We start from the raw sequence: 288,358 nt of genomic DNA on the forward strand, positions 1-288,358 counted from the left end.
TAAAGAACTGTCATTAGTAAGAAATAGAGTTGAATGCTTATTAATGCTGGACTTCGAAATAACCACCGATACGATAGTACGCAGCAGGTCTCATGCCAATTCCACTAACTCATAGTTCTTATTTACACTCCCACATGGATGGTTGGAAAATTAGTAAAAGATATTTGAAGCCTTTTGACAAATCAGCAGGTAGAAAACAAATATTTAAAAACCGCCTGCTTTACCAATACTAAGGCATGCAACATGAAAATAATTCAATCCCACTGCATTTGTGGAAAATTTCAAAATATTTCAGGAAAACAATAAACCCAGGTAATTATGTAGAGTTTTACTCACTCTGGAAGAACACAGAATGCTATACAGACCAGACATTTGTCTACTTTATCCCCATTGGTCCATCCTTCATTATGTGACTGACTGATGACTTACTGAGCACCACTAGGACACAATTTTTACAGCTTTCATTGGAACATATTTGACACATAAGCAGCAAATGGAATGGAATGTTACTGATGACACTAATGACAGAAATTGTGCTGAGTTCCAATGTCTTCTACCAGGTCATTCACTGGGAGTGCTGTAAGGTAGTTAAATTATCTATCAATCCATACTTAATAGTGGATTGTTTTCTTTCAACATTTGCACAAAGCATTGATATGCTGCTGATGAATGAGACTGATGGTAATGATAATGGCTACTTGATTTTTGTTCTGCCTGCCATTCACCTATCTTAACTGCCAAGGATGCAATAAATTATAAGTACTGTTAAAACTTCTTGTAAGAAAAATGAGGCTTTATCACTGGAAAAACACTTTTTATCTGCAGTTCACCTAGAGTGTAAATCTGTTGTCTTTATTCTTTATTAATTTTTTTTTTGAGGGGAAGATTTCTTTTCAGGTATGCATGTATACAAGTACACAGACATGGGAAATTATATTGCATCCTACAATCTGTAAAAATATAAAATTTCATATATTATATTATCCAAAATTTTTGGTCTGTTGCCAAAAATTTGGGGATAACTGGCTTACATTTCTGTCTTCTGTAACTTTCTTTTGTCCATAATTTCATTGTCTTTTCTCTAAGCACCATGAAATACACTGGAGATTATAGAAAAAAAAGCAATGAAAATGAAGCTCCTATATACCTTTAAAGCTTGGATATGCATTATTTTTACTCTTACTTTACCTTTACTGTCTCAAACCTGTAGTTAAAAACTGTGACCCTGTGATTCCAAATACACAGAATGGAGAGTTTTGCTGTCAAATAATCAAGTAAATTGTGATAATTCGTATTACTATCTTACAAAATAATTTTTAATCCAACCATCTCATTTAGAATTTATTTTTGACAATTTTATTACTAATCACTGTCAGACCCAATTTGTGATCAATTACTCTTAAGCATATACAGTACCTATCTACCAGTGAAATTATGCCTTTATTGAAATGGGCAAATATTTTATTTGCCAGTCGCTGCATCGTAGCTAAGAATCACTTGGTAAAGTACAATTTTATTGTGATTAATTTAATAATATGCATATTATCTTATGCATTTATCTTTAACCATAAAGAGTACCATTTATATAATTGTTATATAAAGTTAATACACAATGCAATATTTTCTAAAATATTGGTGGTGTGATTGAAGGTACTTTCTTTTATTTACTGTATAACTTTCCATTCTTATAAGTTCGTCATCATACTTTTGGAATTCCTGTTTCTTGGTATTTTTTGAACCAAGTCATGTTACTCGATACTGTAGGGTGTATTTTCCAAAGATGACCACACGAATATACATCCAGTTATATAGGCTCTTCATACATTATGATAGTGACACATTTCTGTCGAAAGGTGAGGGAATGTCCTTCACCCTACTTGAAACTAACAGAGCATAGTAACTGCTTCACCCAGTAAAATGTGGCATAAGTAATTTTGCATTATTTATAATGCTAAAAGATAGTAAGTAATTACAAAGGGCAATACAGCTTCTGCCTTTTTCCATTTCTCTAAGTGTATTTGTCATAAACCCAACCAAAATATTGTAAGAATCACAAGCCATATGTTAATTCCTTGTGTGTCCCATCAGCCACCAAATTTCTAAGTGAACAAGTCTTCAGACAGTTCCCATCCTGAGCCTTCAAGACTCCAAAAGTAAGTAGAGGCATACTTTTTAGATATTGAGAATTCATTTTCAGATCACTTCAAAGTAATGACTACTGCAATAATTTAAAAATACTTTAATTTAAAAATAACTTCTTGCTAATACATGCGTATGATCATCTGAGCCTTCAGAGAGGCATAAACTTTTTCTTGGTGGAAGGTATTGCCTTGACATTGATGGCTGCTAACTGATCAGATTGGTGGCTGCTGTATATTGGAATGACTGTAGCAATATCTTAATATAAGACAACAATGGAATTTTTGACATTTGCTGACTGCTTTTTGTGAAAGATTTCTCCATAGTATTTGATGCTGTTTGATAGCATTTCCCGTATTAGAACTTATTTCAAAATTGGAGTCAATTCTTTCAAACCCTGATGGTTGCTTTATCAACTAAGTTGTTATGTAATAATCTAAATCCTTTGTTGTCATTTCAACAATATTCACAAAATTTTCATTAGAAGCAAATTCCATTTCAAGAAATGATTTTCTTTACTTATTTTTTAAGAGAAAATTCTCATCCATTAAAGTTTAATCATAAGATCATAGCAATTCAGTCACATCTTCAGGCTCTACTTCCAATCTTAGTTCTCTTGCTATTTCTAACACATATGCCATTACTTTTCCCACTGAAGTCTTGAACACCTCAAAGTCATCCATGAAGGCTAGAATCAACTTCTTCTAAACTCCTGTAAATGTTGATCTTTCGATGCCTTCCCATGAATCACAAATGGCATCTACAAGAGAGAATCCTATCTAGAAAATTTTTGATTTACTTTGCCCAGAATCAGGTAAATCCCTAATATGGGAGCCATAACCTTATGAAATATATTTCTTAAATAGTAAGATTTGAAATCAAAATTACTTCTTAATCTTTGGGCTGCAGAATGCATGCTGTTTCAGCAGGCATGAAAACAACATTAACCTACATCAGAAATTTTAGATGATGATATATACTGTCAATGAGCAGTAAATTTTGAAAGGTATCTTTTTCTCTGAGCAGGTCTCAACAACCGGTTGAATGCAGCTGGAGGTCGTTATGTTAAACAAAATAGTGCAGGAACAGAAAATCAAATACTGCATGTTATCACTGATAAGTGGTATCTAAACATTGGGACTCATGGACATAAAGAGGGCAACAGTAGACACTGGGGATGATTAAAGGGGGAGAGGGGGAGGAGGACATAGATAAAAAAACTAACTGTTGGGTGCTATGCTCACTATCTGGTGATAGGATCATTTGTATCCTAAACGACAATATCACTCAAAATACCCATGAAAAACCTGCTTATGTGTCCCCTGAATCTAAAATAAAGGTTGAAATTACTTTAAAAATTCAGTCAACCATGCTGCTAACAGGTGTGCTGTCATCTCTTACTGTTTCATTTGTAGAGCACAAACCTAGGATTTCACAATGGTAAAAGATAATTGGCTTTAACATAAATTCACCAGCTGCATTAACTCTGAATATGAGTCACCAAGTCCTCTGAAGCTTTGAAGGCAGTCATTGACTTCTCTAGCTATGAAAATCTTAGATGGGATCTCCTTCCAATAGAAGGCTGTTTCATCTACATTGAAAATCTGTTGTATATTGTAGCCATCTAATCAATTTATTTAGCTTAACTTAGCTAAAACTGTGGGATAACTTGCTGCATCTTCTCCATCAGCACTTGTGGCTTCACCTTGTATTTTTCTGTTACAGAGATGGCTTCTTTTCTTAACCTCGTGAACCAACAATCTCTGGTAGTTTCAAACTTTTCTTCTGCAGTTTCCTCAGCTTTCATAAAAATTGAAGAGAGTTAAGCCTTTGCTTGGGATAAGACTTTGGCCTAAGGAAATGTTGTGGTTGGTTTGATCTTCTAAGCAAACCACTAAAATATCCTCTATATCAGCAATAGGCTGTTTGTCATTTTTCTGTTCACTGTAGTACCACTTCTAATTTCTTTAAGGAATTTTTCCTTGAATTCACAAGATGGCTAACTGCCACAAGGTTCCTAGCTTTTGGCCTATCTCTACTTTTGACACGTGCTCTTCACTAAGCTTAATGATTTCTAGCTTTTGATTTAAAGTCAGAGATGAGTGACTCTTCTTTTCACTTGAACACAGCGAGGCCACTGTAGGGTTATTAATTGGCCTAATTTCAATATTGTTTTGTTTTGGGGAATCAGGATGCCTGAGGAGAGTGAGAGAGAGAGAGAGAGAGAGAGAGAGAGAGAGAGAGAGAGAGAGAGAGAGAGAGAAAATGACTGGTCAATGAAGCAGTCAGAACACACACACAACACTTATCAATTCAGTTTGCCATCGTATAAGGACGTGTTTTGTGGAACCTCAAACAGTTATAATAGTAACATAAAATATCACTGATCACAAATCACTGTAGCAAATATAATAATAGTGAAAATGTTTGATATATTGAGAAAATTACCAAAATGTGAACCAAAGCAAGTGAACATATGCTGCTGGAAAAATGGCACTGATGAACTTGCTCGAGGCAAGGTTGCATCTAGCCTTCAATTTATAAGAACTGTAGTATTTGCTAAGTGCGATAAAAGCAAAGCACAATCCAACAAGATATGCATGTATTAGGCATAGCATAGCAGAAGAAAGCAATGTTTACTATGTTCTGTCTGTATTTCTGCTTCATAGGAATAGTTAGATCACTGCTGTTTAAGTAATTAAAGTTAGAGTTAATTCATTATGTATTGATCTAACAAAGATTAACTGTCTGTTACTGCATAGGTAAGAGTATGTTTCTTCCATGCACCTGCACATACACAAACACCCATATCTGCACAAATACTAAAATTTGAGTCAGTGATTTTGAGACCAACTGGAAAGTAGAAGTTAAAATGACCTTGCAAAAATGTTAGCAAAAATTTGATGACTCTTGAGAATATTATCATTATGTAGTGGTAGAAAGTTTAAAACAACTATTATCTGTAATAACAAAAAAAAGAAGAAAATGAATCTAAGAAAATGGATGATATAGCTAAGGGGATTTCCTGACTAAGTGTTGATCATGTTCGCTTGCTTCCTCTAAAGGCATTTAGTAAAATGAGAAAGCAGACAAATAAGCTAAGAATGGATGAATGAACATAAAGGAGCTACAGTTTTCTGTGTCTGAAAGTGATTTTTTTTGCCTTAGCATCTCTAGATGGTAAATGATGCTAAAATTATAAAAATGACTTCTGAGCTAATCTCATACCAAAGGAATTGTTAGAAAGTATAAAGATCAAGCTGAGGGTGTGGCTATAAATGCCTTCGTTAAGATCCCAGATAGTTTCAACTTGGTGTCTCAAACAAAAATAAATTCCTCCAAGAACCTTAATGCTGCCATCCTACAACAATCTTACAGAAAGCCCGAAGTTAAGAAAAGTATTTCAACCCAAATTTGTATATGTGGTTTTTTCTTAATGGAACAAACCCCTATAAGTTTCACAGAAATCCCATGAAGGTTTTTTTCTTTTAAATTTTTATGTAATACATAGGTCACAGAGCCATAACATTTTAATGATATTTTTACATAAACATGACAAGATCAGAATTAAAGGTTGAGATAGTATAAAATATAAGAAAGCTTTTGGATTTCAAATAACAAACAGAACCAGACTGATAGAAATACTGAGCCTAAAACATTGAACATTTCTTACAGAGATGGAATATGCAAAAGGTATCCAGGAAGCCAGAATGTATCAAACAGCTGTGGACAATCATTTCCAGGAAATAAGACTGATTTCTATTCAAGTAATCAGCAAGCATCATGTGCTCAGCTGAATTCCATAATTTTTGTAGATCAGTGACTTCGTGTGTTCCTTCAGTTTTCTCCCTCATTGAATTGTGCTGTTTGTGGAAATTATGCCATTTCTGCACAACTATTATATATTGGATATGGAGGATATATTCACTTTTCTCTTACCTTCATGAATCTTCAGAATGCACTGGACTATATTTGAAGAGCTGTACTCCAGGAACTGCAGCAAAGGAAATTTATTTACATCTCAACTTTGTATGATGAGATTCTAGACTGTAAACTGATATCACAATGGGAATAAATATTGGGGGTTTGTGGGAGAGAATGAATTGAGATTATTTAGAATTTTTGTGCCCCCCAAAAGCAAATGACAATTACATCCTCCATGATCCTATACTGTGATGTTGACAGCACATATTAAGAGTTAGGAGATCTTTGTCCCTTCCCACCGAGCCTGAGCAGAAATGTAACTGCTAATGAGATAGAATGGGGCAGAAGTGGTATGGCTTGACTTCCAAAGCTTGAACAGAAAGTGAAATGTTGCTTCTTCCCGGCTCTCTGGCTCTCTCTCTCTCTCTCTCTCTCTCTCTCTCTCTCTCTCACTTAGGATTCTTGCCCTTAGAGCCTAGCTGACATGTTGTAAGGAGCATTAGGACACAATGAGAAGCCATGTGTAATTATTCCCACCAACTGCCCACCTAAGATGCTAGCCTAGAGCCAAGAGCAACCACTAAAAGTGTGATTGAATGAGCCTACAGTTAGCACTAGTCACCAGATTCTGAATCCTCCACCTGAGGTCTCATAAATTGAGAATATTTTTGCTCTGACAGCATGAATTTTTGATCCACAAGCAGTATGAGAGATAATAAAGTACTATTTTTCTTGTAATCCAGTAATTTGGGTGTGATATCTTACAGAGCAATAAATTCAGATTAATTCAATATAGCACATTGGATCACCAAAAACATATATCTAAACTAAGACTACTGAATGTCCAGTTCTCCAGTTTTTTCCTTTTATGAACCTTTATATGTTGTTAAATCAAAATGTCTGAATGATATTTCAAAGTCTCAAAATAATAATGAGATGTGTTTATAAGGAATAGTTTTCTAACGAAGTGAACTGAAATATATATAGTATATTGAAATATGCTGAAAGATTTGAAGCATTTCTCTGTTGTTGATTTTCAAAAAAAGGTTCACATTTTCTACAAAGGTAATGCTTTATTTAGGTGCTTTATAAGTCAATTTTTGATTAAAATTTGCATCTTTTTCCACACAAATATAGCTTTAATTTAAGGTTCAGATAGCATGTTGACCTATAAACATACAGTGGCGTACAAATCAGAGTGGAAACTTTTCAAATAATAAGATATAGAAAGAGCAGTAAAAAAATAGATAAATTCAAAACTGTTCACCCCAAATGTTTCCAGTTGACATGAGATATAGGTTCTTATGAATTTGAATTTTATAGTATGCTACATACTGTTATATTAATGCCCTTTTACATTAAAAATAAACAAGGCCATTAAAATATAAAGATATTGTCATTGAGTATTCAGAAATACTGCCAACTATTTTCCAGTGCAGCATTGGTACCACAGATTCCACAGAAATGCAAACCACTATCAGAGATGACTACAAACAACTCTATGCACATAAACCAGTAAACCTGGAAGAAATGGATTAATTCCTGGACACTTGTGTTCTCTCAAGCCTAAACCAGGAAGAAGTCAAAACCCTGAATAGACCAATAACAAGGGCTGAAGTTGAGGCAGCAATTAATAGCCTACTAACCAAAAAAAGCCCAGGTCCAGATGGGTTCACAGCCGAATTCTGCCAGACAAACAAAGAGGAGCTGATACCAGTCCTTCTGAAACTATTCCAAAGAATCCAAAAAGAGGGAATCCTTCCCAAATCATTTTATGAGAACAACATCATCCTGATGCAGAGACTCAATGGGAAAAGAAAACTTCAGGCCAATATCCATGATGAACATAGATGCAAAAATCTTCAATAAAATATTGGCAAACTGAATGCAAAAGCACATCAAAAAGCTTATCCACCATGATCAAGTAAGTGTCTCAAGAAAAACAAAAGCAAGATACAACAATTTGTTAACAAAAATATTTCTGTATGCTTTTGGATAGCAATATTTTACATTGTTAGGCATATCCTCTATTTTCCAAAAAAAACAACATATGATAATTTAAAGCAAAATGTTTTCTTTTTAGCAGTTATTTATAATAATCACCTTTGGAAGTCTTACTGAATAAAATAAAATAATAGCAACTAGAGATTTCTTATATATTTTCTGTGTTAAAATATGGAAACCCATCATTGATTTACTTATTTATTTAAATTGATTAGCTTGAGTGACGGTTATTGCAATGTAAGTCATGAATTAATTCAGTAATTGTGTACCATATTTCTTATTACCAAATTATACAGCCCACTAAGACAATATCAAAGCACTACATTAAAAGTATATATATGTATATACACATGTATATATATATATATATATATATATATACACATATAGAGATGCCAAATTACATATGTATGTATGTTTATATTTATTTGTGTGTGTGTATGTGTGTGTGTATAACAAGCTACAAATTGGGTGTTTCTGATTCCTTCTCTTTATTTTCCTCCATAAATTCCATTAGTGTGTAAACACTCTAATGCAGATCTAATATCTTCTTATCTTAGTGGGTGCTTTATAAATAGGGATTGTAATTTTAAAATAATTCAGAAATTTGGCCATTTGCCCTTCTAATGACCTATAAATTTCTACCCTGGCCTGAATTCTGCCTGAATTTCTTCTTTATCATAGTCCATACCTTGCCTACAAGGTTGCATTGATTATAAAACAGAAAATCATGCTTTTATACTGGAGACACAATGGGCCTTCAAGTCAGGAAACTGGATTTTAAATACAGAGTTTCTATTGGTTATTAATGAGACTTTAGGATAAATATGCAACAGTTTTAAGCCTCACTGTCTTCATGTGCATAGCCAGAAAATAACAGCAAAATAATAGAAAATTTCTGAATTTTGGAGAATTAAATGAATGCATGCAAAATGCATGTCTCATGGTAAGCATGAAAACATTGATGGCTATTATAATAATTGATAGGAGCTCATCAGCTACTTGGCTAGGGTGAGGTTGAAAGGGACAGAGAAGTCTAGCATTTTGCATCTGCTGACCCTTCAATATCAATCCTAAAATATCAATAATCTATGCCTAAGAATGAGAAATTATTTCAAACATCATTGATTAAACACCTTAGCAGTAAAGCAAATTACTAGCTGGGTAGTCACTAATTTTTGCTAGGTAAGGATACAATTCATAATTATTAGGAATTTTCTAAGTGACAGGCTGCCAGCCTACAGGAATGATAAGAGAAGTTCAATCCATTTATTTGATTAATGTAATGCTTACACCTACCTCAATGGGTTGTTCACTATTTATCTACTTCTGCTAGCAACTTCTACTTGGGTTTACTATTTATACAGAATTGGGCCAAACCCCAGAAGACCTTCAGTTAATTTCTTTTTTTTTTTTTCAGTTATACTCAAACACGTTATTATTTATCTTAGAGTTTTAAGAATGCTCAGTTTAGTATTTAAGATTAGAGACACTGCTGCCATGAAGATGATTCACATTTTCAAATTCATAGTTCCGGTTTCACAAGGCATTTGGAGTTTCAGACTCATTCACAAGAATGGGAAAATTGGTACAATTCCTCATCAGGGACTTCTAAACAGATAACTGGGTTGTTCTGACCTTGGGCAAGTAAAGTTATCATGAGCAATTGGGACATTTTGCTTCTACTTATCATTTTGGGGTCACCAGCTGCAATTGTAAGGGCAATGTGCTTTGGGAATTCAAGGCACAAAATTTAGAGGGACTATTGGGCAATCCGGGGATGAGCATGAGCGTCCCCTCCAAGGAATCATTCTTGTGAGCCACTTTGCCAGCGGCTGAGAACTGTAATAGGAGTTGAATAAGAGAGATAATTGGAATGGGAAAAAGGGAAGGAGAAATCAAGTAAAATAAATTACACAAAGTGTTTTATTCTGAAAGTCAAAGTTATATCCTATCTGTACTTTCCTTCCTCTTCCTTGCCCTGCTCACTTTTCCTTATCACAAATGAGACCACATCCCTCAGTCTCACAAGATCTGTATCTTGTGCTCTGGGCCTCAGAAATATGCTAGATTCTATTGCTTAACAGGCCCAAAATCAGAGAACAAGTTTTTTTTTTTTTCCTAAGTTGTCATTTTTCTACAGTAAGAACTCATATAATGAAAACATTTATGAAAGGCATATTAAAATGTTTACTATATTCAGAATTTGATTGTTGTGATTCTTTCATCATTTATTGTATTTCACCTTTGAAGAAAAGTCTGAAGATGTATTTTTAAGAACAAAAACATAGCAGGTTTTCTTTTAGAATTATGAGTTTTGTAGTAAAGAGTAAAATATCTAGAGGTGTTATCTAATGATATGACTAATTAAGAATTGGCCTCACTGCATTCAAAATTCGACTATTGCATTGCTTGTATTTTATTTTACTTATATTTTCATGTTTAGTTGCACATACAATTTTATCATTTTAATTTTAATATAGACAGAATCATCATATTTTACTGTCACAGTACTAACTCAAAAATGGTTGTTGAATAAGTAACATAAAGTAGCAGTTGTGTTACCCACAACTGAAAGGAAATTTGCACTTAAAAATGTTTTGAAACATAACACAATGATAATCTATTATTATCTTAAAGTTTCTAAAACTATACAGATCTCTGGCTGTCTATACATTGCTACTTACTAACTAGGATCAAATTTAGAATGATAAAATTTCTCTTTAAAGAAAAAAATTTGGAATGACCAGAAATCATAAAGGAATCACCCACTAAACTATTTTTTTCCTAGAAGAGACAAATACTAAACTTTTAAAGTCTTTTTGTAATATCTGTTTTATAAATTGCTGATGTTTTCAAATATTTGTTTAATAGAAATACAGTAAGTTCTTATCTTCATAGATTCTTGAAAAGTGTGACTTTATGCAAAACGATTCATAGTAAAACAATTTTGACCACAGATATAAACAAACATTAAGTTAATCAGGCATATTTCTAGTCACAACAACATGTAATATTAAATAATGAAATAAATGTGGGCTATATATACATTTAAAATGTTAACAAAAGGGAGTAAGATAATACTCTACTCAATTTTTGATGAATGAAAGAGTGATGATTGTTGTACTGGTGGTGGGTTAAATTAAGGAATCAAAGCAGTCACAGCAAAACTGTCAGGAACAACTCCTGCTGGCAGGTGGTTCAAAATCAAACAGTAACAAATACGGTGCAAATAGTGCAGGTTCCTACCACACAGTTTATTGTTATGCATTTATATGATTATCTATACTTCACAAATTTGTATTTGACCACAATTTGTATTTACCCATTTATTCATTTTCCAACCTGCTGATTCCAGTTCAGGGTGATGGGATGCCAGCGCCTATCCTGGCAACTCAGGGAACAAGGTGGTCACCAGCCCTGGCAAGATGCCATCCACGGCAGGGCGCACTCACACTCACACTCACTCAGACTGAGACCATGTGGACACATCAATGTGCACATCTTTGGGGTGTGGGAGGAAACCTGAGTACCTGGAGGAAACCCACACAGGTATAGTGAGAATTTGCAAGCTCCACACAGGCAGTGGTCTCTTGCTGGAAATTCATTTTTTTCATCATTATTATAACAAATGATGTTGAAGGAACCTACCTTATTAGAGGATCTGTGTATTAATGGTTGACATTACTTTTTGTAATTAGCTATTGTATAATCTAAGAAATGAGCAAACTTTAATTTATATGTAATATCTTTTCTTTAAGCTATTTTCTATGTACAAGCCAAGATCTGGACTTAAGTAAGATAAAGAACTATAATGTGCTGCAAATGACTAAGCTAAAACGAGAGCTGAATAGAGATCTCCATTTATTTTAGTGCCCATTTTACCTATATCACTTCTATGTAGTATTTTCCCTTTTATGTAGTATTTCAATCAAGTTGAAAATGAAAGCAGTCAACCCTAAGGGGTGCTTTCTACACAATCTGTATATAATTTATTAAATAGAGGCACAGATCTTATTATTGTGTCTGGGGGATTTAGATTTTTTAAATTTTGTTTTATTTATCTTAGTTTTAAGAAAATTTTTAAATGAAATTATAAACATGTTTAAGGAAAAAAAAAACAAACCCAGTGTACATGAAATCTCAATCATGACTTACTAGATACATTTATAATGTATAATTATTTTTTCTGTGAGTTGGGGATTAGCCTATATTTAAATATTACCTATTTTTAATGGTATCTTTGAGATCATTGGCCAAATTATGATTTCAAAATCTATTGGTAAACTACTATAAAATAACTATCAAATTTGGAGAAACATTTATCAGATTAACTATGTTAAAAACAGAGATGACTTGACATGATTTTGAACATAATTTGGGACCTTCCTTTTATATCTACCAAAATTTTTTCTGAAATTGTATATTTTTATTTCATACCACTCTTTGTTTTTCATGACTTTGGCAGATGACATTTAGAAAATATTGGTCCTTAGGAATTAATCTCATCAACATTTTTACATATCAGTCTCAAAACCTCTTTAGTGCTATACCCAGACATTCTAATTTCCATTCTCAGAGAATTGTTTGGCATTTAGTTATCCTATAAAGGAAAGCAGACTGCCTTCAGGTTAGTAAATGCGAGTGTAAGTTCAAGTGTACTAGTTAGTAATGGTGAGGGTTATTAAGCCAATCTCAATAGTGTTTACTTTTTATCTCTACTTAATTATTTACAATTAAACATAATACATTTTTTCTTAAGTGAGAGTGGCTTGCTACAAACGTGTTTTCCTTAAGTGAAAATCACCAGGACACAAAGATCATGGCATGTCTAAATGCAGGTCTAAGAGTAAGTCTGTTCAGGTTTTTCAAATTTTCTAAATAAAAACTAGGATGTTTGTGATAAGACATTGGAATGAAGGATGAGGATTTGAAAAAGAGGAAGAAATAGAACTTAGCAACTGGAGAAATAGAAGGGTTTTGTTTGTCTTTCTTGTCTTGTAACTATTCTGAGAATAGGAATTAAATCACAACAACTGCCAGTACTAAAACTAAGGGAAGCTTCCAGACCCTATATCCACCATCTATGCTGAATTTCTTCTTCCGCTGCCATGTGTCTTTATGCAATAACACTATACTTAACAGAGTGAATAAGTTTTGTACAGCTGTTGGAGGCAAATAGATCCTACTTGATCTCATAGAATATTATTGATTAGTTATATGGCCTGAGTTGTACCTTTAAACATTCCAAGCCCCATTTCCACATTTATAAAATAAGAATAATAATTTTTAACTAAAGGCGTGACAGAGAAAATAACGGGCTAATAGTAGCAAACTTAAATATTAAAATTTTTACTTTTGCTATAAATATGTCTTGACTATCTTTCTCAGAATCACTTTAATGTTGTGAGTAGAATTTAGGGCTATGCAGTTTGGCTTGAAAGCTAATAGTTTAGAAGGCTGCTAGAAATAACTCTCACCTGCTTCCCTAACTGCAGTGTTGTCATAGATGAAAGGTATTTGGGACACTGATCTGCTAACCTCATAACACTCCCTGACCTCTGATGGTTGAGGCATATCATGCCCCACTAACATACCTAAGTTCATTCTGTTTTACGCTTTTCCCTCACCAGGGTAGAACAGGGCAATATCTGTTTGGCGGCTTATCCTTTCTCTTTAGGTAATTGACAGTGGTGGCTCTAGGACTTCAAACTTATTAACTCTCAGGTGATGCCTTCTGGAGCCTTCCATGTGCCTCAGAGGATGAAATCAATATAATTAATATATTTTTCCCATATAAGTTGCTTGTCATTTTCTCATGTTTACATTCTCTGGCTCCAAACTGGGAGATGTTAAACTCCAAGTTCATTGAGAAGTTGAATGTTCCTTTATTCTTGTTGGCTACTATATCATAATAAGTGATAAGAAAATATGTGCTTTGCTTTTTCTTTGGCCAAGAGGTAATCTCTATTAAAATGTGTCAGAAAGGATGAATCAGGAAAGCTCCATGCCTGGAATCTGGATTAGATTATTTTTTTGACCAGTACTCAATATCATACAGCAGCCCTTCCCAGAGCTTTGGGATCAAGGAGAAACCTCTATGACCCTGGATATTATAAGCAAATAGGTTCTATCAGCTACTCCATTGAGTTTGTTTTGTATTTGCAGTTTATGGTTAAATGATACAAGCATATCTATTTCAGTCTTTTCTAAAACCTGGTTCAGAACGTCCTTTTGAGGAAGGACATTCAAAGATAAGACAGGCTGTGGAGGACATTGAGGGTATTAATCTCTTTGAGAAAGAAACTGATCTCAACGATCTTGCCTTACTTGTCTTAAGCTCCAAATGCTCGGCATATTATATGAGGGGAAGGTGTGTGGGAGAAATGACCTATCTCTATGATTGAGGTAGAAGAAGACACCTGAACAAAGTTGGTATTCTGTGGGTTTAATGTGTTTTTCTTCATTTAAACTTCATCAATGTAACATTAAATATGGTCTTCATTTAATCCTTGGGATTTCTCACTAGGATGCATACCAAATGCAAAATATGTTTGCCTTTCTAACAATATAAAAGTTAATCTAAAACAATATTTTATTAAAATATGCAATCAAAACAAAGTATAACAATATAGTTTAAACTAAGAAGATAATTCATGATTGGATAAATTATTGGAGTCTTCAAACTACTCATACAAAAAAAATCTTTTAAAAAATGCTTTTTTCAAAACTTTAAATTATGTTTTTACCTAATTTGCATGAATTTTAATTTGAGAATATGAAGATATATTAGATTTTTTATAAGGGCTAGATAGAATATATAATTTTAAGAAAAAATGAAAATAATTTAATTTGCTTTTCAAGTGTTACAATAATGAATAATATAGAAAATATTTATACTCTTACCAAACAGGACCCCACTGTCTTTGAAGAATAGATCAAACTTTTCAGATGTTAAAATGTCAGGTAACAGTTGACTATTTCAGATTATTGAATAAATGACAATGTGCACAAAAAATTTTCTTCCTTTTAATCTCAATATTAAGGCCTTAAGTCTTCCAGAAAAAAAAAAAACATACTTAATTTTTGTTGTTAAATTTATACAAAAACACACACAAATATATATGTGTATATGAAATTTTTATAAGTGAAATACCTGCAAGTAAAATTACTCTAATTGAAACACCCTATATATCTTGGATAAAGTTTATTTTTGTTCACTGTGATCTTCAATTGCTGATGACTGTTTATGTTACTCCCTTTGGACAAGTTGTTAATGGTCCATAAAACAATGAAATGTGATAAGGTATGTCTCTATTTAGGTACACTCAGTGGTAAATCTTTTTGTAATGTGCAAAGATAGAATATCTTTTTTCTTAAAGCAGTTAGCAATTTCAAAATTTCATGTGTACTGAATTATATTTACATAGCTACAAATGTAGATCTTTTAGAGGATCACTTGTGTATTAAACAAAGACAGCATAATCACAACAGTATGACTGTGTGTGCCTGTGCGTGTATGTGTGTGAGTGAGTGTTCTTTTATAGTCAGAAAGTCAAACTCTGCCATATGGTGATCAATTCCATTTACTGAAATCATATAGATATAACTAAGCATTAGCCATCATGATTATAATCAGATGAAATAATCTCCTTAAGTGTATTTAGTGTGATGCTGCACCTGTTTTCTATTCCAGTGATTTTCGTCACCCATGAATTAGCTGTGGTCAGAATTTTCCTGCCTCGCAAAACATGTATTAAATGTCAAGTTTCACCATTCTTTCTCAGATGTGATGCTGGATAAAAAGAAATTAAACCAGGTTCTCCATTTTCAAGAAACCTCAAACGTAATAGTTAATGCTTTCCATTTTGATGTCATATGTAATTTTGAGGCAACCCCCACAGTTTATCCAATAAAATCTATGCGGAGATAAAAAAATTATTAAAAAAATACTGTGACCAATTATTAAGAACCATAAAAAATGCTTATTCCAGTTTCTGCAATTATATCCATTGTGTAAAAAGAGAGTGTTAGCGAAACTGAAAGAAACCTGCCTAAGCGATTAGTTCATGGTTGCAATGGTCATGGTCCGAATGTCTGTGCCTCCCACCCCCAAATTTACATGTTAGAATCTAACATACAATATCATGGTATTAAAGGGTGGGCTCTTTGAGGAATGATTAAGTTATGAGGGTTCCACCCTCATAAATAGGATTTGTGCCCTTAGAAATGAGGCTCTAGGGAACTTCCTTGCCTTTTTCTGCCATCTGGGGATGCATCATTATGGTACAATTTATGAAATCAAGAGTGAGCTGTCACCAGACACCACATTTGCTGGCATTTTTATCTTGAACTTCCTAGTCTCTATAACTGTGAGCAATAAATTTCTGTTATTTATAAAATACCTCATGTAAGGCATTTTATCATAGCAGCCCAAACAGACTGAAAAATATCCTTCTAGGCTTAGCCTTACGATGTCAAATAGAAATTGCACCACAGGAAGTTAAGCAGACAAGGAAGGCATTATTCAAAACTATCGTAATAGTTTTTGAGCCCTTTATTAACATTGGATTAGTCAACAAACCATACTTTGATACAATGATGGTTTGGGTGTATGCATGACACATCAGATTCTGATGACGTCACTGGTACATTTGATAGTGACAGAGAATTATTGAATATTCTGGCCTCTTGGTTTTTGCACCAAGGATTTTGATGTCATATATTCTAGTCACTCTTTTTCACTTGTCCTCAGTCATTGATTCTATGATCATGATTCATATTTTTTCCTCAGAAATGATGTCACTAAACATAATTATAATTGAAACATTACGCTATGCAGCCATACTTCTTTTCCTTATTTTTTATTGGTTTACTCCAGGTTCTTAGCTTTCCTTATTCCTTATTACACCGAAAGCCATTGACTTTTTCCTGTCTAAATTTTTCTATAGTGGCTACTCTGAGCCTCACTTAGTAACTACTGCATGACTTATCTTTTACATTATTCTCGAGAGTGATTTAATTTAAAAAATATTTCTGATCTTATATGTTACCCAGCCTGTATTTTGCTTGGTATCCCAAGGATCCTACTAATTTTGTTTAAAAAGATATTATGGTAATTTCCTTTAGAAATTAGAATATTCATTTGAACATTTGTAGTTTTTCATAATTTTGATTTTTGACAGCATCTAAAAATAAAATTATTGAGAAACCACTGGGGAATCATGTCATATTATATCTATTTCAAATTTTTTTTCTGGTAAAGAAATTCAATGGATAATATATGGATTTTTTTTTTTTTTTTTTTTTTGAGTCTTGAGTTTCACTCATTGCCTAGGCTAGAGTGCAATGGTCCACAATCTCTGCTCACTGCAACCTCTGCCTCCATGGTTCAAGCGATTCTCCTGCCTCAGCCTCCCGAATAGCTGGGATTACAGGTGCCTGCCACCACGCTCGGCTAATCTTTCTGTATTTTTAGTAGAGACAAGGTTTCACCATGTTGGCCAGGCTGGTCTTGAACTCCTGATCTCAGGTGATCCACCTACCTTGGCCTCCCAAAGTGCTGGGATTACAGGCGTGAGCCACTGCACCCAGCTCAGTGTATGGGATTTTTACATGTTCAAGTAATACTCAGTTTTTAAAACAACTGGTTCCTAACTTATTTAGGAAAGACAGAACATAGATATAGAAAAGTGGCTCTTCTTCCTTGACACTGCATCAGAAAATCTGCAGAGATGTAGAGGAAAAGAGATTTGCTTTCTAACACATCAGTTTAGTATATATGGGACTAAATGCTGATAACTAAAACAAAAACAAACAAAAGTCAAAAACAAAACCCCAAAACTTAGAACACTTGGGAACGAGATATTCCAGGGACAAATGTGAATTTGCCGACAAGCATGCAGATTTACTATTACACGTAGTAGAACAAGAGGAAGATTATCAACTGAACTTTAACATAATGGCAAACAGTCATCAGCAATTTCCTAACCCATTTATATTTGTAGAAGTTTATTGCCTCTTTGATAAATTATATCTAGCCATCCTCCTTTCTCTATGCAAAGCTCATTTCCACTAACTTTTCCTTCTGTGGTATCTACTAATGTGTATAAAAATACTGTACCCATATAAAATTGTCTATAATTGATTTGTGGTAAACTCCTCTTTTCCATGTTTACTTTACATTCTTTCAATATTAATTAAAAGTTCTCTTAAAAATTTTAAGATAGTAAATGAAACAAAGTAACAAGCTATGTTTTTCTTTCATTTGCCACTTCAGGATCTTTTAGACTCTCAATCACTGACTTTTGTGGCAGGATCATTGTGTGTTGTGAGGGATACTCCTATCAATTGTTAGCATCTACTCAATAGTTTCCAGTAACATATTTTGTTGAAGAACAAAAATATCTTGGGACAGTCACATAACTGCTGGAAGAAAAACTGATTACTGTTTGAGCATAACTGTGTTGTCTTTATTTACTTTTAATAACCTCTAACCAAGGGGGGTATTCAAATTAAGGTACTATTAGCTTTACCAGCACTATATAAAATAGTCAAGTATGTTCTTTGCTAGGAACATAGTAAAAAAAAGCACGTATATGCTTCCAAAAGACTGTTAAGATCTGAGCACATAAACCTTAATGATCTCCAAAGGTCAGCTTCCATTTTTGCCAAATGCTAGTCTCTATTTTAAATATTGTGTTTTATGATGCTAGTTCATATCATTTGAAGTCATATTCCATCTGTAGTAAGTCTATATCCAAATGTTATGATAAAAATTTCCAATTCATCACATGTTTAGATCTTTCTGACCATAGCAATAGTCAATCAACTGGCACACAAAGACTCACATTATTTTATTGCCAAGCCTCTTTTATCATTTGAGCAGTGGAAATCACTGAGCCAGGGTATAACTGGTATATTATTTTTTCAGTTGCTTTAGACCAACTTTGCAGGGATTCAATTAGTGGAGTGGGAGATATTGATGATCCTAAGAAAGCTGAAACAATCACAGAAAGAGTTTACTCAGCCCCAGAAAAAGGGATCTTAGAACTAAAAGGTATCTTAGAAATTATTTAGTCATTTTTTTTCAGTATTGAATCTTTATATAGATAATTTACTCAATATTGACTAGAATATAGCCACACATAATTTTTTAAAAATCCCTGGTCATAATGAAACCAATATCACTGAATTAAAAATATTATCTCTTTCTCCTCACAGATTACACATTCAAAGATCTTAATCATCTTCATTACTAAAGATGAATTCCAGATTCTTGTCCACAACCTAAAGTATCTTCAATATTCAGGAAATGAGTATTATTCAGACTTGACTGCTTTTTCAACCTTGAGTCATTTCGCTGATATGGAAATATGAAGACAATAATGGTGAAGAAGTACCTTATATCTTTCCATCAAAAAAATACACCAGAATGCTTTAAATAAAATATTTGAAAAATTCAGTATATAAAACAAGTTTGTCTTAGCCTGAACCTTCTCTACAAAACAGACCTAAGCAAGATTAAGAAATACATCCTCTTAAAGCATTTTTAAGCCTGTCTATAATATTGTCAAGTAAAAAAAAATTCATAAATATATTTGGAGAGTGTTCAAGTATTTTTTTCTGTCTGATATCAAAAGTATACATTTAAAGACAAAATCCTGTCACTGAAAGTACCTACTCATCATCTACTGATAATTTCAGCTTTGTCAAGAACACTTAACTAACAAAGAAAAAAAACATAGCTCAAAGAATTTCAATAAAAATTATGTTACAGTGGATATGCTTAACAAACTAAATAAGTTTAAAACATTTTATTAAAATGCTTGAAATAGTTATTATGATTATCCCTGGAAAAGAGTAAATAGCTTTGGAGAAATGTGTGGGTAAATGGATATGTGAAATTCCAAATGATAAATATTTCTAGAAGAATAAAAAAATTGCCTTATTTCTGATTTTTTGATTTTACTTTTTATTACATTGCTTTATTGCAATCTCTAGGATCTCTGTTATCATACAATGGATATATTAATAGTGGTCATTCCTGGTCTCAGAAACAGTGTTGTCAGCACCTCAATGCTCTTCGTACACTTTATCAGGTAATGTAAGTTCCTCGTATTGCTACGTCTTCCTCAACCTATAATAGATGATGACATGTTCATAAAGTTTTTCTGTCTTGTTGATCATATGATGTTTCTTCTTTTTCTTCTTAATATTGTAAATTATATAACAAATTTAAAAATAATTGATTAACGGTTTATTTATGGAATAAGCCTCTTTTTATCATCATGTATTATTTCATATACTTTTTTCAAATTAATAATTTATAAGATTGATGTTATTTAAAATATATATCTATAGAAGATATCTGTTAGAAACCCTTTGGACATGGAATTTTCTAATTGTTTTTTAAATAATAAATTCATTTTTATAAAATATATAATGTCAATTTCCTATTCCTTTTCCATAAGATTTAGGGTTTTTGAGGAATTACTGTACACAGACAAATTATTTGCAGAAAAAAAAATCTGAGAAATAAATTAATTTTTTTCCCATTCTAGGATTTTTGCTGATACCTACTTGGGATCTTTCTTTTTTATTAGATTTTATACAATTTATTAATTTGATAAACATATTAGCACTGTCATTTTCTCTATTGCGTTTTGTTACTTGTTCACTGGGGTCTTCTGTTTTACTTTTTTTCCTTTATGGTTTTGTTTGGTCAATTTTCTTTTTGTAGCTTTTTGAGATGTGAGTATAGTGTGTACATTCATTCAAAATTATAAAATTAACTATATTAGTGCTTTTATTAGCTAAATTCTTCCATTCATTAAGGGAAGAGTAATTCTTTAAAAATAAGTATGTTACTTTACAAAACTTCCACAGGTTACAATTAGCATAGCCATTATGAAAAGTACTTTATCAAAATATTAAAGTTTTTCATATTTTGGTTAAGCAACATATGAAATAAAATAATTTTGTCATTCCATATGAGTCATGTTAATCATTCAAATATGACTTAGATGTAAGTTTCCATGGATTCTACACTCCTGATCTAAAGTGTAAAAGAGATGCAATGCTTAACAAAACTATATGGAGAAATATCAAACATCTGGGTTTGAGTTTATAAATCAAGGCCTACATTACAAAAGTGTGAATCATGGCTCAATTTAGAAAGAAACATGCAAAAGTTAAAAAAAAAAAAGAATTATAGCTCTGTGCATAATTCTTTATTGACTAGCTGATGAGATAGTGTCAAAATGCCGTGAAAGCTCTGGGTGAAAATAACTGAGTATCTTTAAATAGAAAGAAACCATCATGCAAGTAGAAGCTTCCTTTTCCTTGAAGTTTAAACACTTTTTTTTACTATTGGAAAGAAAAATAAAAGAAGAAAGAGTTGTCAAATGGCATAGCTCTCATACAGAAGCAATGTTCTTGCTTTAATTCTTACCTTTAGTTCTTTGCAAAAAATATATGTACAAATACTTTTTTAAATTATATGATACATACACATTGTAACTAGGATATAGATTGAGAGCAATTTTTCTGAAATTATTTGAGGAAAATTATAATTATCCTCAAGAGAATAGTTAATAACATCATCTATGATAGCAAACTATAAAACTGATTAAAATCACGAGAGATGTACATAGTTAAAACCTGTGTACATTAGGTATTTTTAAAAATATATATTTCATATAATACTAATCAATGAGAGACTCATATTTATTTAGAGAAACCCATATTGTGAGTGATGTCTGAGGAAATGTTTGATTAGGAGCAATAGCATATCTTTGAAGGAAATGAACAGATCTTTTAAAAATGAAGGCAAAACAACCAGCTGCTATTCCTGGAGTGAATTGCCCAGGAACATTTGTATCCTTGTTCCAACAAAGCATGTAGTTCTCTACTCTCAGTTCTCTACTCTGACTGTAGTGCTTTGCATTACATAAACGAGTGCAATTATCAACATACAGATAATCTGAATTACCTATGAGTTCATTAACATTAATTTGAAATAACAAATATATTGCTGATCATACATGCATACCTAATCTTATGCTTCCTGATAATAATAAACATAATTAAATTAAAAGGCACCACTTGTGCCATGTCAACTCTCCTGGTTATACAGCAGACTAACAATGAATATGAACATATAATCTGGAATTATAGTCCAGGATTCAAAGGCAAGTTTCCCTTTTACTAGCTTTTTTTTTTTATCTTAGGCAAGTTCCTAACACTTTGGTCAACTTCTGTAACATCTCTATTTTTAAATTATTTTTGTATCTGTAAAGATGAGCTTAATTATAGAGGGTGCTTCTTAGGGCTACTGTAAGGACCAATTAACACACTAATTGAGAATTTTGGTAAGAGTTCAACAATTGTTAAATTTTTTATGAACTCCCTTAAATGACTGTATACATTCCTAAGAGTCTATAGCATGTAATACATAATAACTGCTTATTATTTGATAGCATTTAGTGGTTAAAAACAGTAGCTATGGAGTGGGCTTAAATCTTGAGTCTGCCAGTGTTTAGGTAGTTTCCTTCAGCAAATTATATAACTTTTAGCATTACTATTATGACTAATCATTTATAAAATTTTTATAACGGTGCTTTAAGGATATGGCAATATCTAACAATATTAAAACTTAATAAAACTATTATCAAGAAATGACAATATTAATAATAAGGATAATAATTATAATTGCTTAGCTTAGACACAAATTTAGTATTTAAACTGCAGAAGACAGTGTCTATACTTTATCCTTTGTTTTAAATGAGAGAAGTTGAGGGAAAAAAGTCACCCATGCCATAATGTGCAACATTCTACTGTCTACTATATCAGATCTATTGCACAACAGTCTTAAGACATTGTATTAAGACAGTGGAGCACCGCTCATTAATATGTCTCAATCAATTATGGCTAATACCATAAGGACTTACTTTTAAAACAAGATAAAATAACAAAGTTTATTGTATAAAACAAATTAGGAGAAAGCTATCATTAAGTTGATCTTATTCATTTGATTTTACATATACCTTCTTGAATAAGAAAGAGAAAAATGTAGTTCTAAGTATGAATAAAAGAGACTTTACCCCATTGTTGATGCAAACCAATGAAAGAAAGTGTCATATGTGAATTTTAACATTTCTAATTGACTGTAGTTGAAAACAAATACATAAGTATCTATCATACTTATAGTCTTTTATTTTCTACATGACATATGTAGATATTAGAATGGAGTATTAAGAATCTTCCTTTTAAGTAGAATAAATTTATTAAGTGGTGTAATATAAGCTGTTTTCTTTTATATTATTGTAATTTCTAAAGGTTGAATAAACAGTATTTAAACACTTTCAAGGATTCTAAAAAAAATAACTTAAAAAATTAACAAATTTCCCATGTATACTTTTCTAAACACTTATTTAAATTTCACATTAAATAATAATTGCAGGTCTGGTGCAGTGGCTCACACCTGTAAACCCAGCACTTTGGGAGGTGTATCACTTGAGGTGGGGAGCTTGAGACCAGCCTGGTCAATGTGTTGAAGCCTTGTTTCTACTAAAAATACAATAATTAGCTGGGCGTGCTGGTGTGCACCTGTAATCCCAGCTACTTAGGAGGCTAAGGCGCAGTAATCAACTGAACTTAGGATATGAAGCTAGCCGAGATTCTGCCACTGCACTCCAGCCTGGATAACATAGACTCTGTCTCTAAATAAATAAATAGATAAATAACAATTGTAATAGAAGTAACAGTTGTAATCATAACAGTTATCCATTTCTATAATAGAAGATTTAAGGACAATATAAAATACTGTTTGAGGTTTTCACTTCCTAATTCCCTTATGACATTTATTGTATTCATCAGAATTCACTCTGTAAATTCATTTGTGTATGCTCAAATTTCTGATTTTAACAAATAATGTGTTTGTACTATTTGATAATTTTAAAACTTATAGTGTGCAACTTTGCATTGTTTGTATTTACAATGCTTCAATTTTAATACTTTATTATATTTCATTTATTTAAATCTACAAGTATCTCAGTATAGTATTCACTGCAAGTATTTACAACTTGGCCTTAATAATTAAAATTTAAAAAAAACCTTTTTATACTTTGTATGTTTTCAGAAAGTTACGTACATGTAATATGTTTTATACTTTGTTTCATGGAGTACAGATATTTATAAACAAAATAAGTATACATTCTCTGTAAGAATGAGATAAAGCAAATTTTATAAAATATTCTCAATTTCATGTTCATAGTGAATATAAAAAACTGATGTTTTAAGTAAATCTGTATTTGAGGAAGACAACTTTATTTAAATTAAGGTTTTGATTGTAATAATGCTGCATTTCTTGAGAATATCTGACAAGTTGGAATATACCTAAAAATTATGTCTTACTTTTAGAAAATTAATGAAACAAAGTACTTTGACTTTGTGTGTACAGTATATTAAAATTTGTCATGATTTTTGTTTTGGTAAGAATAATTCTTGTTTTAAACTTTACACACAATTTATTTAAGGTAATATTGCTTTTCAAATTTTTTCAGTCCAGTCTAATCTCAGTCATCTATTTTTAATGAGAAAGTTACAGCACAAACAGTAAGAGTAACAGTTAACTTAGTTGATCATAATTTGCAAATTTGTTTACCATTTTTCTTCATTTTGATCTTTTGGATATCTAGTCAAACATGTAATTATATTTATCCTTGCTCTCTGTCTCTCTGTCTCTCTTTTTCTCTCTCATATATCTGTGTAGATATAGAAAAGGGTAGATAAAATGGGAGTCTAAGAGAAAAGAGATTCATTATGTCTTATGGCTAATACATTTCCTAATAGCCTTCCACTTTCTCAATATCTGCTTAGTCCAAACATTTAAATGTTCTGATATACAGCACTACAGAAATTTTGTTTTTCCTTTTTTATATTCATTATATATACATATTTTTCATTGTAATATATTCTATCATATATGTTTTTTAATATCATTAAGTCTTGTAGGATATTCGATTCAGTTACATTTTTTCTTGCTAGTAAAAATAGAAATAAAATCATCATCAATATACAAATAAATGTTTTATCATTCTTAAATGTATTCAAGATTAGAATGAAAATAAGAACTTTTAAGAGAGAAATATATATATATAAGTATCTAAACAGACACACCTTCTTTCTTGTCTTTTCATTTCAAAATAAAATTAAGATTAAAAAACATTTCCAAAAGCACAATTTAAATTGTTTTGAAAAAGGGTATCATGTGTGTTTAAACTGGGCAATGAAAATTGAAAACCTAAATATCAAATATCAGTTACAAAACTTTATTGAAGTTTAATTGTATAAGAGATCCATGTCAGATGTGTTTATCAACTCATTAAATATGTTTTAATTCTGTACTCAAACATTTAAGAAATAGATTTTCTTTCTCATGTTGGATGCTAGGGAAAATCAGGAAGTAATAAGATACCGTTTGAAGAAAAGTTAATTTAAGAAATTAAATTATCCAATACAACAAAGTTCATGCTAAGTGACATTTAACCAATACAACATAGTATTTAACATATTATGTAGTTACTGTAAATTAATTCTACTCTAATTATTTTATTAATTGATCTTGTTCAGCAAAATAAAAACAACATACCATGGAACTGCCAAAACCTTTGTCCTTGATTAATAAATAATTCAGCTAGGTTGCAATTTTTACATAACCATCAACTTGTTATAAGTGTTGCAGTTAGACTTTATAAGCACATGGTGTTTCATAATAATTAGGAAAATAAATAGTAACTTTGAAATCTGAAAAAGCATTTATTACTTTGCCCAAGGTATGTTCATTTCATTTATTTTCTGTCCTTTCTATGTATTCAAAACACATTATTATGACAGAAACTTAAATTTTGACTTTTTGAAATTTATTTTAATTTAAATATTAGATTAAATTAAAGGATAATTCAAAATTAAACTCTTCTACATTTTCATAAATGACATTGTCTTTAATTTTGATAAATCTGTTAGAAATAGCCTCAAGTATGTTAGTTCAACATATATTTATTGAATAACTACTATGTATCAAGCAATGTTTTAAACACTGGATATGCAAAACTTAATGAGCCATATTCTTCACACTGTTGAGAACTAATATCTATATAAGGAAACAAACATGTAAAGAGATAATTGGAATATGGATATGCTAAGACAATATTTTGCAAAGTAATTTAAAGTACTAGAGTGATGCACAGGTAGGAGACTATGAATGAAATTAAAGAAGTTGGAAATAACAGGAAAGTAGAGGAAGGCAAAAAATTCCCTATTACTAGAGCTGAAAGCTAAAGGAAGGATAGGCAGGTAAGACAGTGGAAGATATTCTTTTTAATGATGGAAATTTTTGAAAAGTAGATTGTGGTGCTATTAACTTATATAAGCAATGTAAAAGAAATAATAGTGTAGGTGAGAACAGAAAGTAAAACTTTTGAAAAGTTAGTTAATGAATATAAGTGAAAAATACAAGAAGTGAAACTCAGTTGAAATTTACTATTGGAAATGTGCTAGGGACATTAATTTGCCCTAAAAAATAATACAAACTCATCAATGTATGAAGGAGTTTCACAAGATTTTTCCATTCTCAAAATACGCCTATAAATTAGGCACCAATCTCGTTATTTGATAGATGAGAATGAATACTTAAAAATTAAATGGTATACCTAGAATCACATGCCAGTATGTTTCAATAAGATTTTCCCTCCTGGTTTCTGATTCCAAACTTATATTAGCCTCACCAAGACTTCTCCAGATACAGAGAGAAAATGGATTATTTTATAAAGCTACTGTGAGAATTAAAATATTTATTTAGTATCAAAAACACTTTATGATATTATTTTATTTAAATAGATTTATATCAAGAGAGGACTCCAATGTTAGTTTATCACCACTCTGGTTGAAGATACACTAAATATTACTTCATGTACTAGTGCTAATGAATAATAACAATCTTAGCTCTGAAGTTTACGAAAATATTTTCTTACTTTTGAGCAAAAAATATTGTAAACATGTCAACACTCTTAGATCTAAAAGCAGGCCCATTTCCTTCAGTTTGAGCCTTAAATAAATCAAGAATTGGGAGAGGAGAAGATGGTGCTATAGGAGCAACTCAGGATTGCAGCTTCCAGTGATAGTGCAGAGGGTGAGTGGACGCTGCATTTCCAGATGGATCTTTATATCCCACAGACCAGGAGATTCCCAGGTGTAGGAGCCCCACAGACCACCAGTGCAGCTGTTTTGGCTGGCGCGGCCATTGCGGCCGACACCACAGCACAGCAGCACTCCGTACAAAAAACGCTGGTCTGGTTGCCCTGTTAAACTGGCAATTTGAGATTTGGGAAGGCAGATTAGCACATTCATCTGATTAAATGGGACTTAAACAGTAAGCCAGGCCAGGAGATTCCAGGGCAGCAACGTTGTTTCAGGTGGCGGATTGGGTCGCTGCACAGGAAATCACACAGATCCCAGTGCCCTTTCAGCAGGCGACTGGAACACCTGGGATAGTCAACCGTTCAACTTAAAAAAAAAGGGCTCTGAGGCAGGGAGCCAGGTGATCAGGCTCGGTGGGTCCCACCCCCACAGAAACAAACAAAACAACAATTGGAAATGCTTGGGGTTGAGAGCTTCACGGCAAGCAGAACTGAACCCAGGACGGTGCAGCTCGGTGGGGGAGAGGTGTCCGCCATTACCGAGGCACTCCACCCATACGGAGGTACTCTGCCATTGCTGACACAGCCGGCTGTTGCCGAGGCAGCCTGCCATAACAGAGAGAGTCTGCCATTACAGAGGCAGGCCACCATCACCACTGCAGTTCTAACAACACCCATATAAACAGGAAAACCGGGAATTACACACGGCAACAGGACAGAGCCCACAGCAGCAGGATGGAGCCCAGTGCAGCTCAGCATAGCCTCGGCAGGCAGGCAGTGACTAGACTGCCTCCTTGCTGGGCAGGACAGTGCAATGGATACTCAAAAATAAAGCCCTAACTCCCCGGGACAGAGCACCTGAGGAAAAAATTGGGCTTTATGAATTCTGCTGCAGCGGATTTAAACGTACCTGCCTAGCAGCCCTGAATGAACAACGGAGCTCACAGCTCAGCACTTGAGCTTCTATAAAGTACAGACTGTCTCCTCAAGCAGCTCCCTGACCCCCGTATATCCAAAGAGTCACCTCATAAAAGACTTATCAGACTGACATTTGGTGGGCATCATTCTGGGACAAAGATAGCAGAAGAAGAAACTGGTAGCAACCCTCACTGTTCCGCAGCTGCTATAGGTGTTCCCCAGGCATGCAGGCCCTGGAGTGGACTGAAGCAGTCCTACAGCAGAGGGGCTAGACTGTTAGAAAAAAAACTAAGAAATAGAAATACTTCATCATCAACAAGCTGGACGTCCACTCAGAGATCCAATCGGAAAGTCAGCAACTACTCAGACAACAGGTGGGTAAATCCACAAAGATGGGAAGAACCCAGTGCAAAAAGAAGGAAAACACCCGAAACTGGAACACCTCACCTCCTACAAGGGACCACAATCCCTCACCAGCAAGGGAACAAAGCTGGATGGAGAATGAATGTGATGAAATGACAGGATCAGACTTCAGAAGGTGGGTAATGAGAAACTTCCATGAACTAAAAGAACATGTTCTAACTCAATGCAAAGAAACTAAGAACCTTGAAAAAATATTTGAGGAAATGATAACAAGAATGGACAACTTACAGAGGAATATGAGTGAATTGATGGAGCTGAAAAACACAACATTAGAACTTCACGAAGAATGCACAAATTTCAACAGCCGAATTGACCAAGCAGAAGAAAGGATATCAGAGGTCGAAGATCAACTCAATGAAATAAAACGAGAAGGCAAGATTAGAGAAAAAAGCACAAAAAGGAATAAACAAAGTCTCCAAGAAATCTGAGACTATGTGAGGAGACCTAATCTACATTTGATAGGTGTACCTGAATGTGACGAAGAGAATGAATCCAAGCTGGAAAATACTCTTCAGGATATTATCCAGGAAAATTTCCCCAACCTAGTAAGGCAGGCCAATATTCAAGTCCAGGAAATACAGAGAACACCACAAAAATATTCCTCAAGAAGAGCAACCCCAAGGCACATAATCATCAGATTCACCAGGGTTGAAATGAATAAGAAAATGCTAAGGCCAGCTGGAGAGAAAGTTTGAGTCACCCACAAGGGAAGCCCATCAGACTCACAGCAGATCTCTCCGCAGAAACCCTACAAGCCAGAATAGAGTGGGGGCCAATATTCAACATCCTTAAAGAAAAGAACTTTCAACCCAGAATTTTATATCCAGCCAAACTGAACTTCATAAGTGAAGGAAAAATAAAATGCTTTGCAAAGAAGCAAGTACTCAGAGATTTTGTCACTACCAGGGCTGCTTTACAAGAGCTCCTGAAAGAGGCACTACACATAGAAAGGAACAACCAGTACCAGCCATTCCAAAAACATACCAAATGCTAAAAAGCATCAACAAAATGAAGAATCTGCATCAACTAACGGGCAAAACAGCCAACTAGCATCAAAATGGCAGTATCAAATTCACACATAACAATAATAACCCTAAATGTAAATGGACTAAATGCACCTATCAAAAGACACAGACTGACAAATTGGATAAAAAGCCAAAACCCATGGGTGTGCTATATCCAGGAAACCCATCTCACATGCAAGGATACACAACGGCTCAAAATGAAGGGATGGAGGAAGATTTACCAAGCAAATGGAGAGCAAAAAAAAGCAGGAGTTGCAATTCTCGTCTCTGATAAAATAGACTTTAAAGCAACAAAGATCAAAAGACACAAAGAAGGACATTACATAATGGTAAAAGGATCAATACAACAAGAAGAGCTAATGATCCTAAATATAATGAACCCAATACAGGAGCACCCAGCTATATAAGGCAAGTTCTTAATGACGTACAAAGAGACTTAGACTCCCACACAATAATAATGGGAGACTTTAACACCCCACTGTCAATATTAGACAGATCAACCAGACAGAAAATTAACAAGGATATCCAGGACTTGAACTCAGACCTGGAACAAGCAAACCTGATAGACATTTACGGAACTCTCCACCCCAAATCCACAGAATATACATTCTTCTCAGCACCACATGACACCTACTCTAAAATTGACAACATAATTGGAAGTAAATCACTCCTCAGCAAATGCAAAAGAATGGAAATCATAACAAACAGTCTCTCAGACCACAGTGATGTTATGAGACCAACATCATCCTGATACCAAAACCCGCAGAGACTCAACAAGAAAAGAAAACTTCAGGCCAATATCCATGATGAACATAGATGCAAAAATCTTCAGTAAAATACTGGCAAGCCAATCGCAACAGCACATCAAAAAGCTTATCCCCCATGATCAAGTAGGATTCATCCCTTTGTTCAACATACACAAGTCTGTAAATTTAATTCACCACATAAACAGAACCAAAAGCAAAAACCAAATAATTATCTCAATTGATGCAGAGAAGGCCTTTGACAAAATTCAACAGCTCTTTATGCTAAAAACCCTCAAAACTCGGCATTGTTGGAATGTATCTCAAAATAATAAAAGCTATTCATGACAAACCAACAGCCAATATCATACTGAATGGGCAAAAACTGGAACCCTTCCCTTTGAAATCTGGCACTAGACAAGGATGCCCTCTCTCACCACTCCTATTCAATATAGTACTGGAAGTTCTAGCCAAAGCAATCAGGCAAGAAAAAGAAATAAACAGTATTCAAATAGGAAAGGAGGAAATCAAATTGTTTCTATTTGCAGATGACATGATGGTATATCTAGAAGACTGCTTCGTCTCAGCCCAAAATTTCCTGAAACTGATAAGCAACTTCAGCAAAGTCTCAGGATACAAAATCAATGTGCAAAAATGACAAGCATTCCTATACACCAATAAAAGACTTAAAGAGACCCAAATCAAGAATGAACTGCCATTCACAATTGCTACAAAGAGAATAAAATACCTAGGAATACAACTAACAAGGAATGTAAAGGACCTCTTCAAGGAGGACTACAAACCACTGCTCAATGAAATAAGAGAAGACACAAACAGATGGAGAAATATTCCATATCCATGGTTAGGAAGAATCAATATTGTGAAAATGGCCATACTGCCCAAAGTAATTTACAGATTCAGTGCTGTCCCCATCAAGCTACCAATGACCTTCTTCACAGAACTGGAAAAAACCACCTTAAACTTCATATGGAACCAAAAGAGAGCTCGCATAGCCAAGTCAATTCTAAGCAAAAAGAACACAGCAGGAGGCATCACACTACCGGACTTCAAATTATGCTACAAGGCTACCATAATCAAAACAGCATAGTACTGGTACCAAAACAGAGATATAGACCAATGGAACAGAACAGAGGCATCGGAGGCAGCACAACATATCACTACCATACAATCTTTGATAAACTCGACAAAAACAAGCAATGGGGAAAGGATTCCTTGTTTAATAAATGGTATTGGAAAAACTGGGTAGTCATGTGCAGAAAGCAGAAACTGGACCCCTTCCTTACACTTACACTAAAATTAACTCCAGATAGATAAAGACTTAAACGTAAGACCTGGCACTATAAAAACCCTATAAGAAAATCTAGGCAAAACAATTCAGGACATAGGAGTAGGCAAGGACTTCATGACCAAAACACCAAAAGCAATGGCAACAAAAGCCAAAATAGACAAGTGGGACCTAATCAAACTCCACAGCTTCTGCATGGCAAAAGAAACAGTCATTAGAGTGAATCAGCAACCAACAGAATGGGAAAAAATGTTTGCAGTTTACCCATCTGACAAAGGGCTGATATCCAGAATTTACAAAGAACTCAAACGGATTTACAGGAAAAAAACAAACAAACCCATTCAAAAGTGGGCAAAGGATATGAACAGACACTTTACAAAAGAAGACATATATGAGGCCAACAAACATACGAAAAAATGCTCATCATCACTGGTCATTAGAGAAATGCAAATCAAAACTACATTGAGATACCATCTCACACCAGTTAGAATGGTGATCATTAAAAAATCTGGAGACAACAGATGCTGGAGAGGATGTGGAGAAATAGGAACACTTTTACACTGTTGGTGGGAGTGTAAGTTAGTCCAACCGTTGTGGAAGACAGTGTGGCAATTCCTCAAGGACCTAGAAATAGAAATTCCATTTGACCCAGCAATCCCATTACTGGGTATATATCCAAAGGATTATGAATCATTTTATTATAAGGACACATGCACACGAATGTTCATTGCAGCACAGTTTACAATAGCAAAGACCTGGAACCAACCCAAATGCCCATCAATGATAGACTGGACTGAGAAAATATTGCACATATACACCATGGAATTATTCAGCAATCAAAAATGATGAGTTTGTGTCCTTTGTAGGGACATGTATGAATCTGGAGAAATCATTCTCAGCAAACTGACACAAGGACAGAAAATGAAATACCGCATGTTCTCACTCATAGGCGGGTGATGAATAATGAAAACACATAGACAAAGGGAGGGGAGCACTACACACTGGTGTCTATTGGGGGAATAGGGGAGGGACAGCGTTGGGGGGAGCTGAGGAGGGATAGCATGGGGAAAAATGCCAGATATGGGTGAAGGGGAGGAAGGCAGCAAATCACACTGCCATGTGTGTACCTATGCAACTATCTTGCATGTTCTGCACATGTACACCAAAACCTAAAATGCAATAAAAAATAAAATAAAACAAATCAAAGATTTTAAAAAACAAAATAAAATCAAACCACATGAATGTGTATCAGCTAGATTTTCCCCAGAGCCTATGCACACAGCTTCAGTGTCCATTACATCTGCTTACATCTCTTTCCTGTCTCTGGAAAACTGCAAAAATTCAGGCCTTGTGCACATTTAACCTTGGTGGATATAAAAAAGTTAAATTGGGGTACGGAATTACAGGGAAAAGGCAGTCACTCTTTTGTCACCACATAGCATCTAAAAGAGTTATCATTGTGGTATCAATAGGATTTTCTTATATAAATGCTATCTTTGAAGCATTATTATTTTCTCAAGTATTATACCCTCATTAGCACATAAAGTTGCCTCTCTAATAATAACAAATTTGTTGGTAGTGAGGAACTTTAAATAGTGTAAAAATGTACTGTTTGTTCCTTTAATGAAATCTCCTGCAAAATCTATTGTTTTGGTAAACTTAAAGTAAGTATTAAGAACAAATTTAAACAATGATTTTAAAAAAGATTTCAAGAAAACAAACTTAATTTTTACTTCACTAACTTTCGACAGCTCAGGTTTGGGCATTCTTTGATACGTAAATTATTTTTATAAAAATATGAGAATCCTTTCTTCCTTTCTGCCTTCCTTCCTTCATTTTTTAAATCATTCTTTTGTTTTAAATTCTAAAGCCTCTGTAAAGTTAATTCTCATCAGCTTATTTGGCGTATCATGCACAATATATTACTTCTAGACACTTGTTTTTGGGTATATCTGAGAAGCCTTCTCTCTTCTAATTAAATAGAACTGGTTCTTTAATCTGTTTATTATGGCTATAACTAATTAGCATATAAGAACAGATACAGGGTACCAGTTCCGAGTACTGATTATTGTTGTGAAACAACAGAGGGAACCATTTGTGAGTAGTTTTATTTTTTCATAGAGAAAGAGGAGCAACTGCCAAGGACAGAATAAAAAAAGTGAATCTCAGGACTAATATCTTTTGTTAATCAGTCTACAAGTAAAACATCAAACAGATTTTATGACAAAAATGTAACTTGGAAACTAAATAATAAAACAGACTTGACATTGAAAGTGCCCTATATTGTGTTTAAACTTCTCCACTTCCTAGGACAGTGAACCTTGTGCCAAACAAGCAGACCTTAAGCACAGAATGATCTTATTTTTCACATTATAATATTTTTTACTAATATCATCATTGATTTGACATGCTCTTAGTGACAATACCTAATTTACTTTGAAACTCAAATGACATTAATGGAGAATATAAGAGTTTGATGTTTACCAAAATGGATCATAGGTTAAAACAAAGTTGAGATGTGCTCATTTAAACATACATTGGGGCCTTAATTATATAATGATTATAAAAACTTGAATGCAGTAATATCTTTCTCAGCTGGTTTACTTAGAAGGATGCATATTTTGCATGGAATTCATTAGTCAATGACCTTGAATGTACATAGCTCCAAAAAGGTAGGGGGAACCTGGGATCCTTTTCTGAAATCTCTACATATCATTGTTGTATCACATATTCATCTCTTTCCAAAGAAAAAAGTTAATTTTTCTATCTTTTTCTTTTGAAAACATATAATAAATTTTATTTTAAATATTATAATTAATTAATGTAATTAATTTTGTAATTTATCTTTCAAAATTTTAGAATTTTACTTGGTTTTCAGAATTTCTGGAATGGTGCTGGATTGATTTTAAAAGGTTTGAATCACATTAGTAGATTATTAAGTTATAAATTAAATTGGACACATTTACTTATTATATTTTGAAATTTGAATATTTTTCTGGTATAAGTATTTTATTCTGAGGCATTATATTTCAGGGTCAAAAAATGACCTGGTTTCATGTTGTTGAAGAATGGTCAATCATAAGACACAACACAACTCACTTTTAATGGCTCATTTTTTTACCATCAGCAAGCTAAGTAGCAACGGTGAGTAATCAGGAGGCGAAAGCGGGTAGAAATTTTTTTCTCCATGTCTACACCACCATTCATTACCAGCTGATGCACTTACGGGGCGTGTGTTCTACCATTTCTCCAAAGTCAGCACACAAAGGTGTAGCCGCCATATAGTTCATGTGATAGGTCTCAAGTCAGTTCAGTGCACAGAGAAAGATTCAGAAGGTGGGCTCATATCCTAACTGGAAGTCTGAGTGCTTTAAATAAACCTCACGTTTTAAAATTCACAGTTGCCTCAGCCCTATTCTAATTGGTTATACCTAAAGTTGCATAGGACACTACATCATTAGTTTTACAATTTAACTATTTTTAGTGTTTTTTTTTTATCAATACATTTCTGTTCTGGCTAGTACTTTCCAAAATGTTTACAACTTTAGGGAACACAAAGTTTTATCTCTTGGGCAAGGTACCCACTTGCTGTTATTTGGGAGTACCAAATTTCTTACAGTGGCTCATCAATAATTTAAGCACACTCTATAATGAACATACATAATTTTAGTATTTTTTCTTGTTTTTTGAGATGGCATCTCACACTGTCACCAGGCTGCAGTGCAGTGGTGCAATCTCAGCTCACTGCAACCTCTGCCTCCTAGATCCAAGTGATTCTCCTGCCTCAGTCTTCTGAGTAGCTGGGACTCAAGCATGTGCTACCATGCCCAGCTAATTTTTGTATTTATAGTAGAGTCGGCTTTTCACCATGTTGTCCAGGATGATCTCGATCTCCTGACCTTGTGATCTGCCTGCCTCAGACTACCACAGTGCTGGGATTACAAGCATGAGCCACCATGCCTGGCTAATTTTAATATATATATCAAGTTATTTTTAAGTGCATGATTTGACCCATAATTTTTTGAATTCATATTTTTTAAAAAGTCACAACAATGCAGATAATGTAAGTTAAAAGCATTATACTATATGTTAAAGTAATGCTTGAGGGATGATCATATTAAGGCTATTTTCCCAAAAGTTTGTCCTTTCTGGTTTACTGATTTCCAATGATTTCAGTTCTGCAGACCTTTTCCTTGTACCATACCGGATTTTAAACTTCCTCATCTCTGTTACTTTGTTGTATTGATGGAACATCAATTCTCAGAAAATAAATAAATGAATCAATCATTTCATGTTGGTTTTGTTCTCTCTTATTCTTTGCATGTGATATATTCATTTTATTTATAAAAACCCATAATAGTATGCTTTATATATCTGTTTGAATAATTATTGAAATTAATTTTAGCCCGTGTTCCATATTTTACAATGAGGATTGATGTACTGAAGATTAAAACTGATTTCTGTAGCTCTTTTGAACTTCCTTAAACATCTATGACAAAAATAGTTTCATTTATTCTAATGCATCCATTGTTCATTTGTCAGATGACCTTTGTGAAACCTAAGGTTTAACTGCTTGGATTTTTAACAATTAATTATTTGACTTTTTATATATAGGAAGTATGTGATATATATGCTAAAGTAAATAATCTGTCTCTATTTTTATCTTTCATCATTTAATCATGTGTAGGTAATTTAATTAGTCTTTTCGATATTGTAACCTTTAATGTGAACTTAAATCAACCACAGAGATGATAAAATATGAATAAATATGAGTTTGAGTCATTAATATTAAACTTACAAAATATTCTGAAAAATTATATGAATAAAAGGAATAACAATATCTGCTGTTCATTGAGATATCAGTGAGGATAATATTTAGTTTTTTCATTGATCTACTAAGCTATGTGTAACAAATCTCCATCAATTTAAATAGTTCAAAAAATTAAGGGAGAATAAAACATAGGAAATTTCTAAAATTTCACTGATACATTCAGCCGAGGGTACAATATTAAGCTGCATATTGAATATAGTTGTGATTTACTTACCACCAGTCTGTCAAAGACTCTTCAGTTTATTAAATTTAAAATTGTACCACATACATTTGACATGGGAAAACAGAAATCCTCTCTGAAAAATAAATTTAACAGCAATAAGTAGCAGATAGCCTGAAACCAAAGCAAAAATAGACAAATGGGATCACATCAAGCTAAAAAGCTTTTGCACAGTAAAGGAAACAATCAACAGAGTGAACAGATAACCCACAGAATAGGAGCTAGAAAAATATACAAAAATTAAGAAGAGTTTGGCAAATAGCTGGAGGACACAAAGACAATGTAAAAAACATTATATTTTTATCTACAAACAACTGTCACTTTCTAATTCTAAAAAGTAGAAAGGAAAAGTTTATTTTTCAACAATATATTGACTTTATTCCCAGCAATTTGGGACACTGAGGCTGGTAGATTATTTGAGATCAGGAGTTCAAGAACAACTTGGGCAAGAGGGTGAAACCCTGCCTCTAATAAAAATATAAAAATTGCGGGGAGAGCATGGTGGTTCACACCTGTAATCCCAGCTCCTCAGGAGCTGAGGCAGGAGAATTGCTTGAACCTGGGAGATGGACATTTCAGTGCGCCAAGATTTTGCCACTGCACTCCATCTGAGCAGCAGAGTGAAACTCTATCTAGAAAAAAAAACAAAAAAAAAAACAAAACAAAACAAAAAAAAAAAACAACAAAAAATGTTTTTAAAAGCATTCTAAAATATTAAGTACAAGGTGATAAATCTAACAAGAACATGTAAGACATGAAGAAGAAAGTTATAACACAGACAGATTTTTATTAAAAAAGCTTGAAAAGTGTTAAGTACAGATTAACATACTTCATAGTATAAAGACATAATTTCTTTCCCAAATGATTCCATATGTTCAAACAAATTCTAAAATAATAATGATATTTTTAAAAAAACAAAACATAAGCTGGTTCTAAGTATATTTAAAAATTAGAAAGACTAAGACTCAGCATAATACTCTTGAAGAAGAGAACGTTTAAAGGATTTTCTCCACCACATGTCACAGTCTATGAAGCTAATTTATTTAGGACTTCGGGGTACTGCAAGACTAGAAAATGAAACTGATAGAATCAAATAAATAACTCAGAAACAAGCCTACATACTTCTAGAGATAATATTTAAATGAGGTTTGCAAATTAACAAGGAAATAACAGACATTCTCATGATTAATACTATAATATTTTGGGTAGTAAATAAACAAGAAAGTTGGGATCTTTCTTTCTACAATATGCCATATTTAATTCCAAAGAGAATAAATGCAGAGATTTAAAAGACAACCTATCAAGCTTTAGAGAATAAGAATGATTACTATCTTCATAAACTTAGAGTAAAAAAATATATATATATATATATATATATATACACAAACACAAAATATAAAAATTACTAGGCATAAGGAAATTATTACTTTTAAATTTATAAAAATTGAAAATTTTTGCTTATTAAAATGTTACTAAACAACTTAAAAATATTTTCTACTTTTAAAATCAACAAATGAAAAGATATTTGGTGTATGTAAATTAACTACAAATTAATAAAAGGGAAGCAAACTAATCAAAAGAAATATCAGCAAAATATCGGCACTTCAAAAGCGAAAATACATAGGCAAACTTTAAAAGGTACCTAATATCAAACTTAATAAAAATTATTACTGACAGAAAAATGAAAACAGGGCAATACCGATGTTTGTGATGATGTGGAACAAAGACAAACTTTACACACTTTTAAGAGAATAAATGCAACAACTGATGTAGTGTGATGGTTAACACTGAGTGTCAACTTGATTGGATTGAAGGATGGAAAGTATTGATCCTGGGTGTGTCTGTAAGGGTGTTGCCAAAGGAGATTAACAATTGAGTCAGTTAATCTGCAGGGAAAGGCAGGCCTACCCTTAATCTTGGTGAGCACCATATAATCAGCTGCCAGCCAGGCTAGAATATAAAGCAGGCAGAAAAACATGAAAAGATTAGACTGACCTAGCCTTCCAGCCTTTCTCCCATACTGAGTGCTTCCTGCCCTTGAACATCAGACTCTAAGTTCTTCAGTTTTGTGACTCAGACTGGCTCTACTTGCATCTCAGCTTGCAGACATCCTATTGTGGGACTTTGTGATTGCATGAGCAAATACTAAATAAACTCCCCTGTGTATGTACATATATGTGTAGATATATATTATATAAATTATACACATACACACACAGTGGAAGTTCAGTGGACAAAGTGATGAAAAAAATAATAATAAAAAGGAAAGTTTATTGAGTATTAATATATGTATATAATAATCAACTTATATCTACAGTATATATACATTAATAAAATATACATACATATACTAATAGGATATATATATATATATGCACACACAGGGGAGTATATATATCAGCAAAATATTGGCACATATATATTATGATATATATATACTTATATAAATAATCACAAGGTATATATACTAATAGGATATATATATATATACACACACACACACATACACACACACATACACACACACATACACACACACATACAGGGGAATTTATTATTAACTTATATATATATCCTATTAGTTCTATCTCTCTAGAGAACTCTGACTAATACAGATTTTTGTACCAGTAGTGGTTCTAGACACAGAATATTAAGAATGGATGTCATTCTTTCATTCGTTTTGGGGTTTTTGGAGTTGGATGCTTAATATGATTAGATCTCCAAATGCTAGGACTTTACTTGTAATAATATGGAAAACACTGATAGTCCTCGAACTGTTTAGAGAGTTATGCAAAACAAATGCATTTGATACTCCTGACTGCCTGTGAAATGCAAGTTTAGTGACTCTATACTTGAAACCTTGACAATATGTGGAGAACTAAGGAACATAATGAATCTGGTTAGTTGCTCCTAAGTTTAGTGGACAATGTGATGAAAAAAAATGATAAACTCAGATTCTAAATCCTAGCTTCAGAAGCAGATACTAAACCTCAAATCTGCTACGACTGCCCTGAGTAGTCTTATCTCCTGTAGAGAAAGAGCTGAAATTGTGGAAAAACAGACACATGCTCTTATCATGCAAGTGACTGACCTGCAAAGAAAGGTGCGTTCACAGCCATGCCAGGTGTCTACTGTTAAAGTGAGTAAAGTGAGGGCATTGATTGAAAAAGAATGGGACTCTGAAACTTGGAATTTGGATGTGTGGGAGGACCCTGATGAAGCAGGGGACACTGAGTTTGTAAACTCTAATGAACCTTTTTCACCAGAAGAAACAGCTTCCCTATCCTTAGTCATGGCACCATTTCCTCCCTGACCCATGTTGCCATCAGCCCTTTCTCCCTTAGTCTGAAGAGATAAACCCTGCGCTGCCTAAGGCAACAGTAATGGCCTCACCTGAGGTAGTTGCCAGGCAAGATACTGTTAATTCTCCTCAGTAGCCACCCCAAACTAATTCTAGTTTTCTTCTAGACCCATCAGTAGACTAAAGTCCCAGCGGGCTCATAGAGGTGAAGTTGAGAGTATGACTCATGAGAAGGTGTGCAACAAAAAGAACTGCTTGAGTTTTCTAATTTGTATAAGTTAAAATTTGGAGAAAAGGCATGGGAATGAATATTAAGGGTGTGGGATAGTTGTGGAAGGAACATAGAGTTGGGTCAGTCTGACTGTATTAATTTGGGCCCACTAAGTAGGGACTCTGCATTTGATGTTGCAGCTTGGGGAGTTAAAAAAAATGTTCTAATAGTTTAATAGTTCTAATAGTTCTAAGTCATGTACAGAAAGATAAATATGCATGTTCTCATTCATACGTGAGAACAAAACAATAAACCACAAACAAACAAAACCATTTGAGTTTACTGGAGGTTTTTGCACGTAAGTCAATTTTAATTAACCTCAAGTGACTGCTCATTTATAGATAAAAATAAAAAAGAAACCCTCTACATGGTCTTGTTTTTATAAATAGGAGAATAAATTTTCAAATAATCTATTAATTTAGTAGCTATCAAAAACATTATTCTGCCAAAAAAATCTTGATGTAATGAATAAAATTTTTGTAGAACAAGTCTTTCTCTAATGAATATTTGTATACAACACATCTTAAACACTCCGCAAGGCTTTTTGCCTCCCTCTTTCCTTCCTTCCTTCCTTCCTGCCCTACCTTCCTTCCTTTCTTTCTTCCTTCCTTCCTTCCTTCCTCAATTCAGAAGTGTTATCATATAAATAAAATAAATATAAGCAGTGTAATAGTTTTATCTTTCACATATCAAGGTTTCAACCATGGTTGTGAAAACTGATGATAGAATAAGCCTTATTTTAAGAATCCAAATATACAAAGTACTCTTTATTTTCATACCATATCTTAACACACGTGTATGTCAAAAATGTTCTTCAGTCACAGTCATTACAATTTTTATTATAGATGAGAAGGTAATAGATTCTCCCAGAGTGTCATATCAATGACTTTTGAAAAACTAATAAACAGCTAGTTGCATCTCTGTGCCCTCTAGTATGTTGAAGCAGAAAGATAATATGATTTAACAAAGATATGCCAAGATGTCTTTGACTATTTCTAAGATTTGATTGTATTCCACCAACTTGGATTTTGAGCTTTCTATGTATAAATCTTTTTGGCATGAACTACTCTTTATTTCATAAATATGAAATAAGTTTTAAAAATGTACTGACTAAAATGTTAGCCATTCCTTCTTCAAACAAAATTATTGCTGAAAGCTTTTGTTATTCTCATTAGACTTTTTGCTTAATGACCGAAGCAAACCTACCATTCCCCTCAGCTTGAACAAACTTTCCGTTTGGTGGTGTTGTTTTTCTGCATCTAGCCTCTAACCTCTCTTTACTTACAGTTTTTACTTTAGAAAACTTAGAATTGTACAGTCTTCCTGTGCGCTTTGAGATATATGTATATCTTTCCGAAAGCCTCTTGCCAGTTTTACAGCCATAAATGTCTTTATCAAGAACCTTGGAGACACCCTTTTGAAATGCAATCTTCATGGAAAATTCCTATCTCTTAGTTTCTGTGGGAGAGTAGAAACCTAAGTACAGTGAGTGCCTTGCTCCATGTTCGAAAACTACCTCCTATTATGAAGACAAGCAAGAGTTTACTTCTCTTTTGAGTAAAGCAAAAATTGAGTCCAGACTTAGGTCTTGCCCTCTTCTCTATTGTAAAAGCCTTGAAGGAAGTCTTTCTTGACTGTTTAACCATATTCTGTGCGATTTTTGCTTTTACATGGACTTACCAAAATGTATACAGTTAGCTTGTATTTAAAATAAGTCAACAATAAAAATGCAAAACATATGATGATATTATAGCATGGTATTGCTAAATAAAGTCGCAAAGAATAATTTCATTTTGAATTGATTTGGTGAGGTACTTAGCCTTTATTAAGATATCAATAAAAATATATATAATCTATAAAAAGGTTTTATAAATAAAATTTTAAATTAGAATAAGAGAAAACCATAATAAGGGCAGAAAAAATAAGAAAAAATCTTAATAAAGTCAGAAAAATACATTTAAAAGAACTGGACAAATATTAAAAATTAAGAAATATAAAAAATTAATATAAAAACAATATAAAAATTAGAAAAAATCTTAATAAGAGTAGAAAAATACATTTAAAAAACTCAACAAATATAAAGCATAAAACATAATAAAATCTAAATGCATTAATAAAATGACAAATGTAGATTAAATAAATTTAAAAATAATAGCCGTTGTCAAATTTTAATAAATATGTACATTTTATTAAAATTAAAATTGTATTGTGTGTTGTGTGTATATATATATATATATTTTTTTTTTCGAAGATAGAGTCTCAATCTGTAACCCAGGCTAAAGGACAGTGGCACGATCTTGGCTCACTGCAACCTCTGCCTTCCGGGTTCAAGCAATTTTCTTGCCTCAGTCTCCCCAGTAGCTGAGACTACAGGCATGCACCACCACGCCCAGCTAATTTTTGTATTTTTAGTAGAGAAGGGGTTTCACTATGTTGGTCGGGATGGTCTTGATCGCTTGACCTTGCGATCCACCCGCCTCAGCCTCCCAAACTGCTGGGATTACAGGCGTGAGGTACTGCTCCTGTCTTTAATAAAATATTTTGTAATATTTGAAATATAAGTGAGATGCCCAAAGCATAATTGAACCACAAAAATTAAGCATCAATAATGGAAGAAATATATTAGATAAATTCTACTTACAAAAAGCGAGAAGGAAGAAAAGATAAAAAGACTAGAGGGACTTTAAAGAAAATGAAAACAAAAACTTTTGGGAGAAATAGCACCACTAAATACTAATACATATTGACTGATATACGGTGACTAAATATAATCATAGCAGATTTGTAGAACTAAACACAACCGAATACAATAATCTTTTTCTCTCCTCTCACTCTCTCCTCCCACAATCATTGGCAGAATTAGAAATGATTGTTATATCAAATACAAATAGATAAGAATAAATGATTTGAACAAAATTTAAAAATTTGATCTAATGTCCATTTAAATACTCTTGTAGATAGTAATTAGAAAATATGTGTTTTTAGAGATCACATCTAGAATAATTGTGAAACAGGAAGCATGTGTTCTTTTAAATTATATCTGAAATATTTGTAAAACAATGGAAAGCATTTTAGGCCAAATGGCAAGAGCCATCAAATTTCTAAATATCAGTTTATACAGTCTAATTTTTCTCAGCATAATTAAAATGAAACATAATATTTGACAAGAAAAGAGTTATACAAATACGAGGCCATGAAGAAAATAAAAACTAATTTGAATTGAAAACAATAAAAACACTTTATTTTTTAGAAGCAACTAATGGGAAAAGTATGCACTCTTGTGCTCAAATTTAAATAAAATGAAAAGCTAATTTTTAAACAGCATGCAGAAAGTCCAGCTTAAAGGATTAGATATATAGATTGTGTAGATTTTCTCCCACTCTGTGGATTCTGTATTTACTCTTCTAACTGTTCTTTTGCTGTGCAGAAGCTCTAATATCCTGAATCTACAAGGAACTCAAACAAAGTAGCAAGAAAAAAACAAACAATTCCATCAAAAACTGGGCTAAGGACATGAATAGATAACTCTCAAAAGAAGATATACAAATGGCCAATAAACATATGAAAAAATGCTAAACATCACTAATGATCAGGAAAATGCAAATCAAGGCACCATGTGATATCACATTACTTCTGCAAGAATGGCCACAATTGAAAAATCAAAAAATAATAGATGTTGTGTGGATGTGGTGAAAAGGGAACACTTCTATAGTGCTGGTGGGAATTTAAAATAGTACAACCACTACATAAAACAGTGTGCAGATTCTTTAAATGACTAAAAGTAAAACTACCATTTGATCCATCAATCCCATTACTGGGTATCTATCTACCTAGAGGAAAAGAAGTCATTATACAAAAAAACATACTTTTACACACGTGTTTATAGCAGCACAATTTGCAACTGCAAGAATATGGAACCAGCCCAAATGCCCATGACCATCAATCAATGAGTGAATAAAGAAATTGTGATATATAGTAGTATTCCATCATATATACATATCACAATTTCATCATATATATATACACATATACACACGTGCACACACACACACATACACCTATATAGCCATTAAAAGGAACAAATTAAAGGCATTTGCAGCAATCCAGATAGAACTGGAGACTATTATTCTAAGTGAAGTAACTCAGGAATGGAAAATAAAACATCACATTTCTCACTCATAAATAGGATCTAAGCTATGAGGATGCAAAGGCATAAAAATGATACGATGACCTTTGGTGACTCAGGGGAATGGGTGGGAGGGAGGTGAGGGATAAAAGACTGTAAAGTGGGTTCCGTGTATTCTGGTAGGGTGATGGCAAGGCAGGCAGGTGCAAGGGGTCCCTGCCAAAACTCCTACCAGCCTGCAAACTGGGATGGAGCCACAGGGATGTGCCTTTTGCAGTGGGGAGGAACCTGGCCCCTTTTCTTCCTGTGTGGAACCTGGTATCTCACAAATCACCACTAAAGAACTTACCCAGGTAACCAAATACCACCTGTTTCCCAAAAGCCTATGGAAATACACAATTTTTTAAAAAGTGAAAATAAAAGTGTGTGTATATATAAAGAAAGTTCAGCTTAAAGGGCAAAGAAATAACTAAATAAAACTATAAAAAATAATTTAATGAGGAGATATAACTAAAAGAAAATGCAGAGTAAGAAACAAATGACTAAAGAATAATTTATTCTTTTAAACATGAATTTTTTGTAGAATTAGTTGAGAAAATAAAGTGGTATGGTGAAATCACATCAAATAAAAAGTGATACATTAATACTGATTTACTAAGTTAAAAAAAATTAAAGGCAGGGTGCGGTGGCTCACACCTGTAATCCCAGCACTTTGGGAGGCTGAGGCGGGTGGATCATGAGGTCAGGAGATCGAGACCATCCTGGCCAACATGGTGAAACCCTGTCTCTACTAAAAATACAAAAAAATTAGCTTGGTATGTTAGCACATGCCTGTAGTACCAGCTACTCAGGAGGCTGAGGCAAGAAAATTGCTTGAACCCAGGAGGTGAAGATTGCAGTGAGCTGAGATTGCGCCACTGCACTACAGCCTGGGTGACAGTATGAGACTCCGTCTCAAAAAAAAGGAAAAAGAAAATTAAAAAGTAATATAATAAAAAAGTATAATCAAATATATGTCATCAATTTAATTATTTAAATAAATAAAATAAAACATTTTCAGAAATAAACCTTTTAAAAAATAAACTCAAAGAAATAGAAAACAATAATTTCCCTCTAATATTCATATAATTAAAATAGTAAAATATATGCACATGAACTCACACCTTAAAAAGTAAAATGCTGTCTGTCACCAAACAACTTTAACATAATGTTTCTTCTTTCATTTTTTTCAACCTATAGGTAAAAATTGAAATGTATAATTTTATGATATCTCACAAATGTTAATATGTATTATCACCAATATCAAAGTATAAGATGTTAATATCACAACATAAAATTTATTCATGCATTTCATAATCATTGCCCAACACTGTTCCCTACCTGTCATATTCTAATTGTTATCTCTTTTTGAATATGTTAAACATTTAAAAAATATTTTGATTCCCTATTATTAGATGCCTACACTTATTACAAAACTGTTGTGACTTCTTGATGAAATGTCTCTTTCAACATTATTAAATATTCATCTTTATTTCTGATATTATGCTTTGTCTAAAAGTCTTTTTTTTTTTTTTTTTTGTAGAAAGCGACTTATTTACAGAGAGAGAGAAATAGGAGAAGGAGAGAGAAAGAAACAGCTAACTCTCACACTGAGTGAGAGAATCCAGAGGGATGGAAATCCAGGGAAGAAAAGCAGCTTGCACACTGAGTGGAAGGGAATAGAGAAAGAGATGGAGGTTAGGAGAGGGAAAGCAGCTGCCATGAGAAAGTGTACCTGGAAGGGGACCCAAACATGGAGTCCCCTGAAAGTCTATTTTCTGTTATATAAGTAAAATCTATTTTTTGCTTCAATTTTATACCTTGCATTTTTTCTTTTAGTTACTTTAGTAATTTGCATTATATTTAAAGGACAATTTTTGGACAGCAATTTATTATTTTAAAATTAATTTTCTAATTGGGTAATTATACCTATAAATCTGAAGCTCAGAGGAGAGTGCCAAGCTAGAGAAATAAATCTGGGACTCACACTTTCACACATGACAATTAAAAGTAACTATGCAGTTATAATCACTTAAAACATAGGGTTTGCATAAAAAAGAAATAAAAGGTCAGAAACTGAGTATTCAGGAAAGGTAAAGACAGAGTGTTTTCCCGGACTCTGGATAAGAAAGTTAGGAAATGGCTGGCTATGTCAAATGAGGGCTCAAACATTACATAAGTCAAAAATATGGAATCCAGCTGCAACAATGTTAAAGTCATTAATAATCATTTGACCAGAAGATTCACTAAAATGGAGGGTGAAAATAGTTACTAGAAAGAGATAAAATTAAGTCAATATATATACAAGTCATTTAAGAGCTGGAGTATGAAAAAGCATAGAGAAAAGGGCATATAGGGTCTAAAAGCAGTCAACCTCTTCTGATTATGCCTTCAATTCCCTTGCCTATTTCTTATTTCTTAGTACTCTCTTGGCTACACTAAAATTCTCTACCAACTCGGTGTCTACTCTAGCATCCAAATACATCTAAATAAACAGAGACAACTATACTGACTTTTCTAATTTTAAATTCTTAATCACTAGGCCCAAGTGGACCCTTAATGTCACTTGGAATTCATGATACAGTCTCCTAGCTGATTTGCTCACTCATGTTTCACACGGAAGTATCAAAACAAAACAAAAAAAGTACATTTCTTACAAGGTAGCTTTTTCTTGCTGTCCAAGGTGACAGTGTACATAAATACTGAAAAGAATGTTCAAGGTAGTGTACCCTGTTACATGTGCCATCTGCTTTTGTATAGCAACATTCATTCTTCCATGTTGTCTTCATTCTCTTATTCTCTGTACTGAGAACTCTAACTGCCTTGGATTTTCCCGAATAATAGCTTTACTTTTAATCTGCAGGCACCTGCCTGGCTCTGCAGGGCTCCCTGCCCTCTGAAGTGCAGCCTAGAAACCCAAAGAAGGTTTACTCATACAGAAATCGAGCTCGGACCATTTGTTTCCTATCTATTAGGGTTTATTGTCTTTCATTTCCTCTTGTCCAGTGTCTTACAAACCTTTGTTTCAAATTTTGTTTTGTAATTGCTTCATGTTACAATTGAAAATAAATCTAGTTTCTGTTATTCCTTCTTGTCTAGAAGTGAAAGTGAAGAAAAGGCAGGTTTCTTGGCATAGAATTTTGCTGTCTCTGAAATCCATATTGGTAAAATGATGGACATATTATATAGAAGTAGAGGAAAACCCCCAGTATTATATGATAGACTATAATCTGTAATGAGATAAAAACAAACAAAATACTCATTCTTTGGCCCTATCTCCAAAGTTCTGAAATTGCAGACAGCTTCTGGCTAATAAAGATCAATGTCAGTGTAGAGCATCCTTACCCACATCCCCAAGCAGTATGGAAACTGGCTTTATCTTTTGTAAACTGTGCTCTACATTCTTAAAAAATGGTCCCTCAAATCATAAAGAAATTTTAGAAAAACTGCCCTTCCTTGTTGTTTGTAAATTGTATCTCTTACTTCTTTAGTTAGAGTACAACTTAAAAACTGAAAAGATATTAAACTTGTCCCAGAGAAAAATGAATGCAAGGAGCCAAACTTGGCCATCAGCTGACTTCTGCCTTCTACTTTTATTCTCTCATAGAAAAGCTTTATCCAACAGCAAAGAAAATGACTACATTATAATCTAGGGTGAAATCATTTCAAATTACTATGGAAAGAAGAAAAGCCTGCATTGTCCAATATTAAATGTACAAAGTCTCCAATAAACCTCTTTTGGGCTTGGCATGGGTCACATGCCCATTTGTAACCCAGAGTGACCAATGTGTCCAGAATACATTTTTCCCAGTGTATTAGGTCAGGCTCATTGTAGTGGCTCTTAGTCTAATAGGTGTGAAGAGTCACATGTTAGAAGTAAGCAACACCTACTTTACATTAGAATGTTCAATGTAAATCTCATCTACAAATCAAAACATTTTTTAAACCTTGTAACACCATTAAGTCCTCCCCTTTGTAAGCCCATAATGTATGTTCACACTTTATTGTATCTCATCATGTTACTTGGTTCATGTTTTTATATTTGTTCATGTTTTTGTTTATGTTTTTATTTACTATAATGTTATGCAAGATTGTTTAAAGAAGAAAACATGTATCTTTCCATTTGCAAATGCATGCAGAATATTCAAATTTTTCTTTTTATTGAATTATATATGATATCTAATTTAACTGAAGCCTGTAAATATATATTTTCTGAGGATTGAAAGACAATGCATGCTGCAATGTGTATAAGTTACCATTTAAATATTCTTATCTTGGACATAGTGTCTTTGAATAATTCTGCAAGTATCCAATATTAATATTTTTATGTCAATAGTTCAAAAGTGACTGTAGTGCTTTTGATGATTTAATATCATCTAACATGAAATAATGTGCATTAAGATGTTAAAAAAAAAAGAAAAAAATCAAATTCCTTAAATAACCAAACCAAAACAATAATTTATATTAGCTGTATGGGGTGGAAGGTGGGGATTTTGAGAGCATGTACATGAACATATAAAATAAATCCTAATAAAATTAACAGTAGATAAATCATATATTAAATCCAGGTCCTTGGTTGTACTATAAGTATGTCAGTACTATATGTATTTTACATGCAATGGCCTTTAAAAAGACAATTTTTTTGTGTGCAGAATGATGGCTTTGACATTTTATCATATTCATAATTTATAGAAATTTTTTCAAGGAATTAGTTTTTCAAATGTGTTATTTAAGAAAAAAACCTGGTAAGTTTATATATTCACTTCTAGCTTGATATGATTCTAGCTCTATATCTCATTTTACAATAATTCTTCTACTTCTTCCATTCTATTCTAAAATAGAAAAACAACTACATCCAAAATGCATACAAGTTCCTTTAGCAAAGAACATAATGACATTTGAGCTTTTGACAATGGCTAAGTTGTCTTCTACCAATTACATAATCTGGAATATATCTGTGAGACAGTATGCATACATACACATGTGAATGCTCATTGCTGTTTAGACTTTTCTTTCAATTCAAATTTTGGACCATTATGCTATTCCATATATCATCTAGGCTTTGCTCAATATTTTAAATTCTTTCTCCTTCATTTTATTTGACTGGATTATTTCAAAATACCTGTCTTTAAATTCTGAAATTCTTTCTTCTACTGGATTTAGTGTATTATTGAAGCTTTCAAGTGTATTTTGTATTTTATTTAATAAATTTATCAATTCTAGGATTTTTGTTTGGTTCTTTTTTATATCTCTTTGTTCAATTTTTCACTCATATCCTAAGTTGTTTTTCTGATTTCTTTTTATTGTTTCTTATATTCCATTCACTAACTTTTTTCAATATCAGTATTTTGAATTCCTTTTCTGAGATTTTGTAAATTTCTTTCTTGATGGTATTTACAACTGGAAAATTATTGTAAACTTTTTGGGGCATCATGTTTTTCTTGTTCCTTATTGTGTATTTTTGTTGTCTTTATGTTAACATCTGTACATCTGGTCTAACAGTCACTTCTTGAATCGACTTTGGCAGAAGAGAAATTTCTTCCTGATGATGTGTTCATGGTAATGGCTGGGAAGGGTACTTTAGCTTTGATTCTGGGTGCATGTAGTAACATAATCTTTGTATGATTCTTCGGCTGTGAATAGCATAATGGCATCAGTATCTCCACAGTGGTTTGGCTACATTTTTTAGTGGAAGCTATGGTGAAAATTTGCTGGGAACAGGAGTACTAGGTAGGTCTGCCCTCAGGGCCCACTCATGACATGTAGTGGTGAGCCAAGTATTCGTGACCCTGGGCTATCACGTGGCATATGCAAGCACCAGTTTTAGTGAGTTAAGGTGGGCAAATTCTTGAACCTCCAGTTTGCCTGGGTACTGACAGTGGGGGTGGTAAGCCAGATATGTGGATGAGTCCTTAGGCCCTTGAGCAGAATGTATGGACTGGATTATGGTGGTAGTAATGGCAAGATAGTTTTGGTGCTCCCAGGTGGAACTCACTAATGTTAGCTGTGGCTATCATGGGCTGAGCAAGCTGGTCCCCAGGTTCCTAAGTTGTGCGTGTATGTGAATGTAGTTGATGGTATTGACCACAGGTTGTGTGGGCTCACCTTCAGGATCCCAGAAGAAGTGTACAGATGCTGGAGGTGGTAGAAGGTGTTGGATAATCCCTAGGCCCCTGGGAGAGGTGCTCATGTTTTGGGTGGGGGGAACAATGGTGATAGGTCTAGTGGTCCTGATCTCAGGGCATCAGGGTGTGCAGAGCTACAGAAGGTAGAAGGTAGGGCAGGCAATCTGTGGTGGTGATTGCAGAGAGCCTGACATCAGGGCTGGTGCTAGAGTGTGGTGATCCTGCTGCTGGTGTGGGAGATATTGCTATCAGTGGTCCCCTGCAGGGAGCTCTCAGGTTCTGGGTAGTGTACACTTTCAACTCTGGCAGTAGCAGTGGCAGTGGCGTGTGTGAGGAGCCTGCACTCATGGTATGCACTAGAGCAGAGTCCATGCTTTTGATGGGGCAAGGTTACTGTTCACAGCCCCAGATACTACCCAGAAGCAGTTCACAGTCTCTGGGTAGTGTCTGCTTTGTCTCCTGCCTGCAGCAGTGACTGCTGTCATGTTCAAAAGGGTCAGATGGATCCTGCCTTCTGGGTGTGAGCTCAAGCACAGGGGTGTGTTATTGGTGGGAATGGGGTTACTAATTGCATCCTCAGACAGGCAGCTGTCAGGCTCACTGACTTTGCCTCCTGGTTGGAGCAACACTATTGTGGTATGTAGAAAGGGGAAGGAATCCATTTTCACATGAGCCCAAGTACTAAGTTCATACTGCTAATGGGGATGAGGTTACTGTTTAAATCCCAGACACTCAGATTTAAGGTTTGTTTGCTTTGACTTACAGAGGCAGCAGTGGCTTCAGCAGCATGGAGAGTTGGGGAAGGGATCTTGACCCTTGTGCATAAGCTGGAGCACAGACGCCATCTGGCTGGTTAGGGCAGGGTGGTTTATCATGGTACCAGGCAGGGAGCTCTTGGGTTCTGTAAAGCATATGAACTGGCACCCTTTGTCTCAGTAGCAGTCTCCTTGATGTACTGCATTATCATTTCATTGAGGAGTGGCATTCCCTGTGGGTTAGAGAGCTGGGGACCCCACAGCACCATTGGGTCCAGCCAGCGCTGTGCCACTGAAACCCTCCAGGTGAATGCCAGGGGAGTCTACTGAGGGTTCGCAGGATGTGAAGGTGTGAAACTGTTGGTTCTTAGAAGAGGATACAGTCTGATGGAAGCTGGACTCGGGCTATATTGCCCTACCGCAGATGCTTAGGTCTCACTATGTGATGTGGTGAAAGTTTTCCGCTTGAAACAATGCCCTGGTGGGCCTCTAGATACCTGTAAAGCCTGTAGAGCCCCCACCTATGCAATCTCAGAGCTGTATACATAGAGGAGGTCTCCTGTGGTTAAGATTGCAGCAGTCTAAGGTAAGACTGTGGACCCCTAAACGCTCTCACTGACCCCTTTTCTGTAATAGGAAGCCACTTCTTGATCCCAGCTGTTCCTGGCTGAGATAGCTGCTAGCTTCCTCTTCTGTGCCTCAGATGTTTCCTGTGACTTTTCTCTTGAACTCTAGTGTTCTCTCCTAGATACTCTATTCAACATGTGATTATCTATTCACAATTTTGCTTTTTTTCTGGGGAAGAAGAGTGTCTGATGTCTCCAGTCGGCATCTTAAAACCTGTCTATAACATACAGTTCTTTTGTTTTGTCCACAATTCCTATATCCTATAGGAAGATATTCTGAAATTTGTCTTTATCTTGATATCGCTCATGAGTTTTTGAAGTGGTTTTATAAATTCATATAAAGGAATAGATATAGACAAAAAGGGTAATGCTATTTTTAATTAACTAATAGAATAATTATTGAAATATATTTTTCTTAAAATGGAACTTTAAGGGCATTTTAGCATGTGTCAAGAAACAAGAGGGAGAATGGGGGAGGGTGTTGGGAAGATGTTAGTCAATGGATAAAAAATTTCAGTTAGATGAGAAGAATAAGTTCTGTTGTACAATGCAGTGACTATAGTTAATGACAATGTATTTTACTTTTCAAAATTACTAAGAATAGATTTTAAGTGTTTTCACTACAAATAAATGGTAAGTATATGAGGTAATACATTATTAATTAGCTCAATTTAGCCATTTCACTATGTATATATTTCAAAACAGCCTGTTGAAGAAATATATATAATTTTTGTCAATTAAAAAATAAATTAAAAATAGAAACTTAAATGAGCAGTTAGTTGAAAAGAAAATAAACATCCTTAGGGGACAGTAACAAAGTTTATGACTCAGCAGGTGCATTTTATTTTTTACAAATGCACGTTTGGTTAGCAGAGAAAGCAAAAAGAACACTGATGTTCAAATGTAAATGAAAAATTAGCATTAAAATATTGGTATTTCTTCAAATTTTCCTGAGGTGATTCTAATCTATTCTAAGACTTATAATTATTTGATAAGACATTTAAAATTACCTGCTAAATGGAATTTTAATACATAAAATAATTTTTCAGCAAAATATTAATATGTATTAAAGAGATAATATACACTGATGATTTTTTCAATTTATAATTCTGTCATTTTGGAAGTAAAGCTATATTTACCTACTATGTGCCAGCCATTTGTCGGAAAGTGCTAGCAAATGACAAGCTGAGTAATTTTCAGTTACCTAAACATTTAAACAAAAATCAGAGAACTTATAAAATGGCACAGTGGACTTGTTAAAAATATAGCATTCAGGTATTATACATAGTAGGTCATAAGTACAGTTAATTTATGATGGTATAATTTTATTATATAAATGGTAGTCCTGAATGGAATATGTTATATCCACTGATGTACTACTATATATTTTCTCACATAATTGAAGTTAATCACTTGTAAATGAATTAAAACAAAATGGGATTTTATATGTAATGAATATAGTTAAGTATAATATTTGAATAAATTTTATAACAACATTAATATGCTGCTAATGTTCATTTTTAAAGGCTTTTTTGCTTTTATTCATACAAAAATGATTAAATATATCCAAGCAACTTATGAAATTATACATTTTTGTGAAAAGTGTTTACGGGTAAAAAAAATATTTGGGAAAAGTTGATCTAGATATGAAAATGTATAGTGCTAAAATATTACTTGAGTTTTATTTGTATAAAGTGTTACAGTTTTATTTTCATTGTTGGGGATTACATTTAATTCACACAATTTTTTCCTGACATTAGAAAGGCAGAGGTTACAAAAATGTAACAATGATCACTTGCTAAAATGTTGGCTGATGAGATGTAAATAGGTTTTTTGTTGGAAGTACAGCTGCAGAGAGCAATAAAATTGTTATATGGAATTTGTAATAAAAATTAATTTGTACCAGTAGACACGTTAATTATTCTATTTAACACATACAAAAATATTCTATTTCAGTAGTGTGCCTCTGTAACATTCTCACATCACAAAAATACAACTTTGAACAATAGCTTGCCTTTTCATATTTTATATTAAAACAGAGTAGCATTGTTCTGATGTTTTGACCCTTCCAATATTTCTCACAAATAACTGAGTGACTGAGAAATAGCTTAGGTTCTCAGTAAAAAGGGTTTAATGAATGCTGCAGGAGGGTAATTTGCATGGAAATGACATTTTTTTTTTGAAACATAGAAAATGTAACAAAAAGAGAAAAGGAAACAGCCTATCTTCATGCTGATGACAATGTTTATAATGAGCCAGAAAAATAGAAATTTAACCAGCTTCTAAAGTATTATAATCTGCTTTTGATTTCTATGGGAACTTTGCAAGTAGATATAGGTGTAACAAAAGAGGTTTTATTTAAAACTCTTCAATTAAACTAAGAATTGATAGAGAACAGTTCATATTTTATATTGACTTAACCATGTATATAATCATCACTAATCAGGCAAATCTTTTGATACCTTCATATTCCATTCTCAAATAGAGAATAATAAATATAATATTTTTTCAGACAATTCTCTCTCACACATATTCCCACTCTCCATCTATATGTATATGTGTATGTATATATGTATTTTTACACTAATGGATGTACAGATAGACATATCACTCTTAGAAGAGGTAGTGGGTGTTGGGAGACTCAGGAAGGCTAATTCATGTAAACAGTGTGTCTGGGAGAAACATGTAATATTTCAAACATTTCCAAAATTTAAAATATTTTACTGGTATGTATTTCAGAACATTATTAAAAATTATTAGGTTGTATTAAGAAGCTTGTAATATGATAAATTTTTAAGTAATTATTTGCTCAGCAAAGAGATTTTCCTGAATTTCCTAAATTTCAAACCTGTGTTTCACTTTCAATTTTTTTTTAGGCATTATGTATTGTGATAGATAAGCTGAAGCATATTAATTTGTGCTCCAGATTAAAAAGTCTCAGTGCTCCAGATTAAAATGTCCCAGTTGATATAACAACATTTTTTGAACCATCTTTAGCTAGTACTACACACACAAGCACACATACTTTGTTGTGTTCAAAGATAAAAAAAGTCCCTGTATCTTAAACTAAAATAAAAATAAAGAATTTTCTTGTCAGAAAAGCCTATATCCCAGTGTTTTAGGCACTCACCTGTTGTCTAAGACATCTGTTCTGAACTTGTACTATTATTAAAATCCTTTATAAGGTTTTTAAAAACTAAGAAAACATCAGTCAGTTTGTCATTTTTGTTTTTCAGTAGGCAGAGAAATTATTGGAAGCACTAGTCATCAATGTGCTATTGACACTAAGCCCAAAGTTGCCTTTGATCAGATGATTTTTTGCCAGCTTTTTGTTGTGTCTTTTAGGGATGTGAATTAAAACGAACTGACCAACTTTCAGTCCAAACAAGAAAGAACCCTGATAGGCAGGAGGAATCTGAGAACTGAGAAAGAGCAGTTCACACTTTTTCTCCACTTTTATTTGAATCACTGGATGCAAGGCATTGCTCATTTTCTTCATTTTCTATCTCACTTTTTCTCTCTCATATAAAAATAATGATTGGCTGGGCACAATGGCTCAGGCCTGTAATCTCAGCACTTTGGGAAACTGAGGCCGGTGGATTATCTGAGGTTAGGAGTTTGAGACCAGCCTGACCAACAGTGATCGTGTGGATCACGAGGTCAAGAAATCGAGACCATCCTGGTCAACATGGTGAAACACCGTCTCTACTAAAAATACAAAAAAAAATTAGCTGGGCATAGTGGCGCATGCCTGTAGTCCCAGCTACTCAGGAGGCTGAGGCAGGAGAATTGCCTGAACCCAGGAGGCAAAGGTTGCGGTGAGCCGAGATCACTCCATTGCACTCCAGCCTGGGTAACAAGAGCGAAACTCCGTTACGGACAAAAAAAAAAAAAAAGAAATTAAAGACAATTTCAATGATTAGATGATTACATTTCAGATGATTACAAATTGTTAGTTTTTCACTGACCAAGATGGCATTAATGTTTCCTTCAGGTGGCCTGCTCTTTACAGTGACCTTTTCTTAACTGTAGGCTCCAACCATCTTTATTAGAGCATTTACTTTAGAAAACTTGCAATGATAAATTATTTATCTGCCTTTTGAAATGCATGTAAGTTTTCTTTCAGCCTCTTGCTACTTTGACAATCCAGAAAATACTTTTTTTAAGGATGTGGAAACCATTTCTTTGAAATATAAACATCTAAAAAGATAGCATCTGTATTAGTCTTTTTTTTTTTTTTTTTTTTTCAGGTGCTGCTAAAGACATACCTGAGGCTGGGTAATTTACCAGAGAAAAAGGTTTAATGGACTCATTGTTCCACTTGGCTGGGGATGCCTTAGTAAGGGTGAAAGGTATGTCTCACATGGCAGCAGACAAGAGAAGAGAGCTTGTGCAGGGAAATTCTCCTGTATAAAACCATCAGCTTTCATGAGACTTATTCACTATCATGAGAACAGCATGGGAAGGACACACCCTCATGAATCAATTATCTTCCACCACCTCTCCTCCACAACACATTGGAATTGTGGGAGCTACATTTCAAGGTAAGATTTGGGTGAGGACGCAGCAAACCATATCATCATCCCTATCTTCCAGTCCCTGTGGACACCACTTAGTAAACATAGGTGGCCAAATCGCAGAGAAAAGTATTTTCAAAATGAGCAATAACTTCATTTACTTCACCTATCCCATTGATTAACCTCTCTAAATCTCCTCTAGTACTTTCCCACAAGTTCACTCTAGTGCTTAACCTCCCACTCCCCTAAACTTTCATTTCAACTGAATTAAGTCCAGTCTGTCTCCTCTACTGCCATAGCCTAAATAAAGTCTTCTTCACAAATTTAAGTGTGAAGCAATTTTTGCTTTGCTATCTTTTATCTTTGTGTGAAAATTTTTGCCTGGTCTTGGAGGGAAAAAGCTATTCTTATTTTCTCAGTTATTGTCTCAAGCATCTGTCATCAAATTTCTAGCTAATCCTTTTTGTATATACCTTGTTCTCATATTCACAAATTTTGGCCACTTTTTTTTTTCACTGACATTACTTCCATCCTTATTAGGTGATACACCATCACTCTATCAAATTCTTGATGAAATAATGCCTATACTAAGAAATATGATTTTCCTTATTTCTTTACTTAGAAATGATCTTCCATTGTCTGAATTCTTGTTGTATATTTTATACTTCCCTTACAACTTAGCATTATATCCTTTATATACATAAGTATAAATATAAGTAAAACATTATATAATCAGTGTTTAGATTTTTTTTTAATGAATGAAATTTTCTTTATGTTTGTGTCTTTCTTTCTCTTGCAAGACCCTAACTTATTTTGATACCAGTGGTTCTCAAGCCATTCGTGTGATTTTCATATATGTGAAGTTTGACAACCTCTATTTAAATTATTTTTCTCACTGTCTTACACTTCATAAGAGATAAATTTGTTTCTAAATACAGAAAAAGTATACAAAGTATCCAAGCAACACACATATGTGTATCACTTAAAATATTTATTTTAATTATATTTTTTCTTAAAAACTTACTTGTTCTCTAGAATGATATGTATTATAGCTCAGTGTTGTTAAAGGTCATCTAACAGTTTTCATTTTTGTAAATGAAGTGAGGATATACTGTGAAAAATTGAATAAAATCTAATGTACTCCAGTAAACTACATTGAGATTAGAATTTTTATTTTCAAAATCCCAGTCCAATATAATTTTAAAACAACATATTGTGCTTAATGTGTGGTTATTTCACTCTAAGTAATACAGCCCCACTGTCCAATAGAACTTTCTGTAATAATGAAAATTTTTTACATCTTAACAGTCCCAAAACGGTTGGACACTTGAAATGTGGCTAGTACAATCACAACAAAAATCAACTCTTAATTTGATTTAATTTAAAATGATTAAATTTAAACAGCCACAATTGAATATTTGTTACTAAGTATAATTCTAGAATGTTTAGATAGTATAAAGTATTAATAAAATATATTAAAGTTGATCTAATATAAATTAATTGTAATAGTTAATTGTAAAACAAAACCTATTTGTTTTTTTGAAAAAATATCTATCCTTACTAGATGCTGATTTATAGACAAAATAATTATTATCAAGAGATAATATTGATAGAGACTGTGCTGGGTTAATTAACTTCTTCAACTAATTCAACTTCATGTTACTACCAGCTAGAAGACAGGGATAACAGAGAAATCAAGAGAGAGGAGGTACCACAGTTCTACTACACCTTAAGTAACAACCTTGATTTATTACTTCAATTAGCTAAAGTGGTCATGCAAATGGGAATAAAGTGAGTTTAGAGAAATTATTTTATATTAAAATAGTATAATAGAATATGTACCATTTTAAAATGCAAGCTTAAAAACTTTACTAATACTTAATTGCTATTTGTTGGAATATATATGTATACATTTTTAAAATCCATCAAGAAGCTGTAATACTTATACTGAATATTAATTTCATCAAGGTAATTCAGACGTGATGACACATCTGAAGCCATTTTAGAGTAGTATGGCCAGACAAGTGGTTTAAACACATCATTTTGGAGGAAGTATTTTATTTTTCCAAAGAAAGTGCTTAACACGGTAAAATATTTTACGGAGGTAGAAATCAGAGCTATTCCAGTTGAAGAGAATGAAGTTCTCCCCATTTAGGGTTCCTTAGTTTCATCTCCCAACACCCTAGAGCCTCCAAAATCTCAGATATAATTTGAAAAATCTCACGGCAATAATTTAGTTTATATGTCTATTTAAATTCAGGTTTAGGAGTGATTTTTATTTTTATTTCATCAAATTTTAGGGAGTACCTTCTGCTTCTCCTATCATTTTCATCTTGACAGAAAATGTCTTTATTTGCTTTTCAGGTTACTCAATCCAAAGGGAAATACTTAATTCCCTAAGTATTACAAAATCACCAAACAGAATTATCCTTTTTACTGTAAAAAAGTGAAAAGCCAGTTTTTTTTTTAATCAATATAGTTGTATTGCAACACAGTCACATTTATTCTTTTACATACAATCCATGGCTAGTTTCAACTGTGAAGATAATATTTAATGTCTGCAACAGAAACCTTTATGCCCACAAAGAATAAACCATTTATCATCTGTCTGTTTAAAAATAAAAATAATAATAAAGTTTTCCAATACCTGGTCTGAACTAAAAAATACAAAGTGCCAATTAAATGAAGAATTTTAGCTATCCTCATTTTGACAGGTCAGTAGGTTAAAGACAGGTCAAAACATACACAGCAGTTGAACTGAAAAACATATTAAAATGCTTTTTATCTCTAAAGTCAACATGATTCAAACATTGTGGTGTCCCTATTCAAAATGCAAAGGTAATTTTGAAATTATATTACTTTGATTAACTTTCTCAATCAGGAAAGCCTCCTTTGGTAGAGATTCTCCAACCTAAAGTCTGGAGGGCAAACTCTCATTTGCAGCCTGTTTTTCTATAGCCTTTAAGCCAGATAAAACATTTTAAAAGATTACAAACAAAAGAAAGGATACATTACAGAAACTGCATATGGCTGGCAAAAACTAAAATGTTTATAATATGGTCCTATACTGAAAAAGTTTGTTCACCTCAAGGTCAAACTATCTTTGGCAATGGTGCTCTCTACTAAACCAATCAGATTATGAAAAAAACAAATGTACACATTAATAAAAAAACAAAAACTAGCTTAAGAGTTCTCTCAAAATAACATTATTCAGTGGAACTACAGATGTTTATTTTAGAAGAGACCATTTAGAGTAATGCAGCATTTGAAAATCTCTTCTGAAGACAGACAAGAGTTCCTATTATTTTGCTGTTCTGAAGAGCTGGATTAGAGGGTAGAAACAAAGGTATGGAAATTGCAAATATGCAGTCTTCGCCACAAAATAAGAAATAATGTTCTAAAATTAGTCATATATCACAGAGCATTATCTATTAGTAAAATGGTCAAACAGAGTAAACAGTGTAACAGTGTAAAATATTCCACTTAGAATGAAATAGGAATAAGGACCTAATGCACATCTATCATATTTTTCATTTTCAAGAACACTACATTTTCAAGATAGTCTTTTATTATTATTTCATCCTATTATTGTTTTTCACTGCATTAGCTTCATTTACTCAGTGCAAATGTTTATATCTTTAACCTTCACCCTCCTAGGTTCAAGTGATTCTCCTGCCTCAGCCTCCCCAGTAGCTGAGATTACAGGCGCGTGCCACCATGCACAGCTAATTTTTTTTTTTTTTTTGTATTTTTAGTGGAGACGGGGTTTCACCTTGTTAGCCAGGATGGTTTTGATCTCCTGATCTCGTGATTCGCCCACCTCAGCCTCTCAAAGGGCTGAGATTACAGGTGTCAACCACTGCGCCTGGCCCTTTTAGGAATTTTTAAAATTTTTATGCTTTTATTTTTATCTATGTGATTTGGTTTCCAGCTTTCATATGAGAAACGTTATCTGAAATGTCTACTACTTTCTGTACTTTTTCTTATAGTTGATCATTCAAAAGTTAGTTGGGAGTCTTGCACATATAAATAGAGCTTGTCTTCTCTAGAGGTTGATACAGTTGTGATGCTTGTTTTTGAACCTTAGGAATGCCTGAGAATTTTAGCTTATCCCCTTGCAACATTAATTCAAGGACTAAATACTTTATTCTAAATCCAAGAAAAATAAGGATTGTGTTAAAGTTATGTACCAATCAAAGGAGCTTTGCCTGCTTAAAGATAGTATTTATTAAGGAACATGTAACTAATAAAGAGTCTATAATTGATGGGTAAGATACGCAGCTCCACTTGGAATGGGAGCTTGTTCTGTATATTTCAGGGAGCACATGATTAGCAAGCTATAAAACCTGAAGGAATTCTTAAAGCTGATGGCTTCAATCCAAAGGAACACACTCTGCCTTCTCTCCTGTGTGTTCCAGTGCAGTGTGATGGAGACATTCAGAAGACATGTCAGGGAGGCATAAGGATTCTACCATGCTGTTACAGAGCATGCTGTGTTGCTACCTAGCTTGTATACATTTTCATCACTAAGTAAGTGTTTTGGCAATGCTTATTTAATCCTATGAGTTGGTTTGTGAATTCAAATCCAGAATCCCTGCTGCTGGAGCAATGTGCACATTGCTGTATATAAACTTTTATCTACTTCTCTCATTTACTTTATGATAATACCTCACTCCTGTCTGCCTTAAATTTAGGCCTTTAATGCATTATTCCAGTATCCTTTTCCTCTGCATTTTTCAGAAAATAAAGCTGTAGGCATTTGCCAGGTCTGCTATGGACAATCACTAATTCCACAGAATGGCAGAAAAGGTAAGGTTGCTCAATATTTTCTTAAATAGATTGTTTAACCTATGCCTTATTTTAGTTCCACATTCACTACTCCACTTTCAGAGGCAGCTAATGTCACAAGTCTCTGAGTGTTTGAGAAAATTCATTACATAAATTGAGTTTTTTCTTGGTATTTTATTGTGCTGGTTTAGCATTCAATTATCTTGATTTTTCTAAGTTACCACTTGTCCATCAGCTTTCTAGCTACCAATATTATATTGTTGATCTTTTTTCTTCCACTTTTATTGATTTTACATTTGTGTTGATAAAAGATTATATTTTTATTATTTTATTTATTTATTTATTTTTGGAGACAGGGTCTTACTCTGCAACCCAGGCTAGAGTGCAGTGGCATAATCTTGGCTCACTGCAATCTCCACCTCCCAGTTACAAGTGATTCTCCTACCTCAGCCTCCTGAGTAGCTGGGACTAGGATTACAGGTGTGCACCACCAAACCCAGATAATTTTTGAATTTTTGGTAAAGACGGGCTTTCACCATGTTGGCCAGGCTGGTCTCAAACTCCTGACCTCAAGTGATCTGCCCACCATGGCCTCTCAAAGTGCTATGATTATAGGTGTGAGCCACCACATTTGGCTAATTGTTGAAAAAATATTTTAACTATCATTTTGGAGTACATAGTCCACATGCATTTGCCCAATGACTCTTCATGGCAAGGTAGTAAAGTCTATAAACTTTTCAAAATAATGTTTTTAATTCATTAAATAAATTACATAGAAATGCAACAGAAAGCAGTTGCATTGAAAGAAATTATAAACACATTTTAAAGTATTTTTGATATAACAATTAATATATCTCCACTCATGCCTTAAGTAAAAATAGTAAGTGGCACACCTGATATCTATCATAATTCCAAATTATTGATCAATGGAATCAAAATTTCTACTTATCTGCAATAACTAAATTATGACATAAAACTACCTATGATTTTTAATGATAATAGAAGCCATAAATATTGCTAACATTACTGGAGTTTGTTTTCTCCACATCTAACTGAAGGAAAGAAAATTTTCACTCAGAAGTTACTGAAAATGGATGTATAAAATGCAAGATCATATCCATTAAAGTTCATGTACTCTATTTATGATCCCCTGATTTAGAGGGTCCTCAGAGATATAGCAACTAAATCTGTGTTTGAGTGTTCTACCTTAAACTGGAAGCATCTTTATATTCTTTAAATCCATTAAAAGAAAAAAAATTGCTGAAGATAATTCACAGTCACTGTATGTGATGTTTCACCAATCTTATGAGGAAAAAAATGCATAATATAAATATATTTAATAGGTTATATGAGCTATTTTGTATGTGTTCATGCAAGCGGAAGGCTACCAGAATAAAGATGCAGTGCTAATATTTAAACTAAATTGCAATATATTTCTGCTATTTAAAAAGGTAGTGCTCCAGTTGTTGAGGTAAGTGGAATGAGAGAAGATAACATGTTTTGAGGTTGTCATTACTCACAGTGTGGAACTTCTAATGTAATAAATCAGAAGACGAGAGTATGATTTTCTGGTGCATGGGCATTTCCAAATATGTAAAAGAGGAAGCTTCTCTAAACATTTGTTTATATTCTTTTTGCTTTTGAGAACACAATTTTCTCACATACTGAGCTCACATACTGCAGGACTGTATCTTTGTCTTTGTCTATACCAATATTTATATGGTTATATAAATTGATGTTATTTCTATATTTTATTTTTGTATCTTAATTAAATGCACTGAACTAAATATATTTGTATTAAAATAGTTGTCCAAAATGCTTCATTAAAGCCTATAGGAACCTATCAGGAGGGAAAAAAATTCATATGGACTTCCGGTTCAGCTAAAATACAGTTGACTACTTTCTCTCTGATTCTCTTGGCTAAGTACAGCTAAAACCTTAGAAATAATATAAGAGGCAACCAAAGGACAACTTTGGGGTTAGTGTGAGAAAGTTGAACAGTTTTGACACACTAGACCTGGAAGAACAACCCAGCAGGTGCTTTATGTCACTCCAAGCAACAAAAAGAGAAGACTCTGGTTTAGCATTTTTTATAATCACCAACCCAGCAACAAGGGCAGCCCAGATAATCTAATGTATCCCTTGGATTACATGGGAGTCTCTCTGGCAATAGGCATGTGTGACACAACAGGGTTTGGTTAAAAAAAAAAAAAGAAAGAAAAAAAGAAAAAAATGTGCTTACACAAAATATTTCTGTTTTTCTACTGGGTCTCTGAAAGATAGCGGGGGTAACCAGATGGCACTGGAAAACAGGACCTTGTCATAACAAGTAGCTATTAATTCTCTTGGGTCTGAAAAATGCAAACTCCATTCAGAGAAATCAGGGTGACCAAGAAGCACTGCTAAGGAGGATCATAGTACAGTAAGCACTCGCCAGGGAAGGGCTCTTCATGTTCCATATCAGGCAGTGGGGCCTGTGTGTGGAGTCTTCAGGAGATCTCAGCACAGCGAATGCTTAATGAGAAAAGACTCCTAGTCCTCAAAGTTCTGAGATTCCTGTCCCTTAGTGTATTAATTTCTTACTGTGCTTAAAACCACACATTTTTTTTAAACTTTCCATTTATGGATGTCAGAATTTCTAAAATCAAGGTGTTAGCTACACTGTATTTCTTTTAGGGGCTTTAGGAGAGTTCTTTGTTTTTCCAGCTTGTTGAAACTGCTTACATTTGTTAGTTCCTGTGGCCTCTTCCTTCAGACTCAAATCATATCACTGAAACCTTTGCCTCTGTGTTGATATGTCCTCTGATGCTACTTTGCTCCCCCCACGCCTGCTGTCAAACCTCATAAGGACCATTGTGATTACATTATCTCCACCCAGTTAATCCAGGGTAATCCATTTATCAGAAAATTCTTAATTTGTCACATCCAAAAATTCCCTTTTCTATTTAGCATAATATATTTACAGGTTCCAGGAATTCTGACATGGACATCATTGGGGATCCATTGTGCCTACCACAGTCTACACTCTAGCCCCTAATATTCATGTCCACTTCACATGCAAAATACATTCATCCATCCCAACATCCACAAAAGTTAACATCAATTCAAAATCCAAAATCTTACCTAAACTTCATGAGACCAAACATCCCAAATATCTAAATCAGAAATAAGAGAAAGTGTGGCAGCCCTTCCTGAGGCACAATTCCTCTCTATCCATGAACTAGTAGAACATAACAAATAAGTTAACTGCTCTCAAAATATAATGATGATTCAAGCAGAAGATACAGTTAAAGACATTCTCATTCAGGAAAGAAAATACTGCCCAAGTCATTAGAAGTGATTGTAACATTTTGCATTTCTACCAGTAATAAAGGAGGATTCCTGTTGCTCTGATTTCTTTCCAGAATTTGGCATTGTCATATTTTTTAATTATAGCCATTCTAGTAGGTCTATAGTGGTATCTCATTGTTGTTGTAGCCTTAATGTGCAATTCCATCATGCCACATTGTATTGTACTTATTTGCCATCTGTGTATCTTGTTTTGAGGAAAGTCTGATTACATGTTTTGCCTATTTTCAAATTGGCTTTTTATTATTGAGTAATTTTTGTCATATATTTTTTATACAAATCCTTTATATGTGTTTGTGTTTTTTTCTCCCTGGCTACAACTAGTCCTTTCATTCTCTTAAGAATGTCTACAGCAGAGCAGGAGTTTTCAATTTCAGTAAGTCTTACATAGCTAGTTTTCAAAGCCCAAGACTTTGGCGTTGTATCTAAAATTGCATCACCAGACCCAAAATCACATAGTTTTTTTTGCCTAGGCTTTCTTCTAGAAACTTTATGGTATTGTGTTTCATATTAAGCACTATAATGTGTTTTGAGTTAACTTTTATGAAAGGTCTAAGATCTGTCATCTATCTATACCTTGATGTTTTTTGGGTATGTGACATTTAATTTTCTAGACCCTATACTGAAAAACTGTAATTTCTCCATTATATTACCCTTGCTCCTTTGCCAAAGATCAGTTTATTTGTGTGATTCTATCCATGGGCTCACTATCTCCTCCATTAATTTATGTGTCTATTCTTTCATCAGTACCATGACATCTTGGTACAGTAGATTTACAGTTAGTCTAGAATTCAGATAGTGTCAGTCTCTTAATGATATTTTCCTTTAAAATTTTATTGGTTATTCTGGGACTCCTGCTTTTTCATATAAACTTTTGAATCAGTTTGCCAATATCCAGAAATAAGTCACTTGGATTTTCATTGAAATTGCCTTAAAGCTATAAAATGATTTGCATATAAATGTCATATAAATACTAAAGTTTTCTATCTGTAAACATGGAATGAATAACTATTTATTTAGAATTTTTTAATTAATTCCATTAGAGTGATTTTTAATTCCACATATAGATTCTATAGGTATTTTGTTAGAGATCTATCTAGGTATTATTTAGTACTACCATAATTGATAGGCCATAACATATCATGCTAGCACAAATCAACAGGCACTGAAGTAGCTATTTTAATTTCAGAAAGACCATACTTCAGACAAAGGAAAAGGTCTTAGGGCCTTCTATTATTAGGTTTGATGTATACAGCAAACCTAGTAATAGAAGACTATATTACTGTATTTATCATTAAAATTCTCTTTGCCAGGTTTCAAAACAACAGTGGAGAGGCAAATTGGCTTTACAACCTGGCAAAACAAACAAACATAAAAACTAAAATAACATACAGCTCAAAGATCTACACCAGCAATAGTCCAGATCTCACGTGAAAGAATGAGACAGTTCAGGGACTTGGAAAGGCAGAAAAATGTTGAGAAGATGGTAGGAGAATTAGCCTTCTGCATTCATGATGTTCCTTCCCCACATCTAACTGGCATTGATCATATAGAAATATCTCCACCCAACTTACGATTTCCACACTGAAAATTGTAAACTGTAGGTCATCAACCATCATCCCCACCTCTTTAGTTCTATGGGAGGATCCCTGTTCTTGATTTAATCCACAAGTAGCATTGTGACTGCTGGAGGTAGGAATATCCCTAAGGACAAGCAGAGACAAATGGAGGAGGTGGAACTACCATCCCTAGCCCTGCAAACTCCACTCTGTAACTTGACCAAAGGAGACACCAAATTGGAATGACTATTTAGAAGCAGTGCATTGTAGAATGAATGTTTCCCAGGTCCCCTGGTCATGGAACCCTAGCCAGCCTTCCCACACTGCCAAATATTCCCTTTAGGACCTCCACCATTTGGGACAGGTAGTGTATTAACCTTTTACTAGAGGCAAGGCAAACCTAGGCTTAATGTACCACCTAAAGCCAAAAAATAGACAGTAAACTAGCAGTGAAGATTTGCTAGGTGAATATGTGCAATAAAAATCAAAACAAGTTGAACAGAGAAAAAAAAGAATAAATAACTAATCCTTCAATTAAAGACAGAAGTACATCCACAAGAAACAACAGCAAACAAGTAACAATGACACTTCCCCAAAGTACAAAGCAAAAATCTAGTTATGGGGCCTGACAAGATGGCAATTTGTGAGCTCTTTGACCAAGATTTCAAAATAGTCATTTTAAGGAAGCTCAGTGTTCTGCAAGGTAACATAAAAAATCAAATTAGAAATTTATTTTAGAAATTTAATGAAGATATTAAAATAATAATAAAAATTCAGCCAGAAAACTTGGAACTGAGAAATACATTTGCTGAACTGAGGAATTCTTTAGAGGCTCTCAGAACAGAATGAACTAAGCAATGAAAAGAATGAGTGAGCTCAAATACCAGCTATTTGAAAATATACATAGGAGAAAAAAGAAAGAATAGAATGAAAGGGAATAAAGGTCACCTATAAAACATAGAAAATTACCTGAAAATATCAAATCTAAGAATTATTCACGTTTAAGAGGGAGCTGAGAAAGAGCAGTTGGCAGAAAACTTATTCAAAAAACAAACACAGAAATATTCCCAAAACTTGAGAAAATATAAAAATATATAGGTAAAATAGGTTCTTAAATACCAAACAAATTCAGTCCAAACAAGACTACCACAAGGTACATAATAATCAACTCTCGAAACCTAGAGATTAGATTATAAAATCAAAAATCAGCCAGAGATAAGAAGCAAATAACATATAAAGGAGTTCCAATTTGTCTGGCAACAGACTTCTCAATGCAAATCATATAGGCCAGGAGAGAGTATAAAAGATTTCAAAATGCTTAAAGAAAACAAAAAAAACCTGCTTTTCCAAAATACTGTATCCAGCAAAACTTTCATTCAAATGAAGAGAGATAAAATCTTCCTCAGACATACAAAAGCTGAGATAATTTTTTTTAATTGTTTTTTTAATTACACTTTAAGTTCTGGGGTACATGTGTAGAACATGCAGGTTTGTTACATAGGTATACACATGCCATGGTGGTTTACTGCATACACCACCCTCTCATCTACATTAGGTATTTCTCCGAATGCTATCCCTTCTCTGGCCCCCTACCCTCCAGCAGACCCCAGTATATGATGTTCCCTTTCTGTGTCCATGTGTTCTCATTGTTCAACATCCACTTATGAGTGACAACATGTGGTATTTGGTTTTCTGTTCTTGTGCCAGCTTGCTGATGGTTACCAGCATCATCCATGTCCCTGAAAAGGACATGAACTCATCATTTTTTATGGCTGCATGGTATTCCATAGCGAATATGTGCCACATTTTCTTTACCCAGTCTATCATTGATGGGCATTTGGGTTGGTTCCAAGTCTTTGCCATTGTGAATAGTGCCACAATTGACAAATGTGTATTTATAACAGAATGATTTATAATCCTCTGGGTATATATCCAGTAATGGGATTGCTGGGTCAAATGGTATTTCTATTTCTAGATCCTTGAGAAATCGTCACACTGTTTCCTACAGTGGGGAAAGAATTCCCTTTTTAATAAATGGTGTAAGGAAGACTGGCTAGCCATATGCAGAAAGCTGAAACTGGATCCCTTCCTTACACCTTATACAAAAATTACTCCATGTGGATTAAAGATTTAAACATAAGACCCAACACCATAAAATCACTAGAAGAAACTTAGGCAATATCATTCTGAACACAGGCATGGGCAAGGACTTCATGACTAAGACACCAAAAGCAATGGCAACAAAAGCCTAAATTGACAAATTGAATCTAATTAAACTAAAGAGCTTCTGTACAGCAAAAGAAACTGTCATTAGAATGAACCAGCAACCAACAGAATGGGAAAAAAAAATTTGCAATCTACCCATCTGACACAGGAATAATATCCAAATTCTACAAAGAACTTAAACAAATTTATAAGAAAAAAAAATCCCATCAAAAAGTGGGTGAAGGATATGAACAGACACTTACCAAAAGAAGACATATATAAAGCCAACAAACATGAAAAAAAACACTCATCATCGCTGGTCATTAGAGAAATGCAAATCAAGACCACATTGAGAGGGCTGGGTGCGGTGGTTCACGCCTGTAATCCCAGCACTTTGGGAGGCTGAGGCAGGTGGATCACGAGGTCAAGAGATCGAGACCATCCTGGTCAACATGGTGAAACCCCGTCTCTACTAAAAATCCAAAAAAGTTAGCTGGGCATGGTGGCACATGCCTGTAATCCCAGCAGCTACTCAGGAGGCTGAGGCAGGAGAATTGCCCGAACACAGGAGGTGCAGGTTGTGGTGAGTCGAGATCACGCCATTGCACTCCAGCCTGGGTAACAAGAGTGAAACTCCATCCCAAAAACAAACAAACAAAAAAACACATTGAGATACCATCTCACTCCAGTTAGAATGGCGATCATTAAACAGTCAAGAGACAACAGATGCTGGAGAGGATGTAAAGCTAAGAGAATTTGCCACCATGAGACCTGTCTTTTAAGATATGCTAAATGGGAGTTATTCAATCTGAAAGAGAAAAAAAAACAGAAAAACAAAAACCTAATGTACAAAAGAAAACTTTGCTAAGTATACAACACTGGTAAAAGGAAGTAAACAACAAACTTAGTACTAGAAGACTCTTTTTACTGTATTTGTCACTACAATTCACTCTTAACTCTAGTATGAAGACCAAAAGACAAATATATTAATAATAATAGCTACAGCAACCTGTTAAAAAATAGTTAATATAAAAATATGTAAACTGAGACAACTAAAAGTCAAAATGTAGGGAGGATCAAGTTAAAACATAGAATTTGTTTCTTTTTCTTTCCTTGTTTTTATTTTTTCATTTGTGATCTAAGATAACTTGCCATATCTATAAGATTTCTTTTGTAAGTCTCATGGTAGCCACAATGCAAAAACCTATAATAGAGTCACTAAAACTGAAAAGCAGTAAATTGAAACATATTTCCCAAAGGTAATCCATTAATCACCAAGGAAAAAAAGGAAGGGAGAAGTCTTAAAACAATCAGAAAACAAGTGACAAAATGCCAATAGCAAGTCCTTACTTAACAATAATACACTAAATATAAATGGTCTCAATTATCTAACTGGAGGGCACAAAGTGGCTGAATAGATAAAGAAACAACACCCAATATATGCTATCTTAAGAAACCCACTTCACCTATAAAGTCACACACTGATTGAAGGTGAAAGGGTATAAAAATATTTTATGTAGCTGGAAACCAGAAAGGAGCAGGAGTAACTAAATATATATATCATATAAAATAGACTATAAATCAAAGACTGTAAAAAAGACAAGGTGGAACCATTATGTACTGCTAAATAGGTCAAATCAGCAAGAGGATATACCAGTTCTAAATATCTGTAGGCCCAACAGCAGATATTTCAAAATTAAAATTTGAAAACTAAATACAAAGAAAAAAAATCTGGAAATCAGAAAGAAATGATATATTACCTATAGGGAAACAGAACTTTCAATAACTGTAGATTTTCCACTTGAAAGCAAGAAAGCACAGGTAGTAGCACACTTATTTCAAATGTGGAATATAAAGTACTAGCAACCTTGAATTTTATAGTCTGTGGAATTATTCTTTGGGAATGATGGCAAGATGAAGACATTTGCAGATGATGATGAACTAAAAATGCATCTACCATAGTCCTAGTCTTAAACACTGGCTAATGCAATTCTTTGAAAATAAGAAACATGTTCTTTATATTAAATTCTTGTGTAAGAATCCATACTCTCAGCCTTAATTTCCCTTTGCATTATAATGTTCTTACCCCTCCTCTTATAGCCTCTATGTCAAATGCTCTATAGCCAATCTGTGTACAACTAATGTTACTTGCAGATTCAGTCATTATGAAAGACCAGCTTATACAGGTTCAAATAATAAATATACTAACCAGTCAAAACATGCTATATTTTTCAGTAATTGTGTCTGTCAATATAAACCAAAATTTATTTATCCTACCACAAATCTTCTTTGGGAGCAAGAATAATGGAATGGTATCTGGGGTAGTATCTATAATGATTTTGTGAAAACTTATGTAATCTGCTGAAAACTTTGAGGTAGTTTTCATGTATAATTTTTTTATATTGAATGTATTTTTATGTTGGAATTTGTGAAGGAATAATTAGATTACAGCTAACATGTTTTCTAATTTCTATCTAACATGTTTTATGACTGGAGAGAATCAAATAGAGTTGCTTGTTGTTTAAACAGCAAATAATAGCTCAGTTTCTCTATGTGCACAATTAGCAATAGAATAGTACATACCATATATTGCTTGCCTAATAATAACTACAATTATTATTATATAATTACATAGTGCTTACTATAAGACACAAGTTGATCTAAGTCATCCATGTATATTAATGTATTTAATCATTCAATATGCTTATTTAATAAATTATTTATTTATGGCATCATGAAGTTAAGTCACTTGTAAAATGTTATCCTTTAATCAGATTGGTTAGCTACTATAACAAGAAAGTCCAGAATCTCAGTGAAATAATACAATAAACTTTTGGTTTTGTTTATATAATATCTAGTGAAGATGTTACTAGTCTGACCGGTCTCCTAAGAAGACAAAATGACAAAAGCACACAGTATTCATTGTACCATGACCTGGTATTGACACTCATTAGCTTAGGCCCAATTCCAAGGTCCTATCTATGAGATACGAGAAATGAGAAGATATGAAAACATATATTGCCCAGCATGGTGGCCATTTTCCAGTAAAAGAGAAAATTCTTACTAAGGGAAGAGAAATGACTCTCTTTCAGTCATCTAGTTGTCTATGATGCAGTGAATGAGCTAGAACATAAACTCGGGAATTTGGCTCTGAAGACTATGCTATACTATTATGTCATACACCAAAATAGGATAATAGGTACAACATCATTTACTGTGTAGTATATATTATAACATATAATTTATAATATATTTACAATATATAATGTAATATAGTGGCATTTGTTATATATTAGCCATTCAATAAAGGTAAGCTAATAGCATATTATTAGTTGAAAATTTATGGGAAATTATTAAAAAGGAAAATTTAAGTTACAAATAATAGCAGCCATCTCAAAAAGCTTAAGAATAAAATGTTTATTCATTATAATAATACAAGGGGTATCCTATATGTTGTAAAGGTAGGGATGGAATGTACTTATAATAAATGAAAAGAACATCTGAGCAGAGAAGCAGAAACTATGAAAAAGAACCAAATAGAAATTATAACACTTAAGAAATTATACCTGTGTTAAAAAATAATAATTTCTTTGGGAGGCCGAGGCGGGTGGATCACGAGGTCAGGAGATTGAGACCATCCTGGCCAACATGGTGAAAACCCGTCTCTACTAAAAAATTAAAAAAATAAATAGCCGGGTGTGGTGGCACGCACCTGTAGTCCCAGCTACTTGGGAGACTGAGGCAGGAGAATTGCTTGAACCAGGGAGGCAGAAGTTGCAGTGAGCCGAGATGGTGCCACTGCACTCCAGCCTGGTGTCTGGCAACAGAGACTCTGTCTCAAAAAAAAAAAGAATAATAATAATTTACTGGATTGGATTATCAGTGAAGAGAGAACAAAATACTGAATTTTGAAATAAATCTATACAATGTGGGATTTCATATATATTAACTTATTTTATAAGTATTAAGAGAATTTCTTAATGAACATCACAGTCACGAGGAAACCAGAAAATAATATTCAGCTGAAAAATTATATAATAAAATCAGTCTGTAACCAAAAATTTTCAATAATACATGTGAATATGTATAAATGTATATATGCTTCCTTTAATTTTATCTTATAAAAGCATATGGTAAAATGTTATTCCCATTCTTTGAGGATGTTTTTATTTATTTATTTGTTTTTAAACACAATTCACATTTCGTTTAGATTGAAATGAACTATACAAAATTGATTTTTTCTTCACCAAAAATAACAGCAATATTTTCCATATTCTTCTAGATAAACCACAACACTTATTTTTGTGGGTTTTCCAAGTTTTACTTATAAATCAAAATGAGGCAGTAGATAAGAGTCATGGAAAAAGACAGAAAAAAAAAAAAACAGACAAATTAGTTGTCAGTATCCATGGCCTCTGATTCTGTCTTAACAAAGAAACAGAAGTGTTCAACATATACCTGCTAAAAAGACTTAGGATGATGCAGGCTCCACAAAGGAATGTAAACAGCAACAAGAGATGTGGAACAAAAGCAGGCTCTTCCATTCAAACTTTAACTGTCATTCGTTCTCTAAGTTCATTTGAGAAAGACAAAATCGACACTGAAATCCTTGTTTGGCAAGCTCACATGCTTTTCTCTGGTAAATTTTTGTAACTGTAGAGTGTACATTTTTAACATATTTAAAACTCCTATTAGTCAAAGGTCAATTGTGGGCTTCACTTATAACCATTTTATAAAATGTATTCCTTCCTCTCACACCTCTTCAAAATATATTCCTTCAAAGAATTCATAACACCCAGCGAGTAGAGATCTACAGGGATAATAAATGCTACGTCTAAAATGACTTAACTAAAACAATTCCAGAGTGCCAGCAGCAGAGATCATGCAGCAGGAACCATGGCACTCTCAGTGTTCTCTTCTGGAAGAACAGAGAGCTCTTCAGAGGATGAGAGTTCAAATAGGAGCCATTTAAACAGGTAGATTATCAATGACTAATGTATTCAATGGAGTCCCATAGGCAAAGATATTTAGTGATTAATTGGCCTACATACACCTTACAGCTTTTATTCCAAATATCAAATATAAGAAAGCCTATTTTTAAAAGTCTCTTAGGTATTTTCTATGGTTTCTTAGCCATGTGAAGCTCTGACTTACTTGTACAGAGTTTAATATATGTGTCCACCATTAAATCCAGGTCGTGTTTATGTCAAAATTAATGTTAAGCAAAGCCAAGTTACTCAGCCTTTTGTCTGTTAAAGTGTTCTCAAATATGCTTTAAGATTCTTTTGTTCATTTCCAGACCGCTCATCCTCAACCTTAATCACAGGAAGAATACACAGGACCTTCAGCAATGCATACACATTAGGAAAAAACTTGATTTCAGGCAGGGGGAGGGCTTCATAGATGGTGGATGGAAGCTCTGTATATTTTCTCCTGTGTTTCCATTTGATCCTCCAACAATGAAGCTCCTCTGAGAGAGTGTTGGGATTGGGTAATTCAGTAAGTCACTTCTATGCTTGTCAGCATGGTGTTCCTCTGATGTATTGAATTTGAGTTGTTCCATGACTGAGGGTACCAGAGATAAGCATTTAAGAGCTTTGAGGTGATGTTCTGAGAATGTATCTTTAAGCTCCTGAATAATGTGCTCCATTGTTGGGACACTTAGGGTTTCCTTATAGTAACTCTCAGAGGTTAGCTGAGATTCCAAGATACCCTGGTGAGCGCTGCAGAATTTCCCAGGGAGTTTCATTTGAATATAAAGTTGGGTTGCCAAATTTGTTGGTTCCTCAAACCAAAATTCATGATAAACTTCAGTATCTTCCATCACTTGGTTGAGTAAAAGCAGTACTGCAGTCAAGCTACCGGCTACAAAGAAGGAATCAGAGATTTGCCCCTGGAGATTGTTCCCAAAGGCTCTTGTAAAAGATAAGATATTTTTAAGAACAACAACAGCAACAATGAAGTCAAAATCTGTTACTGCACTGCAGAGTATAAATGCTTGGACAGCAATACAGTTATTCCATCTAATATTGTCTTTATCTTTAATATATTCTCGTAACAATGCAGAAAACAAAATTTTCCATTCAGTCCCAAATGTGAGTTTGTTAAATAAAAATCAAAATCACATTTTACATAATTAATAAGAAAGAAATGCTTGAAGATAGCATATAAACTATTCTGGAAGTAGCCAGTAAACAACCATTTTTAGTTGAATTTTTTATTGCAGTAGACCATGTCAATACAATATAATACTGAATATGAGAGCAAACAAGAGAAGTAAATTGACCCAAAAACGTTCTGCCATTTACAAAGTCTGATGTTGTATTGATGTATATTTGTAATTGTATATTTGCAAATACAGTTGTGTGTGGTAGAGTTCAAGAAGGAAACACACACACACACACACACACACACACAAATTATTTAAGACCCAAGAGAATGACATACACATTTTGATTATTTATGTAAAACCAAACACATATAATTCCTAAAAAATTCAACAGAAAGCCATATTTAGCATTAAACATGCCAAATCAGGATTTTGAATTAAATTTTCCACCTTCATGTACATACTTGAGTTGTCTTTAAAATAACCTTACTCTAGATTAAAACTAAATAAATTTACAATTATATATACATCTCAACTTTTGACTTAAAAAGATCAAATTGAAAATGGCACTGATATAATGAATAAAAAATTAAGAAATGTATAGGTCTTAGCAATTTATAATTAAATTAAAATTCTTATACAATATTATATTTTTGGAGAATCCCAATCCTTAGAGATTATAGGTATAATTTTCTATATACTATTACTGTTTCTGTCATAAAAAGAAGGATAATCATCTAAATGTTCAAGATTGAGAGCAAATAATTCACCTTCTTAGTAAGCAATGAAGTAAATTTCATTTCCTAAGGAGTGTGTCTTTGAAATTCCAAAGCAAGGTATATGTCAAATTTGACATACCTAAACACAGATGCCAGCATTAAAAGGAATTAGAAAATAAAGGAGAATATAATACTAAATACAAAGATAGAAATTAGACAAAAGGAGGAAAATGACAGTTGCAAGGTAGAGGCATTGTACAGTAATAAATATTCTTCTTCTAGAAGCAAAAAAAAAAAAAAAAAGAAACAAAAAAACAACTCTCTGGGAAGGGCTGCCTACACTGAAGATATTGTAGCCATTTGGTGGTAGGTAGGAGAGAGTGGGTGGCTCTCCAGGTTCCTCTGCTATGGAGTTGTAAAGGTGGGATATTTTTGGAATCTGAGAAAATTTATTTTTTAGCTGTACTGTTCATACTGTTAATCTTCTAAAGAAATCCAACTGTTATTTCTCTTACTGCCAACATATTTAATTATTGTTGTACAGAGCAAAACAATGATAATATCTGAACAAAACAGATGGCTCAGCATTGCCAGAAAACTTAGGTTTCTACGATAAATTTTTATGATACCGAAGAAAATACAATTTTATTGCAAAGGTCCAAGAAAAATGATTGTACTTTCACAATACTTTGTAGTTTACTAAAGCACACTAACATCATTTCATATTTCTTCAACAGTGCTTTTCTAAGGGCTTTGTAAAATCATAAAGGTACACAAATCATTTCTAAAAAATGGCATAATTAAAAATGCTTGCTTTATGAGTTTAGTCAACTTTATTGGATAATGCTCCTTTGTATAGTTGCATGCCATACTGGAAAATCAACCTTCAAGATAGACTGTTCATTGAATTAGTTTAGACTTTACGACACAGGGCTTTTTGTATTTACTGACTGTATTTGCCCTGTAAAATTTTAAAATATGAATTAACCAGTTAAATGGGGAAGATTAACATATAAATCCATAATATAAATTTAAAAAGAAAAGTGAAGTCAGAGGTAAGACTTAGGGAGCATAATGACTGGGACACTAATGTCAGAATACAGGAACAAGAAAGAATTTCATCTCTAAATGATGACATATGTTTATTTTACAGAGAAATGGATGTGTTACTAAGGCAAAGATTTGGTAAAAAAAGTTTCAGTCCTTATACAGTCAAGATAAAGCTGAGGCAAAACGTGGTGCTGAGTCAATGTTAGGGCCTTGCTTGACATGTAAAATATTAAATATAAAAATGTGTATAGAGGAGTAGAATAAATCACTTGTCTGTAATATGAAAGAAGAGTTTAAGTGAGATATCACTGAAATCAGAACAGATCAAGTGTTTGTCAGTAGTAATATATGCATGGTTGCATGATTAGTAAACAAATATAGAAATAAATGTATATTATGTGTATTAATACATGTTAAAGCATGGCTGACTAAATGGAAACATTTTAATTTTATTTTCAAATTTTAAAGTTACTTTTTAAGGGATTAAAAAACTAAAGCATAGTTAGCCTTCTATGGACACTTTATTTGTGTTAAAATTAGAAAGATTTTAATACCAAGATTTAGATACTTATGCAACCACTGAAAAAAGCTAGAGGACATGTTCAGTCTTAAGATGAGGAATCTGAAAATCAGAAAATTTTCCTAAGGACACATAGGTAGTTAGGTCAGATTTGTCACTTGCAAAACAATTTGCTTTCCACTCTAATATAGTTTCCATTAAATTTTAAAAGTAAAATATATCTTTACAGGAATTAAGTTTTTCTTTAAATATGCAGTATTATTTAAGTCTTTTTTATGCATGTAGAGTGGTATTTTAAATAATTTATCTGTTCAAACAGACCATTAGATTGATAAATAGAAGGTTTACATTTAATTACATAAGCTTTCCATTAGAAAGCCTATTATTTGTAAAACCACATCATACAATTTAATCTTAAGTTAACATTGGTAGGTTAAAGATTGAATCACTTATTTTTAAGCAAATGCTTTTATTCGGATTTTTCTGTTCTTATTTGAAGTCCTTACACTCCAAGTACTGTGCATACTAATTAAAACATATGAGAGTAAGTTTCTTCCTAAAAATATACAGAAGACTATTAAGTAAATTTACTTTCTTAAATTTTTATTGGTTGATTTAGATTTTATGTTTAACAATAAGTAATATTGTTGTGTAAAAATATATTATTACTATTTTTAAATCTTAATAAAAAGCTTTTCTGCACATTTTTAGTGAAGCCACTATGTGCTAATATTATTACAAATACAGTGTTAAGTTCATCAAGCAATTTATTTCAAAAATACATTTCAAAATCTGTCTGTCAAAGGCCTTATATTTATTTTTATTTAATTTCTTTACTTTTTGCTTCTTCCCCAACACCTCTCCCATTAGGTAAATTTCCCATACACAGTTGGCCACTCTAATATGTTTTTCAGGCATTTTTAAATATCCTTGAAAAAATTAATACTGTGATACATATGTATGTACATATATAGATAGATATGGATGTATACATGTGTTTACATACTGTTAGAAATTGCATTTATTCAATTATTTCTAATATTAATGATAGAAATTGCATTAAATTTGTTACTAATTTTACTCTACACAGTGTTCAAGATCTATTCATACTGCCAGTAGCTTACTTCAAGACTTGTGTGTATTTTACACTATCATCGGAGACACACAACATATTGCTTGTCCTTGAAGATGATATCTGGGTCGCTACCATTTCACTGCTACCACAGATAAAACCCTAATAAAGATCATGTATACATCTGTTTTGGTGTTCATGTGAGAGCTTTGCTGAGGTACATACTGATTAGAAGAACTATCTCACAGGAAAAAAAGGATGTTGAAGTTCACTGTGTATTGTCAGATTGGTCTCCAGATCAGCTGGATGAGTTTAAGTATGGCATGATGGTGTTCATGTACCCACAGACCTTGATATTATCTTATTACATTTAGGCATTCCAAAGCATATTAACTAGATCTTGTGGTTTTTAAAGTTACAGTTCTGTGAATGCTAATGAAGTTGAGCAGCTAAGAGAATATTTGTGTGTATCTATCTGTGTATGTGTGTGTACGGATTTACATAGATACAAATTAAAATTATTAATTTAAAACCTAAAAATAAAATCAAAGATCTTTTTTGGGTACTGGATTTCTGTACTACAATTGTTAATATGTAGAAGTACCTATAGCACCCAGTTGCCTTAGATTTTACATGTATCTTTTCTAGAATGGGACACACTTGTTAACTCCATCTATAGGCTAGGCATGGTGGCTCATGCCTATAATCCCATCACCTTGGGAGGCCAAAACAGGAGGATTACTTGAGTCCTGGAGTTTGAGACAAACTTGGGCAACATAATGAGACCCTGTCTCAACAAAAACAACAATAAAGTAAAGATTAGTGTAATGGTGGATGCCTGTATTGACAGCTGTGTAATGGTGGATGCCTATATTGACAGCTACTCATGAGGGTGAGGTGGGAGAACTTGCTTGAGCCCAGGAGGTTGAGAAAAACTCAATCTATAATACATTAAGCAGATAAAATTACTTTTAGCTAATTCAAATTCATAGAATTTTACCTTATGCTTATTGTTTTTAGATCTCTTTTGAAAGAACTAATCCCTGTAAGGTGCCAAAGATAGTTTTCCATATTTTTTTCTAACATGTTTTAAATTTTTCTTTCCTAGTTAGGCCTTCCATCAACTTGGAGGATATGCTTGTATATTATTTTAAGATACATTTATAATAGTCCATTTATTAGGCATAAAATATTTAATTAAAACAATAATGCCCCCCACTGATTTGTAATGCTTCTCTGATCACACATTGTGTTCTTATATAGAGAAAATATCTCTTGCTGAACCATTAATTGTACTGTAATGTCCATCTTTTGAGTCCTTTCTCAGTATCACTTGTTTACCTATGGATTTTTTTTTTGTTTATTTATTTTTGTAGGTGATTTGTGTGTTTGACCTATAACATTTCCATTCTTTGGTTCCTACATGCCAAATAAATATTTTTACACTCCTTTATTTTAAACTTTTTTTTTAATTGTACTTGTGCAGATTATGCAAGATAGTTGCATAGGTACATTCATGGCAAGGTGGTTGCTGCCTCCAACCCCCCATCATCTATACCTGACTTTTCTACCCTCGTTCTCCCTTCCCACCCTCCCTCCCACTGTCCCTCCCCTAGTCCCCCACCAATGGACTCCAGTGTATAGTGCCCCCTCTCTGGGTCCATGTGTTCTCATTGTTCAACACCCCCCTATGAGTGAGAACATGCGGTGTTTGATTATCTGTTCTTGTGTCAGTTTGCTGAGAATTATGGTTTTCAGGTTCATCCATGCCCTTACAAAGGACATGAACTCATCATTTTTTATGGCTGCATAGTATTCCATGGTGTATATGTGTCAAATTTTCTTTATCCAGTTTATCATTGACAGGCATTTGAGTTGGTTCCAGGAATTTGCTGTTGTAAACAGTGCCGTGATGAACATACGTGTGCACGTGTCTTTTTTAATAGAACAATCTATAGCCCTTTGGGTATATATGCAGTAATGAGATTGCTGGATCAAATGGAATTTCTATTTCTAGATCCTTGAGGAATCACCACACTGTCTTCCACAGTGGTTGAACTAATTTACACTCATACCAACAGTGTAAAAGTGTTCCTTTTTCTCCACATCCTCTCTAGCATCTGTTGTCTCCAGATTTTTTAATAATTGCCATCCTAACTGGCATGAGATATTATCTCAATGTGGTTCTGACTTGCATTTCTCTAATGCCCAGTGATGATGAACATTTTTTCATATGTTTATTGGCTTCATATATGTCTTCTTTACAAAAGTGTCAGTTCATATTCTTCTTTAAAAATATTTTTGTGGGGAGGATAATTGACTTTGTCTTTATTCTTTCTGTCTGGCTGACCTGTTTCTTCTGTAGTTCCTTATTTCCCTATGCTTCTTTTTGTCAAATCTAGATTTATTTTAAATAGTTTAACAACAGTTTTCAAAACCTGAGTCTTTGTACTTGATCTCTAGTTTACTCAATTAAAGGATGAAAATAATTGTTATATCAACTCATTTTGACTATCTAATATTGTATTTACCATTTACCAACCTTTAAAAAGTGTTTCTTCTTTCCCAATTCTTTATAGATCAAATTTTTATATGATTTACATTTTATACAATATGTTTTTATTATTCTGGTGGCTACTTCTGTCATATTACCTATATTTCCTTTTTCTTAAATATCTCTATCCTATATTTATGCCACCTTCTAGAAAAACAATAAAAATGCTTTTATTGACTTCTGATCTTCCCCTGTACTTTCTCTAATATTTTCATATTTTGTACAATATCCATTCTTAATATTTAAAGACTTCGATTATTTTTGTTTTTTTAGACAAGAAGTTAGTATTCCTTTTTGTTTTCCATACATCTGCTAAAGTACTATTTTAGTCAATGTCCAGTCAGAAAAGCAGATACTGATTATGATGACTTTAACAGATGAATCTAAATTTGGAAATCAAATAAAATTTAATGGAAGTGCAGATAGAGAAAAATGGAGCAAGTGTCTGAAGTAAATGCTGCTCTATGAAATTACATTACTGAGTTCCTTAAACGCCTCTGCTGCGGAAACTTTTGAAGCACTCAAGATTGTTAAGGAGTTTATAACCAAGCTGTGTGAGTGAGCCACAAACCAGACTTCTGCAAGGAATTCTAGAAGATGTAGTTTGCTAACTTCTAACCCTCACAGTATACTGGAGACTATAAAAAAGCAAGCATGGTGCTGAGAAATAAGAATCAAATATTTGACCAGGCATATCTGTAAGGGTGTTTTCAAAGATGATCTTCAGGTTGTACATATTCTGAAGATTTGAGTGCTTAATATTTTTCTTTAATTTTTCTAGTACATTTGAGTGACAATTTTGTTGGGTATAAAATCTTGATCTATGTCTTTTTGTTCAATATACTGAAAATATTAGCCCATCTTCTTAGTCTTTGAATGTTGCTATTCAGAAATTTGATGCCAGTGGACTTTTTTTTGCTCTGTAAATATAGATTATCTATGAAAACTATAAAATATATTTGTTTATTCTGATGCAATGTAATTCATCTCTGATGGGTTTAAATTTATTTGTTCTTTCTCTGGTACCATTTAGTTACTTTACATTTATTTATATTTGGAGATCTCATATTTTTGCTTACATTTAGACAGTTCTAATACTTTCAAATTATTCTGCAATTCAATTTTATTTTCTTCTTTGTCACATGTTATATGGACTTTTAGTATTTTTACAACTACATTCCAAATCTGCTCTTTTCTTTATTTTATCATCTTTCTTCACCTTTCTGATAATTCCAGTTTTGAATTACTTTCAGCTCAGTGACTTATTCTCTAGAAAAATCCTTTTGCTACTGAACACATATTGGAGACTTGTGTTGCTGCTTTTGCTACTTAATTATTGTAAATAGTATATACCATATTATCTTTACAACTACTCATTCCAGCCTTGCATTTCCAATACCATACACTCTCTTTGCACTTCAATGTCTTTATTATGCTTATCGAAATTATTGTTCTGTCTATGCCAGTTAATCTGTTTCTCCCTATTTTTTCATGTTTGTATTCTGTGCTTTTTAAATTTTATAACGTTTGTGATCCTCATATATTTTATTCTTTATTCTCATTGTATTCCACTGAAAACATCAGCTACTTTTACTCAATGTTATTTGGGTAAGGTATTTGAGTCCCTAGCTTGTACATGCCCTGCTGAGGTGAGAGAGAACGAGAAAGAGAGAAAAAGAACAGAGAGATAAAGAAAGGAAGACACTGGAAAACAGTTATACCATGAGGTGAGAGTCACTGATGTTAAAAACCAAGACTCATCTATCTCCTGCTTTCAAAGTCCTAAATCTACCCATCTGGCCTTTTGTGAATCATCTGTGTTTGTAACATTACTTTAATGGCTGCCTTTTCCCAAATGATGCATCTGGGACATATTGGGATGGAGGCAATTACAAATGTCTCCATGACTCCAATAGTTGTTAAGGGCTCCCTACTCCCACTGTGCTTCAGCAATGCCATGATGCCACTGGCTATCAGAGCTTTGGTTTTACTGTCCCAAGGTGGGGACAGAATGCACAATATATATATATTTTTCAATTTTCTATTTTAGGTAATTTTTATTACTATAAGATTGTATTTCTACCATTTGAATTATGTTTCTTACTTTTTCTTCAACTTCTTTGTATAACTTTGAAGTCCAGGAAGCAAAAGCTAAAAACTAACAAGGAAGCAACAAACAAAGCAAAAACTGTAATGATATCTAGGGCTTTGAGTGGCTTACTGAACTTTATAATACCTATTTGATTACTCCTCTTAGTCTCAAAATTATTAAATAATGGATTAATTCAAATTATAAAAATAATACAACTCAAACTGTATGATTAAGTAGAGTTCTTTTAGAGATGTCTGTTTAAAACAAAATAATTTTCTCGTAAAATGAGATCAGACTGCATGTGGGTTGCTTGAAGTTTTATTATTAATATAAAATTGTTAAAGATAATTTTTATATTGATTTTCTTACTTTTTTCTCAGAAAATTTTATTAAAAATAAACTGATGATGCACAGTAGAAACACATGCAAGCACTTTGGCCTATTAATGGAATGTGTGAATAGATAAGAGAGTAACTGTGTGGAATAAATTCCAGAACAATAATACAAAAATGAAAAGAAGAAGAAAGGATGGACAAGAAAAACTGATTCCTTTCTTCCATTCCTACAGGGAGATCACACAAAAAGAAACTCTCCTTTCATTCCAGCTAGGGGGTTCCTCATTGTGATGAATGTCTCTAATTCTAAGCAATATTACAGCTAGAAGTTCAGTACTGCTCTGCTCAGCAGTGAAGGTAATACAATGTGTTTTCAACTGGTACTGCAGGGGAACTAAAATTTTTCTTTTTATATATCATTTATAAATTGATGCTGTAACTCCACCAAACAGTAGTCTTGTACAACTTAATGAGAATGAAAAATTGTGTGTATGTTCACATGTATGTGTGTGTGTATGAGTAAGTTTAACAGTTGATGTTCCTAGGAAGTTTAGAGGAGTGACAGTTCAAGCACTTGAATATTATATTTTGATTCTTTGTTTCTTATTTCTTTGTAAATATACCTTTATCTTTAAATCATATATTGATAATTGAAATGCAGGGCAAATAATTTTTAAAACTATTTCTTTGTTTGAAATTGTAAAGCACTATTGCACTGCAAGTTTAATGTTTTAAGTACCCTGGTCTATTGTTCAGGGTTGCTAGATTTTAACAAATAAAAATACAAGCACCTGGATAGAACTGAATTTCAGATAAAAGTGAATATATTTTTAATACAAGTATGTCCCACATATTGCATGAAAAAGATTGCACTAAAATTTTTTTTGTTGTTTATCTAAAATTTAAATTTAGGTGGGAAATCCTATATTTTATCTGGCAACCCTAATGTCATCTACACCACATTTAATTGTCATAAATTCTCAGTGTTCATATATGAATACAGAACAAATATGTAGGTAGATTAAATATATTCTTGAGGCTGAGAAAGCTGTTTCTTTTTCTTTTTCTTTATTTTACTAAAGTCAAGCAGTGAACAATGTTTCATAAAGGTCAATTGGCAACTGTACCATCTGCTCTGGGTCCCTAGAAAAAAATCTCCTGCTGGGGCCCTGATATACATGAGCACATGTTGTTTTCACAAAGACCAAAATCTTATATTGTATGATCCCTGCTGTGGATGCCAACTTAACGGTGTCAGTAATGGCATTTGTGGCTGATTTCTGGACCTTCATTACACTTATTGATGCCAATCCCAGAAATAAAGTTTCCCCTAGATTAAAGAAACATGAAATAAAATGCTGGAGTCTATGTGTAGTGGAAAAATAAGTAATGTACTCCAATTACTTTTACCAGACCTGTTTACAAAGTCCCCAGGTTCTGAGATGGTTGGATGCTAACATCCCCCACTGCATCTTTCTCTGGAGAATTTCTCTGAGAAGAGAGAAATGTCAGGAAGGTTCTGTGTCTCTGATCATCTTCAGCTATCCACAGCCAATGAACAATTCATAATAGATGGCAAAATAGCTTATCTCAATGAGGGACAACTCTGTGATGTAACCAATACTCTTGAATTCCCTGTGAAGTCAGGCTGATTTTAACTTAAGGTAAAACCATGCATTTGCTTGTTTGTTTCTCTTTTTTTGTCTTCACAAACTTCACCAGAGAGTACTCTGTTTATAAATTAACTGCTCATAAATCTCCATCTAAAATTCTGTTTTAGGGAGCCTCAAATAACTATACTATCCTATTGTCACAAAGAAATTATTTCTGTAGACAAAACTAAGTAAGTCGATGAAATCATATAAAAAGTAAGTATTCATAATCAGTAATAATTATACTTCCTAAACACAACACATGTGCTTGTGTTTCTCACGGCCCAACACAACAGATTTGTAGGCCACAAGAAAAATTCCAGAATTATTGTCACTGTGATTGACCTGGTAGCCTACAAATGGCTGAGTTAATAACAGTTTGTGGTAAAAAGAATCAAAGACAAATCTCACCTTTTTTTACTGCCTAAGCCATTCTCTCCTTTGTGGTATTTTACTTAATGAAACATCAGTAAGCTTTGAACTACAGTTGACGTATGTTTGTTTTTACGTTGACAGAACCCTTGAAAGAGATAACCATAGTAATAGCTATTGTTCTCAGTCCAAGGATAGAATAAACCACTATCATGGTGTTAAATGTATACTGTAGGAGATACATGTTACCCATAGATAAAGTTTACTAGAAAAAAATTGTACTTACTTACAAGCACTGACTTCCCAACATGTAGGAGAATGTTAATGAATAGCATATTGCAGAGTCACAGACACGAACATCCCTTCCCTGATGTTACCTAGTAAACAAACAATAAAAATAGAAGAATCCAGTAAGGAAACTCTCCACACAGACTGTAATGCTGTTGAATAAAGAGGCACTGTTTTCCATAGTAAGATGAATTTATACAATTGGGAGTATTTGATAACAATGTCCTCATATGAAAGCAACGGAACAGAACGAATGCTGGGTACCTTCACTTAAGAATTTAGAAAAACAAGGATCAAGTTATAAGATTAAATTTAAACACTCCTTTATGTACAACATGTTAATAAGTAAATTTTTGTCTAAGATTCAATAAGGGCTCAAATATATCATTGCTTTATTTTGATAAAAATGAGTTGCCTCCTCATTACCCTTTTATGAAAAGTCATGGACCACAATCTATTATACTGACATTTTTTTTTTTTTGAGATGGAGTTTCCCTCTTGTTACCCAGGCTGGAGTGCAATGGCGCGATCTCGACTCACTGCAACATGCGCCTCCTGGGCTCCGGCAATTCTCCTGCCTTAGCCTCCTGAGTAGCTGGGATTACAGGCACGCACCACCATGCCCAGCTAATTTTTTGTATTTTTAGTAGAGACGGGGTTTCACCATGTTGACAAGGATGGTCTCCATCTCTTGACCTCGTGATCCACCCGCCTCGGCCTCCCAAAGTGCTGGGATTACAGGCTTGAGCCACTGCGCCCGGCCCTGTACTGTCATTTTAAATTAAGTTATATGTCTTTTACTCTTGAATCTTATCTACATCCAAATAAGTAAATCATATTTTTGACAGTTAATTTCTTAATAACTTAATCTGGCATCACTTGACAAAAAGATTGAATCTATTATAACACACTTTTAATATTTCAGCAGTACCTCTTATTTGCTGAAAAATAATATGTTCACTTATTAAAATATATAATATACTGATATATTTTAATGTTTATTTTGAAAATACCTGTATTCACTTATTCTTGTACTGCTATAAAGAACTACCTAGGACTGGGCAATTTATAAAGAAAAGAGGTTTAATCAGCTCACAGTTCCGTGGGCTGTACAGGCTGCTGTTTCTGGGGAGGACTCAGGAAAATTACAGTCATGACAGGAAGCAAAGGGGAAGCAAGCACATGTTCACATAGGTGGCAAGAAAGAGAGATCATGAAGAGGGAAGTGCTACACACTTTTAAACAATCAGATCTCTTTAAAACTCACTAGCACAAGAACAGTAAAGGGGAAGTCTGCCCCCATGATCCAATCTCCTCTCCACATTGAGGTTTACAATTCGACATGAGATTTGGGTGGGGACAGAGATCCAAACAATATCATTTCAGCCCTGGACCCACCCAAATCTCATGTCCCTCTCACATTTTATTACACAATTATGCCTTTCTAACAGTACCCCAAAATCTTAACTCATTCTAACATTAATTCAAAAGTCCAAGTCAAAGTCTCATCTGAGACAAGTCCCTTTTGCCTATGATCCTGTAAAATAAAAAATAAGTTAGTTATTTCTAAGACAAAATAGAGTACAGGCATTGTGTAAATAGACGTATTCCAAGAGGGATAAATCAGTCAAAACAAAAGGGCTACAGGCCCCATGCATGCCCAAAACCCAGCAAGGCAATCATTAAATCTTAAAGCTCCAAAATAAGCACCTTTGACTCCATGTCTCACATCCAGGCTGCTTAGACACAAGGGTGAACTCCCCAAGCTTTGGACATCTCTGTCCTTGTGGCTTTGCTAGGTACAACACCCACAGCTGCTATCATGGGCTGACTTTGAGTTCCTATGGCTTTTCCAGGTGCAAGGTGCAAGGTGCAAGGTGCAAGCTGTCAGTGGACCTATTATTCCAGGAGTGAGAGGATGGTAGCCTTTTTCTCAAAGCTCCGCTAGGCAATAACACAGTGGGGAATCTGTGAGAGGACTCCAACCTCACATTTCCCCTCCACACTGTATTAGTAGAGGTTCTCCATGAGGGCTCAGCCCCTGCAGCATGCTACTACCTGGACATCCAGGTGTTTCCATACATCCTCTGAAATCTCAGCAGAGGCTCCTCAGCCTTAACTCTTGCCATCTGCACATCTCAGGATTAACACAATGTGAAACTCACCTAGGCTTGGGTCTTGCACCCTCTGAAGCAACAGCCTGGGATTTAACTGGGGTCCTTGTAACTATGGCTGGAGCTGGAGTGTCCGGGATGCACAGCACTGTGTCCTGAGGCTGCACAGAGTAGCAAGACACTGGGTCTGGCTCATGAAAGCATTTTTTCCCTTCTGGGCCTCCATGCCTGTAATAGGAAGGCCTGTCATGAAGATCTCTGAAACGCCTTCCGGTATTTTCCCCATGGTCTTGGCTATAAACTTTTGTCTCTTCCTTACTTATGCAAATTTCTGCAGCTGGCTTGAATTCCTCCCCAAAGAATGGGTTTTCTTTTCTACCACATGGCCAGGCTGCAAATTTTCCAAATTTTTATACTCATGAATATAAGCATATACTGTTAATACCACCAGGCTACCTCTTGAATGCTCTGCTGCTTAGAAATTTCTTCCACCAGATATTCTAAATCATCCCTCTCAAGTTCAAAGTGACACAGATCTCTAGGGGAGGGGCAAAAATGCCACGAGTGTCTTTGCTAAAGCATTGCAAGAGTGACCTTTACTTCAGTTTCCAATAAGTTCCTCATCTCCATCTGAGATCTTTTCAGCCTAGACTTCACTGTCCATATCACTATCAGCATTTTGGTCAGAACAATTTTAACAAGTCTCTGGGAAGTTCCAAATTTTCCCTCATCTCCCTATCTTCTTCTGAGCCCTGTGAACTGGTTCCAGCCTCTGCCTGTTGCCCAGTTCCAACGTCACTTCCACATTGTCAGGTATCTTTATGGCAATGCCCTGTTTCTCTGGTACCAATTTTCTGTATTAGTCCATTCTCATACTGCTGTGAAAAACTACATGAGACTGGGTAACTTATAAGAAAAATATGAATCAGTTCATGGTTCTGCAGTCTCTATAGGGTTCTGCTTCTGGGGAGGCCTTGGGAAACTTAAAATCATGACAAAAAGTGAAGAGGAAGCAAGCACACCTTCACATGGCTGGCAGGAGAGAGACAGTGAAGGGGGAAGTGCTACACACTACACATTGTTAAAAAATCTAAAAGAATAGATTCTTTTAGATTAATGGCACAGAGTCAAACCATATCAATACCTTTTATTCTATGACAACAAAAATATCATTACAAGATAATATGTTAAAAGTGTGTCGGGGAGGGTTGTTTTTGTTTTCTTTTTTTAGGTAAACTTAAAGCACTCAGAGCATAATTGTTTCCAGATATGTGTGTTCTTGTAGGTTTTCAAAAATATTGATTTAATAATTGGGTAAATATGACATGAATGACACTGTAATTCATTTTCAAAACATTTTGATAAGTATTTTCTAAGGGTACTGCTTGGAAATAAATTATAATAATAAAATGTTTTAAAATCCATTTTGTTAAAGGCGTTAAACCTTAAGAGAATATGGCAATATATAACAAAAAGGAAAACTAGACAAAAGTCATAGAACCTTGAAGAAAACAGCTACAATAGATAAAAATCACAGCAACACTAAAAGATTACATGCCTTCTCAGTTGTGGATAATTGAATTCTGAATTGTGTCTCTGAGTTCATTGTGATACACTATATAGGTACATATTTGTTTGGTGTTTCTTAAATTTAATTTTTTGACAGAAAAACTCGTGAACCCCTGGAGACTAGAAACTCAGCAGGGCAATTAACTTGTACCTATATAACTTAACACCATGCAGTGCCAATATCCTTGTCAGCCAATTTCTGATGGCAAACCCACTATGCAATGGCTACATCTTCACAAACTTGTGCTATGGAAACACACAGGGATTCAGCGGGACCAAAGAATCTGTTCCTTTAGATTAACGATAATTATGCTAGATAATGATGTCATTCAACTAAGAAAAGAAAAAAATAGCTTAAAGCATTCTGAGCTATGCGAAGTATGGGAAATTCATCAGGCCCAGACAGACATGAGTATGAGACTTTTTTCTCCCCTTCTTCTACCACTCATGCCTCGGGGCAACTGTTTGAATGCATTTTGTTTTTAACTAGCTGCCTTACTCAACATTATCTTCATGTTTCTGAATTTGTGATACAAAGAACTGTATATATCAATCAATATCTTGTGCTATTTTGATATGAATTCTTGGTAAACAACCTAGAAACTTTCCTTTTAAAGACCTATTTGTTAACTGCTGCTAAGAGCAACTTGAATCCATGCTCCTGGTTGCAGTCCTCAAATCTGGCCCAAATGAGCTAGTTTCTACTTGTATTAATTTTGACTCACTCTTTTCCTTTAGGTTGACACATCTTAGAAAATTATTAACCATCAGTATCTCTCTCCACTACAAATACATTCCTGAACTCTTTCAATGTGCAGAAATATTACAAATAGGGTTAGGGTTGGAATTCTGTGTGATCTGCTGAGTGTGTCGTACACACTATATGCCGTGCAAGACAGAATAAAATGACAAAAGCCAACTATTTCTAAGAGGCTTTTTTTTTTTTTGTCCAAGAATCCTGTGACATTTAAAGGCAACTAAAATTTTCTGAAACTTATTCTAACAACCCTTGATCAAGATCCAGTGCCCTTCAGATGAGCCTCAAGTGTCTGGCCTATTGTAACAGAACCATTTTCTCCTTAGTGTCTCTTGTAATCAACATTTTATCTTAAACATTTGAGCTCTCCTTTATAAATACTGGGAGTCCAACTTTTTTCAAATTATTTTTGGATAAAATATGTATATATGTAAACACATTTGTGTCAACAATTCCCACAATAAAAAATATAGTGCATAACTATACAACACTCCAGCTCAAAGGAACACACATTCCAAATCTTCTTGGTTCAGACTACAACTTTACTCTCCAAGTAAGATTTATGACTCCACTTGGGACTTGCATTACTGGGCAGTCAGGGAACCTTCCTTAGGAAGGGGAACATGTATCTAAGTCATGACAGAGTTCTGACAGATTTTCTCCTAGAAAGGATGAGAAGATTGAGAGTTACCTTAAATCCCCTTAAGACTCTTTTGATGGGAACCAGTGAAGCAAGCTTAAGGTAATGTCATTTTCTGCTGCTTTATCAGTACTATCTAAGATAAATTTCACCTTCTAAGCTGCAATATATCAGCATTTTTAGTGACAGAGCGACAAATTTTTCCACATAGAAAGATGTTCAAAGTGCTTTACCAAAACTAATTGTTTCCTGGTATTAGAAAAGACAGATAAATTGCAATTCTCTCAGTATGATTAAAATAATTTTTAAATAAAAAAACTTAGGGAGACCCATGTTACCTAATTTTTAAGAAATGTAAATTGCTACAGCAATGTATTCTGAGACTGAAAGGCTAATCTCTTTAAATATTAAGTGTACAATATCCTTCATACTGGATTTATAAAACTACTTCATGTGCTACTACTCAGTTCTACCTGCATATGCTTCATGTTAACTATTTGCTTGAGTAAAGGTTAGGAGACAATGTTTTAGAAATAAAATATAACATAAGAAATAGTTCTTTTATCCTTTTCTGCACTTATTTTTTTTTATCATTTATCCTTACAGTTTTGTTCTTTTATGCTTTTCAACTGGCTATGACAATGGTACAGAATGTTAAAAAGGCATGTCTTGGTTCAATGTCAGATAATAATAACCTTCTCTGGTAATGATCAACATAGAAGCTAAATATTAACTATTTTCAAATTTTCCTTTTTGACTTTACTGGAGGAAATAAGATATCAATGTAAAAGTCTCTTTTAATATTCATGCACACGATTATATGAACATGCAAAACTCTTCCTGCTCCTAGTACAGAACAACACATAGTATAAAAGGACTCTTACCTTGGATTTCACCCTTATCTTTTCTGATGTGTAGGGGTATTTCAAAGTAAAATATTCTCCCATGTATGATATATCTAGCTCAATTCCAAAATCTGTGACAACGGCTAAATGCAGTTGAATAAGTAATATATAGTGCATTAACCTTCAAAGCAAATGTTCTCATTTTGTGAGTTTAATCATAATGGGCTTTTTCAAACACTGAATATCTCTGCTTTATAATTAGTAGCCTTCAGAGGTATTTAAATATACGTTCATTGCTGCTTCCTTTTTTGTTTTAACCTAAGAATGGTCATCATGAAATATTTTCTGACCACCCCGACCCTATTTCTGTTTAGTAATTTTTTAACAATATGGGAACCAATCCTAACATGCTTCCCAATATAGGACATATATCACAATTTTTATTAATAATTATATTTTCAAGGTGAACTATTTCTTCCCCAGAATCAATTTTGCCACTGTGGACCACAATGAGGGTTACAGAGAATAGAATTATATCACACTCAGCATTGCAAAATTAAAGTTAAAATATCACATTGAACCATTCTCTTCCCCACATATACTCCAAAATACTCTTTGATAACCAGGCTATTTTATCATCTCCTCCTCCTCTTCTTCCTCCTCCTCCTTTCTTCTTCCTCCTCCTCCTCCTTTCTTCTTCCTCCTCTTCCTTCTTTCTTCTTCCTTCTTCTTCCTTCTCCCTCTTCCTCCTCTTCCTCTTCCTCCCTCTTCTTTCTTCTTTTTGTAAGTTAGTTACTCTTTCAGAACTCTCTCAGAAATTTTTATTAAAATCTGTATTGCTTGATTTTTGTAATCAGGATTCTGCTGGTACTAGTAACCAAAATTCAACTCCATGCAGGAAAAACAAATGGGAACTTAATTGGCTACAATCACCTGGAAATCCTCAAATAAAACTGTGTTCAGGCACAAAAAGACCCTATTATTAAAAAATATCATGGTGATTTTTCACTTTAGGTTTTGCTTTTTGGCTTGCCTGGCCTGGGTGTTTCCTACAGTGGAAAGAATTACTTCTCCTTTCAGGAAATGTGATTACTGGCAAGATCAACAGGAGGTTAATGTGTATGTATATTCATGAATTTTAAGGCTTAGTGATATAGTAATAAACTAATTACCTATAAAGACAGAAATTTCCCTTGAAATGTTCAATTAAATGTTATAAGAAAATGACTGATAAGGTTTGACGCTGTGTCTCTACCCAAATTTCATCTCAAATTGTAATCCCCATGTGTCATGGGACAAATCTGGTGGGCGGTGATTGGATCATGGGAGTGGTTTCCCCCGTCCTAGTCTCATGATAGTGAGCAAAGATCTGATGGTTTTAATATGTGCTTGGCAGTTTTACACTGCACTCTTCTGTCTTGCCTGCTGCCATATTAGATGTGCCTTGCTTCCCCTTTGCCTCCCACTTTCTACCAGGATTGCAAATTTCCTGAGCCCTCCCCAGACATGCAGCAGTGTGCGTTAATTAAACTTCTTTCCATTATAAATTACCCAGTCTTGGATAGTATCATTATAGCAGTGTGACAATAAACTAATACAATGATATTTTAGTTTGTTTTCCTAGGGCTTGAAGAAAACTCAGTTTAACAGATATTTAGATGAGATTTTCTTGGTCATAGGGAAAAAAATCCTACCATGTCCTTCTTTTTCTCAGAGTTTTCAATTGTAATTAAGTTGAAAAATGAGTACTTACTAATTTTATGACACTATATAATGATCATGGCCATTAAAATACTCCCTTATATGCATATGAATGTGAATCAATGGCCTGTTTTGTACAAGGAGAAAACAGAAAAGGTGTAATTCAATTACATTCTCTCTCTTTACATCTTAATCTTAATAACCATATTTCTTCTAAACCTTTACTGACATATACATTTATTGATTTTGACTTGTCTTTTTGTCTTCCTTCCTCGCTTTCTTCTATTCTTCCTTTCTTTGTTTACTTCTTTTTAGATGAATAGCAGACTATGACCTACCATTTCTGAACTCATGTAAGCTTGAGTAATTATAAATTAAAATAATAATAAAAAAATATAAACAGATAAAAGAAAGTCATGAAGAGAAAACTGTTTTGAGGTTTACTAAATGAGACAGGTTCACTTGAAATAAAAAATTAATTTTGTAATTGAAGACAATCCAATTAAAATCTACCATATAGATTGCTTCATTCTGTTAATTTGTTTTCTTTTATCCCTATATTCTTTTTTTTTTTTTTTTTGAGATGAAGTTTCGCTCTTGTTACCCAGGCTGGAGTGCAATGGTGCGATCTCAGCTCACCGCAACCTCCGCCTCCTAGGTTCAGGCAATTCTTCTGCTTCAGCCTCCTGAGTAGCTGGGATTATAGGCGTGCGCCACCATGCCCAGCTAATTTTTTGTATTTTTAGTAGAGACGGGGTTTCACCATGTTAACCAGGATGGTCTCGATATCTTGACCTCGTGATCCACCTGCCTTGGCCTCCCAAAGTGCTGGGATTACAGGCTTGAGCCACCGCGCCCGGCCTATCCCTATATTCTTATAAACAGAAATGTACATCTAATTATTTCATTAAATTCAGGTACAAGTTTTTGGTAATAATGTCACATAGATGTTACAAGTCACCTTATGTTGCAACACCTCAAATATCACAGAGTATTCAAATCTAAATATTAATGATGCTAATGTATTATCATTTGATTAAAATGTTGGTTCAGGTTGTCTCTAACTTAAACAGACTTTCATTTTCTACTTAGAAAGTAATCTCTGCTCTAACATACATTGAAGGGATATAAACTATGTTTCCTGATTTTTCCATATTAATTCCAGTGGTTAGAGTCATACCTTTCCAGTCTAATCATTTCTTTTATATAATTAGAAGATAATCTTTTTTAAGCAAGTAATATCCTACATCAAATATAATCTTTCTTAAAATACAGAATGAATGCTTGCTTATTTCCTCTAACAATGAAGTTTCAAAGTAAACTTTTGGTGTTATAGATGCTACAAATGGCTTAAAATGAGTCTTTTTAAGCCCATTTTTGGGTATTATTATAGACTTATTGGTTTGCATTTTTAAGTGTTTTACAATAAGAATTATCTGATGCTTAAATATCTGTTGTGTTTAATTTATTAATTCTCATTAAATAAGAATTATCTAATGCTTAAATACGTCCAGAAGCTTGCCTCTAGATCCTTTTTAAACCTTCTTTCATCTAAGTACTTCATTTTACTCTACTTACAAGGTGCTATAAGCTTATCTGGAGTTCCTATGGCCCAGAACTGGTATAAACTATTTATCATAGCAATATTAGATCTTAGTAGGGGAAAATTATACTATGAAACAAAATCTGTAAACTACATATATTCATTTCAGCTGAGGTATTTTTGCATCTAAACTTTGTTCATGAAAAAGGTTTGTAAAAAAATATACATTTGAAAATTCACAATTAGACAAATAAATAAAGCAATTTAAAATTAACTTGAGTATGTAGAAATTATTAAATTTGTTATCTGTAGTCCTTTTAACATATAAGAATTTATGTGATTCTTAATAACACTAATAGATTTACTTATCATGTCTTGCAACATCATTTATGATGTATTTATTAAGCTATAATTAAGATATTGATAAAAGACTGTTGATAAAGCTTTAGGATTTCTTTGTAGTTTTTTTATTCTCCCTTAGAATATATCCCATTAGGGATATACAGTGAGATTATACTGTATAAAAATCACTTGAAAAGACTTGTATGCTTTTCTGTGTGTTTCGGTTACCAATTTGATACATATCAATCAGATGTCACCCTCTCTTGCCAGTTAATAAACAGAATTCTTTCTTATGTCACTCCCTAGTGCATTTAACCTAGAAAAATTCTAATTACTCAAAAAATGTTTTCTTTAGAGGCTTGCTACTATAAAAGTACAGAATCCCGTCAAGGAGACTGTCATTCTCCTTTATTAGCTAAAGTCCTATTATACTTATTAAGTGATTTCTGATTTAATAGAAAAATAAATTCAGAATAATTAAGTTTAGTGATGTCCCTTTCTGTAATAGAGTTGTTCAATCATGTACTGCACAGGTTCAGCCATTATTTATTTTAGCCAATGAGCCAATACACTGTGCCTCCTTTAGTGTGATTGGCTTGTGGTCATCTGTTTTCCTTCTTTGTTACAGTTTGACTGCTTTTAACATCTTCTTTTTCTAATAATCACTTTTAATATGCAAATATACTTACAGATACCTTTTTCAAAAGTTAAAGTAGATGTTAGGTGTAAATTACAAAAACACTATCACTCTAGGAAGCTGGCACAAAAAAGAGTTGGGATTAAATTGTATACTTAAGCTGTGATTTTTACCATTAGAAAAATTTAAGAGTATAAAAAACGAAAAATAAGACTCAATAAAATTCTAATTAATTTTGGATCAAACTGATTAATAATTATGGAACAAAATTTCCTTCTAATGTACAGACACAGACATACACATAGATCCAGGTGTTCCCAAAAATATATGAGGAAAGACTACACAGAATGTATGCTGAGAGGAAATGAAGCAAAATATGATTACTGGCAAAATCTAGGTGGGGTGATTTATTTGTACTTAAAAAAAGTCTATTTATATGTGTTTTCTGTAACCTTTGCCCTGAGTACATATTACTTGATAATAAGGAGGTGGTGTTATTAACAGACTGATTAAGACACAGTCACTTTGTTAGCAATGTTAAAAGGCAAGGATAATGAATAACTAAAATAACATTACACTATCGTAATATCTCAGATGCTGTTGCAATATTAATATGTAAAAATAAAAGACGTTATCGAGTGAGCTAGTATAACTAAAAAAGAGAATTCTAAAGAACCACTAATATAATAACTGTTTTGTTCTACCTAATGGTTATAACCTTCCCTTGACTTAAGTATATGTTTGAGTTCTTCTAATATTTATCTGACTACTGTGGTCTGAATGTCTAAATCTCCCCAAGTACATAAATTGAAATCCTCATTCTCATCCCCAAGGTGATGGTTTTAGAAGGTGGAGCCTTTGGTTAGGTTATAGGGGTAGAACTGTCATGAATTAGATTAGTAACTTTATAAAGAGGCTTCAGAGAGACACCCTGCACCTTCTGTCATGTGAAGTTAGAGTGAAGAGAAGGCTATCTTATGAGGAAGTGGGCCCTCAACCATACACCAAACTTACCAGGATCTTTATCTTGGATGTCCCAGTCTCCAGAACTGCTTTTAATCCACCAGTCTATAATATTCTGTTACGGCAATTCAAAGTAACTAAGATATTATTATTCAGTTTCTTTAGTCATAGACAACATAGAAGTATCATATTTGTTGTTAGAATTGTAAGCACCTGAACATTTGCTACCATATTTTTTCTTAATAATAATCGTTTGAATAAAAATTTTTGAAGTATTAATTTAAAAGCTATTATTTGTCTTTGTATCTTGAAAGATTTAAAAACTAGAAGGAGGAATGTAAAAGAAAAATAATAGGTTCCACTCTGAGCTCTGTTAGGCCATATGAGGAATACAATTCATGAGTATTTAACAGATTCATGTGTTATAAAAGAATGGCAAACAAAGTAGCATCCTCATAACTGGTCAAATACATTTTTGAAAACATGAAAAGAAGACTGTTTTCACCCTTTATATTGTGAATAAAATATTAGATAGACACAGATATGGAGGCATCCAGGATTGTCTAATTTGCATGGATTTTTTAAATATTTTAACAAAATAAGAGAAGTACTCACAACACACTTCTCATATTTGTTATTTATCAACACAAAGTTATATGTAGCTTTTTTTCTTACTTTTTAAGATTAGTTTCATCTTCTGAATTACCATCTGACTTAAAAGTGAGTAAATACTGTCAATACTCTTGATAGTCTATCATTCATGAGAAGTGGTTTTAACAGACTTATATGGTTGGGACATTCCATTCTTGTAGCACTCTCTTCACTAGAGCAAATACTTGTTATGTAGAGCAAATTTTTCATTAATTTTCCATTATAATAAAAAGAGCTAATTTCTTCGTTAAGTTTACAAGAGAATGTTAAGATATATAGCTTAATTTGAGGCGTTTGCTGTCAAATTTGTACATGCAGTCTTCTATCTTTGAAGTTATGTCAATGTTCTACCTAATGTTTTAACTCAATTGAGATGATCTATCTGTCTAATGGCTCTTTCTATCTCTTCCCATTGTTTCTTTGTTCATATTTATTTTAATTATCTTTCAGGTTATCACACAATCACAATGACTTCTGCTAAGCTTAAGTCTTCTAATCCATGAGTAAGGGATATCTTTCCAAGTATTTAGGCCTTTTTAATTTTTCTCAATAATGTTTTGTAGCTTTCAGAATGCATGTTTCACATTCTTATACCCAAATGTATCATTGAGTATTGTATTTTTTAATTATCTTATAAATAAAATTATGTTTTAATTTTATTTTTGGATTGTTTACTGCTATTGTATAGAAATACAACTGATTTTTGTATATTAATTTTGTATCCTGCTGAGAGAGAAGGCAGTTAAAGGCTAGCTGGCAGCTAGAAAGGGAAGGTCTCAGGAGAGGAAAAACATCTGTGGAACTGCACCTGCACCACTCCTGAAGCAAGCAAAAAAAAAAATGTGGCTAAGAACTTTCTCTATCTAGGATGTTTGCTCAGAAGGCACTGTCCCAAACCTGGGTGCAGGCACAATAAATCAGTTTAAATGTCCTTAACTTAACCATTGCTCATTATAATATCATTAGCATGATATTAGCATTTTGGTTTTAGCTCCTCGTGGGTTTCACTTAGGTACTCATAGGTAATAACCAAGATTGAGTAGCTACGGCCAACCCCAGGCATGCACAGATGTAACATCTTTAGAGGAAAACTTTACCCGTCCTCTTAGTATAGAACCCACAGAAGACTTCCTTGTCTTTGCCACATGAAAGACCCAGAACTCAGCCCCACTTCTGGCAACGCTCTTTGGTTCCCCTCTCACTGTTGAGAGCTTGTCTGTTGCTTAATAAATCCCACTCTGCCTTACTCACTCTCCAGTGTCCGTGTGTCTTATTGTTCTTGGTTGTGGAACAAGAACTCATGAAGAAAACACCAAAAGCATTGGCAACAAAAGCCAAAATAGACAAATGGGACCTAATCAAACTCCACAGCTTCTGCACGGCAAAAGAAACAGTCACTAGAGTGAATCGGCAACCAACAGAATGGGAAAAAATTTTTGCAGTTTACCCATCTGACAAAGGGATGATATCCAGAATTTACAAAGAACTCAAACAGATTTACAGGAAAAAAACAAACAAGCCCATTCAAAAGTGGGCAAAGGATATGAACAGACACTTTACGAAAGAAGACATATATGAGGCCAACAGTCATATGAAAAAATGCTCATCGTCACTGGTCATCAGAGAGATGCAAATCAAAACCACATTGAGATACCATCTCACGCCAGTTAGAATGGCGATCATTAAAAAATCTGGAGACAACAGATGCTGGAGAGGATGAGGAGAAAAAGGAACACTTTTACATTGTTGGTGGGAGTGTAAATTAGTTCAACCATTGTGGAAGACAGTGTGGCGATTCCTCAAGGCCTTAGAAATAGAAATTCCATTTGACCCAGCAATCCCATTACTGGGTATATATCCAAAGGACTATAAATCGTTCTACTATAAGGACACATGTACACGAATGTTCATTGCAGCACAGTTTACAATAGCAAAGACCTGGAATCAACCCAAATGCCCATTGACAATAGACTGGATTGGGAAAATGTGGCACATATACACCATGGAATATTATGCAGCAATCAGAAATGATGAGTTTGTGTCGTTTGTAGGGACATGGATGAATCTGGAGAACGTCATCCTCAGCAAACTGACACAAGAACAGAAAATGAAACACCGCATATTCTCACTCATAGGTGGGTGATGAAAAATGAGAACACATGGACACAGGGAGGGGAGTACTAAACACTGGGGTCTATTGGGGGGAAAAGGGGAGGGCCAGTGGGAGGGGGAGGTGGGGAGGGATAGCCTGGGGAGAAATGCCAAATGTGGGTGAAGGAGAGAAAGGAAGCAAAACACACTGCCATGCGTGTACCTACGCAACTGTCTTGCATGTTCTGCTCATGTAACCCAAAACCTAAAATGCAATAAAAAATTAAAGAAAAAAAAAACTCATACCTAGCGGAACTGAGGAGTATGGAGACTGCAACACGGCTACCTTGTTGAGAATATTAGTTCCAATTTTTTATTGGATTTCTTAGAATTTTTTCTATAAGAAAACGTGTCATCTGAAATAAAGCTACTTTTAGTTTATCCTTTCTAATCTAAATACATGCTATTTCTTTCACTTGCCTAAGTGTTCTGGCTGAAAGCTCTAGTGCAATGTTAAATAGAAGTGATAAAAGAGGACATCCTTTTCTTGTTTCTGATCTTAGAGGAAAGCCTTTAATCTTTCACAGTAAGTATGATGTTATAAATGATTTTGTTTATAGACAACCTTTATGATGTTGAACATTGTGAATTAGTTGAGTGTTTTGTCAAAAAAGGGATATTAAATCTCAAATGCTTATTCTGTTTCTGTGAGATAATAATGTGATTGATAAATATCTTTACTATATCAATATGGTTCATTGTCTGATATCTGTATGTAAAATCAAACTTGAATTACTGTGATAAGTTATACTTGGTCATTATATGTAATCCTTTTGATGTGTTGCTAGATTAGATTTGCTAGTATTTTGTTAAGGGCTGTTTGCGTATATATTTACAAGGAATCATAGTCTGCAGTTTTAACTTCTTGGAATATCTTTGCTTTTGCTGCCAAAGTAATGCTAGCCTTACAGAATTAACTATAAAATACCTCATTTTATGCTTAATTTTTGAATGAGTTCATGAAGACTTCCTATGAATTCTTTTTGAATGTTTAATAGCATTCAGTAGTGACACTACCTTGTTTGGACTTTTTATATGGAAAGTATTAAAACTATTAATTCAATGTTACTGTCATATGTGTGTTATAATTGCCTATTTCTTCTTGAGTAAGCTGTAGTAATGTATGTCTTTCTATGAGTTTTATACACTTTAATTAACTTATCTAATTTTCTGTTTTATAATTATTCATAGTATTCACATATACTTCATTTTCTTTTAGGTAAGGTCAGCAGTGATTAACTCACCTAAATATAAAGCATGTCTTTTATTTATTATTTCAGTAATTTGAGTCTCCTTTCTCTCTCTCTCACTGAATTAAATTTATCTATTTTGTTGTTTATTTTTCCAAGAATCCAATTATTAATTTTTAAAAAGTGTTCTCTAGTAGTTTTTCCTAATCTCCATTTAATATTCATCTTGTTCCTCTTATCATCTTTATTATTTCATTTCATCTTGAGGTTTAGTTTGTCATTATATTTTCCAGTATCTTCAGTTGGAATGTTATTTTATGTATTTTAGATATTTTTTAAATGCAGGCATTTACAGATATAATGTTTATATATTTTTCTTTGAATTCCCCTTACCAATTTGTGTAGTTTTCTTCCACCAATACAACTTGATCTAACTAGTCTCCTTTAGGATATAAGTTGTCAAATACAGATTCTATATGCTATCATCTGACCAATACTAATACATGTACATTGTTATATACAATTGCTTTTTAAATGAGTTAAGAAGAAAAATAAGAAATATGTAATCAGAATGCCATCTACAATTTTCTACATAACTATCTTTTCTGTAACTCTGGCATTCTAAGTGAATTCTATGTGCATTATCATCTAGAATCACTTACATTTCTATGTTGATTCAGAGCATTATCTTGTGTCACTTGCTTTGGACTCAAAGAATTATTTTTAATATGACATACCAAGTGGCAGTGAAAACTCTTGTTGCTGTTGTCAAATATATGATTCTACTCTGACAGGTATTTGTCTGTCATCTCTTTGGATTTGTCATACCACTGTCTTTTGGACTCCATTGTTTCTGTGAGAAATCAGCTGTTACATTCAAGTTACTTATATGTGACAAGGCATTTGTCATTTGCTGCTTTCAAGATTTTCTGTTTCTCTTTGTCTTTCATATTTTCACTATAATGTGTGTCTTGTGGATTGCTTTATAGTATCCAACTTGGAGTCACTTGAACAGCTTGAATATACAGATCAAAATTTTCATGAAATTTGGAAGTTTTCAGCCTTCAGTTATTTGAATGTATTTGTAATAACACTTTAAACTCTTTTTTACTGTTAAGTACAACATTTTGGCCTCTTCCAAGACAGTGTCTGTTGCTTGATTTATATTTCTGTGTATGAATCACACTTTCCTGTGTTCTTTTTCACTGTCTTATGACTTTTTATGGAAAACAAATTGTGATACCATCTTTATTTCTTTAGTGATTTTAAAAAATCCTTTCAGTGTAGTGTTCTTCCTTTGCAGTATTGAGTCAATGATATTGCACCTCAGAAGTTGCACCATCTTTCTGATATGTCATACCTTGTGGATGACTTTTTGCCTGGCTAGACTTTTTTAGTATTACAGTCATTTGTTTTTCTCTAATGATTATTAATTGATCACTGTATTGCTTTTGATAATGCTCTGGTGCATAAAATGTTACACAACTGTTAATTAAGTCAATGTCCTTTGCAGAGGTAGTCTTTGGGCCTTGCTTCAATGCTAGGAAGGTTTTTTTTTTTTTTAACTGTGTTTCCTTTCATTTTTTCTGATAAACAATTGGCTAGTCTATAATTTCACTTGGTGCCCTAAAGGACCTGTCAGTCTTCTCTTAATTGCTTACCACCACCATCTCCATCTTCTGACTATGTCCTTAGGCTTGGAGTTTCCCAAGATCTGCTCCAAATAAAGCTAATTAATATATGAAGAAATGCAGATTTATTTGCAATTATGGTCCAATGCTCCACTAGGAAAGAACCTACATGGTACTGCTCAGAAGTGGGTGCATGGACAGTGGCCTATTTGTCTCGCAGTGCTGCTGATACTCTAAAAGCAGAGCACTGACATGGATGATAGCCCAGTTACTTGGCTTGCTCTTCCTAGCATACGAAATCTGCCATATGAGAAAACTGTTGTAAGGATTCATGTCTGGGATTCTCAACCTGCCACAACTAGTATGGTCTTTCACACTATGAGTAGGGTCTGGATCAATGAAGGCAAACTGCTCTGCTGTATATTGCTCTGCTTGCCTGGAATGAAGCTGCAATGTAAATCTGGGGAACAGGATAAGAAATTACTGTTTTCTTCTCCCACCAGAACAATTATATTGGCAGCTGCTGGAGAGAGAAAGCCCTGTCTTCAGACTTACCCCAAGTATAGCTTCCATCACACTGACTGAGAAGGAAACAAGTGGCTCGACACCCACATACTCTAATTGTTTTCACTGATATTTAGTAAGAACAAATGAATGTTTTATCATGAAAGTTTCATTCTTGAATAAATATTTCTTCATTTGTTGTTTGCTTATAGGACAATTTCGGAAATGTTATTATTCATTTTCAGCAGTTACTAGCTGTTTCACTGGTGAGAGTATTCATGGAAAACCATATTCTGCCATTCTGGAAGTGCTTCTCTCCAAATTACATTTTTATACATTATTTTCTGAGGCAATGTGTTAGTCTATGTACAGGTACACTTTGTTTTTTTGTGCTTCACTTTATTGTGCTTGGAAGATTGTCCACTTTTGCAAATTAAAGTTTCACGAAAACTCAGCATTGAGCAACCCTAACAGTGCTATTTTTCAAACAGCATATGCCCATTTCATTAGCATGTTTCTGTTATTAAGAAAGTATTTTTTATATAAGGTATGTATTTTTCATTATACAAAATGTTATTGCACACAATAGACTACAGTAAGTATAAACATAACTTTTACGTGCACTGGGAGACAAAAAAATTAATGTGACTCACTTTCTTGTAATATTAACTTTATTGTGATAGTCTGAAACTGAACTTGTAATATTTCCGAGATATGCTTGTATCTTGTATTTTGATGTCAGATGGACATGTTATTCAATGCTAATGTTATTACATGTTAGCTGTGGCCACCTGGGCATGTAAAGCACAATAATCCTATCCTTTTTATCATTTTTTATTTATTAATTTTTAATAAAAATGATTATACAGATATTGTTATCATTCCTTGAACAAAATTGGTGTCAATACTAAATAAAATAAAACAAATTTTCCTAGTGTGTCTTGAAGAAGAGAGTAAAATTTAGTTACCTAGTCTAGAATTTTCTTCATTTAGGTACTTTTCTTCCTTCAGGAAATCTAATGGAAACTTAGAAAAAATGAAAACTCTATCCCTAGGTTTCTAAGGAACACATATGGCACAGAGATAGGGCTGGCAGCAAACAAAGATAAACGAAGAATCACCCTCAGTGAAATTCTGACTGCTGGTTTATTTAAGTTCTCTACCGCATTTTGGATTTTAATGTTTGGATCATTTCTGTAGGAGTCTTCTGAACCTCAGGTTACTTACATGAAAAACAAGAGAATTCAATTTATATAAATGTCCCTCTCAAACCCTTTGATCACTCGTGCTGAAGTTCCGTTTTATCTCTATACCATTATTCAATCTCATTTTCTGAGCAACAAAGTTCTCAATGTAAAGAACTCAATTATGTTATTTGCATTTCTGATCCACCATCTTCTGTGTGCACTCATGATAGGATGAACATAAGATAAAATTATATTTATAATGAATTATAAAATGAACCCTGAAAATAGAGTGCTTGAAATTATATTCATGTATCTTTTGTGGTTCCTATTTCAAAAGCAATAGATCCAGGCTTATCATGTTAATCATATTATTCATTGGCTTTAGGCTCTGACTTGCCTCCACTTGAGACTGCTTCCAAGTCTGATTTTTGCAAGTCATTGAACATTTCTTCCTTGTCATAAAATATTCATTATTTGAAATAATAGTAATATGCTTTTCTTCCTAATGTATGTAGCCCATAGCTTGTTGACCTCTCGACAGACTGAACATTTTAAGCAATACATGAGAATAATCATTTTTTTGAAATAGGTTATTACTGCTATTTACAAAAACACCATGCCACTTGGGGAGATATTTTTTTGTGTATCTAAATGCCACTAGATTTTTTTTTGTATATCTAAAAATTCTCACCAGAATATACTTACACTATACAGAATTATTGCAAACTAACTTGGAATCATGAAATTTTGAGACATACATTGTGAAAAAGATAGCATAAGTGGTGTAACTAACAGTATAAAGTGAAGCTGTTTCAAGACTGACTCTTTTTTTTAAGTAGGAGATGCATGTAAAACTTAGATTTTAAATATTTTATTAATCTTGGCATAACTGCATACTAATTAGGCAGGAAAAGACCTGGAGGAATGGAAAGGCATTCTCACATCTTCTTCTCATGCATATTGTCTTTAGTCATTACTTACAATTATTATTTTTTGCTTGTTGATTTTGGCTTGGAAGGAATAACACATAAAAGTAAAGATACTGACTAAATTTTTTGCTTTGTGTTAGTTTCATTTAATGATCTAATTTGGTATTATTTTACCCATGAACACTATACTTTTGCCTACAAGTACCTAAGTCATTCATATATTTCTACTTCACTTTCGTTTGGTAAACAGGGCTTCATTATTTTATTCTTGATCAATTGAAATTTCAATTGAAATAAAATATAATTATTCAAAACATTTAAATTATCGAAAAACAAATATTTAGAGAGAATGAGATGATTTATAGTATTCTTAGTTGTTTTTCAGAGGGATTAGCAGCAGGTTGCTTCTAATTCTGACTATATATAATTAATCTATAAAATTCTGAATAAAATATTAACTAGAAACTATCTTGTGTTTATGTTCAATTAAATTAATAAGAATTGTTGCACTTCATTCATTATTGAGCAAAAGTTTTAAGACTTCTTTCCTGGTTCTCCCATTATTTTACCAACCACAGGGCATTATGGCAATCATACCCTACTGAGGTTGAGTATTAAAAAATAAATATTTAAAACTAAAATATAGCTTGTCACATAGAATGAGCACCTGATGCCATTTTTGAGAAACAGGTGGATGTTTATTCAGGCATGTTTTATGTACCAGCAGGAATTATTTCAATTAAATATCAATGTCATTGCCTTTAGAGAAGACTGAAACAAGAGCAAAGGACACACATACACACAAACACACACAGGCATGTAGGTGACACAGGAACTTAAGGCATCTGAACTGACCTAGGTTTACAAAAAAAGTTGGTTCAATTTGTCTGCGTTACCTACAGAAAGAGGCAGTATCCTCTAAAATAGATCAAGAGATTTTGATCTTTGTTGTTGCATTGAAATGGGAAATTCTGCAGGTGCTATTATTATTTGAAATTTTCTTTGGGTGAGTTAAAGATAATATTTTAGGTGGGTGGGGAAATAAAAATGACTAGGAAAAATATGTGTTTTTGCATACAGCATATAGAATCTTGAATTAGCAAACTGAGTTATGTTTATGGAGAAAAATACACAAAATAAATATTTAGGTTATCACAAAGGCAAACATTCCTAATTAGTGAGAGTGAGAGAGGAGATGGACACAGAGAAAGAATATGAATAACTTTTTCCAATGTATTTCTATTTTTAAAATACTCCAAGATATTATCTATAAATATGTATATGTATTTTCATATCAATTATTGCAACTTAATGTAGAAAAATATTAAGGCATGTTTTAATACCAAAATAGCACTCAACAACACAGTATATCAGCAACTGTTCACACTGAATGATGTAGATAATTAATCTAATATTCCCTCTGCTTCATTTTGTGTTCTATTAGTTTTCTTATTCAAACTTTCAAGTCACAAATCTAATTTAAAACCTCTTAACTGGTCTAACGTATAATGTGTTCTATCTGTATTCAGTGTCTAGCAGGAAACAGCAAAGCTAGAATACTAATTTGTTTCAGAATGTGGAAAACACTCAATAATCAAATAATAAAATCCTGGATCTAGCATTTCTTAATGACACAACCAAATGAGTTCAATGCCTTGAAATGAGAGCATAAGTTAAAAAAAAAATAGAACAAAGAACAATATAACAATGTAAATGAAGAAAGGAGAATCATGCTAAGAATAACACTATATTCAATATATTTTGTCTCTATTCAAAATGGTCCCAATTTAGAATACAAGATTTTTAAGTTAGCAAGACAAATTTTGATTAACAATATTAATGTTGCTATTTTATTATTTCTTGCTCTCTACTTTCTCTCTTTCTCTCCTCTATCAACACACACATGATTATCTAATTTACATTTAGTATTTGAATATTATTTTTATGATTTCCTTGAAAAAGTCTGTATTGATTTTTGGTAGAAAGGGCTTGTTCCCTTTTCTTTTCTTGCAATGTTCACACCTCCTTTCGCAAAATAAAGTTTATTTCCATACTATCTCTTGAATTCAAGTAAGTTTAAAAAAAAAAAAACATTTCCTAAAATGAAGAAATAGGGTATGTCAGAAAAATTAACCAAGTACTCAGTGATTAAACTATTTTGTGTAGAAATGTCATTTCTATTTTGTTTAAATGTAATGCAATTTACCAGACCATAAAGAACTCCTTAGATGAAATGGCTGTTTTCCAGGCAATGCTACTCTGCTGCTGATTGCAATATATTCTGACATCTATGACAGTTTTATAATTCTTCTATTCTCTGCTCTGAAGTGTCCCTACTTTGCTGTCAGTTTTCTCCTGGGAAAAGACAGTAAAATTTTGTGGCCTGAAAGGACATAAACAGTTTGATGGGAAAACAGTATCACCAGGTGATGTAGTCTTGTTACTAATTTATTTTATAATGTAGGAAAATATTTCAAAAGACCTTTACATTAAAATGTAGAGGAGATTTTGTTGTTTATGTGAATACCTCAACCGAAATGACAGGAAGGAAGTCATGACAAAATATATAAGGATGCACCATAACTTTGATACCTCTTCTGTCCAGTGCAAAATATGTTAGAACTAGTTATATCATGAGAACCATGTTCAAAATGTTGTATGTCAGATATCACTATGGGTTTTACTACCATAATTTAAATAAAAAGGATCTTAGACTAAACAATATAAATGTATGATTGGGATAGCAGTTTGAGTAGTTATTGCAGTGTTTAAGAATTTTCACTGCTTATAATATATTCTCTTATAGCATGCTTAATAAATAATGTCTTAATCATATTTTTAAAAATTCTATGAATTTTCCAGTGAAAATTACCATATTTTCATTACAATAAAAGCAGCAATATCAAAAACAAAATTTTATTTAAAATATGTTCTATTTAAAAATCATTTTAATCTGTTAGAGAACATTTATAAAAGAGCAAAATTTGGCCTATAATATCTAAAAAACAGAATTACAAAAAGAGAATTTATAATGTTATCAAAAAGAAATAAATGAGTGTGTGCATGACAAACATTTGGATATTCAATATTGAAATAAAATAAAATATTTTTGGACATGCTAATACACAAATATTATTGTGATATTAATGTATAGACCAATAGGAAAAGGATTTTAGTTAGGATGGTATTTAAGTTGAAAAAGCTATCTCAAATGAAATTTTAAAATTTATAATTATTTAATAGATACTTTATTGTATTCCAAAATAATTATGCAGTACATTTAAAGAACACGAAATATTAGATTGATATCTCTTTTATTAAGAAATGTGAATTAGTTTTTAAAAATGAAGAAATAATTTTTAAAAATGAAAAATAGCTACAATCAATTATTTGAAAGACTAATTGTTTTTCATGCAAAATTAAGTGACCGAATGGAGCTCAGAATAAAAAGGAGTATGAATATAAGTGTTCATTTCTTTAGTGATCTGTAACTTTCAGATTTTATATCTACTGTCATACTCCCCTTACATGAAATATTTATATAAACAAATGTGTTTTTAGTTTAGTAACAAAATTATTTTCTTGGGTGAAGTACATAATTTGTAGGCAGGAAATAGAAACTGATGAAAAAAAGTCCATCTTAGTAATGTTCTAAGTATATAAATATTGTTAAGAATTGAATGTTCCAGTTAATTTGCATTGTTCAAATTACAGCCTATTCTCTTGTTTTTTTAAATAAAGACAGGAAAATAGCCTAACAGTACCAGTTTTTTCTAGCATTGATTTGTTTCAGAATCTAAGATGGAAAATCATAGCATCCCCATAAGTTACCAGATGCATTAGAAATTCTTATACAGTAAAAATTCTTGTTTGCTAGTGCCATAATTTTATCATCTGTGTTATAGAGATCTGTGGGTCTGTTTTAATTTGCTGTTTTTGTTCTTTTTTGGTTATGGATCACATCCTCCTGATTTTTGCCTTTACAATAGGGTTTGATTAGCTACTGTACACAAATTATACATATTGTACAATCTCTGTAGACGTAATGCCAGAAGATGCAACACTTATTTAAAATAATATTCAGATTGTGCCTAGATCTGTAAGTTGAGAAATTGATTGAGACAGAAGAGAAAGAAATATTTTGGAGTAATAAAAGTATTTTATGACTTAATTTTGTTGGTTATCTGATTGCCAAAAATTTTTTTAAATGTAGACATTCAAGCCAGAGGCATTTTACTATATGTGAAATATATATAAATAAACAAAATTTACAAAGAATACACACAGACACGCATACACACACACAATTGCATACTTTTGACTTTGAATCATCTTGTTTTAGAAGGCAGAGTAGCATGTCAGAAGAGCTCAGGCCTAGAAGTCATACTTAATAGTGTTTGAATTAATTCTTACATTTGTAAAAGTTAATCACCATCTTCAAGTCTCTGTTACCTCATCTAAAATGCTGAGAATGATGAGTACATGTCAGACTGATAGTGAATAATAATTTTATGTAGAACATATTACATAAAATATACCATGAAGTATCAACTCCCTTGTCTCTTTTTGATATACATTCTGATTTTATGGTTTGATCTAAGTGATAGCAGCCATACACTGATAAAAATATGAATTACCAGTCAAAATGATACAGTTCTCCTTAAGTGTAGAGTTATATTTATGTTTTAATTAGTAAACTTAATATTTACATATTCCAAAACTATAGTAAAATAAACTTCTCAATCTTAGTATATGTTTGATATTGACCTTTCCAGTAGAGTTAACTGTGGCTCAAGTGACTGATCTAATTTTGGAGATTCAGGATGTTAGTTTACAACTGAGACTTTAACGGCTAATGCTAAACTGGCTTCTGGCTATGCATTCACAGTTATAAACAAGTTCTTAGTTTATTTCTTGAATATTATACCTCAGAGTGGTTCCCAAATAATTCTACTGTTCAAAATAAAATAGATATAGAAAATATAGGTAAACAGGCAAAAACACATGTGAGAATATGTGCTAGAAGTTCACAATGAAGTATTCACTGAAATCTGCAATTGCTACAATCTTTAACATTTGAACAAAGTTTAAGAAATTATTTAACTATTCCATATAAATTGCATATATTTAGATTTTCATTTTCTTAGGCTATCCCATTTTCCAATAAAAATCATCACTGTGACCCATCTTGCATCATTAACTGACATCTAAAACTCATCTGCTGGTGCTATAATAAATAGCCTAGGGAAAGGCTATGTGGCAATGCATAGCACATTAAGTAAGCATCTGAACACAGAGAACTAATAATTTTATTTTATACTTTCCTAGACAGCAAATTGTTTAAAGAAATAAACAAGTTTAAAGGGAGTTAATGAAAACTATATCTAGAAAAAATATATAGTATAAAATACATGCCAACAATTTTATTTTACAACATTCTTTTATCTCTACCTATAATTCCCTATGTTATTTTTTAGCAGACTCTCTCCAAAGATGCAAATAAAATAACTAAAAATCCTAAGTAAAATCAGCACATTTATTTTCTTTTTAATCTCTCATAAATATGCAAAGGTGTATGGCAAGAAAAGATTCAGTTTTCATTCATAATTTTATTAAGACTTACAAATAGCCACTGGGTTAACTTAATACTAAATACTAACTTAATACTAAAAAAGAAAAGCCAAAAATGAAATAAACTATTATAATTAAATGATTAAATCTGATGCTTTTAAAAAGTGTTTGTGAAAAAATCCATCTCTGGAGGCGCACCAAGATCGCTGAGAGGAGGCAACACCAGAATGCATCTCCCAGCGAATGAGATGCAGTGGGCTAGAGGACTTCATGATTCCAAGTGAGGTGGTGCATACATTTCTGTGGGACTAGTAGGACAGTGAAAATAGCCCAGGGATGGTGAACCAAAGCAGGGTGAGAGCAGCCCAGGGAGGGCAAACCAAGACAGGGAGCGTTGCCTCCTACCTGGAACGTGCAGCCAGCTCAGAGGGTTGGGGACTTCACCCGCTCAGTGCTCCGATTCAGCTCCTGTGCTTCCCTCATCCACCTTGCAACCCACAGTCCACAAGAGCCCTGCTACACTGAGGGGCACCTTGAGTTGTAGGTGCAAATCTGAGTGACGGCACTCACCTGGTGCTGCAAGATGTCAGCACTGACCTGGGCGGAAGTTTGGACTAATGCCAGGGGGACAGAACCTACCGGTCCCACAGAATGAGGCAGAGTTGAAAGCAGGGAAACAGGCCCTAAGGCCTGGCAGGCCCCACTGCCACAAAACTCAAACTGAAGCCTGCACACTAGAGAGCTTCACAGCCAATACACCAGTTTGCCCCAAACTGGGAAGATCGAGCTCAGGGAAGGAAAGATGCCATTGGGAAGCTGGGGCTAATCTCCCTTGTGTAAACAAACTCCAGGGAAGGACCACCAACCCAGCAGTCTGACTGAATCTGAGGCAGCCCAGCAGTGCTTCTACAGGCCAAAACAGATATAGCTCCAACCTCAAAAGAAAGGATGTGCACTCAGAGATTCCTCCTGAAATCACCAGCTCAAAAGATAAAAAGGAGATACATCCACGAAGATGGGAAGAAACCAGTGCAAAAAGGATGAAACCATCAAAGATTAGAACACCTCTTCTCCTCCCAGGGATCACAACTCCTCACCATCAAGGGAACAAAATAAGACAGAGAATGAGTTTGATGAATTGATACAAGCAGTCTTCAGAAGGTGGGTAATAACAAACTTCTCTGACTTAAAAGACCATGTTCTAACCCAATGCAAAAAAACTGACAACCTTGAAAAAAGGTAGATGAAATGCTAACTAGAATAACCAGCTTAGAGAAGAACATAAATGACTAGATGGAGCTGAAAAACACAGCATGAGAACTTTGCAAGGCATACACAAGTTTCAGCAGCTGAATCAATCAAGCAGAAGAAGGGATATCAGAGATTGAAAATTAAATCAATGAAATAAAATCAGAAGGCAAGATCAGAGAAAAAGGAGTAAAATGAAACAAACAAAGCCTCCAAGAACTATAGGATTATGTGAAAAGACCTAATCTACACTTGATCGGCATACCTGAATATGATAGGGAGAATGAATCCAAGCTGGAAAACACCCTTCAGGACATTATCCAAGAGAATTTCCCCAACCTAACAAGGCAAGCCAACATTCAAATCCAGGAAATACAAAGAACACAGCAAAGATACTCCTCAAGAAGAGCAACCCAAGGCACATAATCCTCAGATTCACCAGGGTTGAAATGAAGGAAAAAATCCTAAGGGCAGACAGAGAGAAAGGTTGAGTCACCCACAAAGGAAAGACCATCAGACTCACAGCAGCTCTCTCATCAGAAACCCTATATATAAGCTAGAAGGCAGGAGGGTCCAATATTCAACATCCTGAAAGAAAAGAACTTTCAACCCAGAATTTCATGTCCAGCCAAACTAAGCTTCACAAGTGAAGGAGAAATAAAATCCTTTAGGAACAAGTAATCACTGAGAGGTTTTGTTGCCACAAGACCTGCCTTACAAGAGCTCCTGATGGAAGTACTGAACATGGAAAGGAAAAACCAGTATCAGCCACAGCAAAAAATATATCAAATGGTAAAGAACAATGATTCAATGAAGAAACCATGTCAACTAACAGGCAAAACAAGCAGCCAGTAACAAAATGCCAGGATCAAATTCAAATATAACAATATTAACATTGAATGTAAATGGCCTAAATGCCCCAATCAAAAGACCACAGACTGGCTGACAGGATAAAAAGTCAAGACCCATTGGTGTGCTGTATTCAGGAGACCCATCTCACATGCAAAGACTCATATAGACTCAAAATAAAGGGATGGAAGAAGATTTACCAAGCAAATGAAGAGCAAAAAAAAAAAAAAAAAAAAAAAGCAGGGGTGGCAATCCTGGTCTCTGATAAAATGGACTTAAATGAACAAAGGTCAAAAGAGACAAAGAAGGGCATTACATAATGGTAAATGGAAAAATGCAACAAGAAGAGCTAATGATCCTAAATATATATGCACCCAATACAGGAGCACCCAGATATATAAAGCAAGTTCTTAACAACCTACAAAGAGATTTAGGCTCCTGCACAATAATAGTGGGAGACTTTAACACTCCACTGACAATATTGGGCAGATCAACAAGACAGAAAATAAACAAGGATATCCAGGACTTGAACACAGATCTGGACCAAGTGGACCTAATAGACATTTACAGGATACTCCACCCGAAATCCACAGAATACAAATTATTCGCAGCACCACATCACACTTACTCTAAAATTGACCACATAATTGGAAGTAAATCATTCCTTAGCAAATTTAAAATAATGGAAATCATAATAAACAGTCTCTCAGACCACAGTGCAATCAACTTAGAACTCAGGATTAAGAAAAGCATTCAAAACTGCACAATCACATGGAAACTGAACAACTCTCTCTTGAATGACGAATGGATAAACAATGAAATGAAGGCAGAAATAAAAATGTTCTTCGAAACCAATGAGAATGAAGACACAATGTACCAGAATCTATGGGACACATGTAAAGCAATGTCTAGAGGAAAATGTATAGCAATAAATGCCCATGTGAGAAACAAGGACAGATCTAAAATTGGCACCCTATCATCTAAATTGAAAGAGCTAGAGGAGCAAGATTAAAAAACAACTCAAAAGCAAGCAGAAGACAAGAAATAACTAAGATCAGAGCAGAACTGAAGGAGACAGAGAACAAAAAATCCCTTCAAAAAAATCAATAGATCCAGGATCTGGTTTTTTGAAAAGATCAACAAAATAGACGGACCACTAGCTAGACTAATGAAGGGAAGAATCAAATAGATGCAATAAAAAACAATAAAGGGGAGATTACCACTGATTCCTTGGAAATACAAACTACCATCAGAGATCACTACAAACAGCTCTATGCACATAAACCAGTACATCTGGAAGAAATGGATAAATTTCTGGACACTTGCACACTCCCAAGACTAAGCCAGGAAGAAGTTGAAACGCTGAACAGACCAAATAACAAGGTCTGAAGTCAAAGCAGCAAGTAATAGCCTACCAACCAAAAAAAGTCCAGGTCCAGACGGGTTCTACCAGACTTACAAAGAGGAGCTGGTACCATTCCTGTTGAAATTATTTCTAACAATACAAAAAGAGGAAACCCTCTCTAACTCTTTCTATGAGATCAACATCATCTTGATACCAAAACCTGGCAGAGACACAACTAAAAAAGAAAACTACAGGCCAATATCCATGATGAACATTGATGCAAAAATCTTCAATAAAATACTGGCAAACTGATTGCAATAGCACATCAAAAAGCTTAACCACCATGATCAATTAGGCTTCATCCTAAGGATGCAAGACTGGTTCAATATACACAAATCTATAAATGTAATCCACCACATATACAGAACCAAAGACAAAAACCACATGATTATCTCAATAGATGCAGAGAAGGGCTTTGACAAAATTCAACAGTCCTTTATGGTAAAAACCCTCAATAAACTAGGTATCAAAGGAACGTATCTCAAAATAATAAAAGCTATTTACCACAAACCCACAGCCAATATCATACTGAATGGGCAAATACTAGAAGCATTCCCTTTAAAAACTGGCACTAGACAATGATGCCTTCTCTCACCACTCCTATTCAATATAGTATTGGAAGTTCTAGCCAGAGCAATTAGGCAAGAAAAAGAAATAAAGAGCATTCAAATAGGAAAAAAAGAAGTCAAATTATCCCTAATTGCAGACGAAATGATCATATATTTAAAAGACCCCATTGTCTCAGCCCAAAGTCTCCTTAAGCTGATTAGCAACTTTGGCAAAGTCTCAGGATACAAAATCAATATGCAGAAATCACAAGCATTCTGATACACCAACAACAGACAAACAGAGAGCCAAATCATGAGAGAACTCCCATTTACAATTGCTACAAAGAGAATAAAATACCCTAGGAATACAACTAACAAAGGACATAAAAGATCTGTTCAAGGAAAAATACAAACCACTGCTCAAGGAAATAAGAGACAAAACAAAAAGATGGAAAAACATTCCATGCTCATGGTTAGGAAGAATCAATATTGTGAAAATGGCCATACTGACAAAGTGATTTATAGATTTAATGCTATCCCATCAAGCTACCATTGATTTTCTTCACAGTACTGGAAAACCCACTTTAAACTTCATATGGAACCAAAAGAGAGCCAGCATAGGCAAGACAATCCTAAGCAAAAAGAAAAAAGCTGGAGACATCACACTACCTGACTTCAAACTATACTACAAGGATACAGCAATTAAAACAGCATTGTACTGGTACCAAAACAGAGATATAGACCAATGAAACAGAACATAGGCCTTGAAGGCAATGCCACACATCTACAAGCATCTGATCTTTGACAAACCAGACAAAAACAAGCAGAGGGGAAAGGATTCCCTGTTTAACAGATGGTGTTGGGAACACTGAGTAGTCATATGCAGAAAGCTGAAACTGGACCCCTTCCTGACACCTTATAGAAAAATTAACTACAGGTAGACTAAAGATTTAAACATAAAAACTAATACCATAAAAACCCTAGAGGAAAACCTAGGCAACCCACTCAGGACAAAGGCACAGGCAAGAACTTTATGACTAAAACACAAAAAGCAACGGCAACAAAAGCTAAAATAGACAAATGGGATTAAACTTAAAAGCTTCTGTACAGCAAAAGAAACAATCATTAGAGTGAACCAGCAACCAACAGAATGGAAAAAAAAAATTTGCAATCTACTCATCTGACAAAGGGGCTAACATCCAGAATCTACTAAGAACTAAAGCGTATTTATATTTACAAGAAAAAAAAAAAAAACAAACAAACCCATTTAAAAGTGAGTGAAGTGTATGAACACCAAGAAGACATTTATGCTGCCAACAAACATATGACAAAATGCTCATCATCTTTGGTCATTAGAGAAATGAAAATCAAAACCACATTGAGATACTATTTCATGCCAGTTAGAATGGCGATCATTAAAAAATCTGGAGACAACAGATGCTGAAGAGGATGTGGAGAAAAAGGAACACCTTACATTGTTGGTGGGAGTGTAAATTAGTTCAACCATTGTGGAAGACAGTGTGGTGATTCCTCAAGACCTAGAAATAGAAATTCCATTTGACCCAGCAATCCCATTACTGGATATATATCCAAAGGATTATAAGTTGTTTTATTATAAAGACACATGCACACATATGTTCACTGCAGTACTATTTATGATAGCAAAGACCTGGAACCAACCCAAATGCCCATCAGTGATAGACTGGATAAAGAAAATGTGGCACATATACACCACGCAATACTATGCATTCATAAAAAACAAGGAGTTTGTGTCCTTTTTAGAGACATGGATGAATCTAGAAACCATCATTCTCAGCAAACTGACACAAGAACAGAAAACCAAACACCACATGTTTTCACTCATAGGCAGGTGATGAACAATGAGAACACTTGGGCACAGGGAAGGGAACAACACTCACTGGGTTAGGTGGAGGGGTGGAGGGGATTAGAGGGGAGGTACAGCAGGGGTCAGGGAGGATGGGGAGTGATAAAAACCAGAAGTGCCTGAAGTCCCAGAAGTAGGCGATGGGAGGGGGAACAGAGACAGCATACCCCTATGGCATGTATGTGCCTATGCAACAATCCTGCAGGATGCAAGATATGCACATGTACCCCAGAGCTCAAAGTGCAATTAAAAAAAATATATCTCCAAATTTATGAATATAAAAGTGTCTAAAATGATTTATTATCATGGATAGAATATAAGAACATAAGTATAGGACATAAACAATAGACCATTTAAATATAAAAATATAAAAATCTTATGCATTATCACCATTCTTATGTATCTCTGTGTTTGCATTTCTTTATCAGTAACATTTTTCAATTACTTGTCATTTTCCATGTCAATCTGTCTTACATAGTATAAAAGGATGTTGGGAAAATACTGAAATAATTTCAAACTGGATTGTTTACTTTTACTTACCATAATCAAATAAGTTTAACTTAATTATGAATGGATTCAATATTCACTACTTTTACATTGTGAATAAAATAACACAAATGAGAAAAAAAACATATGCTTACAATGCTTTTTGGTTCATGTGGTAGGAACTTTGAATGCAAAATATGAAACAAGATCCAAAGGGAAATAGGCATTCATTTAAGAAAGTACTGTATCAGTGGATTAACCACATTAATATCTTTGAGAATAAATACATATTCAACAATCTACTAAAATTTCTGTTAATTTTGGAAAATTTTAACAATTTTACATGTACTCATAAAACCAGCTAATATTTATTTAATACTTATCAATTTACTACTTACAACAGGAAATGGGCTTTATGAAAGGAGCAAGGTGACTATCATGTCAAAGTGCACAGAGGGCAGGCCATAGAGGAGAGAATATCAGGAGCAGTATAGAAACACAGAATTGCAGGGAGACACCTCTGCCACTGTGGAGACTCTCTGTGGAAAGTCTAAGCACTCTTATAAAGACTTCCAACTGATTTAGTCAGGTCAGCCAAAGATAATCTCTCCCAACTGATTAATTCAAATATTTCCAGGATAATCCACTAACTTATAGTAACTAATTAGAGAATTTAATTACATCAAAATTCCTTTCCGATGGTAATATAATGTAACCTAATAATGGAAGTAAAATCTATCATGTCCTACCTATACCCCAATTAAGGGACATATAAACAGCATAAACGGCATGTTCACTGGTCGTAGGAATCTGGGGTGTCATTTTAGAATTTTGTTACAGAAGAATGCAAAGATGATTAAATGGTAAAAACCCAATCAATGCAATTAGCTCTATTATTAATATAAAATAGGAAAAAAATCAAATGTGTTTCATTATTAAAAGAATTTGAAATTTTTTTAATAAAAAGAAACTTTCCTAATTTGATAGTTAGATAATACCAATTGTTACCTGGAATATAAATGGTGCTTGTAGTAGTGTACTGTAGAGAAACCATTCTAGACAGTACCTGGAAGACCTTACTTAGCCCATGTAAGTAGAAGGAAAATTTGTAAGTCTGAACTCTCACTTTTGTGTATATGTTTCAGATAGGGTCTCAAATAAATCCACAATAGAATATAAACAATGATGTTTATTATTTTTGTTTGATTTGTTTTTTTTTCTGGAGGTAGCAGGGAATGAAGGCTGTGTATTTTATTCATCGCAGGGTAAATAGGTAAGTAAAATTATATATGAATGTAACAGAAGTAATAGCACAATGCTAAGACACACCTTAAGAAAATAATATAGTGGAGTATAATTTATACAATTACAAATTCATTTATTTAAAGAACTCTGAATAATTTATGAGAATTCATACAGATAAGAATAAACAATGTACATATCTGACAAGAAGAAAGAAATTATGAAATACTATATAAAAAACTAAGAAAATCTGAAGAAGGTATGGGCATTTGTTAAAATTAATGCATAAATATTGTTCATTAATTATTATAAATATACCATATGCATATAAAATGTTAATAGGTAAAACTGCATGTAGAGTATTTAAAAACTCTTTGTATTATTTTTGCAACTTTTCTATGTATCTATTTTTCTTTTAATTATTAAAAAGTAAAAAAAAACAAACTACATAACTTTATGTCTATTTCTGAAACTAACTCATGTAATCTTAATAGAAGGTATACTTAAGAATAGTAACATAACAGTAACATTAATATTGAACTACTTTCTTTGGTGCTATATGGGATCTTAATTATTTTGAGTCAATATCTATTTAATTTGATACCTTTATGTTTCCTTAAGCTTTATATATATGTATTTGAATCCCATTTAAAAAAAGGAAAATGAGATCCTACTGATAAATGATTCACAAAAGGTAAATAAAGCTTCCCAAGTGAGATGCTGTGACTAGGTGACAGGTGAGTCAAGTTGTTGATTAACTTTGGGCAGTGGAATATGTGGGCTGAATCTGGAGCACCAATAATCAGCAGACCACCCCAATGTGTGTTCTACCACTATTTTTATTTACTATGTGGAACACTTAGTGATAAGAAAAAGAATGATAAGAATTTCACTATATCAGCCTACCTTCATGTTCACAGAAAACATTAAGAACAAACACACAAGCAAATCTGTTCCTTGAGTCCAGTATTTATATAAAGGACACCTATAATATTACTGTTGTATACAGCTTGCAAAAATGACTGTTGACATAAATAGAAGCACTTTTTTAAATGGCTTATGATTGCTATCCTTGGTATCTGCATGGTACCAAAATTGTCTGTCTATGCTTCAATAATGCTCTATATTTGAAGTTAGTAATGAACTTTATTTCAAAAGCTGAATGCTGGTTGCTCCCTTGCAGCTATGGTAATGAATTCAGGCTTGAATAATTAGATGCACCTGATGGAGAAACAAAAGCCAGTGGTGCGGAGACATAAAAACTGCATACATATTCCAGAATTAAGATGTGTATTTACATTGTCTAGTGTCCTGTGTCAGGGGTCTGTGGGGCAAAATGCACTTTGCCACCAGAGATGAAGGTGGTCCTGGTTATGTTAACAAATATTGTTGCAAGATACAAAGTAAAAGCTTTGGCTGTTAGTCTCATTTTTTCACTGGACTTTGAGATGTTAAAGGAATGGAGATAACAGACATGACTGGACTTAAGAGAAGATATAATACAACAAAAGTTTCTCCCTTAGAATGGGGAAGTTATGTAGTTAGTGGGATATCAGTTCCTGCCTTTCTCATTGCCTAATGATTTCTGCCTTCTTCATGCTACCTTTGAAGCTTAATAAGGGTCACAGCAAGTAGAAGTCCCACATGCAATCTTTACTGTATCACCATTATTATTCTATTATGAGAAGTCTTTTTTCTTTTACATGTATCTGAATGAATTTTCCAATGATGAAAGCATGTTTTAATAATCAAATATTTCAAGCCAGTGATGATTCAAATGCTTAATATTTGATCTTGTCAGCTTGCCAGAATGTTTTAAAAAAATGAAAAGCACATTTCAGATTATTATAGAAGATATTTTAGGTTGATAGCATGATATTTTATCTTCAAATGGAGGAAATGCCCAAGAGTAAGCAATTTTCAAAATGTATAGCCCAATGAAGATTGGAACATATGAAAGAATTGTTACACTGAACTGTGATGAATAGTTTCTAGCTATTCTGATTAATGGACTGTTCAGAAAGATGTGCATCTGAAAACAAATTAAATTTGAGGAATTCCTGAGTTCCAATTTCATATCTTCAAGCAGTAAGACTCTGTAATTTATGCAAGCGTTGATTTTTTTTTAAGCAACATTTAAGATGAGCAGTGTCAATTTCACAGGAGAATAATAGTGAATTTACCATGGGCTCATTACTTGATAGAGGCAGCTGAAAAAGGTAAAGAAAGTCATCTGTTTGTTTGGTATTCCATACAGTATTTTTAAAATTGATTTATTTTTGTCCACTTATAAGTACTTCTTATGTAAAAGCACAATTTTCATATCACAGTGTATGCTTGCCAAAATAGCTAAAAATTTGGCATCATTCATTAAGTCTTTTACAATTTACTAACTGGGTTTGATATTATTTGAATATCACATTTTTCAAAAAAGAGTTTCATATAGTCTTAGCTCTATTTATTTTTTACATGTGTCATTATTTGCAAACAAAACCAAAAACATTCAAGACATAGTTGCTTAAAATTAATGTCATGGAAGTCTTAAAATGTAGTCTAGAAAATAAAAAAAATAATATATGTATATGGAATATTTTGCTTACGACAGTACAAATAGATTAAAATAATGTGTAACAAATTGACTTATGAAGCAAAGGAAGGAATTAATGGAATAGAAAGCAACAACAGTAACAAACATCTATAATAACAATTTGTGAGTTAAAGATTCATTCTTTATGAAAAAATAAGATGGTTAAATTCTTGATTCAATTTAATTGAGACAAGATTATCTATTATTTAGTGTAAAAAGGACACTTGCAAATAAATTTAAAATAAGGTAGATGTTATCTACTTCATTTATTAAAACTGAAGTTATTGAATAGATATTCTGTATTTTGAGTAGACCTATAATCAAATAACAAAATATAATGAGAAAAACAGAAATAAAGACATAAATAATTAAATAAAGAAATACATTCATAGATACATTAAAATGCACAGATTGTTTAATACAGATTTATGGAAAAATTATTATTTACTAATCATCCAAAATGATTTAGTTTTAGTTTAATATAATTTATTATTTAGCTAATAGTTTAATAAAAAAACAATCCCCCTAATAATTGTATTAAATTTTAAAAAATTACACATAGTTTCTGGGAAGATAGTGGTAATATCTTCTGCACAGTTTTTACTCTCTGTAAATCCTGTGTTAAAAACAAAGTGATTAAGCAAGTAGCAAAACATGGATTCCAAGGCAGTCTTAACATTAAGCTAGGTGACTGGTCATCTAAAATAACTCCCCAAAGGAGCATGTTGGAACAAATAGCTAAAAGATATGTATGTTATCCATGTCTACATAAAGCAGAGCAGAGGGAAGTTTAAGAGTGCCTGATAGACCAGAAAACAGGGAAACCCCAATTGTTGAATCAGTACTAGTTTTGTCCATTTCAATAACATCAGAAAGCCAAATTTGCAATGGGGACAAATGACATGGAAGCAGTCTAGCTCCTGTAATCTCTTGAAACTGAGTTGCTGAAACTGTTTCAGCACAGGAATCCAGAGTAAAGAGAAAAAGTGTTGCACAGAAATAGAACTGAGCATGACAGGGAGCATGGAAACAAAGGGAAGAGAAAGACAAGAAAAAAAAAATGGAGGAGGATAATAAAGCCAGGGAATCTGAAAAACCAAGTTACTAAATATATTTTAGAACAATATTTTCTAAATGACAAAAGAGAGTACCCTGTAAAACTGGAAAGGTTATTTTGAAAATTCTTCATTCTGAACACTCAACAATGTTATTTTTACATGAAAAAAATGAAGAACAACAGTATTGTGGTCAAAGCCCGTAAAATGTGTTTATAGCAAAAAATAGAGGGACACAATTGCTTTCTTAGAGAATATGAAAGCATGCTGGAAAAAAGATCTCACAGAACAGATTTTAAAAATGTTAACTTTATTATAAATTGGTAAATATGTTAATAAAATTATCAAAGGTATGAAAGAACACCAGAAATCAAATTAGGAAAAAATCAGGAATAAGATAATAGAATTCAGGGCAGAATTATCTTAAATGCCTATATTTAGAAAAAGTCATCAACAAAGTTTATTTAGGTCTGAGATACATTTTATAATTATATATGTCTCATATATGATGTCTTAATACATGGTCTCTGTGCTGGCTCATTGACCATTGAGGTGACTACTGCTGTCAAGGATTGTTGAAATATTATGGACTAGATTGATAATTATTTTTCCGCATTACCAGCTATTGTGATTTTGACTATCTTCTTTCCATTGCCTCTCAGTGTCATTAGAAAGAAATGAATAAAAGAATGTGGACATATTAGTTTCTATACAATCTAAATTATAAATCAGCCACACACCATTTTACCAGAGATTTCTATGGTAAACTTCAAAATGATATTGAAGTTGTCATGAGCCACGTCTATCTAATTTTGTAGAGTTTTGGTTAGTTGCAACAAATTGCATACATCCATCTTTAGAGACCAAGTATAAAGGATGTTTCAATTGAAATATTGTTTAAAACTTAATATTTAAATCTTAAATTTAAATATTTTATTTTTATAGTGATCATATAGCAATAATTTTTATAGGTACAAGTCTAAAACAAACAGGTTTTTATAGATCTTTGTAATAATTTCTGTGCTATGGTGTAACAAAAACATAGGTGTACCTCCTTTGATTGTGCTTTGCTTTAAATTGAATGTTTGTAGCAACCTTGAGTCTAGCAAGTCTGTGAGTGCCCTTTTTTAAACTGCATGCATGCCACAACATTTCTCTAAGCCAAAGCTTTACCCAGAATAAGGTCCAATTTTCTTCAATTCTACAAAAGCCAAAAGAGATGAGGAAGCTGTAGAAGAAAAGTTTGATACTAACAGAGATGTGCTAATGAGGTTTAATAAATGAATCCTTCTCTGTAATATAAAAGTGTAAGGTAAAGCAGTAAATGCTGACATAGAAGCTGCAACAAGTTATTCATAAGATCTAGTTAAGATAAATAATGAAGGTGGCTACAGTAAACAAATTTTTCAATGTAGATCAAATAGCCTTCTATTGGAAGAAGATGCCATCTAAGACTTTCATAACTAGAGAGGGGACGTAAATGGCTTCTAAGGATAGGCTGACTCTCATTTAGAGCTAACACAGTTGGAGGGTTTAAGTTAAAGCCAATTATCATTTACCACCCTGAAAATCTTAGGCCTCTTTAAATTTATTCTAAACCTACTTTGCCTGTGCTTTATAAATGGAACAAAGCCTAGATGACAGCACATCTGTTTACTGTATGGTTTACTGAATATTTTCAGAGCATCATTGAGATCGATAGCTCAGAGAAAAAAAATTCAATAAAAATATTATTGCTCACTGAAAATACACCTGGTCACTCAAGAACTCTAATGGAGATGTACAGGAACAATAATGTTGTTCTCATGCCTGCTGACACAATAACCATTCTGCAGCCCATGGATCAGGGATTGATTTTGACTTTCAAGTGTTATTATTTAGGAAACATTTTTATAAGGCTATAGCTGCTATAGGTAGTGATTCTTCTGATGGATCAAGACAAAATAAATTGAAAATATTCTGGAAATAATTCATCATTCTGAATGTCATTAAGAACATTTGCAATTCATGGGAGGAGATGAAATTATCAACATTAACAGGAGTTTGGAAGAAATTGATTCTAGCTCTCATGGATGGGTTTCAGAGGTTCAAGACTTCAGTGGAGGAAGTAACTACAGATGTGACTGCAGTAGCAAGAGTAATGTAATTGGAAGTGGAGCCTGAAGATATGACTGAATTGCTACAATCTCATGTTTAAATTAAAAGACAAGTTGTTTCTTACGAAGAGTGAAGACATTGATATTTTGAGCAAAGAAGGTGATTTCTCATGGTGAAGATGCCGTGAACACTGTAGGAACAATAATACAGGATTTAGAATATTTCATAAATATTCTAGCAGCATATTTAGGTCATATAAGTGCATATAAGCAGCAGCAGGGTTTGAGAGAACTGACTCTAGTTTTAAAATAAGTTCTGTGAGTAAAATGCTATCAAAATTCACTGCATGCTTCAGATAAATTTTTCATTAAAGGATCAATCCATGTGGTAAACACCATTGTTGTCTTAAGAAATGACCACAGAGGATTGGAGCTCTTCTCGTTGAATCTGCAAATGGTGAGTCAGAGCGGATTTCCAGACTGATCTTTGTTGCCCACAGAACGGGGAAACTCCCAAGTATAAAAAAGACACGGGACGCCAGGCAGTAGGTCTGCCTGGTGAAGCTGGCAGCCGGGGCGGCGGCGGCCGGCCCTACCCAGCAATCCCCGCAGGGCGCGCTTGTCCGGGTGCCCTGTTGAACCAGCAACCTGAGACTTGAGAGGGCTGGACTTGAGACTGAACGAGACTTGGACAATAGGCCAGCCCAGGGGATTGCAGGAATTGGGATACCCAGTGGGACAAACAAAACCGCGATTTCAAACTATCCCGAGCAGACGGTCCCAGATGCTCTGTGGGGGAGGGGCGTCCACCACTACGAGGCAACCCGCCCCAACTGAGATACACGCCCACTGCTGACGCAGCCAGCCGTTGCCGAGGCAACCCGCCCCAACTGAGATACACGCCCACTGCTGAGGCAGCCTGCCTTTGCTGAGGCAACACGCTACAACGAAGAGACTCCGCCGCAGGGCGTGGCGGAGACCACAGCAGAGCCGGCAGGAACAGCGTGAATCACACAACAGCAGGGCGGAGCCTCGGCAGCCAAACAGTGGCTAGTCTGCCTTCTAGCTGGGCAGGACACCTGATCGGACATCCAAAAATAAAGCCCAAACCCCTCAACACAGAGCATTTGAGAAAAAAAAAAAAGGGGGGGTTTTTAATGAGCTCTGTTGCAGCAGAATCAAACATAGCAGCATAACAGCCCTGAATGAACAACAGAGTGCACAGCTCAGCAATTAAACCCCTATAAAGTAAAAACTGTCTCCTCAAGCAGCTCCCTGACCCCTCTATATCCCAGGCAGGCATTATCCTGGGACAAAGAGAGCAGAAAAAGAAACTGGTAGCATCCCTTGCTGTGCCACAGCTACTAGAGGTGCACCCCAGACAAGCAGGGTCTGGAGCGGACCTCAGCAGTCGTACAGCGAAGGGGCTAGACTGGTAGAAGGAAAACCAAGCAATAGAAATACTTCATCATCAACATTCTGGGTGTCCACTCAGAGACCCAATCGAAAAGTCAGCAACTACGCAGACGACCAGCGGACAAATCCACAAAGATGGGAAGAAACCAGCGCAAAAAGGAGGAAAACACCCAAAACCAGAAAACCTCACCTCCTAGAAAGGACCAAAACTCCTCACCAGCAAGGGAGCAAAGCTGGACGGAGAATGACTGTGACGAAATGACGGAATTAGACTTCAGAAGATGGATAATGAGAAACTTTTGTGAGCTAAAAGATCATGTATGAAATCAATGCAAAGAAACTAAGAACCTTGAAAAAAGATTTGAAAAAAGATTCGAGGAAATGATAACAAGAATGGATACCTTAGAGAGGAATATGAATGAATTAAAGGAGCTGAAAAACACAATACGAGAACTTCGCGAAGCAAACGCAAGTTTCAATAGCCGAATTGACCAAGCAGAAGAAAGAATATCTGAAGTCGAAGACCAACTCAATGAAATAAAACGAGAAACCAAGATCAGAGAAAAAAGTGCAAAAAGAAATGAACAAAGTCTCCAAGAAATGTGGGACTATGTGAAAAGACCTAACCTACGTTTGATAGGTGTACCAGAAGGGGACGAAGAGAATGAATCCAAGCTGGAAAATACTCTTCAGGACATCATCCAGGAAAATTTCCCCCACCTAGCAAGACAAGCCAACACTCAATTGCAGGAAATACAGAGAACGCCACAAAGATATTCCGCAAGAAGAGCAACCCCAAGGCACATAATCGTCAGATTCAACAGGGTTGAAATAAAGGAGAGAATACTAAGGGCAGCCAGAGAGAAAGGTCGGGTCACCCACAAAGGGAAGCCCATCAGACTCACAGCAGATCTCTCGGCAGAAACACTACAAGCCAGAAGAGAGTGGGGGCCAATATTCAACATTCTTAAAGAAAAGAACTTTCAACCCAGAATTTCATATCCAGCCAAACTGAGCTTCAGAAGTGAAGGAAGAATAAAATCCTTTGTGAACAAGCAAGTATTCAGAGATTTTGTCACCACCAGGCCGGCTTAACAAGAGCTCCTGAAAGAGGCACTACACATAGAAAGGATCAATCAGTACCAGCCATTCCAAAATCACACTGAATGCTAAAGAGCTCCAACATAATGAAGAATCTACAACAACTAACAGGCAAAAGAGCCACTTAGCATCAAAATGGCAGTATCAAATTCACACATAACAATATTAACCCTAAATGTAAATGGACTAAATGCACCAATCAAAAGACACAGACTGGCAAATTGGATAAAAATCCAAAACCCATCAGTGTGCTGTATCCAGGAAACCCATCTCACATGCAAGGATACACAAAGGCTCAAAATAAAGGGATGGAGGAAGATTTACCAAGCTAATGGAAAGCAAAAAAAAAAGCAGGAGTTGCAATTCTCATCTCCAATAAAATAGACTTTAAAGCAACAAAGATCAAAAGAGACAAAGAAGGCCATTACATAATGGTAAAAGGATCGATACAACAAGAAGAGCTAACGATCCTAAACATATATGGACCCAACACAGGAGCACCCAGATACATAAGGCAAGTTCTTAATGACTTACAAAAGGACTTAGACTCCCACACAATAATAGTGGGAGACTTTAACACTCCACTGTCAATACTAGACAGATCAACCAGACAGAAAATCAACAAGGATATCCAGGGCTTGAACTCAGACCTGGAGCAAGCAAACCTGGTGGACATTTACAGAACTCTCCACCCCAAATCCACAGAATACACATTCTTCTCAGCACCACATCACACCTACTCTAAAACTGACCACATAATTGGAAGTAAAGCACTGCTCAACAAATGCAAAACAACTGAAATCATAACAAACAGCCTCTCAGACCATAGTGCAATCAAGTTAGAACTCAGAATTCAGAAACCGTCCCAGAACCGCACAGCTTCATGGAAACTGAACAACTGGCTCTTGAATGTTGACTGGGTAAACAACGAAATGAAGGCAGAAATAAAGAAGTTCTTCGAAACCAATGAGAACGAAGACACAACGTGCCAGAACCTCTGGGACACATTTAAAGCAGTCTCTAGAGGAAAGTATATAGCAATAAGTGCCCATATGAGGAGAATGGAGAGATCCAAAATTGACACCCTATGGTTAAAATTGAAAGAGCTAGAGGAGCAAGATCAAAAAAACTCAAAACCCAGCAGAAGACAAGAAATTACTAAGATCAGAGCTGAGCTGAAGGAGATTGAGACACGAAAAACCCTTCAAAAAATCAATAAATCCAAGAGCTGGTTTTTTGAAAACATCAACAAAATAGACAGACCACTAGCCAGATTGATTAAAAAAAAGAGAGAGAACAACCAAATAGATGCAATAAAAAATGATAAAGGGGAAATCACCACAGATTCCACAGAAATTCAAACCATCATCAGAGAATATTACAAACAACTATATGCGCATAAACTAGTAAACCTGGAAGAAATGGATAAATTCCTGGACTCCTGTGTCCTCCCAAGCCTAAACCAGGAGGAAGCTGAAACTATGAATAGAGCAATAACAAGGTCTGAAGTCGAGGCAGCAAATAAGAGCCTACCTCACAAAAAAAGCCCAGGTCCAGACGGGTTCACAGCCAAATTCTACCAGACACACAAGGAGGAGCTGCTACCATTCCTTCTAAAACTATTTCAAACAAACCAAAAAGAGGGAATCCTTCCCAAATCATTTTATGAGACCAACATCATCCTGATACCAAAACCCGGCAGAGACCCAACGAGAAAAGAAAACTTCAGGTCAATATCCATGATGAACATAGATGCAAAAATCTTCAATAAAATATTGGCAAGCCGATTGCAACAGCAAATCAAAAAACTTATTCATCATGATCAAGTAGGATTCATCCCGGGTATGCAAGGCTGGTTCAACATACGCAAGTCTATCAACGTAATTCACCACATAAACAGAACCAAAAACAAAAACCACATGATTATCTCAATTGATGCAGAGAAGGCATTTGACAAAATTCAACAGCCCTTTATGCTAAAAACCCTCAATAAACTCGGTATCGATGGAACGTATCTCAAAGTAATAAAAGCTATTTATGACAAACCAACAGCCAATATCATACTGAATGGGCAAAAACTGGAAGCATTCCCTTTAAAATCTGGCACTAGACAAGGATGCCCTCTCTCACCACTCCTATTCAATATAGTACTGGAAGTTCTAGCCAGAGCAATCAGGCAAGAAAAAGAAATAAAGGGTATTCAAATAGGAAAGGTGGAAGCCAAATTGTCTCTATTTGCATACGACATGATAGTATACCTAGAAGACCCCATTGCCTCAGCCCAAAAACTCCTGAAACTGATAAACAACTTCAGCAAAGTCTCAGGATATAAAATCAATGTGCAAAAATCACAAGCATTCGTCTACACCAATAACAGACTTAAAGAAAGCCAAATCAAGAGCGAACTGCCATTAGCAATTGCTACAAAAAGAATAAAATACCTTGGAATACAACTCACAAGGAACGGAAGGGACCTCTTCAAGGAGAACTACAAACCACTGCTCAATGAAATCAGAGAGGACACAAACAGATGGAGAAACATTCCATGTTCATGGTTAGGAAGAATTAATATCGTGAAAATGGCTATACTGCCCAAAGTAATTTACAGAATCAACGCTATCCCCATCAAGCTACCATTGACTTTCTTCACAGAACTGGAAAAAACCACCATGAACTTCATATGGAACCAAAAGAGAGCCCGCATAGCCAAGTCAATTCTAAGCAAAAAGAACACAGCGGGGGGCATCACACTACCGGATTTCAAACTATACTACAAGGCTACAGTAATCAAAACAGCATGGTACTGGTACCAAAACAGAGATATAGACCAATGGAACAAAACAGAGGCACCGGAGGCAACACAACATACATACAACTATACAATCTTTGATAAACCTGACAAAAACAAGCAATGGGGCAAGGATTCCATGTTTAACAAATGGTGTTGGGAAAACTGGCTAGCCATGTGCAGAAAGCAGAAACTGGACCCCTTCCTGACACCTTACACTAAAATTAACTCCAGATGGATTAAAGACTTAAACATAAGACCTGGCACCATAAAAACCCTAGAAGGAAATCTAGGCAAAACTATCCAGGACATAGGAGTAGGCAAGGACTTCATGAACAAAACACCAAGAGCATTGGCAACAAAAGCCAAAATAGACAAATGGGACCTAATGAAACTCCACAGCTTCTGCACGGCAAAAGAAACAGTCACTAGAGTGGATCGGCAACCAACAGAATGGGAAAAAATTTTCGCAGTCTACCCATCTGACAAAGGGCTGATATCCAGAATTTACAAAGAACTCAAGCAGATTTACAGGAAAAAAACAAACAAGCCCATTCAAAAGTGGGCAAAGGATATGAACAGATACTTTACGAAAGAAGACATATATGAGGCCAACAATCATACGAAAAAATGCTCATCGTCACTGGTCATCAGAGAGATGCAAATCAAAACCACATTGAGATACCATCTCACGCCAGTTAGAATGGCGATCATTAAAAAATCTGGAGACAACAGATGCTGGAGAGGATGTGGAGAAAAAGGAACACTTTTACACTGTTGGTGGGAGTGTAAATTAGTTCAACCATTGTGGAAGACAGTGTGGCGATTCCTCAAGGCCTTAGAAATAGAAATTCCATTTGACCCAGCAATCCCATTACTGGGTATATATCCAAAAGACTATAAATCGTTCTACTATAAGGACACATGTACACGAATGTTCATTGCAGCACTGTTTACAATAGCAAAGACCTGGAATCAACCCAAATGCCCATTGATAATAGACTGGATTGGAAAAATGTGGCACATATACACCATGGAATATTATGCAGCAATCAGAAATGATGAGTTCGTGTCGTTTGTAGGGACATGGATGAATCTGGAGAACGTCATCCTCAGCAAACTGACACAAGAACAGAAAATGAAACACCACATATTCTCACTCATAGGTGGGTGATGAAAAATGAGAACACATGGACACAGAAAGGGGAGTACTAAACACTGGGGTCTATTGGGGGGAAAAGGGGAGGGTCAGTGGGAGGGGGAGGTGGGGAGGGATAGCCTGGGGAGAAATGCCAAATGTGGGTGAAGGGGAAAAGAAAAGCAAAGCACACTGCCATGTGTGTACCTACGCAACTGTCTCGCATGCTCTGCTCATGTACCCCAAAACCTATAATCAAATAAAAAATTAAAAAAAAAAAAAAGAGAGAAATGACCACAATCAGCCCAACATTCAGTAGTCACCACCCTGATAAGTTAGCAGTCATAACATTGAGGCAAGACTCTCCACTAGCAAAAAGATTATGCTTCACTTAAGGACCAGATGATTGTCAGCCTTTTGTTTAGCAATACAAAGTATTAGTAATTAAAGCATGTTCATGGCATTTTAGACATAATGCTATTGGATACTTAATGGACTGCATGACTTTTCTATTAACTGGGCAACCAACAAATTGGTGTGACTGACTTTATTGCAATACTTATTTTATCAAGGAGGCCTGGAACTGGAAACACAGTATCTTCAAGGTATGCCTGTATAGAAGAAAGATGAAGTACTCTCATAGCAGCCACTTAAATTGACACAATAGTGTGCACTGGCATCAAACTTCTAGCTGATTATGGTTTAAGAAGTGGTATTGATATTGAAATACTAATAATGATATTAAAATATTAGTAAGTCAGAATCATTGCATATTTATTCTAATTTGGGTAATTACTTAAGTATGACTCAAGATAAAAGCTTTATAGAAATTATATTGCCTTCTCTGAGTACAACCCACCAATTTATGATTTAAAATAAAAGCATTATAGAAATTATATTGCCTTTCCTAAGTACAATTCACCAACTTTATACTTATATTAGGAGATTTCTTCAGCTACAGATAACTGCTTAAGAAAATCAGTAGAAGATTTTTTGTTAAGCTTTTTTGTTCCATTTCGAACACAAATTAAGCTTCCGTCTGTTTCATGTCCCAACTTCATTTTTTTCTAATCAATTATTTGTCAATAGACTTGTGAAGAAAGATAGAAAGAAAGAAAAGAAAAGAAAGATTACTGTATAAAAATGTGGTTAGTTTTAAATGTTTTAAATGCCTATGGGCTGATGACATTTTTTCCCTAACACAAGGGCAAAACAGTGCACATAATCAGTGCATTCACTTTGTTTTATATCTGTTGCCTATGTATAATTTTGGAGGGGATGTAATATATTTATTATAAAATCAAGTTACTCTGTTCACACTGTACAAACTTTATGTGCTACTGCTAATATTACTACAAATTTATTTCATTCAAGCTAAGCCAACATAAATTATGAAGGAAATCATATATTTTAAGTATTTTTTACAATGTTCAAAATGCAGTGAGGTTAAAGTGACATAATTTTGTTGTTAATCTCAGAGTTTTTGTGTTTTATTTAGACCACAAAAACTTTAGAAGACAAAGCATCTTTTATTGAAAAATATAAAAAATTAGAAAGCATTAATGCATATTTCAACATAGTTCTGATGAAAGCTAAGTAAAAGGAAGTGTACATCATCTTTGGTCAAATCTCAAAGCATTAACTGTTGTTTTAGAATTATGTAAAGATGGGACACAAAGATGGCAACAATAGACACTGGGGATCACTAGAGAGCAGAAGGAGGCAAGGAGCAAGGGTTGAATAACTACTGGGTACTATATTCACTACCTGGGTGACAGGATCTTTTTTGCTGAAATAGTACCAAGCTGTACAGTATACACAAATAAAAATTATTTATGCCTCTGGGCTAGGGAAACCTTATTGCTCATGGAACAGATAAATAGACTAAAAGTGTTCACCATTTGGCTTAACTAGAATTAGATTGCTATAGTTTGGATATGTGTCACCTCCCAAATTTCATCTCAAATTGCAATCCCCACTTTTTGAGGGAGGGACCTGGTGGGAGGTTATTGGTCAGGGGTGTGGTTTTCCCCATGCTTTTCTTTTGATAGTGAGGGAGTTCTCATGAGAGCTAATGGTTTTAAAAGTGTTTGGCAGTTCTCCATTTTCTATCTTTCTCTCTTGCGACATGTAAGACATGGCTTGCTTCCCCTTTATCTTCCATCTTGATTGCAAATTTCCTGAGGCCTCCCAACCATGCAAAACTGTGAGTTAATTAAACCTCTTTTGTTTATAAATTACCCAGTTTTCGGTAGTATCTTTATAGCAGTGTGAGAATGAACTAACACATTGCTATCACTAGCCAATGTAATAGAAAATGGCATATCTTAATATCAGAAAGTTATATGTATCTTTCATTTTACTTTTTTAATGAATAAAATATATTTAGTAGGTGTTGCCATTCTTTTTAAAAATGTATTGTTGACATACTGTTTAAAATTGAAAATCAAGAAATGTATTCATTTATGTTTATCATATATAAATGTGTGAGAGTGTCTTCTATATACATTTGCACACTATGTTCATTTTTCTCAATTTTCTTTCTTTCTTTTTTTTTTTTTTTTTTGAGACGGAGTCTCGCTCTATTGCCAGGCTGGAGTGCAGTGGCATGATCCCGGCTCACTGCAACTTCCGTTTTCCAGTTTCAAGCAATTCTCCTGCCTCAGGCTCCCGAGTAGCTGGGACTACAGACATGCACCACCACGCTTGGCTAATTTTTTTGTATTTTTAGTAGAGATGGGGTTTCACCATGTTGGCCAGGATGATCTCATCTCCTGACCTCGTGATCCACCCACCTTGGCCTCCGAAAGTGCTGGGATTACAGGCATGAGCCACCACGCCGGCCATTTTTTTTCAGTTTTCATATGTCATAAAGATTGGTTCATCTCAGTAGTTTCAGAGCTCTTTTTGTTCCTTTAGATGCTGCATAGTATTCTATGATATAAATCTATACTGTGGTCTGTAAAAGGTCAGGGGGGTCTGCAGGTAAATATTTATATTTTAGACTATGTGGATAAAACAGTCTCTGTCACAGCTGCTTAAAAATGTTGCTGCATGCAGTCAGACAACATGTAAATAAGTGGTTGGAGCCATGTTCCAATAAAATATTATTTATAAAAACAGGCAGTTTTTAATTGTCCAACTATGATTTACACAATTAGTTTGAAGGGTTTATTTTGGATAGTTTAGCTCTTTCTGAATATCTGCTATTACAAGCAAATCTACAGTAAGTATCTTTATGAACACATCATATCTATACATATAGTTTTATTCACACATACAATAGTTTTGGGTATACATCAATTTTTCTTTTATAGAGAATCATCAATTTACACTGCAAGCACCAATATATGAAAGGATGTTTTTTTCCCTTTTTGCCTGTCTGGATCTACTTATATTTTATAAATACAGTTCTCTTTTGATTAGTGTAATTGAACATAATTGCATTTATTGATGCCACTTTCATTTGTTTTACCTTATATTATACATCCATATCCTTTCCTTATTTTTCTGAACATAAGTTAGCATTATCTTGCATAGTTAAAAACTGTCTTCTTGGACATTTTATCAAATGTGAGTTTAATTTAGATTTGTTTATAAAAATGCATTTTAACAATCTTTCTAATGCCCATTAGTGGCTGGAAAATCATCCAAGAGGGTCAAAGTCAAGTGTTTACACTTCACCTGGAAGGAAGCGGTCAGTTATGTTTCTCTCCTATAGATTCGGCTACGGATCTAGAGAGAAGTTAACAGCTTGTATGGTGGAAAAACTATCAAGTGAAAAGTGGTATGTTTTATGAACTAGTGACTGTTATGTGTGCTTTGTCACACTAAGATCAAATAAATAATTTAATCAATAAGCAAAAGTAAGAGCGCTTCATTTCATCATTACACTATTACATTTTCATAATATGTTCCAAAAACATGGACATTTCTTGTTTAGAGGTCTTTGATCATAAGGAATTGATACTTCTACTTGAGAATGATATTCCTCTTAAACATGAAGCTGTGACTTGCTCTGCTGCTCATTTTCTTCTTTTCATGCCTGTCCCTCAATAGTAAAATTAGATGGTCAATATATTGATTTCAGTTATTAATCAGTAAGTTCAAGGGGGAACAGCCCTAATAACATGCCATTTCCTTCTACAAATAAGCTGAAGCTGTTCAAATTAAGTAAAAACTACTCTACAGAAATGTTCATATTTTAATATATAATGTGCATCTTAAATGATAATTTAACCAAATTACATATCAGTTTAAAAACTTGGAATTGCAGTGACCTGCCAACAAAGATCAATGATAAATATAAAATTTATCTGATTCTCAGTTTAATAATTTCCAGTTTATGCTTTACTTCACCTAGGATTCAATTAAGGTCACACGTTTTTAGAATTAATGCAAATACTGAACTGTCATACAGAATTTTTCAAATTTTTTTACAAAATCTAGCTTAATATGATTGGCTCAAATTGTGAGCAGCATTTTCTGTCAATTTTTTACTGCTTAAGAATATAAGAAAGTCTATTTCTGTTATATAAAGTCTAGATATAGTCAAGGAGATTGATTTAAGACTGAGTTCTCAACTTCTTGGATGTAGCACCTGATTAAAGCTTTCATCCTTGGCAATACTTGTCCTTTCAGTGATTGGCTTCCTGTTCAGTGAGCAGCAGACCTTGGACTAAAACACTCTTGTTTGGTAACATGAACTCTGGAATAAATGTGGATGCAACTGCTAAAAAATGAATTTAAAAAGCATGAGATTTTGGAGGGGGTGGTAAACACAGAAAAAAAAAAGATACCATGAAATGTTTTTTTTCCATTTTTCCAACATTTTGCTTGAGTACAGGTTATGATAAATATGCACTGGGCATATAAAAGGTTGATTATACAATCAGTCTTTCTGGACTGGTAAACCTGATAATAAAGTTTAGACAAACTAGAGCTATTAAAAATTAAGGAGGTAATCACTTTAAAAATAATAATAATAAAAAAAAAAACAGAGAGCAAAAGTAAAGAAGCCTCAAATTCTATGCACAAACTTTCCCTAATCTCTGGCTGACCCCGGAACCCATATGTGAAAGGCAAACTCAAAGCATACCAGCTAAACAATTTGAAAACCCACTCAAAAGATATAACTATGGCTTTATTCAAATCAGGATATAAGTTAATATTATTTAATATAAAATGTAATCAGAGAATAACCAGAAAAATGTTTCTCTTTCTCAAGAGAAAAGACAATTAATAAACATGAATATTATAATAATTCAAATGTGGAAAATGATGAAAATTATTTAAAGCAGTTTTATGTTTGTGAGAAAATAAGTACATGAATAAATAAAAAAGAGAAAGCCTAATGATAGTTATGAACTAAAAGAAAAATGTTATTCTCCTGAAAAGCTTAATAGCAATGTATAAATTTTAGAAGAAAAATTCAATGGATTTGATGACAGTAGACTATAACATAATCACTGAAGAATAAAGGGAAAATCAGTTGCTGAAACATGAAAAACATGAACAGAAACTCAGATATATGTGGGGCAGGAAGGTAATCTGTATGTAATCGGTGTCCTGAAAGAGAAGAGAAACAGAATGAGGAAGATAAATATTTTAGAAAACAATAGCCCCAAATGTCCCAAATTTTCCAAAGTTGGCGATCAGATTAAATAAGTTCATTGTCTTATTTTTACGTGCCACTCTAATGAAATACCACAGACTAGGTAACTTATGAAGTACAAATATTTATTCTTACAGTTCTTGAGACTAAGAATTTCCAAGATCAACGGGCTGGTATGTGATGAGGACTCTCTTGCTCCATTCTCACATGGCACAAAGTAGAGGGTACCAAAACAGATTAAATTCTATGTCTTATATGGCAGAGTGAACTTACTCTCAGAAGTCCTTTTTATTGTGGTATTTATCCATTCATGAGAGGAAATCCTTCATGATTGAAACATCTCCCAAAGGTCCGACCTTTCAACACTGTTGCATTGAGGATTCGGTTTTTAACACAAGGATTTTGGGGACTGATTCAAGCCACAGCACTAAGCTAATACCAAATCAAAGTAATATGAAAAAGAAAAAGCTATGCCTTAGCACATCATAGTCAAAAGGCTGAAAAGTAAAGATAAAAATTGGAAAGCAGTTGGAGAAACATAATACAAACAAGAGAGTAAAAATTCCCAACCACTGGCTTTACATGAACAATGAAGGCTTATAGAAAGTGGTTAAATAAAAATAATAAAAGTTATAAAACCACAATTCTATATCCACCAAAAATATCACTCAAGATGAAATCAAAAGAAGACGTTTTCAGAATTAAATTAAAAACTCTAGAAGTATTTGTTGCCAGTAGACCTCCACAAAAGGAAATGCTAAATGATGTTTTTCAGACTGAAAGAAGTGATAGCAGATGGAAATCTGGATCTACAGGAAGTAATAGAAAGCACTAAAAATGGTAAATGTCTGGGTAATATGAAGAAAAAATACTTTTATCTTTTTTTCCTTCCTTTTTAAAGCACAAAACTTCCTAAAACAAAAGAATAAAATAGTGACTTGAGGGATTTACATTAAGAAGAGCAAATGAGCATAATATATTTTTTAATGTTCTATGTTAATACTAGTATACTGTGGATAGTTCAGCAGCATATATTGAAACCCCTACATTCCACTGTAATTAAATCATTGAAAATAGAAATATTTGTATAACAGCTAAAGACTCTAAACATTCTTGAATGTATAAAAAGAATACCTGATCATTTCAGAGTTATAATATGTTCATCGATTAGAAGATTTAATATTGTTAAAATGACGAATCCATATACTTTTATATATTGATTGAATTTTAAACCTCCTATAATTTTATAGATGAGAAGCTGAATGGAAAATCTACATGAAATGCAAATAATGCAAAATAGTCTAAATCATCTTGTAAAAATAGAATGAATTTGAAAGATGGAAAATATACGACATCAAAACCAACTATAATGCTACAGTACTTAAGACAAGGTAATTATGTTATAAGAGATAACACAATCAATGGAATAGAAAACAGAGTGCAGAAAAAAATACACATTATGAATGTCATTTGATTTTTGACAAAGATGACAAAGCAACCAAGTGGGAAGGTAAGGTGCTTCCAACAAGTGAACAGGAATTACTACATATCAATAATGGAAAAAATAAACATAAACCTCTACTTCACAGTATATTATAAAAAAATAATGTGTATCTCAGACCTCAGAGTAAAATCAAAATCCTTAAAAAATTTTATCTCTTTAAACTTTCAAGTTCAGAAGTACATGTACCGGATGTGCAGGTCTGTTACATAGGTAAACATGTGCCATGGTGGTTCACTGCACATATCATCCCATTACCTAGCAATTACACCATGAATCTATTACCTATACTTCCTGATGCTCTCCCTCCCTGCAGTACCCTACAGGTGACCAGTGTGTGTTGTTCCTCACAACATGTCTATGTTTTCTTATGAATCAGCTCCCACTTATAAGTGAGAACATGCACTGTTTGGTTTTCGGTTCTTGCATTAGTTAGCTGAGAATAATGGCCTCCAGCTACACTCCATCTATGTCCTTGCAAAGAACATGATCTTGTTCATTGTTATAGCTGCATAGTATTCCTTGGTGTATATGTACCACATTTTCTTTATGAAGTGTATCACTGATGGGCATTTAGGTTGATTTCATGACTTTGCTATTGTAAATAGTACACCAATGAACAAACAGGTATGTGTATCTTTATAACATAATGATTCATATTTCTTTGGGTATATACCCAGTAATAGGACTGCTGGGTCAAATGATAGTTCTGCCTCTAGGTCTTTGAGGAGGTGCCATAGTGTCTTCCACGAGGTTGAACTAATATACACTCCCACTAGCAGTGTGAAAGTGCTCTTTTTTCTGCAGAACCTCACCGGCATCTGTTGTGTTTTGACTTTGTAGTAATAGCCATTCTGAATGGCATAAGATGATGTCTCATTGTGGTTTTGATTTGCATTTCTCTGATGATCAATGATGTTGAGCTGTTTTGAATGTTTGTTTGCCACATGTATGTTTTCTTTTGAGAAGTGTCTGTTTATGTTCTTTGCTCACTTTTTAATAGGGTTGCTTTTTTTATTGTTCAATTTTTAACTTCTTTGTAGATTCTGGATATTTGACATTTTTTAGATGGAAAGATTGCAAATGTTTTTCCCCATTTTATAGGTTGTTTGTTCACTCTAGTGATCATGTCTTTTGCTGTGCAGAAGCTCTTTAGTTTAATTAGATCCTATTTGCCAATTTTTGCTTTTGTTGCAATTGATTATGGCATTTTTGCCATGAAATTTTTGCCCTCTATATCTAGAAAACCCCATTGTCTCAGCCTAAAAGCTTTCTAAGCAAATAAGCAACTTCAGCAAAGTTTCAGGATGTAAAACCAATATGCAAAAGTTGCTGGCATTCCTATACATTAACAAAAGGCAAGCAGAGAGCCATATCATGAATTAACTCCTATTCAAAATTGCTACAAAAATAATAAATACAGCTAAAAAGGATGTCTTTAAGAAGAACTACAAACCACTGCTGAGAGAAATCAGAGAGAATACAAACAAATGGAAAAAATCTTCCATGTGCATGAATAGGAAGAATCAACATTGTGACATTTTTAGATTCAGTGCTATTCCCTTTAAACTACCATCGACATTCTTCACAGAATTAAAAAAAAAATTTAAAAATTCATATGGGGCCAAAAAAGAGCCCAAATAGCCAAGTCAATCCTAAGCAAAAAGAACAAAGCTGGAGGCATCATACTACCTGCATTCAAACTATATTACAAGGCTACAGTAACCAAAACAGCATGGTACTGGTGTAAAAGCAGACACATAGGTCAATGGAACAGAATAGAGAACCCAGAAATACATCTGCACATCTGCAGGCATCTGATATACAACAAACCTGACCAAAACAAGCAATGCAGAAAGGATTCCCTATTTCATAAATGGGAGACCTGGATAGCCATATGCAGAAATTAAAACTAGAATCCTTCCTAACCTTATATACAAAAATTAAATCAAGATGAATTAAAGACTTAAATATAAAATCTGAAAGTATAAAAACCCTACAAAAAATCCTAAAGCATTTGTTAAAAGACTTAGTACAATATCTTTGTGTCTTGGAGTGGGTAAATGCATCTTAGGAGAGAGAAAAAAACATATACAAAGTAAAAATAAAGAAACAGAACTTCAGACCAGCCCCATCAACACCGCAGAACTTGGATCCAAGATGGCTGATCACTAGCAGCTCAGGATTGTAGCTCCCAGTGAAAGCAAAGGGAATGAGAGGACGCCACACTCTCAAAAGAATTTTTGCTCCTCACGTATCAGAAGATTCCCAGTGGAAGAGCCCCATGGGTCGCCAGTATGACTCTTGTGGCAGGCGCAACAGTTTTGCTGGTGCCTTAGTGTGCGGTTCTTGGTGCAGAGTAAACAGGACTGGGTCCCCTTTTGGTTGACGTTTGGAGCTCCGGAAAGGCAGAGTCACCTATTCAGCTGATTGAAGGATGGACTCAAGAAGGAAGCGAGACCAGAGATTCACAGGCAGAAAAGCACCATCAATCTTAACACTGCTGTTCTACCTGGCACAGTGGGTTGCTCAGATTCCAGCGCTGGGAATCAACAAATTGGATGTCCATTCAGAAACCTAATTAGAAAGTTGGTAATTACAAAGACAACAGATGGATAAATTTATAACAAAGGGAAGAAACCAGCCTAAAAAGGCTGAGAATACCCAAAATCAGAACGCATCTCCCTCTACAGTGGATAGCAGTTCCTCATCAGCAACAGAACAAGCCCTGATGGAAAAGGACTGTGTTCCATTATCTGAAGTAGGCTTCAGAAGGTGAATGATAAGAAACTTCTGGGAGTTAAAAGAACTTGTTCTATCCCAATGCAAAGAAACTAAGAACTTTGAAAGAAGGTTTGACGAAATGCTAACAAGAATAGACAATATAGAGAGGAATGTAAGTCAATTAACGAAGTTGAAAAACACCACACGAGAACTTCATGAAGTATGCACAAGTTTTAACAGCCAAATTGATCAAGCAGAAGAAAAAATATCAGAGGTCGAAGACCAACTCAATGAAATAAAAGGAGAAGACAAGATTAGAGAAAAAAGGATAAAAAGGAATGAGCAAAGTCTTCAAGAAATATGGGACTATGTGAAAAGACCTAATCTACGTTTGATAAGTATACCTGAATGCAACGAAGAGAATGAATCCAAGCTGGAAAATACTCTTCAGGATATTATTCAGGAAAACTTTCCCAACCTAGCAAGACAGGACAATATTCAACTCCAGGTAATACAGAGAACACCACAAAGATATTCCTCAAGAAGAGCAACCCCAAGGCACATGATCGTTAGATTCACCAGGGTTGAAATGAAGGAGAAAATACTAAGGACAGCCAGAGAGAAAGGTCAGGTTACCCACAAAGGGAAGCCTATTAGACTTACAGTAGATCTCTCAGCAGAAACCCTACAAGCCAGAAGAGAGTGGGGACAATATTCAACATCCTTAAAGAAAAGAACTTTCAACCCAGAATTTCATATCCAGCAAAACTAAGCTTCACAAGTGAAGGAAAATAAAATATTTTGTGAACAAGCAAGTACTCAGAGATTTCATCACCGCCAGGCCTGCTTTACAAGACCTTCTGAATGAAGCATTACACATAGAAAGGAACAACCAGTTCCATTCCAAAAAGTAAACAGCCTCAACATAATGAAGAATTTACATCAACTAATGGGCAAAAGAGCCAGCTAACATCAAATGGCAGCAATAAACTTACATATATTATTATTAATCCTAAATTTAAATCAACTAAATCCCCCAATCAAAAGACACTGCCAAAACCCATTGGTATGCTGCATCCAGACACCTCTCACATGCAAGAATACACAAAGACTCAAAACAAAGGGATGGAGAAAGATTTACCAACCAAATAGAGAGCAAAAATAAATAAGTAAATAAAAAGCAGGAGTTGCAATTCTCGCCACTGATAAAATAGATTTTAAAGCAACGAAGATCAAAAGAGGCAAAGAAGGTCATTACATAATGCTAAAAGGATCAATGCAACAAGAAGAGCTAACGATCCTAAATATATACGCACCCCATACAGGGACACCCAGATACATAAGACTTACAAAGAGACCTAGACTCCCACACAATAATAGTGGGAGACTTCAACATCAATATTAGATAGATCAATGAGACAGAAAATTAACAAGAATATCCAGGACTGGAACTCAGATCCAGAACAAGTAAACTTAATAAACATTTATAGAACTCTCCACTTTAAATACACAAAATATACACTCTTATCAGTACCATATCACACCTACTCACAGGTTTAAATGAAATATTGGTTGGCTACTTGTTTGTTATTTTCTTCTCTCATTTTTCCTGTCTCCATTATTAAGCACAATTATTGGTATAAAATAGGTTTTCAATACCCAATTTTAGACTGCATTCTAGCCAGGGCAATAAAGCAACACTCCTGTTCTCTATCCCTCTTCTTCTTCCTCTTTATTCCTCTCAAAAAAAAAAGAGAGAGAGAGAAATAGAACTTCATTAAAGTTAAAAGTTCTGATTTTCAACAAACATCATTAAGTAAATGAATAGGCAAGTCACATACTGAGAAAATTATTTTTGTACTGTATATCTCACAAAGTTGGTATTCAAGTTATGTACACAACTCAAGAAAAAGAGAAAACATCCCAATAAAAATGGGCAAAAAGTTTGAGCTACCTACATAAATGGTGATTCATGAATGGCCAATAAACATATGAAGAAGTTATCAACATTTTCCATTAGGATAATGCAAATTAAAATTATTAAGGAGGTATCACTACATATAAACCAGAATGGCTAAAATTGAACACACTGGAGAAAACAAACGTTAGTGAAGATACAATACAATCAAAAGTCTCAAACACTGTCTTTGGGTATATAAAACATAAAATAATTTTGAAAAAAGTTCTGGATACTCTCATACCTTTTAAGTTTGCTTTTATTAATGTTTGAAAAATGTTATAATATGTTGGAGATGAAAAAGAAAAAGCAAAAACAAGCAACAGTAAAATTCACTGGAATTTGAGATTTTCAAGTTATATAAGGAGTTTAAAGTTAGGTAAAGAGTTTAGAATAATTTAGATTAAATATATTGAAAATTAGATAACCAGATAAAGAATTCAAGCAGAGTATTAGAAACTTTGAGATAAAAGCCAAATGGAAAGACTGTAAAATGACTAACAAATTACAAATTAAGTCATAAAATAAGTCTAATGGCAGATTAAACACAGAAAATGCAGTATTTGCAAGGACAGATAAGATGGAATATATACGTTTAGAGAAAAAATTATGGAAAATAAAGACAGTTATAGCTAACAAAGAGACATATGGTCTAATATACAAGTGAAATGAGAAATAGAAAATGCAGTAAAACAGTGAATTTCATATATTCTCATTTTTTTGATCCACAAAATAGACGTAACACTATACAATCTTTATAAATTTCAGATATGTGTAAAACAACTAAAATTAGTGAACACAGAATAAAAAGCAGTGATTTTAAGAATGGTAATTATTAATGATCGTAAAATTGTCATTAATAGTCAGTGAATACATGCCAGTATAATTTGCTAGTAATATCGTGTTGTGATGTTTTAACTATATGCATTATTATCTCTGTATCTATTTATATGTTTCTATACTTTTTGTCACTGGGGTCATAATTTATGTCTCTTTATATATCTAAGACATTAGCAGATATTAATGCAGACTTTGAGTAAACATTGGTAACTCATGGCATGATATATCAAAGATGAATATGTATATTCAGAGCACCAGCAATTTCAATCCTAGGTGAGCACCTAAAGAATATACAAGAGTGTTCATTGCACCACAATTTATAATAGCAAAAAACTGGAAACAGAAATTAAAATATTTATTGGTAGAACCAGTAAATTAAAAATAATAAATTATCCTGTATTTAAAAATTGAATGCTATGGCTAGGTGCAGTGGTTCAAGCCTTTAATCCCAGCACTTTGGGAGGCCGAGGCAGGTGGATCACGAGGTCAATCGATCGAGACCATCCTGGTTGGTCAATATGGTGAAACCCCATCTCTACTAAAAATACAAAAAAAATTAGCTGGGCATGGTGGCGTGTGCCTGTAATCCCAGCTACTCAGGAGGCTGAGGCAGGAGAATTGCCTGAACCCAGGAGGCGGGGGTTGCAGTGAGCCGAGATCGTGCCATTGCATTCCAGCCCGGGTAACAAGAGGGAAACTCTATCTCAAAAAAAAAAAAAAAATTGAATGCTAAATATCAATGAAAATCAACGATAACTAGAATGAACATAAAACCATATTTGCCAAATATATATACAGAATAGAAGTTAGGTTAGAACTAATACATGCAATATGATTGTATTTATGTAAAATTTGAAAATAAGTCAGATTGATCCATGTTGTTATAAATCATAATGGTTACCTTTCAGGTTTGTGACAACGAGTGACTTATAAATATATTTTCTAATATGGTTAATGCTCTATTTCCTTAGTCTTATTGAGATTAAATAGCTGCATTTTAATTGTGATAATTCATATTTCTTGAGCTGTATACAGTTATGATATACTGTTTATATGTTATAATTCAACACAACTTAACTAAAACAATTTTAGTATGGTGCACATTTTTATGTATATGAAGCAGTAGTGCCATAAAAACACAGATAGCATTTGTTTTTCTAATCTTCAATTTGTACAATACTTAATAAATGGAGCTATTACTAGCAGGCCAACTAATATATTGTATGTATTAGTCAATTGTATCACAAGGCATATTTGTGAGAAATTCTGACAAAAGCAATGATAATTATGAGATAACAGGTGTGTCCAAATATACATACAAAGAAACAGAGAGAGCAAGAGACCCAGTTTCTTTTTCTCCTACCTGCTATGTATAACAACAAATCTTGGAAATATTCTAAGAGGCAACTGTAGGAAATCTCAGAAAAAATGATAACAGGAAGATAATCTTGTTTGGAGGCCCCATGACTGGAGAAACAATACAGAGGAAGGATGTTTTAAGTCCACTGACCCAACATAAGAAGGTAACTCAAACCCAGCGCTTTCCAATCCCCAATGTAGCAACAGAAGGCAGCTCAGGTAGGCTTATTGTTCTGCTAGGTCAAATAGGAGTCCCCCCAAAAGACAAGGTAAGTCTGGCACCACAGGCAAGGGAATCTACTGAAAGATCTGCTAACAACAAGCAACTAGGGAAAGCACCATGCCTCACTATTGGTTTTAAGATTCTCCTTCCATCAACATTGCCCTCTCTATTGCAGATGGATTTGGAACAGTGGGTGGAAACCCCAAGAAGAATGATAAAGTGATCCTAAAATACTGCGACTGCCAGTGGGCAATGGCATAAAGAATGTCAGCACAACAATGAGCACTGGCCATAGTTCCTTATGAGTATGAGCCATCTATCCTTCACTGGGAGAGATAAAGGTCACTGGCAGCACTGGAAAGAGCCCTGCCACAGTAAGTGGTCTCACCCAAGAAGTTCTTTGTCCTTGTGGTCCTGGGACATCTGTCCTGACTGAGAGACATAGGGTAGCCAAACTAGGCTGGCAAGAGAGAACTCAGCATAACAAGTGACCCAGATGGCAAAGTCTGGTTGTCTCAGTACACCAAAGCTACCACAGCCAACTAAGAGATACTTATTTGCTTGGGATCACCTGTAGAGTGACAATTATTCATCCATGGAAGCCCCTACATTTTCATAGGCCTGATTACCTTCCCCTCTAGGATAAACTCAGTGGCCCAGCCTAAGAATCTCTATTTGACCCATCAGCCATCACCTGCAGAGAACAAGGGGAGCTCATCTATACCAGATGAAATCAAATCACTTGAAATAACACTGAAAAAAAATTACCTCATTGGATGGGTTTAATAGCATAATAAGATGATTGAAAATATAAGTAGTGAACTTGAGATCAACAAAATTTACCCAATCTGAACTACATAGAGAACATAGACTTGAAAAAAAAAGAAAAACAAAACAAAACAAAACAGAACCTCTGAGTTCTGAGGCATTTGGGGATAACAAAAAATCCAACTTTGTATCACTTTACTCTCAGAAAGAGAGAGGAAACATAAATAAGGTAAAATAGTATTAGAAATAATAATGGCCAAAAACTTTAAAAATATGGCAAAAGAGCTACATCTAGCAGAATAAATGCAAAGAAATCCATACCAAGACACAGCATATTTAACATTTGAAAATAAGAAGAAAATAAATTATTTTGAAAGTAGCCAAAGTGAAATAACACATTACCTATAAGGAGAACACCAATTTAACTGACAGCAGATTTCTCAACTGAACCATAGTGACAAGGAGGAGGTAGCACATTTTTTACAAGCTAAAAGAAAATTTCCATCAGCAGTGAATGCTGTATTTGACAAAACTATCCTTCAGGAATGAAAATATAGTTTAACTATATACTGTTTATAATAAACTAATCTCAAATCCAACAATATAGTTTTTTAGAAAACTATGGATATAAACATAACATGCAAACAGTAACCAAGAAAAAACCTAGTTATGTTAATATTGAGTAAAGAAAATGATCAGAGACAAATAAAACATTAAATAATGATTAAATGATCAACCCACCAAGAAGACACATAATCCTAAATGCAGTAACCAAATAACAAAGTCTTAAATTACTAGATGCAAAAACAGATAGAGCTAAAAAGAGAAACAAATAAATTTACAATTTTTCTGGGAATATTAATAACTCCCTCACTTCACTTTCTCAGTAACTGAAAAAAAAACCATTAGAAAATCAGAAAGAATACAAATCTTAAAAACATAATCCATCAACAGAAGCTAACCGATTTATACAGAACAATTCCACCTAACAATAGCACTCCTGGAACTTTACCAAAAGAAAGTTGTCTGTGTATTTATTACATCAACATAACTTTCGAATTTCATTTTGATATATGCATTGAGTTTTAAATGCATCTCTTCATATGGCTTTTTGGAGGGAGTTGCTCTAGGTATTCCACTACATATACATAATATATCACAATCTACTGGTGTTATCTTTTTACTATTCAAGTTAAGTATAAAAACTCTCTCTCTTTATGTCTCCTCACTTCTCTCATTTTATAATATACTTGCTTTAAATATTCCCTCTACATACACTTAGGAGCACATTAGAGAGTGCTGTATGTAATTTTGCTTTAACCATGAAACATAATTCAGAGAAATCAATCAAAATTATTTACCCATATTTTGCTTATTGTATTCCTTTTTCCTTCTATGTCCCTAGATTCTGTTTTTAAGCTTTTCTTTAGTTTAGCATACCTTCTTTAGCCATTATTTTATGATAGGTTTCTTGGCCATAATTTTTTTTAGTTTTTCTTCATGTGAGAATGTCTTAATTTTCCTTTAATTCTCAAAAGGTATTTTCAATGGGAATAAGACTCTGAATAAACAGTGCTTTTATTTTGGCATATGAAAAGTATTGTTTGTTATTTTTGGCATCCATGGTTTCTGATGAGGAATATATGTATTGTTTTATTTAACTTGTTTTTCCATTATAGGGAAATATTTTTTTCCCTTTCTAGTTGCTTTTAAGGTGTATTTTTCATTTTAGTTTTCGGGAAGTAATTATGGTGTGTCTTGGTGTGGATTTATTTGACTTTATCTTGTTTGAAGCTAGCTCAACTTCTTTAACCTGTATGTTTATGGCTCTTGTCAAATTTGGAGTTTTCTTCCACTATTTAAGTCCTTTAATAGCTCCTCCCTCTTTTGCCTCTCTAGGCATTCTGTTACATGGTATTAAATCTTTCATTATTGCCTCAAAAGCTACTGAGGTTTGTTCATGTTTTCTAGTCATATTATCCAGACTGCATAAATTCTATTGTTTCATCTTTCAGTTCACTGTTTAATTTGTTGCTATCCTTAATATTTTCCATGACTTTCATTTTGCTGCTGATTCCATCCCTGAGATTTTTGTTTTAATTATTTTACTTTACAGTTCTATTATTTCCATTTGGTTCTTCTTTACATGTTCAATTTCTTTGAAGAGGATCTCTGTGTTTTCAATTTTTTCAATTATGTTCACAATTGCTCATTGAATGATTTTTATATTAGCTGCTTTCAAGCCTTTGTCATATATTTCTAACATCTCAGTCATTTCAGCATTGACATAAATTTACTTATTTTTTAAAATTTAATTTGGAGTTCAGGTACAGTGACTCACATCTGTAATTCCAGCACTCCAGGAAACAGGTGAGAGGATCGCTCAACCTCAGCAGATGAAGGCTGCAGTGAGCTATGCACATGCCACTGCACTCCAGCTTGAGCAGCAGAGCAAGTCACTGTTTCAAAAACAAAGCAAAACAAATCTAATTTGGAGTCTTCTGGTTCTTGGTTTAATGATTGATTTTCAACCTGAAGCCTAAACATTTTTTTATTATGTTATTCGACTGGATCCTATTTAAATTTTCTGCTTTAACTGGTCTTTTCTGACCCTGTTCTGGCAGTGGAGAACATTGCCTTGTTACTGCCAAATGGTGCAGAAGCCCAGATTCCCCACACAATCTCTACTGATCCCTGGGGTGAGGCATTGTTCCCTGTGATTGCTGGGCTAGGATAAGGTAGGAGTCATGACCATCTAGATCTTTGAAATATGTTGCACTTTTTTAAAGTCCTTATAGGCATCTCATTTTCCAGATTTTTTAGGCAAAGCCTCGTTTGCCCTAATTAGTATATTCACCTCAAACAGCTGTGATGTTAAACAATTGCCAGTGATTTTTTGCTTCGATTGCCCTGGTTAGGGATTTTTAAGTGAGAGAGCTCTGATGACTATACAGACAAACTCTGTGAATTAGACTTTTCTAGGAAGCTTCCAGACAGGCCAAATAATGACAATCTTTGAAGATGGAGACTCTTTGAGAACCTGCATAGCCATTCAGCCCTCTCTAATGGCAGTTAGGCAGCTGATTTGGACAGCTCTTGTTGTGATGCTGCTGGACTCACGGCTACAATAGAGCTGGAGCTAAGGAGATAAAAATAGGGCAATGTAAAAGTCCACAAAGCTTTTGTCTTTACAACAATTCAGTCATGTTTCCTGGTTCACTGCTTTTTCAATTAGCCTTTGGTTAATTTCCAGAGTCCCAGTCAATTTAAAATTTTTTATTAGTGTTCTCATTGTTTTTATGAAGGTGTGTATTTTCCCATGTCTTCACCGTTCCAGTATTTCAAGGTAGTTGTTCAAACTGCTGAGGTTTCAGCATGTTTGTTTTGTAGCAATAGATAATCCAGAAAACATTTGAAAAGTGGGGGAGAATAGTAGAAAAATGAAGCATAATGCATTTTAAAGCCTGTATATATTAGTATTGCCTAGAAAAAAAAAATAGCTTCTGAAATTTACTTTTCCTTTCTGGATTCTGGTTACTTAGTATTAGTTTAATATTTTTTCTGACACTGTAGAGTTTTCTTTTTTGAGCAGTAGAATTTATTAGCCAATATTCTACTCCATATAATTAATAAGCCATTTATATCAAAAATTGCTTCTTTGTTTAGTATGAAATAAAAAGACGCTCCCTTGTTGATTAAATTTATTGTTGTTTTAATTCTGTTTTACCCCTTAGGCCACTACCAATGTCAAGTTTGTTTTAGCCAAGAGGCATGACTGCAGTGTTTCATCGTGAAATATACATGGTCATAAATCATGAAAAAAGTTACCAAAAACTCATGTAGAATTTATATATTTCTATTTAAGGAATAACCTTATAACATATGTAACATTATCTTACTGAATTTAGTAACTTTGCTTGTTTGATATAAAACAAAAACAAACTAATGATAAAAATACATTATTCAGCAATTTCACAAATCTATAAAATAGGATAGTTTCAAAGTCATGTATTATTATAGATTATAATCTACTTGATGCTTTGTTTTTATATAGTAACAGCATAGTATACTTATTTTTTGGACAAGCTATTATACTTGTCTTAAGATGGAGGGAACAAAAACGCTAGGAAGTAAATTAACAAATATTAAATTTTTTGCTCATCACAATTTTATATATATATAAACTTTATATATAGCTTCTGAAATATATATATGTGTGATTATTATGTGTCAATTAAGAAAAATAAATGAAAGACAAAAAAAGAGTAGAGTGAAATGCAAAAAACACAGAAGAAAATCTAATTTTCCTTTTCAATGATATTACCTAAAAATATTAGGCAATCTAGTGTAGGACAAAATATTTGGAGGAAATACATACATATATAGTCACATACATACACACACACACACATATATATACACATGTGTATATATATATATGTGTGTATATATGCACATATCTATGTATATATATTTAATATACATAAAAAGCAACATTTATCTAGAATGTATATATTGGAAATTTCTAGAAATGAATATTTAAAAATTACAAAACAGACAAAAGATTTGTATAGACCTCAAAATAAATGATAAAGGACTGTAAACACATAAGAAAACAGAAGTATTTCAGGGAAATCCAAGTGAAACCTCCATGAGATAACACTATTTTCTACTAAAATTTAAGAATTGACTACTGCAATTGTTGGTGAAGGTACATAATGACCAGAACTTTCCCCATATTGCTGATAAGAATATGGACATGGCATGTTAAAAACGTTTTTCAGCTTCTTACAAATTTAAATACACACCTACTGTATGATCCAGCAGTTTTATTTATAAGAATGACTATTGTCAAATCGAAACATATATTCACACAAAGACTAGTTAGTACTAAGAATGAACACAGCTGCTATATTTGAAAGGGACTCAAACTAGAAGCCACTCAAATTTCCATCAACAGATTTGATAAAGTGATCACAATAAATTAATACTTAACAATAAAATAAATTAAACTACTGATCAGGTAAAACTTTGATGAATTTCATAATAAAAATATCAAATGAGTATATTTTTAAGAAATTTATGTTTCCATTTATATCACAATTTAGAATGGGCAAAACTAGTCTTGAGAAAAACAAAGTTAGTTTTCCTTTTTTTTTTTTTTTTTAATTTTTTATTGGATTTTAGGTTTTGGGGTACATGAGCAGAGCATGTAAGACAGTTGCGTAGGAACACACATGGCAGTGTGCTTCTCTTTCCTTCTCCCCTTCACCCACATTTGGCATTTCTCCCCAGGCTATCCCTCCCCACCTCCCCCTCCCACTGGCCCCCCCTTTTCCCCCCAATAGACCCCAGTGTTTAGTACTCCCCTTTCTGTGTCCATGTGTTCTCATTTTTCATCACCCACCTATGAGTGAGAATATGTGGTGTTTCATTTTCTGTTCTTGTGTCAGTTTGCTGAGGATGACGTTCTCCAGATTCATCCATGTCCCTACAAACGACACAAACTCATCATTTCTGATTGCTGCATAATATTCCATGGTGTATATGTGCCAAATTTTTCCAATCCACTCTATTATCAATGGGCATTTTGGCTGATTCCAGGTCTTTGCTATTGTAAACAGTGCTGCAATGAACATTCGTGTACATGTGTCCTTATATGGTGTGAGATGGTATCTCAATGTGGTTTTGATTTGCATCTCTCTGATGACCAGTGATGATGAGCATTTTTTCATATGATTATTGGCCTCATATGTCTTCTTTCGTAAAGTGTCTGTTCATATCCTTTGCCCACTTTTGAATGGGCTTGTTTGCTTTTTTCCTGTAAATCCGTTTGAGTTCTTTGTAAATTCTGGATATCAGCCCTTTGTCAGATGGGTAAACTGCAAAAATGTTTTCCCATTCTGTTGGTTGCCAATCCACTCTAGTGACAGTTTCTTTTGCCGTGCAGAAGCTGTGGAGTTTGATTAGGTCCCATTTGTCTATTTTGGCTTTTGTTGCCAATGCTTTTGCTGTTTTGTTCATAAAGTCCCTGCCTACTCCTATGTCCTGGATAGATTTGCCTAGATTTCCTTCTAGGGTTTTTATCGTGCCAGGTCTTATGTTCAAGTCTTTAATCCATCTGGAGTTAATTTTAGTGTAAGGTGTCAGGAAGGGGTCCAGTTTATGCTTTCTGCACATGGCTAGACACTTTTCCCAACACCATTTGTTAAACAGGGAATCCTTTCCCCCTTGCTTGTTTTTGTCAGGTTTATCAAAGATTGTATAGTTGTAGATATGTTGTGTTGCCTCCGGTGCCTCTGTTTTGTTCCATTGCTCTATATCTCTGTTTTGGAACCAGTACCATGCTGTTTTAATTACTGTAGCCTTGTAGTATAGTTTGAAATCCGGTAGTGTGATGCCCCCCGCTGTGTTCTTTTTGCTTAGAATTGACTTGGCTATGCGGGCTCTCTTTTGGTTCCATATGAAGTTCATGGTGGTTTTTTCCAGTTCCGTGAAGAAAGTCAATGGTAGCTATAGCGTTGATTCTGTAAATTACTTTTGGCAGTATAGCCATTTTCACAATGTTAATTCTTCCTAACCATGAACATGGAATGTTTCTCCATCTGTTTGTGTCCTCTCTGATTTCGTTGAGCAGTGGTTTGTAGTTCTCCTTGAAGAGGTCCCTTACGTTCCTTGTGAGTTGTATTCCAAGGTATTTTATTCTTTTTGTAGCAATTGTGAATGGCAGTTCGCTCTTGATTTGGCTTTAAGTCTGTTATTGGTGTAGACGAATGCTTGTGATTTTCGCACATTGATTTTATATCCTGAGACTTTGCTGAAGTTGCTTATCAGTTTCAGGAGTTTTTGGGCTGAGGTGATGGGGTCTTCTAGGTATACTATCATGTCGTCTGCAAATAGAGACAATTTGGCTTCCACGTTTCCTATTTGAATACCCTTTATTTCTTTTTCTTGCTTGATTGCTCTGCCTAGAACTTCCAGTACTATATTGAATAGGAGTGGTGAAAGAGGGCATCCTTGTCTAGTGCCAGATTTCAAAGGGAATGTTTCCAGTTTTTGCCCATTCAGTATGATATTGGCTGTTGGTTTGTCATAAATAGCTTTTATTACTTTGAGATACGTTCCATCGATACCAAGTTTATTGAGGGTTTTTAGCATAAAGGGCTGTTGAATTTTGTCAAATGTCTTCTCTGCATCAATTGAGATAATCGTGTGGTTTTTGTTTTTGGTTCTGTTTATGTGGTGAATTACGTTGATAGACTTGCGTATGTTGAACCAGCCTTGCATCCCCGGGATGAATCCTACTTGATCATGGTGAATAAGTTTTTTGATTTGCTGTTGCATTCGGCTTGCCAATATTTTATTGAAGATTTTTGCATCTATGTTCAGCATGGATATTGGCCTGAAGTTTTCTTTTCTTGTTGGGTCTCTGCCGGGTTTTGGTATCAGGATGATGTTGGTCTCATAAAATGATTTGGGAAGGATTCCCTCTTTTTGGATTGTTTGAAATAGTTTTAGAAGGAATGGTACCAGCTCCTCTTTGTGTGTCTGGTAGAATTCGGCTGTGAACCCATATGGACCTGGGCTTTTTTTTTGTGGTAGGCTCTTAATTGCTGCCTCGACTTCTGACCTTGTTATTGGTCTATTCATAGTTTCAGCTTCCTCCTGGTTTAGGCTTGGGAGGACACAGGAGTCCAGGAATTTATCCATTTCTTCCAGGTTTACTAGTTTATGTGCATAGAGTTGTTTGTAATATTCTCTGATGATGGTTTGAATTTCTGTGGAATCTGTGGTGATTTCCCCTTTATCATTTTTTATTGCATCTATTTGGTTGTTCTCTCTTTTCTTTTTAATCAATCTGGCTAGTGGTCTGTCTATTTTGTTGATCTTTTCAAAAAACCAGCTCTTGGATTTATTGATTTTTTGAAGGGTTTTTCGTGTCTCAATCTCCTTCAGTTAGCTCTGATCTTAGTTATTTCTTGTCTTCTGCTGGGTTTTGAGTTTTTTTGATCTTGCTCCTCTAGCTCTTTCAATTTTGACGATAGGGTGTCAATTTTGGATCTCTCCATTCTCCTCATATGGGCACTTAGTGCTATATACTTTCCTCTAGAGACTGCTTTAAATGTGTCCCAGAGGTTCTGACATGTTGTGTCTTCGTTCTCATTGGTTTCGAAGAACTTCTTTATTTCTGACTTCACTTCATTGTTTACCCAGTCAACATTCAAGAGCCAGTTGTTCAGTTTCCATGAAGCTGTGCAGTTCTGGGTTGGTTTCTGTATTCTGAGTTCTAACTTGATTGCACTATGGTCTGAGAGGGTGTTTGTTATGATTTCAGTTGTTTTGCATTTGTTGAGCAGTGCTTTACTTCCAATTATGTGGTCAATTTTTTAGTAGGTGTGATGTGGTGCTGAGAAGAATGTATATTCTGTGGATTTGGGGTGGAGAGTTCTGTAAATGTCTATCAGGTTTGCTTGCTCCAGGTCTGAGTTCAAGCCCTGGATATCCTTGTTGATTTTCTGTCTGGTTGATCTGTCTAATATTGACAGGGGAGTGTTAAAGTCTCCCACTATTATTGTATGGGAGTCTAAGTCTCTTTGTAAGTCATTAAGAACTTGCCTTATGTATCTGGGTGCTCCTGCATTGGGTCCATATATGTTTAGGATCGTTAGCTCTTCTTGTTGTATCGATCCTTTTACCAGTATGTAATGGCCTTCTTTGTCTCTTTTGATCTTTGTTGCTTTAAAGTCTATTTTATCAGAGATGAGAATTGCAACTCCTGCTTTTTTTTGCTCTCCATTTGCTTCGTAAATCTTCCTCCATCCCTTTATTTTGAGCCTTTGTGTATCCTTGCATGTGAGATGGGTTTCCTGGATACAGCACACTGATGGGTTTTGGATTTTTATCCAATTTGCCAGTCTGTGTCTTTCGATTGGTGCATTTAGTCCATTTACATTTAGGGTTAATATTGTTATGTGTGAATTTGATACTGCCATTTTGATGCTAAATGGCTGTTTTGCCTGTTAGTTGTTGTAGATTCTTCATTATGTTGATGCTCTTTAACTTTTAGTGTGATTTTGGAATAGCTGGTACTGGTTGTTCCTTTCTATGTGTAGTGCCTCTTTTAGGAGCTCTTGTAAAGCTGGCCTGGTGGTGACAAAATCTCTGAGTACTTGCTTGTTCGCAAAGGATTTTATTTTTCCTTCACTTCTGAAGCTCAGTTTGGCTGGATATGAAATTCTGGGTTGAAAGTTCTTTTCTTTAAGGATGTTGAATATTGGCCCCCACTCTCTTCTGGCTTGTAGTGTTTCTGCCGAGAGATCTGTGTGAGTCTGATGGGCTTCCCTTTGTGGGTAACTCGACCTTGCTCTCTGGCTGCCCTTAGTATTTTCTCCTTTATTTCAACCTTGTTGAATCTGACGATTATGTGCCTTGGGGTTGCTCTTCTTGCAGAATACCTTTGTGGTGTTCTCTGTATTTCCTGCATTTGAGTGTTGGCCTGTCTTGCTAGGTGGGGGAAGTTTTCCTGGATGATGTCCTGAAGAGTATTTTCCAGCTTGGATTCATTCTCTTCGTCCCCTTCTGGTACACCTATCAAACGTAGATTAGGTCTTTTCACATAGTCCCACATTTCTTGGAGACTTTGTTCATTCCTTTTTGTGCTTTTTTCTCTAATCTTGGTTTCTCGTTTAATTTCATTGAGTTGGTCTTCGATTTCAGATATTCTTTCTTCTGCTTGGTCAATTCGGCTATTGAAACTTGTGCATGCTTCGTAAAGTTCTCGTATTGTGTTTTTCAGCTACTTTAATTCATTCATATTCCTCTCTAAGTTATCCATTCTTGTTATCATTTCCTCATATCTTTTTTAAGTTCCTTAGTTTCTTTGCATTGATTTAACACATGTTCTTTTAGCTTACAAAAGTTTCTCATTATCCACCTTCTGAAGTCTGATTCCGTCATTTCGTCACAGTCATTCTCCGTCCAGCTTTGTTCCCTTGCTGGTGAGGAGTTTTGGTCATTTCTAGGAGGCGAGATGTTCTGGTTTCAGGTGTTTTCCTCCCTTTTTTGCTGGTTTCTTCCCATCTTTGTGGGTTTATCTGCTTGTCATCTGCGTAGTTGCTGACTTTTCGATTGGGTCTCTGAGTGGACACCCAGATTGTTGATGATGAAGTATTTCTGTTACTTGGTTTTCCTTCTACCAGCCTAGCCCCTTCGCTGTACGACTGCTGAGGTCTATTCCAGGCCCTGCTTGTCTGGGGTGCACCTCTAGCAGCTGTGGCACAGTGAGGGATGCTACCCGTTTCTTTTTCTGCTATCTTTTTCCCAGGATGATGCCTGCCAAATGTCAGTCTTTTGGATATAGAGGGGTCAGGGAGCTGCTTGAGGAGACAGTTTGTACTTTTTTGGAGCTCAATTGCTGAGCTGTGAGCTCTGTTGTTCATTCAGGGCTGTTAGGCTGCTATGTTTGATTCTGCTGCAACAGAGCTCATTAAAAAAAATCCTTTTTTTCTCAAATGCTCTGTGTTGGGGGGTTCAGGCTTTATTTTTCGATGTCCGATGAGGTGTCCTGCCCAGCTAGAAGGCAGAGTAGCCACTGTTTGGCTGCCGAGGCTCCGCCCTGCTGTTGTGTGATTCACCCTGTTCCTGCAGGCTCTGCTGTGGTCTCCGCCATGCCCTGCGGCGGAGTCTCTTCGTTGTAGCGTGTTGCCTCAGCAGTGGCAGGCTGCGTCAGCAGTGGTCATGTATCTCAGTAGGGACGGGTTGCCTCGGCAACGGCTGGCTGCATCAGCAGTGGGCGTGTATCTCAGTTGGGGCGGGTTGCCTCGGCAACGGCTGGCTGCGTCAGCAGTGGGCGTGTATCTCAGTTGGGGCGGGTTGCCTCGGTAGTGGTGGATGCCCCTCTTCCACAGAGCGTCTCGGACTGTCTGCTCGGGATAGTTTGAAATCATGGTTTTGTTCATCCCACTGGGTGTCCCAAACGATCTGTCCCTGCAATCCCCTGGGCTGGCCTACTGTCCAAGTCTCGTTCAGTCTCAAGTCCAGCCCTCTCAAGTCTCAGGTTGCCGGTTCAACAGGGCACCCGGAGAAGCGCGCCCTGTGGGAATTGCTGGGTAGGGCCGGCCGCCGCCGCCCCGGCTGCCGGCTTCGCCAGGCAGACCTACTGCCTGGCATCCCATGTCTTTTTTATACTTGGGAGTTTCCCCGTTCTGTGGGCAACAAAGATCAGTCTGGAAATGCAGCTCTGACTCACCGTTTGCGGATTCAACGAGAGCTCCAATCCTGGAGCTCACAGCGCCATCTTGGGTCCTCCCCAAAGTTAGTTTCAATTGTGGGTAAACTGACAGATAAAAGCAATGAAGAAACTTTTTAGGGTGATGTAAATGTTCTATATCTTTAAAAAAATGTAGATTACATGTATGTATACATTTGTCAAAGTTTATTGATTGTGAGCTTAATATTTTTATTTTGCTCTATATAAAATTTATCTTTAAAAAATCAGTAAATATTTAAAACTAGCTTATTTATTTGTTTTTCATAGTAATAGGTTAGTAATTATGAAACTATCTCCTGTGTCCTAGCATTGATCAAAGGAGTCAATATATCGACAAAAGGGACTTGTAGTTTCTTGCTATCAGGGAAGAAAATTATAAATACTCAGTGGGGAGAGTTGAGAATACATTTTGTGGCCTTGAATTGGAAATGGGAGTATCAGTAAAAACAAGTGGCATATGGGAAAGGGCAGAAAAAAAGAGAGAGAGAGAGAAAGATAGCCCTATCTTGTAAGAGAGACTAGAAGCAATGTCACATTAGCAACAATGAGCATACTTAACACTCAGACTTCACTTTTCAGAAAACATCATCCATTGAAAGAAGCCAGAGATCCTTGAAGGAAATACTGATTTCAGAGTCCCAAAAAGTCAAAACTAAGCCTAAAATATTTTGTTTCAGAAAGCAAAACAGTCCTCAAAGAATGATGGTAATCTGGTGATAGAGCACAGGAGGTAGTTTGAAATGGCTCCTGCTAGTTAACTCTGGGAGAATTTTATCATGAAAATAAAAAGCAATATTTTGTGAAGAAAGTGAGAATTCATAACATTGCTTGTATAAATTAATGAGTTAATGAACAATAAATAAATCAAGATAATGTCCTTCCTTGTAAAATGGTAAATAATAAACATAAAATATTTGAAGGATTATAAAAATATCAATGGATGCTGTCAAATTGTAGTAAGAAACAGACTACTTAAGACTCTCACAGTACCTTCCAATGAATTGTTTGTTAACAAAAAGAGAATTAGTAACTGTATAGTCAGAAATCCTGGTAGGCACAACCATAAACAAATGTTTAAATGTAATAATGGAATAAACTCTATTATATGCCTCTTGATATATTGAACTTAGACACAATCTTACTTTTGTACAAAAATGTATGACATTATTTAATCAAATCATGAGGAAGCATCAAAAATCATAAAGATATTACTGCAAAATAATTGGCCTGTACTTGAAAAATAAATCACTATACAAGGCTATTGGAACTGTTCCAGATGAAATAAACCAAACAATGAAGTATAAAAAATGATCTTAAATTCAATCCCTTATTGGGGAAGGAATTTGCCATAAGGAATATTATTAGGATATTTGATGACATTTGAAAATAGACTACTAATTTTATGGTAATATGGTTTCAACATTGCTTTCTTATTTTTATAACTGCTCAGAAGGGCATATAAGAGAATGTTCTTATTCTTAAGAAATACACACTATTTAGAGTTACAGAGTACACATATCTTTAAATTACTTGTAAATGGTTTACAATGTATGGATGTATATGTAAATATATGTGGATCGTTTGATAAAGGAAAAGAGAAAGTATAAACAATGGGCGAATCAGAGTGAAGGATATATAAGTATTCCATGTAAACATTTCTGAAATTTTCTGTAAGTTTGAATTATATCAAATTCAAATTTTTAAAATAGAAGAAAATGTTAGAAACAAAATTTGCAAGAGAAGAAAGTTTAAGTAAGAGAATCATTGAAGTAGTGTCTAAATGTGAAGATACCTATTCTTTACTGTGGTCATGCTTTACAAGTGTTCACTGTACAATGTTTCACAACTTTCATCTGTATTTCTTACATTACGTATTATATCACATATTACACATTAAAAATTGAGATGTGTACAGAATACTATTCAGCCTTTTTAAAAATCAGGAAATTCCATCATTTGTAACACAGATGAACCTGGAGGACATTATGCTAAGTGAAATATGCCAGGTACAAGAAGACAAACATTACATGATATCACTTATGTGTAAAATACAAAAAATTCAAACTCAGAAGTATAGAGAGTGGGGTAGGGAGGTGAATAGGAAAAGGAGATACATTGGTCAAAGGGTATGAAGTTTCAGTTAGGAGAGGTTCTGGTAGTCTGTTGCGCAGCATGGTAACTATAGTTAGTAATAATGTATTATATATTTTAAAATAGCTTTAAAAAGTAGATTTTAAATATTTTTACCATACATAAATAAGTATTTGAAGGAATTTTTACATTAATTGGATGGATTTGATCATTCCACAATGTATATGTGCATTGAAATGTATATGTACCTCAAAATTTATATAATTGCTATTTGTCAATTAAAAGTAAAATAAAACTTTTATAAAAACATAAAAATTGAGATGTATAAAAATTCTGATGAAACAATAGCTAGATCCATAATTTAAAACTTCTCATGAATGACCTTTATTTCATTGTTTACCACAGCAAAAAGGCACTCTAAGACATCAGTAGGGTAAAATAAAAATAGAAAATGAGTCATTAATTTCAAACTATAGATTATAGAGGAAACCAACATTTCTGCCCAGAGGCAGCAATATTTTGAGGCTTTAAAAGTAACTACTAATATCACAGACATCAGGTATCTTTTCTGGGACACCACATTACCTTCCCAAGGACAAGATTTTACATATTCAAATATAAAATATTTTTGTATTAGCTTACATCTTGGTTTTAGTTCCTCAGTTTTTTTCTAATCAGTGCGTATCATTTGTGTCTGTTTTTACTTTCATAGTTCATTATCATTCAGCTTCACTGAGCAGCTTATAATGGCAGAAGCAGCTTATAATGGCAGTGAAAAAAGGAGACTTTCACTTTATAACTCACCTTAATAAACTGATAAATAACTGTGAAGTTACTGGCCATTTTATGTTATTGAGAATACTAGAGCACTTTTGAATTGTTAAGAACTGAAAACAAACTTGGAATTAATATACTTATATCAGGATTTGAACACTGATTATTTTAAATTTTTGTTTGGAGCTATTTTGGACATTCTTTATGTGGGTTAAAAAGGTTTTCAACAATCATTGCTTGACAAAACTTCACAGGTGTATGAGTCTGCCTTGTTTGTGGCTTATAAAGAATTATTAACTTTTAAAAGTTTTGTGTTCTAGAATTTATGGTTAACTTCTCATCAGAATCTTGACTTTGTTGATTGATATAACCAAAATCAAAGAAGTAATTTTATTTCCTTGCAGCTGAGGTAGTCATTTGACAATAAGAAATGTTATACATATATGCATGATTGAACATATTGCCAGTAATTAAATCTAAATTCTGGTGAGTAGTTATCTTAGAACCAATTTAATTTTAGTGAAAAATAACTTTTTTTCATAAGATTCCTAACATTTTTTAAAAAGAAAGCTCTTTTGAGGGGATGGAGTGAGAAAGAAAGCCTCTTTTACAAATTCTGTAAATACTACACAAAGCTGCTGAAACCAAGTGCTTACGGTTCCACTCTTAACATTATCATAATCAGGATATTCCACCAGAATTAACACATCTCTCTCCCGATTTTGAGCTCCTTATAGCTAAAAAGCATGTTGAAAAATCACTAATATTAGTAGGCTGCAAATTTCATTAAACTAACGTTAAGAAACCTTCCAATATTAGAAATGTAAATAGCTGTTTTAAATAGTATTTACAATATGTATGTGAATATCTTATGCTTTCTTATAAACAGAAACCTATATATAAGGTAGGACATCCAATTTAAATTACCATGATTGTTCATTTTAAATAAAAAAGCTTATGGTTTGTTTGTTTTTTCCATTATTTTGTCTTATGATTTTTAGGTCTGAACCATGCTAAGAAACAGTAAAGGAAACAATAGAACATGCCTTGCATTTCATGTCAGAAAAATGTTAATTGTGGTAATTTTATTTAGAATCAGAGTTAATAAATAAAATTGAGAGTTATGTAGTCTTCATAATCATCCCAATAATGACTGATTTAAAATTTCACCTAATTTCAAAATTACCTTACATTTTTTCTTCATCTCACAGAATTAACAATCACATGATACCACAAAATACATGTGTCTTAACTATCAGTTAATATAATCACAGTATTCAGGTCAATAAGATACTCAAAGAATTAATATCTGTGCTGATATTGCAATTAGAGTTGATCAAATATATGTTGCTTTGTAATTATCCATGTGCCAAGTCCTCCCTTTCTTCTTTCTTTCCTTCTTCCCTCCCTCCCTCTTTCCTTCTCTTCCTTCCTTCCTTTTTCTTCTCTTATATTATTCATATGATACCCAATTATGTATAAGTGCTATAAGCACTACTCAAATTGACCTTAATTATATGAATAAGTCAATGAAACACATCATTCAATTAAGAGATAAAACCAAGTTTAACAGGAAATACAAAATAGGAAAATGGTCTAAATTTTATTTTCAGTTGGCCTAGAATTGTTTGTTAGATTTTCTCAGAGTAAAAACAAAATTTTATCTCAAAGGAAATGCATGTTATCACTGTATTAGCATGAAAAAACTAGAAAAATAGTGAATAAGAAATAGTAGCAGTTGCATAACTACATTATAAATTCACTATGTAAATTTACTGCATATTTATACATTACTACAATACTGAATCATTTTTGTGAAATGTTTACTTTTATTGGTAAATAAGAAATGTCTTAAAAGTATTAGTATAGTATAATATAGTATAGTACAGTATATATAGAAAATTTATAGTTCAATTCCCAAAATGCTTCTAGCAATATCAGTGACAAAAGTCTAGCATTTACCCAGTAGCCTTCTCAACAATTAAATTCTGTAGGAGTGCCTGAAAATCCAAGGAAAAAATCCTCACATTCTCATTCATTATCAGAATTGCTTCTGCATTGGTGCAGAGCTTCCATATTCATTTCTCTTAATGTCCTTTTACTTTGTTGAGTGTGGTCTTAAAGCAAATGGTTTCCTACTATTATAGACACTAATAACCTTTTTATCCCTGTACTCATTACAATGAGCCTGGTCACTTCCTATGTCATTACACTTGATCTCTAAATACCTGAGACTTACTGCTCTTCTTCTTGATGTGTTCGTTCCAAGACAGACTCCCATATCCTAGCCCCCAGAATAAAGTACAATTTTCCTAAAACATTGCTTTACAAAGTGTGGGTTATAAGATATTTAAGGCCGGGCGCAGTGGCTCAAGCCTGTAATCGCAGCACTTTGGGAGGCCGAGGCGGGTGGATCACGAGGTCGAGATTGAGACCATCCTGGTCAACATGGTGAAACCCCGTCTCTACTAAAAATACAAAAAATTAGCTGGGCATGGTGGTGCATGCTTGTAATCCCAGCTACTCAGGAGGCTGAGGCAGGAGAATTGCCTGAACCCAGGAGGCGGAGGTTGCGGTGAGCCGAGATCGCGCCATTGCACTCCAGCCCGGGTAACAAGAGCAAACCTCCGTCTCAAAAAAAAAAAAAAAAAAAAAAAAAAAAAAGATATTTAAAGTGTGGAATCCATTTTGTGGATCATTATCAAAAATTTTAGTTAAAATACAGGTATCAAATGGAAAATACTATAGTGCATTACAGTAACTAAGAGTGAGATTATTTTATGAAGCTATTGGGTGTTATTTTTTTTTCTAAAGGAGTTCTGTGGCCTACTCAAATCAAGTAAAAATAATAATTCCACAACCAATAGCTAAATGAAAATGTTAAAAGAAAAATTAAAAAGTAAATTTAAAGCAAATGAAAAAAGAAACATATATGAAAACATAAAGGAAATAGGAAAATCAGCTATAAATATAAAGTTTATAGCAATAAACATGTACATCGAAAAAAGTCTCAAATAACCTAATGTTGTACCTCAAGAAACTAGAAAAATACAAAAAGGAATTAAGCTCACATAAGAAGAAAGCACGTAGATGAGAAATAAATGAAATAGGAACTTGAAAAATAATAGAAAACATAAGAGATTTTGTTTTGAAAAGATAAACCAGATTGACAAATCATTAGTTAGGTAACCTAAGGAAATAAGAGATAAGACAAAAATTTAAAAAAATTAGAACTAGGAAAGGAAATATTACAACTTATACAACAGAAATACAAAGGATCATAAGAGATTTTCATGAATAGTCATACAACAACAAATTGGATAACTTAGAAGAAATGAATAACTTCCTTAACATACGATATACCAAGATTGAATTATAAAGAAGAAGAACACCTGAGCCGACCAGCAACAAGTAAGGGTGTTGAATTCATAATAAAAGTCTTCCATCAAAGATAAGTCCAGGAACTGATGGCTTCACTGTTGAGTTCTATAAAAATGCTACAGAACATTACCAATTATTTTCAAACTCTTCCATGCAATTTAACATGTGAGAATACTTCCAGACTCATTTTATGAGACCATCATTACTCTGATAGCAATGTCAGGCAAGGATACTAAAAATAAGACAACTATAGGCCAATATCCCTGATGCATGTAGATACAAAAGATCTCAACAAAAACTATCAAAGATAATTCAACAGTATATTAAACAGGTCACCCACCATGACCATGTGTGATTTATCTCAGGGATGTGAATATGGTTCAGCATATGCAAATCAGTAAGTGTGAAACACTGCATTAACAGAAGGAAGGACCAAAACTATATGATCATTTCAATAGACCTAGAAAAAGCATTTGACAAAATTCAACATCTTTTTATACAAAAATTCTCAACAAATTAGGTATATATCTAATGTTCCTCAACACAACAAATACTATACATGAAAAATCCATAGCTACTACTATACTCAATGGGGAAAAGTTGAAAGCTTTTTCTCTAAGATTTGAAACACACAAGGATGCCCATTTTCACCACTTCTGATCAACAGAGTACTGGAAGTCCTAGACAGAGCAGTATGGCAAAAGAAAAAAAATAAACACATCCTATTTAAAAAGAAAGTAGTTAAATATTCTGTGTTTCAAGACAATATCAGTGAGGTACAATGACTCACGCCTGTATTCGCAGCACTTTGTGAGGCTGAGGCAGGTAGACCACTTGAGGTAAGGAGATCCAGAGCAGCCTGGCCAACATTGTGAAACCCCATCTCTACCTAAAATACAAAATTAGCCAGGCCTGCTGGTATGCACCTGTAGTCCCAGCTACTTGGGAGGGTAAGGCAAAAGCAACACTTAAACCTGGGAGGTGGAGGTTGCAGTGAGCCAAGATCACACTACTGCACTCTAGCCTGGGTGACAGAACAAGACTCCATCTCAAAAAATAAAATAATATAAAATAAAATAATTTAGTAAATAAAGGCAATATAAACTTATGTATAGAAAACTGTAAGACTATACTAAAAAACTGTTGGAATTAATGAAGAAATTCATTAAAGTTGCAGGATACAAAATCAACATATAAAAATCAGTATCACTTTTACATACTACGAATCATGTAAAAAAGAAATTTTGAAATCCCACCTATGATAGCTACAAAATTAAAATACTAAAGAAGAAATTTAACAAAGCAGGTGAAAGATCTCAAGAATGAAAACTATAAAACATTGATGGGAGAAATTAAAGAAGACAAAAATAAATAAAAAATATTCTGTGTTCATTGACCTGAAAAGATAATATTGTTAAAATGACCATATTACCCAGAGAGACCTTTAGATTGAATGTAATCACTATCAAAGTACCAATGACATTCTTCACAGAAAAAAAAAATCCTAAAATTTATATGTAATCATAAAACATTCCAAATAATATTCCAAATAATAAAAGCAATCTTAAGCAAAAATTAAGATTAACAAAGCTGGAGGCATTATCCTACCTTAGTTTAAAATATACTGCAAAGCTTCTGGGCATTGTGGCTTACACCTGTAATTCCAGCACTTTGGGAGGCCAAGGCAGTTGGATCACTTGAGGTCAGGAGTTAAGAGAGCAGCCTGGCCAACATAGTGAAACCGTGTCTCTACTAATAATATAAAAATTAGTCAGGCAGGGCAGCACACACCTGTAATCCCAGCTACTCCGGAGGCTGAGGCAGGAGAATTGCTTTAACCCAGGAGGCGGAGGCAGCAGTAAGCCAAGATCACACTATGGCACTCTAGCCTGGGCAACAGAACAAGACTCCATCTAAAAAAATCAACAAATCAAAAAAAAAAAATATATATATATATATATATAAGCTATTTTTATATACTACTAAAATATATCACAGATCTAATATGAAAATAGCATGGTTTCGTAAGAACAGGCATGCAAACCAATGGAACCGACTAGAGAACTGAGAAATAAACACAGGTATTTATGATCAACTGATTTTTTAAATTGTTATGATTTTTTGTTTCAATAGGTTATTAGGGAACAGATGCTGTTTGGCTACATAGATAAGTTCTTTAATGGTGGTTTCTGAGAGGTTGGTGCACCCATAACTCAAGCAGTGTACACGGTACCCAATGTGTAATCCATTATCCCTCAGCTCCCTCCCACTCTTTCCCTTGATTCCCCACAATCCATCATATCATTCCTATGCCTTTGCATCCTCATAGCTTAGCTCCCACTTAGGAGTGAAAACATACAAAGTTTAGTTTACCATTCCTGAGTTACTTCACTTTGAATAATGATCTCCGATTCCATCCAGGTTGCCGCGAATGCCATTTTCATTTCTTTTTATGGTTGAGTAGTGTTCTCTGGTATATGCATACCACATTTTCTTTATCCACTCATTGGCTGATGGACATTTGGACTGGTTCCATATTTTTGCAATCGCAAATTGTGTTGTTATAAATAGGCATGTGTAAGTATCTTTTTCCTATAATGACGTCTTTTCCTCTGGATAGACACTTAGTAGTGTGATTGATGGATCAAATGGTAGATCTACTCTTAGTTCTTTCAGGAATCTCCACATTGTTATCCTTAGTGGTTGGACTAGTTCACATTTACACCAGCAGCATAAAAGTGTTCTCCTTTCACCACATTCATGCCAATATATATTACTTTTTGATTTTTTTGATTAAGTATGGACAACTGATTTTTCGACGAAGGTGCCAAGAGCACACAATGGCGAAAGGACAGTCTCTTCAATATATAGTGCTGGAAAAACATATAACATATATAGAAAAAAGAAAGTAGACATATCTCTCATCATATACAAAAATCCAATGAAAATTAGATCAAAGAATGATTTTTTCATAGTCCAAAAATAAAGTCAAAAAATAAAATGGACAAGTTGGATTACATTAAACTAAAAAACCTCTGTACAGCAGAGAAAATAGTCAAGTTAAGAGACAACCTACAGAGTACGAGAAAGTATTTGTAAATTGGCCATCTGATAAGGAGTTGATATCCAGATATATAAGAAATTCAAACATAATAAAAAACTCAATGATAAAAACCAAATAATTCAATTTTAAAATAGGTAAAGGATCTGAGTAGCTATTTCTCAAAAGAAGACATACAAATGGACATTGTGTGTTAAAAAATGCTCAACATCACTAATTATCAGAGAAATGTAAATCAAATATTATGTCATACCTCTTAGAATGACTACTTATCTAAAAGACAAAAGTTAAGAATTGGTAAGGACATGGAGAAAATATTGGACACTGTTGCTGGGTATGTAAATCAATGCATTATGTAAAGCAGTAGGGAGGTTTCTTGAAAAAGTAAAATTAGAATTATCATATGATCCAGCATTCCCACTATTGGATATTTTTCCAAAATAAATGAAATCAGTATGTCAAAGCAGTATCAGCACTGCCATGGTCATTGTTGCATTCATCACAATAACTAAGATATGGGGTCAATCTAGGTGTGCATCAACAGATGATTGGATAAAGAAAATGTGGTAGTCACAATGAAATACTATTCAGTCATGAAAAAGAAGAAAACATCACCATCTGCAATATCATGAATGAACCTGCAGGACCTTGTGTTAAGTAAAATAAACTAGTAGAAAAAAGACAAATATTATATGATCTCTTTCATATGTAGAAGCTAAAAAAAGTTGAGCTCACAGAATTAGGAATTAGAATAGATGGGGTGGTTGGTAGAAGAAGTTAGGGAAATGTTGGTCAAAAACTAAAAATTCAGTTTGGAGGAAAAAGTTAAAGAGATATAGTGTAAAACAGCATTATTATAGTTAACAATATATGTCATTCTTGAAAAAATACAACATGCAAAGTTGTTTCCATGATGATATAAAATACTCTCATAATGGAAACAATAACTATGCAATGTGATACATATATTAATTAGCTAGATACAGTTGTTACACAATGTATATATACTTCAAAAGTCTTGTAATAGAGAATATATCCAGTTTTATCTGTCAATTTCAAAAAGAGAGAAAGAAGCTAATTCACATTTACTGACCAATTTATATTGATATTTTAATGTAATCATGATAAATCTGTGCATTAGGACTTTATTAATCCTATTGTATATCCTTTTAGATAACAGAAGCTAAGACATTTGAAATATCTTGCCCCAGGTCATAGTTCTAATTGGTGACATATCTAGGACTCAATTCTGTCCCAAACCAAACAATATTCCTAAGCTCAACCAGCAGCCATATTGCTAGAATTCTATGTGATAGTAAAGAATTTTGACAAGTGTTCAATGACAGAAAATTGCTCTAACTATCTGGAAGGCTATTTCATCTTTCCACAAGTAGGACTAACCCAGTGTTATTTCTGACCTAAACACACTCTATAACACAAAGCTACACTGTTAAAATGTTGGATTATATACCATAGTATATAATACATTAACAATGCGCCTTTCAGAGGAATTTTTTTTTTTAAATTTTTCATAATTTCTAATTCTAAAATTAATATTTATAAATAAGTAGAAGATAAATGAAACAATGTTTACTCTCTAAGGTCTAGTGGGGTATTGTTGTTTTTCTGTTTCCTAGAAGAAATATAACAGTAACATTTTAACCAAGAAATGAACAATTAGCTTAATTTTATCAAGGGGAAAGCTGGCTGGAACCCACAAACCCAGTGGCAATTATTTTGCCTGGCAGAAATCTCTCCTAGTTATGCTACATCCATTTCCATTACATTCTGAAGAAAATACTTGCTTAAAGTGATACTGCATAGCTTTCAGATCGACAGATCACATAATGATGCTGATTGACATCAGATAATAAGACCGCTTTATCACTTTGAGTCATCTTCATGTCAGAAACTGTCTGCCAGTGGAATAATTCCACTAGTGACAAATGACAAAATCTTCTATTTAGATGATGATATAGAAAATTTGTAGTTAATAACTTGAAAAAAAAAAAACTTATTCAAACATCCTGTGTGTCAGATACTGTTTTAAATGCAGAATAATTCTGCTTAATTTCCTCCTCTAAATGGTCTGTAAAAAATTTTTGTTGTTGTTGTTATTATTCAGGACTATACTATAATTTAAATAATTAAAAACATTTATAAAAATCGCTGAACAAGATTTTATCAATGTATTAGTCCATTTCTACACTGCTATGAAAAAATACCCGAGACTGGGTAATTTACAATGAAAAAAGAGGATTAATAGACTCACAGTTCCACATAGCTGGGGAGGTCGGTCTCACAATCCTGATGGAAGGTGAAGAAGGAAAAAGGCACATCTTATGTGGCGGCAGCCAAAAGAGCATATGCGGGGGAACTGCCCTTTATAAAACCATCAGATCTCATGAGGCTTACTCACTATCATCAAAACAGCATAAGAAAAACCTGCCCCCATGATTCACTTACCTTCTACCAGGTCCCTCCCATGATATGTGAGGATTATGGTAACTAGAATTCAAGGTGATATTTTGGTGGGGACACAGCCAAACCATACCGATTAATCAACATAATACTAATTATGGTTATAATATTCCAAATATAAATAACAAGGATAAAGGAAAAAAGAAAAGAAAAACATCAAACTGTTTTTTTAAATCAATAAAATTAGGAAAAGACTAGAGATATCAGTAAGATGAAAAAATATTTAATAAAGAATTGAGATAGAAACAAACAAAAGTTATATTAGTTACATTCTACTCCTTTCTATTCATTCTTTATTTCTTACTGTATTGAAATGAGTTATAACTGCTATTACTTCTTTGAGGAATATGCCATTAACTCCTTACCATATGTTAAAATGTATTTGCACAAACATCTCTGAAATGAGTATTATTTCACATCTTTACTTAGTGTTATTAAGCACTTCTCTAACCACTTTATAGCATTAATATTTTTCTACTTAATAATATGTCTGAGATATTCTTTTGGCATTTAAGGTAAAGTGGTTGTGTGTGTGTGTGTGTGTGTGTGTGTGTGTGTGTGTTATACTGATGTATTATATTCAAAGCCAGAAATACATTCATATATTATTAATAAATTCTATGTATGACATGTATTAACAAAAATGTAGTAAAATTTTATTTTAAATGGAAAAAGTTAATATTTTTTTCAAAATAAGAATGTCAAAGGGATTTTTTAGCACTTCAAAATTTTGAAGCACTAGGAACTTAAATTTTTAATTCTTTCATTAAAAATACAATATAGGCTGGGTGTGGTAGCTTACAACTGTAATCCCAGCACTATAGGAGGCTGAGGCAGGCAGATCACCAGGTCAGGAGTTCAAGACCAGTCTGGCCAACATGGTGAAACCCCATCTCTACTAAAAAAAATACAAAACTTAGCTGGGCATAGTGGCAAACATCTGTAATTCCAGTTGAGTAACTGGAGTTAGTAGGAGTCTAAGGCAGGAGAATTGCTTGAACCCAGGAGGCAGAGGTTATAGTGAGCTGAGATTGTGCTATTGCACTACAGCCTGGGTGAGACTCCCTCTTAAAAAAGAAATACAATACCAATGCAACTAACTAGGAAGGTGAAAGATCTCTGTAAGATCTACTAAACACTGGTCAAAGAAATCAGAGATGTCAAAAACAAATGGAATAACATCCAATTTCTCATGGATAGGAAGAATCAATATCATAAAAATGGCCATACTGCCCAAAGAAATTTACAGATTCAACACTATTCTTATTGAACTAGCATTGAAATTCTTCACAGAACTAGAAAAAAACTATTTTAAAATTTATTTGGAATCAAAATAGAGCCCAGATAACCAAGTCAACCCTAAGGAAAAAACACAAAGCTGGAGGCATCATGCTACCCGACTTCGAGCTATACCACAGAGATACAGTAACCAAAATAGAATGATACTGGTACAGAAATAGACAGATTAATGTAATAGAATAGACAACTCAGAAATGAGGCCACACACCTACAACTAATGATCTTTTGACAAACCTGAAAAAAACAAGCAACGGGGAAAGCATTCCCTATTCAATAAATAGTGTTGGGATAACTGGCTAGCCATATGCAGAAGATTCTGCTTAATTTCCTCCTCTTCCTTAACCCATGTAGAAAAATTAACTCAAGATGGATTAAAGACCTAAATGTGAAACTCCAATCTATAAAAACACTGGAAGACAACCTACGCAATACCATTCAGGACATAGGCATGGGCAAATATTTAATGACAAAGATGCCAAAAGCAATTGCAACAAAGGCAAAAATTGAATAATGTGATCTAATTAGGCTAAAGAGCTTCTGCACTACAAAGGAAACTATCAATAGAATGAGCAGATGACCTAGAAAATGGGATAAGATTTTTACAAACTATGCAATTGACAAAGATTTAATACCCAACATCTATAAATAACTTAAACAATTTTATAAGATAAAGGAAACAACCCTATTAAAAAGTGGTCAAAGGACATGAACAGACACTTCCGAAAAGAAAATATACATGCAGCCAACAATCATATGAAAACAAGGTTCAACAGCACTAATGATGAAAGAAATGCAAATCAAACCCCAATACTATCTCATACCAGTGAGAATGGCTATTATTCAAAAAGTCAAAAAATAACAGATGCTAATGAGGTTGTGGAGAAAAAGGAATGCTTATACACTGTTAGTTGGAGTGCAAATTAGTTCAAGCATTGTGGAAGACCATGAAAAACCTAATGACAGGCTATCCTTTGACCAAGCAATCCTATTACTAGATATATATCCAAAGGAATGTAAATCAATCTATTATAAAGATACATGCATGCATATGTTCACTGCAGCACTATTCACAATAGCAAAAACACAGAATCAACCTACATGCCCATCAATGACAGAGTGAAAAATGGAAATGTGGTACATATACCATGGAATACTAGGCAGCCATATAAAAGAACAGAATCATGTATTTAGTGGGAACATGGATACAGCTGAAGGCCACTATCCTCAGTTTGTGGGATAATTTGTTAGAATATAAGTGGGAGCTAAATGATGAGAACACACAGACACATAGAGGGGAACAACACATACTAGGGCGTATTGGAGGATGGAAGGTAGGCAGAGAGAGAGGATCAGGAAATATAACTAATGGGTACTGGGCTTAATACCTAAGTGATGAAATAATCTGTACAACAAACCCCCATGACAAAAGTTTACCTGCATAACAAATGTGCACACATGCCCTAGAATGTAAAATTTTTAAAAATACAATACAATCTTAAAAGCATAAATGTTATTTTTGCAAATATGTTTTATGCAAGATATATAGCTATATGGTAATCATCATCTCATAACTTGTATTTATAATGGGAATTATAAAGTATTAACCAAAAAAGCCAGAAATCAATGGCAGCTGTTACAGACATTTAAAAATGCAAAAGAATGAGACTTAAAGAAAAAAAAATACAACACTGAGAGAACTTATTAGAGAATACTATTGTATTCTCATCTGCCAAACTCAGAGAATATGATTGTATTCTCATCTGTCAAAAAAAGTGAAGCTGAAAAGAAAAGTTCACTGTCTGCATAGTACTAATTTGTGAACAACAGGTCAAGTATTAAAATTGATAAATTGTAACTGACAATGAAGTTTTAACCACTGCAAGCTAAATAATGAAGTCCCTGAGAAAATTAAAATACCATAGCCCTCTCGCCAAGGAAGATTTCCATTAGAAACACAGAGCTCATTATGTCGAAGATGATCTAAAGATTCAAAAATGTAATTCTCTTTTTTTATTTGTATATAATAATAATAGGCATTTTTAAATTGTAAAGACAAGTATGGCAAAAAATGTTCTGACTGCCATTAATATTTACAAATGTAATAATTTCTTGTTTCTCTTATATTTATTATTTGGAAACACCAAGAACCAGTAAGCCTTAAATTTGATAGTTCCTTATTTATATGAAATATTTTTGTCATAATCTCTAAATAACTACCTAAAATAATTGCAGCAAAAATATAAGCATAAACACAGATCAAATCATTAACCACAACCCTACTAAATAACACATTCTAACCAAAATTGGAGCACTGTCTTCATTAATCAAAAATGTGCTAGATTTTTACCAGGTGCCAAGGTTGTAGATATGCTAGGTAACCCTACTTCAGCTGTTGTTTTAGAAAATTTTCCCTGTCATTGTAGAAAAAAAAAAAAAAAAACCAAGGGACTGGGGAAAGAGAATTTTACAAACCTCTGGCTATCAGAATGTGTCTGAGTAAACTAATGCTTTTATTTCTGAAACTATCTTACCCATTCAGAGGAGAGTGGAAAGGATATTCACCCTGCTTTTTTTCTTATTTCTTAAGTTATGTAGTAAGCATCACCTAAATAGATTTGTCTGGTGGATATGAGTAAAATGTAGATTACTGTATTCCACATCATTCACATGAATCAAAGTCTGGCTGAAGGTGCCAGGGATCTACTTTTTCTTTTCTTTGAGACAGAGTCTCACTCTGTCACCCAGGCTGGAGGACAGTGGCAAGATCTTGTCTCACTCAACCTCCACCTACTTGGTTCATGTGATTATCCTGCCTCAGCCTCCTGGAATGCTGGAACTATAGATGTGCACCACCACACTTGGCTATTTTTTTGTATTTTTAGTAGAGATGGGGTTTCACCATATTGACCAGGCTGGTCTTAAACTCCTGACCTCAAGTGATCAATTTGCCTCAGGCTCCTAAAATGCTGGAATTCAAGACATGAACCACAGTGCCCAGCCTCCAGGGATCTACATCTAAAACAAACACTCCAAATGGCTGTTATAAGCATTGATTAGAGAATCACTCATAAAGAATGACTGAAGTCTACATATATGTTACTAGAACAAGAGAGGGAAGATAGAAAGGAAATTTCCCAATTAAATTTCAGATTAAAATGATAATTTAGTCCTTTTCATTATCTTGAATAACAGAATTATGGAAGAACTATCTGTATATTTGAACATATATATGTATTCTATTTAACTTTATTTTTTGGTGACCAAAGACTTAAAAAGGGATTGTCAAAATCATAGATCATTTTCTCTAAAATTGCAATAAATGTTTATGCAAAGTTAAAATAATCTTTACTTAAAATATATTGAATTTGTTTTCATTAGTGAAAAATTACATGGGTTTTTCCCTCCAAATGTGTGGATAATAGTTTGTGTTTATCATATTTAGAGATATTGTTTTCAAAGATTTTGGAGCCCTTGGGTTGAAACTGCTCTAAAGTGGGCTTTCAATTTGTCCTTCAAATAGGTGTATCACATGTATCCTTTCAGTTTTCTGCTAGATAATACTAGTTTCATCTCTAACTCTATCATCTTTTCTTCTTCCTGGTAAAGGGCTAGACTCTATTTCTCCCATTTCATTATATTCAGGTACATGAATGTGACTAAATTATAGCATATGGGGTCTTAGTGAGTGTTATATTTCACTTCTGGGTTTGATTTGTTAAAGTTTTTTATATAAATAACCCCATGGCCTTCCCCTTTTCAGTTGGATAAATAAAAATCAGTATCTAGGATGGCCTTGCAAACCAGGTGTTAAAACCTAGGATACTGGATGACTGTGGAGAAGAGCAACCTACTGTCATATGCATCCACTGAATACCGTCAAATGAGCAATAAATACACTTCTTTTCTTAAGACATTATATACTTGAGAGTATATTTATTTTGCCTATTCCATTCATATAAACAAATATAATTGTTAGCCATTCATGGAATATATAAGATTTTATTTAAAATAGTGGTAAGCCATTTTTGCATCACCATAAATAAATACTGAGACTGGATAATTTAAAAAGAAATTAACATTAATTGGATTGCAGTTCTGCAGGCTGTACAGGAAGTGTGGTGTGAGCATCTGCTTCTGACAAGGGCTTCAGAACGCTTCCAATGGTGGCAGAAGATGAAGGAAGAGCAGGTGTGTTACATGGTGACAGTGGAAGTCAGGAACAGAAGGGAGGATGTACTAGGCTCTTTAAATAAACAGCTCTCACGTGAACTACTAGAAGTCACTCATTGCAAGGTGGATGCTAAGACTTGCAGCTTAAGGATCATGAGGGGTCCTCCCTATGATCCAAATACTTCCCACCAGGCCCCGCTTCCAACATAGGGGATTACATTTCAATATAAGATTTTGAAGAGACAGATATCCCAACCATATCAACAGTCTTCTATTAAAATACACTCCCTAAATTGACACTGACAAAATAGTGAACTAGAGAAATTAAGGATAATGAAATCATAATAGTTTTTGCTTTATTCACAGACATTTTTTTTTTTTTTTTTTTTTTTTTTTGAGACGGAGTTTCGCTCTTGTTACCCAGGCTGGAGTGCAATGGCGCGATCTCGGCTCACCGCAACCTCCGCCTCCTGAGTTCAGGCAATTCTCCTGCCTCAGCCTCCTGAGTAGCTGGGATTACAGGCACGCGCCACCATGCCCAGCTAATTTTTTGTATTTTTAGTAGAGACGGGGTTTCACCATGTTGACCAGGATGGTCTCGATCTGTTGACCTCGTGATCCACCCACCTCGGCCTCCCAAAGTGCTGGGATTACAGGCGTGATTGTGGAGATTGAAAAATCATTGACTCAACATATACAATAAAGACAAGCTGGAGAAACTGCGAGCCTGCAGCTTTTCTTGAACATGTCAGACTTCTGATATTGCAGGTGATACAAAATCTAACATAAGACTGGCACCTGCAAGGAGAAATGAGACCAAAGTACTTACTAACCCAAGGTAAGATTCACCAGGAAACCAGTCAAAACAATTTAAGTAGAGTGACTGGTGAGTATGTAGAGACAGAATGTTCACTGGTAAGAGAGGATGGGCCTGAAAATATAAGGGAAGTCTATATTCTTTTGTAGTCTCTCTTCACAAAACTCACTGAATTCACAAAAAACATTAACAGAGCCCTCAAGAAGTCTCTCTTATGGTATATAACTGGGGAGAATAAAAGAAGGTGCTATGGTATAAGTATGAAATCTTATTGAGACTCTTCTTCCGTATCTCCTCAGTAGGACAAAATTTGGATCTGTGGGGTAAAGGACAACACCAACTGTAACTCATAGGACATTGGTGAAAATTAATTGCAACAGAAAGGAAACAGGAAATAGTACCTCTACTCCCAGGGAAGCAGCAAATATAGGTGTGGCCCAGAAGTACTGAGAATGTTGCACCATGAGACTCAATGCCACTCTGCTTGCCTACGGCTAAGAATTATTCAGAAAAACAGAATATAGTCTACCCACCACTCACATAACTAGGCTAACAAACGTCCAGCAGTAAGTAAATTGCAATAGTCTGACCCTTTCAAAAGTAAAGGACAGAAAGGAGATTGAATATGACATTGGAGTAGACATTAAAGAAAACAAACAACAGAAACCTCTGGCAAATCAGGCCACAACCTTAGCACAAGGCGCAGGTAAGGGAATTTGAAGCCACTAAGGAACTGAGGTCCACCATAGGAACAAGAAACATCAAACTCAGCACAGCTGCTAGTTATATTCACCTATCCCTCATAAAGACCTAAGAGAAGCAAAGACATGTTTATTATCAGATATACAAACATATTCACCTCAGTCTCTACTGTCATATACAAAATGTCGAATTTTGAAGCCACACTAAACGTAAAAAAATAAACACACTGCCAAGAGACAAAGCAATCATCAGATTTAGACTCAAATGACACAGATGTTAAAATTGTCTGACATTAAGACACATTCTGAAGCATATCTTATTTAAACGCCTAGATGCAATTAGAAATAGGAAATTTTAAATGCAAATGGGGAAAGAGAGTCATCTCATACAAAAAATAATTCACTGAGAATTAGAGCAGTTGTCTTTTCAGAAACGATACAAGCCAGAAGACAATAAATTGACATGTTTAAAGTGCTGAAAGAAATTAAAGCCATAAATGAAACAATAGAACTTGTTCATTAACAAGAAGACTGAATGAGTAAGATAGCAGTACTCCCCAAACTCATCTAGAAATTCTGTGCAATTCCTCTCAAAATACCAGCTGATCCTTTCTGCAGAATTTGACAAGTTACTCCTAAAATTAAAGTGTAAATGAAGCATCCCAGAATAGCCAAAATAATCTTGAAAAGATGTGGGATAATTAGAACTAAACATTGCTGATGGAAATGTAAAATTATAGACCTGCTTTGGAAAGCAGTTTATAATTTCTCAATAAGGTAAACATAGAGTTTTCATATGAGCCAGCAATTCTATTTCTAGGTATATACCAAAGAGAACTGAAAACATTCATCATACGTAAGCTTATACTAGAAAGTGTATAGCAGAATTATTCATAATAGCAAAAATCTAAAAATAACCCAAACCTAAATTAACTGATAAATAGAAAAACAAATGTGGTACATACATATAACGCAATAATATATAGCCATACAAAATAAATGAGTTACATGCTACAATATGAGTAAACTTTGAAAACATTATGCTAATGGAATGAATTTGACCATAAAAGCCACTTACTCTATGATTCCATTTATATAAAATGTCTAGAACTGGCAAATCTATAAAGACAGAGAATAGATTACTGGTTGCCAGAGGTGAGCGGGGAGTGTCTTTGTGGAGACTGCTAATGTGTATAAGCTTTCTTTGGACAGTGATAAAAATACTGTGGAATTACAAATTGATTATAGTAGTTGTAAAATCTTGTGAATATACTAAAAATCACTGACTTGTATATGGTAATAGAGTGAATTTTATTTTAATTTAAAAAGGCTTGGCATATTAAAAGAATGGACAAAATACACCATATAAACATAAAACAAATGAAGCTGAAATTGCCATATCAATAACAGTGAAGGAAGATTTTCAAAGAAGAAATATTAGCCTTAAAGTGAATATTAAAAATGAGTCAGTTCTCCAAGAATACATAAAAATACTAATATGTATGATCCTTTGAAGGTTTCTATTATGTAAAACAAGAAATGATGAAAAGTAAAGGAGAACTAACCCATATGAACATATATTTTAATGTTTCAATGCTAATTTCTCTCTCAATAATTAAAAGTAGGCAGAAAATCAGTAATGTACAGGAGACCTGAAAACAAATGTTCGCTAACATGATCTAATAGGTTTTTAAATTTTATTTTATTCATTTCTTTTTCTTTTATTTTTTCTTTAAGACTAGTCAAGTGTAGTAGTGAGGGGGGAGAAAAAGAACAATAAGGGGTTTCATCCATAACTGACCATGAATACTCAATTGACATAACTCATCACCTCTGAAGGAGTCCATTTCTTAATTGACATACAGGAGCTGTACATATTTTTGTGGTATATGTGATATTTTTATATGTTAATATATGAAAAGATTAAATCAGAGAAAGACTAAATTCATTGTATTTGTCAATGAATGCATCTATTTCTTCTAGGTTTTAATTTCTGACATACAGTTATTCATAACAGCCTGTGATAATTCTTTATATTCCTCTGGTCTCAGTTGTTATGTCTCCTTTTTGTTTCTAATTTTACTTGTTTGTGTCTTCTATTTTTTCTTAGTCTGGCTTACGGTCTGTTGATTTTATCTTTCCCTCAAAATCAACTTGTTATATCATTGATTTGTATTTTTTTTTTGTTTCAATTTTATTTATTTTTGCACTGGTCATTGTTATTTCTTCCCTTCTACTAATTTGGGTTCTGGTTATTCTTGATTTTCTCCTTCCTTGAAGCACATCATTAAGTTTTTGAAAGTCTTTATACATTTTTATATAGTTGTTTTTGCTTTAAACTTCTCTCAGTAGTGACTTTGCTGCATCCTATAGATTTTGTTATGTCTTTTCATTTTTTTAAGATATTTTTTAATTATATTTTTAATTTCTCTGTAAACCTATTGATTGTTAGGAGCATATTGTTTAAAGTCCATGTGTTTGTGAAGTTTCTAAGGTTCCTACTGTTATTGAGTGCTAGCTTTATTACTTTGCCGTCAGAAGTTATGTTTGTTATAATGTCTAATTTTTTGACTTAAGGTTGTTTTGTGGCCTAGGATATGTTCTATTCTAGAGAATGTTCCATATGCTAATAAGAAGAATGTCTATTCTGCAGCAGTGGGGTGAAGTGTTTTGTAAATGTCAATTAGGCCTATTTAGTCTAGTGTGTAGTTTAACTCCAAATTTTTGTTGATTTTTCTGTCTAGATGATCTCTCCATTAATGAGAGTGGGGTGCTGAAGTACACTACTATTATTATATTGCATTTCATCTCTCTCTAGATCTACAAATGTTTGTCTTATATGTTTGGGTGCTTAGATGTTAGGTGCACAGCTATTTATTACTGTTATATTTTCTTGCTTAATCGGACCTTCTGTCATTATAGTTACTTTTCTTTGTATCTCTTTACAATCTTTGACCTGTAGTCTATTTTATCTGATGTAAATATAGCTACCTCTGTTTATTTCTGTTTTCATTTGTATGAAATATTTTTTATCCCTTCACTTTTATTCCATGTGTGTCTTTATAAGTTAAGCAGGTGTCTGGTAGGCAGCATAAACTTGGATCTTATTCCTTTATTTATTCATTCATCTATGTCTTAAAATTGGACAAGTGAGTCTATTTACATTCAGTGTTATTACTGATAGTTAAGCACTTACTACTGCCATTTTGTTGCTTGTTTTCTGCTTGTTTTATAACTCTCCTCTTCCTTTTTCTTCTTTATTAATAGTTTCCTTTGTGACTCAGTGGTTGCCTCTGGTAGTATGTTTCAATTCACTGATTTATATTCTTAGTGAGTAAGTTATAGATTTTTGTATTGTGGTTACTATGGGTCTTACATAAAAACTTACAAATATAACAAGTTATTTTAAAGAGATAATAACATATCTTTGATCACAGAAAAAGAATAGACACAAAAACAAGCCAAAAAAATCTCTGTATTTTAAATCAATTTTCCTCATATTTTGGCTTGTCTCAATTTATATAATTTTTATATGTTCTATCTCTTAAGTGGTTGCTGTAGCTATTATTTTTAATGTACTTGTCATTTAGATTTTCTACTAGTTTTGTATAAGTTGCACATCAAAATTACAGTATAATGGTATTATAGTACTCTGAGCTTGTCTGTCTACTTACTTTTATCAATGGGTTTTGCCTTTAAATATATTCTTTCTGCAGTAATTTTTTTTTCTTTCAAATTGAGGGACTAACCTTAGTACATCTTGTAAGGTGGGTCTGGTGGTAGTAAATTCTCCATCTTTGTTTCTCTTGGAAAGATTTTCTTACTTCTTCATGTTTCTCACTTTTGTTTGAAACAGGATTCTTGGATGACATGGCTTGCTTGCTTTCTCTTCTCTTTCTTTTTCTTTCTTTCTCTCTCTATTTTTCTTTCTTTCTCTCTCTCCCTTTCTTTCTTCTCTTCTCTTCCTCTCTCTCTCATGCATGCACACATTCTTTCTTTCTTTTTTCTTTACATTTAGCTCTTGGAAAATGCCATCCCTCTCCCTCTTGGCCTGTATAATATCTGTTAAGAAGTTTTTTGCAAGATTAATTAGTGCTTCTTTGTTTTTTGTTTCTCTTTGTTCTTCACCTTTGAGCATTTAATTATTATATACCTTAGTGTAGTCTAACTTGTGTTGGTTTTTTGATCTCTGATCTTCCTATGTCTGAATTTCCATCTTTTTCTTAAGTTTTGTAAAGTTTTCTGTTATTATTTCTTTGAATAAGCTTCTACCCTGTGTGCTGTCCAATTGCCAGTAATTATTAGATTTGATCTTTTGAAATCATTTTTTGTATCTTGTAGATGAATTATAATTCTTTTCATTTTCTTTTTACTCATTTTATATTTTTTCTTGTTTTATTCTTTTTTTTTTTTTTTTTTGAGACAAAGTTTCACTCTTGTTGCCCAGGCTAGAGTGCAATGGTGTGATCTTGGCTCACCGCAACCTCTTACTCCTGGTTCAAGCGATTCTCCTGCCTCAGCCTCCCGAGTAGCTTGGATTACTGGCATGCGCCACCATGCCTGGCTAATTTTGTATTTTTAGTAGAGACAGGTTTCATCATGTTGGCCAGGCTGGTCTCGAACTCCCAACCTCAGGTGATCCACCTGCCTCAGCCTCCCAAAGTGCTAGGATTATAGGTGTGAGGTACCGCACCCAGCCTGATTAAAGTTTTTATTCTTAATTTTTAATGTATTATTTCCAAAATAAAGGTGTTGATGAATATTTGAAGGCAGGTGTAATACAGTTAGTTTGGAGACTGGCAGTAAGTGAAGACTCTTGAAAAATATGGGTAAACTTGAGAGCAGTATTAAAGAAGGAATGTATATGAACACATGCACAGTTGATCCTTTGTATCCATGGGTTTTGGATCTATGAATGCAACCAACTGTGCGGGTTAAAAATGTTCAGAACAGTTACATACATTTTTTGGCCATTTTTCCCTAAGCAATACAATATAACAACGTTTTTACATAACATTTGCTTTGTATTCAGTAATATAAGTTATTATAGATGACTTAAGACAATGTGCATATGTATACATATGCAAATACTACATTATTTTATATAAGAGACTAGAGTATCTTCAAATCTTGGTATCTGCTGTGTATGTGTTTGTATGTGTGTATCTACATATATACATACACATACACATACAGTGAGAAGAAGAGGGGAAAAGAATAAATAGCTGATAAATTTAATTTTATTAAATCTACAGAATGAAAATCCACTGAGAGGAAATAGGACAATGATCTTTGAAAGAATGTTAAGTATTTTAGAATTTCCAAATACGCTTAGAAAAAGAAATCATATAATGTCTAAGTCTGTTTAGTGTCGCTGTAAGAGAATATCTTAGATTGGATAGCTAATTTTAAAAGAGGTTAATTTGGTTCATGATTCTGGTTACTCGCCAGTTGAACACGTCTATCTGATGCTTCAGGATGCTTTAATTTGCATGAAACAGATGTGTGCAAAGAGATCACATGGTCAATGAGGAAGCAAAATGGGGCAGATGCCAGGCTCTTTTTAACAATCAGTTTTTATGAGAACTAATGAAGTGAGAATTCACTCACTTTCAAGAAGGGCATCAATCTATTCATAAGGAATCTACTCCCATGACCCAAATACTCACTTTTAAACCCCATTTCCAACATTGGGGATCAAATCTCTCCATGAAGTCTGGAGAGGACAAACATTCAAACTATAGCATATGATAAATATCATATTCTTGGAAAGGAGTGGAGTTTTGTTTAATATTATCATGGATCTGCTCCGGAGTAGATGCCTTCATCAAGTTGTTTAAAATATTACAGTAGTAGCCCATAGCTCAAAAAATAATACAGAAAAAATGGACTACATATTCTTTTTCTTTTTTCAGTGAAAGAAGCTTAGAAAATAGATATTTGTGCAGCACCTTGGTTTCTATAGAATTAATTTAGGAAACTATTTTAGAGCTACCTAGTACCTAAAATGAAAAAATATTGATAGTATTAGCATAGATTTGAGGACTCAGACAAAGCAGTGTATATTTTGAATGATACATTTTTGAGAGACAGAGAAAAATTTCACTAACATGCTATCTTTCATGTCTGAATACCCCACTCAATTCTAAATTAAATAAAATTGAATAAAATTTAGTGAATTAATTTTTTAGTAAAGATACTTGCAGTCAAATTGATGTTGATAGTAAATTAAGTGGAATCAGTACTATTTTATAAAACAGTAGTTTGTTTACTAACCCTAAATGTTACTGATAATTTCTATACTAAAAGAACACACAAAAATTTCAGTATATAAACTATGCCTCTGTAAGCAATACCCAGAAAACTACATTCATTTTATTGAATATAATTTTAAATGTACACACAAAAGTGCATTACATATACTCAGAACACATTTTGTTTTACATCCATTTAAACCTTAAAAGCAAGCTTTTCTCTTACCTTCCTATTGGAACTTACCCTTTGCCTGATTATAATAGTGATGAGATTATTTAACACTATCCTCACAACTCTGGTACATTCTAGCATTAGCTTAGCAACAGTCATAATGAGGGATGATTAAGCTAATATTGGATGGCACCACCAACACGAAGACAAACCACAGCTTTAAATTATCTTATCTAATCAATGCACCAGCAAGGGACCAGAGGCTATACAATGTCATCTAACTGTTTCACAAATGTTTCATGCAGTTGTGATAAGCCATTCTTCTATTGCTAAAACATTACCTTGTTAGCACACACACCATTCCGTAGTCTTTCTTGGGAATTCATTTCATTGACTTCAGTTATGATTGAGCAAAGGTGTATTGACTCAGACCCCAAAGTCTTAAGGTAATAACTTTTCATAGACCTAATAACTAATTGCATTGCCCCAGTTCTTCAGAGGTACCACTAATCCTTTATAAGAAAGATTTATTCATAGAATATAATGGACATAATTTTTATGCTGCTCCAAATTCAAAACTATAGATCTAGATAACTGATGTTTTATATATACATTTGAGGTCCATATAGTAGCATTAATTCTCTGTCAAATCATTATCACACCTTACAGACACTCTTGGCTACTCACTTCAGGTGTTGTAGTCTATATTTTATATTAACAAAACAGATTCAGTCTGCTGTTAATTGAAATAGCTATATATTAATTAGTTAAAACAGTCACAGCAAAAATGCTTAGATATAAGCCTATAGATAATGTAAAATTCTTAAACAAATCTGAAAAAAATTTCTAAGGTCTGTTAGATAAAACAAAACACATGCAACAACAACAAAAAAAAACTTTATCTTAAATCTTACTTCATTCTGAATTGAGCTCAGTCAGATAGATTAACATAATGTTTGGAATTTTCCCAATTTTTAGGAACAGAAATGCTGAATAAAGAAAGTCCAATCTTATTATTTATATCAAGGTCATTTTTTAACCTTCTCAATAGCTGAAGTAACAGACTCCAAACCTCGGTGTTTTAAAACAGCACAGATATATTTTGCACTTATGCTACATAGCCATTGAGGCTTCCCTAAAACCCTGCCCCCAAATTCTGCTTCTCTAAGTAACCAGTACAATTAGATTACTTATAATAATTCTAGCCAATTAAACAGGACAGTTTTGTTTTCTCAACATATTTTCTTATCATCTTACAAACTTTTGCTTATTTTCTTCTACAAGCTTGTAACCATTTCTTCAGAATGCATGCAGGTTGTGAGTAAAACGAAATGGACCTATTTACCACTCATCTTCTGCCATTAATTTCCTGCCACTGGAGAATGGCCATTTATAAAGCTAGAGTTTTCTAAATAATCAGCACTATTCTTCCTGGGGTTGCCAAAAGCAGTCTTTGAATTCAAAGACCATCTAGCAAAATCTTGCTTAGCTGTGAAAATAAGCCTGAGGATGCTCCACCAAGCATACAACCAACTAGCTAAATCATTTACTATAATCCACAACAAAGAAGCTTTTAAATAGAAAAGGAACTGAGTTAGAAAGTTTTCCTCATGAGCAATAGTAGCAGCAAGGCAAGGACAAATAAATGAAAGAGATATGCACACTGGTTCATAGAACCAAAGCAGTGAGAACATTGTGATGTGTTACAATGTACTGCTAGCGCTCAATTTCAACGTATGTATATTGGAATACTGTCTGAAAATACTATTATTATCTAAAGCCTACTTAGTGCTAGTGAAGTAACACTAGCACTAAGAATTATTGATATCATTGAAAAATGACAGCATAAATAGTAATTTGTCCACTGAAATGCCTGAGCATTAGGTTTTCTTGCTGTTGCAGGCTTGCCATAAAATGGATACAAAACTGATCTTCATAGTTGGCAGATTTTTTTAAAGAAGAAAAGGTACATTTCCATTTTCAACAAAAGGAGAAATATAAAAATCATGATCCACCATGGAAACACAAATACAATCATGCGATTTGTAAAGTAAACTCTTTTGTAAGAAAAATGTTTTAAGTCACCTTTGCTATCTGACAATGTTCTTATTTGTGAACAGGTGCAAAACAGAGCATGACAAGCCTAAAATAAAGTAACACAGAAGAACATTAAAAGAGATGCATTCATTGTTAGAGAGGAAATATGAAACAATAAATAAAAGATAAATTTTGAATCAGAAAGCCTATGTTAAAATCACAGGCTTTCCACTAACCAGGAAGCAATTTCATATAAATAACTACAACTTAATTTCATGCAAATAACTCCAAGCCTTAGGGTCTTCATCTGATAAATGGGGTAATAGAATCTTGTTTGTTGCATGTGAATATTTAGTAAAACACTACAATGTTCACAATATTGACTAATGAACAGTCCGTTATATTTATAATCGAACATTATAACAGAATGGCCTCTAAGCTAGGAATGAGCAAATCTTGGTTTATCCCAGTTAGAATATGAATTCAATATTTCGACTTTTTACTTATCTCCAAATGTTTCTGTTTCTTTTTTCCAGTCTATAAACTGTGAGAGAAGAGGATATGTGGAAGACAACTTTCATTCATTCATTTGACTCTTTTACTGAGCATTTCCTAAAGCCTAAGCATAGGCACAATGGATACAAAAACGAACGAAGCAAAGTCTCTCCCCTACAAACACTGACTATCTAGTGGAGGAGTCAGAGGAGCAAATAGCAAGTATAATGCAGTAGGGTAATCACCTTCACAAAGTACTGCTGGCACACAGTGAAGAGATCAACTAAAACTGCCAGAAAAAGCCAGAGCTTGCTTAATGTATGAATCTATGTATATCGAAATATATACATACACACACATACTATGTATATCGAAATATATACACACACATGTGTAGACACACACACATATTTGTGTGTGTGCACATATATATATTATGTATATATAAAATATAGCTGATGAAGAGGGAAGTGAAATTAAAGAAGGAAAAAGAAAAACTAAGTCAGGAATGAGTATATGATCCTGAATTAACAGGGAACTAGTGAGCTCAGTACCACCACTGCTGAGGTGAGCAAGTGAGCAAGCCCAATCAAGCCTGGAGGTCTCATCTAAACAGACAGTATGAACAACTATATCGAAATTTCTGGATATGAGCTTCAAGTCAAGTTTTGGACAGCTATTTGTGAAGGATTTTGTCAAAATAGACAAATAATAAATAATATTAAAATGAAATCTTGGGAGGCAATGAGTAAGGGATATAATGAGTGACAGTGTTCTCCACCTCACCAATGTTTGGGAGAAACTCTAGGAGTTGATAAAATATCAGGAATTAAGAAGACAAAGTGAACACTTGCTAAGTGTTTGAGAGAAAAGCTGTGGTCAGAAGAACAGGCACAAAGGATGGAGATTAAATCTACCTCTGATATTACTAGGCAAATGAGCAGCCTTATATTTCCAGGTCACACTGTGTTCCTAGAATCACAGATAAAGAAATAAAGAGTCAACCTGAAGGTGCTGAAATGGTTATCAGTGACTAAGTAGGGAAAGACTGTGAACACCAACAAAAATGATAAAAATTGTAGCTCTACTTTTTAAAAAATTCTTAACCCTAGACTTTTCTTGTACACCACTGATTTGTTTTTTGTTTTTTTGTTTGTTTTGTTTTTGTTTTTGAGATGGAGTCTTACTCTGTCACCCAGGCTGGAGTGCAGTGGCATAATCTTGGCTCACTGCAACCTCCACCTCTGCCTCCCGGGTTCAAGTGATTCTCCTCCCTCCCAAGTAGCTGGGATTACAGGCATCCACCATCAGCCCAGTAAATTTTTCTACTTTTTAGTAGAGATAGGGTTTCACTATGTTGGCTAGCTTGGTCTCAAACTCCTAACCTCAAGTGATCCACCCATCTCAGCCTCCCAAAGTGCTGGGATTACAGGCATGAGCCACCACACCTGGCCGACCATTGACTTTTATCTCTTCCCCAAAAAGACAACTTGTAACTGAAATAATTTACTTTATCTCAAAAAAATACATATTTAAGGTGAGAGATAGGCAAGGTAATTGCATTACTGATGAACTTTCTTTGCTCATCTGTAAGAAGCAACTCCTCATCTGTTAAAGCTCTATCGTGAGAGTGCCGCAATTAATCACATCTTCAGACTCTACTTCTAATTCTGGTTCTCTTCCTATTTCTACCACATCTACATTTACTTCTTCTACTGAAGTCTTGAACCCCTCAACGTCATCCATGAGGGTTTGAATCAACCTCTCCCAAATCTAGTAAATGTTGATACTTTGTCCTCATCTTGTGAATTGTGACTGTTCTTAATGACATCTAGAATGATGAACCCATTCCATAAGGTTTTCGATTTACTTTGCCCAGATCCATCAGAGAAATAACTATCCATGGCAGCGATAGGCCTACAAAATGTACTTTTTGAGAAATAAGACTTGGAAGTCAAAATTGTTCATTGCCTTTCTCACTAAGCTTAATCATCTCTAGCTTTTGATTTAAAGTGAGAGATGTGGGATTCTTCCTTTCACTTAAACACTGAGAGGCGACTGTAGGTTATTAATTGGCCTAAAATATCATTGTGTCGCAGAGATTAGGGAGACTACAGGAGAGGGTGAGAGATGGGGGAACAGCTAGCTGGTGAAGCCATCAGAAATCACACATTTATAGGTTAAGTTTGCCATCTTATGTGAATGGAGATCCATGGTACCCCAGAACAATTACAAAGCGAGTCATGGTGGCTCACACCTGTAATTCCAGCTACTCAGGAGCCTGAGGAAGGAGAAACCCTTGAGTCCAGGAGTTTGAAGCTGCAGTGAGCTATGGTCACGCTACTAGATTCCAGCCTGGGTGAAAGAGTGACATTCCAATCTCAAAAAACAAAACAAAAAAACAAAAACAATTATAATAGTGACATCAAAGATCACTGATCACAGATCTCTTTAACGGATATAGTAATAATGATAAAGTTTGAAATATCATGAGAATTACCAAAACATGACCCAGATTCAGGAAGTGAACACACGTTGTTTGCAAAATAGTGCCGATAGACTTGTGTCGATGAAGTGTTGCCACAAACCTTCAATCTGTAAAAGAAATGCAATATCTGCAAAGTGCAATAAAGCAAAGCACACTAAAATAAGATATGCCTCTAATAGATTTTTTTTCAAGAGAGTAAAAAGGTCCATTTTTTAATCTCAAAGAAAAGAGTTACAGCAGATGTCACTGGTGAAGAGTTCAGTTGGTGAATAGCATTTCACAATTTGTACCAACATCTGGGGAAGGGAGCTTTCCATGGAAACTGTAAAATAATTGAGCACCAAATCTGCACAAATTTGTTTCTAAAAATGCGATAGATTTTTTTTTTTTTTTAAATAGATTTGGCTCTTTTCCTCTGTCCATGCCATTGGTCTTATAGAGATGAGGTCTTGCTATGTTTTCCAGTGTGGTCTGGAACTCCTGGCCTCAAGCGATCCTCCCGCCTCGGTCTCCCCAGGCGCTAGGATTACAGGCATGAGCAACCGCCGCAAATGGATTTTATGTGAAAGTTCTATCTTTGTTTGCAAATCAGTTTTTCCAGGATCAAAGTTCTAGCAGCCATAAATACTATCCTCCTAGATATAGGGACCCACATAAGGGCCACGTGATGAGACACTTGCTGCGACAGAGGTACCACCTGGCCCCTAGGTGGCAGGTGCGTTTTTTTTTTTTTTTTTTTTTTTTTTGGAGACGGAGTTTCGCTCTCCTTACCCAAGCTGGAGTACAATGGCGCAATCTCGGCTCACTGCTACCTCCACCTCCTGGGTTCAGGCAATTCTCCTGCCTCAGCCTCCCAAGTAGCTGGGATTACAGGTGAGCGCCACAACACCCAGCTAATTTTTTTTGTATTTTTTAATAGAGACGGGGTTTCACCATGTTGACCAGGATGGTCTCGATCTCTTGACCTCGTGATCCACCCGCCTCGGCCTCCCAAAGTGCTGGGATTACAGGCTTGAACCACCGCGCCCGGCCGGCAGGTGCGTTTTTAACTAAACGCAAGAGTGTGAAGTCACGTTTTTCTCTTGCCTTGAAAGCGTTAAGAGGTAGTTCCTTATTGGTGGCTTAACTCGGTCTCTCACTCTGCAAGGCCACCTGTTTGCTGGATGAGGGGACCGGACCAGCGCCCTCTCGACCTGAAGAGGAGGCGACCAGGCGCCCAGATCGTGTTGCTCCCACCGAGGTCTCAGCTACTGGACGCCTGCTTCTTTTCGGATTTGGCTCATTCCCGCATCAAGCGTAGGGGTCCCGCCGGTTCCTACTGGCCAGCGCCCTTTTCCTTCACTCTCAGCGCCTGCGAACTCCTCCCAGCCTCTATGGAGTCGCGACCCCTAGTGGGGTCGTGGGCCAGAAATACTCGGTTATCTGGGACTCACTGTTGCAGGATGGGGAATTTAGCATGGATCTTCGTACCAAGAGCACCAGTGGGGCCCCCACCTTCAATGTCACTGTCATCAAGACTGACAAGATGCTAGTCCTGCTGATGGGTAAAGAAGGTGTCCATGGTGGTTTGATCAACAAGAAATGTTATGAAATTGCGTCCCACCTTTGGCGTGCCTAGTACTGACCTCCTCTGTCCCTTCTCCTTCACTGCTCCCCACAGCTTTGCACCCTTTTCCTCCCCATACACACATACACAATTTTGTTTTTTGGGCCATTACCCCACACCCCTTATTGCTGCCAAAACCACGTGGGCTGGGGGTTAGGGCTGGATGGACAGACACCTCCCCCTACCCACACCCCTCCTGTGTGTGGTTGGAAAACTTGTTTTTTGTTTTTTTTCTGAATAAAAAAGATTCGACTAAAAAAAAAAATAAATAAAAAAGAGAGAGAGAGAGAGAGAGAGAGAGAGAGAGAGAGGGAGAGCGGCGGGAGGGAGGGAATGCTTAGAAAATACCAGATACCACTTACCGATAAATGCTAGCATGTCTTTTAAACCACTCCCTTCTTCCTCTACTTCCATCATGTGCCATTTGAATTTAGTTTTTAACATCAGAAGAAACAGAAGTAGAAACAGCCACATCAATTCACTCTTTTTAAATGTTACTTCTTGGCTGAGCACAGTGGCTCGTGCCTGTAATCCCAGCATTTTGGGAGGCCAAGGCACATGGATCATTTGAGGTCAAAAAAAATACAAAAATTAGCCAGTCATGGTGGCAGGTGTCTGTAGTTTCAGCTACTCTGGAGGCTGAGATAGGAGAATCACTTTAATCTGGAAGGCAGAGGTTGCAGTGAGCCGAGATCACACCACTGGACTCCAGCCTGGGCAACAGTGAGATCCTGTCTCAAAATAAATAAATTAACAACTAACTAAATAAATTAATGTTTGTTAAATTTGTTGTAAAATTTCAAAATTAAAGAATAAAACAGAATCACAATTTTTTCAAGTTCAACGTGATAATAGTAACATTATTAATAAGGCAAATGCTGACATCAGATTTAATGCTCATCCACTTAAATGGGTGTATTCTAACCACTGCACTCTGACATAGCATTCTAAAAACTGAAAATGAGTCTGGTCTAATAGTTGTTTCTACCTCAATAGGCTCCCTTGGTGGGAGTCACAAGGAAACCAAACCTGGGTGGAGCTTACATCTCATGACCCGTCTGTCCTTGCAAACCATCACCTGTGATCCTCATCAGAATTCCAATGTAGGTCAGTGGGTGTAATAATGACAAAAATAATAGTAATAGTAATGGGTAGCATTAATTTAAAGGGCTTTTTTTGTTTTTTAAGACGTAGTTTCACTCTGCTGCCCAGGCTGGAGTGCAGTGGCTCGATCTTGGCTCACTGCAGGCTCTGCCTCCTGAGTTCAAAAAATTTTTTCTGCCTCAGCCTCCCGAGTAGCTGGGATTACAGGCACCTGCCACCACACCTGGTTAATTTTTTGTGTTTTTAATAGAGATGATGTTTTACCATATTGACCAGGCTGGTCTTGAACTCCTGGCCTTGGATGATCTCCCCACCTCAGCCTCCCAGAGTGAAGTGCGTTTTATATTCTTACAACTGGAAGTACATGGCATGCATTCACTCGTTTATTCTAACCATTGCTACATGCTATAGATACTAATTTGAAAATACAGAAAGGACCAAAACTACCCACTTTTGTTTTCATGCTAATGTAGGGTCTTCATGGAACACTTTATATTTCTCTTTTGTAGGTGCTGAATCAGTCCACATGCACCGGAACCTGAGTGTTCTTCATGTGTGTGTCTGCATGGCGCTGTTGGAGTTAAATGTATTTAAACACATGTATATCAACTTCCCTTGGAGAAAAACATCAAGGGTTGGTAGGCTGTACTGGCAAATAGCAAGAAATGAATGAGATATGCTTTTAACAAATTGTAGAAATGCACCCTTTGGTTTCTGGAATACTCCTCTGTGACTTACCTTTTTATAAAGCAATGCTTCATAATAAATCTTTGCAAGAATTTTAAACTATTTTTGACATAGAGTTTCATACTTAACAGTTATAGTTGAGGGCTTTTTTTTGTTTTTCTAATCTAAGCACTACATTTGGAAACCATTCATGAACAAGAAAAAGATTTCATTGGCTTTTTTGTCTTTCTTTACTTTTTTTTCTGGAGACTGGCTCTCTTTTTGTTGCCTAGGCTAAAGTGCAGTGGTGCAGTCACAGCTCACTGCAGCTTCAAACTCCTGGACACAAGTGATCCTCGTCCCTCAGCCTCCTGAGTCTTGGGACTGCACACATGTGCCATCATGGCTGGCTAATTTTTATTTAGTTTTTGCAGAGATGGAATCTCACCATGTTGTCCATCCCTGGGCTTAAAGGATACTCCTGCCTCAACCTCCTAAAGTGCTGGGATTACAGGCATGAGCCACTGTACTTTGCTTTTTTTTTTTTTTTTTTTTTTTTTTTTTTTTTTTTTTTTTTTTGAGATTGAGTCTCACTCTGTTGCCCAGGCTGGGGGGCAATGGTGCAATCTCAGCTCACTGCAGTGAGCCTCTGTCTCCTCGGTTCAAGTGATTCTCCTGCCTCAGCCTCCTAAGCAGCTGGGATTATAGGCATGTGCCATTGGGCTCAGCTGATTTTTGTATTTTTAATAGAGACAGGGTTTCACCATGTTGGTCTGGCTGGTCTCAAACTCCTGACCTCAGGTAATCCACCCACCTTGACCTCCCAAAGTGCTGCGATTACAGGTGTGAGCCATCACACCCAGCTGCGCTTTGTTTTTTGATCAAAGTGATAAATATATATGTAAAAGTCTTGGCTTCCTGGAGATTGCAAGGAGAACGTTCCTCTCTAACCTGGTCAATTGCCTCTGAGTATCCTTATCTTTGCCTCTGAGTATCCACATCTCTTTCTTTATGACATTTTGGTTTTCAGCGATTCACTAGTTTCACTTATTTCTTTTACTTTTTTAGTCCTTGTATCAGTTAAACATGCTTTGGAGCTCCCCAGAGCAATCAGCCACCTCTTCCTTTCAGCTGCATTCACTGTATTCATGTAGAAATGCTGCTCTCCAGGAATGATTAATTCCATTCTTGTGTTTTCTGCTGAATGAACTTTAATTTCACAAACTGCCGTCTTTATGCTTCCTTTGCTCTCTTTGCAAACATCATCCTGTTAATCATAGTAGGGTAGGATTCCATTATCCAAAACAAACCAACGAGGCTGCCAACCTGTGAGATAATTGGTCCGCTTGTAACAGAATCCCCTCCAGGCTTCAGAGCCCCACACTGCGCATCCTCTCTGCCCGGTGCCAGCCGCTGTGATGGGGTTGGCGCAGGGCCTAGGGCAGCCCCTCCCGGCCAACCTGGGATCCCTCCTCCAGCGCCCGCCGCAGGCACAAAGCCGCCCTCTGAGCACGCGCGCCGCTGGGACATGGCGGCCCTTATAGGCCGGGAAGGCGGTTGCCGCTTGGAGTTCGGGGGCCGCAGGTGCGGGCCCAGACATCCCTGGGTAAGTCTCAGCGGCGGCGGCCACCACAGCAGCAAAAATGCGACCTCAACCGGCTTCCTGCTCGCGCTTCCGCGGCTCGGCTGCTCCCTTACTCGCCCCGGCGCTGCCCCCTCCTCGCCTGCCTTCCTTCCCCCCGGGCTCCCAGTTTGACAAAGTATTTTTTTTTTAATCACTCAAATTCAGTCCAGTGGCCAGATCCCTAGACCTGTGGGCAGGAATCTGGGCTTGCCTTATGCTCACTAGCAACTTGACCTTGACCCCGACTCTGCTCAACCTCATTTTTCTCACTTGTAATTTGGATATGTATTTTTTTTTTTTCTGGCCCACTTTGCAGTTTTGTGACTCTCGGAGGATAAGTAATTGATTTAAAGCACTTTTTAGGCTGAGCATGGTGGCTAATGCTTGTAATCCCAGCACTTTGAGAGGCTGAGGCAGGTGGATCACCTGAGGTCAGGAGTTCCAGACCAGCCTGGCCAACATGGTGAAATCCTGTTTCTACTAAAAATACAATAATTAGCTGGGAGTGATGGCACACACCTGTAATCCCAGCTACTCAGGAGGCTGAGGCAGGAGAATCACTTGAACCCAGGAGGCAGAGGTTGTAGTGAGCTGAGATTGCACCATTGCACTCCAGCCTCGGAGACAAGAGCAAAACTCAGTCTCAAAGTACATAAATAAATAAATAAATCACTTTGTAAATTGTCAAGAATTGAATTAAATATTTAGAAAAAAACCCTTCTCAGGCTGTTTTCCATTTGAAGAAGAGCTTGGGCTTTGGGACCAGATGGGCTGAAGTTTGATGCCTTTTCCTCCACTTGCTGGCTGTGTGTTTCTGGGTAAATATTTTAGCTTCTTTGTGTCTTAGTTTACTCATATGTAAATAAGAATAATTACAGCATTTCATGAGGTTGAAGTGTGAATTAATGAGTTAATGTAGTGAGGACTAAACTCTGATTTTTTATATTGCCCAAATTCCTATTTAATGGGTCTGGGGAGTCATGCCCTACAAATCATAAATTCTCATCAGATGGGTTTTATTTAGCCCTGTATACCATGACTTAGTATCCAACTTTTCTTCCTTTTTTCACCATTGCTCGTTTACTTATTTAAGAAAGTTTTAAGTTTTTAGCCAATGGGATCAGTCTAGATTGTGCAGTGCAGCTCCAGCCAATGGAGGCAGGACACACAGCAAGGACCCAATACATCAGGAATAAAAACCTGACTCTGGCATAACATTATGAGACAAGGAAGAAAACAAAAATATTTTATCCCAAGACACGTTTCTTTGCCATATTTTGAAATAGCCCTGCAAAACTGTCTTTTTTTTTTTTTTTTTTGTGGGTAAAAATTTGCATCTGTGAAGAATCTCTATTAACATAGCCAGATCTTTTTCTTCCAGACCCTTGTTAGAAGCAAATGTTTATTCCTCGGTGCCAAAAAGGACTAGTGCTCAGACAAAGAATGTTCTCAGCAAGGCAATTTTACTTGCAGCAGAAAGGCAATTTTACTTACTTCTCAGAAGACTGATTGTTATGACAGCACACAGAACAAAGAAAAGCAGAGGTTTTTACTTTTCACACTCTCCCAATCCTAAAGAAATGAACTAAGATCTGAATAGGACACATTTGTCATCTATTATGTCTAAGGGCAGGCACTATAAGACTTCAAGAACTTTGGTCTCCACAATCTTTATCTTAACCTGAACATTTCCTTTCTATCAATCGCAGGTCTTTAGACAAATTCAAACAACTATCAATCAGAAAATGTTTAAATTCACCTATAGCCTGGAACCACCCTCCAGCTTTGAGTTGTCCCACTTTTCTGGATCAAACCAACATATTTCTTACATGTATTTGATGTCTCATGCCTCTCTAAAATGTATAAAATCCAACTGTGCCCCAATCACCTTGGGAACTGGTACTCAGGACCTCCTGAGGGCTGTGTGACAACAGGCTGTGGTCACTCGTTATTTGGCTTAGAATAAATGTCTACCAATATTTTACAGAGTTTAACTATTTTTGTCAACAGTAGTAAAGTACTTAGAATAGTGACTGATGTATATAAGAGCTAAACAATGTTAGTTATTCTGTTTTTAAAAATGTCATTTGTCTATAATCCCAGTACTTTGGGAGGCCAAGCTGGGTGGATCACTTGGATCCCAGGAGTTTAAGACTAGCTTGACCAACATGGCAAAACCTTGTCTCTACTAAAAGTACAAAAATTACCTGGGCATGGTGGTGCACACCTGTAGCCCCAGCTACTAAAGGGACTGAGGCATGAGAATGGCTTGAACTGGGGAGGCAGAGGTTGCAGTGAGCCAAGAGTGTGCCACTGCACTCTTACCTGGACCTCAGAGTGAGATCCTGTCTCAAAAAAAAAATTTTTTTTCCATCTAGCTAACCAGTTGAAGTTTTTTAAAAATTTTCCTTCTTACTTTTTTTTTGTTTTTCAGGAGACAGAGTCTTGCTCTGTTACTCAGGCTGGTCTCATGCTGGGAATACAGCTGTGAGCCACCTCCCAGCCCCCTATTTTTAAATGGAGGAGTTGGGCTATCTTATCTTTGTCATGCCTCCTAATTTATATGTTCTTTGATATTTATATATACTTTATTTTTTAGAGCAAAAAATTTTATTTATTTTTTTATTTTTTGAGATAGAGTCTTGCTCTGCTGCTCAGGCTTGAATGCAATGGCATGATCTTGGCTGACTGCTACCTATGCCTTCTGGGTTCAAGTGATTCTCCTGCCTCACCCTCCCAAGTAGGTGGATTACAGACACGCACCACCACGTCTGGCTAATTTTTGTATTTTTAGTAGGGACAGGGTTTTCACCATGTTGGCCAGGCTGGTCTCAAACTCCTGATCTCAAGTGATCTGCCCTCTTTGGCTTCCCAGAGTGCTGGGATTATAGGCATGAGCCACTGTGCTTGGCTGCAAGAAGTATTTTAAATACTCCAGAAGTTTTTGCTGTAATAGTCTTCCACTGATAACATTAAAATTTAGATGTATAGATTTCTAGAAATTTCTAATTACTTGGTATTAAGATGAAGTCCCCTAATTCCCATCATCTGCCACTGTATACCATCTATTTAACTTTTCAGAAACCTAAGTATGGCCTCAATGTTTTCTTGGAGTAGCTCTTTGCCAATCTGAAAGAAAGAAGCTAAGGCAAAGATTAATATAAGTAGAGAATTTATTGGGCCACACTTGAGGATTGCAACCAGGGAGCACAGATTCAAACTGCTCTGGATATGCACTCTGATCAGCAGCAGTTACAAATGAAATTGTTAAAGGTAAAGAAGAAGCAGTTCCTGAGTTGTTTACCAATAATTTACATTAAAATAATGCAAGTTACTCATTGGCTATACATTGTTAAGCTCTAGAATGTGTGTTATAGAGTTCAGTATGGCATTATTAGGTTAATTCATAATAGCCTGATATTATGCTATTGTGATAATAGCAAGCAGTTTCAGTAGATTAATACATGGTCTCAAAAGGGGGGAAGTGGGATATGATTGCTATCTCATCTTAATGCCTCTCTAGGCCTGATAATTTAAAAGGACTGGAATGCCTCAGATAAATTTCTTTCCTTGTTAACCTATGAATTATAAGATTAAAATAAAAAAAGTTCTTCCTAAACTATGTTCCAACCCATCTCAGGCATCACAATGAATTGGAAGGAGTAAGGTAGGTTAGAAAGGGTGATCATAGTCTCCCGTAAAGGGGAACAAACTTGCCAAATAGATGGAGAGAACAAACTGTCTGTCAGCGCACATAAAGTGTCCTGGGCTCCTGGTTGGAAGATCCTGCAGCAGGAGGTAAAGGAAAAGAAGGGAAAATCCCCAAACCTGTGCAAGCTCAGAAACCCATGATTAGTTTCCTTGGGCTGACCTATGCTCATTATAATAGTAAAAAACATAACCTTGGGTGGAAAATTAAAATGCTAATGAGACATGTGATGTATGTGCTAGCATGTACAGTCACTGTGCATGTGAGCCTAAGAAACCACCCACAACAGGCTTAATCGCAACATCCCTTCCTGTCCTTTTATGAATAATCATGTAAATCTCCCATAAACAAGTTTCTCAGTGCCAGCCAATGTGGGCTTACACTCAAGCAACCAGCTCTGACTCAGCTATCAGACTGTACTTGTACTTTGCAATAAACTTCTTTACCTATTTTCACTTTGGACTCATTCTTGAATTCTTCCTTGAGGTGAAGTCAAGAACCTTAACTGGCCCACCAGCAACAGGAGCACTGCGGGAAATTGTGAAATTTGGGAGGAACTTGACATCTGTCAGACACATCATGAGTTAGCAGCTTGATTACACAAATTTGTTTTGGTGGCACCATATCATTGAAAGGTTTGTGTTTTCTGAAGCTGCAATAAAAATAAACGACTGTGAAAAATCAATGGGAAACAGGAAATGAGGGTGAAAGTGTCTCATATGATTCTAAGGTCTGAAAGCTGAGCAGTGCCAAGCACACATCCCAGGAGTACATAGCTGTGGTTATGAATGAAATATTATTTTTCTTTCAACTTATCAGTATTATTTTTCCAAATCATAATTAAGTTATTAGAACATAAAAATGTAATGAGTGGTTTGGGAACCAACTACTTAAATAACCAAATTGTTAGGTACTTCTTTTGGTCTAAGATGCTGTAAAAAGCAGCTACTGAGATACTGAATATACTGAGAACTTGAATATTGTAAGCTTCTGGGGGTAGATTTTTAAGTTTTTAAATTTTCTTTTAAAAAAGCACAAGTGTATGAAATTGGGCAGTGCCTACAATTCAACAAAGCCACGGAGGCTAATGCAGCCCTGGGAAATTTGGGGTGGAAGTGAAGCTTTGCAAACCCAGGTTTATCTTGTGCACAAATCCTTCAATAGTCCAAAGAAAGGCATACATTTGGAGGAGGTGGGGAACTGCATTCTTCATAATTAACTAGAGTTGCTTCTTCACTTTGAAGTATGTTCCCTTTTGGCTCCTTGAAAGTTTCTCTGCATTAACAATTTGTGTAGATTTTAGTTACTGATGAACAACAATTGTTTCGGTGAGTTCTGATTAGCACATGAATACTACACTAGGGCCTGAGGGAATGCAAAGCAGGCACATTTGCAATTGAATATGCACTTAACATTTGGGCTGGAGTTTGAAATCTTAATCAATTTTCACATCTATGGCATACTCTGCTGGAACACTTGCCCAGATGTGAGTCCCTTGGGATGTAATATCTTGTTCTTAAGAGTTTTATGCAACGTTCATTGAAGGGATGGGAATAGTGAGGAACAAACTGGCAGGTGAAATACAGTTATGGATTACTTAATGGGGTACATCCTGAGAAATGCATCATTAAGCAATTTTATCAGTTTGGCTAGATGGTATATAGCCTATTACACACCTACGCTATATGGTATATCCTTTTGCTTCTGGGCTACAAACCTGTATCGCATGTTACTGCATTGAACACTGTAGCCAACTGGAACACAATCATAAGTATTTGTGTATCTAGAGTTATCTATACATATGTTACATATAGTGAGCTCCAAGTTTCTCTTCAAATAATCAGTATGTCAATATGTTCAGCTCTGTCATTCTTCCTTCTCCATTTTAAAGTTTAACTTCCTGGTTCTTTTTGTCCCCTTGCCTCTAGTATCAGTAAACAACTTTCCTACCAGATGTAATCAGTAGTTCACATCCGTTCCCCTGGTTACCTGCTTTGACCTGAGTCACCCCTGGTCGCCTGCTCTGACCTGAGTCACCTTTATTTACCTGTTCCATAACTGTCTTTCCTGACAAACTGCTCACCCCGCCACTCTGGCTCATACCTCTGCTCCCTTTAAAATAGCCAGTCAGAATTACCTTAGACTGTAGAGTCCAACCCTAGCCAATAGGGGAACAACACAGCAGTAGGGGATATCCGCATCAGGGACAAGAAACTTTCCCCCTCCCCTGTTGTGGTATGTTTTCACCATTGCTCCATCCGTGAGACACATCTTTCTGTAGAAGTAAATTGCCTAGAGAAAACTCTTTGTCTGAGCACTAGTTCTTTTCAGCACCCAGGAACAAGCATTTGTTTCTAACAACATAGAAAAGGTACAGTAAAATATGGCATAAAAGATTAATAGTAGAGACGGGGTTTCACCATGTGGACCAGGATGGTCTTGATCTCTTGACCTCGTGATCCACCCGCCTCGGCCTCCCAAAGTGCTGAGATTACAGGTGTGAGCCACTGCACCCAGCCCATATTGTCATTTTTAAGAGAGAGAAAACTAAACTCTAATTTTGCATCAGTGCACTGTTGACATTAAGTCTCATTCTAATACCTTATAAGTAAATCCACTTCATCGTGATCAGCTTGACCACATGAGGTAAGATTCTCTTTCTCTTTTCCACGGACCTTTTACAGCTTCTTATATCCATTCAATTGTACACTTTTCTCTTGCTTCTTCTAGAACAACCTTTAAATAACCACTATTACAAACACTTTAGGAAAAAATACTCTTTTTCCCATAACAAAAACCCATCTTACATTCCTTGTATCCTTTGCATAACATACAAAGTTGCTTTTGTTTGTTTGTTTGTTCGTTTTGTTTATTCTCCAGCCTCTCATTGCACAGGCTGGAGTGCAATAGCATGACCTTGGCTCACTGCAACCTCTGCCTCCCAAGTAGCTGGGAGTATAGGCATGTGCCACGATGCCCGGCTAATTGTTGTATTTTTAGTAGAGACAGGGTTTCACCATGATGGCCAGACATGTTGGCCAGGCTGGTCTTGAACTCTGGACCTCAGGTGATCTGTCCACCTAGTCCTCCCAAAGTGCTGGGATTGCAGGTGTGAACCACTGGGCCCTCTCTCAAATTTGTTTCTTCTCATCCTTATTTCTAGTAGTTTCATTTACATATAATTTTTATCTATTCATAACCTTTATTTTGCAGAGAAAACTAGGAAATAGACAGTTGTGAATTGTTTGTCATATACCGGCATTCTGTAGCAGATTAGCACATTTTATGAATATATCATCTCATAATTTCCAGAGGTATATGCTTTTTATAGTAAAAAGAAAAAAAATTTCCAAGGTGGTAAAATATTAAAGACATGTTTATAAAGAAACCCAGGCCAGGCATGGTGGCTCACGCCTGTAATCCCAGCATTTTGGGAGGCTGAGGTGGACGGATCACCTGAGGTCAGAAGTTCAATATCAGCCTGGCCAACATGATGAAGATGAAACCCCGTCTCTACTAAAAATACAAAAATTAGCCAGGCATGGTGGCACGTGCCTATACTCCCAGCTACTTGGGAGGCCGAGGCAGGAGAATTACTTGAACCCTGGGGGCTGATGTGGCAGTGAGTCAAGATCAGGACACTACATTCCAGGATGGGAGACAGAGCAAAACTGTGCTGGGATTACAGGCACCCGCCATGCCTGGCCTAACTAATGTGCTCTTTACTTATGCTGATTGCCCTCTGTGTCCTTTTGCTGTCATGAATTATAACTATGTGTAGAACAGCTTTTCTGAGTTCTGCAAGTTTTTCTGAAGTGTCCCTGAACCTGAGGGTAGTCTTGGGGACCCCCACCACTGATCCCTCTACCTACTGTACTGTACACCCCAATTATCTTAAAGAGAGAAATTAAGCCCAGACACTGTCTACCATCAGGGAGTTCATTGTTTGGTGAAAGAGCCCAGAAGCGGCCCCTCCCACACACCATCGTCCGGACCACACACCATCGTCCGGACTGCTCCGCGGTAGCCAGAGAGCCCGGCGCCCGGGCCACCACGTGAACCCAGCCGGAGGAGTTAGCCGGTCCCAACATAAAAAGAAAAACAAGTCCCCAGGAAGAAGAAGCAAGTCTGCTCAGAGTAAGAGGACCCGAAGTCCTCACCACTCAACAGTCAAAGTGAAGCAGGAGCGTGAGGATCATCCCCCGGGAGGACGGGAGGATAGGCAGCACAGAGAACCGTGGGAACGGGAACACAGGAGAGCTAGGAAGTGACCGGGACAGACACCGGGGCCATTCCCACCGTAGGAGAACGTCTAACAGGAGGCCTGGGAGTGGGCAGGGTCAGGGACGGGATCCAGACACTCAGAACCTGCAGGCTCAGGAAGACGAGCAGGAGTTTCGTAATGCCAGGAGGGGAGCATTGCCAGAGGAATGACACTGGTGGAGGTGGCAGTGAGTCTCGGGAGTTGTTTCCTCAGCCTGGTGGCAACAACAAAGAAAAAGAGGCGCCTGTTAAAGAAAAATCAAGCTTTGAACTTTATGGAATAAAGAAACTGATATTATGTTTCCTGAATAGCTGCTTCTGTTTTCTTCCATTTGCCTACTGCTAATTTTATATAGCAGGAAAGAGTACATAAGCTTTGATATAAATGTTCTTGATTCTTAATAATCATTTTAGTTCCAATTTTAAATTGTGACAGTCATGTTTCTATGTTCTCATATCTGTCTATAGAATTTGTGTGTTTCACTTAGGAAATTGTAAACTGACACACAGCAGAAGAAAACTGAATATGATGTATGATATGACATGATATACCCTAACATTGCACTTGCATTTCTTTTCTACTTTAATTTTTAGTTTTATTTTTTATTCTTTAGGGTAGATATGTGACCCACCAAAGCCAGGCCTTTATCATTTAATTCTCAGTGCTCAGCACAGGGTCTGGCTGTGAGAAGCTGCTCCCATAAAATTTATCTTTAATGAATTATTGCTAAGCAGAGAGAAAAAAATCATAGTTATATTAAGTGGACATTAATCAATCTCATTCGAAGAGGACTTGAAATAAAAGCCTATTTTTCAAATAAAGTCGTTGGTATATTTGATTGTAAAGTTAATAGTTTAACTTGGGAAGTATTTTTATATTTAACCAAATGTGTGTCCTCAACCATGTGTAATTGTGTATCTCAAAATTTATATTTCCCTCTCCTGTCCAAACTAAAATAGTTTCAGATGTTTTTGAAATGGTGTATATATGTTGGCAACTTGTGCAAAACTGGTTCTTTAACACTGTTTGGAATCAAAGTAAAACAAAGCAAAATATATACAGAAATAAATATCATTTTTAAAAGCATCTCAAAAACAGATTTACTTTAAATTCCCTTTCATGGAGCCACAAGTCATAAGTAAAAGTCATGCCTATTTTATGGGAAAGGATTGTTATTTTTAAGAGTATAGATATGTTAATTTAGATTAGAAATACTATCACTTAGTAAAATCCACATGTTAACATACATGTAAAAGACAGAATGAAAGCAAGAGAGAAATTCTAAAAAGAAACAGAAGAGGAAACTACAGAGATCAGATACCACAGTACAATATATGTACTTTAATAACTTACAGATGCATACAATTAATATACTATCCATTTCTATTTTCAATGTGTAACCAGGAGTTACAAAGTTTTTGTTTGTTTTGTCAAATGTAGGTGAACAATTGTGTGTGTGTGTGTGTGTGTGTGTGTGGATGCACATGCACATGCATGCATGTGATACCAGAGTCTAAACAGGAGGGATGTAGAAGTGGGTTTGTAACCATAGTTCAGTGTTACTCAGGGTTCTCTGACAACGATTTGGAAACATTGAACTATCCTGTCTTTAACAAATAAAAATTAAAATAGAATAAATTATTTTTCTGTAAAATCAATATCTTAGGTTCCTGTAAAAAAAGTATTAAAATATAGAAAAACTGGCTTTATAATGATAAAAAGGCATTTTTTAAAAGTTGCTTATAAGTCTATTTGAAGATGAGAAGTTGACAGCCCAGGAAGGTTTCAGCCATTTCTATGCTTAGAGGAATAAACAATGGGAAGGGACACTTTTAAGTTTCCTGAAAAATGATATATTTCCTCAGTTTCCTAAGTCTCTATACAGCCTGTAAAATTTGCTCATGCAACAGAAGATTATTTTTCTGGATTGAAGCAGGGTTGTGACTTTTATTTTCCATTTCAAAGACATTATTAACTAACTCCAGATACCCATGCTGGCATAACAAATTCCTCAAGGGAAAAGTTTAGAAGTAGCAGCAACCTTAGAGAGCATCCAGTCCCACCTCTCATTTGCTGGCGCAAACTTCTGGCTGCAGCATAGAACAAATGTAAAGCAAATGAGTAAATATATACAGAAATGAAACAGCCACACCAAGCAAAGCATACTACCCTCTTGCCCCCAATTTCATGGGAAAGAGTTCCTCAATTTCATTTGGTAGGTGGGCTATAATGCGACGGTGCTGCTGCGCACTGCCTGCTGCTGCTCTCAAACTGCTGTGTGCCTTCCTCCATGCTGGTGCCAGAGAATGACAGTGCACACTAGTTTATATTTACTGTTATAAACTTTGTGTCAATTGTGTATCCTCAGTGATGAAGCACTTCTGCTTTGGAGAAAACGTGCTTTTAATGCTTTTTTAAAAAAAATTTTAACTGAATTCCCATCACATGATAAAGTATGTAATATAGTCTGATATTATATATTTTTAAAGCAAATATATTCTATGATTCAGTAGCATTTTCTGTATCACAAATTTTAATACTATATGTCAGTTAGAATCAATAATCAATTTGATTTGCTGGTTCATAGGAGTTGGCAAGTGGTCAAGGTGAATTAGTGACAAGTTTGAGAAACTTCAAAGACATATGATCGTGTGTTGCTTAACTAAATAAGATATAATTTGAGAAATGCATCATGAAGCAATTTTGTCACTATGTGAACATCATAGTGTCCTCACACAAACCTGGATGGTGCAGCTGAGTACACACCTCGGCTATATGGTATAGCCTATAGCTCTTAGGCTACCAACTATACCACATGGTACCGTAATAAACATTGTAGGCAATTGTAACATAATGATAAGTATTTGTGTATCTAAACAGAAAAAGTATAGTAAAACTATGGTGTAAAAAAAATAAAAAATAGTGTCCCTGAATAGAGCATTTACCATGAATGAAGTTTGCAGGACTGGAATTAATTCAGGGTGAATCAATCAGTTGTGAGTGAATGTGATGGCCTTAGGACGTACACTACTGTAGGCTTTATAAACACTGACCACTTAGGCTACCACTAAATATGTAAAGAAAACGTTTTTGATATTAAATTAACCTTAAGTTACCATAAATTTGTTTTTTTTTTTTTTTGAGACGGAGTTTCGCTCTTGTTACCCAGGCTGGAGTGCAATGGCGCGATATCGGCTCACCGCAAACTCCCCCTCCTGGGTTCAGCAATTCTCCTGCCTCAGCCTCTCAAGTAGCTGAGACTACAGGTACGGGCCAGCATGCCCAGCTAATTTTTTGTATGTTTAGTAGAGATGGGGTTTCACCATGTTAACCAGGATGGTCTCTATCTCTTGACCTCGTGATCCACCCACCTCGGCCTCCCAAAGTGCTGGAATTACAGGCGTGAGCCACCGCGCCTGGCCTGAATTTTCTTTAATTAATCACTAAGACACGTCCAAAGTAATTTATAGATTCAGTGCTATCCCCATCAAGAAAAAAAATAAATAACTAAGATACAAGCAGAAACAGGAACCTAGGCCTACACAGGATCAAGATCATCAGCATTACTGTCTTTTCACCTCTACATTTTTCTCAGTAGAATGTCTTCAGAGGCAATAACACATATGGAGCTGTCATCTCCTATGATAACAATGCTATTTTGGGAATACCTCCTGAAGGACCTGCCTGAGGCTGTTTTATGGTTTTTTTTTTAACAATTAGAAAAAAACACTCTAAAATATCAATAAGAAAATATACTATGGTGTACATATATACCAGTTACATAGTTGTTTCTTTTCATTAAGTATTATGCAGTGTACATAATTTTATATACTAGACTTTTATATCAATGGCAGCACAGTAGGTTTGTTTACCCAAAAATTCCTGTAAAAACTTGATTAATGCGCTATACTATGATGTTACAATGGCTATGATGTCACTTAGCAATAGGAATTTTTAGCTTCATCAAAATCTCAAGGACTACCTTTGTACACGTTGCTCCTCCTCGACAATGTGGCACACGATTTTAATAAAATTTTTATAAAATAGTATTGAAAGGATGAGAGACTGTTTTGCCCCAATTTATCAACAAACCACCATTGAATTATCAATCATTGATAAAATTAGAAATATCTTGCATTGCCACTATAATGTAGGCAGGAATAATCTTCAAAAACTGGAAACAATAATAAAATAATTACTTTTTGATAGAAAAGTATGTGTAAGCCAATGTTAAAGGAATATTTGACAATATTTTTGTTTATAAAGCAGCCACAAGGCATGTAATGAGAGGACAAAGTCTTCGGACAGAATCTCAATAACACCTGTTATTACAAGGGAAAATAGTAAATGTCAGACATAAAATGGGTTAGCCGATGGTACAACTGTTACTGTCCTTCCATCTTACAGTATTTAGGAGTGTCAGATTTAGCAGATAATAATACACGATGCCCAATTAATTTTAATTTTAGATAAAAAACAATGTTTTTAGTATATGTACATCCCTCACAATATTTGGGACATACTTTACTAAGAACATTTCTTACTTATCCGAATTCAGGTTTAACTGGAAGTTCTATATTTTATACTTCACAAACCCCATACTATGTGGAGATCCTGTATTAGAAGATTTCATCTCAGTTAACACTTGGCTCCATTTTTCTGAGAAAGCCATGACCAAAGCCACTAATTGAAAAACTCCCCGCTTCCATCTCAAACGTACTGATTTTTCATCTCTGAGGTAGTGCTCAGTGCTTGTGTTGCCTCCAGCCTCATCCCCTCTAGGCTGCTGGATGTACAGACTATTCGTGAAGTTCATCAGAAATCAAAAAGTATCCCCTTTGAATTGCATACAGAATCAAAGAAATCAGGGAGGGTCAAACAAGACTTTGTGAATTCTAAGCTAGCTTTGTCATCAATGACCAAGGATAAACTAAGAGAAAATACCAGACATTAACAGAAATTGTACTACAGAGAAATAAACCAAACTTAGTTATTCTAAAAATTTCATTCTATAAAATAGATTTTTTTTTAAAAAGTACAACATGGATTTCAAAATATCCAAAATGTCTCTCCAGTAAGATTTAAATTGATACTAAATTTGTAATGTGGAATATAGCAACCATGAATAGATTGTAAGTCCAGAAAAGAAGTCGTGAAGACAACAGGAATATTTTTAAGCAATAAAAGCAGTGAACAGCAGCGGAGATGCTGCAGAAAACTAAATTTTCCATACAAATACCATTTGAAAGGCCTAAACATATTTGCTTTTACGGAATTAATATAATTATAGAAATAACAAGCCCAAGTCAATCAATTAATTAAAACACTTACTATTTCTGTTCATTACATTTTTCTTTAATAAAAGATTTGTAAAAAACTAATCAATATTTTGGAGGCCAAGGTGGGTAGATCATTAACTCAGGAGTTCGAGACCAGCCTGACCAAAATGGGGAAACCTTGTCTCTACTAAAAATAGAGTGGGATAGAGTATAATGGTGTGATCTTGGCTCACTGCAACCTCCAGGTTCAAGTGATTATCCTGCCTCAGCCTCCCAAGTAGCTGGGATAATAGATGCCCACCACCACGCCCAGCTAATTTTTGTATTTTTAGCAGAGATGGGGTTTCACCATCTTTGCCAGGCTGATTTTAAATTCCTGGCCTCAAGAGATCCACTTTGGTCTCCTATAGTGCTCAAATCACAGGTATAAGCCACCATGTCTAGACTTAATGAAAATTTCTAAGAGAATAAGTGTATGTGGCTAATTCATCAAATAGTAACTGGACCCAGTTCTAAGTATTTTATTAATTTTAAGACATTTATTTACCTCAATTACCCTATAAATTAGTTAATATTATTATCTACATTCCACAGTTGAGGAACCTAAAGTACAGAGAAGTAAAGTAACTTGCAAAAGTTTACAACTAATTTGTGGAGGAGCTGGCATTCTGTTTCTGTCAGTCCTCCCTCTTACTATTGTATGTAACACTCAGTATATGTTTCCTTTCACAACTAATCAAAGTGAATAATGTTTTACTGTATTTCACCTATATGAATGGTAAGCATTCTAATGGGTGGAACCTAGAGTTAAGCAGGAAAAAGTAAGTGTTGAGATTTTTTTCACTCTAGTAAAGGAGTGATTTGACCACATATTGTGGTCTTTTAATGCTTATACCTTTAGATAAATCAATTTCCTTTCTGCAATCTATTTCAAAGTAAAGTAACAGTGGGGTTCTATAACAGTGGAGTTCTATGATATTTACTAAGTTTTAGATCTCATTTATAAATATTGAAATTTAGAATATACAATAAATTCCTCATTATAATATAATGCTTAAATAAGCAATGCTGTATTAATACAGTGGGCAAGTACCCAGATATTACTGTGTTGTACAGAATTTTAAAATGAAACTCTATGGTTTCCTACTTTTATCTCCAGGACTGTAAAATAGCTGAGCTACCACACCCATGATTATGTTAGGTTACATGACAACAGAAATTTTGCACCTGTTGCTAAGGTTACAAGTCAGTTGACTTTGAGTTAATTGAATTAGAGATTATGCAGTTGGGCTTAATATAATCATGTGAGCCATTCCATCTTGATGAACCTGAGACTTTCAGTTTGTTTTAATAAGAGAGAAAGAACAAAAGGAGGAAGGAGGGAAAGAAGGAAGGAAAGGAAGAAGGAGGGAAAGGAGGAATGAAGGAAGGAGGAAAAGGAGGAAGGAAAGAAGGAAGGAAGGAAGAAAGGAAGGGGGGGGAAAAGAAAAATGCATTTCCAGTTTTCAAAGACCATATTGAAGTTTTATCCATAGGGGAAAAAAAAAAAAATGTCTCAATTTTCTGCTGTTTCTAAAAGGTAATCTCCTTCATAGTGGAAAAGAGAGAATGGTATTATGTACCTGTAGAAATCAAAACAGAAATGTCCCCTAAATCCTTATAACCAAACATAATGTCAATATGTGAAGTATTCCCTAAAAGCCTCTGAAATGTGTAGGTATGTTTATTTGCTTAACTGTAAACATTAAGTAAATTGAGTTATTTTCATTCTATGTGGAAATTTTATTTTCTTATTATATTTACATATTCATAGGTTTTATTAAAGACTGGCTCAATAAATGTAATTTTAATGAAACATTAAAAAATGTTACCTGTAATTTTATTTTTTAGAGTTAAGTAACATTAGTATTTTCTATCAATGATTGGGTTAAATTTCTGAATTTGTTTTTGTATTCTTAGTTTTTCATGATATAAGACATATTGACTATTATTCCACATTGTTTCCTTGAAATTATGAATATTAACTGTGTTAGTTTTCTATAACCGAAAGAACTACAAATTTACCAACTTAAAACATCACCCTTTATTAGCTTGCAGTTTTATATGTAAGTACAGGTTCAATTATGTTGACTTCTCAGGGTTTCCCAAGACTGAAATCAAAGTGTTTATCAGACTGGACTTTTATCTGGGGCATTTAAAAATAATCCAATTATGAGACTGTGATGGTTAATACTGCCAACTTTATTGGGTTGAAGTACGTAATGTATTAATCCTGGGTGCATCTGTGAGGCTGTGCCAATAACCTCTGAGTCAGTGGGCTGGGAAAGGCAGACCCACCTTTAATCTGGGTGGGCACCTTCTAATGAGCTGCCTGCATGGCTAGAATATAGGCAGGCAGAAAAATCTGAAAAGAGAGACTAGCCTACCCTCTCAGCCTACATCTTTCTCCTGTGCTGGATGCTTCCTGCCCTTGAACATCAGACTCCAGCTGGATTGATCACATGATGTAATGGCCTTTTGAAATCACAATTACAATGTCAAGTTGAGAATACTTTGCAGGGCTAGGGCAAAGTTCTCCAGAAGGCTGTGTAGTCTCTTAATCAGTGTCCAATAATGATACTGTTTCCTCCATAGCCAGGATTCGCAAGTCCAGGAAGCAAGGGGTGAAAAGTGGAAGTGACACCGATCACCATCACCCCTAGTGATCCACTGGCAAAATTTTTGCTTCCTATTCCCTCAACATTATGTTCTGCTGGCCTAGATGTCTTAGTTCCATAGGGAAAAACACTGCTACCAGGAGACACAACAATGATTCCATTAAGCTGGAAGTTAAGATTGTCACATGGACACTTTGGGCTCCTCCTACCTTTAAGTCAACAGGCTAAGAAAGGAGTTACAGTGTTGGCTGGGGTGACTGACTTGGACTATCAAGATAAAATCAGTCTTCTACTCCACAACAGAGGTAAGGAAGAGTATGCATGGAAGACAGGAGATCCATTAAGGCATCTCTCAGTATTACCATGCCCTGTGATTAAGATTAAGGTCAATGAGAAACCACAGTAGCCCAATTCAGGCAGGACTACAGATGAACTAGACATTTCAGGAATGAAGGTTTGGGTCACTCCACCAGGAAATAAACCACAACCTGCTGAGGTGATTGATGAAGGCAAAGGGAATGCAGAATGGGTAGTAGACTAAGACAGTTATCAATACCAGCAACAATCACGTGACCAGCAGCAGAAATGAGGAATGTAATTGTCATGAGTACTTCCTCCTTTTTTGTTAAAAACATGTTTGTGCATGTATACCCTTGCATTAAGAAAATGTTTTCATTGTATTTCCTTTCTCTTTTATCATGTGCCATAAGATTTATTGACTTCACATCAGCATTTAAGTATTGTTAAGTTTAGTAGTATTTGGGTTCAGGATTGGTGTGCTTTTGGTTGTACAAAGGATAGTTGTATTACGTTAGGTCATAATTATGACTTTATTATTGTCTTTATTTGATTATTATGAATCATCTCAGGAGATGTGTATGGGATCAAGTTGACAAGCAGTGGACTTGTGATGGTTAATACTGAGTGTAAACTTGATTGAATTGAAGGATACAAAGTATTAATCCTCGGTGTGTCTGTGAGAGACTTGCCAAAGAAGATTAACATTTGAGACAGTGGGCTGGGAAAGGAAGACCCACCCCTAATCGGGGTGGGCAGAAACTAATCAGCTGCCAGCATAACTAGAATATAGGCAGGCAGAGAAATGTAAAAAGAGAGACTGGCTTATCCTCCCAGTCTACATCTTTCTTCTGTGCTGAATGCTTCCTGCCCTCACACAAGGGACTCCAAGTTCTTCAGTTTTAGGCCCGGGACTGGCTCTCCTTGCTCTTCAGTTTGCGGACAGCTTATTGTGGGTGCTTGTGATCATGTGAGTTAATACTTAATAGTATTAATAGTAATAATTATATATATAGTTATGTAAACATATATATACATAAATATATATATATTTTTACATTTCATTATATATATACATTTCATTAGTTCTGTCCCTCTAGAGAACACTGCATCATACAAGCACTAAAAACAGTATTGGCTAAATAATAAGTACTCAATTAACATTAGTAATATTAATTATCAATAATATTAGCCAAAGTATAAGAATGCCATATATTGCCATAAAGAAAAATAATATCATTGCATTGGAGTTCTCCATCCCCAGCTGAAAATTTTTCTGAGTTTTTTTCTGTAATTGTACATTAGTGTGTTTGCTCTGGAATAAATTTCAAATGAAATAATCTGGCGAAATACTTTCTTTAGAACTATACGGTTAGGTAATAAAAGAGTGAAGCAGTAGCAAGGAAAAAAAAAAAAACCTAAGCCAGGATTTCCAATTGTCACTATGTAGTACAGTGACACTTCTAAAAGTTCAAGTATTTTGGGACCTTGTATTTCTGATTCAGTGGCTCAGTAGAAACTGAGACTCTGTGCATGCTTCCATAGGATGTTAATGCCACTGTTCTGTCAACCACATTTGTATAGAAATGGTTAGAAAACCTCACCATAATTTTAAAGAATAGGGACACTGAAAAGTGATATATTTCACTAACAACTTACCTAAATAAATTTCAAATGTATTTACTTTATATGAAAGAAAATGATAATTTGAACATCATTATTAAAAATTAAATATTCTGTGAACTATTTTATATGTAATATATTGCATTTTTAAAATAAACCTTTAAAAGTCATCATTCTATATTCTATTATTTATCCTCAAATTACCATAATGAAATTACCTTCATAATATGAAGAAAGGAATATTAAAATTAATTTAAATTATATCGTAATCTTCTAGTAGAATACCTCATTTTTTCATTCATTGTTTCCATCGATGTATCAAACAAACATAATTACTTTTCATTAAGTAGGATATATCCTGGTAAAAATAGTTATAATTAAGATTAACTTTATATCAGAGTATCAGGGAATGTCTCTGGAAAAGTAATGTTAAGCTAAAGAATAAATCAATTTTATTGATAAAAAGAATGGAAAGGTGGTGGAAATAACTTGCTGTCTGCCATCTAATAAAAACAAGCTATGTAAATTTGATAATAAAAGGTGGCATCAGAGCAAACCTTTTGCTAATCTGTTATTGGTCTTTATTTCCTATCTTACTGCTGCTGATCTACAGGAATTATTTTAGCCCCTTAACTTTTGCATATTATTGGTTGTTATAATTTAGGCAGAGTTGTTATATATTTGCCCAATTAAAAATAAAGAAGACAGTTCCTCAACACTTTGTCTATTTCAGGAGACATATGAACTATTCACACTTTGTGTTTTTTATTATTTTAAAGAGAAATACTTATTTAATTAGTGATTAGAGGCAAATAATTTTAAACATCAATTGCTGAAACAGTCAACTTTTTTTTTTTTTTTTTTTGAGACAGAGTTTCGCTCTTGTTACCCAGGATGGAGTGCAATGGTGCCATCTCGGCTCACCGCAACCTCTGCCTCCTGGGTTCAGGCAATTCTCCTGCCTCAGCCTCCTGAGTAGCTGGTATTACAGGCATGTGCCACCATGCCCAGCTAATTTTTTGTATTTTTAGTAGAGACGGGGTTTCACCACGTTGACCAGGATGGTCTTGATCTCTTGACCTCGTGATCCACCCACCTCGGCCTCCCAAAGTGCTGGGATTACAGGCGTGAGCCACCCCGCCCGGCCCAACAGTCAACTTTTAAAGTTATTTTTCTCTATATAACTATTATTAATATAAGTACATTTTTGCTAAATCCTTCCTTTATTTGTGATTCATGGATTTCTACATTATTGAGACTACTCAGAAATACACAACACAAAATTAAAGAAATGTGTTCTTTCATCTAGTGTTCCTTACACAACAGTCATCGTAATAATACTATTGCCAGAGTTTCTTGATATATATCATACATTTTGTTAGATATTAAGGTTATTGCTATATATTTGCCCAAGATGTATCTACTAACATTTGAAATAATGCCTTAATACAATTGATAATTGCACAACATGGGTTTGAACCACAGGGATCCATTTATATGTCAATCTTTTTCAATAAAAGTTACACTGAGAGTGCCTAACACTCTCCTCCCCTTCCACCTTCTTCACCGCTTCTGCCTCTGCCTTCCTGAGACAGAAAGACCAACCCCTGCTCTTCCTCCTCCTCAGACTGTTCAATGTGAAGATGACAAGGATGAAAAATTTTATGATGATCCACTTTCATTTAATCAATAGTAAATATATTTCCTCTTCCTTAAGCTTTTCTTATCATTTTCTTTTACCTAGCTTAATTTAGTGGAAGAATATACTATATAACATATAAAACATACAAAATATATGTTGTTTATGTTATAGGTAAGGTTTCAGGGCAACAGTAGCTTCTTAATGGTCAAGTTTTGGAGGAATAGGGAGTTATACGGAGATTTTTGAGTGCATAAGGGTCCTTGTTCCAGAGTCAACTGTATTTCACATAATTTTACTGACCAAACATGATTATGTATTTGAAGGAAGAATATTATTGGTGTAGACCTCAGTCGTGATTTCCAGGCATTTAAATCCAACTGTTTACTTGATATTTTTAGCTGGACATCCCACAGTTCAAACTTAACACATGCAAAAATAATCCCTTAGTTTCCCACCCCAATCTGTTTCTCATTTAATAAAACTGTTATGATGAAGTACACAATCTTTCTTCATTCACTAGAATAAAAGCCCCTTTGTCCACATATTAAACAGTGACCACATCCCCTTATTACTACTACTGTCACTTATCTCTTACTGAGTCCCACTTTCTTAGTTCCAGACTCCATTGTCTCTTGTATGCATTTTTTTTTTTTTTTCACAGACTTACTGTTTTCATTTTTATTTTCTGTTAAAATTAACACTCTTCTGAAAAGTTTGGTGTTGGTGTTTTGTTGTTGCTGTTGTTTTTGTTTTGTCTACCCTCAACTTCTTATCTACTACCTAAAAGATTTGGCACTCCCCCTTTTGTACTCAAAAGCACACCAACCATCAGGTAAGCTTAAATGAGCCCTACCTATGCCCTGTAAAGATTGCTCTTTCTTCCTTTCATGGAGTTATTTCTCAGGCCTCAATCGTTTGTTCATACAGATGTGCTGATTAGTTCAGCTGAAGATTTGAGGAGAACCGTATGCAAATATCTGTGACATTGTCTCTGTGTAGTTTTCTCCCTCCTGGGTACTTTGCCTTAACATTTCTAGTCCTCTTCATTTTCCAATTGTCACCTCACATTTTGTCTCCCCAGACTCTGTCTCCTCAACTCAGGTAGTTTAGGAGCTTGACAAAATGTTCAAGTAGGAAGCTAGGACAGTTGTGGGGCTCACTTCATTTATTTCCCTTCTTTGAGGATTACTATCATGAACTGCACATTAGTCAATATATGAAAACCATTTTCTTGTAAATAAGTCTGCTTTGCGATTTAAGTGGGGAGGCTTAATTTTATCTTTCTTACTTAAAAATGCACCTGGAAGGAGATGTCTACTGTTTGTTTCCTTTAAGAATTTTCAGATTCTAAAACTACCAAAAGTTAAGAGTCTAAGAAATCAAGGAGAATAATTCTACAAAGCAAAATAGTTTCCAGATGTCTCACAATCTGAGAAGTTAAAAAAAAAAAAAAAACTGTAAAGAAGTTAACCAAAGAAATGAAAATTATAAAAATAATAATGCAATAATTAAAATTAAGGGCTCAACAGCATATTGAACAGAGGAGAAAGAACATTGAAGAGCTGAAAAACAGTGAAATTGAAACACTGAGAGCTAAAATAATTTAAAAGTGTAATACAGAGTTGAGATTTTTGGGACAGAATGAAAAGGTCTGAAAAATAAGCAATGAAGTCTTAGAGACAAAGAAAGCATATGTGACAAAAGCATCAAGAAGGGGTGATATATCAGCCCACCTAACCATCTAAGCTTTTATTTAACTATGTCTAGAATACACACTTTTTTGTCATACGTTCATCTGCTATTAAAAACAAGTTATGTAAAGACTAAGTTTAAGAGGAATAAAGATGTAACTTCTCACATTAAAAAGTATATTTTGAGCAGTGAGCTAGATAAAGAAAAGTAAATTCCTATCTAAAATATTTGAGTTGTGTAAAATAGGGTTATTTAGCAGCTGGACTGGGAATGCTCTATCCTTTTCTTTGGGGATTTAAAAATTTCTGGCGTAGACTCTTAGATAAAATAAGGGCAGTAAGGTTTACAGCATGCTGTTTAGTTTGTAACTTCCCTAGCAGCCCCCAGGGCCAGTTTGTTTACTGACAGTCTTCACCCAGCATAATCTGTTAGACAGCCTGGCTTGACCAGAAAGCCATAAATGACTCCACTGGGAACACATGCCTTGAGCTTTCCTGAAGGACAGATTTTCTTGATTCAAACTGGAGAAGTGTGTTCAGGTATGAATAGGGGCCCAAGTACACTTCCACCTAGATACTTCTACAGCCTCAGATGCTTGCCTATATGCTCTTTCTTGCTCTAGCTTATCCTTTGACTTCTAATGAAAACTCTTAGATGTACACGCTGTATCGATTTTTGTGAGTTCTTTCAAATATCCAAATTTCTGAAACTTTTGTGATTGTTAAAATATGAAACCTTGAAAATTATGAAAAAATTTCTCCAAAAATTCCCATGAAAACAGATGACAGATGAGGACCAGATTTGATGGATAGCCACTCCCTGTCAAAAACAAATTAGAAGTAACTTGGATATTATTTTATTAATGAAAAAGTATCTGAGACAGGTATCAGTCAATTTAGAGGTTTATTTTTGCCAAGGTTAAGACCACAGCCGATGACACAGCCTCAAGAGGTCCTGAGAACATATGCCAAAAGTGGTTGGGTTACAGCTTGATTTTATAGTTTTAGGGAGACAGCAATTACAGGCAAATATATTAATCAATACATGTAAGGTATATATTGTTTTGGGCCAGAGAGGTGGGACATCTTGAAGCCAGTGCTTCAAGATGCGGATTCAAAGATTTAATGATTGGCAATTGGTTGAAAGAGTTAAGCCCTCACCAAAAAGTTGAATTCAATATGAAGAAACGCTGTTTAATGAGGCTGTGGAAGCCAAGGATCTTGTTGGGTACATGAAACCTCCAGAAAGTAGGCCTAGAGAGAACAGACAGTGAATATCTCTTATTAGACCTTAAAAGGTGTCAGACTTTCTGGAAAGATCTAATCTGGGAAGCGGATTCTCCTTTTTTCTTTTTTTTTTTTTTTTTTTTTCAAGACAGGGTCTCACTCTGTCCCTCAGGCTAGAGTGCAGTGGCACAATCTTGGCTCACTGCAACCTTCGCTTCCTAGGTTTAAGCGATTCTTCTGACTCAGCCTCAGCCTTAGCCTCCCAATTAGTTGGGATACTGGCCCACACCACCATGCCTGGCTAATTTTTGTATTTTTAGTAGAGATGGTATTTTGTCATGTTGGCCAGGCTGTTGTCAAACTCCTGACCTCAAGTGATTGGCCTGCCTTGCCCTCCCAAAGGGCTGGGATTACAGGCTTGAGCCACCATGTCCAGCCTGGAGATTCTCTATAAATGAAAATGTCCCCTTCAAGAGACAGCTTTGCAGGGCCATTGTAGTATATATCAAATAAATATATTTTGGGGAAAATTATTTGATTTCCATTAGACCTGTTATTTGCCTACACCAATGACACTAGACGAGTCAGGTTACAATGTGGTATCTTACTGCTACAAAGAGTCTGTTTCATCAGCCTAAAAAACTCTGTTTTAATGGTCAATTGTGCCTAAACTCCAAAGGGAGAAGGGTATCATGAGACCTGTATGACTTCCCCTTCCCATCACGCTCTCAACTAGTTTTTGGGGTTCTTGATTCTTGATAAACAGAGTTCTTACTTGTATTGTCTAATTCATTATTATTTTCCAATCTGGTTAATGCTTTTACTGTGCTTAGGTTAAGAAAATATTCTTACTTGAGGTCATAAAGATATTAACCTAGTTTACCTTCTAGGAGTTTTATGAACTGTAAAAGCTAAATGCCTACCTTTTATATTTAATACATAGTTTGCATGGAAATAATTTTAATGTATGTTATGAGTTAGTGGTTAAGATTCAAATTTTACTCTATGGACATCCATTCCATCTTGCACCAGTGTTTGAGAAGACCATCCATTTCTTCTATTAAACTTCATAAAACTTGTCACAAATCTAGTGAACTTTCCTATGTGAAAGAACTTTATATTGTATTATATTTCATTGGTCTATTTGTCTATCCTACTGCCAATATTTATCATAGCTTTATAATAACCCTTACTATTTGTTAAAATAAACCCTTCTACTTTGGCTCTTTTTATTCTATATAAATTTAAAATTACCTTGTTCCATTCAAAAAATTCTGTGGTTAGGTCTGTGACTGTGCTGAATCTATAGACATATTTGGGAAGAAATAACTTATCCATTATATTAAGTATTCTATTTCATAACCATGTATATCTTCTTACTTATATATTTTTCATTTATTATCAGTAGTATTTTATAGTGTTCTAAGCAGAATTCTTTTCAACTTTTAATTGGTTAATTTTCTCAGTGTTTTGTTGCTATCTTAAGTATTTTCAGGCTAATAATTCAGTATTAAAACTCAACATATTTTATGTATTGGCTTTGCATATATATACCCTTATTACTTTTCATTGTTTATATGTGGATTCATTTGATATTCAATTCAGAAAATCAAGTCATGTTTGAATAATAGTTTTCATGCTTCTCTTTTAACTGTTTTTGCTTTTTCTCTTAATGCAGTTAATAAAAAGATATGATTATTTCAATGCATCCAAAAATGCATTCAATAATTCAATAATCAGTCATTATAAAAGATTTTGGAAACTTAGATCTAAAGTAAATGTATTCATCCAATAAAGCTACAAAAATTCTACAGCAATTGTCATTCTTAATAATGAAATAATGAAAAAGTTCTCTTGAAATTGGAAATGAGAAAAGGATACTTGTATTAACATTTCTATTCAACATTGTTTCGATAATGGGGATTGAATTTGCTAATATTTTATCAACAACTTTGCCATATATGGGTAAATGAAATATTGGGCTATATTAATGGTATCAAGTTTATACTAAACTCAAATAAGAAGTTCGTGTTCACTTTCTCTTCTCTGGAAGAGTTTCTGTAGAGTTTACACAATTAATTTCTTAAATGTAGAATTCAGCAGGGAAGCTATCATTGATTAATGATGTTTTCAAAGGAATATTTGTAATTTTGAATATTTTAATAAATACAGAATACTCAGATTTTATTTGGGCAAGTTTTTTTCTTGAATGTTGTGCATTTCAACTAAATTTTCAGGTATATTTTTGGCAAAACATTTTATGTAGCCTTCTTTTCTAATTTGTTTGTACTTACTCCCAGTTTCCTTGATTTGTCTTGGCTGTCGTATATGTACATAACTGATATTTATAAAAACTAGCATATAGATTTATTAATTTTATTTTAGCCTATTTGTATTCAAGGTTAATATTGATATGTGCAGATTTGATCTTGTCATCACTTTGTTATTGGATTATTGTTATACATTCTTCACTTTCTATTACTTGTTATCCTAGAGATTGCAACATAAATCATGACATCAGATTTAATATTAATACTTTACCACTTACTAAAAATGCAAACTACTTAAGATCTTTTATCATCTCTCAATATATACGTCATTGTTGTTTATTTTAACATAATGTGCACTTTAGACTTTCCAATACCATATTATTATGTTATAAAGTTAGTTTCATTTAGTGTTCATTCAATCCAGATATTTATACTTTCTTTGGCTTTTACTTTTTCCCGCATATCACCCTTCCATCTGATACTATTTTTTGTCTATAGAGAAAACACTTTTTATTATTTCCTTTGATTCTGTGCTGGGACGGACAAATATTTTTAGTTTTTCCTTTTTTAAATTTCCTTAAAAATATGAATTTTACCTCTGATATATTTTCTTAGGCTTCAGGTAAAGAATTGTTAATTGCAAGTCATTTTTTTTTTAGCACTTTCAACATATCCTTCCATTATTTTCTGGCTTCTATTGTTTATTAGGAGACAGTTATAGATAACATGTCTTTGGCTCTTGTTAAAGTTGTTACTTTGTTTCAGTTTTTCTCAGATGTGTATGTCTAGCAGTGTTCTTTGTATTTATAACATTGATAATTTTAAAAGATCTTGAAAATTCCAAACCATTATCTCTTTCAATATTACTGTGCCGATTTTTTTCTCTCTTTTTGAAACTACAAAAATATATGTGTGATATTTCTCACTATTTGCCTTTGTCTCTTATTTTTGTCTTTATTTTCTTGCTGCCTTTTCTCTGCTTCAGTCTGAATATATTCTTTTGACCTGTATTCCAATTCCCATTGAATTATTGTCAGCTTAGGCATTATGCTCCTAAACCCATTTTCTGAGTTTTAAATTTCATTTATTACAGTACTCAGTTATATCATTTTAATATACTTTCAATTTTCTACCCCAAATTACCATTTTATAAATCTTTTTATCATCATTTTATATTCTTTTTTAAAAAAAGATGTGCCTGATGACAACACTGTCTAGCTTATCCTTGCATGTATTTCAATGGTTTATTTTTGCTTTTTCTTTTATTTCAGGCAAATGTCTCTTTATATGTTTGGTCATTAAATATTACAAAGATATATTAAGACTGTTAATGATACTACTTTTCTTCACAGAAGTTATATTTTTACACATGTTGTGGTAACTTATGCTTAGATACTTATCAGTCTTCAAAGAATTAATCAATTATAGAGTTGATTTAAACCTAAGCTTTAGTTCTTATGGGATATATTTCTAGTTTGCTTTTATTTTTTAGATATAGACACTTAGGAACCCAATTTATGCTAGGGCCTTTAGCACAGATCTTTCTGTATAGACTTTACCTAAAATATAGCCTCCGCACATACAATTCTTTGAAAATACTTTTCAGATTCTCAGATTCTCAAACACTGCTTTAGGCAATAACTATTATTTCAAATGGAAATGATGCACACGGATGAATCATACTTTCATCGCTTTCCTCCCTTCTAGGATCTTGGTTGGGCCAACAGTTCCTTTACTGTCTTGAAGGCTCTCTGATATTTTAAATCAAATTAGAGAGTTTTTTTTTTCATATTTCAGTAAGTCAAAACACCTCATCTATAATTTCCAGCTGAAGAACATTTAGTGGTATGAACGAAGAAAAGGTGATACATATGCAGACAAAATGCAAAGAAACAAAAATTATCCCAAAGCTAATGCAAGACATACTTGATTTTGTTAATAGTTTGTTGAGGCAGAAAATGGTGGACCATTCAAGAATGTTATTGAGATAATATTTTACATGGTAAAATAGTAAGTTACAAGGGTATGTGAGTATATATTGCCATGCACAGTATAAATTCTAAGTCTATTAAAAAATTAAAAGCACATCCTAAATAGAATAAAATAAATGGTAATATTTATATAATTTTCAGGAAGAGAAGATATTCTTAAGTGAACACACACACACACCCCCCTTCAAGGAAACATTGATGTATTTAACAATATTAAACATAAAATTATTTCATCTGTCAAAAGCCTTCATGAACAAGATAAAAATGCCAGCTAGACAAGAAAATCATTTTTGTTATGTATTTAACATGAAAATATATGTTCATAATAAGAATTTCAAGTGTAGAAAAAAGATCAAAGAAAATTAATATGTAAGCCGTGAGAAAATAAACTTGTAAAAGATGATAAGTTCCATTATTAATTATGGAACTATAAGTTAAACCTACAGGACATTCTTCCCTATCCATCAGAATGGCAAAAGTTGGACATTAAAAATTTTGGTAAATATTGGAGAAATAATTCTCTTGACTGTTCATAGATTACACAAATTGTTACTACAGTTTTAAAGATAGCTTGAGCTGGCCCCGGTAAGGGGCTCAAGGAGGAGATCGATCCAAGATGGCCGACCACTAACAGCTCAGGATTGTAGCTCCCAGTGAAAGCCCAGAGAACGAGACGACGCCACACTTTTAGACGAATTTTCATCACTCACCGATCAGCTGATTCCCAGTGGAGGAGCCCCACGGGTCGCCAGCGTGACTCTTGTGGCCGCCGAAACGGTTTGCCGGCATCTCGGCGCAGCAGCTCTTCATGCAGAGCCAACGGGACTGCTTCCCCTACTGACCGGAGTTTGGAGCTCCGGGAACTCAGAGCCGCTTGTTGTGGACTCAAGACGGAAACCAGACCAGAAATTCCCAGGCAGAAGAGCACCGTCAGTCTTATCGCTGCTATTTAGGCCGCCACAGTGGGTTGCTCGGATCCCAGCACTGGGAATCAATAAGTCGGACGTCGACTCAGAAAACTAATTAGAAAGGCGGGTCATCTACAATGAAGGGAAAAAAACAGCTTAAGAAGGCCGAGTATACTCAAAATCAGAACCCATCAGCAACGGAACAAGCCCTGATGGAAAAGGACTCATTAGCAACTGAACAAGCCCTGATGGAAAAGGACTCATACTCATCAGTAACGGAACAAGCCCTGATGGAAAAGGACTGTGTTCCATTATCTGAAGTAGGCTTTAAAAGGTGGATGATAAGAAACTTCTGGGAGTTAAAGGAACTTGTTCTAACCCAATGTAAAGAAACTAAGAACTTGGAAAAAAGGTTAGATGAAATGTTGAAAAGAATAGACAATATAGAGAGGAATATAAATGAACTTATGGAGTTGAAAAATACAACACGAGAATTTAGTGAAATATGTACAAGCTTAAACAGCCGAATGGATCAAGCAGAAGAAAGGGTATCAGAGGTCGAAGATCAACTTAATGAAACAAAACGACAAGACAAGAATAGAGAAAAAAGGATAAAAAGGAATGAGCAAAATCTCCAAGCAATATGGGACTATGTGAAAAGACCTAATATACGCTTGATTGGTGTACCTGAATGTGACGGAGAGAATGAATTCAAGCTGGAAAATACTCTCCAGGACATTATCCAGGAAAATTTTCCTAATTTAGCAAAGCAAGACACTATTCAACCCCAGGCAATACAGAGAACACCACAAAGATATTCCTCAAGAAGACCAACCCCAAGGCACATAATCGTTAGATTCACCAAGATCGAAACGAAGGAGAAAATATTAAGGGCAGCCAGAGAGAAAGATCAAGTTACCCATAAAGGTAAGCCTATTAGGCTTAGAGCAGATCTCTCAACGGAAACCCTACAAGCTAGAAGAGAGTGGGGGCCAATATTCAATATACTTAATCAACAGAACTTTCAGCCCAGAATTTCATATCCTGCCAATTTAAGCTTTACATTTGAAGGAAAAATAAAATTTTTTAGGAACAAGCAAGTACTCAGAGATTTTATTACCACCAGGCCTGCTTTACAAGAACTTCTAAAAGAAGCACTATACACAGAAAGGAACAACCAGTATGACCCTTTCTAAAAATATACCAAAAAGTAAAGAGCATTAACATAAAGAAGAATTTTTATCAACGAAAGGACAAAATAGCCAGTTAATATCAAATGGCAGCAACCCTAAATTTAAATCAACCAAATCTCCCAATCATAAGAGACAGACAAAATCTAACGGTATATCCAAAGATATACATAGACTCAAAATAAAGGGTTGGAAAAAAAAACGTACCAACCAAATGGAGAGCAAAAATAAATAAATAAAAAGCAGGAGTTGCAATTTTCACATTTGACAAAATAGATTTCAAAGCTACAAGGATACAAGGATAAAAGGATTAATGTAATAATGAGAGATCTTAACACTCAGATGCATAAGACCCATAATGAGATTTAGATTCAACGAGACAGAAAATTGATAACAATATCCGGGACTGGAACTAAGATCCAGAACAAATAAACTCAATAGGGCTCTCCATTTTAAACACACAAAATATACATTATCCACAAAATCTAACGATATATCTAAAGATATACAAAGACTCAAAACAAGGGGATGGAAAAAAACTCACCAACCAAATGGAGAGCAAAAATAAATAAATAAAAAGCAGGAGTTGCAATTCTCACACTTAATAAAATAGTTTTCAAAGCTACAAGGATGCAAGGGTAAAAGGATTAATGTAACAATAAGAGATCTTAACACCCAGATACATAAGACACATAATGAGATTTACATTCAACGAGACAACAAATTGATAACAATATCCAGGACTTCAACTCAGAGCCAGAACAAATAAACACAATAGAGGTCTCCATTTTAAACACATAAAATATGCATTAACCACTTTAAACACTCAAAATATTGATCGGCCATTATTGAAACCCATTTTAGGAATGAAGTAATATTCCTTTTTCCCTCTTTTTCTTGTTTTCCCTTCTTTTTAAAATAAATAAATAAATAAAGATAGCTTGATAGTTTATACAATATTCATAGATGCTTATGCCCCACAATCTAAAAAACTTTAAGACTACATCTTTGAGAAAATTTTACCATGTTTGTACATGAAAACATATTTCAGCATTGCTTCTTATAGAAAAAAATGGAGATTATCTAAACAACCAATCGGAATGAATAGATTTTTAAAAATATATTTTGGATTACCTTTCTTTGCTATCAATTTCTAACTAAAACAGAATTGAATGTGGGCCCCGCTAATCCTACTATAATACCTCACCCTTTCTCCAAAATTCTAAAAAATTGCCATTGTTTTACATAAATTTTGTAGGACATGTATCCAAAGAAGAAACCTATAATTAGAAGGGATCATTCCTCTTGCCCTGTGTCCCTGCACATCTCTCTAAGCAGGAAAAAGCATTGTAGGACGTTCTTTCTTCACACTCTGTCACCCAGGCTGGAGTGCAATGGCGCAATCTCTGCTCACTGCAACCTCCCCTCCCTGGTTCAAGCAATTATCCAGCCTCAGCTTCCCAAGTAACTGGGACGACAGGTGCGCGCCACCACGCCCAGCTAATTTTTTTTTTTTTTTTTTTTTTTTTTTTTAATACAGATGGGGTTTCACCATGTTGGCCAGGGTGAGTCTCTCGATCTCTTAACCTCGTGCTCCGTCTGCCTCCGCCTCCCAAAGTGCTGGGATTACAGGCGTGAGCCACCGCGCCCGGCCTCTTTTCTCACACTCTTATCTTCCATATATCTCTAAGTATTCCACTAATCCCCTAAGGGCTAGATATGCACGGATTAGTAAAACTGAGTTTTAATCTTCTATTTCCCACATTAGCTTATTTTGCTTTGTTTCTAATTAACTAGACATGTGAACATGTGAAGGCTGAGACCAGTGACAAGTACTTGTTACATTTTTAAGTATGTAGTGTATAGGAAGAGGAGATAGGAAAATAGAGAGAGTTGACTCTTTCTCTGCTTGAATAGTCTTCCTGCTAAATCTTCACGGATGATTATATTCTCCTTTCCTTTTCCTATGCTTTCATTCATTTTGCCAGCATTTGGGGTATGAAAACAGCTGCTGAAACTGGAGATTAGAGATGAGTAGCAACGGCAGAAGGTTAACTTTAAAAATTTGTTTTTTACCTTGTAAGTCTTCTTTTGAAAAAGCAGAAGCAGCCCTTCCCTTCACCGCCCCTAGAACTGCCAGTATCGCCGCGCAGCGCAGCGTAGCGTAGCGCGCGCTACGTCACCCGCGTTGGGCACGCAGGCGCCTGACAGCCCGGTGCCGTCTTCACCCAGCGCGATGGCCACAGACTGCAGGCCGGGAGCTGACGGGGACTGCCTGCTCCTCAGCGTGCATTGGTTTCTGCTGACCGCGGACACTGCCCTGGGCTGGAACAACGCTGAGAAAAGGTAAGACCGACTTAGATATTGCATACAAATTTGGGAATATTGTGGTGATCTGTGAAGGCTATGAGTCCTCTGAAGACCAGTATGTACCAAGAGGCTCCTGTGGTTTGGGGTATGATTTAGATTATGCGGAACTCGGCCTGCAGACACTGAAGGAGTCTGGAAAGCAGCACGGTTGTGCCTCTTTCTCTGATTATTATTACAAGTGGTACTCGGCGGATTCCTGTAGCATGGGTGGATTAATTACCATCGTGATGCTCCTCAGGATTGCCTTTGTAGTCTATAAGCTGTTCCGAGTGATCAGCAGTACTCTCCTCCACCGTATTCTGAGTATCCTCCATTTCCCCACCGTTAACAGAGATTCACTAACTCAGCAGGACCTGTTCCCCGAGACTTTAAGTCTGAGTTCACAGGACCGCAGAATACTGGCCCTGGTGCAACTTCTGGTTTTGGTAGTGCTTTTGCAGGGCAACGAGATTATGAAAATTCAGGACCAGGGTGCTGGACTGGCTTGGGAACAGGTGGAATATTAGGATATTTATGTGGCACCCATTGAGCGGCAACACCATTCTCAGACTCCTGGTACTACCCGTCCTATCCTCCCTCCTAATCTGGCACATAGAATAGTCGCGTTTACTCACCCCTTTGTGGAGGCTCGGGTGACTCTTCAGCATGTTCAAACTCAAACATGAAAACCAGAACTGCATCAGAGTATGGTGGTCCCAGGAGACGATAAAGTAGAAAATTGGAGTCAAACATTGGATGCAGAAATTTCAGATTTTTTTGTCACTTTCTCTTTAGAAAAAGTACTACCTGTTAACAATTGGGAAAAGGGGACACTCAAAAGTTCTGTACTGTTTTGTCCTGTATAGCTTTTTGTATTCTATTATTCGGGGCTAAATGTTTGTGTTGTATGCAGTGTAACACGCAGATGTATATTGTAGTTTTTGAAAGTGATCATTACTGTGGAATGCTAAAAAACATTAATTTCTGAAACCTGTGATGCCCTAAGAAGCATTAAGAATGAGGGCATTGTACTAATACAAACTGGGTACAGAAAATTTCAGTCTTAGGTGGTTGTAGCTAATGAGTTATTACCTCATAGAGACTATAATATTATATTTGGTGTTATATTATTTTGTTTCTGCTGTTCTTCAAACATTTAAATCAAGCTTTGAACTAATTATCCTAATTTCTGAGTTCTGATTACTTTTGAGCTCTGAAGCTTTGTCATTCAGTGTTGGTGATGGCCTTCTGGTAAGTGAATATTACCTTCTGTAGGAAAAGGTAGAAAATAATTATCTAGAAGGTTGTTGTGAATGACAGTGTGCTGGCAAAAATTCTTGAAACCTCTATTCAGTTCATAAGAGGTAAAGGTCAAATTTTCCATCAACAGTCTTTTAATAACAAAAGCCTGCAGTTCTCTGTGGAATTTCCAATATTGTTGTCATAGCCTGATTCAATCTTAAATTTAAAAAAATAAATAAAAACAAGGGGTTTTGTCTGAAAAAAAAGAAAAAGCAGAAGCAGGTACTTGCAAGATTAGGAGATTAAAAATTAAACACAAAAATAACGATGAAGAAGGAATAGAAGGTGAGAAACAGTTGTATTTTAATATGGAAAAGGAGTAAGAGACAGAAGAAGGTAGGAATTTGTGTCACCAAAGGATACATATACTGATGATTGCTCTGCATCCTCTGATGAAAGTGATTTGGGGTATCTCTTCAGCATTACTTTTATACCCACCATTTTCTAATTTTTGATAATTTTTCCTCAATCTTTTCTAAATCACCTTCTGAAAATTTGAATCCTCCTTTCCCGCTCACGTATATTATGGGATAGCTTCTTTAGAAATAGTTCCCAAGGAGGGGAAAAAAGTATCTGAATGACTTAAGTTTGGAAGCTGGTGGTGAAAATGGAGTGATGTGATTTCTGGTCCTATTCCATGGTATGAATTAAGTACTCCAGCAGTGATGTATTTGTAAGAGATTGAGAGTCTGCTGCATAGTCTTTTCTCTTATCTGGGTCACTTCCTGATGCCAAGTCCTGCCTCAAACTCTAAAGGAACCAAAAAAAAAAAAAAAAAAAAAACTGTGGAGAAATGTCCTGACCACAAGTCAGTTATATTGATTTGATGTCCATTGTTAAAATTAGATATAATTCTTAATTTCTCATTCTTTTGGAAGTTACAGTATAGAATGTACATTTTTAATAGAAATAATTATAGAAATACTTCAGAATAATGGTTCTATTACTAGTTGTTCAAATAACCAGCTGTATTATTTAAGACAAGCTATTTTACTTCTTTAGACCCCAGGATCATTAATTCTAAAATAAAAAGTTTGAGCTTGATTGAGGTAATGTTGCTTCCAAACTACTTTGTACTTTCCTTGCTTCATCAACCTGGTTTTACACTTGAATCTACCTTTATTTTAGATATTTTAGGTTATACAAAATACAGCAATTTTCTATATTTTATATGAATGTTTGGTAAGCTAATAAATGTATTAATATGTAGTATTAATATTTCCTTAAAATAGTAAAACAATTTTGAGTTCATAATTGTGAAAATTTTTATAAAGTATAGATCTGAAAATGATTCTGTTATTTTCTTCACTGTATTATATAAGTCAAAGCCTTCAAAAAGTGAAATACTAATTTATCTCAGAAGATAAGAATGTTGGTGTAGAAGCACTCTGAAAACAAATTTTGTAATTTTAGTGAGTGGTGCTTCCAGTTAGATCATCTATTAAGTAATTTACTTGAAAATATACACATGACATTCAACCAGTAAGAAAATTAAAACATGAAATTTTAGAAACAGAAGTTTTAATTGTGTAAATGTGGACACAGACCTCATGTTTAATCGCTTGGGTTTCTTTCATCTTAAAATTGTATTGCATCTCTGTAATTTTCCTTTTTGGCACAGAGGACAAGTGTTACACAGATGGAGAAACAGTTGTTTTATGGTACTTCCTCTCCTCAGCACATTAGTATTTGTCATTCACATGGATCCTCTCTCTAACAATGACATGCCCTCGTGTGTACTTACTGTCAAAAAAAAGGAGCTTTAGAATCTTGGAAAAATAGAAGGCATGTGTTACTTTTATTACATGCAGGGTAAGAGGTGGAGGGAGTTTCCTGATACAGTTCAGATATTGATTATATAGGAAAGTGATTCCTTAATCACAAATATCTATGGAAAAAACGGCTATAGTTACAATATAAACTAGTTTTAAGACAAGAAAAAGACATCCCTCACTCTTATCTGTCCCTCTCATCATACACAAATACAAAACAGAAAAATACGCCAAATTGCTACATAAACATGTAAGTCTCTGGCGCAGTGACAGAAGTAAAAAGATTTTTATAGAAACAACAAGAAATACCGAAATGAAACCTACAGTTCTGTTTATCTGCCTGCAAGACCACTTTATGGACCAACCTTGACCACCTTTTATTTAACTAGTTCAATTTTAACATAAATGACACAATAAATATTGCTAACTGGGCATTAAAGATGAAACAACCACACAAATGACCTGAGCCAGTGGCCAAAAAAAATTAGAGGCATCTTTCCTACGGAGCTGAGTAGTCACCCCACTTTTCAGATCTTTCCTTAAATGAACCATTCAGGCATTTGCCTGCAAATTGAGTTCCTTGTGTAGTTTGAATATTAGTCTTCTGCTGGATGAATAGTTTGCAAATGTTTTCTTCCATTCTCTTTACTCTGTGGATTGTCTCCTTTGCTGTGCAGGAGATTTTTAGTTCAATGTAGTTGGAGGTGTCTATTTGTGTTTTAGTTGCTTGTTCTTTTAAAGTCTCAGCCATAAAATCTGCCTAGACCAATGTCCTGAATTTTCCCCTATGTTTTCTTCTAGTAGTTTTATAATTTGGTGTCTTATATTTAAATATTAAATATTTTTAGGTATTTTTATGTGGTGAGAGATAGGGTCTAGCTTCATTCTTCTTCATATATATTTCTAGTTTTCACAGCACAATTTTTTGAAGAGGCTATTATTTTTGCAATGCATATTCATGATAACCATGTCAAATATTAGATATATATAAATGTGTGGATGTATTTATTTCTGGGTTTTCTACTTTGTTCCAATGGTCTATACATCTGTTTTTTTATACCAATACTGCTATTTTGGTTACCATAGTTTCAGAGTATATTTTGAAGTTAGGTAGTATGATAGCTTCAGCTTTGTTATTTTTGCTCCGGACTGCTTTGTTTATTCAGACTCTTCCATGGTTTAATTTGCATTTTGGAATTGGTTTCATTTTCAATTTATTGAAGAATGTAATTGGTATTATTTGTTTATTTATTTCATTTCTCAGGAGTAACTTTATTTATTTTAGTTTAGATTTTTTATTTCCATAGGCTTTGGGGAAATAGGCGTTAGGTTACATGGAGAGGTTCTTTAGTGGTGACTTGTGAGATTTTGGTGCAACCATCACTGAGCAGTATATACTGTACCCAGTTTGTAGTCTTTTATCCCTCACCACACCCCCAACCCTTTACCTGCGTCCCCAATGTCCATTGAATCATTCATATGCCTTTGCATCCTCATAGCTTAGCCCCCACTTATGAGTGAGAACATATTACGATGTTTGGTTTTCCATTCCTGAGTTACTTTGCTTAGAATTACAATCTCCAGTTACATACAGCTTGTTGTAAATGTGATTATTTTATTCCTTTTGATGGCTGAGTAGTATTCCAGTGTGTGTGTGTGTGTGTGTGTGTGTGTGTGTGTGTGTAATCCTACAAGAATATATATGGTGTGTGTATATATATATATATGTATGTATAAGAAGAAGCAAGTCTGCTTGGAGTAAGAGGACCCGAAGTCCTCACCACTCAATAGTCAAAGTGAAGCAGGAGCGTGAGGATCATCCCCAGGGAGGATAGGAGGATCGGCAGCACAGGGAACCATGGGAATGGGAACACAGGAAAGCTAAGAACAGTGACTGGGACAGACACCGGGGTCATTCCCACCGAAGGAGAACGTCTGACAGGAGGCCTGGGAATGGGCAGGGTCAGGGACGGGATCGAGACACTCAGAACCTGCAGGCTCAGGAAGACGAGTGGGAGTTTCGTAATGCCAGGCGGGGAGCATCGCCAGAGGAATGACACTGGTGGCGGTGGCAGTGAGTCTCAGGTGTTGTTTCCTCGGCCTGGTGGCAACAACAAAGAAAAAGAGGTGCCTGTTAAAGAAAAAGCACACTTTGAACTTTCTGGGGCGCTTCTTGAGGACACCAACACTTTTCAGGGTGCAGTCATTAAATATAGTGAGCCCCCAGAAGCACGTATCCCCAGAAAACGGTGGCATCTCTACCCGTTTAAAAATGATAAGGTGCTGCCAGTCATGTACATACATCGACAGAGTGCATACCTACTGGGTGACACCGCCGCATTGCAGACATTGCAATAGATCACCCGTCTTGTTCAAAGCAGCATGCGGTCTGGTGGACACAGTCCACCAGAGCTTGGGAACCCCCATACCTATGCTCTCCTCTTGTTTATCCGGAAAGGAGAGCATCAGGTTTTAGGAGGAATGGAACCTTAAACAAACCTCTTCCCTAAATGTGGAATTAATGAGACCCGTTGCCTCTGCTCTCCAGTCCCTGTTCCTCACACAGAGTGCACCTACTGAGCTGGCAGTGGCCTGATGGCAGGTGATTCCTTGTGTGCCCAAGCCCAATCACGTAGTCAAGGCAAGACCCACTTCTCAGGCTTAGGGTCCCTGCAATTGAAGTAGAACTTAGGAGCCCCATGCTTCTCAATGATCCTAGCAGGCATCCCTGGGGTCTCCACTCTTGCTTGTTAACCCAGTTGACCACATTAGGGAGTGTCAGGGACTGTCATGCCTCCCCAGTGACAATATTATAAAGGAAGAGACTGTAGACAGAAGATATGCTCTTGAAGTGCACATTCATGAGAACAGACCCAAATAAACTCAGATGGTCTCACTCCCATTGAGGCTATGTAGAATGCATCACAAAGATACACATTATTTTCAAGGCCACTTTTCAAGTATTACATAAATTTATCACATAGTGATTAAACAGTGCAATCTCTAATCCTGAGTTTCTGTTGTCCAAAAGATGTCTAATAGTACAATGAGAACACTTCCTCCAGGGCTCAAAGCATCTTTTCTATCCGGTACAGGCCAGACATCAGGCCTCAGGGGTCTGGCATGGGCAGGAGGTGAAGGACAGGACAGGGTGTGAAGCAAACAGTATATATGGAGGACATGAGTGAGATCAGAAGAGGCTGCTGAACGCTGGACTTGAGCCAAGCATGGGGTGCCCAGACCCACTCTCCACTTACCGGAGCTGGACTTCAGATTATCCCAAGCCACTCCTGGCTTATGGTGGGAGCACACATCTTCCAAAACCCAGGACAGTAAGGACTGTATTTGTGGTAGAGTAAGAAGAAATGGGACAATAAGTAAAGGCTTAATTCTTGTTTTGAACATAATTTGTCAAAGTGTTTGTGTTTTTGTGGTTTTGTTACAGCAATCTCCATAATTGGCTAACTCAAAATGATGTTCCTAATTTAAAAAATGTCATTTCTATTTTCATTATACTTTTTAGTTTTGTGAATTTCAAAGCTCTATCCCGGGTTGATGAAAGTAGAAAACGTAGGGTGTGGGGAAATTATAAGAACAGAGGAGATTCTGAAATAATCCCTAGGAAACCACCTGAATTCCTGGGAGAATTTCACACTTTCAAAGTCTATGAAATGGGTGGGCTCAGGCCTAGATCTCTAAGGGGACAAGGAGAACAAGGTGATACCGGTGTCCCAGGGGACAGAATAGAAAATGGACCCAGGCCTGTGTCTGACAGGGTGAGCTGCTGGAGTAGGATCTGGTAGACCCAGTGGGGTGGAGGACCCGGGGCTGGAGCTGAGGTAGGGGCTGTGTTTCATTCTCCTCCTCCCACTGCCCTCCTCTGCACCCAGGAGCCCTTTATAAGGAGGAGGCCCCAGCTATGTGATGCAATCCTGGGCCCCAGTCCCTAGTCCCAAAGGGGATGCCCAAGGCTCAGTTGCTTGAGGAGACATTGCATTTCAGATGGAAAAAATGCTCTTTTGTCTGAAGAGCCCTAGTGCCATGTTGCTGAGCCCCAGCTCCACTCCCTGGGTGATGGATCTTATCCTTACCGGGGTGCGTGCCTATTATTCCCCCACCTCCCCAGTGACCCACCTTCACCCCTACCCTACAGAGAAAGATTCTCTCTTGTTTTCCTCTCCTGGTTTTCACTTATCCTAAACAACGAGAGACGCTCCTTTGATGGGAAATCTCATGGTCCCTCAGGGCAGGGCAGGGCAGGGCAGGTGGGGTGAGAGTGCGCAGAGGATTCCATGCCCAGCTCCCAGACCATCTGTGGGGTGGGCAGGAGGCTTCAGGGCACAAACCAACACAGGGCTTAGTGGCGAGGACAGGCTCAGGAGAGGGGCAGGACTCTGTGGGAGATAGGCCCTTGGCCCTGGCTCATCAGCCCTTCCTGGGGCAGGTGCTGGGGCCCAGTTTCCTCTGTGTGGGGAGATCTGGAGCTGTGTGGAGACCCTGCCTGCCAGGAAGGGAAGTGGTAAGGGGCAGCAGCCAGTCAAGCCAGGGCACGCATCCTCTGCTGAAATCTGCCTGGAGAGGCCAGGACCACAATGGAGAAGGCGGGCCTGGCTCCAGGCGGCAGAGAGGCGCTGAGGTCCTAGGGGAGCCTGGCAGGATCTGGCTAGTCCTGAGCTCTTCCAGCAGGGTCTGGCCCTGTAACCCAGGGGACAAGGCCAGCCAAGACATGGCCACTGGGTGCCAGGCAGTGCCTGGGCCAGGCACCAGGTGGGAAGGGCTCTGGCAGATCAGCCCCACATGCCCCACAGCCCCACAGTGGGGCCCATCCAGGGCCACACACCTGCCCTCAGGAGCAGGACATTCCTGGGGCTAGAGTCCAGCTAGATGGGTGAGGAGCCTAGCCCTGTGCCCTTTGACTCAACTTGTAGGTGCTCTTGTTGGGCTCCTGTGCACTGCCCCACACCCTGCTCTGTCATCAGCCCCGTTGTGATGTCATAAGAGCCCAGCTGCCCAGTGCCCTCTGGCCACACACTAGTAGGTGTACACTCAGGTGTAGACTCAGGAGTACACTCTACATTATGATAGTTGACTTTTGTCTGTGCACAACTTGTGTAACATGGGCAACTGTCTCAGCAGATTTTCTACCCGGTTCCACCGCAGGCCCCAGCAGTGGTGGCAACCACAATGGTCTCCTCTTGTTCGTTCTGACTTTTCAGCTGGCCAGATTCACCCTGCAGCTCCTGCGTGTGTGCCTGCCCTGGAAACCCTATACCCGTCTAGATTTTTCTTGAGTCATCAGCGAGGTCTTAGGCCTAGTTTTCCCTCCGGATCGAATTTCACCCTGAACTCGAGCTCCCTACTGCAGGACCTGCCTCCTCCGGTGTGGAGGCCCCCATCAAGGAAGAAACTCGTGCTGTCTGCAAGCCACTTTGCACGCAGAAGCCCCGTGAGGATCCCTCATCTAAGACTAAAGCTCCCCCTGTGACTGCCTTTGCTACAAGAGCTGGGCCCAATCCTGAAGATGGAGGCGATAGCAGAAGAAGAGCCGGAAGAACCAATGAAGGTGGATGAAGAGGTAGAGACCCAGGGGCAGGAGGAGGAGAAAGGGGGTCCCAGTGGCAATGAAAAAACAGCATCTACCTCGAGGCCCCTGGAGACTCAGGGAAACCTCGCTTCCCTTGACTGCAGTCCCAGGGCCTTAAAGGGAAGTGTCCAATCCGAGGCCCATGGAGGCCGGTCTCCTGCAGGAGACGTCCTTCCCTTTGGGAAGCCTGACCCAGCTCCAGCAGTGCTCCCTGGCCCAGTTCCTGGCTGCTCCCATTGGCCAGAGAAGGCGGCCTCTCAGGCACTGGAGAAAGACCAGCTACCCAGCTCCTCAGGCTTGCAGATATGGGGGAAGGAGACCCAGCGCAAGGATCCTGCGGCTCCAGTAGTAAGCAGCTTCCCTCCACCGAGAGCTGCCAGCCACAGTTCCCAACAACCAAAATGGTCAGGGCAACCCCAGCAGCTGCCACTGGTCCCTCCTGAGCAATAGAGGTTGGGGGAAAGATGAATGGCCCCTGCCAGCTAAACGTCCCTGCCTATCCTTGGAAGGATTCACAAACAACATGCGGGTGATAGGTAGCAATTCATGGTTTAGGAGACTGAAAAAGCGACGTGAGAGGATAAAGAACATATGCTAAACTGCAGTGCCAGCCAGCCTTCTCCCCACCTGCTGAGACTCCCTGCCCCAGGCCACCTACATGTCACAGGTCTCAGCTTTTCCTCCTACCTCTGACTTGGCCCACGTGGCTGCTGGGCCCCTCATCCTGCCTGTCCCCACCAGCTTCCCTGGCTCCTCTGGCCTCCATGCTGTCAACAGGCCTGACAATCTCCTCAGAGCCTTTTGGATCACATTCAACCCTGAGTGCCACCAGGCCACCAGAGCCCTTGCCTCCCCTAAAATCCCGTGCACCCCGGCCTCCTCTCCACCCGCATGTGCCTCCAGCCTGGTTGGAATTCTGTGTGGCTCCACAACGCACCCCGGCCCCCACAGCTCCCCTCCACACCAGCAGCAGCCGCCGGCTCCAAACACAGTGATCTCTGGCCTTGAGTGCTCCGGCAAGCCCACCGGGGACCTCTCCTGGTGGAAGGAGGCTGCCACCACGTGGGGCCTCTCCACCTGCTCACATGGCAAATTCCAGCAACAGCATCTTCCCGACCACCCCCTGGAGCCTTCCTTCTGGGGAGACCCCATACCCAGGCAGACGAAGGCAGGTGAGTGCACATTCATCCACCCTGATGTGCAGAATCTGCTGGAGACTCTCACACCAAGAAGGCAGTGATGAAGCTGTGGCAGAAGAAAGAAGGGAAGGGGGTGGACTGCCCACAGATGACACCACTGCGGAAGGAGTGGGACTCCATGACTCCCCATCCCTTCTGGAACCAGACAGCCCAACCACAGCAGCCGCCCAGTCCGCAGCAGGTCTCCGACACCACTTTCAACAGAAATGCAGCATCCAGCTCTTCTGGGAGCTCCCCTCTTTCAAAAGCTAGTCCCTCCCTGGTGGTCGCGGCCTGGGTTTCGAAAGAGGCTTCCTCAGGAAACAGGCAAAGCGTATCATTCCATGAAGCCTCCACTTCTCTTCCACATGAACCTCAGGTTGAGGCATCCTCACAGCTTCCTCAGGCACCACCCCAGCCCCACCATGTGGCCCAGCCTCAACCTTTCACTCCAGCCAGGCCCTGACCCCAGACCCCACCTCTGGCTGGGATCCAGACCCAGGCCCACTTCTCACACTGATTCCCAAGCCTACTGTGCTCTTCTCCACTCAGATTAGGGGTGCACATTCTGCCATCCTTACTAAAAAGGAGTATATTGAATGGCCCTTGCAGAAGCGAACAAAGTGGAAGAGGGTTTTGCCCTCTCTCCTCCAAAAGTCTCAGGCTGTCCTGAGTGAACCTACTGCCTACCTTCCCCAGGAGAGGCCGCCCCCCCGCAGCCCCAAGTCAGTCCCCATCCTTTCCGGGGCTGCCACCAGGCCTGAGCTCCCAGAGCACCGGTGGCGAGGAAGGAGTGCCATCCACCAGGTGCAGCCCCGTGGCTCTCCTGGCAGATTCTGGCCACCTGGAGACCTGCTGCCGCCCCAGAGGGAATTCCAGGGAGTCCGAAGCCTCTGGCAGAAGAGACGCACTGTGCGTTGCTCCCAGCTCATGGCCAAACGTGCTGTTCCCAAGTCTGACACCTGCAAGGACCCTGGGAACCTGGCATCCAGGAGAGGTGGGAAAGCCCATGTGAACACCTTCCAGGAGCTTTCCTTCCTCCATCCCTGCACCCAGCAGATGCTGGAGGCACATCTTTTAAGGTTTTGTGTGAGGCCTTCTATTAAGAAGAAAAAAAAAAAGTTTATGTAAAATAATCTTATTACCAGTGGGAACTCCCACCCTTGAGCTGCCCTTATAGAAACAATGAGCAATTGTACCATTTATTGCATTGTAGAAATTACTTTAAATACAGTATTTTAATTTACATTTAAAATAATTCAGTGAACTAGATTTTAATCTGGATTTTAAAAATAGCATAATTGAGCCCTTTTAGTAACAAAATTAGTAGATATGGTACTCAAATGCAGATATTTTAACCTCAGAGCTATTTTTTGCTGATATTACTGATGATTAGCATTGATTCTTATTTAATGATTAATGTTTCAAACTCGGTTAGTAAGATGCTATCATAGATTTCCCTTTTCTTCTCATTGTACCTTTAAATACTATATACAGTTCTGTAAAAATTCACAAGACCTCATGAATGATTACAGGAAATTTGGATTTTTCTAAAGGGCAGAGAGTGCACATTTGAAGGAAAAACAAGTTTATCTGTAACAAACCTATTCAGAATTTTGCTATTAGACAATCAAGACCCAAATTATTTTAAATTTGTTTCAACATAGATGACATTTTTAGGTGACATATACAGAGATATTTATTTTGAGAAAGTCATTGAGAATAGCATAATATTTTCAGGGACAAAAGAAATAGGCAAGGATTTTTTATGAGAAACTAAAAAATAGGCCAATTCAATAAGATTGTTCTAAATTTTCTTAAAGAAAAGTCTGTAATGTACTCTGTAAGCTTAAGTGACATGCCATCTGTACTCTTGCCTATGTAGTTTTTAAAATCAGCGTGTACATTATTCATAGAAGCAATGCAATTTTGAAAGCTTTTTAGCTTGAAACCAGTTATAAATGCATAAACAGTTTATTAAAATATTTTAGACCTGTTAAACTGAGGCAATGAGAATAACTTTTTTGACTTAATGACAACTGATAATTTCCCTGTATGTTAAGTTTTTGTAACCAGTGTATAATTATTTTAATGCTTTACCAAAAACAGTGTTAATGGCTTTTCACAGTTGATCAATCTTTTATTGCAAATCTTTGTCAGACTAACATGTATTACCACTTTTGAATGTTGAGAATTTTAGCTACTTCAAAAACTTTAAAAATTATACTATACTTATACACATTTTCCTAAAACCTCTTCAATGATTAAAAGAAATTCAAGAGTAGAATGATTATAAAGTTCACTCTGAATTTTAATTTTTGTATGCAATAATTAAAATAAATTATTCATAATGGAGACAGAAATTTAATGTAGCAAAATTATTCCTAATAAATGAGACTAAGTTATGTTTTTATTAAAAAATATTGCTTGAAATTCTGTGCACTCATGGCTTTCTTATAAAAATTATGCAAAATTTTTAAAAAGTAGAATTCGCCTGTTTTCACTATTAATTATGACCCTCTGAGAAAAACAAACTTGGTCATGATCCCTTGTCCAGTGGCTATTCTCTTGTTTAATTGCATCAAATAGTTATGAAGGCATAAAGTAACTTGGATCGCTAAAAAAGTAAAAGTGTTCTGTTTCACGTACTGTCTTATTTACTTTATGGAATAAAGAAACTGATATTATGTTTCCTGAATAGCTGCTTCTGTTTTCTTCCATTTGCCTACTGCTAATTTTATATAGCAGGAAAGAGTACATAAGCTTTGATATAAATGTTCTTGATTCTTAATAATCATTTTAGTTCCAATTTTAAATTGTGATATTTATGTTTCTACATTCTCATATCTGTCTATAGAATTTGTGTGTTTCACTTAAGAAATTGTAAACTGACACAGAGCAGAAGAAAACTGAATATGATGTATGATATGACATGATATACCCTAACATTGCACTTGCATTTCTTTTCTACTTTAATTTTTAGTTTTATGTTTTATTCTTTAGGGTAGATATGTGACCCACCAAAGCCAGGCCTTTATCATTTAATTCTCAGTGCTCCGCACAGGGTCTGGCTGTGCGAAGATGCTCCCATAAAATTTATCTTTAATGAATTATTGCTAAGCAGAGAGAAAAAAAATCATAGTTATATTAAGCAGGCATTAATCAATCTCATTCAGAGAGGACTTGAAACAAGAGACTATTTTTCAAATAAAGTCATTGGTATATTTGATTGTAAAGTTAATAGTTTAACTTGGGAAGTATTTTTATATTTAACCAAATGTGTGTCCTCAACCATGTATAATTGTATATCTCAAAATTTATATTTCCCTCTCCTGTCCAAACTAAAATAGTTTCAGATGTTTTTGAAATGGTGTATATATGTTGGCGACTTGTGCAAAACTTGTGCAAAACAGGTTCTTTAACACTGTTTGGAATCAAAGTAAAACAAAGCAAAATAGTTACAAGAATAAATATCATTTTTAAAAACATCTCAAAAACAGATTTACTTTAAATTCCCTTTCATGGAGCCACTAGTCATAAGTAAAAGTCATGCCTATTTTGTGGGAAAGGATTGTTATTTTTAAGAATATAGATATGTTAATTTAGATTAGAAATACTATTACTTAGTAAAATCCACATGTTAACATACATGTAAAAGACAGTATGAAAGCAAGAGAGCAATTTTAAAAAGAAACAGAAGAGGAAACTACAGAGATCAGATATCACAGTACAATATATGTACTTTAATAACTTACAGATGCATACAATTAATATACTATCCATTTCTATTTTCAATGTGTAACCAGGAGTTACAAAGTTTTTGTTTGTTTTGTCAAATGTAGGTGGACGATTGTGTGTGTGTGTGTGTGTGTGTGTGTGTGTGTGTGGATGCACATGTACATGCATGCATGTGATACCAGAATCTAAACAGGAGGGATGTAGAAGTGGGTTTGTAACCATAGTTCAGTGTTACTCAGGGTTCTCTGACAACGATTTGGAAACATTGAACTATCCTGTCTTTAACAAATAAAAATTAAAATAGAATAAATTATTTTTCTGTAAAACCAATATCTTGGGTTCCTGTAAAAAAAAGTATTAAAATATAGAAAAACTGGCTTTATAATGATAAAAAGGCATTTTTTAAAAGTTGCTTATAAGACTATTTGAAGATGAGAAGTTGACAGCCCAGGAAGGTTCCACCCATTTCTATGCTTCGAGGAATAAACAATGGGAAGGGACACTTTTAAGTTCCCTGAAAAATGACGTTTTTCCTCAGTTTCCTAAGTCTCTATACAGCCTGTAAAATTTGCTCAAGCAACAGAAGATTATTTTTCTGGATTGAAGCAGGGTTGCGACTTTTATATTCCATTTCAAAGACATTATTAACTAACTCCAGATACCCATGCTGGTATAACAAATTCCTCAAGGGAAAAGTTTAGAAGTAGCAGCAACCTTAGAGAGCCAGTCCCACCTCTCATTTGCTGGCGCAAACTTCTGGCTGCAGCATAGAACAAATGTAAAGCAAATGAGTAAATATATACAGAAATGAAACAGCCACACCAAGCAAAGCATACTACCCTCTTGCCCTCAATTTCATGGGAAAGAGTTTCTCAATTTCATTTGGTAGCTATGCTATAATGCTATGGTGCTGCTGCGCACTGCCTGCTGCTGCTCTCAAACTGCTGTGCCTTCCTCCATGCTGGTGCCAGAGAAAGACAATGCACACTAGTTTATATTTACTGTTATAAACTTTGCGTCAATTGTGTATCCTCAGTGATGAAGCACTTCTGCTTTGGAGAAAACATGCTTTTAATGCTTTTTAAAAAGATTTTTAACTGAATTCCCATCATATGATAAATTATGTAATATATTCTGATATTATGTATTTTTAAAGCAAATATATTCTATGATTCAGTAGCATTCTGTATCACAAATTTTAATACTATATGTCCGTTAGAATCAGTAATCAATTTGATTTGCTGGTTCATAGGAGTTGGCAAGTGGTCAAGGTGAATTAGTGACAAGTTTGAGAAACTTCAAAGACATATGATCGTGTGTTGCTTAACTTAATAAGATATGATTTGAGAAATGTATCATCAAGCAATTTTGTCACTATGTGAACATCATAGTGTCCTCACACAAACCTGGATGGTGCAGCTGAGTACACACCTCAGCTATATGGTATAGCCTATAGCTCTTAGGCTACCAACTGTACCACATGGTACTGTAATAAACATTGTAGACAATTGTAACATAATGATAAGTATTTGTGTACCTAAACAGAAAAAGTATAGTAAAACTATGGTGTAAAAAAAATAAAAAATAGTGTCCCTGAATAGGCATTTACTATGAATGAAGTTTGCAGGACTGGAATTAATTCAGGGTGAATCAGTCAGTTGTGAGTGAATGTAATGGCCTTAGGACGTATACTACTGTAGGCTTTATAAACCCTATGCACTTAGGCTACCACTAAATTTGTAAAGAAAAGGTTTTTGATATTAAATTAACCTTAAGTTACCATATATATATATATATATTTTTTGAGATGGAGTTTCGCTCTTGTTACCCAGGCTGGAGTGCAATGTCGTGATCTGCAACCTCCGCCTCCTGGGTTCAGGCAATTCTCCTGCCTCAGCCTCCTGAGTAGCTGGGATTACAGGCACGCGCCACCATGCCCATCTAATTTTTTGTGTTTTTAGTAGAGACGGGGTTTCACCATGTTAACCAGGATGGTCTCCATCTCTTGACCTCGTGATCCACCCACCTCGGCCTCCCAAAGTGCTGGGATTACAGGCTTGAGCCACCGCTCCCGGCCAATTTTTTTACTTGTTATACTTTTTTTTAAACTTTTTAACTCTTGCAAAATATTCAGCTTAAAACACACATTGTACAGCTGTAAAAAATATTTTTTTTCTATATATCCTTGTTTCATAAGCTTTTTTCTATTTTTAAAGTTAAAGTTTTTCTTAAATTGTTGAATTTTTTTTTTTTTTTTTTTTTTTTTTTTGAGACGGAGTTTCGCTCTTGTTACACAGGCTGGAGTGCAATGGCACGATCTCGGCTCACCGCAACCTCGGCTCACCGCAACCTCCGCCCCCTGGATTCAGGCAATTCTCCTGCCTCAGCCTCCTGAGTAGCTGGGATTACAGCTAGGCGCCACCATGCCCAGGTAATTTTTTGTATTTTTAGTAGAGAATGGGTTTCACCATGTTGACCAGGATGGTCTCGATCTCTTGACCAAGTGATCCACCTGCCTCGGCCTCCCAAAATGTTGGGATTACAGGCGTGAGCCGCCGCGTCCGGCCCAATCAGCAAGATCTTTAAAATGTGTATCTTGTGCTAACCTCCTGTCTCATCCTGTGATGATGAATGCCTTAACCTCTTGAGAAAGCAGCGCAGAACTTCTCAGCTCATTTTACACAGCCTGTACTCAAGATGGAGTTGCTCTTGTTTAATGCCTCTGAAACTTAAAACATTTGAGAACTTTTTCTTTTATTTCAATAATATCAGCAAATACATGTTAGACTATTATTTAGGAACTTTTGTGATATAATGATATATTTATTCTTTTCAAGTGATATAAAAGAAAGTATAATTTTACATTGGATTATACAACTTAGATATAAATATCAATCCAAAGTCAACAAATATTATAATTTGCTTGAGTAACAATTTTTAATATAATTATGTCATTTGAAAATTATATCTCATTGGACAATCATACAAACCCTAGCAGATACAAAGAAAATGTATTATTTTATTCTTGTCACTTTCTAGATGAGGAAACTAAAGTTTAAATAACTTAAGTAAATACAGTCTATAATAACCCTGGAATCAGAGCTTTGCTCTGACTTCACTATCTTGCATTGCAATTTAAGATTAATATATTCACATTTCTTGAGGCAGAAAAGCAGATACATTTCATATCTATTAAGATTTTTATGCTTTTTGGTTAACTTTATCAAAATTAACATTATGCTGATTTTTAGGAGTAAAGATGATAAAATAACTATTGCCTTTAGGCATTATTTAGCATTTGGAAGGTCACTTCAGAGGTCTTATGCTGAATAGGTCCAGGTTTTGGACTAAATTTGTTAATATAAAACTATCATCCTTTGGAAAATGTCTGGGAATGATTTTGCTCATCTATGAATTGCACATCCTCCCATCCAACTCTTTAATTGAACTTGTACTTTAGAAGACATTGTGCTGTCTCTTGGTAATAATGACCTTGTCCTAGAAGAAAGTTTTCCTAAAAAGGAAAAAAAATGCACTCAAATAATATCTGTAGATAGTGTAAAAATAATATCTGTAGATAGTATAAAAATGTATTTTGAAAACAAGATAATTTTTTATTACCTTTGTTTCTGTTATGCATTATTCTGTTCAGAATAAATATAGTTAATGTTTATATTTTTATTTTAGTATTTTATATTACAATTTCAGGAATGTCTAAGTAAATTAATTAAAATTCCTGTTAGCTAATGACCAGTTTGATCCAGTCTTTTTCAATGGATGAATCTATTTGTGATGTAAATATAAAGTGTAACATGTAGGCAAACAACAAGTTCCAGTTACTTCTATCCACAGCCAATTGAAAGTTGGATTTACTCAGAATATTTTACAGCCTTCCTAACAGCCTTATAGAAATTAATCAAGTTTTTACCACAGTGAACTTGCCTGCTCTTTGAAACACTGAGATATAATTCCCTACATAAGCACTTGTTACAGTAAAAAAATTTTCAGGAAAGAAATGCAAAACAGATTATGAGATAAGCTGATACATCAATGAGCAAAGAGCAAGATTCACACATGAGTAACATTCAAAATCAAGATATTCATATTCAAGAGTTCAAGTTCACTTAGCTTCAGTGTGTTTTGTCAAGGTTGAAACATATTTTTTACAGATGTCTTAGACAGTGTTCACTATATTACTTATTTCATCCATACTACAGTTCTATAGAGCAAAAAGAAAAAATAATTTCCAGATAGAAACTGAAAGCAAAACAGCAAAAATATTGAACATATCTTTTATTAATGAAAAAATATATAAAATAAAAATCCTTACACAGTAAATTGTTTAAAAAATATATTGTGTATAGTCCAGTTTTTTTTTTAATACTATCTTGACCCAGATTTGAAGCCCTAACAAGTGGCCAGTCAATATCCCTCTTGAGTAGCCAATTAAGATCCCCCTCCAATACCTTCCCTTCTCAGGCTCTCACACTTTAGGGTCCCTATACACCCACCCTAATCACCCCAAGGGCCACATACCAGACACTTAGAAATAGCCCTTGTGTGTGGGGGGGCATGGGATATTATCCAAATTAGATGAATCCACAAAAAACGCCACAGCAACCTAGCTAACCCCACCCTATTTGTAGGCTGCCTTTACAGCTCCAGGTTGCTATTGCCCTGTCACTCCATGCAATCTCTTGTGAGATGCTGCCTGGCAGCCTTCTCTCTTTTGGAACTGTAAGTAACACAAATTCTGCTTTTTGTCCAAGTGTCATTGTGTTGTGTCCCACCATCAAACAAATCTTTAAATCTTATAAAATATTGTGGTATGGCATAAGTACTGATGGACCAGGGTACAAAATACATAAATCTTAGTGAAGGCTCTACCATTTATTAGGTAAATGAGGTGTTGCAGATAGAACACTAAGATTCTCACTGAGGCTACATTCCATAAGGAAGAGATTAGGCTGTTCCAATGCCTAGACTTTATCTGTTGGGAGTAAATCACCTTGCTCTAATATCCAGAATGAAGATTCATGAATTGATGTATGCACAAATGATATTAAAGGGAAATAATACATCAATTTTAGGTTATCAAATAAATGTATACTCTCACTAAATATAGGTATCATTGAAATATCTTTAACCTGAAAAGTGATTTTTTTACCTAAGAGTTTATGAAGGAAGAATATAAGAATTATTCAATAAAAAATATTGGAAACAAAATTTAAGACATAAGTTATGTACAACATGGGTGTACAAATTATTATTAATTTCTTTTTTTTCCTAGAAGAGATCATAAAAAACAGTCTTAGTTAAGTGTTTCCTAGAGATTCTATTATCCTAATACTATCAATCTTGAACTTCTCCATAAAGTGCCTTGTTTCTATTAATGCTCTTTTAGGTTTTTTATATCATTTGAAGATGGCTTCTGATTTTCAGCTATTGGTGTTTTTTTAAAAAAGTTTAGTTGCTTCATTGATAGAATTTATTTTAACAAAAAATATCAAGTGTTTTGTTTAAATAGCTTGGCTTGGCTCTAATATAATAAGAAAATAGCTTCCAGTTATCCATTACTCTGAGGAAATTAATTCCATGTTTCTTTATAGAGACAAATGTTACTGTGTCCTAATTCCGAGAAATTTAAGGAGTTTCTATGCTAAGTCCTACTGTTTTGGGGTTTTGCCTAGAAAGTGCTGCTTTATTACTCTCTACTTGCCATCAAAAAGTAATAATTTGCACATTAAATATAAACTGAGAAAATAATAATTCATGTAAATATTAAGATACTGACAGTTATTTTATAGATATGCATTTTACTGCCTTATACATAAATGCTAGCATCAGCAATTCTCAGTGTTTATTCTTTGACTATTTAATGTAAAAACAGATGGTTTATTTTGCTCAAACTTTTAGCATCTCATTTACCCATAAATCTACATTTGCCTTCGAAGTGTTTCCCCATAAAGGTAAACCATAGACTGATTTTCATGATCTAGGAGAACCCAAGCTTATAAAAAAAAAAAAACAAGAAAGAATTTAATAAGAGAACAACCACATTAAACTATCTCGTCCAGACTGACATGTCATCAGTGCAGTGGGAACTAGAAATAAACATCACATTGTAGGTTTTGAAACACATTGAACTGATAATTTTGTTAAAAATGCTCCTAGAACTTTAGTGTCTTGATAGAGTATAATACAGATTTTCTCAGGATGATGTCTCTCTCTCTTGCTCTCTCTCTCTCACACACACACACACACACGCACACACACACAAACACATGTACACACACAAATAAAAATTACAAAATATGCATAAGTAATCAGCAGTAAACAGCAAGACTTGAAAAATACTTCAGATAAAGGGATTGCCAGACACATAATTCAAATGACTTAAAAATAATAGTAGCTTGAAAACATAAGTATCAATTTTTAAAATAACTAAAATAGGTTTTATAAATAAAATGAAATAATTGGCATGTAAAATTTAATGTATCAGTTTAACTACAAATTGACATATCAGGAGATAATAGTAAACCATCAGATAAGTCTATAGAAATTATGCAGGATGTATCAGAGATTTTTTTTTTTTAAATAAAGGAAAATGTGAACAAGGTCTTAAGATACCTGTAGGATAAAATGAGAAATAGAGGTTGTAGAAGGACAAAAACATTAATAATTCAGAGAGATCATTAAGAGATGCATTCACCAAGAGTTTTCTGGAACTAATAAAGTATAACAGTTTACATAGTCACATAACCAGTAAATCCAACTAATGTTAATACACAGAACTTCAGACCTAGAGATATGAAAGTAATGGCATATAATATGAGACCACTTGGTAATCATATAAATAGCAGAAATCAATGCCAGTTTAACTGCAAAAATGCAAAAATAATACATCTAATTTTAAGAGCAACAATCAAAGCCAGTGGAGTGATTTTGAAAACTTGTGGAAAGGTAAAAGCATGCTCTTTATCTAGAATGTTATACTTAATTATATTAAGAATTACAAGAAATAGAGAATAGTTTTTTTGTTTGTTTGTTTGTTTGTTTTTTGAGATGGAGCCTTGCTCTGTTGCCTAGGCTAGAATGCTGTGGCAGGATCTCTGCTCACTGCAATCTCTACCTCCCATGTTCAAGCGATTTTCCTCTCTCAGCCTGTAGCTGGGACTACAGGTACCTGCCCCACGCCCAACTAATTTTTTGTATTTTTAGTAGAGACAGGGTTTCACCTTGTTAGCCAGTATGGTCTGGATCTCCTGATCTTGTGAGCCGCCCGCCTCAGCCTCCCAAAGTGCTGGGATAACAGGCATGAGCCACTGTGCCCAGCCAAAAATAGTTTTCAGACAAAGCAGGGCTGGTCTCCAACAAACCTTCATGAATGGAAATTCGAAATGTTGTACTAAAACAGGAAGGAGATAATGACATTAAATGAAAATTTTCTGATAGAAAAAGCAAGGAGAACACAGTAGTAATTAATTGGAATTAATGATAGACCTTAAATATTTTAAAGACATTTTTAGAGTTTAGGTGTACAACAGAAACATTAGTAAATATTAGGATTACTTAAATACATGTATTAACATTGTTAGCATATTTCTAGCAATTACAATAAATATAAATGTTTCCAAATAGTAAAATTTTTATGAAAAATCAAAAAACAAGGAAACATAAACCTAGAAACTGTATAGGAAAAATAGCATACAATAAGATGATATAAATAAATACAAATATCTACATTATAATAAGTTTGAATGTAGAAAATATAACTCTTATTTGCTAATATAATAAAGTCCTCACTAATGAATAAAAAAAGAGAGAGGATACATATTGAAAAGGAAGAAATAAGATTGTCATTGTGGATGACATGATCAATTACGTAGAAAAATCCCCCAAATTTACAGAAAAAAAATTCTCCTGCAATTAATAAGTGATTATAGCAAGGTTGTAGGATACAAATTAACATTCAAAAGACATTTCCTGTATGCCAGCAAAGAACAATTGGAATTTGAATGTGGAAACAAAAGCACCATTTATATTAGCACCAAAAATATGAAGTGCTTAGGAATAAATTTAACAAAATATGTGTGAGATCTACATAGGGAAAACCACAAAACTGATGAAAGAATAAAGACAATCTAAATAGATGAAGAGATGGTTCATGCTTACGAATAGAACGCCTCAGTATTGTTAAGATACCAGTTTTTTCCAAATTAACTCTAACTGAAACATCTTGATTCAGTGTAATCTCAATGAAAATCTCAGCAAATTATTTCGTAGTTGTCAACACATTGATTCTAAAGTGTGATTGGGAACACAAAACAGCCAATACAATAATGAAGAAAAAGAATAAAGTAAGCAGAGTGATATTATGAAAAGATAAAACAGCCAATACAATACTAAAGAAAAAGACTAAAATCAGAGGAGTGACACTACTTGATTTCAAGCCTTCTTAAAAGGCTATAATATTGAAGACAGTGTGGTACTGACAAAAGAAAAGACAAACAAGTCAGTTCGTTGTGTCAGGAACTCAGAAACAGATCCACACTGTAGTCAACTGATTAACAAAGCAGCAGGTAGCATGTTGTCAGAACCTCCTGAGGGCTATGTCATGAATAAAAAAGCCAACAACAACAACAAGAAAGCAAAAAATGGAAACAACATCAACAACAACAAAACAAAGGAGCAAAGATGATATAAAAGAGTAAGGATAATATTTTAATTAAATAAATAGTGCTGAAACAACTGAATATCCAAATGGAAAAATTTAAACACTGTATTTACATCCTTATCAAAACAAAACAAAATACTTCAAAATGTATTGTAGACTAAATTTCTAGAAGATAATATAAAAAAAATCTAGCTGACTGTTTAGTGATGAAATTTTATATGTCATACCAATAGAATGTTCCAAAAAGGAACAAATGATAAGCTGGATTTTATTAAAATTAAAAAAACACTTGTATAACATTACTAAAAAGAGAATGTAAAGACAAGATCATCTGAGAGAAAATACATATAAAATATACATATGATTAAGGACTTGTATCCAAAATACACAAAAAAATAAATACTTAAAAGGCAACAATGATAAAGCAAACAACCCAGTTTCAAGTGGGCAAAAGATTTGGACAGGAACTCATCAAATAAGATATATAGATGTCAGAGGGCCGGGCGCGGTGGCTCAAGCCTGTAATCCCAGCACTTTGGGAGGCCGAGGCAGGTGGATCACGAGGTCAAGAGATCGAGACCATCCTGGTCAACATGGTGAAACCCCGTCTCTACTAAAAATACAAAAAATTAGCTGGGCATGGTGGCACGCGCCTGTAATCCCAGCTACTCGGGAGGCTGAGGCAGGAGAATTGCCCGAACCTAGGAGGCGGAGGTTGCTGTGAGCCGAGATGGCACCATTGCACTCCAGCCTGGGTAACAAGAGCGAAACTCCATCTCAAAAAAAAAAAAAAAAAAAAAAGATATATAGATGTCAGAAAAGCATATAAAATAGGTACAACTCATATGTCATTAGAAAATTGCAAATTGGAAACCTAGTTATACCACTATACAGCTATTAATTGGCTAAAGTCCCAAACACTGAAAACACAAAAATCAGGTCAGAATGTAAAACTCTAGGAACTTTCATTCACTGCCTGTAATAATACAAAATGGTACAGCCACATTAGAAGATATTTTGGCAGTATTTTACAAAACTAATAATACTCTTACCATAAAATTTAGCAATAGAACTCCTTGGTATTTACTTAAATAAACACTTATATCACACAAATACCTACACACAGATACTTATTGCAGCTTTATTAATAATTGCCAAAACTTGGGAGCAGCCCAGATGTCCTTCAATATGCAAATTGAAAACTCATTGTGATACATCCATACCGTGGAATACTATTCAGTGATCTGAAATGAGCTATCAAACCATAAAAAGACACAAGAGAAACATTAAAGGCACATCACTTAGTTTTAAACGCCAGTCTGAAAATGGTCACATACTTCACAGTTTTAATATTACATTCTAGAGAAGAAAAAACTGGAGAGGCAATAAAAATATGGGTAGTTACTGGGTTTCAGTATTGAGGACGAATGAAAGGGTGAAACACAGAAATTTTAGGACGATGAAATTATTCATGATGATATTGTAAAGGCTAATGGTAGATACATGACATTATATACTTGTCAAAACTCATAGAACAATACAACACAAAGAGTAAATCCTTATGTTAGTTATGGACTTTAATTAATGGATAGGTACGAATGCTAGTTTATGAGTGGTAACTACAACTGATGCAAGATGTTAATAGTAAGAGAAGTATACAGGAATTCTCTACATTAGCTATTTAATTTTCTATAACTGATTGAAAAATGAATTTTATTAATTGAAATACTCCGCGTCCGGCGCGGTGGCTCAAGCCTGTAATCCTGGCACTTTGGGAGACGGAGGCGGGTGGATCACGAGGTCAAGAGATCGAGACCATCCTGGTCAACATTGTGAAACCCCGTCTCTACTAAAAATACAAAAAATTAGCTGGGCATGGTGGCGTGTGCCTGTAATCCCAGCTACTCAGGAGGCTGAGGCAGGAGAATTGCCTGAACCCAGGAGGCGGAGGTTGCTGTGAGCCGAGATCACGCCATTGCACTGCAGCCTGGGTAACAAGAGCGAAACTCCGTCTCAAAAAAAAAAAAAAAAAAAAAAATACTCCAGACAACCTATACCAAAACATTTGAACTTCACAACAAAAATTAACATAAAACTTCGTATTTCTTTATAAATATAATTTATTAGACAAATCACATACAATCAATAATCAAGAAGGCCATTGTTATTAAGTTGAATTAAAATTTTATGTACCATGAAAGATGAAAAACTCATTAAAGAATATAAATTTTCAAATAAATTCCTCTTAAAAATGCATTTGGGACATTATTTGAAACTTTAAAAGAAATACACATGATACTAAATAGTCCTGTAAAATAGGAAGAGAAAGTCTACCCATTCTGATACTATAGTTCTAAAACAAAAGAGAACAGTAGCAAATCAATTAGTCTACCTCAATAGTAAAAGAGCAGTACTACATTACTCCGTTAATCAAGAATGCAAAGATAGTTTGATATAAGAAAATATTTTAATATATTTCATGGGTCTAGTAAGACAACAAACCCAGGTGTTTCTCACGAGAAAAACAAAAAACACATTTGACAAAATGCATCATTTTTATCATTGCTAAAATAAAGCCTTAAAATTATCATCAGCAATAGATTTCATTAAAAATACATACATTGTAAAATAGTGTTTTTTTGACATTTCCAGATGCATGCTCAATACCTTACATTTATATGATACATAATGTTCTCAGAGTTTCAGAATAAGGTGATATCAAATCCAGCATGGCAGCTCGTGTTCCTTAAATTTTTACTCCTTACCATAAAAAGTATATCTACTAGTACTATCAACTCTTAAGACTACTGATTCCCATTTTTATCTGTTATATGTATGTATTTAAGAATTTGAATGATTTTGCTGCATCAGAATAGCATATTTAGTGATTAATAAGAGTGTAAGTATATTAAGTATATTTCTTTTAAAAATATTAACTATAATATTTTTAATAAAAATAAGAATGTTTAGAGCAGATAAGATTAATGAATAGTAACATTTTGCTACAATATTGTCAGTTTTGTGTTTTTTGCTTACTGATATATTCTTGGTTTCTAGATTAGTTCCTGAAATATAGTATGCGTACATTAATTTATGTTGAATGGATAAATTGATTATTATCAATGTCTGGTAATATTATCCATTTTAACATTGATTTATTTGTTAAGCCATAATGTATACATTGTATTTGGCTAAATCACATGAAGTTTTTAATATTCTATCTGTTTTATATCTTGATAAAAATATCATGATTAGGTTGGGTAAGTCTTCAGGCTACATAATAAAATAATATGTAGAATCACAAAGTTATGCTAATATGACTAATTGGGTTCCTGCAAATACATTATAATATATTCTGTTCAAATCAATCAAGTTTTAAAAAATTTTTGCTCTCTTACATGCTGCACATTTATAAAATTATAGTTACAGTTCTACTTTTCTAGACTCCTTCTCTAAACTTTTTAATGAACTCTCTTTAAAAAGTATAGGCTTCCCTAACCAACTATAAAACAGTAGACCAGTAAAGAGAATGGACAGCATCTCTGGCCATTCAGAGATGCTTCTGTGACAACTGTGGCTCCTCAGAGCCTAGCAACAGATGACTACAAATGTAACATGTTAACATTTATCAGCAACCATGTTTTCTTCATCTTGGTCTGAGAAAAGAAATCAGTTAACAAAGACAGTAAGGGAACACTAAAACAGATAAGCCTGGGGAGGCAGAGAGAAAGGATGAACAGTATCTGATTTCCTAATGCTGTTTTTGCCGAGGTCAATGTGAGCTTCTGCCTATTTTTACGAGATTTCTCCATATCCTTATAATAAATATTCCTTTCTCCTTAGGCTAAAGTTGCTCTTCATTTGAAATCTCAATAGTTCTAAGTTTTTGTCTTATCAAATAAGAAACCTATTAAAGTAAAAATAGAGACTGGAGGGAATAATTAATTACACTCCCCTGTATCTACTTTGTTCTGTATCTGACAGCTATCTAAAATAGTGTTTTAATTATTCTTTGATTTGCATTTTACTATTAAATAAACCACCAAGAAAAACAATCCTATATAAAAATGATGAAGTCTTAAATAAATCACTGTAGCTAGTGTTTTTTTTTTAATGGAGATATTTTTCTTAGGGTATATTAAAATTTGGTATTAAAATCTTTTTTCTCTCAGAACTAGAATAATATGCATGTGTGTGTGCAAGCAAAAATGACTAATATTGAGGCATCATTAAAGTTGAGTAGCAGCAGTTTCCAAAAGTATTATAGAAATGAAAATAAAACTTTAAAATTGTGGGCTTAGATTTGCAAATAATAGATTATGAATTCAGCTTTTTAAAATACAGGCAGTGTTGGCCAGCGAGTCAGGGAGTTCCCAACTCAAGGGAGAGAGTTTTAGCTTTGTTATTTCAGAGTAATTAATAGGGGAAATACATTTGGAGAAAAAGAATTTATATGCTCAAGCTGATGTGGTAAGCAACAAATGAGTACATTAAGTAAATAATGACAATTACACTGAAAGGCTCATAAGCTAGACCTATTTTTTTAAAAGTTGTACAAGAACAAAATAATAACAACAAACAAATCTAGTTTATGAACATAAAGTAAATAAGTAAATATATGGCTTAGTTTTCTTTTCCTTATTTATGTATGCAAATGGAGTATTATGTATCCTGTAATTTTAGGTTAAGGTATAAAATATAAAATGTTATCCATAATAACACTGTAAATATGTAAAAACTAAATATGAGTGAACAATAATATTTATTTAAAAATAAAATGGAATCCTAAAAATGTTAGATCTGTATTGCATTTTTGTTGTCATTTTAATTTTTTTCAATAAATTCTTAATTTAAAATCAAGAAATAAAAGAAGGGAATTTATATCTGATGAATATTATGTGTTAGCATTTTAAAACAACAATCTTACCCATTGGTTTCTGTACTTCTGAGGAAAAGATAATTTTTCTTTTCCTTGAACCCAGACTAATGAAGAACAAAGCCAGGTGACAACTGACATTTTTTTGTAATTTCAAAGTCTGTGTTTTTTAAACTATATTTTTTCCCCTTCAGAAAGTATGCCTATCTAAATTTGGATATTGTAATATGATTTTATGATAAAAATCAGAATGAAAGTGGAAAAAATTGACACAATATAAAAGAGAAGGATAAGAGCATTTTCAATATATTTCTCATGGAGAACAGGGAAAAAATCATCTGTAATGTTATAGTTTTATATTATTTCAGTACTACTATTATAAAAATTGGTAAAGTTTTAATTTAGGGGGTTAATTTTTATTCTTTTGTTTGAAAAATCTATGGAATTCTTATATAGTTTATTTAAAAGCTACATGTTCTGTCATCTAGATTATTATATTCCTGCAAATAACAAAACAAAATGTGCTGTTATAATCACTTTCAAATATTGGCTAAACAAAAATCTGTCACAGAAATGGAGTTTACATACTTCTTCAGAATACTCCAATATACTTTTAAATAATATAATGAAAAATATTAGTATTCTCTTCCATATTCATGGCAAAAATATCACTGATCAATAATGGTTACTTACTAATATTAAAAACAAAAATCCAAAAAACAGAAGTATTTATATGACAGGTTATATAAAGATAGATTTTTCATTAATTATATAATATAATTAAAATTTTCTATTTTTCTGATTTTTAATCTTCAAATTTTACTTTTATGCTACCATTAAACATGCTATTTCTAGCAATGTAATTTTTAAAATGAATTCGATGGAACAAATGCTACTTTAAATGATCAAAGGCTATATTTCTTTAATATAGTCACCATTCATTGATTTTACTAGGGTCTCTGGTTGTGCTTAAGTACATTTTAGTTAGTTTTGTTTTGTTGCTTCTATTCCATTTATTTTTGCTTATTTGTTTCATAAGAACTACTCCATTTCCATGCTCTAATAATAGCTTCTGCCATCAACTGATGATGAGATGCCTTATCTTCCCAGTAATTTCACCATGTCTATTAGACATACATCCTTTGCCTTTTGTTTATCACAGTTAATTTTCACGGGATGTCTTCTCTTTCTCTTTCTCTTTCTTTTCTTATTTATTTGCACAGACTAGCAAACTTAGAGCTTACTATTATTTGAGATCTCTTCAGAGCTGATACTGCCTAAATGTATTAGCTACAGTAACACTGGAAAAATTCTAAGAGGTTAAGGTTGATATGATAAATCTGAGGTTCATGCATACAGAGATGAACGGCACCATTCGTTTGTAAACCTTTAGCTTCTTTTGGAGTTTAATATAATATGGATGTCAGATTGTTGGCCTTCCAAAGGACATGCTGAGATATTTGATTCACTTCTCTTGTTCTTGTCTATTAATAAAATTTTTGACAGCATCCTGCTGAGTAGCAAAATTCAGTGGCAACTTTCAGATGTATGTTGCCAAGAAAGATTCTGAAAGCATGTAGTTTTCATCTGGTACAATTTAAGGCATGACTTTTTTTTTTTTGGTGGCTAGAGCACTTAACAGGAGATCTACCCTCTTAACTTTTTTTTTAGTGTATATTAAAGTATTGTCAACCTTAGGCACATTGCTGGACAGCAGATATTTAGAACTTACTCATCTTATGTAGTTAAAACTTTATACTCCTTGATTAAGAACTCACATTCTCACCCCACCACCACCACCATTCCACTCTTGGTAACCACCATTCTACTTTCTGCTTCTTTCAGTTTTGCTGTTTTGGGCACTTCATTTAAGTGGAATCATTCAGTATTTGTCTTTCTGTGACTGGCTTATTTCACTTAGTATAATGTCCTCAAAGTTTGTCCATGTTGCTGCACATTTCATGCTTTCCTTCTTTTTTGAGTCTCATTAATATTCTACTGTATGTATCTACTGTATGTATCACATTTCCTTTATTCATTTATCTGTCTCTGGACATTTAGGTTGCTTCTACCTCTTGGCTATTGTGAATAATACTGCAATGAAGATGCAAGTGCAGATATCTCTTCGAAATCTTTATTTAAATTGTTTTGGATAAATATTCACAAGTGGAATTACTAGTTCTTATAGTTGTTCTATTCTTAAATTCTTAAATGGCTATATTATTTTGTATTCACACCAATAGTGAAGCAAGGTAACATCATTACATCCTCTCCAACATGTTGTCCTTTGATAACAGCTATCCTCACAGGTATGAGATGGTATTTCCTTGTGGTTTTGATTTGTATTTTACTGATTATTAAAGGTTTTTACATATAACCACTGGCCATTTGTGTATTTCTTTTGGATAATTGTCTATTCAAGTGTTAAACTCATTTTAATTGCATTATTAGCTTTTATATTTATGCTATTGAGATGTAGGAATTCCTTATATAATATGTATATTAACTTCTTCTCATGTATATGATTTGTAAATATTTTCTCCCATTTCATAGAATGACTTTTAATCTATTAGTTGATTTTTTTATTGTGTAGAAGATTTTGAGTTTGATATGCTCTGCTTCCTTATTTTGCTTTTCTTACCTATGCTTTTGGTATCATATTTTAAAAATCATTCCCAAGACTGATGTCATAAACTTTTCTTCTATGTTCTTTTGTAGAAGTTTTAATCTTTCAGATCTTAGGTTTGAGTGTTTAATCTGTTTTGAGTTGATTTTGTATACAGTATAAAATAATGATCCAATTGCATTTTTATGCATGTGGATGTCTGTTTTACCAACACCATTTATGGGAACTCTATCATTTTTCTATTGTGTATTCTTGGCACCTTGTCAAGTATTTGTTGTCTCTAGATGTGTGAATATAATTCTAGGATCTCTTTTCTGTTCTATTTGTTTATCAAAATCTTAAAGGCATTTCTTAATAAACAGTGAAGATGTTTGGAAATTTATATGGAATCACAAAAGACTCCAAAAAGATAAAACAATCTTGAGAAAGATGAACAAAGCTGTAGGTATCACACTTCCTTGTTTCAAAATATATGACAAAGCCATAATTGTCAAAACAGTATGACAGTGGTGTGATGACCTTTGTCTTCAGATTGTCTATTAATTAACAGCACTACAGGAAATCTACCAATAATATTAAGTATGCATTATTTTATATTATTCTGGGGAAAAAAGCCTATAGCAATTTTTGCACTGAAGCTATTGAAAAAGCAGTATTTCTTCAAGTTAAAAACATATAAAATGCTAATTACTGCATCTTCGGTCATTGCTTTCTTTTGTATCATTGAAAATAATATATAAAAATGTGTCTCCTCACTACTTTGTTAACCAATAGGCTAGGGAGAACATTATTAATGTGTCTTCTACCTGCTTTCATTTCTGTGGAAGTAACTCATTAGAAACTTATGGGTAAAGAGAAATGAAGGGTATGTCTCTTTATGTTAAAATAATAATAGCCATTTGCTAAAGTGAGGATTTATTGATTAAAAAAACTAGGAAAACAACAACAAAAATGAACAAACAGTTGGGGAGGGTGCAAGTGATTAAGAGAGTTAAAATTGGTTAAAAAATTTTAAAGTGGAAGGAACAGTTCTATGGCCTGTGTATGAATCATCGTATAAGTGTTTATAACAACCTTATGAGTTAGGTACTATTGTTGTCTCCATATTACATTTGTAGAAATGGAGGCACAGTGAGATTAAGTGACTTGTTAAACATACTGTTAAATAAAAAGCAATACTGATATTTGAACATAGGCATTGTGTTCCAGAATATAATCACAGGATAGTCAACAGACGTTGCTTGTAACATTCCTTTCAAAGCCAAAGTACTGACACAGCCCAGTATAGACTTATCTGTAAACAGGGATGTATTACTTCTCTAATGATGTTGAATAACAGTTGATGTCAAGTTAATATTCCAGAAGGGTGTTATGTAATTACTGTTTGATAGCCAATAGAAATTAAAGCTATGAACTTGTGGCTTATGAAATTATGGCTATAGTTGATGTATTAGTTTCTAGGGCTGCCCTAATTAAATACCACAAACTAGATGGCCTAAGCAACAATGTGTTTCTCATAGTTCTGGAGGCTGGAAGTCCAAGATTAATGTGTAGGCAGTTTTTTTTTTTTCCTGTGACCTTTCTCCTTGGCTCACAAATGAACACTTTCCTGCTGTACTGTTACATGGTCTTTTTGCTGTGTTCTTGCATTGCTGGTGTCTCTGTCTATTGGATTAGAGTCTTATCCATATGACCTCATTTAACCTTAGTTACCTCCTTGAAGACTCTATCTCTAAAAACAATCATATTAGGGGATAGGACACCAACATATGGATTTTTCAGGGACACAAATGAGACCATGAAGTTAGCATATATGTTATATTTATGTACACATAAATATTATACAAATATATTAATGGTATATGTTAGATGTATTATACATAGTATATGTCAAGAAAAATAATAACTACATATTTGTTACTATTTATTCTGCTTTTGATTTTTACTTATTACATAGAAGATAGTCCCAACTAATTATTTAGTAATAATTCTGCCTATATAAATTTAATCTGACTAGATAAATTCAAAACTTCTTATAGATATTTTTACATAAATAATTTTTTTTCTTTTAAAGTTTTCATGAATGGTAAATTTATTACATAATTGGCAATGTCTAAGTAATTTGATATCTTTAAATAAATACAATAAAAGAAAAATTCTTAGTAAATGTTGATATGAAACTAGATTGAAAGAATTTCACTTTCAATATATGTTCAATTCAAAATAATGTCAATTAGGATATTCTAACAAAAACATGTTAGCAAATAAAAACCAATCTAGACTTAGGTAGGGGAAGACTTTATTCAAAAGAATCACTGCAATAAGAGAGGGAGATTGTTGCAGCAGAGAGAGTCTTCTGACTATAAGATCTATGAGTCTCAAAGGTCAGCCAAAATAAAATTTATTTTCTAAGGAGCTGTAAAGAAGACTAGTAAGAACCTGATCTGAGGAAATGGGATGAGCTGTTGGTGTAATTGGATTGTTAAGCAGGAAATATATTTCCTGAGACCAGCCTATTCTCTGATGTGACTGTGTAGAGGAGATAGTTCTTTATCCTACTGCTGAGTCCGACTGAGGGCTAGTCAATATTAAGAATTCTGAAGGAAGGAAAAAAAGTTTAGTTAATTTTAGTCAAGTCCAATTTGCAGGTATTGAGTCCACATTGATCAGTGAGTACAAACAGTTCAACTAATCACTTAGGAGGTAAAGAATCGGAATTTGGATGGTCTGTAGCTAGCCTTGTGATGCATAAACATGAGTTTTATCTGTCTTATAAAAAGGATGGTTCTTTGATGTAAGACATTTTTCTCTGAACACAAAAGTCTAGGGGAATTTCTTAACTTTGCTATTTTCCAAGAGTAGAGAGTTCAGGTAGTGGCTGTCACCATGAATTATTGTCTTTTAATATTCAGAGATATATTTTGGTGTGTGCAACTCTCTGTTAGTATGATAGGACACTTCATAAATATTATGGATAATGATGTATTTATCACCACAGCTAGCTGAAAAAGTACTTATAAAATAGACAAATGTCAATTCTTAGCTCCATTTACCAGCACTACCTCAAGACAAATCATGCTATAGAATCAAAGGTGACTAAAATACTTTGTGGATTCATTTCACGTGGATCCATGTGATGACGTGGATTTAATGTGATGCCTATATCTTCACAAGAAGATATAGAATGAAAAGTCTGGTAAGATGGTGAACATCTGTGTCTGTTACTTATTTTGGATATGTGCATCAAGTCATAGGGATTAAATATCACTTCAGTTTCTGGAATAGGTCAATGGAATTGTTGATAGCAGATTTTTTTTCTGTCAGGTCTCATGCCAGTTCTCTTCCAACAGATGATGTAGTCTCCATTTGATTTTTATTTTTTATAGTGCTAAGAGAGATGAAATCAAGATACTGTCACAGTCTTTCAAAATCCATACTAACAAGGGGTTGCATTGACATTTTCTTACGAAAATTGCTTATCTTTGGTCCCTGTGTGTATTTTTCATGCAAGAGTGTAAATACCAGCACAACCGGGGCTGAGCTTTCTGCTGTTGTGCAGGCATCAGGAATACATAATTCCACTTTTTCTAAGAAATACAGGTTTTGTGTGTTGATAAATCAAAGTGTATATTTCAATTTTAAAAGTATCTACTTGATAAACCTGTAAAAAATATATCTGTTTTAATGTACCTGTGAAGGTATTTTATCTGCATGTTTTTAATCTCCCTGCAGAAGAAGGAAATTTATATATGCTCCCATTACAAGAAGGTAATTGTGGCCTGAAATTCCACATTAAAATCCTCTTTGTCTCAGTGCATGTTTGTATTCTCAACAGTAAATAGTAACTTACATTGTACTTGAGCAAATAACTTTGTAAACTAAATATTTGGAAAATTGGTAAATTCTCCAAATTGTTTTGAGTAAGTTATTCTGAATTGCACAAAATATTAACACTTTATTTGATGTATTATGATTATTTTGGTGAAATTTAAGATATACATTTGTATAGAGAAGTTTTGCATGACATAAAATTTTTCCATAGGAATATGTAAAATTACTAATGTCTTCTCAATAAAGGCTAAGGCAACATCCTGACCTCCTGAACTCAGTCTAATACACACTCTGCCATACACACATATCCCCAAACTGTAGAAACAAATGAATTCATTTGAGGCAGATTTAACCCATTCAGACTCAGATTCGATAATGTTGAGTCAACTATATGATATTATAAGCAAATAAATATAGCTTTTTGAGTAATCACTAACGTAGAATACAATCACAATTATAAATGTCTAAATTCTTTATTTCATTAAAAATGTAAAACTTTGTTTTTTCTCTTTCACTTAGATATTCATCACTACATTCAGACTCTGCCTTTCCTGCCTCATCCTGTTTAAAAATAAGATGGCAAAAAAAGACAAATAATAATTAAATATAATAGAATGCACCTCAATAAAAAATCTCAGTGGCTTTGAGATCTTTATACATTTCACTCTTTCAGTCTGCTCTTTCTAACATCAGAATCCAGTTGCCTATCCAGTGAGAAATTCTGCTTCAAATCCTTATAATGTTACATGGAGATTATGAATTGTTCTGCATCATAATATGCAGTCTGCATGACATTGTGGACAATTGGTTGTTCCCCATCACCCAGCAGTTTGTTGCAATTATTTCGTTCTTAATGGATGGCTAATACTGGTACTCCCACATGCTCAGTTGAGTGGTATCTGTATTAAAAAAAAAACCCACGGAAAATTGTAAGATAATCTAGTTTAATTTAGAGTTCAGAAAACAGCTTAGGTTGATAAAAGTAGTTTTATAATGTGTTTTTAGCTTTCAAAGTTACCACAAAACATATTCTCATAGGTGTTATGATTTTCTCTTTCTTCTTTTTTCTATTTTCTTTTCTTTCTTTCCTTCTCTCTTCTTTCTTGCTTTCTTCCTTTCTTTTCTTTCTTTTTTCTTTTCCTTCTCTTCCTCTCTCTCTTTCTTATGTTAATTTAATGTATATTGTTTATAAATCCCAAAGCTGGAGAAAAATAATAAAATCGTGGTTCGTAAAGGTAGTGCCTTTTCCCATTATTCAATTTTTTAAATAAAATATGGGAATAAATTTCTATATAGAAAGTTAGAAATATTTCTACAAAGAAAGTTATTTTACTGGAATCAGAAATGCTAACATCACTGAATAGGTATAACAATTCTACTTTCTCTTTTAGTTCTATATCTTTAAATGAATTCACCAATTTACCTCTCATCTTATTTTCCTTTTCACACAAGAAATGATGGTTAGATCCTCCCCAACAATGTCTCCATTAAAGTTTAGCCTCCATTTTTCTCTATGTTCACATTACAAACCCCTTAATTACATATTTTCTTACATCGTTGAACATACTGAGGCAAGGTTAAAAATGTAAGATTTAAATGTGTGTGTGTGTGTGTATTATCCATGCACAGACATGAATATTTTCCTGTCTTTTTTTTGTAATAGGGTTTTTTTGGACAGTGTTTCCAAAATGGAATAGAATAAAACAAAAAAATTGCAGATATATCTAAATTGCAAGTTTAGAATAAATATTAATATAGATTCACTTAATAAAAATATGAATTGACTCTAGAAAATAGAAAAGATCCTAAGATTTTTAAATCACTAAAAATATATACTCAAAATAGAGAATATGCAATAATATACTTAATATCAAGTGTATAATGATACACTCAATAAAAAATCTATACTCAAATATTATTGTGCTTCCACTTTTTTCCATATGCTAAAAACATATTTGTACAGTGTTAGAAACTTGAAGCATGAATACATATTAATTCTTTGCTTTACATAAGTAAGTTTATCTACAGTCTCACAGATGCATTTACACTAAAACATTTTTTCTATAAATTACAGTATTCACTACACAAAATGCTACTATAATATTATAAATGAAAAAGTAGCTGTAATGTATTTGTTTTCTTCTTTTGCTGCACCAAATCAACAAAATGTTTCTAGCAAAGTATGCATAATGGTAAGGGTATAAGGAATTCAACACCAATGCAAGAAAAATTGAAGAACTCAGATCATGTCTGTGTGTTACTGTGGGAAATAAATCATGTTAGCTACTGGTTTTCCTTATCCTCTGTTTCTTCACTATAAGAAACTATGATGTACATGTATGTGTTTCCCAATTTCATAAACTGGCTCAAATTTTTTTGTAACATTCTTTCCATGTGCTTAAGTTTCCAGGAAATTAAGAAGTAGTTATCTCCCAAACCACACCATATTTGAGTATGCAAGAGAGAAGCATACTCTTCATCCGCATGGCAGTTGCCTACATGGGGCACATTTGTTTTCTGCCCGTCTGATTTATGATAGAATTACATATAGTGTTTTATCAAATGCGAATTATTGTTATAAATAAATAAAAACAATCACTTGATTGTTAATAGTAAATATTAACATGGCTGAGAAATACATAGAAGGCCATACATGTTTTGAAAAGACTGACACTTAATCTTGTTTTTTTTAAAAGAAAAATTCTTAAATACCACTGTTTTATCACTTAGTATTTTCCAAACAAAACATATTCTTGAAATTAGTATGTCATAAATGAGTAGATTAAAATTTAAAATACTAATATAATTGAGGTAATAAACAATAAAGTCCCTGAATTTAAAAAGAAATAATTTCTTGATCCACAATGATAATAATCCAGGTAACAGAATTCTGCTGGAAATATTCTAAGCACTCCCTTCAGAAAGTCATTACAGACTGTCCTGCTGCTTCATATAATTTCTGTGATCAGTTACTGAAAATTTAATTGGCTTTAGCTCTAAAATATTTCTTCATAAAGTAAGTACAACAGATGAATAAACCTCTTTGATTCATTTATTTATAGCAACTTAAGGAAGCTCATTAACACATTTTCTTCCCAGATATTTGTATTAAATAGGAATGTGCAATGAAATATTGTAAGGATCTTTAAGAACCCATATTCGCTACCATAAAATCATGTTCGTGGATGAAATATTTGATTAAGTGAATTAAATATCCACTTAGTTTGCTGCCAGAAAGAAATAGCAAGTACTGTTTTTTCTCTCTTACTGAGATATAATAGAGGTTGTTATTAAAATTTATATTGTCTTGAATCATATTTTTTAAAATATAAAAAAATTCCACTTCTTCCTTATATTGAGACTTTCCTTTTGAGAATTGACTACATGCCCATATTTTAAGTGTTGTAAATTCATTCTTTGTTTTTCTTTAATGTAAGCTTTCTTGCTTAAGTGATTCTTTTCTATGAATCATGATTTTTAAGCAATTACCACAATCACTAGTGAGAAATATACCCAGTTTCCTTGTAATTCTATCTCAGATCTCAATCAGTCGTAGGTCTTTTCAAACAGAAGTTTACTACCTTGTATGTAGGCATATCATACACCCGTTGCCAGCATATCCATGACACACTTAATATCTTCTCTCTCCAACCTCTTCCTTTTACCTAGGACCCACAGTAGTGCTCATGAAACTATCATGTATCATTTAGCTTAATACCCTCATTCTCTGTGATGTTTTCTTTCTCAATTCTCCTTCCAATTAGATGTGTAGCACATTTTATCAGTGATAACACTTGCTTTTAAACAAATTTCTTTTGTATTTTCTACACTTTTTTCACTACCTCAAAATCTGATAGGGTAAAATAATAATTACACTTTCATCTAACTTAGAGATTCAGGATAAATAATAGGATGGGAGAATTTCTTGGAAGTATTATTTGACTGTGTATATGTTTGTGTGTGGGGGGTGTGCATGTGTGTGTGTTTTAAAGGCAGAAACAACCTTTATACTGGGTTTTGTTTTCATTTTTATGTTTCTTTTTTAAAAACTTTCATTTCAGATTCAAAGGGTAGACGTGGATTTGTTACAAGAGTATACTGTAAAATGCTGAGGTTTAGACTAAGATGGAACCTACCACTTGGCTAGTGAGAATAATATCCAATAGATGGTTTTCAACATTTGCCCCCTTCTCTTATATTTCTATCAATTCTTTCACCGTCTTGTGTCACTTAGAGCTTCTCACTTCTTACTACTGCACTCTACTTTAACTACTGTGTGTATGTCTCTTCCAGGACCAACTAACTGATTATTATGTTAGCTCTTTTGTTATAGTATCCAAACCTCTAATGCCCATTGTTTCCATAAAAAGTAGTACATTTTATTTAACTTTTAAGTCCATTTCAATATATTTGTCTAAGTCTTACTATTTCTAGCTCCAATTCCACTTCTCAAAAATTTTCAAAAGTTGCTTATATTATAAATCAAATTAGATAAGATAATACAATTTTGATAAAATAGTTTATGTAACACATTCTGGATTAATGAGTATATGTGTATATGTGTATGTATTTATTCCTTTTTTTCATGGAGATATTCAGGATTCAGGAAGGATAGTGTTAAATATATTTTCTAAATTCCAGAATCTCAGGATGATTTTGTATTGCTTTCATACATGAAATTTAAAATAAAATATAACATTATAAGCTAAAATCACACTCCTAAAAGAATCTATTTTTACTACTATCTAAGTTTTAGTTTCTTTACATTCCCACCAACAGTGCACAAGTGTTTCAATTTCCATATCCTTGCCAATACTGATTTTTTGTTGTTTTGTTAGCTTCTTTCTTATTTCTCTGTTTGCCTCTTAATAGTAGCCATAATAGTGGATATAAGCTGGTTTCTCATTGTGGTTTTGATTTGCATTTTCCTGATGATTACTGATATTGAGTATATTTGCACCGGATAATTGACCAGTTATATGTCTTATTTGAAAAAAAAAAAAAAACTCTATTCAATTATTTGTCCTTTTTTAATAGGGTTGTTCTTAAATTTTAAGTGTTCTCTTATATACCCTGGGTATTAATACATCATCAGATATATAACTTACACACATTTTCCTCTCATTTTATGAGTTGTGTTTTAACAGTATTTTTTTTTTCTTAAATTTTATTTTAGGTTTAGGGGTAGAATGATACAGGGGTAGAATGATACTTTGTGATATAAGTAACTTGTGTGTCATGGAAGTTAGTATTCAGATTATTTCTCTACCCAGGTAATAAGCACAACATCCAGTAGATGGTTTTTTGATCTGCTCCCTTTCCTCCTTTCACCATCAAACAGGTCCTGGTGTCTATTGTTTTCTTCTTTGTTTAACTTTGTTTCCTTCAATGTTTAACTCCCATTTATAAGCGAGAACATCTAGTATTTGACTTTTTCTTTTTGTATTGGTTTGCTTAGGATAATGGCCTCCAGCTCCAACCATGTTGCTGCAAAGGAGGTGATCTTGTTCCTATTTATGATGTGTATGTACCACATTTTCTTTATCCAGTTTACTCATCGGCATTTATACTGATTCCACGTCTTTGCTATAGTGCTGTGATGAACATTCATTACATGGGTCTTTATAGTATAATTATTTATATTCCTTTGAGTATATGCCCAATAATGTTATTTGCTGGGTCAAATTTTAATTATGCTTTGAGTTCTTCAAGAAATCATCAACTTTTTCCCCACAATGGCTTGACTAATTTACAGTGTCACCAGCAATGTATAAACATTTCCTTTTTTCTGGAACCTCACCAGCATTTATTGTTTTTTGACTTTTTAATAGTAGCCATTCTGTTTAATAATTAGGAAGGTATCTTACTGTAGTTTTGATTTTATTTCTCTAATTATTCGTAATTTTGAACATTTTTGGATATGCATGTAGGCCGCATGTCTGCCTGTATTTGAAAAGTGTCTGTTCATATCCTTTGCCTGCTTTTTAATGGAGTTGGGTTTTTTGCTTGTTGATTTAAGTTTCTTGTAGATTCTGGACACTAGACCTTTGTCAGATGAACAGTTTGCCAATATTTTCTCCCGTTTTTAGGTTGTCTGTTTACCCTGTTGATAGTTTCTTTAGCTGTGCAGAGACTCTTTAGTTTAATTCTCACTTGTCAATTTTTGGTTTTGTTGCAGTTGCTTTTGACATCTTTGTCATGGAATCGTTACTAGAGTCTATGTCCAGAATGATGTGTCCTAGGTTATTTTCCAGGGGTTTTGTAGTTTTAGGTTCTGCATTTAAATCTTTAATCATCTTGAATTAATTTTTGTATATGGATTAAGAAAGGGGTCCAATGTCAATCTGCATATGCCTAGCCAGTTATCCTAGCACCATTTATTCAATCGGGAATCCTTTCCCTGTTGCTTGTTTTTTTTTTTTTTTTTTTTTTTTTTTTTCAAAAATCAGGTGGTTGTAGATGTGAGGCCTTGTTTCTGGGCTCTATTTTCTATTCCATTGGTATGTGTGTCTCCTTTTTGTAACAGTACCATGCACTTTTTGTTACTGTAGCGTTGTAGGATAGTTTAAATTTGTGCAATGTGATGCCTGTAACTTTGTTCTTTGTGCTTCAAATTACTCTGGCTATTCAGGTTCTTTTTTCAAATAGTTTCAGTAGGAATTGTATTAGCTCTTTACATATCCAGTAGAATTCGGCTGTGAATTCATCTGGTCCTGGGCTTTTGTGGTTGGTAGGTTTTTATTACTGATTCAGTTTTGGTACTTGTTGTTAGTCTGTTCAGGGATTCAATTTCCTGCTGATTCAGTCTTGGGAAGTTTCAGGTTTCCAGGAGTTTATCCATCCATTTTAGGTTTTCTAGATTTGTGCATAGAGGTACTTATAATCGTTTCTGAGAATTTTTTTTTTTTTTTTAGTATTTCTATGGAGTTGGTGGTAATGTACTCTATGTCATATCCAGCTTTGTTTATTTGGATCGTCTCCTTTTTTTTTCGTTTTTGTTTTTGAGACAGAGTCTCACTCTATCACCCAGGCTAGAGTGCAGTGGCTCAATCTCAACTCACTGCAACCTCTGCAATTCTCCAGTTCAAGCAATTCTCCTGCCTCAGCCTCCCTAATAGCTGGGATTACAGGTGTCTGCCACCGCACCCAGCTAATTTTTGTATTTTTTTTTTTTTATTTTTTATTGTATTATAGGTTTTGGGGTACATGAGCAGAGCATGCAAGACAGTTGCGTAGGTACACACATGGCAGTGTGCTTTGCTTTTCTTCTCCCCTTCACCCACATTTGGCATTTCTCCCCAGGCTATCCCTCCCCACCTCCCCCTCCCACTGGCCCTCCCCTTTTCCCCCCAATAGACCCCACTGTTTAGTACTCCCCTTTCTGTGTCCATGTGTTCTCATTTTTCATCACCCACCTATGAGTGAGAATATGCGGTGTTTCATTTTCTGTTCTTGTGTCAGTTTGCTGAGGATGATGTTTTCCAGATTCATCCATGTCCCTACAAATGACACAAACTCATCATTTCTGATTGCTGCATAATATTCCATGGTGTATATGTGCCACATTTTTCCAATCCAGTCTATTATCAAAAGGATATGAACAGATACTTTACGAAAGAAGACATATATGAGGCCAACAATCATATGAAAAAATGCTCATCGTCACTGGTCATCAGAGAGATGCAAATCAAAACCACATTGAGATACCATCTCACGCCAGTTAGAATGGCGATCACTAAAAAATCTGGAGACAACAGATGCTGGAGAGGATGTGGAGAAAAAGGAACACTTTTACACTGTTGGTGGGAGTGTAAATTAGTTCAACCATTGTGGAAGACAGTGTGGCGATTCCTCAAGGCCTTAGAAATAGAAATTCCATTTGACCCAGCAATCCCATTACTGGGTATATATCCAAAAGACTATAAATCGTTCTACTATAAGGACACATGTACATGAATGTTCATTGCAGCACTGTTTACAATAGCAAAGACCTGGAATCAACCCAAATTTTTGTATTTTTAATAGAGACGATATTTTACCATCTTGGCCAGGCTGTTCTTGACCTTCTGACCTTGTGATCTCAGACTCCCAAAGTGCTGGGATTATAGGCATGAGCCATTGAACCAGGCCCAGCTCTCTTTTTAAAATTAGTCTAGCTAGTTGTATATCAATCTTATTAATGATAAGATTTTCAAAAACCAACTCATAGATTTGTTGAGCTTTTGTATGATTTTTCACATCTCAGTTCCTTTCAGTTCATCTCTAATTTTGGTTATTTCTTGTCTTTTGCTAATTTTTGGGTGGTTTGCCCTTGTTTCTCTTGTTCCTCTAGTTGTGATGTTAGATTATTAATTTGAGATTCTTCTAACTTTCTGATGTGGAAACTGAGCCCTATAAACTTTCCTCTTAACACTGCTATGTCCCAGAGATTCTGTCATGTTGTATCCTTGTTCTCATTTGTTTGAAAGATTTTTTAAAATTTCTCCCTAAATTTCATTATTTACCCAAAGTCATTTAGGAGCAGGACATTTAATATCCATGTTATTGTATGATTTTGATCAATTCACTTAATCTTGATTTCTGTTTTTATTGTGCTGCAGTCCAAATAGTGTGGTTGGTATGATTTTTTTGTTTCTTTGAATTTACTGAGGATTGTTCTGTAATTTTGTGGTCAATTTTAAAATATGTGCCACATGCAGATGAGAAGAATGTATATTCTGTTGATTTGGGATGGAAAGTTCTATAGATGTCAATTTGGTCAAGTGTTGAGTTTAGGTCCTGAACATCTGTTAGTTTTCTGCCTCAATAATCTGACTAATGCTGTAAGTAGGGTGTTGAAGTCTACCACTATTATTGTGTGCTTATCTAAGTCTCTTTGTAGGTATCCAAGAACTTGCTTTTGTATCTGGGTGCTATTGTGTTTAGTGCATATATATTTAGGATAATTAGGTCTTCTTTTTTGAATTAAGCCCTTTATTATTATGTGATGCCCTTCTTTGTCTTTTTTGATGGTTACTGCTTAAAGTCTGTTGTTTTCTAAAATTAGAGTAGCTCTTCCTGATTTCTTTGTTTTTAATTTGTTTGGTGGATTTTCCTCTCTCCCCTTACTTTGAGCCTATGGGTGTTATTGCATGTGAATTGGGTCTCTTGAAGATAGCATATCAATAGGTCTTATTTCTTTATACAACTTGCTACTCTGTGCCTTTTCACTGGGACATTTAGCCCATTTACATTCAAAGACACCATTGATATGTTCAGATTTTATTCTGTGTGCATGTTGTTATCAGGTTATTATGCAGGCTTGTTTGTGTAGTTGCTTTATAGTGTCACTGCTCAATGTACTTAAGTGCATTTTTGTGTTAGCCAGAAATAATCTTTTCTTTTCATATTTAGCACTATGTTAAAGACGTCTCGTAATGCATGTCTGTTGGTAATGGATTCCCTTAACATTTGCTTGTCTAAAAATGTGTTATTTCTCCTTCACATATGAATCTTAGTTTCAGTGGATGTGAAATTATTGTTTGAAATATTTTTTTCTTTAAGAATGCTGAATATAGGTTCCAATCTCTTCTGGCTGTAGGGTTTCTGATAAAAAGGTCCACTGTTAGTCTAATTGGGTTCTCTTTGTAGGTGATTTGCTCTTTCTCTCTAACTGCCTTCAACATTTTTTATTTATACCATGGAGAATCTGATGACTATCTGTCTTGGGGATGATCCGTCCTCTTGTGAGGTATTTCACAAGGATTCTCTGCAGGTTCTTAATTTGAATGTTGGCCTCTCAAGCAAGGTTAAGGACATTTTCATGTCCTAAAGTATATTTCCTAACTTGCCTGTGTTCTTTCCTTGTCTTTCAGGGATTCCAATGAGTCATAGATTTGATGTCTTTTCACAGTCCCATATTTTTTGAAAGTTTTGTTCATTCTTCTTTATTTTTTTCTTTAATTTTGTCTTACTGAGTTATTTTGGAAAGCAAATTTTAAAGCTTTTAGGGTTTTTCCTCAGTTTCATCAATTCAGCTGTTAATGCTCCCAACTGTATTCTAATATAAAAGGACCTCACACATCTTTTCTGCTTCTTTAAAAATATGTTTGTAATAGTGAAATAAAACTAAAATAGTATAACCAAATCCATCTTTAAAAATATTTTCAAGACAGTCTTATTTTTTTAAGTATCATTGCATAATCACAATCCTTTTTCCCTCCCACCCAAAAATAAGCATTGTTCTAAATTTAAAGTTCTTAAAGCCTACATATATCTTCATAATTTTATATTATTTTATATTGTAAAAAGTCTATTAATACTTGAAATAAATGGCTAGAATTATATGTTGCTTATACTAAAAGCTTGTTCTAAGAGATATATATTAATACAGAATGAGGTTTCCTTCCTAGGGAAGCATTTACATTATGTAAGTGGGTTTCCAAAAATTTCCTTTTACTATACTGGAGATTCTAGGCACTGTTGTGTGATTATACATATATTCCACTACTCATGTGTTCAGTTTTTTTTAGTAAAATTAATATGGCAGGGACTTTATGATACACTTTTGATAAATAAAAATCATGCATGTTTGTCTGTTTCTCATGGGAGAGGACATTTGTTCTCATTAAAACCTATTTTTCTCACTCCCAATTCCCAATCTTACAGACCCACACATAATATTTTACTTATTGTTTTTCTGAATATACAGCTTAGTAGTCGAACAATGAATAAGAAAATTGGGAGGTTCGCTAGCTTTTTGTGCATATTTCAAAGATATGATTGGAAGCGTATTCTCTTGCAGTCTTTATGGAAGCTACAATTGACTTTATTCCTTTTGTACAGAAAAAATGTTATGTAAGTAACAGTGATTTTAAAGCCAGCAGTTTTTTAGTATAAAATTTCACCAAGATCTTACTATTTATATCCAGTTTGACTTTGTTATAATTTTTTCAATCTCTCACACACACAAACAGGTTTAGATGCTTCACATAAAAAAGGTTTGTGATTATCACGAGGCTGCATTTCACCAACTCAGCTTACTTATTTCACTATTGAGAGAAATGTATAGAAATTAACAATAATAAGAACCTACAGCACCTGTACAATGAGGTAACAATCTCTGTGTTCTTTTAAGAGGTCACGATTAAACATTTGCACATAAATATAGTCTAATACTTTATTCTAATACTTTATATAAATAATGAAGCTCAGCATTATCTTTGTTTATTATTTTAGGTAAAATGATTTTAAGATAAAATTTACTGTAAAATACTACATGAAGTTTGAATATTGGATTCATTTTTTAAAGATGATTTTCTTGGCATTCATTCTCAGAGTAATATCTTAAATGACTTAAATATTTATATTAACCTTTAGCATTAAGGTTTCCAAGATGCTTTAAATAATTAAAAGGCAAAAATTAAAAAGAAAAAAGAGTAAGCTAGACCATTAAACCAATTCAGTGACAAAATATCTGCTTTAAGTTTAGAATTTACCCAAGGAAATTATCTCAATAAGCAATGATGAGTTCCGCAATAGAGGTGCATAACAGTAAATAGAACAGTCACTCAAAATAACACAATTCAAACCCAAAGAAATGAGAGATCTTTGTCAATTGCCTTCAGCTAATAACTTGTTAGAAAATGGACTTGGAAACTTCTTAAGGTAACTTTGTCTACTTGCGTGGCATCTTAACACAATGACATAACTCAGTAGGTAATGCAAGTTTTAGAAGTACCATGGGGCTTGGTGTGGTGGCTCATGCCTGTAATCTTAGCACTCTGAGAGACCGAGGCATGTGAATCACTTGAGGCCAGGAGTTTGAGACCAGCCTGACCATATTGGTGAAACCCCATTTCTGCTAAAAATATAAAAATTAGCTGGGCGTGGTGGCATGTGCTTGTGGTCTCAGCTACTTTAGAGGCTAAGACAGAACTCCTTGGACCAGGGAGGTGGAGGTTGCAGTGAGGCAAAATTATGCCACTGCACTCCAGCCTGGGCAACAGAACGAGACTCCATCTCAAAAAAAAAAAAAATATTACCTAGGGTAACCAAAGTAGAGACTTTACATCAAGTAGTACACAAATTCTACTATTGATTATGCTAGACTAATTTTGTAATCCCCAAAACATCCATACTTAATAACATGTATAAAAAGATATCTGAAAAGTAAAGGAAAATTAATTCCAAAAGAGATACAGTCTCTAAAAGAACAGATTTTTTCATCATATTTTAAATGAACAGGTAATGCCAATCAAGATGCTCCACATTTTAAAAAATTATATTTAAAATATATATTAATCAAAATCTAGATATCATAAATTATATAATAGATTATCTAAAACCAAAAATTCCAAATGTCAGGCAGTACCTAAGGGATTAGAACTGGGAGGGAAATGAAAGGATGTAGGATGTCAGTTCGGACATATTTTAAGTTAGTGGTTAGGTGTTTAAATGAATGAATTCTAGTGTAGTACAGCAAGTGATACTAGACACTATGCAATTATATTTAGAGATTTTAAGTGTGAATCATTTATATGTATATATAAATTGTTCATATAATTTAGTGATTCCTTTATTATAAAATTGATGCTAGTGTGAGAGAATGCTGAATAATGGAAAGTAGTTATCTATATTTTTGTGTAGAAGTCTATTTAATTAATGCAAATTGTATCTATTATTAGCTTTAAAAAATGAAGTCTTTTCTATTCTTACATGTCTCATATGTTATTCTGTTTTTTAAATAAAATATATGCTGAAGTATTGAGTGATGAGTAATTAATACCTTAGATATGACTCATCTGTAAACAAAAAATATAAATATAAACAATGCTGTCTCCTATTTTTAAAATTATTTTTATCTTATTTACTTTTTCAGCACAATTTGAGCTCTAGTTGTTTCAGAACATATCCTAAATTAGGTGAATATTAATTCTACATTCAATGATACTGCAATCTTCAGGAGAAGGCAAGTGCTTTCACTGGAGTTTAAGAAGCATAATCAGGACAATTTCTTGTTTTATTGACAGATACAATGTATTTCTTCCTTAAGTAGTCACTTAAGATCATTATTAGATTGCTTATATGTGCCCATAAAATAGTATTTCAAATATTTGTTATGGCTAAAAATTTATTTTGCCGTAGAAGATGAAAAAAAAACATGAACTTTGACTTAGATGTAAATGACAACTTCTGCTAATTGCAGAAATTGATTAAACTGAGTCAAGCAGATTACAGAAATCATACAGAAATCTATAGACATCAATCACGGGAATATCAAATATAGTATAATAAACTTAATTTCTTCACAATAAAACTATTTTATATAAAATGCTTGCCTTTAAGGAGTAGAACAATGTCCTGGTTTAAATAACATTATATTCCAGTTTTCCAAGAATAAATCTGATAAAATTCTTTATTAGAAATGAAAGCTTCTAAAACCTAATTTTGCTAGAGAGTAAAAAGCAAAGAAACTTAAAATGGCCCTCTCCAAATTTTTTGACATAGAAAATTCAAGAACTAATTTCATTTCTTCTAGGATTTCAATGATAAAACCATATTTATGACTTTGTAGGATTGTAATTAATCCACATTAGTGAAATATCATAAATTAAAGTACTGAACCAAAAACACAACTGGTACTTGAGTAATGTTACATGCATTTAAATTCTGGGGTTTTCTTTGCATGAACTTTCAAGAAAATACTTGGTCCATACAAGTTGAATGATCAGTAATTTCGAAAGATAATATTAAAAATAAAAATGAGTCTAAACTTGAAGGCCTCTAGTGACGTAGTTTTTTCACAGCAAAAGAGATCTACAAAGACTCTGATCTGAAGAATTAAAATATGACAATTGTGGCTTACTGTGGTTGATCTGACTTGATTGACATGTGAGTCTGTGTGATAGATGTGTGTTCATTCGAATGTAAGAATAAAGAATAATTAGGTCAAGCATGGTGGCTCACACCTGTAATCCCAGCACTTTGGGAGTCCAAAGCAGGCAGATTACTTGAGGTCAGGAGTTTGAGACTGCCTGGCCAACAAGGCAAAACCCAGTCTCAACTAAAAACACAAAAATTGGCTGGGCGTGGTGGCAGGCTCCTGTAGTTTCAACTACTCTGGTGGCTCAGACACAATAATTTCTTAAGCCCGGGAGGTGGAGTTTGCAGTGAGCTGAGATAGTGCCACAGCACTCCAGCCTGGGTTAGAGAGCAAGACACTGTCTCACAAACAAACAAATATACAAGAATAATTAACAAGGAGTCTTCCCAAAACCAAACTGTTCATGATGAAAGGCAAATATCTTTATTACTTCTATATTTCTACAACTATTCTTCTATATCTATTGATAAATTTGAAGTTATAAAAAATACCTGCAAAATATATATACATAAATATTTTTGCTGTGTGATTTGTGATCAGTTTTCTGGATTGAATTTCATGATTTGTATGTGATAATAAGTCTCTTGGTATGCTCAAATAATTCTCTTTTTCCTGACATTTCACACAAATAAACTTCTCTGATGCCTGCCCATTCTTTATGTCATCTGGAAATGAGTTACTGTTATACATTCAGAATAAGTTAAATTTTATTCTTTTACACGTGGATTTGAGTGGTCTGGTACTTTAGCTTTTTTCTGTTATGTTACAGAATATTACTAAGTCCAAAGTGATACACTATAGAAATAGTGCATATAAATCCTGCTGCTATTGTGGAATCTGGGATTTGTCTCCATGGACACTGAGCCAAGCTAACACTCAGGGTTTCATAATGTAACATTGACACAGAGGACTGAGAAGTTAAGCAGTCTTTATTCAAAATGAAATGACTATAAATTAAGCAAACACTGTATATATTACATAAAGAAGTAATTTATCAAATTTTCTTTACAACAAAATATTTAAAGAGGTTATTAAAGCTTGCAGAATTTCTTGAAGCAGTAAAGATGACTACTTTCTCCAATATTCTTATAGGTTTTTTTATGCTCTACTAACAAATATATATGATAATGAATCAGAATGTAGACAATATAATGAATGATGACAAATTCATTACTCCATTGTAAAATTAGAAGCCAATATAATAAACATCCTTATTGACTATGAAATGGTAAAAATTCTCCAAAAGTATTTCTGTATATATTAAAAAATAAAAGAACAAAATGCTGCTTTACAGTGAAAAATTAATCAAACAGTTGACTCAAATTATTAATAAGGGCTATATTAAGATGACTTTTTAATGTATTCTATTTGAGTATTAGAAACATAACTGTAAGAATTCTCAGCGAACATACTTCTGCTTTGGGAAGAAGGCAATCCTTATTAAATTTGTGAATCTGCCTTGATTACTGTTTCACTCACCTACTGACCTGTTCATTCATTCTGGAGATCTTCATATAGGCTTGCTTATATGTGGCATAGATAAAGTTGTATTCCATCAATGGTGGATTAGTCTCCAGTTTTTATTTTTCTCTGCATTACAATAAAGTAAATGATATTCTACTATTGCTATTACATAATTATTAAGTAATTGCTAATTAAATATATGTTACTGTAGAAATTATGCTTAGCTTGCAAAAATAGAATGTTTATTAAGACACTCATGTAATGCTCAGCATATAATAAATTTGTAATAACTTTTAATCATATGCCACATGACAATCAAAAGTAATAACTCTAATGTAGAAAACACATTAAAAATAACTCTAAAGCTTATAAATCTACAAAACTATATTTTATATATACCTGTGGTTATAGCAGTAATTTCTATGTTTCTCTGATATATACCATTTTGCTTTTTCTGATTTGGCCCTCATGTATCTAGGTGAGTAATGCAAGACAAGGATTCTAAATCATTTTGAATGTCTCTGTAAATATTAGATAAACATTTTCATTAGCCCTCATTTCACCTTTCTTGAATATTTTTTTCTGTTTGTCACAAATAAACCAATGTTCAGTGTCTGATGACATACCAACACTGCCTAACAAAGGACAAAATCCTTTTAATAAGAAAAAGAGAGAAGAAAAAAGGACTTCTGAAGTCTGCTTACTTTTAAATAGGAACAACAGTAATTATTGATGTATATGTCAATGTTTCAGTCAAGACTTGAAATAGAAGTAATCAAATGTGACAGTATAAGATGAAAATCTGTTTCCTTCCTATTTTAAGCTTTAGTTGCTGAAGAACATATTGGAAAATTTTATGTTGTAGAAGTGGAGGACACATTTAGAGATGTATTTCCAGCTAATTCACTGGAAATCATCTGTTACTCTGTTTAAAACTGTATTGCGAAGTCCATCACCCTTATAGCGCAAACTCACTTTTTAAATGGAGTAAAAATAATTGCTAATATTTAGCCTGAAAATAAATATGTTAGATTAATCTATGGACTAATGTTGGAATTGTTTACAATATTAAAAACTCTAATGATACAAAATTAGAAATTAGTTACCAGATTGCCCATTCAATTGCACATACTGGTGATGTAATGATTGCTTGTGGACATGTTGTAATGCAGCTGCATGTATTCTTCCTAAGATACAAAGCCATTGAGTTACTGTCTGTATTCTACTTCTCTTGTGATAATTATGACAAAATAGCAAATAGTTAAATTTCATTTTTGTGACAATTCCTTTAGCTATTGAATGTATAATTATATCAGCTTCTTTTTCATTTTAAATACAAAATGAAGTAATCACTCAGATAATTACAAATCAGGCCCAGGAATAATGGCTGGATATTTTCTGTATTGCTATTTTATTCACCTAACAATCAGGTATGAGGAAATAAACATGTTTATCTCTGTAGGTTCACAAATGTCAGTAATTACCTATCTCATGTGTTCCCTTAGTCTGCAGGATCAAACATCTTCCCAATCACAGTCTCCTTGATTCTAATTGGTTATTAAACTTATTATTTTCTTTATATCACAATCTGATGAGGGAATAATAATGCAAGGGAAAGATATGATCTTAATGAAATTATTCTCTTACAGGTAAAACAAATTTTAAAGGTTTCAATTAAAAAAAGCCATTCAATGAAGAAATCCCTCTCTTTGCCTGGGATAGCAACAGAGTAACAAAAGTGTGAGGGAATGGTTATATCTGTAATGTAAGAACCAAGAAGTACTATTTCCATCTTGTTTACTCTGTTAGTAAAGAAACAAATACTGTATAATCAACTGTTCTCTGCAATAAGGAAAATGGATATACTATAGTTAAAGAGGAGAGAGAAACAATATGCATTTGAAACAAAACTCTGAGAGTGGGATTTGAAACAAACTCTGTGGGATAAGTAGCATTTTTTTTGTTCATTTATTATAAGAAGAAAGAAAGAATCTGAGGCTTAGAGTGTAAATATTATTTCTGAACTTACATAGTAAGGGTGAAACATATTTAAACTGCAAAACCCATTCAATGTCCAGCATATTGTGAATTGGGAGAATGCCCCAGGTATGAAGGTTTATTCAGAGAGTAAAATTCCACATTTTAAATGTCACAGATAGAGCAGGTTAAAATCGTAGCAGTGGTATGGTAAGGTTGTTGCTAAACTCAAGTAAAGTGGAGTGGAATGGAGAGGAGGTATAGATTATTGGAATGTAAGTCATTTGAAAAAAATAGAACAAATGGAAATGAAAATGTATTTGATGAAAATGAATTTAATATTGTTTGGGATGCTAGTGAGATGGCCTAAATTATGTAAGAAAGTCCCTAAGTATACGGGACGGGGTGCAGCAGGTCACTTGATAATAGTTCGATAAATATGAGGTTGGTTTTAAGGGAAAGTGTTTTTCTAGAGAATGAGTATTAGTAGAGGATAAAAGGAAAAAGCAGTAGCTTTGGTAAGAAAGAAACAAATGTGTACATTCACATGATCGTGGCCAGGCTGAAAGTGGGAGTTTAAGAAGCATCAACTCTAAGAAAAGTTATAAAGAAAGCAGAGGATAAAGATGATTACAAAGTAAAGGAATAAATTTTGTAATGTTAAACTCAAATTTTAGAATGTTATAATTTATCCACTTGTTACTCTTTTCATTGTTTTATTCTGTATATTCCATTTCTGGACCTAAATGAATCTCAGGAAAACATACTATGTACAATGCAAATATCCATAAACTTTAATGATGTGAAATACGTAATTAAATAGACCTATAAAGAATGCTTTCAAAATTATTACTAAAGTATTTCCTTTTATAATAGGTACTTTAAAAAATATGAAATGATACAAAAATGTTAGAACAAAACCATATTAACACCTTTTTAAAAACCAAAACTCCATTTTAATAGTCTCTGAGTTTATCACCAGATATATACAAAATACATTTATCAAGCAAACAAATAAATATATTTAAATATGTTATAAACCAATTAAAAATATCAAGGAATGCATTCTCATATGTCCAGTACTTCAAGTCACACGACTTTCGCTATAATATCATTATATTTTCTTATATTCCTGGGATGAACAAAAATTAAACAGATGAATTTTAAGAGACTATGGTGAAATTTAAATAGTGAGATTCATGAATATTTGCTAGTGTCTTTAACATCCTTTCTGTGTGATGTAATTTGCTTTATCTATTTGCTTGAGCTTTTCATCAAGGCATTATACATTTTTTTCTGCTATAGTTTTAATTAAATATGTATCTGAATACTATATGTTCATAGAAAGAAGTAACACAAAATGTTATGTTATAATGAAAAGCCTGTTTCAGGCCTTTTTCTTCCTCACCTTCAGTCAGACGCTTCTGAATCTAGTTCTTTTAATTCTTTTTTGTTCGTTTTTACTAGTGACTTCCTCAATAACTGCTTAAAACAAAGTTATACCTATTGCTTGATTTAACAACTTTAAACAATATCCATTGGGTAATCTGATGAACATTGAGATTTTAGATGATTTACTGTATTCCCTTCGTGCAATCTTTGATAAGTAACTTTGGCTCTTTTTAGTTGTACTTTTGGTGAGAGTTATAGCTTTGTATGTTGAAAAATTACATTCAAACATACATTTCTTTCGTAATAAATATGTGACGTCTGAACTCTTAAAAATTTCAGATAAACTTATGCTTTCTCTATATTCTTCTAAATTCTGTTCTCTAGTTTTAAACTTTTCTCACAGTTTCACTAATAATTTTACATGCTATGCCACTAACCTCTACATTTTTTCCTAAAAATAATAATAAAATAAAAATATAAACTTTGAAATCACAGTTTCATTTCTAATACCTTCCAGTGTTTCTATAGGAAAGTCTGATTTAGATTTATTTACTTTCTTTTGGAAGTAACATTTATTTATTTATTTTGATTCATAAATAAAAAATTGTATATGTTTACCTTGTGGAATATATTGTTTTGAAAAGTGTATGCATTTTGGTATAAGCAAATTGAGCTAATTAACAAATGCCTTACTTCAGATATCTTCTTTTTGTAGTGAGAACATTAAAATCTGCTCTTAGCAAGTAAATGACCTTTTTATAACATTGAATGAGCTTTTAGAATCTCTTTATTCTTAATATTTAAAATTCATAAGAATTTTTTGGTTTTACTTTTTATAGTGGTCATTGAATATACCCATCAAATCTAAAAGTATGTCTTTTACCTATGAACATTTTCTGTTATTACTTTAAAACATTTTTCTCTTATTATTTTTGTTCTGTTTCTAAAGCCCCTTGTTAATTAGAATTTTGAGCCTTTCAATCACAATTGTTACATATTGTATATTTACAATTTATTCAGCCTTTAAACAGTTTTCTAATTTATTTTTATGATTTTAATTCTTAACAATATGTATTTTAATGGCTATTGATGTATTAATATTGATATATTACTACATGAAGTTGTTATATACATCTGTTAGTATATAGTTAATGCCAGTATGTATTGAATTTACACTTAAAATTATAAAAATATCAAAGTTTATGAGTTTTATATATTAATACACATATATATGTATGTATGCATATAAAACCACAACAAATATTTCTTAAAAGACATGCAATAATCTTAGTAAAACAAAATGTTGTTAATTTTTTGTGGTTTCATTATAATTTTTTGTGGTTTTCATTTTCTTCCCCCATTAAATATTGAAAATTAATTAGAAGGACAGCAATATAAAATGTAAATTATTATTTCTTCCCATTTTGAAGTTGAACAAAAAGTATAGCAGCAACAAAGTGTTTGGAGTCAGAAAAACTGAATTTTCATTCACATCTTTTTGTTCTTTATTTAAGAGATCTTTTCTCACTTAAGTTTTTAAAATACATTTTAGGTTTGCTGATAACACTGTGTACCTGACCTTACTACTTCAGTTAGTCTGAGGAATAAGTGAAATAATATTTTTGAAATAATTCTGCATGTGGGGAGAAATAATTATTATTAGATATTATTTTAGGGGGTTGGAAGTTGTAGTAATTAGAGTTTTGGAAGATTAAACTCTTGGCTGAGAACACCTGTAGAAATTCATTAAATTAAAATGGATTTCAGAATAAAAATGTTTTGGTTGGGTAGTAAAATTTTCCTACACTACTAAACTAAGTTTCACAGTGTCATCATTTTTGTTGTCTACTCTTAACCCTCAAACAAAACAAAACAAAACAAGGATTTCAAATTATCGACTGATAACAGGGGTTGGCTGTGCCTAGTACAATTCATTACTGCTTTGACTTTTACATTGTTCCTTTCAACTCTGTTTGACTTGTCATCCTCTTGTCATGTCCATTTTTTTCTGCACATCATGCTGATTTGTGCTTAGATTCCATATTCATTTATTTGTTCCTTCTTGAACACTACGTAGTGACATAGATGTCGATCATGGTGAAGAAAGAAGGTTTTTTTTTTTTTTGCTGCTTTAAGATAATTGAATTTATTGTTTTTACTATGATTATACAGAAATAATGTGCTAGGGAGAGGGTAAAAGTAGTTTTGATTGACTATAAAATATATTAAAATATGTAAAGACAAAAAATAATTTTCCAAGGCAACAGAGACAAAGACAAAAAAATTTATCATATTTAAGAGATTTAAATGTACCTTTTTAATGTGTTTCATTTCCCTTAATGCTTACAGAAAACATTGCGATACATCCTGTCTACTATTCATGCATTGCAAAATTGCCTAAAATTGTTTATGTCTATACAAAAATTTCATGTATAATCACTCTGTGTGTGTGTGAACTGTGCCTCAGCAATTCATTTTAATATAAACTTTAGAACATTTAAAATATTTGCATCCATTATTACCCTTATTAAGAAAGGTAAGATAATAGTTGTGTTACTGCTCAAGTTGATAAATTTCTGTATAATGTGATTTTTCTTGAGCTTCATAACCTGAGGCAGTTAGTAAACACAATATACTGAGCACTTATTTTGTGCTGAGCATAAAACATACTTAGATTTCTGAGAGAATTTCAAAGAAATTTCCCATGACCAGTGGCATTTTACAATTTCAAACATGCCCATCAACACATAGCATTTTCAAGTATTCTAGATTGACAGTAATTGAGGTAAAGAATGATATACCAGTATTGCTTTAACATGCATTTTAAATGCCAGTGATTTTAAGCATTTCTTCATATTTTTATTGACTCAGTTTCGTATTCTATAAACCGCATGTATAATTTATCCATTTTCTGCTATTGTTTCTGTATCTCTGTTGTTAATTTTAAAAATTCATTTGCATATTGTAGATAATCCATTTTGCTAATGGATATCTCCAATTATGTTCTCTAACTTTTAAGTTTATGCAAATTCTGTGCAACTCCAACTCCAGAGTTTTTTGTTTTCTTTTTACAAAAACCTTCAATTTGCTCTAAAATATATAGAGAAGTATAAGTATACACAAAAAGCCCAATCAATTCATAAAAGAAAATACAAGTAAGGCATAAGTATACAAGTAATATACTATAGAATTTTTGTTAATGTGTGGCATGTAAAAGAACATACAAATAAACCAGTTGAGTAGACAGTGAGAAACAGATCAGGTATATATGGCCATTTTTTATAGACTAACATGTTACCATAAATCATTGGGGAAAGATGAAGGATTTAAGTAGGATGAATCAAGAAACCTAGCGCATGCAGGCTCCCTCTCTCTCTCTCACTCTATCTCTCTCTCTCTGTCTCTCTGTCTCTCTCTGTCACACACACACGCACACACACACACAAGAAATACAAGGTTAGAACATTGATTGAATATTTATACTGAATGTTAAGCTGTAAATTTAATAAAGAAACCTGATGGAGGCCGGGCACAGTGACTCACGCCTGTAATCCCAGCACTTTGGGAGGCTGACGCAGGTGGATCACGAGGTCAAGAGTTCGAGACCATCCTGGTCAACATGGTGAAATCCCGTCTCTACTAAAAATACAAAAAATTATCTGGGCATGGTGGCGCATGCCTGTAATCCCAGCTACTCAGGAGGCTGAGGCAGGAGAATTGCCTGAACCCAGGAGGTGGAGGTTGCAGTGAGCCGAGATCGCGCCATTGCACTCCAGCCTGGGTAAAAAGAGTGAAACTCCATCTCAAAAACAAAAAGAAAAAGAAGAAACTTGATGGAAATATTTATTGTGTTCTAGATGCAGAAAAGAAACTTCTTGTGTAAAACTTTTATGGTACAAATGATGAGCAAAAATTAAGTTTAATTATATTGAAATTAAGAATTTTCCTTCATAAAGAATATTACTGTCAATTGTAATTTAATTCACTACCAATACAAAATGCAAAGTATACTTTTAAATAGTTTTATCAGTTATAATATCAAAATATTAAATATCTAGAAACAAAGATTTGCAAGAAGTTGATGTAAGGATAGATTTAACATTTTAGATTTTTCATTCCCATTTGATATCTAGATTCATTTCAATCAAAATTCTCAATTTTGGGAGAAAAGTTTGACAACCCTTTTCCAATAAACCCAGGCCCAAGAATATGCAAATACTCTGTTTGAGAGAACAGAAGAATGAGGACTTGTCACCACAATCATTAAGATTTGTAAGATAGCTTATGTTGACATAGGGGGTATCAAAATTAACTAAATGAATTGGGTTGAGGTCTTAGAAACAACCCCCCACAGCTTGATTTAAAAGAGAACTGCAATGACTCATCATCAATGGGTAACTCCTATTGATGATTACAATAATTTCAAGATTGTATGCTATTTTTATTATCTCATTGATAGTTGTAGCTAAGTAAGAAAATTTAAAACCTGTGTTTAAACAGGACTGTGTGATTATTAAATTGCTACATTTATCAGAAAATGGTACTATATAATATGAGGCTTGTTCTTTAAGATAACATGGAAGAGTTATCTTAACTCAGCCAAAAGAGAGTGGATCCAAGATGGCTGATCGTTAACAGCTCGAGATTGCAGCTCCCAGTGAAAGCACAGAGAAGGAGAGGACGCCACACTTTCAGATGAATTTTCGTCGCTCACGGACCAGAAAATTCCCAGTGGAGGAGCCCCATGGGTCGCCAGCATGACTCTTGTGGCTGGTGCAGTGGTTTTGCCGGCACCTCGGCGCGGCAGCTCTTCATTCAGAGTAAATGGAGTGGTTCCCCTTCTGACCAATGTTTGGAGCTTGGGGAAGGCAGAGCCGCTTATTATGGACTCAAGAAGAAAGCCAGACCGGAGATTCCCAGGCAGAAGTGCACCATCAGTCTTATCACTGCTGTTTTGGCTGGCGCAGTGGGTTGCTTGGATTCCATCACTGGGAATCAATAAACTGGATGTCCATTCAGAAACTTAATTAGAATGGCAGTAATTGTGAAGATGACAGATGGATAAATTTCTAACAAAGGGAAGAAACCAGCCTAAAAAGGCTGAGAATACCCAAAATCAGAACCCCTCTTCCTCTATAGGGGATTACAGTTCCTCATCAGCAACAGAACAAACCCTGATGGAGAAGGACTGTGTTCCGTTAACAGAAGTAGGCCTCAGAAGGTGGATGATAAGAAACTTCTGGGAGTTAAAAGAACTTGTTCTAACCCAATGTAAAGAAACTAAGAACTTGGAAAAAAGATTTGATGAAATGCTACCAAGAATAGACAATACAGAGAGGAATATAAATGAACTAACAGAGTTGAAAAACACAACACGAGAACTTAGCAAAATATGCACAAGTTTGAATAGCCAAATTGATCAAGCAGAAGAAAGGATATCAGAGGTCGAAGACCAACTTAATGAAATAAAACGAGAAGACAAGAATAAAGAGAAAAGGATAAAAAGGAATGAGCAAATTCTCCAATAAATATGGGACTATGTCAAAAGAGCTAATTTACGTTTGATAGGTGTACCTGAATGTGACGGAGAGAATGAATCCAAGCTGGAAAATACTCTTCAGGATATTATTCAGGAAAACTTTCCCAATCTAGCAAAGCAGGACAATATTCAACCCCTGGTAATACAGAGAACACCACAAAGATATTCCTCAAGAAGAGCAACCCCAAGACACATAATCGTTAGATTCACCAGGGTTGACATGGAGGAGAAAATACTAGGGGCAGCCAGAGAGAAAGGCCAGGTTACCCCCAAAGGGAAGCCTATTAGACTTACAGCAGATCTCTCAGCAGAAACCCTACAAGCCAGAAGAGAGTGGGGGGCCAATATTCAACATCCTTAAAGAACAGGATCTTCAGCCCAGAATTTCATATCCAGCCAAACTAAGCTTCACAACTGAAGGAAAAATAAAATCTTTTATGAACAAGCAAGTACTCAGAGATTTTATTACCACCAGGCCTGCTTTACAAGAGTTTCTGAAAGAAGCATTATACATAGATAGGAACAACCAGTATTAGCCTTTCTAAAACTATACCAAAAAGTAAAGAGCATCAACATAAAGAAGAATTTATATCTACGAATGGATAAAATAGCCAGTTAACATCAAATGGCAGTAACCCTAAATTTAAGTCGACTAAATCCCCCAATCAAAAGATAAAGCCAAAACCTAATGGTATGCTACATCCAGACCCATTTTATATCCAAAGATACACGAAGACTCAAAACAAAGGGATGGAGAAAGACTTACCAACCAAATGGAGAGCATAAATAAATAAATAAATAAAAAGCAGGAGTTGCAATTCTCCCATCTGATAAAATAGATTTCAAAGCAACAAAGATATAGTGGTAAAAGGATCAATGCAACACTAAGAGCTAACAATCCTAACACCCAGATACATAAGACCCATAAAGAGATTTTGACTCAACGAGACAGAAAATTAATAAGAACATCCAGGACTTGAACTCAGATCTGGAACAAGTAAACTTAATAAATATTTATAGAGCTCTCCATTTTAAATACACAAAATATTGATCAGCCATTATTAATACCCATTTTCAGAATAAAAGCAATATTCCCGTCTTCTCTCCCTCTTTTTCTTCCTCTTTCTTCCTCTCCTTCACTCCTTTTTTTTCTTTCTTTCCTTCTCTCCTTTCAAAAAAAAAAACAAACGAAAAAAAGATAACATGGAAGAGTTAAAGGAAAAATTGAGGTAGAAGCTGATGAACTCCTCTGCTGCTTAGTTCTTCATTTGAATAAAAAGCAAAGCATTATTGGCCACTCATAGTATGGATCATGTGGGCTGGAAAGAATTGCTAATTTCCAGGCTGCTAGTTTCTTGGTGCCTGTTATTAACTAGCCTTGCTTTGGAAAATAAACCCTTATGTAATCAGACAAGTTACCCTTACATTAGATGGCAAGTTTGCGTATTTTATTTCCTTACCAAGCTACCAAATCCTAGAAATCATATATTAATATAATATTGTTTCATTCTCAGTTCTAAGTACAAAGAAAAAAGCAGTGAAAGCAATATAAAATCACTTATTCCGTGGATTAATATTCTGTTTGTCCAAATGGGAAAAACCAAATAGTGTAAAAGTTATATGTCACTGCATAATCAACTATCCTAAAAGCACATGACTTTAAACATTTTTCAGTTCATAATTTCTTTGGGCCAGGAATTCAGGTGCAGCTACTCAGGCTGCTCTGGCTCAGGGTCTTTCATAAGGCTGCTAAGATGTCATCATATGTTCTCACTCCAAGCTCACTCACACAACTATTCCCTGTTGGTTGGAGACCATTTATTGCAATATGAGTCTGACCATAGGGTTACTCACAAAATAGCAGCTTGCTTCACCCAAAGCAAGGACCTGTGAGGTGGAAACCACTATATTTTTGTAATCTGCTGCTAGATGGTGCATCCCACTTCTTATGCATATTCTGTTTATTAGATATGAATCAATACATCCTTCCTACATTTAAGAGAGAGGAGATTAAACAGGTGCGTGAATACCAGGAGTGAGGATCGTTGCATCCTTTTAGAGGCTGCTTCCTGTAGTAAATAAATAAATGGTGATAAGGGCTAAGGAGGAAAAAAATAATAATGACAGGATGGAGATATTAAATTTCAGGGAGACAGATGAAATTTTGGGTACAATAAGCCTGGACTGACAAAGTGAAATTTGAGAAAACTCAGGGGTGTTGACACGTGTGAATATGTGAGGCAAGACAATTCCAGATGGAGAAAATGATAAATGAAGAGATCCTTATATGTAACATGTTGGCAGTAAGAAAACAAAAATTAGTTCTTTCTGAGAAAGTAAAAATTTGCCCTTCTTATCATTACATTAGGATAACAGACATAAGGCCAGCTCAAAGTTAATAAGCATATTTACAAGAATATGCTGCAGCTTTGACATGTCGTAAGGACCCATCTTCTTTAATGACTACTGATTTCTTCATCACCAAAAAACTTTGTTCCCTAAATGTCATAACATCACTAACATTGATTTTTGAATGCATATGTAAGAATAAAACATGGCATTCTTTCCTGGGGATCTAAGTCATTTTGATGCAGAAGAGCAGCTTCAATTTATAATCTATGTGCAAAGATGTAGATTAATGGTTTTGTGGACACAATATCTATGCTTAAATTCATTTGAGTTTCCATGGAAACAGAATCCTGGGTCCACTTTCCAACCCAGACCTCATATTGACCCCTTTACACAAGCCAAGCTTTGGTTTTTAACCTATCGAAACACGGTTCCACTTAGATTTCACCTAAATTCCACCTGTCCCAAATTCTATAATAACTTTCTCTTTTCCTTTGTGGAGAAATATCTTGGCTACTCCAATGTGCAGTCCCCCTCTCACTGAGCTGGGTTCATAAGCTTGACTTTGTCAGAGTACATTGTCCCTATCAGACTTAGGTTAATTGGGCTGGAAAAATAAGGAGCCATGAGTGAATGAAGGAATAAAGGAAAGACAGAAGTAGAGGAAGACACAGAAATATCTCTTTTCTCTTTCAGGGTAGTAAGGTATCCTCTAGTCACATAGGTGATACTTTTTAATTGCCATCATTGCCTTGCTAATATGATTTAATCATATTATTGCAGACAGCTAGGCAAATTAATAGGCTGAGTTGTACATATGTGGGATGGATAATAGTATAAAATGTAAACGTTCAGCCTTGGTTACATAGTGGCATTATAATTAATGTAATGTATTTGGCACCTGAGGGCCAATTCTCCACTGCCCACTGTGGGAACCAGATAATTGACCAAGAAGTAGTTGGTGTTTTAAAAGCAGCTGATGGAAGTAGGAGCAGGATAGCCGAGGATGGACTTTGTTTTTTTCTTCCAAAGGATATAACTGAACCTTGATGATCAAAATTTGTGACCAGCCGGCAAAAGAATATAATGTTGAGGATGGATGGGGAAAATATATCACCCTGAACAGTATCTCTGGCATCTTACCTTCTCTCTGGTTTCCTTATTATTGGAGCTAATCCATTTCGCTGTGAGCACATGAGATTCTACTGTTCTCCTACCAGGACCAAGCAACAGTTTAGAATGAAAGTGTCTGCAGAGCCAGTTCAAAGTTGCTGTCAGGAGCCCTGTAGCAACATTTCATCTCTTTTTTTTTTGGAGGAGGTGGGGTTTGAGGTAAGCAAAGAATATTAGCAAGTACATTTGGATGCATATTTTAATCATATCTTCCCATCTAAAATATATGAATAATACAATGTTTTAAAACAATAATTATCATTCCATTGATTTTTCTTCTCTGTGTAACTATCAACTGGTTTTGAATTTGTGTGGGAGGAGTAATACTTTTGACTGACAATATAAAGCCCCAGTCTTTTCTAACTATCATTTCATTTTCCAGTTTTCCGTCATATCAAAACAGCTGGAAAATGTTACCTACATTTGCTCTCTTGACATTCTCATTTCTCTACTATCATATTTCAATTTGACTTTTATCATCAAAACTCTACTAAACCTTTTTTACCCAAACTCTCACCATTTGAAAAGTTTGATCATTCTCTCCCTCATGATGCTTTCTTTTTTTTTTTTTTTTTTAAGCTTCTTTATGTCTCATCAACACATCTCAGTTCTTTTACTGATACGTCTTCCTTTCCCCAACTTTTAAAATCTGAGAACCTCGGGTTTAGTGTTAAGTCCTTATCTTCTTCTGTTTTCCCTAGATGATGATCTTACCTTGTCTCATGATCTTTATCTTAAGTTACACACACACAAACACACACACACACACTCACACTCACTTCTTAAGGTTTGTTTATCCAGACGTCCTCCCTTTAACTCATTTAAATACAAAACCAATTAAGCATTATTTGCACATTTTTCTGAATAATTAATAAGTACATCAGGTTTATGATATTCAAATTGACTATCATCACCCCACCCCTCCCAATTCTCCCTGGAACAAAGATAGTCACGTTTCATTCATAGTTTTCCTTATCCCACTAAATGCTCTCCAGGTCCATTCAGAATTTCAGATTCAAATCTTGAAGTCATTCTTTGCTTTATCACCTGCCCTCATGACCCACCACCCCTGTTACACAATTAATCCATTTTCAGATTATATTAATTTACTTCAAATTACCATCATGTCTGTCTTGAAAAGACTGTAACAAACACCTATCAAATCTCTAATAATTGTTGTTTTGTCCCAGTGTTGTTCGCTAGGCTCAAATTTTTCTTACCATGACTGTAATATAATCTATTCTAATATCTGATTTAATATAATCTTATTTTCTATTCTTATAACTCTCCTTTCTACTTTATAATGCATTTTATATATATATAAGTCATTATTTTTAAAAAGGAAGTCAACTCATCCTATTTTCTCTGTTAAGTCATCCCATCACTTCCCATTATAAATGAATACTTTTGTTTCAGAGTTGGATTGTAAAATTTTCATATTAGGACTCACGTTTTCTTTCTATCTTCAGTTTCATTTAATACTCAATCTGTGCCCTATGCTCCAGCAACTGAACTCCTTACCAGTGCTATGAATGAGTTGCATCTATTTTTAAATGCTTTCTTAGAACCCCTGCCCTCTTTTCTCAATAGGAAAAATATGAACCAAGTCTCTCAACATCCAGTTCACACACAACTCTTCTGTAAAGCCTTCTCCTTCCCAACTGCTCTTTCATGACATCTTTTGTTCATACCTTTTATAACACATACGGTTTAAAAGTGAATGAATATTTATCTATCTTTACTGTTTGGACCCCTGTCATTCTGAGACTTAGTATACTATCTCCAGGTCCTGGCACAGCACCTAATTCAAGGTGAATATTTTAGAAATGATGATGGAATTGCATTCAACAAATCACACTGATTATCAACTTGTAAGTGATGGCTGAAGTTGAGTTATTAGCCTTAAGATTTTGTAATCAATGCCATTGTCCACTTGTTTCTCTTTTTACTTTTGAGAATTCATGCCTCAAAATAATACTATTTTAAATGAGTAACAAAAATATCCTTCTACAGGTTATATATAAACTATGAAAAATTTTCATATCAATTTGTGAATATATTAAATGTCACTGCTATTATTATAAAAAATATTTGAAATAATGCTTTTTATTTAAAGGTAAAATATTTGAATTAGTCTACTAAGTACCTTGATGAACATTACTAGTCAAGTTGTACATAAATAAGGCATGGATTTTCTAAAATTTATGAAGTAAGCACATGCTATTGTTGTTATTAAGACTATTATTACTAGTCCCAGTAGAATTTCCAACCATGTCACTGAGCATGAAACACCATATAGATGAATAAGCAAGTCTAACACATTTACCTTCCACTAACCACAAATTTTTCTTTACTGGTTCTGTACTGCCCCACACAGAAACTGCCTATCTCTAACTTATTACTTAAATAAACTGCTTTTACTTACAAAATTGAGAGGAAATTCATTGTAACCCATAGACTGGTTAGTATTTATAGGTTGCACCATCAGGACTATGATAATGAAATGAAACAAGATAAGAAAAACAATTTATACATGTACACCCTTAAAAGTTTATTATTTAAGAAATAATAAAAATTATAATATTTTAGGGAGAGCCAAAAGAAAAGAAAATCTGTACAGTTAGAATGGCAAGATTTCCCCATGCATTTAACGGCCTACAGGCTGTACTACAATATGTCACTTAATGGATCACCTCACTGCTTAGGCAGTGAGTTACTGCTTAATCAAGTAATGGCTTTAGTATGTGAGGCACACAGAATATTATCAATCAGACACTTCAAATAAACTCTCTCCCTCCCATTTTCTTTATTTTTAGGTAATCTCACTTACCTTAATATGTTTTTTTAACTGTGAAACATATACACAATTCCTCCAAGTTATTCTTCATAAGGCTTGCTCAAAAATAATTTGTGAAGGAGATTTTGAAGATACTTTATGACACTTTTGCTGAATTCTGAGGGAAAAAAAAAGCAGAAAACTCTCCTCCACAAGGATTTCATTCAGCCCACTTTAAAACTTGATCCATAATTTGATCAAATGCTCTTGGGCACTATTAAATAGTAATAATGAACTTCACCTAAAGCCCTTAGTAATTTTGTTCCACATTTCCTTCTCTAATTATCTACTATTCCCTATTTATTATTACTTCATTCCCTGCCTTGAGGCCGTCTAAAAATACTAAGAATGATAAATTAAACAATACATTTGGCACCAAGTTAACCTGTGGGGAGGGTTATAATTTAATGGGTTGTCTTCTGAATTAATTATTTCTGAATTATTTAATTGCAGTTTCTAAACAAATTTCTTAGAAAATGTGACATTAGAACTTGTGGTATATTTTTACTAGAAATTATTATGACAAAATCACAGGTCTATGATGTCTATTTAAGCTAGATTTTATAATCATTTTTCTATAAATCTGTAGAAATTTGCTAGATATTTTTGTACTTTTACAAATTAACATTATCTCCTATAGAAGTTTAACAATATTTTCTTTAGTATCTCATTAACGCAGACATTAAATTGTTGGCATTTTGAAGCCAATGCCTTTTTTCCCCCTAAGTAACAGTAGTCATTGACTTCTATATTAAAGACTTATGAGTTCCGTTCTATATATAGTTTTTAGATTAAGTGCTACTTTAGAAGAACATGATGATACATTGTACATTACTTACCCCCACCAGTCTCATTAAAGTTCTATGATAACCAATTTCTTTTTCTCTGAGCTAGAAATTTCATCATCTTATGTAGGAAAATTGTCACTTAAAAGAATCCACATTGCAAAATGTTAACCAAGCTTTTATGGTGTGAAATTTAACCCATAATGCCCAGGACTTTTTAGTTTTCCTCTTGGAGAGACAGATGCTTATGGGAGTTTCTCACAATGTCAACAAACAAAAACTTTTCAACAATTTATCACCAACAGCAGGTCCAGAAAAAATGGAACAACTCATTTAATCTTAACCCCTGGAATTTTCCCAAATTAATTACCTAGTATATCCAGCCCACAAAAGCCTTCTCAGATTTCATGTGTGAATAGCTGCAGTGCTGATCCAATGCTCTTTACAACCTCCTTTAATACTTTGAACTTCTGGACAGCTGCTTTTTAATGCTTTAAAATGCTCTGTGGTAGAAAGAAAGTTTTCACTGAATGTTAGGATATTATCCAACTGCAAAGTCTTAAATTTTCAAAAATGTATCCAGTCCTTTAATATTTAATGTTCTTTTCTGTTTTGAATTGCTTACTCTTAACTATATATATAGACTAAGTTCATTATGTGCTGCTAATCATGGACTAGATTTATCTTTACACCTAGAATATTAGAGGTTCTGTATGCTCAAAAATACTGATAATATAACTGTCTCAGAAAAAAATATTTAGGAATATAAATGCATTTTAAAAGGAAAGTGGGATTTTATACAGAAGAGGTAGGGAATACCCATTGTTACACAAACTTTGGAATACCATTTGAAATTTTCTGTTAAATATGAACATGCATGCATATAATGACATAGCAA

The 288,358-nt window shown here is 34.6% G+C and overlaps 1 long non-coding RNA gene and 4 pseudogenes across 2 annotated transcripts; 4 read left to right on the forward strand and 1 right to left on the reverse strand.

Moving 5' to 3' along the window:
* Nucleotides 1-73,006: 73,006 nt before the first annotated feature.
* Nucleotides 73,007-185,658, reverse strand: LOC108591306 (52 kDa repressor of the inhibitor of the protein kinase pseudogene; annotated as a pseudogene).
* A 5,743-nt stretch (nucleotides 185,659-191,401) lies between these two features.
* Nucleotides 191,402-193,379, forward strand: LOC144579039 (uncharacterized). The gene is made up of 2 exons (XR_013525833.1): nucleotides 191,402-192,218; nucleotides 193,110-193,379. It is a non-coding gene; the product is annotated as an uncharacterized LOC144579039 (long non-coding RNA).
* A 28,989-nt stretch (nucleotides 193,380-222,368) lies between these two features.
* On the forward strand, nucleotides 222,369-224,947 carry LOC144579036 (store-operated calcium entry-associated regulatory factor pseudogene; annotated as a pseudogene).
* Nucleotides 224,948-225,523: 576 nt separating this feature from the next.
* LOC144578618 (smad nuclear-interacting protein 1 pseudogene) lies at nucleotides 225,524-230,491 on the forward strand (annotated as a pseudogene).
* Nucleotides 230,492-230,611: 120 nt separating this feature from the next.
* Nucleotides 230,612-238,967, forward strand: LOC128931500 (spermatogenesis-associated protein 31E1-like; annotated as a pseudogene). The gene is made up of 2 exons (XR_013525825.1): nucleotides 230,612-233,330; nucleotides 238,369-238,967. The product of XR_013525825.1 is annotated as a spermatogenesis-associated protein 31E1-like (transcript).
* Nucleotides 238,968-288,358: the final 49,391 nt, after the last annotated feature.

The sequence above is a fragment of the Callithrix jacchus genome, chromosome 1 (genome assembly GCF_049354715.1).
Source record: "Callithrix jacchus isolate 240 chromosome 1, calJac240_pri, whole genome shotgun sequence".
Taxonomy (NCBI): Eukaryota; Metazoa; Chordata; class Mammalia; order Primates; family Cebidae; genus Callithrix; species Callithrix jacchus.